General features: G+C 42.1%; 1 protein-coding gene and 1 long non-coding RNA gene across 3 annotated transcripts; one reads left to right on the forward strand and one right to left on the reverse strand.

Annotated features, from left to right (window-relative positions):
• Nucleotides 1-4,132: 4,132 nt before the first annotated feature.
• Nucleotides 4,133-225,993, reverse strand: RAPGEF5 (Rap guanine nucleotide exchange factor 5). 2 transcript variants are annotated; one of them, XM_059171333.1, is made up of 26 exons: nucleotides 225,684-225,993; nucleotides 187,775-187,825; nucleotides 185,293-185,399; nucleotides 179,841-179,962; nucleotides 178,225-178,393; nucleotides 164,294-164,360; nucleotides 145,321-145,369; nucleotides 115,980-116,053; nucleotides 105,446-105,571; nucleotides 75,248-75,363; nucleotides 74,713-74,801; nucleotides 50,885-50,963; nucleotides 46,497-46,641; nucleotides 45,422-45,519; nucleotides 42,956-42,986; nucleotides 41,916-41,994; nucleotides 39,492-39,641; nucleotides 35,656-35,753; nucleotides 32,170-32,292; nucleotides 30,108-30,286; nucleotides 24,677-24,767; nucleotides 22,483-22,533; nucleotides 21,593-21,680; nucleotides 16,729-16,793; nucleotides 11,057-11,111; nucleotides 4,133-8,184 (listed from the first exon to the last, which is right to left on the reverse strand). In XM_059171333.1, exons 1-26 carry the CDS (start codon nucleotides 225,912-225,914, stop codon nucleotides 8,063-8,065), a joined length of 2,655 nt encoding a protein of 884 aa, XP_059027316.1. In that variant the 5' UTR covers nucleotides 225,915-225,993; the 3' UTR covers nucleotides 4,133-8,062. The 2 variants fall into 2 exon arrangements, with proteins under 2 accessions (XP_059027316.1, XP_059027317.1); XM_059171334.1 differs by having other exon boundaries at nucleotides 4,133-8,181; nucleotides 225,684-225,991.
• Nucleotides 225,994-256,202: 30,209 nt separating this feature from the next.
• Nucleotides 256,203-262,549, forward strand: LOC131830405 (uncharacterized). The gene is made up of 3 exons (XR_009353141.1): nucleotides 256,203-256,306; nucleotides 260,824-260,991; nucleotides 262,236-262,549. It is a non-coding gene; the product is annotated as an uncharacterized LOC131830405 (long non-coding RNA).
• Nucleotides 262,550-288,358: the final 25,809 nt, after the last annotated feature.

The following is a 288,358-nucleotide window of genomic DNA, read 5'->3' on the forward strand; positions in this document are numbered from 1 at the left end:
TTCCCCAGAGAGCAACTGGTAGGCCCGGGGTGGTTCCCCAGAGAGCAACGGTGGGCCTGCTCCCGAGAACTCAGGGATAAGGGATTCCTGTGGGGGATGGGGTCTTCCAAGGGGGCTTTGGAGTGGACAAGCCTTAGTTGGTAGGATGGAAGGGGGCTCGGGCGCAGTGTGTTTGGTGGGGTGGGGGTGGGGGGAGAGAAGAGACTGGGCAGGACTGGGTGCTGGATCCCAGTAGGGGGCTGGGAGAAGGTGCGCCAGGGCCAAACGGCAGAGCAGGGCACACAGAGGCCGCTGAATGGACAATTTTCCCCTACTGCGTCTCCTCCTTACCCCACAGGAGGCAGTTGCAGGCTGGGGACCCAGAAGCAGGCCCCACCCCAGTGAGTCCAGGGCCTTTATTGGGTTTTTCTAGCGCCGGCGCTCACCTCTGGTAGGACTGAGGAGTCAGCATCAGGGCAGGACAGGAAACAGGCTCCTTTCCGGGCCCCCTTCCCCGCCTTTTCCCTTCCAGTTTGAGGCGGAGCCGGGGTCAAGTGAATACAAAGGGGCAGGAACAGTTATTTCCCACATCAGCCAAGTCGCTTTGGTAAAAAACAAAAAACGAAAAACAAAAAATACCCCAAAGCAAAACAAAACCAATTAGCTCTCATGGTCACGGATCTGCACCAGCTTTCTTAGCAGCCAGTGGCTGGAAGGGACCCTGAAGGTCTCCTGGCGTAGCCCTCATCATTAGCTGTGCATTAATTATCTATAGGACTTTAAGGTTTAATACTTTGAAAGTAGCAAATAAGCCTGGCATACACTTACTTATTTAGCAATTATTTTGCAGTTACCAATTCCCCACTCCCTCCCCCACCCAAATATCAGTTTAAAAAGGGAAACAAATTATTGGTCTCCTGGGGCAGCTGCCTGATCTCTGGGGCCCTGGAGAGACAAGCAGAGGCCAGGAGGTAAAGCACTTGCATGCCCCTGAGCTTTTGCTCTATAGCCTGGGGCGCTCTTGAAGGATTTTTTGAGCTGGGCAGAAGCATGATCACATTTGTGTTTTAGGAAACAAAATTTTTGAGGGCAGTTTGGAGATTTTATGGGGGGGCATTCATGGGACTGCCCGTGATGAGGGAAGGACACAGGGAGAAGTTGACTGTAATGACCAAAAGACTGGACAGCAAAGGTCTGAGCACAGTCTCAGGGACAGGATGGGGCTGCTGGTGGAGACACTGACACACAGGGGGTGTCCAAGTGGGGAGACAAGATGGCCGTCACACCATGGACTTGGCGTGGTGGTGTATCACCGTGAGATTCCCCCAGAGAAAGGGACCTCTGAATTACATGATGCCAGAGACCCACTGTTGTCATAAAACTTGGGAAAGATCTCGCCTTTTCTTTAAGTTTTCCATGTGGGCTAATTATTTTTGATACTTGAATCTTTCTTTCCTTTTTTTTTTTTTTTTTTTTAAGGTTTATTTATTTGCGAGAGAAAGAGAGTGAGAGCAAAAGCAGGAGGGGCAGAGGAAGAGAATCTCAAACAGACTCCTTGCAGGGCACAGGGGTTCGCTCTCACAACCCTGAGATCACAACCTGAGCTGAAATCAAGAGTCAGGCGCTTAGCCAACGGTACCACCCAGGTGCTCCAAGACTTTGATTTTTCTGCTGCACTATTTTTGGTTTTGTTTTTGTCAGCACTGTAAGAACAAGTGGTCCACTGCAGAGATTTTCTCAGAACACGATCATTTTCGTGTTCATTTCAAGTTCTAACTAGAAATTACAGCCCCTAACCACACACGGACAACGCGGGACCCTCCAAAGGTCTGTGAGCGGGAAAGGGGCCTTCGGGGAAGGAGTGCTCAGTACCACTTCCCAGGATAGCCTCTCAGGCCAGCCGGCTCCCGGCTGGGAATGCCTGTGGGTCTTCTGGGAGAAGAGAAGTCCAGTGAGGAATGCCCGGCTTTTCCACCCTTGCCACTCACAGGATGTCGGAGTGACACCCAGATGACTGCCCAGGGATGTCAGAGACAGCCCAAGGTATTGGGAGCAAGTCCACAACAGACAGACGTGTTACTGTCTTCCTAGGGGAAACTGCCCAGGCGCATTGGGAAGATCTGGGACGTGGTACAGTTTTAGCAGGAAATTAATGATGAGGTGGTGTGGCTGGCCAGCAGGGAAGGGCTAGGAAGAGTTCCCACCCTTCCCCTCCCCACTCTCTCCCTGGAGTGCAAGCGTTATGCTAGGATGGACCGGCAGTTCCTCTACCCCCAGGTCAGGGGTGGCTGCAGAATTTACTCCGGGACTGCTGCGGGGAGGAGTGTAATGACCTGCTGGCAGAAATGCCCTGAAAACTAACCACAGGGACCGCTACCCTACCCACCCCCTCCCCGAAGACCTCCCCCCAGACGGGGTGGGGGAGGCATAATGAGGAGCCACAGTAGGGCTGAGGAGTAGGTCCTGTTCCTCCTGAGCAAACATCATGTCAGGGTAAGAAAAACAAAACTGAGAGCCGCGGTTGTACCCGGTTCTGAGTGTGGTTGGAGGAGGGCGCTCAGCTTGTGGCCCCCAGAGCCAAGGGCATATGCTCAGCCCGCACGCTTCTGCATAGCACGTCTGTCTGGCTTGCTGGGTATGCCTTCCTCATGCTGGGAAAGGATGCTGGCTGCTTCTGCTAAGACAAAATTGTGCTGTCTTCTGGAACAGGGACACTTTACCAAAGAACATTAGCAGGTCTAAAGCTTTAGGAATCTTGTTTGTTTAATGAGCAGAAAGCAAATACACAGGTGGCTCAGTGGGGATCCAGAAGACTCAGAGAAGAACCAAGCCAGCCTTGGAGCTCTCCGTCCTTGAAGTAGGATTTTGTAACGTAAGCTCCAGGGTCAGGACCAGAAAGTTCATTTTGAAGTTTACTAATTTGAACAGGAACCCTTTTCATCCTCCCGGTATGAGCAATCCCAATGAAAGGCATCTCCCAACTATCGGGATAAATGGGAATTCTGATTTCTTCTGTTCCCTTCCAAAGCTGGAGCGGAGGGCTTCCCTTCTCCTTTCTCTCCTGCCTGGCTCCAGACTGTAGGCCTGCCCCCTGATGAAGTGGTTATGGATGAGGACAAAGGCACTGGGGCCCAGTGGTTTTCCCCTCGCTGCTCCCTAATCCTCTCGGAGGGAATGCGCCCCTGCTCTCGCCTCTCACTTTCCCTTGGCACCAGAAGGGCTACTTCTGGGTGTAAGAGTCCAAGAACATCATCTTCTGGTCTTTTTTCTCACATAAAGACAAGGCCTCTGCCTAGAGGTGTGACAAGAGGTAGTTTCACCCATGAGGTGTCTGCAAGCCAGGACGACGGCCCACACACTGAGGGAAAGCACAGTTTATCAAGAAAGAAGTGTCCTGGGAGACTTGATTAGCTTAGGCTAAATTTTGCTGAGGTAACAAATCACCCCCAAACTTTAGTGGCTTCTAATGCCGATGTTTTATGTTTCTCTCAAATTACGCGTCCTTCACAGGCTGGAGACCCAGGCGGAGGGAGACACCTCTTCCTGGAACATGGTAGGTCTTACGATAGAAGGGACCTGGCAGGCAATGGTACCTGGTCAAGCTTTTAGTTTACCGGTGGCACAGGTTACTTTTCCCTATTTTTCACTGGACAAAGCAGGACATTTGGCCACTCCCGAATTCAACATGGCAAGATATGTATTCCTGTCGCAGGAAGGAACTACCACATGCCAAAGCTTGACACTGGTGAGCAGCAGGTGTGATCCTCCCCTAAGAAGGGGTGGAGATTTTGAACAAGGATATGGTCTAGTCTTCCCACTGCCCCAGAGCAAGTAATTACCCCTGTGCTTCACCACCCCATCCACAGCTTGGTGCGGGCCGGGCCTGGAGCTTCCCTTGGTATCTGGGTTGATGAGGAAAGGAGAAGTCCTGATCCCACTTGAGTGCGGTGACAAGGGTGACGGAATATGAGAATACCGATGTCATTTCCTACACAGGGTCTTAGGTCCCCCAATACGCTATGGCAGCCTGGGAACCTCTCCACCTACTTGTGGATCTTTCAGCGAGCAAGTGATTTCTGGGTCCCAAACAGTGAGGGTCAGGACACAGGCTATGGAACCCACAGACGTAGCAAGAAGCTATGAGGCGCGAACAGCATCTTTAACATAATCTTATATTTGGAAAAGCAGTTTTTAAAAAACACTTGAAAATACAAGATAGGGTAACAGTGACTTACATAAGTTTTCACCTTATATTGCTTGGGCCATTTTTTACATATAAATTATTGCTTACTAGCTTCGATAAATACACAGCACAGTCATATACACAGAAGCAGAAAGCATGATGTAAGGAGAAAGAAAATACTGTTAATGGCAATTCTGGTAATTCCACAGATGTTTCATATTCACCAGCTCTTATAATGGTGGAAAACTATGAAGTGTAGTCCCTGAGAAGTTAGGTAGACACCCTGATTGCGGGTTTGCTATCTTCTAATTGCTAACGCAAGCTGACGATGTCCCAGCAGTCCTAATTAACGGTACGTTAAAAGGCGAGAGTCCTTGCTTCAGGGCGTCAGTTTCATCCCAGTATTTAATAACCGTGTCATACGAATACAATAAATAGGCTATGCAAATAAATATTACTCTGCTAAAAAACATTTAGTATATACAGCTTTGCTTTATACAGTAGTACAATTTCATCTAACTTTTTGGCAATTTTTAAAAACTTTTCTTCCCCCTACAAGTTTTAAGCACGACGGCCCACTCACTGAGAAGCAGGCTGAAATTCTATGGACATCTCTTTGAAGCATTTAAAAGAAACTCCATATTAGACAACTGCAGTGGGCAGTTGAATGTTTCTGCCTAGTTTCTGAGAAGCGTGGATTAGCTGTGCCATTCCGGAATGTGAGGTCTGGGACCTGTGCTGATGTGACGGCCCTAACAAGACAGGGGGCTGGGATTGGGGCCGTGGGGAAGCTCAGCTCCAGGGGCCAGAAATCACCAACTCCCTCTTTCATTCAACCGTCTCTCTCCACTCAGAGGCTTGCGTACATGGTGCAACACCATCTGCCAATCGGAGGCCTGGCTTTTTGCTTTATTCCTCATCCTTGTGACTTCAATGTAAGCTCCACCCACCTTGCTTGCAAACAGGGGTCTAGGAAAATCCATTTATTCCAACTTCATTAATGATACTAACAGAAAGTGAATGTAGGTCATAGTATTTAGCACTAGAACCAGTTGGTACAGATTATAACAAAAAGTGAATTTAAAATGTGGTCGCCTGTGGAGCATCTGCAAATATGGATGGAGAAAAGTTTCCAAAAGGCTGCCATTTTGCCTGCAGGAACCTGTCCTGAGCTCACTTCCAAGCAGGGCTGCTTTGCTGGGCTGCTGATGAGTCCACGGGCCCGCAGGACCATCTGGAGGTTGTGCTCTAGCAGCAAGAACCTGCTGACAAGTGCTCACGGGCCACTTGCCAAGGAAGGTGGCAGATAACAGGTTTTCAGAGTGAATGGAGATCTTAGGCAACCACAAAATCTAAGACCTGGGAGGGAGTTTCAACATCTTCATCTGTGCTTCTAGCCAGAACAGAACCTATTACCAAGAGATGTGGGCAAATATTTGGAAAGGGAATACAGCCCACCCCTCTTCACAGGGGACCTTGCAGTCGGACAGCCTGGCTTAGGGAGGGCAAGCTTCACGCTGAGCTAAGTGTGGTTCCCATGGTTCCACCTTCAATTCTTGAGTTCCAGAACGAGGTCTTCACAGGGCTTTGGGAACTGCTGAGCTGCTGATGCTTGGGAACTGTCTGGAGACAGTTGTTCAATTTCAGAAAGATTTGAAAATTCTGACATCCAGAAGGCAGGGATGAGAAAGCAAATGTAAACCACACAAAACCCTCCCTTACGGCTGCGGCCGCCCTCACAATCGCGTGGCCACAGCTGGAGAGGGCTGGGGGCAAGATCCCCATTCCCCCCGGCCTGCGTCTGCCCATACCGGGGGGAATACTGACTGCACCACCGGAAGGTGTTCAAACGTGGTGCACGTGTGGATGCATGTGGCTGCGTTCGCATCGGAACTGGGATCTGAGTCGCAGAAGCTATGCTGAAACCATTCTCCACTGAAACCAGGTCCTCAAGAGGTAATGCTCTGGTGTTTGCATCGGAGATCTGATGTGAACAGAGGTAATGCTAAAATGTGCAGACGATGTCAAACCAGCCTGAGACGATTGGACTGGCCACATGATCCTCCTCCCTAGAGCAGAGAAAAGGTCTTCGTGCTGTCAGCCCACGCTACCTCCAGTAACTGCCAAGGGGAGAGCTCTCACCTTGCTCGGCCGTGAGAGGAGCCGGTCTTCCCTGGTTCGCTGGCTCTCATGTCCTCCAGGGTCTCAGTCCATTCATTGTCTTTGAGTGGCCCACTCCTGGAGGGTGCCTTTCTCTTACAATCCTGTTAGTTTTCAGGCCTCAGGTTTCCACGTGCAGGGACAGATGGCGTCTCTTTGCAAGTCCTCCCCTCAATTTTCTCCACACGGTTCCTTTCCATGACCTCTCAAGCTCATGTGATTCCCAAGCCCAGGAACCAGCGCCGCCGACAGGGTGTATCAGCCAGCCTCGGGCACCGCCGTCCTAAGGTGTGGACGGGACAGCGGGAAGCAGTTCTGTGCGGGCACCTGAGGGATGAACAGGAGGAACCCGGAGAATTCACTCGCGTGAAAAGGAGGGCCGAGGACCTCCTCCGGACAAGCATGTGGCTGGCAGCAGCGGATCTCACTCTTGTATCCCACACACTTCTGTTGTTCACGGGAAGCTCAAGGGTAATCCTCTAACCAGGTCTTCAGAATAACAAGAGGTTTTACTTACTAGCAGAGCCAAAATTGTAATAAAAATAGACTAAAAGGTTCTTAGACTTTTGGGGGTTAAAAAGACAAATTAGAGAAAGACTCCAGGCCTTGGCTGGGAGGTGGACTGCAGGACTTCTGAGTGTCCAACATCAATCAGACATCTGGGTATTTGGGGCTTCTTATTTGCTGTAAGATGGGCAGTCACTGGTCACCACCTTGCCCTTGTCTCGGGAGTGCTAAGTGTTTGCCACATCGATCCCACTTAACCTCCCTGTGCTGGCTGTTACCATTCTGTACTGGGGCAGAGGAGCCTGCTGGAGGCCAGCAAAACCCCAGGACATCATCAGGCACAAGAAGGCAGACCTCTGGGACTCTGTTACCTCTCTGAATTATTACCAAGTGCCTATCCTTTATCAGGCACTGTGTGCTTTTCAAAAATCACGCTGTTTCCAATAATAAATGTGAATCTTCTTGCATATGTGAAGAAAATCCCCAGAAATTAAACAGCGAGTCTATTTCTTACAAATGATTACTATTTTTCCTTATTGGCAAAGCAATGCAGCCCATAGCTGCAAATCAATTGGGCAGAAATGCATTTCCCCTGCAAGCGTGCATGGATAAGTGATTGTGGATACAAAGAAATGCATGCCTTGGTATTTCCATTTTGGAGATCAGAGCACGGATGCCAGCTGGTCCTAACTTCCTAGACAGTGGCTTTTGGTGATATCAAGGTTTGTACTGACATCGGCCACTCCTTTTCCCTGGAAATTAAGAGATGCCATCACTGTCTTTATGTGTTCAAATGAGCTGCTTTTTGGACAGCCTATAAACAGTAATCTACCACCAGGCGAAGTAAAACTCTTGTCTCACGCACACTCATACTGACGTATTTGATCACTGGGACAAGACATGCTCTCGTCTTGACACCGGCACATCTCAAGATCAAAATTGGGTTGGATCAACAATGCAGTCGTAAGAAGCCAGACTTCTCCACTTCAAGCATGCTTCTGACTCTTTTTCTGCCTTCTTGTTCTGACAGCAGCTTGGAGAGGCCTCTCCCCATCTCGGGTGGCTGACATCACTTCCTGAACACGCTTGGCTTGGCCCTCCTGTGTGTGTCTTATGCTGATAAAACTCAGCAACTTCTTTTCTCACAGGAAAGCAACGTGCTCAGCACTGACATGCCCAGAGCTCAAAGTGCTACAGTTATGGGGGAGGCCAGCTGAGGGGAGAGGGGGCAGCTCACACCCGGGGCTCGATCCGGTGGGACAGCTCAAACAGGGCCTGCTGGCTGTCGATGACATATAGGTGATTAACGTAGGATTTTAACTCTTGGTGCTCCTTTGGAGACATGTCACCTCCTGCTTTTTGGAAGGGGGAAAAAAAAAAAAAGTCAATCTCCTGAGAGCAGAAACACTATCTCTAAATACCAGTAAAACCTCAGGCTGAGGCTGAGGGCACATGGACCAGGTAGCCTCTAAGTCACACACCAGAAGGGAGATCCTGATCTTCACAGCGCACATGCTTCTCCAGCCCAGGCTCGGGCCTCAGCTCAGGCCATTAGACTGGCAAGCTATTCTTTTCACTAACATTCATAGAGCACTTATTACCTCACATTATCTAGTATTTAGCAATTGCGTCAGTAGCCCCCCTACTGACACACAGCCAGTATGTGACAGAGCACGACTGGTGCCCAGGCCACGTGGCTCCAGAGTCCACATTCCTGGTCCCACGTCACGGTAACTGCCTGTCTCAACGGCTATCCCAGGCTCTTTGAGCTCAGTCTGGAATCGTCAGAAGTTACTGCTCATCTGCTCAGCACACGGACACAACAGTTTGCTTGTGTTTAGATGTTGTATAATTCTTTGGCATCCTTACTTTTTGAAAGAATTAAAAAAAAAAAAAAGGAAATATTTGAATGAAAAGGTATCACAGAACTGAACTTAAGGGGGTTTTCTCCTCCCAAACCCAGGGCCGTTAAAAGCCTGAAGGGCCGTGAGAATCTCTGGCGCCCTGTGAGCTTGCAGGCACACGCCATGCTGGTGACAGCTCTGATAAGGGGCCTGAGACAAAGCAGCCCGGACAACGGGGCAAGTCCACTTCCCAGAGTCAAAACCAAACACAATCCAGAAAAAAATCTCCCCAAACCTCAAGGCACTGGGGTCTGATTAAACCGCTTGAGAGAGACAATGTCCCTGAGAGACAGTGACATCATGTCCTCCAGCCTCATGGGGTTTCAGATGGGAGCAGCAGCATTGGGCCTGAGGAGAAGGGGTGTGCAGGGGGCTAAGAATTTTAGAGCAGCAGTTTTTTTCTCTGGGTGAGATCCATTTTTTTCCTCCTCTGTGACACCCGTGTTTTAGAAGGCTTGTAAGTCATGGGTAGCTTGTCATTCCTTAAGGCTTAATGGCAAACAAGGCTTCCCGGTTTCAAAGAGTTGAAGTATCAGGAGTTAACGTTTTTATCATTCCACCTGTTTGGAAGTGACCCAAAAGTGGTATAATTCTAGAACACCTTCTCTGGGAGACACTGAAGAGACTGCTTTTGGTTTAGTAAATACTGGTTTAGAAAACAGAGTAGTACAAAATAATTTTGTTATTACTTTTTTGACCTGAAGATGGCAGAACGAATGGTTCCAACCATGACCAGTGACACCTGCACAGCACTCTAATTTTTAAGTGACTTGGTTCATGTTATCATTTTATCCCCAGTGCTGACATGGGTTTACTATGACAATATAAACTGTCACACTTAACCCCACTCAGTCGCCAACCCAATTTTTAAAGATATATAAGTAGAGAACACAGAGTTATGCTTCACGTTATGCACACCTACTCCCTGGCGACGGGAGGTTCAAGACAGGGAGGAGGCCCCCAAGCCGTACGGCCTTCCTGCCCACACTTGGAGAGTCTCTTGGTCAGGGAGACAGATGTCTCAGAATGAGCTGAGTACCCATCAATACTTGGGAGGCCGAGGAGGAGGAAACAAATAGGAACCAACGCTCAGCAACATTATGCTTGTCCATTTGAATGAATCCCCAGGACGCTGTTATCACTGTTTCTATGGTAAGTGCCTCCACGGTGTGCTTTCTGCAGAATTACTTATGCACCTATCAGGTGGCAGTAACGGATGGAAGTATTTTAAAAACTTTGGTCCTGTATTTGTAGCTCTCCCTTTCAAGCAGAAACTTCGTAATTTAAACTGAATTTCCATTGCTTTGTTGGGAGACAATACTGCCAGCCAAGACCAGCTGGGACCAAAAACAAAAAAAATTATTAAAAATATGCACTTATCCTTAGGAAATAGGACTTTGATCTTTCTGCTTCCTATTTTGTGTCCTTCTGTATTGTTGAGAAAATTATAATGAGGATGTTTTACTTAAAGCTTTATTTAGTGGCCAGCTTTGATTTCTAATTATTGAATTAAACTTTGTAATTTTTTTTTCATTGCTCTTATCTATGGAATCTGCACAAGGCAAAGAAAAGAGGATGGATCAGGAAATCCGGAGGGCTCCGTCTGACTAATGGCTGAATGGGTTAACTCTCCGAGGCTCTGCTTTCTGCTCTGCCTGAGTGACCTCCGTGCACCAATCACCAATACCGGGGTCAGGATGCCAGTGCCCATGTGAACGCTCCTTGAACTCAACAAAGTTATTTCCTTCCTTCCTGCAGTGTTTTAATGCTATTTAAACATAGTGTAAATTATGCTCGAGGTTTAAAAAGGACTACATATTCCTACATATGTTCATCTCAGTGGGGGAGTCCATAGAAGTGCTCAGAAAAATACATTTTCAGTGAAAGGCAACTCCAGTCAGGAAGTTTTTGTTGGAGAGGAGTAAAAATTCTGGAAGGCTGCTTTAGTCGCTTTTGGAAACTGTGTTCCTGTTCCAGGAAGGCTCCAAGCAAGGAGGTTAGGGACAGGATCACCCCTGATAAACCCACTGGTAATTCGGAGCCACGAGACAAGCAAACAGACTTTCTGGGTCAGGGGTGCAGTGGGGAGTCTCTGATTGTCTAAAGTCACTCTGTACAGGGAGACCTACTGCCGAGAAAGGGTAAAAAGCTGCCATAACTTGTCTTCCTCTGCATCCCTAACAGGCAATGATGAAATGAAAAGAGAATACGGCATCTGCATATTACCCTTTATAATCGGTTTCAGTACATTCCCACTGAACACTTGGGATTGGCTCGTGGTCTCTCCTAAGCTTACATTCTGTGCCGGACTGCCAGTACTCACCAAACTGATTCGTCCTGCAGTGTCTCAGGGTTCGGACGGTGTCGGCAATCATGTGCTGCAAGGGAGAGCAGAAACCCATCAATGGGAGAGTTATTTAGGGTGCTGCTGGGGTAGCGGTGTCTCCCGGGATGGTAGGATTTTATAGCCTTGGGTAAAATGGAGGGGATGTATTTGGAACTGGACTGTAACTGAGAACACTGAGCTTGGCTTATGAGATATTCGATCTTCTTCTGCAGAAACAGTGCTTCCAGCTCGGGCTGCACAGAGTCTAACCGAGCCCAGGGTTTCCACATGCCATGGACTAGGACAGCCCTTTGCTTACACAGTGTTGGCAAATCCAGCACCCCCAGCCCCGTCTGCCTGTCTGAATCTGCACAGGCTTTTCACTTCTGGGGATGTTTTGGTTGCTCTCCGTGAAGCCTGTCTGAGATTCCCCTTCTGAGTCTGGGAGGCTCCTTCGGACAGTACAGATCGGCCTGTGTGGTCTTCACTGCTCGGGATCTCTGCACCTCCTCTAGGCCAGGTGCCACTAGAGGGCTCTGCGTGCCCAGCACCTGTTGTATGTCACACAGGGATTCACTCAGACCTGCTGAATGCAGGTAGGAATGTGGGTGGCATCAAAGACTCAGTATCACAAATCAAGACAGGAAAAGAGTCACAAAAGTTGAACATTTTCTAAAACCCCAGAATCATTACACAGACCATTTTCTGTTTATGATTTACATTCCCTCCAACAGTCTTCAGGATTTTGCTTTAATTCTTTCTCTGAAGTTCTAGCTGATCTGATCAGTTCATGGCTGCCTTTGACCAGCTCCCACCAGCTCATCCTCAGGTACCTCCAACAGTCTTCTAGTTCTCTTGTTTTTAGTGTTCCACCATGAAGGAGAGAGACAGCATTTAGGACACCATTCTGCACTACTGTTCCTCCCCTCCGGTTGCTAGAATCATCTCCGAACACTGTTGCTATCATGTTCTAGTCCTCTGGAGAATCCACAGTGACTTTCTCATTTGGTTCATCTCAAAATCCAAACATCAGGGGTGCCTGGGTAGTTCAGTGGGTTAAGCCTCTGCCTTCAACTCAGGTCATGGTCTTAAGGTCCTGGGATAGAGCCCCAGATTGGGCTCTCTGCTCAGTGCGGGGGCCTGCTTCCCCCTCTCCCTCTGCCTGCCTCTCTGCCTACTTGTGATCTCTTTCTTCGTCAAACAAATAAATAAAATCTTTTAAAAAATCCAAATATCATCCTATTATTCGAAAGTCAACATTATCCATTATCTGGTCCTCCAAACCTCCCTAAACATGTCATCATCTTTCTTGTCCTGCGTGTACATACCAAGCAAAGGTTCATCCATTTACAGCAAGCCCTTAATGAATGATTGCTAAAAGAATAATATGAGTACAAAACTTTTTTTTTTAATTTAATATCCCTTAGAACTGTAGAAACTTTATTTGAACATGACCTACTTATTAAATTGTTCTCCACTGTATTTCTAATTTATTTCTACTCAATAGTGAAAAATCAAATAGGGCAGTGATTAGAACAGTAACTCAGTCTGCCTTTGTAAAGGAAATGAGACGTGACTCATGTCTGTGAATGTACTGTTAATGTTTCCTTCCCCAGATGTGACCGCTCTTCCCAGGGCAGGTCTCTTGTTCTAAGCTATGGTGTCACACTGCTTTCTATCGTATGCCACTCATGTGGCTCTCGGGAGCCCTGGGCAGGCGCAAGGCTGAGGACTGGATGCCACAGGGAACCCTGGGTCCTGGGCCTCATCTTTGGCTTTCCCGATGCAGGAAGGAAGAGGAGGAGGAATATCTGGTAAAGGATGATACTCTATACATGGAAAAGAGAAAGTGTCTGTTTCTTGGTTATTTAATAGTTCAGGGGTGAAGTGGTTAGAGCTGCTGAGACAGCAGAGGGCACGGCGGACAGCTCATTAGACCCAGTGTGCACATCGGGGCCCTCGTGTCGTTGGCCGTCATGTGCTGGCCTGTGTCAGCCAGATAAAGAAAATGCACTGAATTATTTGCTAGCTGGCATAGGCTAATATCCACCATGAGGAATTGGCTTCTTACCAGTTAATTCAGTTAGGTTCTATTGGTTCATTATTGTGAAAGATGATCCTGCTGTAGCTTAAGCGAAATGCTGTTCCTTGCTAAGAAACATTCCTTCGAAAATATTGACTCCATTAGGAAATTCAGTTTCCTTCTCCAGCATCCAAGTAGGAGACAGGGCTGTGTTTAATGTAAAATAGATTTCTGTCCTTTGAAAAAATGTGAATGCACCCTGTCTTCTCTGTGAGAGGAAGGGGGTCAGCCCGAGGTGGGCTGCATCATTAAATGCCATCTACTTTGAGGACCAGGAACTCCCCAATATTACAAAATCTGCTCTCTTTAGCAATGATGTGCTAGCAAGCACCTAATGGATGCACAGGGGTGCTAGGGCCCTGCTCTTGGTATGTATACCTGTGTTTCTTTCTTTCTTTCTTTTTTTGGTGGACGACAAAGCAAAATTTATTGAGCAGTAGTTCAACGCTCCTGAAGAGGGAGGGGACCCGAGAGGACAGCCTTATAGCTGCATTGATTTTCTAGCTGTCTTTTTTTCATAAAGTTCTCTTCAGGAATTTTAAATTTAAAAGAGAGGGGTGCCTGGGTGGCTCAGTTGGCTAAGCATCTGCCTTAGGCTCAGGTCATGATTCCAGGGTCCTGGGTTCGAGCCCCGCACTGGGGCTTCTCCTTGTGTCATTCCCCCTGCTTATGCTCTCTCTGTCAAGTAAATAAATAAAATTAAAAAAAAAAAATTCAAAGGAGAATATGATTATTTATATATGCCATGTTATTTCCTTAAACCATCTTAAAGAATTAAGATGGAGGGGTTCTCTGCTCAGTGGGGGGGCCTGTTTCCCCCTCTCCCTCTGCCTGCCTCTCTGCCTACTTGTGATCTCTACTACTGATTCTAACAGATTCTACTGATTCTACTACTACTGATAGCTACTGATTTTAACAGAAGGACTATCTATTAGACTTTGTTTTGTTCCCTTTGGTCAGTCTGAAGTCTTTTTTTGTTTTGTTTTAAAGATTTTATTTATTTATTCGACAGAGGAAGAGACAGTGAGAGAGGGAACACAGGCAAGAAGAGTGGAAGAGGTGAACAGGCTTCCCGGTGAGCAGAGAGCCCAATGTGGGGCTCCATTCAGGAACCTGGGATCATGACTCGAGGGAAAGACAGATGCTTATCCAACTGAGCCATCCAGGTGCCCCAGATTTTACTTTTATTTTTCCCTGTGGTCACTCTGAAGCGTTGACACATCTGAAAGCAAGACCCTAGGCGACATGAGCTACATTAGGCGGCTTCCACTGGCATGTTGGAGAAAGCATGGGAAACCAGAGATGCTGGTCAGAGGGAGAGAGAGGGCTGCAGGGATCTTTCCGCTGCTCTCTCCCATCTGGGCTTTTATCGAATTGTTCTCACACTTTGCTGTGAGCTTAACCAAACCACCAGTTCACTTTGGGGAGAAGGTCCACCGCCAGCCTGCCCTCAACAATCAACAAGAGTCAGCTTATGAAGAGTGCGACTGCTCTCTCGCACTCCCTCTGAATCAGAGGGAAACTCACTAGACCTTTATAGGGGATTCCACTCAGTGTGAAACACCCATCCCACATCTTCACACATGCTCTCCAATGTTTGTTGGGCATTCTTAACCAGATGTGCAGGCCAGAGTTTGAAGGAGATACTGATTGAAAGCGTCATTTGCTTGAAATCATTTCATTAATATCACACACTGGGGATGAACCTACACAGAGTCTAGAATGTCAGTACCTATAGCCTTTGGTTGCAAAGAGGTGCCCCATGGTCTTTAGAACATAACAGAACACTGATGTAGCAGAAATCTCAAAGAGTAAGTATCAAAAAACCCCACTTTGAATATACATTTCTGGCTGTACTGGTTTGACTGTAGAGTCTTCTAACTGAGCTCTGATTCCAAAGCAATTGCACTTAAAATGTTACAAACCCATCCACTTTAATTTTTATTAATTAATTAATTTATTTAGATTTTACTTATTTGACAGAAAGAGTGATCACAAGCGGGGGGAGCACTAGAGGGAGAGGGAGAAGCAGTTTTCCCTGCTGAGCAGGGAGCCCAATATGGGGCTTGATCCCAAGACCCTGGGATCATGACCCCAGCCAAAGAAAGACATGTAACCAAATGAGCCACCCAGGTGCTCCTAAACACATCCACTTTAAAAATAACTGGGCACAGAGGCACCTAGGTTGGGGAGTCGGTTAAGTATCCAGCTCTTGGTTTTGGCTCAGGTGGTGATCTCAGGATTGTGAGACTGAGTCCCATACAGGGCTCTGTGCTCAACACAGAGACTGCTTTAGATTTTCCCTCTGCCTCTCCTGCTCACGCTCTCTCTCAAATAAATAAACAAATCTTAAAAAAAAAAAAAAAAAAGGCACAAACCTATCATCCTCCAGTGATTAAAATGGAGCTATGACAAGATATCCCAAGATGTCTACCTCCCAGATTCTAGTATTGTGGATTTTCAAGTTGCACTGCGGTTCTCTGCTGCCTCACCCGCTGTGCAATGAGTTAAGCTGACCATAAGAGCAGGGCACTTACAAGGCAAAGGTCAGACTCAAACCCCGCCTGGACTCATCAGTGTGTACTGCTCTTTGGTCATGGTCTACAGCCCCTGTCTCCCTCAACCTGCTGTCACAGGCCTGACCTTGTCTCATAGGGAACCGGAGGTCAGTTCCTGAAAAAGTTCACACAAACCCATTATCATTGCTGAAAAGGTCACTCAAAGGTCAGGATCTCCAGACAGGGATCACTGGTATCATCTCTAACTATGAAGGACAGTCTCATCTGTGTCACTAAGGTTGATTTACCAGACAGACTCATTCTGGGGTCAACTGGGCCTCTTTGGAGCACTCCCATTTGATTTATCTGGCTCAGTTCTAGCAGGCCACCCCTCCTTGGCCCCAGGCCATTCAGAAAGGTGAGGAGGAGCCTACCATATGAGAAAGAAACCTGGGAAGGTCCTAGAAATAATTCAGCAAGAGGCCTTCTGGTAACTTGCAGGAAGGGACTAACTAGGAACCTTTCACTGGTGAACAGGGAGGGCCCTATGCCAGCGCTGCAGCCTCCACAGTTGTGCACCGTTCAAGGGCTGGCAGAGACATGCAACCTGCCCTCACACTCACACGCTCCCAATTCCACCTTCATATCCGAGTGGGGAGCACTGGAGACAAACACACCTCCCCAGAAGCTTCCTCCTGAGCCTCGGGAGCCGTGTACACCGGACACGGAGCGATGCCTTTCAGGCAGTCAGGCTTAGCCTCCTGCATGCAAAATTCCTCTTGACAGAACCTTACGGTTTTACTTCTGGTTCAGTAACACACCTTCCACCTCTGACAGAAACGTAATGAAGTCCCATTTTCAAGCCCAAGAAGCAGGTTTTCGTATACTTTGCGAGTCTTGTGAGCACCCCCATTTTTAACTGGAATACATTTTCGTGACAATGCATAACATGCAGCAAACGAGCTCCTGCAAACCACCATGATTTCAAAGGAGAAAAGTACTTAAATCATTTGTTTCTTGGAGCAAGAAACAAAAGCATACACTTTCCTTACAGAAGGGAAAGGGGAGAAATAATGAAATTTACATACCAGTTTTTCAAAATTGACAAGATTATCCAAAAATGTTTTATTTCCTTCATGAATAAATGTTACATCTGAAAATTAAAAACAAGATATATGTGCTGTTAGGAATGAGTCAGGGCTAAGGAGGTCTAGATGCAATACAACTTATTAATTTTTCTTAAACATTGTGCACTATTCCATAAATTTGATGAGGCAACCTGGAATTGAATCTATATGGTATTCGATATGAAAAGGCATAATTTGTGTTTGTGAGTGTGGGAAGAGAACATAAACGAACATATGCAATGATATATTATGTACACAGTGAAGAGCCTGACCTCAACTTAACTAGTATAACTTAACCAGCCCACTAATTTTTAGGCCAGAACATTGAGCAGGAAAGAACTACATAGCCAGAAACAGAAGAGTTTTAATATCTTTGTGTTTGCTTTTTAACAATTCCTGGCCAAGTGTATGGGGCCTGTTTTACCTAAAATGTTAGTGGATCCAGATGCAGATGTTTCAATTTAGATTTTTGGTTCCAAAAACCAGTGCCCAATTGTGTATCAGAAAGGGATAAGCCAGAAAATGTCAGAGTTTCTGGCCCTCCTTGATGGGTGCAAAAAAGCATCACTGACAAAAAGAACACAAGGAAAGTAGGATGAAAGTACATTTTCAGAGGCAGGGGAAGTTACACTTGGTTTGAGCCTCACTGCATTTAAAGTGATAGAAGATACTCAAGCAAAAATCTCCTTTGGATGCAAAAACAAACAAACAAACAAACAAAAACCAAAAACCAAAAATCAGAACTGAAAAACCCAGGAGTCCCTCTTCAAGAGAAAGGGATTTGGGAATCATTTAAAATAAAGATAGCAGCTGAAGCTCAATGAGCAGTGACTCATAAAAACTCACATCAGAGGGTCCATGACTGAGCACTAAGGGAATCCTCTAAAACAGGAATCAAAATAAGAAATATATTACGGTTTAAAAAGCCTGCAAATAATCATGTTAGATCACAAATGTGGAGGGCAGAGATGCCTTGGTGGCTCAGTCAGTGGGGCGTTTGTTTTCAGCCCCGATCATGATCCCGCGGTCCTGGGATTGAGCCCCACGTTGGGTTCCCTGCTCAGCGGGGAGCCTGTTTCCCCTCTCCCTCTGCCTGTGGCTTCCCCCTGCTTGTGTGCTCTCTCTCTCTCTCTGTCAAATAAATAAAAATCTTAGAAAAAAGAATTAAAAACAAAAAGCAAAAGTGGAGGGCAAACCAAATGAAAACTACCATGTTAAAGTAAGCTGACATTGGGACGCTTGGGTGGCTCAGTGGGTTAAGCAGCTGCCTTCGACTCAGGTCATGATCCCAGGGTCCTGGGATCGAGCCCCACATCGGGCTCTCTGCTCAGCAGGGAGCCTGCTTCCCTCTCTCTCTCTGCCTGCCTCTCCATCTACTTGTGATTTCTCTCTGTCAAATAAATAAATAAAATCTTTAAAAAAATAAAAATAAAGTAAGCTGACATAAAAGAGGGAAAAGAACAGCCTTAGATTCCTATAAATAGAAAGAGAAAGCATTTGCATCTAATCAAGACTTTCATTCTGGGGGTCCCTGAGGGGCAATTATGAGCTAGGTGCTCTGGAAACCTGCCTAGGATGCATTTGGCTGCTGAGCTTTGATGGCCCACGAGGGGGCGACACGAGTTACATAGTTACAGGATACCCTGATAAAAATCTTTCCTCAAGCCATCCCTTACATACAGCTTCCAGTACTGACTGCAAAGATTTCCTAGGATTTTCCCCCTTCTTTTAAAACGATGTTCTAACAGGAAAACGATTCACAATTATACGGTCATCTGACAAACTCTCTGGTTATTTTATTATCTTTCAAGACTTTGCTTTCAAAAAAAGAACTACAAGCTTTCATTCTATGTCACAATATTTAGAAGACAGTAGTCCTGGGTCACCTGGCTGACTCAGTCAGAAGGGCATGCAACTCTTGACCTCAGCGTTTTACATTTGAGCCCCACATTGCGTGTAAAGATTACTTAAAAAATAAAAAGATCGTGGGGTGCCTGGATGGCTCAGTTGGTTAAGCGGCAGACTTGGTTTCAGCTGAGGTCATGATCCCAGGTGCTGGGATGGAGCCCTCTGTCAGGCCCCCTGCTCAGCGGGAGTCGGCTTCAGGATTCTCTCTCTCCCGTTGCCTCTCCCCAACTTGTGCACTTTCTCTCTCTAAAATAAATAAATCTCTTTAGAAAAACTTAGAAGACACTCGTCAATGCAGTTAGCTCTTACCTTTTTGGTGTGACAAATAAACACCGTGTGCACCTATCTACACCACACACCACCTAAAAGCCTAGCTTCCCCTAACTCCCTGAGACCTCGGGTCACAAACGCCCTCTCTGAATCCCTTGGTCCATTTCCCCAGTGTCACATTATTGTCATCCTCTCACCGTGTTCCCAAGGATAATGACGAGGACTCATGACAATAAGGGCACTTATCTGTATTAAGAGCATTAACAAAAGACTGTAAGGTATAGCCCCAGCAGGACAGAGTGTGAAGAAACTGTGGGCCAAAGACCATGCACTTCTGGCTCACGATGACAACTCTGCTCGTCCCAGCCGGGATTCAAACCCAGGGAGCCTGGTTCCTCTCACCACTGTATCTCTCCAGGAGCTCGAGCTGAACAGACTTGGGCATTTCTTAAACCCGTCAGAGCCGCCTTGCCAGATTTATGGCACAGGGAGCATGTCAGCAACTTTCCACGTCTTCCCTTGGTGGCTCCCTCTCTTCCCTCCAGCCTGAGGTCTCTTCTCTTCTTGGGTGGTCTCACTTAATCCCAGTGGCTTGGAGGCCAGGCTCATGCTGGCCTGAGAAGAAAGGAGGGAAGGTGCATTTGGCCAGGTGGGGGGAGAGAGGCTGGAAAGGGCTGCCACCCAGAAGGGGGTTCAAGGGGTTGAAGGGTTTGATGCAGGTGAATGGCAGGTGTGTGAAGAGGAAGGTAGGAAGGTAGGAGGAAGATAAACCAGTAAGTGGAAGGAAGGGAGGGAGGGGGAGAGAGAGAAAGAGAAAGAAAAAAAGAAAAGAGACAAAGAAAGAGAGAGAGACCTGGACTCTCAGAACGTTAAGTCTGGGGTTGTGAAGCACTTCAGGGAACCCAGCAGGCAGAGTGCAGGAAATGAGCACTGTTCATCTGAAGACACTCAAACACTCTTCAAACACTTCATATAATAGAACTACTGGAGGAAACGGCTCCATTTGGAGATGACAAGTAAGAGAAGGAAGAAATGTACAAGCACCCTAACATTCCTTTGATTTAAAAGCCCCTGCAAATCTGCAGTCATCATCCTGGCTCTGAGATACACACACAACCCCCTAGAGGACCTCAGTTCACACTCCCACACCTGTTGATAGTCACTCTGCTGGAAAGGACTACCGGCTCCCCAAACACCGCATGATACACACTGCTGGGCTGCTTCTGACTCTAGCTGAGCGGGATCCTTGCCCCTACACTTATTTAGGGTTTCCCATTCATCCACTTTCTGAATTGATTCCACACCACAGCGGGAGGTAGGGGATGTATGGGGGTGGGGGGATGGATCAAAAGGCAAGAATTCAACAGGAAAGTTGATGAAGAAGGACCCTGAGGTTAAGTGCTCACTTGGTAATCTGCATGCTTACTGGTAACTGACCGGCTCACAAAAGGAAACACGGGAGGCCTAATCCTTTGTAACACCCAAGGAGTTCAATTTGGTCCTTTTTCTCTAATAGCAACCCAAAGTGGGAGGAACAAGGGGGAGAGGGGTGAGTTTTCACTAAAAGGCTGGTTGTTCTAAAGTAGTTTATCTCAACTTTAAAAAAATTTTGCAATTAAAAAAATCCCCAAATTGACGTTTGTTTTTTTTTCCAAAATGTTTTGTTTCAGGCATGATATACACATATTTTAAATTTTCACCCTATATTCCTTTGGAAATTATTTCAGATAAAAATGGTAATTTGAAACAATAAAGTGTAATGATGTTTATTTTTATAATGACAAAATATTTGAAAAAGAAAACTAAGTGCTTAAACTCAAGAAAGCTTCTAATGAAAAAAAGAAAAAAATGTTTAATTTACTAGAGTGAATGTATTTGCAGAGAAAAAAGGGAAATTTGTTTTGCTGCCAACAAAGAGGTCTAGATAAACTCAGTAGAGCAGAAAATTGCATCCAAGCTAAGATGTAAGTCTGAGACACTTGACTGCGTTAAATATTTTTTGGGGAAAATCACAAACATTCAGCAAAAAGCACTGCTCATATCTAATTAAGCTAAAGGGACACTGTCAACTAATTTCTTATTACCTAAAAACTTTTTTCTCAAAATTTTTTCTGCTTAAGATTCGTTTCTCTCCCAGATCTGTCCTCATTTCCTGTTTCCCACTTGTGTCTAAAGGATTCTGTTTCTTTCCACCTGCCGCCCCCCACTCTCCACAGGAGAACGTTTCCTTTTGCAAATAAAAACTGTAAGCCTGAATAAACCTTTAAATTGTTATTTTGGCATTACAATCTCTCCCTATTCCATCCATTTACATTTAGCAGAATCTTGTCAGTTTGAACGAAGCATCTGCATGCCTCAGTTGTGCTAACAGAGTATTGTTTCAGGAAGATTCTTGCTTTGTACTAGATGCAGAGTGGATGAGGAGTGGTGGGCTCAGAGCCTCTCAGTGATTCTGCAAGCTCTGCCTGTTCTGGAGAGAGGCTGAGGAGGGAATACAGGCGTCTTTGCCAGTGGGGGTCTCAATGTCAAAATTACTCTGAAGAAATAGACTAAGAGTCTCTCTTGCTCTTTTTTTTGGCCCTGTACAGTTAGAGGGATACATTTCTGCGGATGGAATTGGATGGCATAAAGGAAAGACAATTGTTACCTTTAAGCAACAGGGGCATGAATGGGATTTTGGGTGGTTTCATCTTTTTGAATGCATCTCTGTAGGCTTTGTGATTCAGGGAAGGATCCTGCCGAACCAAGCAGATTACAAAGAGAAAGAAAAATCAATGTGCTATAGAAACAATTCTAAATCCACTTTTGCTATACAATTTGAACATGATTTAGATATCAAGAGGTTCTTCTTCAGAACAAAGTAGATAAAGGTTTCCTAGGAGAATAAACTCACTAAATTAGGGCAGGAAATGTAGGCAATGAATAAAAGTCAACTTATTGGTTTACAATAATAGGAAATGACTGCAAAAGAGAGGCACCTTTTGATTGCCTTATTATTTTCCTCAAATAGGTTCTTTAAGCACAGTTTCCTCTGCATAATTTCTATCACGAGGTAACCCCAAAGTCTTTTGTTAGGTACAATGCAAAGAAAAACCTTCCTCATAATGCATGGACAATGCACAGAAAAATAAGAGAACGCTGTTTTCTTGTGTTCTGAAAAGCAACTCAACATTTTAAAAAATTTAAACCTGAGAAATGGTACGAAGGAGAAAAAGGAAAAAAGAATCATGCATAAGACACTGCACCTTCCATTTATACCACTTAATTTTGTAGACGTTGAAATGGACTATATACTTAAAAATCTGCACTCTGCAAATCATGTCAAAAGGACCATTCTCACTACCCTTCTCCATGGAGAGGAAGAAGCATTTACTGTCAACTTCTTCCTTCTGTAGGAAGGAAAGCTACAGTTTCAGGTACGAGTGATCTAGTCTAAGCTACCAGACACGGTAGAGGGTCATGAACAAGGCAATCTAGACAGAAATTCGGCACTATCAATTAATTTGAAGAGTAAGTCCCGTTTGGCTCACTACTTACTGTTAAACTTTCAAGTTCAGAGAAAAGTTTCTTAAACTTCCCAGGGATTTTCTAAAATCAAACAAACAAAATACAAAAAAGAAAGGTCAAAGAAGTCTGTTACTTTCAGAGGAACCAAGGGGGCAACGTTTATTAAGCTAAACGTCCACATGTCACGTATCTGAACACAAACACCTCTATCCTTTGGTTTACCCTGACTGCTTCTCACTACGCAATCTTCCTCATTCCTTAATGTGACACTCCTTGGGAATGTTGCTAAAAACAGTTTAAAATAGGTCATGGCTACGTGACTCAGGAATCCAGCTGATTAGACATTCCACACGCTGGTGATTTTTTAATACAGACTAGGATTTCTGTTCCAGATCCCACCTTTGGCGAATGCTCTTGTCTTCTTACGTCGTCTTGCTGAGTGGGAAATAGTAATATTGGCTAGCATTTTTTGTCGAATTGATCTAACTGCATTTCACAGCAGAGGGCTAAATGGTGAAAGGCCATAAAAACCCTAATGGACACAGCCTGCCTGCCAGTGGGCAGGAGAGTTGAGCTGCAAGGACCACCCCCACCAGCAGGTGGCATGGGAAGTCACAGAGGGTGGAAACACAGGCTCTCCAGGGTAGTCAGTGGGTCTGAATTCGAATTCCCACGTTGCCCTGCTCCAGCTGGGTGGTTTGGGGTGAGTTTCCACTTGCCCTCCTGGGGTCCAGCCTGAACTGGTCCCGTATCTCCTTCATCACCACATCCTCTGTTCTAATTGGTCCAGCCCATTCTGGATCCACCATGGGACAGATGTTCAGGGCCCTGCCCATAGGAGGCCATCTACATGCCCACGAAATGCACACTATTTGAACTGAATTGAACTCTTTCTCCTCTCAATTTCTACACATCGAGGCTTCTTTCCAGGTTTAATTCAAATTCCATGCCCCTCTGACCCTGGGTGGCCATTAGTGTCCCTCCAGCTCTGATGGACTGTGGCATCGCTTCCTTTCACCTTATGATGCGCACGCACGTCTTGTTTGCTTAACCGGGGCAAGCAGGCCTTTCTTTCCTTTTCTTTGGCACCCCTCTAAGGAGCACTGACCCCGACCCTCAGGTCACCCCCGTGCTTCCCAGTGGAGAATGGCGCCTGATGCAAAGAAAGTGAAACCCTAGCACACTGCTCGGAGCCCTGTGCTGACATCTCACGTCAGAAAAAAGAGTGTCGGCCTGTCTTGCAGGAGTGAGAATCGGCAGCCACGGAGAGAATGGAGTAGTGACAGGAAGTGAGGCTGAGGGGACCGGAGAGACGCTAAGGAGAACGCGCGAGCACACGCAGGTCAGGGCCATCAGGGGGCAGGCTTGATGGTGAAAGAGCAGGGCTGAGGGAGAGAAATGGTGCACGCAGTGAGGTAGCCAGTCAACAGGAACAGAGGGAGACAAATAGAAGCCCAAAGACAGGTGATGGGGCCAGGGGAAGGGCCGGAGCCCTCTTTCCTGTGTCTGGTCACACTCAGGGACTCAAGTTCTAAGACACAGACTCTAAGGGCCTATGTGGGAAGAGCTGAGTCCGTGTCTCAGAACTTGAGTTGACTTGAGTGGGCCTCTCCATCTGAGAATGCAGGCAGCCTTCCCCGAGCAACAGGGACACAGGCAGAGCCCAGACTGGGGAGGGGCTGAAACTGAACACTGTGGGCCTTCTTTAAAAAATAAGAATACAAAACTACTGTACTTCTGCAAATTTTACAGAGATATACATCATCCACATGAACACACTGCTGGGGGGTGGGGGCCTGCAAGAGAGAGGCCTGGAAGCTTACATCCATTGGCATCTCAGCAAATCTGCTTCTGGACACCTGTCACCACTTCTGAAAGGACCAGCATGGGACTGGAACCACACAAGCACGGCAGCAAAGCAGAAAACGAGCTGTGGAGCATTTTACAATTTTTACCTCCTTCATATATGTATGTTCTCTGTATGAAAATATGTATTTCTTGTATTGGATTTTATATAACTAATAGAGCCATTCTGAAGACGATTTGATTAAAACAGTCCAACCTGACACATAGATTTTTAACTTTTTTCTTTCCTAGTAGTACTTACCTCATTTAAACAATGCAAATAAATTGATTTTGAAGAACGGCTTTTCACGGGAACATTTCCCATTCAGTTTTCTTTATCCCTCCCCTCCCCCTTTCCATGTAGACCCCCAAGGCTCACCTCCCAGGTCTGCGACAACCGGCTCACAGAAGCAGTGTTGAGACCCATCACGATAGCAAAGAAAGAATTCAGGTTTCTCTGGGCTTTGCAGCTACGGAATAAAGAAAGCACAAGGTACTTGGAGCAACATCCTTTTGCCAGATGGCTGATGCAAAGATAAAGATGCAAAGGCTCTCCTAGGCCACAGAGTTCAACGTCCAGGGTGGCATGGGACTCCAAGGCCAACACACACTGAATGCCTGTGTGTGTGTGTTGGGGGGGCTTGGCAGTGTCCGCTCTGCTGCTCCTCACCAGGTAACAGATTCCAAACATTCCGGCTCATTTTTCCCTCTAGGTAAAGATTGTGCTCCGACACCCTCTGGACACCTCAAAAGATTCCTCCTTTTAAACAAATCTATTTTGGGGATGCCTGGGTGGCTCAGTCAGTTAAGTGTCTGTCTGCCTTTGGCTCAGGTCATGATCCCGGGGTCCTGGGATCGAGTCCCGCATCGGGCTCCCTGCTCAGCGGGGAGCCTGCTTCTCTCTCTTGCCTCTGCCTGCTGGTCCCCGTGCTTGTGTTCTCTCTCTCTCTCTGACAAATAAATAAATAAAATATTTTTTAAAAATTAATAAAAAATCTATTTTGGATGATGCATCTACAATTTCAACCGAAAACTCTTCAATTCATGTTTCTTTTAATATAGCATACTCTTTTTTAAATAAAGATTTTATTTATTTATTTGGGGGAGAGAGAGAGAGAACGAGAAGGGGGAGGGTCAGAGGGAGAAGCAGACTCCCTACTGAGCATGGAGCCCCTGATGTGGGACTCGATCCTGGGACTCCAGGATGACCTGAGCTGAAGGCACTTACCCAACTGACCTACCCAGGCACCCTAGCATACTCCTACTATAATAGTTCTCTTGTCCCATCTCTCTGTACCTAGGATGCTGTCATTACGCTTCGACAGACAAGCCCCTCTCCCCTCACTGGTTCAAGCTCCCCCTCCCTCAACATTCAGATGAATTTTCTTCGCTATCCGCCATACAGACACTGTCCTATAGGTCTACGTAAAATATGGCATGTGTTGTGGGGGTCCCATTCCATATTTCTCATTTAGAGGAGAAAGGGGGAAATAAAATGCAAAATAAGATCACATTGAGCTCCATTCACTCTGTGAGATGATCTGTTCTGCATTACGTCAGTCATGCCCTTCAATCTAATCGGTCAAAAGTCCACTGGTTTTCAAAGCCTGTGGAAGGGGCCTAGCCTCCCAGGTCAGCCAGGGCAGCCTGTGGGTTCCAGACACTCCTTTATCTGCAGTGTTTTTTTTTAAAACAAACAAACAAACAAAAAAACACTTCTCCGAGCCAAGTTTTTAAAGTTAAGGAATTCCTCTAACATGATAAATATGAAGTCATATGAAAGTGAGCAACAGCAAGCCGGGGCAGAAAAAGTGCCAGCTTGTGCTAAACGCCCTCTGTCCCACCACATCCCCACTGGGCTCATGAGGAACTTGGGGACAGTGGATGTGTAACTCCCGAGTCCTGCCTTTTCAGTTATACTGTGTTAGAGTGTGTATTATGAATTCTCCACTACCATCATAAATGGCTGTACAACTTCATCAAAAACGTTTCATGATTTGCTTACTTATTCCCCTATTGTTAACATTCAGGATATTCTCAATTCAATTCAATACAGAGGGCTACAAAGAGTATCTTCGTGCATAATACTTTTTAACTGGATTTATGGTGCTTCTAATTAAAATTCAGTCATTCATGACATGATTGGTCCAAAGCTATCTCGACGTTAAATGTTCTCGACACATACTGAAAACTGTCCCCCAAAATGGTGCGGCCTCCCGGTGGCACAGGCTGTAGGGGAAAGTATCTAGCTCAGAAACAAGAGAACGGATAGGGCTGTTTCCAGGTCACACACATAGTTGGCTGTGCCTGGCAGGTCCTCCCTACACAGCTGCTCCCAGGGCCAGCCTCGGGGGCTGCACACTGCCCAAGGACAGCTGCGCCTGGGCTCCAGGGCAGACAGGGCCCCACCAGGGAGCATGTGGCAAACTCCATCCCCACCAAGAGTGGAATGTGCAAAGGCACTGTTGCCTCCACACTGAGGGTCCAAAGCATCTGGGCTAGACACTGTCCCAGAGGCCCCTCACCGCGAAGCCTCCACAGTCATGAGCTATACCCCTCGGAGTCTTCCTTGCCCGGCATCTGGCCCTGCCTGCGACTTGCGGATCAGTGAGGGGACCGGAAACTCAGTCTAACTGGCCCCTTTATCTGCTTTCTACCAACTTGCTCCTGGTGGACACTGCTTGGTATGTTTCTCTGGGTCAATGATTTAGAAAATCCACTGTTTTTGTATATTATCGGTGACGAAAGGCATCTATTACCTGGACTCTGCTTCCCTTTCTGTCTCCTCACCTCCTTCCCCAGCCAGAACAGACATGAGGCAGCTCTAAGGCTTGGTGTGCTGATGGGAGGTTCCTCTGTGGAGAGGCTCCTGTGGTCGGGGAGAACCATCCCGCCCCTAGGCCACAAGCACCTCTGTGGGAGGCTCTCTCTGACTCCCAGGTCCTCCCACTTACTACAGGATGGAAGCCCCGTGGTCCTGTGATTTTTCACTAGACATTAGGTTCCTCACAGCTAGAGGATATATCCATTCATTTTTATATTCTGCCCATCACCCAAATACCCAGTATACAGCAAGCCTTTCGGACAGCATTTGCTGGCGTTGAAAACAAGACTTTTTGGGGATATGGTTTTATTAATATTCATTTTAAAAAGGTTTATTACACCTCTTTTTATTTGGTATCATTTATCTGTCTGGAATCTCAGAATTCTCATCTTTTTATCTTTAAGCTTCCATAAACAATTTTCCTAACCCAGATCTCTTTTGTAGTCATACTTACAATTAAAAAAAAAAAAGCACATATAACTAACTTCTGAACCTATAAAAAGAACAAATACTTTCTCTAGAAGACAAATTGATAAGAGTACAAATATTGGATACCAATCCGGTCTGGAATCCTTTGTTACCAAGGTTCATTCATTCCACGATAAGCACAGACTGACACTGAAACATTCCGGATTAGCAAACACTCCTTTGTCTGTGTGAGGAAATAAACTCCACTCAATCCACAGAGGTGGGGGGTGGGGAGGGCGAGAAGGAAGGAAACATGAATATGCAAATAGATGCCTTAGGCAGGGGAGACACTTCATGATCATGGAAATTACTGTTTTCCCTTGGTTATTCCTACTAGTGTGATTATGAGGAATTTAACTTTATGTTTCTGTTGGCATTCTACTCTATGGGCTAGGAATAGAAAGACCAGTACAGTAAATAATTCAAGAGCATGGGGCCATATGGAGAAGATGTGAATATATTTCATTTCCCTGAGGATAGATATAATCTTATACTGGAACTAAGCTGTGTGGTGTCATTTTACTCCTTGGGACATTAATGTCCCATTTCTCCAAGTAACTGGCATTTATAAGAAAGCTTTTGATCCAAAAGAGCCTCACCTTTATGAATTTCACAGGCCATTTGGAATGCACTGGCCAAATGAAGAAGAAGAAGAAGAAGAAAAAGGAATATTCACCATAAAAACTATCCAAGATTTAGGAATATCTGCCGAATCTCTCACCTTCCATTTCCAGTCGCACTAAACACCAGGTTGGGTACTTTTGTTATCTCTTGCTAGGTAAATGACATGCCCTGCATCTGGGGGTCTTTTTGCCTGCAGTTTAGTCGATGTGCTACCTTCCCATCAATCTTCCTAAGGACAGCTCTGATCCTGACAGTCTCCTGCACAAAAAAGGCAATGAACCCCTAGCTCCTCAGTTCAGCCTAAACTCTTTGATCGGAAATGCACCGTCCTTCACCATTTGCTTTTATCTTCCTTTGCAGATCAATCTCCCAACAGTTCTGTACAAAGAACACTCCATTCTGGGGAAAGCAGATGAGGTCCCTTTCCCTGACCGTATGCTGCCTGCCTCCTCCTCCAGGGAGGTTCACCTCCACGGACAGTACGTACTTCCGAACTCTTATCTGTCCAGTTCCCCCCCAGAATTCAAATACGGCCTCGAATGCTACGTCCTTCACAAATGTTTCCCATCCTTCTTTTCCACATCATTGGCATACGAGCTTTTCCCCCTCCAAAGCCCCAGGAGAATTCAATCTCAGAATAAGGCACCCCCCGTTCTATTTTGCACGCTAGCCATCTGAGGTATCCAAGTATCCCCTCCAGCAGGTTGCAAACTCCTCAAAGGCATGGATTGGGCGTAGGGTCGGTCTGGTTTCCCCATGGAAATCCATACTTCCCTGCAAGGATCCGTACCAGTAATAAGTGATTATTCATAGTTTCCTGAACGTGTTACACTGATGCACACACCAAAACTGTTTGACGTAGAAACTACTCGGGAAGACAAAGGAGAAATAAAATGGGTAATAGTAGGAACTGGGAGAGATTCTGACTCCTGCTGCCTGCTTCCGTTGGGAGGCTGTCCCCAAGAGCCCTCTCAGGATACTAATCTGGCATTTTAAGGGAAGCTCTCAGTGAGTTACTAAAATGTCATTCAATGAACCTTTACTGAGTCACTGCTGTTTAAGTTCTGCATCAGGCGTATCAGGTACAATGTTTGATTAGTAATGGCCCTTGTCCTCTGGAGGCTAACACAGGCAAGGGAAGGGATTCTATACAAACAGAGAAGTTTAATAAATGTAATAAAAGAAAAAGTTAAAAGGGAATAAGCATGTGCGTGAGGGAGCATGGGGGTAGGGAGTAGTTAGCCCTGCATCCGAAAATCAGAGAGGGCTTCAAGAAGGAAGTAACTTTTGACCTCGGTCTTAAAGAACGCAGCAATCTGCATGGTGGAAGTGGTCATTTCGGCAGAGCCAACAATGCCGTGTGCAGGCCTGGAGGACGGCATGCCCGGGACAGACAGCCAGTAGGAGCGGCTGTGACGTGGAACGCACCCAGAGGGTGAGGCTCTGAGGTCAGGTGGGACCAGCCGGGCTGGGCCTGCAGAGGATTTTGCAAAGTCCACACAGTGGGCATCAAGCAGCCAAGAATAGGATCCTAGAATGCACCCAATTTGCAAGGATTCTCCCCCCTCACGTCATCTTCCCAGTGTTCCCTGCCTGCTGTAGCTCCCCAGGCACACCACAGGTCAGCTGCGGGACGGAGCATGTGCGTGCTGGCTGCTCACTCATTCTGCAGCACAGAGCAGAGGGCCTGAGTCTGGTATGGACACTGATGGCAAAGTGTAACCCCCTCACATGCAAAGACATAAATATTCCAGAACAGACCTTTTCAATCATTTGCTCACTTCACTCTGTATTTTACTTTTACCTCCTAACCCCTCTTATCATCCCAAAGGGAAAAAAATGGACTCTCTCAAGGAGACCAGAAGAACTGCATTAGTCACCATCGGAAACTCACTGTGCAGCGATTTTGATGAATTTTTTCAGCAGCTGCACTCGCTTGGCCAGCTGGCTGCAGAGCAGGACCTCCGTGGCCACCCAGAGCTGGACTTCATTGCATCTCTGCAGGAGAAGGCTGAGGTTCGCCGTGTGCTCCCCACTGCCTTGTCGGCCAAACGTGAAGTAGATCAGCTCTTGCTGCAGGAAGACAGGTGCACACCAGCATTTATTTTTAGCAGAGACAAGCTGATACAGAAGTCAGTCCATGGTTAAGAGCTGCCTCAGGTGGCCACTCTCATCATGTGTTATGAGAACATAACAATAGATCCAACCGGACACAACGCAGGGTTAGAGATGCCTTGTGAAATAATGTTCACTTAGAATCCTCACAAAAAAATGTTATTTTTAGAATGTGCAGATGACACAGTTTTACATGAAACTCTAAGAAGTTCTGAAGTTTAAATCACAGGCTCAATCAAATCCAAACTTCCTGAACTTGGTGTACTGGGAAAAGCAAGTGGAAATGATTGTTACTAGTACAGGTAGGTTCTCTCCATGAGGGTTCTCTGATTGTAGAGTGAATCAGGATCACCTGGAGGCCTGTTACAGCAGCTCTCTGGGCCCCAGCCCCTGAATTTTCTCCTTCAATAAGTCTGTGGGTCCTAAACCCGTATCTATAACAAGCCCCCAGGTGGTGCTGCTGATGCTGGTCTGGGTACCTGCTCTTTGAAAACCATGGATAAAAGACAGAGTGAAATCATGAACAGAAAGACAGTGAGATCAGGGAAAGGTCCAAAATTTACAAAATGTAGCAAGACCAGCCACTCTTTATCCAGACTGATCATAGGCAGAGCAACAGAAGGGATGTGTTTTTAAATGAGAGGGTGTGTGCACTTCACAGGAGGGGTCCCCCGCTCCCCTAAGAAAGCAGTACAAGCAGTGACACAGCCTGCTCCAGTCACATCTCGTAAGACGCACATCGTTTAGCTTGAAGGAGTTCACGACTTGCTTGGATTTAGATTATAATGTGGGCATTTTTCTGAGGAGGACATTTTTCTGAGGAGGACACTTTAAACTGAAAGGAGAACTCAAGCCCCTGAGTTGGGCACGAGTTTCTTCAGAAGGAAAGGCTGATTGTAATGAAAAATGTCACTACATGGCAAAGCAAAGGCAACACACGGTTGCACAGAAAGGTCTCATTTTTCATCTCCTGATTCCTGTGAACCCTTCCACTGGCTACATTTACTCCTTAATTGTCAATAGCATTTTGTCCCTACTCTACTCTATCATTTTATAAATGTTTAAGCTGTCTTCCAAGGGAGGGGTGATGGACATAAAGATTTGAAGTCTATCTCCAAAGTTTCAAGAAAGTACTTTAAGTCTTGCAGCACAGTCTAAATGTTTAGAATGTTCTAGAGGAAAAGAATGACTATGTGTACGTGCATAAATACGATTCTGTACAAGACCGCGAACTTTATGGAAAAAAATTAAAGTATCAATATCAAAGTTGTCAAATGTAAAATGGCTTTTCAATTCCATTAGATCTTCATAATTATGCAAATACATAAGTATTCAAACATATAAAAATATAGCACTTTTATACTACAGTACACATATGATTATATTAGGAGCACATAAAGCATGATCACGTGTCTGACTTTGCTAGGTTTGTATTTAATGTATTTAAAGTCCCCAAATATCTTTTGGGCTATGGCATCCTACGCAGAACTACAGCATGAGATGATGGATCTTTTTAAAACTGAGTCACGTACAAATACTCTTTTAAAAAAATACAAAGTTAGGGGTGGCTGGGTGGCTTAGTCATCAGGCATCTGCCTTCAACTTGGGTCATAATCCTGGGGTCCTGGGATCCAGCCCCACATCAGGCTCCCTGCTCAGTGGGGAGCACGCTTCTCCCTCTCCCACTCCCCCTGCTTGTGTTCCCTCTCTCACTCTCTCTCTCTGTCAAATAAATAAATAAAATCTTAACTATCTCAACTATGATTTAATCTATTTTCAAAAAAAGAATGCAAAGTTAAAATAGCACTAGCATTTATTTTATCTTTTCACTCCTTACTTACCTCGTGAATTGAATTGAAGAGACTCCAATCAAAATTCATTAATTCCAGAGCAAGATCCCAAGTGTTCATTCCCAAAATCCTCATCGACCTTTGCTGCGATTCCTCATTTTCTGCAAATGGGTTCTAAACCAACAGAAAGAAGCAAAAGGATCCTCAGTAATTCCCAAATGTTTGGCACTGAACTGGCTGACCACAGAAAGCCACTAGAAGCCCAGATTAGGAAAGTAATCTTGTCTGAGTGCGCTTAATATTTTTCCTGGTCCGTTCATCTTTGGTGAGTTACAATCAATTTGGGAAACAGCCTTGGAAACAGTAGAATGTGATCAATGATACTTCACCACACGTGCACGCATCCACAGATCTGATTATAAAACACTGCCCCGGCAGACAGCGTAATGAAAGCGAAAGCCCTGAAATCACTTTGGCTTCTGGTAAGAATTAGTGTGCCAGCAGGTTAGTATAAAAACAAACAAAAGAAATGTCATGGTGTACTTCAATAAAGACAGACATGATTTTCACAGGAAATATGTTTAACGAGCCTCGTCCCAGACACACACTTACAAATTTTATTAAAATGCCTGTGGGAAGTGATAAAAATTTAAACAAGAAATAAAAAAATAAAAGTTACTTCATTTATGTCCCATGGTGGATGATTATTTCAAGTATTTGTTGCTTTACCTATACAAAGAGGGGCGAGTCTGGTAATGGCACTTCCTTAAATTCCATCAAAACTTTAAATATTTTATCACTGTTGAATTTATTAAAAACTATCTGGCATCTTTTCAAAATATTTGATATTTTCTAATTAAAGTACAAATTCTCCAGGGGCATCTGGCTGGCTCAGTCAGTAGAGCACATGGTATGGGGTTATGAGTTTGAGCTGATGTTGGCTAAGCATTTACCTGAAAAAAAATTCTCCCATTTGAAGGGTTGGATTTGAGTAGTTAATGATATTAAAATTATTAATAACTTGGACAAAAAACAATGGGACTTCGCAAAAATAAATGACATGACAGGATGAAGAGGTTCCAAATATTAATTCCTCTTTTGTTGTTTTTTTTGTTTGTTTGTTTTAAATATTTTATTTATTTATTTGACAGAGAGAGACACAGTGAGAGAGGGAACACAAACAGGGGAAGTGGGAGAGGGAGAAGCAGGCTTCCTGCTGAGCAGGGAGCCCAATGCCAGGCTAGATCCTACGACCCTGGGATCATGACCCGAGCCAAAGGCAGACGCTTAATGATTGAGCCACCCTGGTGCCCCCAATTCCTCTTTCAAAACTGTGAAATTCTTAGCATTTCACAAGTTTTACTGTTATAAAAAGGTTTCCTAACTTGAAGAAGAAAAACAAAAAACAAAAACCAAATGACAAAACACCTTCTCAGAGCTTCTCCACAGACTTTTTCAGGGCAGGTCAAGGTACAAATTGTCCCTGTAGCCCCGGGTGGGACACAAGGGGAGCTCAATGAGGGCAGACTGAAATAACGCGTGTGCAAGTACTGAGTGGGGTTGGGGGGGGAAGGAAAGCTCACGTTTCTCGCGGCCTGACTAGTCTGGAACCAGACAGGTGCCACACTACTCTGCAGGCATTCAGCGGGAGAGCCAAGAGCTGGGAAGACGGACATAAATCTCTGCACACTAATTTGGAGATGTAAGGATATTTTCAGTTGGCTTTTTACCTTTCCTGCTTTTTCTCCCTAAATGCACCCCTTGCCCTGGTACTGCCTTCTGGGTACCCAAGGCTGTCTATGGCCCTCTCCGACAAACACTGTCTATTTTTCTACCCTTTTATCCAGGGCTCTAACGCCTGCCTTCTGAGAAGAGCAACTCATCTATACATAAGTGGAATGAGGCCCAGTGGCTCCCCATGTTATCTCTCCTGCCCTTAATAATATTCCATTTCAACTAGCAATCTTTTGGAGATAAAACACTGAAAGCTAGGACTCCAACAGGGAACTCTCAGGCAGCATGGAGAGCTGGTGGTGGAAACACTCGAGGGCAGGATGGCACCTGGCTCATCCGGGAACATACTTCAGAGCCCCCACGTCCTGTACTAGGACACTGCTCAGGCCTGCCTTCTGCTCTTCTGAAGCAGGTCCTGGTTGGTGGTCGGAGAGCGCACGGGATGTGCATAGCAGGGAACTGAAAAGAAGTCTGTGGGTAGCGTGAGGAAGGAGGGCATGGAAGACAAGAGTGTGAATCTCTACCATCACCCAGGAGCTCCAAGGAAGCCAGAGGGTAGATTGTCCTCCTCCCTAGGGAGGGTTAAAGCCAAGACAGTCTCACTGTCTATTCAAGGATGCTGGCTGGTAACAGTTCACTGGCAGAATTATGTCATGCACAGACACGGGACCTGTGACCTGCTGAAGGACACTCCAAAGCAGAGAGGCTGGAGTCAGACAGGTTTCCCTCTGCTTTGCCCCCTCATCACATACAAATGAAAGGAATGTGCAAGACCTTCTGAGGCCAATAATATTGGAATCCTAGCCTGGAGTCCTAGCACTTCCCCTTCCTTGGCTGCTGGAAGCTACAGTAAGGGACTCTGCCTCTCTGAACTTCACAGGGTCACTGGGAATGTTAAATGAGATGCCGTAGGTAAATTACCCAGCACCTAAGTGGTGGTAAGTGCCAGAAGTGACAAAGATTAGTATTCTGGTAGGCTGATACTTGTGGATGATTTTACATAAAATATTTTTATCATAAGCAATTTTGGTTAACCCATGTGGTATACACATTCCTCAATTATAAACACAACAGGAGTCGCCTAGAAAGAACCATGCCAGTGACTGGCTCCGTGAAACAGACTAGGACCGTGTCTCTCGAGGATACCATCACCATCTGGCAGGGCCTGCTCTTTATGGATATAGGTCTGAGGCCTGATCCTACCAGGCAGAAAGCAACCACAAGGCTGAGGTTTTTAGGAAGGTAATAGTGACAAGTCATCTGCTTAGGTGTAAATGTTCTTACACTTAAAATGGAAAGTAACTTACAGCGCGGGTTCTACATTTCTTCCAACTCTTACTCCTCATTGGCATCCCATAGACCATAGTTATGAGCTGATTTTACATGGGGAAGGCTGATAATTGTCCCTTTCTTCCAGTGAACGGTATACTCAAAGTGCACCAGAGAGATGGAAACAATACAGAGTCTCTTTCCCACTAAATTTGCACAGGGTACATTTCTCAGCCTGATCGCCTCATATCCACCAAAAAAGAAGGAATGGAATTAAGATTAATGGGCAGGGGGGTCACTTCTCTCACATCCCCTATGTCAGAGGCCCGAGAGAAGCAGGCTTTGACCTAGGAAGGCTTAGGATTCTTCAAGGTGTACCTGTTTTTGATTTGCAAAGGCAGTGTTGCTTGCCAGGTGTATTGCTGGCTAGAGGAGGAAGTAGTTTGATGTGTTTTTCTAACATTTACTATAAAACATACAAAATATGACTTTAGTCTGCCATCTGTGTTTCAAGTAAAGGCTAAAAGTCCTTACCAAAGTGTCAGCTAGGTCTTTTCGGTAGACATATATCCGACCCGAAGCTTCAAGGGATTTGGAGCTGGCCAAGTCATTGGGCTGAAGTTCATGCTTTTCTTTATTTAAAAAAAAAAAAAAAGTAATTAGAAACATGAGAACAGTAGTAGGCATGCACAGTATACCTAAAGAGTGAAAATTGCCAAAGAAAAATATTTAAAAGCAAATAGAATGCAGATTTAATTCAGATCTGCATACTCTGTTCAATGGCACCAATGGTACCATGGACATCACCGCTCAATATCCACAGAGTGGATATTGCAATGCCTTCTTGTAATATTTAGTCATTTTTTAGAACACAGAACAGTTTAGAGAAAAAAGTAAAAGTCACTCATAATCCCATCACTTGGGGTTGCCCAGGTGGCTCAGTAGGTTAAGAGTCTGCCTTTGGCTCAGATCATGATCCCAGGGTCCTGGAATCAAGCCCTATGTTGGGCTCCTTGCTCAGCGGGGAAACTGAGTCTCCCTCTCTCTCTGTCTGCCACTTCCCCTGCTTGCATTCTCTCTCTCTGTCAAATAAATAAATAAAATCTTAAAAAAAAAAATCCCATCACTCTCAGATAACCACAGGATGGTAATGTTGGTAATATTTGGGTATGTTTTTATTCTGCTCTTGATGTTAATGTGTGTAAACAACATCCACAACTACAACATATAATTGCAATTACTTACACATATGCTTCATAATTAGTATGGATACCTACATATACATTTGTAGTTATTCCATATGTGGTTTTATATTCTGATTTTATTATAAGCACTTATCCACTTGTCAAAATTAACTATGTATATCATGTTAAACCGGTTACATAACAGTCCATTATACCATCATGTAATCTTTCCTCTATTGCTGACCAATTTAATAGTTTCCAATGTTTTTGTCATACTAATGAGATGGCAAAATATATGCAAATACTAGCACAGGGTCTGGTACTTAATAGGGGCTTGATAAATGGGATCTATTATTACAGCAGCCGTAATATATACTGCTGAAGTCAACATCCTAATGCATAAATCGTTGGCTGCTCATACATGATTTTTATAAATAGATTCCCAGAAATGGAATTACTAGGTCAAAGGGGAATGAATACTTTTTAAAAGATTTTGATACAAACTGCCAAACTGCTTTCAAATTCTTACATTAACCAACATTGATCATTCCTGGTGGTAAGTTTGCTGTTTAGCTAAAACCAAAAATAGATTTCTCAGTTTATTTTAAATTTCTGGATCACTGGAAAAGCTGAGTGTTCTTCATGTATTCTTCTATTTCCCTTGTTACAAATTATTCCTGTCCCTCAGCCATTTTTCTACCATCATTGGAGTGCTCTTATAACTCAATAGACTTCTTTGTAAAAAAATGTCCTCCTCCAAACTGCAAATTACAGATACGAATTGACTAAACTAACCCTCAAGTTTATTGCACTGTAACATAATCAGCTTCATTTAGCTACCTAGCATGGTTGGGGAATACTATATTCCATGTATCCTCTTCTAGATAACTTAATCAGTTCAAAGGCCAAATTTTGTTTTGAACATTTCTGCTTAATACAGAGTACACAAATGATAATCCAATATATTCTTTATGACCCAGCATTATGAAGATCAATAGCACTTTCATGTCAGGCCGTTGACGTGTGTGGTAAATGGTCCCACACGGCTGGGCTCCAAAGTTCTTCCATCTCTCCTCCCTCTTTCTCTAGCTACAATTTCTTGCAGCCCTGTGTGTGCTCATGTCTACCCTACATCAGAATTTACGAGAGCCATTCTGCTCTTGCTACAGAATAAAATGCCATGACTTTCGGAGAGTAACTTTTCCACTTTCTGGGAAATATTTTTTTTTATTTTCAGGTTTGTCACTACACTCTGAAAGTTAAAGCTCATAGAATTTTAAACTCTGAAAAACTATAGAGAGGTAGGTTTCTGTTACTACATACATTACACCTACTCTGGGTATAAAACAGCTAGAAACCTACTGAAAGTGATGAGGATAACAGCCCCAGTCCTTTTAGAAAAATCCACAAAACCTACCACATTCGCAATATCTTTAAACTTATTTTGACAAAAAGAAAATAAGAGTAGATCTCACTGTAATTTCATTTTGAAGTAGTATTTAAAAGACTATTTACTGAAAATTAGGTAACTAGAGCAAGGAATACATTCAACACTTTTTTTTCCTTCTTTTTCTTCATAGAGCATTATTGTTTAGAGGTTATTAAGCTATGGGCGGAAAGGTTCTTACCAGATAAAAGTACTAATTGATGGGAAATGATGGCACATATCCAAATCTGTGGGATAATTCAAGAAATACGCTGATATTTCTACATTAGATTAGCAATGAGTCTATATACATTAGAACAACATTGGCCTCCCTGATGAATCTAATTTAATAGAGTGTAAAAATGGTATTTCATGGCCATCAAATAGATATTGAGTAGTAAAACAGCTACTCATTACTCTCCAGGTTCAAGCGTGGCTCTGGGCTGACTCGGAGTCAGCCCCCAGGGAGAGGGGGGGTCTCAGGTGTGCTACCAAGTTCTCTCAGGGTCCTTCCTCCTCCACAGTGGGGACCCAATGACGACTTTCTGTAACGGTACTGTCTTGAGAGGCAAATGATGGTTTTGATGAAGTGTAATATTATTTAGAATCACTTAATATTTTTGGTCACTTAAAATGAAACATAATACACATTAATTGTATCTAACTGGAATGCCTGAAATATTTTATTAAAAATTCAACACATTAAAATTCATGTAGTCCAGATGTTTCTTCCACTTTTGCTCTTTTTCTCTAGATAATGTTTTGATGGGATGCACAAGTAGGGCCCCTTGAGAGGGAGGAGGGACTCTCGAGGGGCCCAGGGAGAGGGGCTAGGCGGTTTGCATATGTCATCTGCTAGTTTATAGGACTGTTTTACCTGCTTCTGTCACAGAAATGCTTTAACACCAAGTTAAATTCTTGGTGATCTTCTCCTCCTTCCCCTAGCCTGGTAACAAAGGGTAAACAGGAACGCTGGTTATCTGCTCCCCCCTCTCCCTCTCGCCCCATCTCTGGTTGACTGGTTCACACAGTACTCCCATTTTTCAACTACTGATGCTAAGTCACTTTCTTTGTATTTTTCTCAGGGTTAATGAGATATTAAATAAAGACTGTAAGCCAAAAAGGAGGCCAGCAACATTGAGATCTGACAGGCCCCAGTGAAAACGAAGGGGTCTGTTCAGGTCACGTAGATCAATAGTGTCAGCTTGTAATCTGTGTGATCTTATTCAAAACAGACAATAAACCATTCTCTGAGGATAAATAAGGCCCAGCAGAAGGAAAAGCTACTCCCCACGTCCACCTGAACGAACACAGCCTGCGAGCTTTCAGCTTATTGGAGTTTTTATTTCCTTCAACGGGGAGTCTTTTTAAGTATTAAACTGTCAGCCAGCAATACGACTAGTTCAAGGCTGTCTTTCTTTTTCCTTCCTAAAGTAATTTCATCCTTTAGCAATTTCCCAAGTTAATTTAAATATGAAAGTAGGCTTATCTAGAGTATAAAATATGAAAAGCTTTATAATATATTTCAAAACACTGGCATGGCCCTTTATCCGTTCTTGGGGAGGAAATTCAGGATCCCACAGTATCCAGCTGTTGTCATGGAAACGCCTCTGCCAGGCAGCTTCTTATTGTTCCTGTGGTCACCCAGCTGCGGACCCAGAAGGGACAAGCCGTGCGTTTACTCTATAAAAATGTCGACTCTCCTCCTCTCAGAGGCGACCCGGGGAAAGATTAATATTCCAGGACAGAAAACAGTTTACCCCCAGAAAACGTGACAGCCACCAGAGCCAGCTCCTCTTCTGCATGCTGGATCTTTTCTGCCACAACTTTCAGGATCTCCTGTGCTGTACTGGAAACTTTGGCCTTCACACTGACATAGGAGTGCTCCGTTATGTACACGTGGCAAAAGACTGCATACAACACAAGAATCGTTAGTCAACAGGGAACTGGAGACCTGAGGTACAGACATTTCCAAATGAAGGCATCTACCAGCCTATTCTCTTCAGTGTAAAACTTACACAACTTGATTTACATATTTATGTCTGCGCTCGGGTGCCTGAGGGCATCCATAGAAAAACAGGTGCTTGGCCACGCGGGAGATACAGACGTTACAAAGCTGGTGAATCAGTGCGCCAAGGATTTAGGCTTCCCAAACTGGAATGAGAGACCTATGTTACAAAAGCCACGTGCTCTGCTCACGGTGGAGACAGCCTCGGTGGAGACAGCCTGACCATGGCACAGGGGGTGGGGTGCAGGGGAGCGTACATAACTTATAGCTCTGAGTCCCTTCTTTGAGGGTTACTGAGATTTCCCAAAGCACTGTATTAAGATATCTCACTCATAAATTTTTATTTTATACTCCATTTCCAGACAGTCACTGTTGATTCAATCAGGAACATCACATTTTGCTATTGGAGCTCTCTTAAGCTTATATAAAAAAATCTGCCCGTTTGCCATGGTTTCTGTGTTCAGGCATCTTGATCATTTAATAATGATGTCCCTGATCAAGATGTGGGTGAGTCTGGTTTCCAAAGGAAAGGCACATTTCTAGCCCTTTTAATATCCTTTTTGTTGTATGCAGTGCAAATAATTATTACTAGGACATCATCACTACCAGGGTGACTTGGGGTCCTGGAAAAGATTTTCTTCCTGATTTGAGAGCAGAATCTGTTAAATAGCAGTGGAGATAACTGATATATTGTTTCTTACAGCAGCTACTTTGAATTATAAAATACTAGCTTCTTTCACAAAGATAATATTCTTCTCTGCCATGTTGCAAAAAAATAAAAAAACAAAGGGGGAGCGCAGTTCCTAGAGAAATCTTACATGCAATTTAAATGGCCCCCCCAAAAATAAGCCCAGGAATGCTTCCCACAGAAAGGCAGATGAGGCAAAAGAAAAATGAGTTTATGTGTAGGAACCTCAAAGTAAACATTACCGGAAGGCACGGAAAATATTTTGGTCTTGGTTTGGTTCAGTATGTCACTAAAACAATAGCATCTAACAAACAGTTGTTTTATGTGTTGTCCACAGACATGTGAGAGGCAACAAAAGCTTTTTTGCTTCCACAGAAAAATCAAATTTTTGAGCAAGACAAGAACCAGTGCACAAGCCACTGAATATGAGGAAAGCTTAAAACCCGCTTCGTAAACAGATAAACAAAATGAGGCCAGGGGTCTCGAAACACTTCCACTTTTTGTAACTCAGCTTGGGAAATTATCTGGTTCAACTGGAAGACAAATCAGCTTGGAGGGTCAACAACTAAGGAATCAGGAGGTAAGGTCATTTCTTTCCCAGCTTCCACAAATCCCGCCGTAGCAGCAGAAGCCTGGGTGTGACACTTTGTTGTTTAAGTATGTGAGAAGCAGAGCAGACAGGAAGAGTTCACACTTAGAATTTCAGCCCAGACGGAGAGGTGGGCTCTAAGAGAAACCTCCTAGTCACAAGAGCGTGAATGTTTCCATGGTTGTGTTTCCCCAGGCTCTGCACTCGACTCAACCTTTATGCACACAGAAGGAAGTCATTTCCTTCTCTGGTACAAGGGAGTAACATAGAAGGAAGCACCTTCATGGGGCTAAAGGTTATCAACCCTTCCCCACCCTTACTGGGCAAGCATCGTCAGAGTGGGTCCGAGCCCTGTCACCGGGGAGCTTTGGGGAGTGCTGACCGAGGGTGGGAGGTCTGGGCACGTAGCACTGTCTTGCAGGGGGATTTCGGCCACACTCCTGTCCTTCTGCTCTTCTTGCCAAGAGTCTCTTCTCTTCATCTCAGGGACTGCCCCACCAAAGCCCCACATATCGGCTTTAATGGGCTTTCCAGTCAGTCCCAGACAGCGAGCTGACCGATCAAGGGAGAAAGCAGCCAAGAGGAACAGGGAGTACCTTCCCGGCAATGCTGCACCTCTCCCTGAGAAAGTCAAGAAGCGCTTGTTCCAAGTTTTCTTTCCTCCCTTCCCAATCAGAAACATCCTTGGCCCCTGAGACACTGGTGTAGGGTGAAGAAAATGGCCACACTCGAAGCAAGAAAATAACGACCATCATATTGGGTGTGAACGTGTTCGACACAGGTCACAGGGCTGTGATGGCTGGAAATGTTCCAAGGCGGGCTGATGTGTTAATGCTGGAGAATGAGGGTGATTAACTGCGACTCCACCTACCCCAAACCCTCGTTAAAACGACACTCACTTTCCTCTGTTTCAGTCACGGTTCCTCTGTGCTGGAGCCAGTTCTCCTTAAGACTGAATTGGTGGAAAAGGGCTTTATTCTGTGAGAAGCGAGAAAGAGAACAATGAATGAATGCATTCCTGCCCTTTGGAAAACCACAGCTGTTTACAACATGTTCCAAAAGAGCTAGCCAATTTTTCTTTCTTTCATTTTTTTAAAATATGAAATCCACCCATCCAATTTTAGAGGACTAAGTAGGGGGTTACCACTATTCATGCATGTGGAGGTAAAGATGCTGAGCAACACAGCAGACCTTGGCCAAAGCCAGGAGCATGCAAAAAGCTCCTATAATTATTCCCTGCAACATGCTGGAAAGTATTGGCCTGATTTTGAACCTCTGGCTACCACAAACACCCACAGATTCTTCGCTAGAGAGGGATATCCCAACATTAACCACGCTTTGGAACAAAGCAACTTTAGGTGGTTGCACGCTTCTGCTGTAGCACCAGGACTCGCTTAAGGGAAATAAGTACATTATTCATTATGATTATCCACCTGATAGATGAGCTTCTACAAAACGTGTGCCTGACATCTCATTGTGCATTTCCCCTTCAAGGTGAATAGGAAACACACTCCTTCTTTCCCTTTTTGTCGGGTTGAAAAGTACAAACCTTTTGCTCATTACGAGACTTCCTTACCCTTGCAGTCAAGATTCTTGCCTGCATTTCTTTTTCTTTCCTTCTTTTTTTTTTTTTTTCACATCAATGTTTCAAATTAAAATTTATATCACTCTGGGAACACTGGAGAAACTCTGAGTTTCCAAAAATATGCAGAATGTCAAGTCAAGGGCACGTGGCCAGCGTCTGATCTGGATCTACAGCGGCTCAAGCAAGGTGAAGTGAGGCCGTGAAATGCACATAAGCCACAGCCCCTGGCTTCCCTGACTACCCCTTGGTCTGCTAGAGGCAGGTTCATTTTAATTATGAAGAAAGGCCAACTGAGGCCAAGCAAGGTCTCCCAACTTGACGGCCCCATTTCGGATAGAGAAAGGTCTGCCTCACCTTCCTTTGTGGTGAATATTCATCTACAGTGCTGAAAGGAAAAGGAAAAGAAGTCAGTCTTTGTCCCAAACCCAGAATAATGCAGTGATTGCCACAGAAGATTAATTTTCAGGCCCTGGGCAGATGATTTTGCTTTTCAGAAAGATAAAACCTGGTATTCATTAGGTCCCTATGTATAACACCCTTGACCTTGGGCTCTGGGTTTCGACTGAATGAGAAAGAAAAGATGCTATCTGCTCAATGGGTATATTTTACTTTCTATGCACAGAAAGTGAGTGCTGAAGGATGAACTAGGTTTAGTCAGTCCGCAGAAATTCTGAGTTTTCTCATATACTGATAGATTGGGTGAAATTCTTGTTATTCAGATGGTTAAGTTAATCAAGGCACAACTTTTCCAGAATGTCTCTGTGTATGGTGGAAGTAGGGGATGTTCTGTAGATCCCCAGCTCAAACCTTTTTCTAGAATCTAGAGATAACTCATAATCTTTCACCAAAGAGGCAAAAACCATCTCTTATATCACTTTCTTATTTCAATCTATTATTTCTCATTTTATTTGAGCTTTTAAAATGGGATGTATTAAGTTCCATTAATGTACTGAATGCATATAAATGCATTAACCCATGAATTAAAGTTTCCCAAGGGTAACCAGGCCTGCCTTATAGCAAAGACCAACTTTTACGTGGGGGATTATTTTGATGGAAAGGTTGTCTCGCTTTTTCTTTCCTGTTTCATTTATTTGTTCACATTTTCATTCTCATTTTAGGTGCTGAGAACTTATTACAGTGTAGACCGTGACAAAGGAACATCACCTAAATTCCCAACTTTATTTCTAACACTGTCCCATACTGCATCTCATTTCTGAATTTCTAAATGTGATTTTCATGACTGAGGACTAAAGCTGTTACATGATTTGTTTGTGCCCTAAAATTAATTTATATAGACAGTTAATTTGCAATAGGATCTCTCTTTACTAAAATTAGGTCAGGCTTGAAGTCTCAAATTAATCATCTGAAAGGCCTAAATTAACACTTTCTATGAGAAATGCCTCTGTGACTGCTGAAATCTTCATAGAAGTTTCTCACAATTTGACAACATGTGCATTTCATGTTTACTAAATAGAAAGTACACTGCAAATCGGAGAACAGTTTTTCCTTTCAGATTAAGTTTGCAGCTCTATCTGAAAACTGAATAATGACCTCATGTTTTCATTCACTAATATTGGTAAGGAGAATTAGTGGTCAATCAGGTGCTGGCAATCTGAAAGACTAATGAGAGATACCTTGGGGATACTTACACATACCAAAAGTCAGGGAGTAAATGGTTTTCTTTAATCTTTCTAAATTGATATAGAAGCCCCAGGGAATCCATAAGATGGAGCTTTAAAAATGCTTCATGACTTGGAGTGCCTGGGTGGCTCAGAGGGTTAAAACCTCTGCCTTCGGCTCAGGTCATGATCTTGGGGTCCTGGGATCGAGCCCCACATTGGGCTCTCTGCTCAGCAGGGAGCCTGCTTCCTCCTCTCTCTCTCTGCCTGCCTCTCTGATTACTTGTAATCTCTGTCTGTCAAATAAATAATAATAATTTAAAAAAAACATTTGAAAAAAAAAATGCTTCATAACTTGCCGAAACCTATTTCTAAAACTTTTTTTTTCCCTATTCCATTAAAGACAGCTATGAGCCCCCTAAATGACAAGTTAAATATTTACACTTTTAAAATTAAATAATAACTTACTAAAGAATTGTTTTTATGTATCCAGGTTGTTCTAGCTCTGTTGGTTTCTATGGTATCAAACAGTGTAAAAAAAAAATAGCAATATTATGCAGCCATAAAAAAAAAAAAAAAGAAATTTTGCCATTTGCAATGAAGTGGCTAGAACTAGAAGGTATTATGCTAAGTGAAATAAGTCAGTTAGAGAAAGACCATTATCATATGATCTCACTGATATGTGGAATTTAAGAAACAAGGCATAGGATCATAGGGGAAGGGAGGAAAAATTGAAACAAGATGGGATTGGGAGGGAGATAAACCATAAGGGACACTTAATCTCAGGAAACAAACTGAGGGTTGCTACAGGGTTGGGGGATGGAAGGGATGGGGTGGCTGGGTGATGGACACTGGGGAGGAGGGTATGTGCTATGGTGAGTGTTGTGAATTGTGCAAGCCTGATGATTCACAGACCTGTACCCCTGGGGCTAATAATACATTATATGTTAATAAAAATAAATAATTAAAATAAATAAAAATTAAAAATCGGCATGTAAGTGGAAAAAATAGCCAATAAGCTTGATATTGTATTCATTCATTTTGATATAAAAGCAAAATACACAATTCACTACTAGAAAAGCTAAGGAATCAAGGGATCCCAGATTCAAAGTGTTCAAAATGAACTTTGTAAGACACTCGGATTCTATCACCTTTGCTACTCTATTTATTAACTGTAATACGGAAAGGTGTAGGTACTCACTGGCGACGGTGCATTCCAAGTATCTTCTGAAACTCTTTCAGTTCTTTTTCAAGTATTGGATATTCATAGACGTCATCCAGCACGTTCCTGTATATGGTCTGTGGGGCAGGGGAAGAAAGAAAAATGGTGGCTGAAATGCCTATCCTGTCAGGACTAGGATTTGGATGACAGTTAACCTGCTGAGGGAACAGGTGGAATGAAGGATCATGAGGGGGTTAAACCAATACCAGTTGAGATCCTAGGTGGGATTCCGCCTCCTAGCTCCTCACTCAACTGTGTGGCTTTCTCACAGCTGTCAGGGGCCATACGTAGTCAATGCTAAACTTAGAGACACCTGGAAGGCTACTCGAGATTCTCATGCCTATTCTATATTTAAAAAATAATACCCACATAGTCACTTGGAAAGAAAAAAAATGGACTGAATCTTATTACCCAGTTGTTTTGAAAATAACATTAGTTTTTGAGGCACCTGGGTGGCTGAGTCAGTTAAGCATCTTGGGCTCAGGTCATGATCCCAGAGTCCTGGGATTGAGCTCCAAGCCCGGCTTGTATGTTTTATCTACCTTAACTATTTCATCTGTAATCAAAATTCCCATGAATTATATAAAATAACCTTAAATTAGCAAATGTAAAACTGACTGCCTACATTTTTTTTCATAATGGATTATTTTCAATTAAAAAAATTTTTATCTATGTATAGAATAGCAGGCCTCAAAAATCAAAACAGGGCAGCTGGGTGGCTGAGTCAGTTAAGCATCTGCCTTTGGCTCAGGTCATGATCCCAGGGTCCTGGGATCGAGTCCTGTATCAGGCTCCCTGCTTAGTGGGGAGTCTTTTTCTCCCTCTTTGCCCTACCCTCCTGCTTGTGATCTCCCTTGCTCACTCACTCTCTCTCTCTCAAATAAATAGAATCTTTAAAAAATAAATAAAAACAAATTAATATTTTCTTTGAATCACACCTTGAATATGACAAAAAAGCTGCTTGACTGCCACCTACAAAAGGATTTTTGAAGTACAGAACTGAAAATAAAATTAGGCATTTGGAATCAAAGAATATCTTGAAGTTTTACATTACCTTTAAGAACATTTTTGAATGTTCGTCTTCATGTAACCAGTCTTTGTAGAGGGCAATCCATTGGGACACAAGATGCAAAACCTTACGTTTCCGACAAGGAACATCTGAGTTTTCTTCTTTGCCTTGATACTTCTTAGCAGAATAGGTGCAAATGGTTAAGAGAGAATATTGCATTGTTGGAAATATTGCATTGTGCTCTTTAATTGAAAATATGAAGAGATGCACGTATTCTTATTTTCACAAAACATGCTAAAGCATTTGCCAAAGAATCTGCAAGTATCTAAGCCTGTGGGAAGAAAAGAGCATGGGTGGCAAGAGCAAAGGTGTGCACCAGAAAGAGCAAAAGTAAGTAAATCCAGGAAAATGATGTCCGTGTGCTTGGTGGCAGGTCGTGAAGGTTAATTAGATGATTTGCATTGACAGCTGCTGACACAGTCCCACAGGCAGCATGGGTCAATGCCACCACGAAGAGATTCTAAGTGGCCCATGAATTTCAAGGGTGGCGACAGCAGTGCTGGCCTCATTACATAGGTAGACACCTTCCATAAAAGTTACATCAGAACTAGGCCAGATATCCTTTGATTTTCAGAAATTCACAATTGATAAAAGCAGTCACTTCTCAATTAGCCCCTATGGGCACTGATTTCTGGAGTATCATTTGTGCTGTTATTTATATGCCCACTCCCAGGAATCTGCTTGGAAAAAAGGACTGGATAAGCATGTAAATATAATTTAAAAGGACTACTACTTTTCATTTTCATCCGAATAAAAAAGTAAAATAGGAATAACCTAAATGGGTCAAACACTGGATAGTTAGCTAAATCATCACAGATCCATTAATAGGCAATCTACAGCTGTAAGACTGATGGTCTAGTGGTACATTTATGGATGGCGAACACTCAGCATATTGTTGAGCAGGAAAGCACGCAAGAAAATATGTTGGGATCACCTGCTTCCATTAACTATGCTTATTTATAAGAAAAATTTCATCACCCTGAATGATATATACTGGAAGATAACAGGGGCAAACTGTGCTGTTCAAATTACATAAAAATAACAACTCCCCAAAAGCAATGTGCTTAAAGCTTTGGGGATAAGACGAAAGCTTGGCATTTTCCAAATCAACCTAGTGTTTTTGCTCCCCAAATTATCATTTCTGACCGTCTCATACATACTGGAAAGTTACATAGGAAAAGGAAATGCTATGATACCAAGGACAGGGAGAACTTGGGCCTGCTGGGCAGGATTCTCCACTATTTAATGCTGAAATATAACCGCAAAATACGAGTATCTATGTCAGCCTTTGTAAATATTTTAAAACATATTTTAGTCACTATCTCTCTAACTTGCAAGAATACATCCAGGGCATTTTTTTTTTTTTTTTTTAAATTTCTGTGTGAGTAATAGACTCAGGCAAACCCACAAAGCATCTGTTAAAACATCCATTTTCCCCTGTTTTTTTCTCTTAACAGACAAAATATAAAATATTATAGCCTACATTATTTCCACTTGTGCAAAGGTCATGTTCTTCTTTTCCTGTGACTACCATGCCCTAACCAATATAAAGAAGAAAACCTAGAAAATTCGGAAACACTAACAACTTCTTTCTTTTAGGTCAGCATGTATAAGCCAGGAGGTGGGCTTTTTCTTTCTTTTTTTTTTTTTTTTAATTTATTTGACAGAGACGCAGCAAGAGAGGGAACATAAGCAAGGGGATTGGGAGAGGAAAAAGTAGGCCTCCTGCTGAGCAGGGAGCCCGATGTGGGGCTGGATCCCAGGACCCTGGGATCAAGACCTGAGCCGAAGACAGATGCTTAATGACTGAGCGACCCAGGCGCCCCACGGAGGTGGGCTTAATTATTACCACTGCATCTATGTTTTATAATTATGGACCTGTAGGATAGAGCCATTTCAGGGACTTCTCCATTCACAGTTACTACCATTTATTTGTTTCATCTTGTTTTGCCTACAAGATGTATTTTTCAAAAATGTTAGTGATTAAATTTAACATTTGGATTACTCTGTTTTCTTTATCAGGGTGAATTCACTTTTATACATTTTGCCCATGCTAGATTATACTGATTTATAAACATAGCCAGAGGACAGGAATAATGGGAATGTCACTGGATGACAATTATACCTTCAGTGTAGTGCACTGAACATTAGCTAGCCTAAGGCTGGAAGCTTACATAATACTTTTTATGATGATAAAAGCTAAAAAGTATAAAATTCTATCACAGTAAAAGTACCTGTCTCAGATACCCAAACACAGCAAAAATGGCTCTAATCTATAACTAATGTTTAAAAACAATGGGAGACAAACAACAAAAACTAATTCAGACCTCAGACCACTCCTTAGAAGGAGATGGCAGTGGGATATATAAGATAGCTTCACGAAGGGGCACAAAAAAATCTCACGAATTAAATACGGATGCCATATTCTTGTTTGTGGTTTGTATTATTTCACAAAAAGCAGAGTATGGATTTCATGGGTTTTGATAATTAGTAAAAAGGCTGCTAAGTAAGAATCTGAACTAAATTTTCATAGAACATGTCTTAGTCAAAGACCTAAAACATGGTTATATGAAAGTGAAGTTTTAGACTCTTCAGGGAAATTCTATGAGGCATTAAATTACTCAATAATCACAAATAATACTAGATCCTATTTATTTATTTATTATTTATCTATTTTTATTTAAAGAGAGAGGGATGTGGGGAGGGGCAGAAGGAGAGAGAGAATTTTCAGCAGTTTCCATGCCAAGAGGGGAGCCTGACACGGGGCTGGATCTCAGGACACTGAGATCATGACCTGAACCAAAATCAAGAGCTGGATGCTGAACTGACTGAGCCACCCAGGTGTCCCTATTAGGATTCTAATTAAAAACAATGGTTTGAAGGCATCTATTTGCTATGAAGCAAACTATATGGTTTAATAGATGATAATACTTTTGGAAAAGTCTTTAGCATTAAAAGGTAGAAGAAATTAGCTCATAGTTATTTTTCTAAAACACTATTAAAGAAGAACTTGAAAACCTTGTAATTTTTGCAGAATTTTTTAATAACATCCACTTGGAAGCTGTGGAAGAAATCTGTTTTTAAAATTCTCTAAATTCAAAATGGGTAATGTTTCAAGGCCAGTTTTATGAACCAGTTCAAAAAGCTCCCCAAGAAATGTAGCTTTGGGGGTGCCTGGATGGCTTAGTGGGTTAAAGCCTCTGCTTTCAGCTCAGGTCATGATCCCAGGGTCCTGGCTCAAACCCCGCATCGGGCTCTCTGCTTGGTGGGGAGCCTGCTTCCTCTTCTCTCTCTGCCTGCCTCTCTGCCTATTGTGATCTCTGTCTGTCAAATAAGTAAATAAAATATTAAAAAAAAAAAATGTAGCTCTGTGTGGCCATATAGACAAAGCAAAGTACTACCGAGTAATCATGATTTCTAGTTTATATATTTTTTAAGAGAGATTTTATTTCAGGTATGCCCTTTATGGAGTTTTAAGGTATTCTTTTAAGCAGGAAAAGGCTATCAAGCTGGGTAAAAATGCAACGATCATTTAACAGGACAATATTACCAAGACCACTACCATTATGGCTCAATAAAACTCAGGTATATGCATAAAAAAAATCCATCTTCCTAAAAATGTTCACTAGGGCTTTAGTGGAATCTTCAGTTTGGTTTGATAAATACCTGACAGTTAACAGACTTCTTAAGTGCTTCTGAAGCTCCTTTCTTGCACACTGTGAGTCGTGAAGCCCGTATGGAGACTCTGTGTAAGTTTACTTGGCTTGCCTTTATGGTCTTTCATCTGTTGCACCCCTTCTAGTTCATGCATCAAATCATAAAGCTTCCCTAACTCGCCATTAACCTCATCACACCTGTCATTCTAACAGCACATGTCTTCACAAAGCTTCTGAAAGATGACAGTTGATTAGGGGGTAGTTTCAACCTCCCACATTGGGGATGGCTCACCGGGCCCCGGGACGCTTACAGAGAAACATGGAATCATGCACGTACATTTTCCTGCCCAAGTCCCCTGGCACTAAAGGCCTGGTTGTCTTACAAGTTCACTTATGGCCTGTCCACCCAACCTCTTGACTCTGGGCTTTACCCAGTGGGCCAAACTTACCTCAGTGAGAACTATGTTTGAAGAAAACATAGCACAAACAGTACAATTTACCCACAACCCAGAAGGTGAGAACAGCAGCCCCGCCTTCCCGTTCTCCCTGTCTATTCTGTCTCATTTCATCTTTTACCTTGGATATCATTACATTAATATTTAACCGATCCACACTCTACTGAGGGGCTGAGTAAATTAAGAAAGGCAGTTAATTCCTAATGTGAGACATCTGTCTGAGAGGAAGCCAGCACAGCATCCTGAAGTTAATGAAGGATATTGCCTCAACAGCGCCTGGCACAAGTCATCAGTTGTCATGAAGACCGTGTACGTGAGGAGGAAGTCATCAAGGAGGGTCTCTGCAAAGAAAGAAAAACAAACACAAGGTAAGCACACCAGTGATAAGAAGGGCAACTGCTTCTCCAGGCTCTCAAACAGCATGTGTGGCAGAAATACAGTAAGTGGTGGTGGTTGTGAGAGGAGTTAGGATAGGAGAATTTTAACCAAAAAATACATTATTTGTTGAAGTTAAGATTTTTAAAACTCCTTACACAGAACACCTCAAGCAATGGGATTATTTTTTTTGTTGCAAGGCTCTCTAAACATACAACTTGTTATTTTTTTCGCTCCCTAAAACATCATTTATTTTTGTGGGTAAAGATGTTATAGAAACCCAATGCATAAATAATGTCCTTTTAAAGATAAATTTTATGGTATTTCTGGGGTATATACTCCAGTCCGACAGGGAATGAAGCTCACATGTTCTAATAAATTAAGGCTTTCTAAAGTCATTTACCTAAGTCTAGGCCAAGAACAATGGATAATAAAACTTAGAGGACACATAACAGGTTCCAAGGCCACTCACCTTTCTCTCTCAAATACATCTATGAAAAGCTGGAAATGTGGTGGGTGATCGTACTGCGGTGGAGAGAGACACAGCTAAGTCCTGTTAAATATGGAAAGCAGGGGCGCCTGGGTGACTCAGTGGGTTAAAGCCTCTGCCTTCGGTTCAGGTCATGATCCCAGGGTCCTGGGATAGAGTCCTGCATCGGGCTCTTTGCTCAGCGGGGAGCCTGCTTCCTCCTCTCTCTCTCTCTCTCTCTCTCTCTGCCTGCCCCGCAGCCTACTTGTGATCTTTCTCTGTCAAATAAACACATAAAATCTTTAAAAAAAAAATTTTTTTTAAATATGGGGAGCAGGGATAACATACCATGATATACTCCTTCCCAATCCCTTCCCTACCTCCTCCACTGACAAAAAAAAGCTTTGATTTTTATTGCCTCTTGGCCTTGAGTGTTCTTGGAAAAGTCCAACTTACATGTAATATGGGACAGCTAAACAGGTAAACCCTGACCCCCCAATATCATTTCCAAATTGACAGAAAAAAATCACATGTATAGTGCAAAGTAGAGCTCTTGCCATACTTATTTTTATCCAGCCTCCTTAACTTAAAATTCTTTTTCAATTAATTTCATTTTTATGTCTTTTACATCCTGAACATAAATTTCTAGGAATCTGAAGTAGTAATTAATCAGTGGTAAGAATAATGAGCTTGTACACGCGATACCATTTATGCTCTCCAAGAGCTATACTGAGTGTATATGAGAAAGAATCGCCCTGTACAGAGCTCTGAAGGTCTATGTTGAGGTCTATGGCATCTAAAAATGCCTGAATTTTTAGAAATAACCAATAACGTTTACTATAAGAAGTGATCAATGCAAAACAACAAGGCTATGCTTACGAACACAAAACTCTGATATAAAGAGGTAGTGAAAGATATCTCCAATCCTTGTCAGCTGCCCCTTGCTTAATTAATTGTTTTGTTTGGTTGCAGAACATCAAGATCATCCCAATTTACACCAATAAGTGACTGCAAATGGTCAGGTTAAAATAAAACAAAACAAAACAAAACAAAAAACAAACTTCCTTTCTAACTGCAGAATGGCTTGAAGTGAAATGAACCAGAGATGCTAGAAGAGTATTAAGAAAGTTTTTTTTAAAGATATTTACTTATTTATGCTAAGTAACAGTATTCCTTATTAAAAAAATAAATTTGACAAATGGCACCCATAAAGTCAAATAAGCCTACGCGTATAATGTATCACACTGCAATATATTAACGGTCTCTGTTCCAGCTTACTGTTACTTGTAAAAGTTAAGTTCTCAAACAGATGTGTCTGGGCCTTACTAGGCAGAAACGAAGCCCTATCCAGTGTGTAGGGGAAGGAACAGCCCTGTATAGAGCTCTGCAGCCCTATATGCTGAAGGTAACTTTGGGAGTGTGACTGGTTGGACAATTCAGTGTGAACGCACACGCACAGCCTCCACTCACAGAAGGCCTGGGAGCAATCTCGTAGAGACCCTGTTTACAAAAGTGACTGGCAAGCTGTGACCGCCAACATAATTTCCAAATTCACAGGAAAGATTCTGTGCAGTTTCAAATATTCATCTTCCCGGAAAGGCAAGAGAAACCGTACTCTAAGACCAGCCCCCCAAACTAGTTAACCTGGCAACAGAAGTTCATCACTTGGTTATCCTAATGAAAATCTTGAAATATACATTTTGGAGGTCTGTGTGTCCTTCATCACAGTTCTTAAAATAGTTTCAAGAAAAATCAAACAGTGGCATAACGTCTGAACCCCTAGGATATTTTGAAATACTACTTAAAAACTAGCCCTCTGGGACACTACTGAGCAGGGATGGTCACCAATTCTAACACGGCTCTGTAATAAATGTGGGTGATGAGTATCTTCAAGCTCTCTGCTCTCGTTAGAAATTGAGTCTTTTTTTGCATTCAGTGCTAGGTACAGGCAGCAAGAACCACAGAGTAGCCTAAAATCGATTTGAAGGTTCTCTGTGGGCCCTTACAGATCAGAGCAGACGATACACAGAAGCCGCTGGGGGAGAGCCTGCGAACCTCACCATTCAGCGTTCAGAATACTTGATGGGACATAGGTTCAGACTCTTTGGAATGTTCTTATACTTAGCTGATTCAAGGAGGCTGGAACTCTTCTCTAATCAAAATTTACTCCATTAGCAACTGAGATGAAAAAGAATGCCATTAAACTTTGACATAACCAGTCATTCCATTCTGGAACAGCCTTGGATAATGAGCTGAGTGACTGTGAGAAGTCTGGTTCATATGGTGGCAAAACCATTTGGCGTTCGATTCAATTAATGAGCTCACATGTGATGATATTTTGTTAAGGGCTTTGACCCAGAAATGCTTTCCCCTAAGCTACTACCATATTTAATATTCAACAGCATTTACCTAATTATCTCTTTGCAACAGAAATATTAATTAAAATAAAAACAACAAGGCTACATGAAAACATCTCCAGTTAAAGTCCTACCGAACTGCTAAAATTCCTCAAAAGAGTACAGATTCCCTTTGCCCTTGATTCAAATCTTTCCCTATTTAACTACCATATTGTTATGAAATTTTTCTCTATATAAAGAGCTTTCCCTTACTCTCTTTCAGCACTGGTATTTTTTTGTTGCCCACGAAAGTAATTGAACGATATAACCAAAATGACACATTTCAAATAAAAATGCATTTTGTAATAGCCATGTATCAAAAAAGACTGTCCCATGGTATTCAGAGATATTTTTGGAACCACAATGGCTATACAAATGATCCCCTGAAGACTATTAGCCAACAATAGCCATTTAGAAAGACTAGCACATCCTCTGGCATCCACATTAAAACACTATAATTATCTATTATATTATATAGTGCTTAATTAACAGTAATTTAATTTAAGACCTTAGGCAGAAAAGCACCTTTGTGTATAAAAGTATCTTTTATTTAAACAAATTCGTAGTTGCCATATACACTAACATTCTGAATAAAAAGATATATTCATTTTGTTTTCTAATTCTGTGAATACCTAGGTATTAACAGACAAACATCTTTCCTTTGAAATTCTATTCATTAAATCAATCACTAAATCAAATCCCAAATTCTTGGTTCATCACTGACAAAAGTATTCAGCCATCCTTTTGCGAGTACTCTCCTGCTCCCCCCAAATAAAAGATATTTATGTTGTGGCTTTTTTAAGTATAGGAAGTATTCTCGCAGTATAAAAGAAACATGCTGGTAACAATCAAAACTGGAAAGCAGATACTATTAGTTTTAAGCATTATGTTCACTTGAAATAAAATACATCAAGGTATAGTCAAAATCTAAAGCTTTGATAGAAATGACTCTAAAAGCAATGAATCTCGGGACACTGAAAAAACAAAATTAAATAAAAAAAAAAAGAAATTACTCTGAAACTCATGACTATAATGATGTTAATACAGGACTTTCCCCTCATCTGTTATTGTCTAAATCTTAAGGTATAAGAAAAGAACTGTCCATTTTCATTTGATTTTACTTGAATGTATTTTTCTTTTACGCAGATATTAAAATATCTTCTCATTTTCGCTTGAAATGTATCAAGCACTAAAATGTCCATTATTTCTGTAAAACGCAAGTGTTTCTGGAGCATCCTAAAGTTGTGTCAGGTGGACTAGTAACTGGTTTGGTACAGATCTTTTTTATAGGGTTCTGTTACATAAATGTAATCAATTCAGAGGAACTGATCTATATGTTTCAAAAGGGTCTAGCTTAGTGCTTTTCTTTCTTCTTTCTTTCTTTTTTGGTATAAGTGAATTGCCAAGAAAGCAAATGGTAAGAATTTTGACAGACAACTGCCAATAGTTGCTATTTAAACGAAGTACGGTAATGTGAATATTCAACATTTCTATAATGACCCACATTCCCTAAAGTACTGTTAGCAGTTTTGTTTCACTTATATTTCTACTCTAGATGCAATGGAATTTAAGGCACTCTAAAGTATGTTCTACTTAAACTTTATTTCGCCAAGAAAAACTCTGTACTTGAAAGGTCTTGTTTCTGGTCCAGGAATATTATGACTTGCCATTATTTTTCGAGAAGCAGTGCCAAAATGTACCATGTAACTTGATTAAGCACAAATTAAAAAAAAAAAAAATTAACGTTCATACCTGAAAAAGCTATGCTTTTTCCTCAGTTTATTTGACATTTCTGAAAGCAATATTCATGACCTCAAATGCAGCTTTTTAAATTCACTCAATTCCTGGATATTTTTATACTTTGCCAAAGTATTGCTTAGCTATTCTAAAATAACCAAATCTTAAGATCTTGTTTTATTTTTCCTTATTGGTTACATAAAAAATGCTTATTCATTGAATGCTGTTTCTACATCAGATTTTAAAGGTCACCTCTTTCATGACAGGAGTTTACTACATACAGAGCTTGGGTGGCACTCTTCAAATAATGAAATCTGTTCTTATCGTAACTTGAAAAATTTGGTTTTGGAATCCCATCATTCTTTAGGAAAAAACGATTTGAATGCAACAGGAATTATGTTCTGAACTATGTAACATTTCACATGCTGCCTTTTAAAAATGTCACTAGAAGGAACATGCACTAATAAACCCAGGGCTTTCTACGTTCTCCACACCAAGAGTCACGTTTACAAGTCACCCTGGGAGGGGAGAGAGGTGACAGGCCCCATGAGCTCCTGCTGTCCCAGCCCTCAGCTTCTCTCAGCGTCTAGGCACAATTTTAATTACAACCTATTTGTGACTCTTGCATGTGTGTCTGCTAAACTTGCTAGGAAACTTAGAAAAACAGTGTGGAAAGTACCAAGGGGATCAGAGAGCTGAATTTCTACCTGGATAGCCTTGGGCGCAATGTTGAACCTCTCTGGGCCTTAGTTAAGTCAGCTATAAAGTGGGTATCATATCCACAGCTAGCAGAACTGCAGGCAGAATTAAACAGAATTAATTAACAGAATAGCGTATTCTCAAATACCTGGCAGAGAACATGGTGTACATTAGGCACTCAATAAGTACCACCTGTTCTTACTTTCATAAAATAATATTCAGACCCTTTTCCAATTCTCCAAGTCTTACCAATCAACCAAGGAAAAACCGAGTACTGGGAACTGACTATATAGAAGGTATTTGCTAAGGGATTTGGGGGTAAGAGACAAGAAAGCACGAGGGAGCTGTGGCTTCAAGCTCATAATTAGTCAGGGAGCTGAGACTTTTGTCCCCATGAAATGAACTAAATAAGGTACCACCTCAGCTGGGCAGCACCAATCATAAATGTTCTAAGGGATGAAGGAAACCCCAACGTGCCAAGGAAGGTGCCATGGGGGGTCACCCCTGAACTTCTAAGAAGAACAGGTGGAGGGGTGCCTGGGTGGCTCAGATGGTTAGGTCATAATCCCAGGGTGCTAGGATCAAGCCGTGCGTCAGGCTCCCTGCTCAGTGGGAAGCCTGCTTCTCCCTCTCCCTCTGTCATTCCCTCCGCTTGTGCTCTCTACCTCTATCTCTCTGTCAAATAAATAAATGAAATCTTAAAAAGAAGAAGAAGAAGAAGAATTATTGGTGGATAAAGAGGTTAAATAAATGTGAGTGAAGGAGTGACAGCGTGTGTGTCTGCTGCCAAGTCAAACCTGTGGCCTCTGGGCCATGTCTAGCCGTTAAAGATACTTTTTGTTACGTGACAATATTTAAAAATCAGAAGACCTGGACGCCTGGGTGGCTCAGTCGGTTAAGCATCTGACTACTGATTTCGGCTCAGGTCATGATCTCAGGGTTGGGGTCATGCTTAGTGGGGAGTCTGCTTGAGATGGCTTTCCCCCCCCACCCTCATTCACACACTCTCTCTAAAACGAATAAATGAATCTTTAAACAAAACGAAACAAAATAATCAGAAGATCTGGCAATACCCGGCCCACATCTCATAAGCCAACTTGGTTTAGTGCTGAGTTGCCCTCAGCACTAAACGCTCTGCGTTTCATCACAGCTCTGCCCTCCTTGGCTTCACTTGTTCTTATGAGCGGTCTGTGGACAGGTGAGTTTTCTAAGTCTTGGTCTACGGTAAAGTTTAGAAATAGCAATGGAAGGGATCACATGTGTAACTGCAAAGTAAAGCTAGAAAATAGGTTGGAACCAATTCCTGGAGGGTCTTTAAGCCCTAGAGCAAGAAGCCTGGGGCTTGTTTTATAGGAAAAGGGAAGTGAATGGAAATTTTCAAGGGCAGAAATGACAAGAGATACAGATTACACTTGCTACATCAGGACAGTCAGACTGGATAAAGGGAAAATCAGGAGAGGGAAGATGAGTGTACTTTTTAAATACTTGCAGCTTGAGTTCCCTAAGGTTACTTTAAGTGAAGATACTGGGCAGACATATCAAAGACTAGAGCTCGCTAAAGAGGTCTGGGTGATTATGGGAGCTCCATAAGAAGGGATAGAGAGAGTGGCCGAAACATCAGCTCTCAGATAAAACCCCAGCAAGTTGTGAGCAGGGAGCTGAGGGCTGAGCTGGGGTGTATGTTCACATTTGGGCAATGCTAAGAGAAGGATGAGTTCAGGAAGGGGGGAGACAAGAGAGAGAGAAACAGGAGAACAGGGAGACACAAACATAACAGAAGCCAACAAGGAAGGGTGATGGATAGGAGAGCAGATCCTGAGTGTCAAAATTTGCTGGAGGGAGGTCCATAAGACTTTGCTCACATTCAAAGGCCACAGGATTTGGTGTGTGGATGGTGTGCATGTCTGAGGGCTTTCGAGAGATGCCCCTTGCAATATGTTAGTGAGAGTGAGACTAGAAGGAACCAAGGATATTCTGATAATTGCCTTCACACCATCTATCGCACTGTTTTCCCCAAAGACTCTTCTTGCAGGTGTTATAGTTTCCTGATTAGTAAAAGCAGCGGCTCTCACAATAAGCTGGGAGGAAGTATTTCTTCCTGATCAATCTAAGTATCATTTTATTTAACAGTATAAGATTAGAACGTGGGAAGTGTCATGGGTACGGAGCCTTCAATACCAATCTGCCAGCATCTACCAACAAAAATTATTAACCAGTTGCAGGAGTCACTCAGGCTCACACAGCCGACTCTCGGAGTTGCCCCATCTGGTGTGATTAACGTCACAGAATGCATTCTTAAAGACACAAACTGTGTCCCTAAGTGCTTGTCCATTAAACACTCCAAAATGTCACAAAATGAAGAAAAAATTAATTGAAACATCAAATCCTAAATTAGAAGTCTGGGGCATGGTTATTTGAAGCAATAATTTTAAGAATGGAATCAACTTAGGACAAGGTATGATATTTTTATCTCCCAGTCGCCACGAAGAATCTCTATTATCAGCTTTCTTCCAAAACTTGGAATATATCACCATTTGGAATGTTAATTTTTCCACCCTGGTCACTGTGAATCATTATCACTGAATTCAGATGAGTAAGATTTTATTTTTTGTTTCTGCTTAACAAATTCTAGAGCTATGAGAGAAAAGTTATTTTCCTCCAAGCTGAGCGAGAATCAACTGCCTTGATTTAAAGCTAAGAATGAGGGATGCCAGAGTGGCTCAGTGGGTTAAGCCTCTGCCTTCAGCTCAGGTCATGATACCAGGGTCCTGGGATTGAGCCCCATATAGGGCTCTCTGCTCAGCAGGGAGCCTGCTTTCCCCTTTCTCTTTGCCTGCCTCTCTGCCTACTTGTGATCTCTGTTTCAAATAAGTAAATAAAATCCTTAAAAAAAAATAAAGCTAAGAGTGATAACTAGATATATTAAAAATAAAAAGATACTCTACCAATCTACTAGTTTAAATTAAACACAACTAGGGTGCCTGGTCAGCTCAGATGGTGGAGCGTGTGACTCTTGATCTAAGGGTTGTCTGAGTTTGAGCCCCACATTGGGTGTGGAGCTTACTTAAAAATGAAATCTTTTAGGGGTGCCTGGGTGGCTCAGTCAGTTAAGTGTCTGCCTCCGGGGATTCTGAGATCGAGTCCCATGTCAGGCTCCTTGCTTGGCGGGGAGCCTGCCTCTTCCTCTGCCTGCTGCTCCCCCTGCTTGGGCTCTCTCTCTCTCCCTCATTCCTCCCCCAACAAATAAGTGAATAAAATTTTTAAAAATTGAAGTCTTGGGGTGCCTGGGTGGCTCAGTCGGTCAAGTGTCTGCCTTCGGCTCAGGTCGTGATCTCAGAGTCCTGGGATCCAGTCCCGAATTGGGCTCCCTGCTCAGTGGGGAGCCTGCTTCTCCTACTCCCTCTGCTTCTCCCCCTGTGTGTGCAAATAAATAAATATTTTTCCCCTCTCTATGTCAAATAAATAAAATAAAATCCCTCTCTCTGTATCAAATAAATAAATGCAATCTTTAAAAAAAAATGAAGTTTTTTAGGGGCGCCTGGGTGGCTCAGTTCATTAAGTGACTGCCTTCAGCTCTGGTCATTGATCCCGGAGTCTCAGGATTAAGTCCCACATCAGGCTTCCTGCTCAGCAGGGAGTCTGCTTCTCCCTCTGACCCTCCCCACTCCTGCTCTCTGTCTCTCATTCTGTCTCTGTCTCAAATAAATAAAATCTTAAAAAATAAAGAAGCCTTTAAAAAAAACAATTAAACACAATTAAACATAACTAAGCCTCTTTCTAAACAATCTGGCACAAGATCTTACACGATCTGAAAATGCCCCAAATTAGAAAAGTCACTTTACTGTGTAGCCCATGTTTAAAATTATTTCTAGGACAAATATTTCATCCACTGACTGATAGCAGGGATGCTTTTGTGCTCTAGGTTCCAGAACAATCTTTGGAGTTCTTTTCAGTAATGCATAGCTGCTTTTTTTCTCACACCAGTGAAAGGGAGACTAGTGCTTTTGGGTCACAAATAAAGGTTCGGTCACAACCACTGACTGAACATGTATTGCTTGGGGTTGAGCTCTGTGTTTGCTGCCATGGAGAAGGCCAAGTTTTAAGGCCTCAACTTTTATAGGGTTTGAAATTTAACTGGTGACATCCTAAAAGGACCACATATGGGGGGCTTATAGTCCCAAGCTGATGAATATTCCGTTCATGAGGATGTCTGAACAAACCGCTACCCCCACTCAGACCCCCATCCCTCACCCACACCCCCCAGCCAGCATGCATTTTAGCCCTAGAGAGCCCCAAATTTGCTTTGAACCACATCTATTCTTTAGTGTGCACCAGGAAGCCAAAAACAGCTTTGATGGGCAACGAGGAAAAGTAGAGAAGGGAAGATAGTAGCTATTCTCTTCGAACATAATCGAAAAAGCCCCCCTCTACTGACCACATCCTGTGTGCTATACCAGGAGCTCTACCCACACGATCTGTGCTCCTCATACTCTTTCTAGAAGGCAGGTCTGATACTCTCTTTGTGGGATGATTGACGCCAAGTCCGAGCTAGGTAGGGTGAAAAACTACTGATTGCTGCAGGTTAATATCAGAAGGGTCCTAGGTCCCAAGGAGGGCTGATCTCCAGCTCTGGATTTCACTGCACTCTGCTCTTCTCAGGCTGTGAACCCAAATGGTCCATACCAGACATGGAGGTAATGGTGTACAGGAAAGTAACAGAGTCCTGGACAGGGAGGAGTGCCGCAGATAGAGGAACTTAGTCTTTCTATTTCTGAATTGACAAAAGTGCCCCCATAAAGTCATTTTCCATCTATACACCAGCATCCTAGAGTTCCTTTATTCCTACTCGAATTTCATTTTTATTTTCTAGCAAATACTTGGTAAGTAGCAAAGAGCTATAAGGGATCAGCTCATTTCCTTTTCTAAAAGTAGAACTGACCATCACATGGAAGGATTAAGATAGTCCACAAACTCCTAATTCTTTTAAGTTGTTTTGTTTTTTTTGTTTGTTTTTTAGAGAGTGCTTTAGAATGTGCTTTTTCTCTAAAGCACATGTACAAGCACCACAGGTTGGGGGAGCGGGAGAGGGAGGAGCAGAGGGACATGAAGTGTAAAGGCAGAAACTGAATTTTTTAAAACAAACTGTAAAACTCTTCTTTTCCTTCTAGATAAACTTCTCCATACTAAACATTACAGATACTAACAATCATTAGTCACATTTTATTTTGTCCTCTTTCCTAAAAGAAAAAAACAAAAAAACTGACTTCTACATCAAAGTCATGTCTGTTCCTCACCTCAGTGATCATATATATGCTTATTAGTCCAACATCTGGGTAATCAAGCCATTAAATATGTATTAACTGTCATCAGTTAAGGTATTTTTTTCTTTTTGGCTAAAGTCATTCATACAAACTCCTTTGTCTCAAATGGTTCTAATAAGTCAGTTTTGTGTTGTTTCAAAATAAGCGATCTACTTACACATCTTAAAACATCCTTAGGTGTTTCTCATAGCACTGAAATCACACGAGTCCTGGTGATTTGACCCACTCAGAAGGTACATAAGAATTCCAAAATATCACCAGGAAAATAATAATATAATGAAATACTGAAGCTATTTTTATGAGAACAAATTTAATTTGTGCTATTATTACACTTAGTCGAAGTCATAATATAGGAAATATTTTTTAGTACATGCCTCAGATGTTTTGTGGAAAATATATATTTTTTAAAGATTTTATTCATTGGGGCACCTGGGTGGCTCAGTCGGTTAAGGGTCTGCCTCAGCTCAGGCCATGATCCCAGGGTCCTGGGATGAAGCCCTGTGTCAGGCTCCCTGCTTAGCAGGGAGTCTTCTTCTCCCTTTCCTCTGCCTGCCACTCTGCTACTTGTGTTCTCTGTCAAATAAATAAATACAATCTTAAAAAAAAAAAAAAAAGAGACTTTGTTTATTTGGGAGGGGGAGAGAGACAGTGATCAAGAGCGTGTAAGAATAGGGGAAGGGAGAAGCAGACTCTCCACTGAGCAATGACCCCCATTATGTAATGCTTTAAATCACAATATTTTTACATTTTTTTAAAGAGACAGAAATATAATTATGGCCTGGGAGCTAAAGTATCAAAACAAACTAACATTAGCTTCCATTTATAAAATTACATGCCATTTTTCATTTCTTAGGAATCGAACTTTGCTTTTTGTTGGCCGTATTTTGCATGCTCTCGAGCGCTCCATGCTCTCTCTCTCTCTCTCTCTCTCTCTCTATATATATATATATATATATATATATATACTCAAGCAGAGGGACTGGGAGAAGCAGAAGCAGGCTCCCCATTGAGGAGGGAGCAGGATTGTGGGGCTAGATCCCAGGACCCTGGGATCATGAACTGAGCTGAAGGCAGACGCTTAAGGACTGAACCACCCAGGGGCCCCATTTATTCGTATTTTCACATGAGAGATAAGTATATTTCTACCTTGTTTAAGTTATCATCTGTTTTTCTGTTACATGCAGTCATACCTAATAACAAATAATATATATACACAGAAAATTCTTAGGCGTTCAAACAGACGATGAGTAATGTGATCTGCTTCTTAAGTTTCTCTATTATCCAAAGCAAGCAAAGTACATTTACTGAGAGATAAGCATTGTGACTTTATCCTGAACTCACTACTGTGGATTTCTAGAATATGCTGATGAAGACACATTTGCCTTGCATGTTTTTTTTTCCCAAAGAACAAACACTCTCCCTAGGAGACTGTAAAACAGAGTAAATTGTCATAATAACTCTGAGACATGCACTTGCATTGTGCCAATCAGCACTGGCAGAACTTGAGCCAACTACAATGCTTTTACAAAAGTCAGCACAGTGGTAAATAAAAATGGCTTGCAATGCCTTTAAATTCAGACCAAACTGAAACAAGACAACAAGAGGTTATATTTTCTATGTCCAACTACTCTAGGGGGTAAGATCCAAAATAGGGATGAAAATATCTTCACCATGTTCTTTCTTTTTTCTTAACAAAACACATGACACCATTCATGGTATATTTAAGCCTGTTATACAAAAACAAAATTTGTGATATCAAGCAAGAAGAAAATTTAGGGGGGAAAACCCAACTTTCTTTAAGTACTAGATAGATCTCTCTTCCTAACAAGTATATTTAAGGGACATTGAAAGGAATGTAATTATTGAAGTAGTATGCCAGATACTTTAATACTAGAACTACTACCTAAGATAAGTCCTGATATATACAACTCATTCACCAAAAATTATGCTCATTTAAGGCTGAGCATTTAAGTAGAAATACCCAGCCAGGTATTCAAAAGGCAATTCTAACTTGTACTTTTCATCATCACACTAAGTGAAGCACATTTATAGGATTAAAGGATTTAAAATATTCACAAAGTATTGTGTATGCAGAAAACAGACAAGAACAGTAAGTCTGAAGCAGAAAAGGATACAGAATTGCTCTAAAAATAATTTCCTAGCACTATTCAGATTACAATAAGATATTTTGGGGATTACAAGATATTTTAGTTTTCTACATTTTCTTTTCACTCATATTTAACAATTCTGTCTAATTTCATATTTATTGAAAGATATGGGGGAAGGCCTGCCAGCCAGGCATTGGCCTTATGTATATGGCAAAAAGCTCCAACAGAATGAAAAGAACGGTTTCAATTGTAGAGCAAGAAAGCCCCAAGGGCAGAAAATGAGGATAATGGGAAATGGGAGGGGAAGGTTATAATGAGAAAGACTGCAAAGAAAAATGAGAAAAAGCTCAATTATAGGTATGTTAAAGGCAAAAATTCTCCTGCTCAAAGAATATTCCTTTCAGACATGTGCTTGTCAATTACAGCAATTATGTGGCACTGCACCCTTTCAATGAAGCAATAATTTGATTGAAACATGCTGTGAGAGATTAACATGCAGTGATTATAATCAACAAATTGCCATTCACTAACATTTAGGAGACTACCTGAAGTACACACTCTTACACAGAAAAAGGACAATTTTTTTCCCCCTGCTAGGATGCTAGTTTTGCTTGAGGAAGGTGGCACAGAGGACAACGAATGATCTCACTTTAAATCTTTCAGCTGTCTGGGGAGATGACACACAAGATCTCTGAGAGAGAGAGAGAAAGGAGAAAAAGAAGATTTTCTTCCATCCTTCAACATTATCTTCGTCTCCAACGTTAGCTGCTGATGTTACAGTAAAACTGTGGTCTTGTTAAAATCACTAGATTGTCAAATCTATTGACACAGTATCTTGTCTTCGTGAATTTCCGAATCTGCTCCTTCCAATGTGCTCCTCCAGAAGAGTCTGACTGATACCACACATTTAAGCAAGTTTCTAGAAATATAGCTGGACATGACAAAATCATGTTTGCACTAAAGTACAACACTAAATATGCCCAAAGACCCAAAACTCACTAGGAAAATATGGTAATTTTAGAAACTTTGAGATTTGAGAATAGCATTTCTTTTTCAAGGAACAGAAATCCATTTCCTTTTCAGTTTTTAAAGATTTTATTTATTTATTTGCGATAGACAGAGGGAGAGGAAGGGAGGGAGGGAGCAGAAGGAGAGGGAGAAGCACATTCTCTGCTGAGCATAGAGCCCCATCCAGGACCCCAGGATCTTGACCTGAGCTGAAGGCAGATGCTTGACTGACTGAGCCACCCAGGCATCCCCATTTTCCTTTTAAAATAATTAAGAAAAGAAAGAAAGAAAGAAAGTAAGAAAGAAAGAAACAATTTATAAGAACAAAGAAATCCGTTAGTACCAAACTGAGAAGGTGTATTATAAAGGTGGTTCTTCTTCTTCTTCTTTTTTAAAGGATATTTATTTATTTATTTATTTATTGAGAGAGAGAGAGAGGGCACACACTTGAGCTGGAAGGAGCGGGAGAGAGAATCTGAAGCAGACTCCACACTGAGCCCAGGGCTCAACTCAGGGCTCCATCTCACGACATGACATCATGACCTGAGTTGAAACCAAGAGTGAGCCGCTTAACCATGCCACTCAGGCGTCCCTGTACTATAGAGATTCTTAGTAGGCATATGTTAGGGAGCCAGAATATAAAAACTGAACAAAGCTGTTACCTTTCTCAAGTTTACTTTTATGAGAGAAAATTCAAGTTGCACTGATGATCTGTGTTTCACAAGCAACCTCCATCCTATGTCAAAGAGACTAGATAGATTTAAGCCAGTATTTTATTCTCACAATAATAAAGCTGAAGGCTCTCAGGGCCTCATGATTCGACATGAAGTTTGTGTCGTATCAGATAGGGCCTATATAACTTATATTGAAAAACAGACTGTAATTTTATATATTCAGATCCTTAAAAAACTGACAACTCATATATATATATACTTAGGGCAACTTTCCATGTACCAGAGTGTTTTACTCTTTGTAATAAATTTTTCTCCAGCCATTCTAGGAAATTAGAAATTTACTGAACTATAAAGAAATTCCTGTTTCCTAACAATGTGTCATTTGAGGTGAAGGGAAAGCAGATAAAATGCAAATAAAGGAAATAAAGTAAATAAAATGTGCAAAGGTAAATGAAGGAGAAAAACCATTCATCTCCACCCCGTTCTGCAGTTTACACGGAAAATCCCTCCTGGTTCATGGGTTGAGGACATCAGCACTAGGACTGGCTACATAGAGACAATAGTCACATGTGAATTTCATATAGCATACAGTGTGAAGGGGACCCTCAAAGACCCTCTGTCTCACCTCCAGGCTCTAGGACAAGGCCTTCACTCAAACCATCAGAAAGTAGTTGATTTGTTTCTTAAAATATCTTAAAAATACCAAATTTCTAAAACGAAGTCTAGAAACTTGTCCAGATGTCCAAGATTTTCAACATTCTTACAGTCAAAAGGCTTAAGAGTTCATTTCTCAGGTAAATCTTGCTCCTTGTGCATCTTATTTTCCCTTTTTAATCTTCAGATCCTCTGGAAGTTAACTTTCCATAGTCCTACAATACTTTGGTTTGTCTCTGGTATGCTCTGGACTTATAGTTGAACCTCAAGTATTAGAAGAGGTCATGTGGGTTCAACATGAAAATGATGCAATTAAAAGAAATGCATTCTCAACAAGGATTGTGTGCCCGCAAAGTATGCTGTCCTCCTACTCATAGCCTCATGCATTACACACCTGCCTTTGCCCATTGGTTATACGGTAATGAAAACGTCCACATTTCCATTATTAATCAATGTATGTTAATGACCTTATGCTTCAGCTCTGTCTCACTTCATTTCACCTTGCTTCATTACCAACAAGGGTATTAATTAACCCACAATCTACTGGCAGCATAAAAGCATCAATTCCCTTGTTATCATACATACTATCACATGTCTAAAGGTGGTGGGAATAGATTAGTCCAGATGATGAACACCTCAAATGAAATCCACAGCAAAATCTGATTTTTAATCACTCCTCCTGTGAGCAGGCTGACTGCACCCGCCTGTACTAGGACATCTTCCTCCACACCCCTTCTTTTTGTAACCTCTCAGAAGCAGGCGGATGGCTTAGGGGCCATGCAGCTCACAGCTGGAAACCTGGAAGCAGGCCTTTGTGCAAGATTAGAGCACTCTTAAGCAGCTGTGGAAGCACCTGAATTGGGGTTGATAGCTGGAGTTGAATAGTAGGTTTTTACTTCAATTAGGCCTTTTATCCATGACTCTAGTCACTAAGGGGGAAAAAATGATCTCCGGGAAAAAGCTAGGGATATACCCGAGTTCATTTCCAGTTTCAAATGATCATTCTATCTCTGAAGCAGTTTAGATAACTTCTACCTTAGCTTCTAGGTCCATTAGATGGGGACAATTATCCTGTACTAAAATGCATCAAATGGTAAGGAAGGTTGGATAAATGGAGGGAAATCTTGAGTAACCTTCAAATCCTGGCTGTCAGATCTGGACGGGGCCTCCAACAACATGTGGCCAAGTCCTCTGCTTTCATCAATGAGGCAATCGAGAAGACAAGTTCTATACAGTTCTAATCCCTCATCATTTGTCAAAATTAAGTGTTCCGTTATGGTCGGCAAATACATGACATTCTCTGCAACAGTAAGAGGGAGGGAAGCGAAAGGCACTGCCAGAAAACCAAATCAAATCAGAGCAAACCAAACCCACAGTACAAAGACTGTACCGCAGAGCACGGACTACATTCTAACGTAAGCACTTGCACTTCCAGCTCTCTCGACAGCACTCTGGGGTTTCCACTGTCACCATGGACAGCTATTTCAAGCCTTTGCTCCACCTGGATAAGTCAGTCTTCTCGGAGCAGCAGTGCTGCGGTCTGAGGCGTACGCAGGGCAGCTGCACTTGGTGCTAATGAATTGGGCTGCTGTTGACTTTTTTATTAAAGCATGTCTGCAAGCAAAATGAACGGTTACTTAAAAGTGGTGGTTTCATAAAGCTTAAAAAGACCTCAAACGAAAACTTAGTCTAGGTATTTGCCTATGAAAAAGTTGTTCTCACAGGTCAAGAGGGTTAAAGCCTGATATGAAACATTTCCATGGGTGCGGATTCTATGGCTTAGAGTCCTAGCTAGTAAGCCAGGGATGCCTATACCTACTTCAAATTTCTTTCTTTTTTTTTTTTTTTTCTTCAATTAAGTCTGTTTCCTTTTGTTCTGAACTTTGCTGCATACAGTTTCATGTTAATTCCTGAAAATATCTTTTTTTTTTTTTTTTAAGGGGGGGTTCCAGCCCAGCATGGAGCCCAAGGTGGAGCTTAAACTCACAACCCTGAGATCAAGAGTCAGACACTTAACCAACTGAGCCACCCAGGGGCACCTTGAAAATACTTTAAATACATTAAAATATCCTCCAGCTTACTTTTTAAAATATTTAATTCATTTATTTGTCAGAGAGAGGAAGAGCAAAGCAGGGGAAGCAGCAGGCAGAAGGAGAAACAGTCTCCCTGCTGAGCAAGGAGCCCAATGCGGGACTCAATCCCAGGACCCTGGGGATCATGACCTGAGCCACCCAGGCATCCCTCCTCTAGCTTATTTTTAAAGACATGTGGATATAGCTATCATAAAAGAGTGCTTATAATGATTAGCATTTAATATATACTGTTTTCCTACTTCTCCTTTTGGAATTTTTGAATTCCTCCACTGGAATATGTGCCCCAAGAAGGTAAGGAGTTTCTTTTGTTTACAACTGTATCCCCACATGTAGGACAGAGAAGTGTTAAAGATATTTGTGGAAAGAAGAAATTTTATTTTCTAAGATATTCATACAGATGCTGAGTAATTAAAAATGCACAGTTGTATTTTATCCTATAAGCAGTGTATAAAGTTAAAAGTAAAGAAATTACAGGGGGATGGCTAGTATAAGAGATACGATGCAGTATCTTTCACCACTGGGGGAAAACTGCCACTTTTCCTTGGCAACAGACTCTTTCTGAATATCCCAAGATGGCTTGGTAATATAATTTGGTAAATGGATTTTACTAGTAGGTGATAAATCAAAGCCATTCTTTGGAAATGTTATAACATAATTTCTCAAAGAGCTTAAGAAGTTTCCCAATGAACAAAGTTATACACGAACACGCATAAATCATCACCAGGTATGGCCACTAAACAGTGGTTTCCAAGCTTCCTCCTCCATCAACATTCTAACTGCCCTATGATTCCAAAGAAATGCAGCAGTAACATAAGTAATACAAAGGTAGACTGAATAGCCAATGTCCTTATGCAATGGCTAAGTGATGGTGATTTCAGCATAAAATGACCACAAGTTTCTGGCAACTGTCTACATGAATTCTAGGGTCTCTCCTCCCGATCTAGAATTTCATGGCTGTGTGACATTTGGAAAGAGGTTGATGTAGATCCCTTTGAATCAAGGTGTTTTAGCGATGAAAGACAATCCAAAGATTGTTTGTATGACTTGCTTAACGTCTCAGGCTGGTTTATTACTGGAGCCCAGATCTGGGACCCAAGACCTCAGAATCTTATTTCCATTCCTTTTCTCCTCTGCTATGTGAATTTTCTCCTTTCTTAAAGTCCGATTTCTTGCAGAAGTAGGCCTCTTGGCTGTGAGACCCAAGGGCCACCCAGGGATTTTTATGGCAAGACAGAACCCTAGCAAAAATCCAAATGGGTTTTGTTCACTATATATCACCCCTCCTCATTCCAAGAGTTGAGAAATTCAACAGCTGTGTGTCCAGTACCTCTGTCTCCTCTGATAGTTTCTTTTCAAAATGATTTCAAGGGGTGGACCAGTGCAGGTGTGTAAATTGTGAACTCAGGCTACAGAGGCAGGGACCAGTGGATGAGGCTGACCAGTGGACATGAAGCCCTGGAGAGGAGGTGGGGGATACAGGGGAGGTGGAGGAAAAGGGAACTGATGCCCCTAACTCTCCAAGGCAGATCTATATTTGCAACTCTTAGAAATTTGGAATAAATCTTAAAAAGTTGGAGGAAGGTAGATGAGACAAGGTCAATGTTCTGTTTCTGTGGCTCTCACATCTGGCTGCATATGAGCATCACCTGGGAGCTTTTAAAGCCCAGAAGGCTTAGATCCCATCTCAGGTCAACTGAATATGAACCTCCAGAGTGGGACCTAGGCATTGTATTTTTAAAAAGTGCCCCATGTGCCCCTAGTGTGTAAGATCCACTGGTCTATTTGTTATAGGACATTATAAAAATAAAAACAAAAGATACGTACAAGATAATTTTAGATGCATCTGAGTTGCTCAAAACCACAGAGTGATTTACCACCATCTTAAAAATTTTCTGGGTCTAGCCTCAATGATGTTTAGCTTGCACAAGCTAAGCTGCTACATGGTCATTGAGGTCTTTGCCACCTACAAGAGGAAGTCTGGGACAGAAATGCCAAACATCTTTCTAGAAATCCTAAAAGGCAAAGAGATCAAGGTAGAAGTTTACCTAAGTTGTCTTCTGTCTTTCCAATGACCAGGGAAAAACCTTTCTTAATTTTTCTTCACAAGAAACATGCACCTAGCACATAGGACAGGCTTGGTGCTAACTGGGAAGAAGACAGAGTAGTTCATAAAAACCAGTGCCTGTCCTTTCTTTCCTCAAGGTTCTGTCAGTGTATTACTCTAGAAAAGCCACCAGTAAGCTGGCAACCGAGGTTAACCTTTGAACTCTACCAATGGAGTGAGACACCCCTATGATGTAAGGCAGGTACATTCACAGAGGTCGTTGCCTTGTTTCAAGGGTAAAGGACCCAGTTTCTCAATGATATGCTCACCCTATGAGGGGCTGCTGAAAGCCGACCAGTAACACGTGATCACAGTAGGCGCTTTCACCCCGAGTCCCATCCACAGAATGTGCTGAAGGACAGCCACCTGATTATCAAAACCAGCCACACCTTGAAGAAAGCAGGTCAAGCTTAATAAGAATGAGCCATTTGGCTTTACCTATTCCTGTTATCCTATTCTTTCTTCATTTGCTTTTCTTAAAAACCCACACCCTTAAGCACATTTGCTTTGAAAGTATGAATAAAGAATAGGAAAATGGGGGGAAAAGAGGCCAGCCGATAATGTGTTTCCTCCTGGGTTCTCCCTAAGATGGACCTGTCATAACGCGGCTTCAGAGGGAAAAATCAGTAAGAAGGTTTTCCCCTATGAAATCCATCCAATACATAATCCCCCTAACCCTCCTGCCATTGCTTTGAACCAGAAGTTACTATTCCCAACAACAGCAGCCCTAAAGAAAACATACTCTAGGGGCGCCTGGGTGGCTCAGTGGGTTAAGAAAACATACTCTATCCTTTCCACGGAGCGGAGCGGGAAGAGTTAAATCGGAGCAGGAGCCCCCGGAAGACCCCGAAGACCAGGGCTGGCTGGAGGCAACTCACTTGTCCCTCCCTCCAGCTCCTCTACTCACAACTCCTTGTTTTTCTTTCTCCTTGCCTGCTTTGTAATTCTCCTGGGCTGGGAGTACTCAACAACGTCTGGGAAGATGAAAGACAGAGCTGCTTGATTTTTCTCTACCATCCCAAAGGTGTAAGCCAGAACCTGAACCTTGACAGAAAAGGTCACCTTTGAAAGCTGTTTCAATCACGATCCATGCTCATAGATAACCAGCAGACAGACTCAGATAGTTTTTCCATTTGAAACAATGAAGAATCACTCACTCACTCTTTCATGCATTCACTCATTCTACAGCTATTCCTAGAAAGACTCCTTGTGCCAGGTCCTACAAGGGAGGAAAGGTATGCCTACAGGGGATGATGAAAACACACAGGGCATTCGTTGTGTGCATCGAATCACTTGGGAAAACCATTAGTAGGTTGCTCTTAAGCATCTCTAATATTATTGTTTTTAAAGCTCAGCTTGACTTGGTGACAGAATACCGTAGGAACGGTTGTTTTCGCTTCTTGATTCAGGTGGCAACAGGATTCCATTATGTCAATAGCTCTGGCATTCTCCTTCTTATTGCATTCAATTAAGTCAACGTTTTTCCACTTGCACGTCCCTATTGATGAGTCATCACTTCAACGCTCCTCTGTGAGCACAGAAGGTCTCTTCTATCGGGCCTTGTACTTCCATTTTCACAACTAAGTGACTTTTGTGGGAAAGAGATGGGAAATGACTCACATCTCTTGCTCCATTATTTTCCCTCGCCTCTGGTGGGCACAGGAATGTAACAACCCAGAACAGGCTCATACTGGTCCACGGGAGCACTTACAGCCTCCCATGTACCCTTTCTTCCCCACTGTAGTCGGGGCCATGTGGACCACCACCAGATGGCTCCAGCCAGCCCCATATGGCTCCCGCTCCCTAAAAGGGGTGCTTGAGAACATAAAAACGCTGCTCTATACTTTTATTGCGGCCCCGTCTCATTTTCTTCCATCTGTCTTCCATATGTTTATACGATGCTATTAGGCTCTTGCACACATAGGCCTTTTATAATGAGGGTTGCTGGCCTGACCGAAATGAAGAACGAGAACTCACCTCTGTTGGTAACAAGGGGCCTTCAATTCCTTTAAATATGTGGTTCATTTAGTATTCAAACTAGAACAAACTAACAACCCTCTTTTCCTCAAGGTGCCCAAGGAATTCATTTTACTGTTACATACATGATATATCTTTTTATTTTGGCAACAAAAACCACACGGCAGCTTTTCTGTTGTGTCTTCTCCAAGTGTTGGAATGTGACGTTTTGGAGAATCACACGTGACTTCACTTATGCCTCCCTATTACGTACCCATCAATCTCTCTCTACATTTGACTCTTCCTTTTCCTCAAGCTCTCTGTTAATCACAGGGAAAGTTGCTACCATGTTTTCTTTCAAGTATCACTACAAAAACCCGAAGTTTCATGCACCCTCTGAAAACTCTGAGGAAATGAGTAGGAATGAGGGAGGCTGACCCCAAGAGGCCTCCTCCTGCCCTGCTGAGGGCAAACCACTGAGCTCTGGGCTGCTTTGCTTTGCTGGGCACTGGGCTAGAGTGACATATGTGGTCCCAGGCAAGGTCTAACAGTCACTAGACACCGTGCACAACACTGTTTCCAGCAGCAGGCAATTCCTGGCATTAGTACAGTCATCCGAGAGACTTTTCATTCCCAGTGTTAGATAGATAGTGGGAACCTGTCATGGGCATTAGGCCATCTTTCTCAAAAAACCACCAACAATTACAAAGAAAAGAAGAAATCAAGTTAGGCCTAATACTGGCTTTAATAATTTTTATACTTACTCACATGATCTAGACAGAGTCTCACATCAGACCAGAACTGTGGCGCTGTTAAGAAGAAGCAAGCATTTAATCCCCCGAAACATCTATCCACATTGAAAGGTGTCCCCTTTGCAGCAGATTATTTATTTGCCTGTAATCTAGTCCAAACCACCTGTGTAAAGCAGCCTGGTAATCAGTACATGGAAAATGATGCCTGGTTCCATGATGATTATATCTGATGAAGCAGAATATGGGAATAGTGCTCAAATGCATGAAATACTAACCAACAAGACATACAAAAACAACCCAGCAAACGCCATGAGAATGTTTTTCTTTTAGGCTGTGTATAAATGATAGCTACTGATTTCCCCCACCCCAACTTGTACAAAATAAAGTATCTATTTGATTTTTGAGATCAAAGTATGACATTACTGGGGCACGTGGGTGGCTCAGTGGGTTAAAGCCTCTGCCTTCAGCTCAGGTCATGATCCCAGGGTCCTGGGATCAAGCCCCCGCATCAGGCTCTCTGCTCAGCAGGGAGCCTGCTTCCTCCTCTCTCTCTCTCTCTCTCTCTGCCTGCCTCTCTGCCTACTTGTAATCTCTGTCTGTCAAATAAATAAATAAAATCTTAAAAAAAAAAAACCCTTAAAAAATAGTATAACATTACTGTAGGATATGGAAATGAGTCATTTTCCTTCTTTTTTTTTTTTTTTTTTTTAGCCCATCTACATATTTCACACAACTTCGTTTCTCTTCACGTCCTTAAAATGCAATTTAGAGTCAGATATCAATTAGATTCAGACAAAAACCTACCGGGACCCAAGGAAACTTGCTCCCACCTACACAGTCATTTCATAATCCTTCCTATGAGGAAAAAAACCTAAGGTCTTACTCTGTAGGAATTCAACCCACGAATACAGGTGCTCTGATAGCAGCAAACAGCACATTTTAGTCAGGATATCAAGTTACAGAATCGAGGCTGCAGCCAGAGGCCCATTCACTGGAATGATTGTTCTATGCTGGAACAAATGACAAATTCTGGTGAAGAGAAGTAAGTACTTGCCCTTTGGTGATAAAGGAAGCATAGTTAGGGTGTTCTATACACGCAATGGTACTGTTTCCCAAAGTGCAAGGGTGACAAAGTTAAATGGGTACTTGGCTCCCAGATTAGCTACAAAGGACAAGAAGTCTGATCAGTAAGACTTCAGTGAATTATAGTTTCTGGTCTGCAAAGCTACGAGTAGGATATTCTGCACAGCCGAGCTTGCTCTGAGCAGTTTGTAAACCACCTGGAAAAAGGAAGAAGTTGCTGCTACCCTGACAGTTGCTGAGTAGTTGCATTAATTGTTGACATTTCCGCAGGGAGGCTGCTCCCCTCAGCTCAAGGCTTCCCACAGGCCAGGTGAATGCTCCTCCCTTGTATTTCTTCCCAGAGAACACTGGCTATTATAACGCTAACCTCTTGCCAACTGCCTTTAGGTGAGATTTGGTAAAAACTGCCAAAGACACAAGAACATCTGCCTTCCTACGGCTTTCTTTGTACTGCGACTTCCCAGGCAACTGCGTGGGTCTCCATGTGTCCATTTACTGGATTGCAACAAAACAGCACGAGGCCAAGCGGGGAGGTGCACAGAGCAAACCGCTCTTTCTGCCCGTGCCGGTTTGGGCTGCTGCGGGAGCCTTGCCCCTATGCGAACTGACAAGGGCGGGCGCCACGGTGGGTCTGGAAGCTGGAGACACCCGCTGCCCTTACCTGTTTCTTTGTCCTGGACTTCTTCCAGGTGCAAGTCATTCAGAAGGTGCTCCAGTATCTTCTCAGGGGTCCCGGACACGACCACGTATCTGTCAGAGAGCAGAGAGTCCACCGAGTCATCCTCGGTGGAAGACTGCGAGCGGCTGCTCCATTCATCGTCCTCGTCCTCCTCGTCAATGTATTTGAAATAAGGCACATCGAAGGTAGGCAGGGGCAGCTCTCGGTCCGAGAGCGCGGCGGATTCCTTCCTCTCTAGCTGAGGGTCCAAAACCCTCAGCCGGGAGCTGCCCATTGTGAACGGCTACCAACAAAGGCATCCCCTAAGAGCGCAAAGATCTTGCCATGTCTGTCCTTTCGCCGGGAACTGAGTCCATCTGGCTGCCAAGAGCTCTGCAGTCAGCTAGAACGCTCGAGAGGCGGAGAGAAGAGGGGGGAGGGAGGGCCGCCAGGCAGCGGGAGCGAGGGGGACGGAGCGAGAGAAGGGGAGGCGGGCAGGGCCGAGGAGAGCGGGGCGCGCGCCGCGGGGCCAACTCACCTCCAATCCCGCTCGGCGCCGCCGGCTGGGGGGGCCGGGCTGCAGCTCTGCACCCTCTTCAGCACGAGGACGTTCCGCTCCTGCTCCTTCACCTCAACGGTTGCCACTTCGTCATCCTGCTCTCGTGGGGGGCAGGGGGCAGCGGACGGGACACAAAGGGGAGAGAAAATTAGACAAACCCGCCAACAAACACAAGAACAAAACCAAACAAACCCCAGCCCCTCCAACAGGGGCCAAACTGAAGCCGCGTTTTCTCAAGTCGCTGTCCACCAGGATTTCTTCAAAGATCCTGAAAAAAAGGAGGAGTCAGGGCAAGAATCTCTCTTTGATGGTAGAGTGTCTGGGCTCAGATTCTACAGGCACAGACAAGTATTAGGAAGACATAAATACTGTCAAGGAAATGGGAAGAAATAAATAAAGAGGGGCTGGGATTCGGAGAGCTTGCATTTAAACTACTTGAGTGATTTGAATCATGGCATCCAAAGCTCAAAGTTTCAAAAGACACAACATGCTCATTGCATATGTATTCTCTCTTATCTTGTTAATGCTTATTAAATATTCACTGTATTAAAACTGGAAAGTCATAAATCATTTAAAACACTAAAACAATGAGCAAGCCATATTAAGTATTCTTCATAGCCCGACTTTAGAAGGTGGGCAAAAAGCTACCCATTCTATCACTCAGTTCATTCTTCCCAACCCCCACCCCCCCCAGACAGAAGATGGACTTCAAATTTATCCTATCCCAGTTTTGCCAGAATACAAGCAAAAATGGATCTCTAGTTAGAATCTCAACCGGGCTGAAATTCGCATGTCGTGGGTGAGTGCACTGACTTTCTTCACCTCAGTCTCTTTTAAAAAGGAGAGCAGGCTGAACAATCATTCATTTCTGCACACACAGCTTCCACGGCCCAGAGCTAGTGTGGCCCGCTGACGTAGCTCTGTTGGAGTCCAGCTCACTGCTGACCCAGCAGTGTGGAGGCTGACCCTGAGTGATGAACACTTCCAGAGGATAGAGTGTGAAATTCTACCAGTGTGTGACACCCAGGAAGGGTAAGGTAGCCCCGGGGGGAGGGGGGGGGGAACCTGTGAAATGCAAGTAAGAAAAGCTAGCTTCTATATGTCTGAGAATTTGGGCAAAAGATGAAGGCAAGAAAAGTTGACACTAGGTAGGCTTCACCTTAAAAATGGTATCAGTTCTTTCAAAAGGGAAACATGCCCCAGAGGTCCTAGCATGTTTCTGCCACAGGCAGAAAATCCAACTGATAATTAGGTGCAAATATTAAAGAAAAAAAAAAGAGTATTATTCTCCTCAATGGGTAAAATGTACTACGTCCATTGTACATTCTTAATCAGTTCCATAGATCTACCAGGGATGTCCATGTATTTTATCCATCTTTACTAAGAATACAAAGGGACTAATCTTTCCATAATTGTCAACCAAATTGGTGATAAAATTATGCTTGCAACTGCTGATGTCCTGACTCCCAAGAAAATGTAGAGACAAAAATAAAAATTATTAGTCACTCGAAACAACAATGTAATTTTATGATAATTTAAAAAATCTTTTAGTGGCAAATAATTTTACTATGTAAAACTGATGTATTACATTTCAGCAAGGTCAGATGCTCAGTTACTGTGGCAATTAATGTTGGATATTCATTGTTCAACTCCCTGAGGACGGCAGTGTGACTCCTGTAACATGAATACCAATGTGTAATTGCTATCTTTCATTTCTCCAAAGGGGTCCTTTTGTTATCTGTGTAGTTGAAGTGAAATAAGGTGGCTGGAGAGAGGGGCGTATATTGACCAAAAAAAAAAAAAAAAAAGGCAGAATGTGGGTCTGGGATACTGAGACACAGAAACGAATAATTCACTCAACAGTGGATTTGAAAGGACAAAAATCCTTCCCTGGTTTTCCTCTCATCGTAAGCCAATATTCATTTTCTATGCGCCTGCTGTCATTGTGAAGTACATTTTACATTCTACATGCACGTGATATATGGCGTTATTAACTTCCATGGGCCACGCACATACATATGGATGGGAAGGGTTTCCCTAATGTCTGTGTAACTAATATGTATTACAAGGCTGTGCAGACAGCAGCCACACTCTGCTGGGCAGGGAAACAGCTGAATCATATTGATGTACTATCAATAGCATCTTATGTCATAGTGATCGTTTCCATTTTGAAAACCTGTTAAAAAATAAAGAAAAGAAAAAGCAGAAAAATCGATGTATAAAGGGAGATGTAAGTGATCTAAAAATGCCATGAAATTATAATAGTCCTAGGTATTCTGTCTTTCAACAAGGAAGGTCAGGTGAGTGCTTCACGACCCACACACACTCACCTAATTGCTCTTCCTGAAAAAGAGCAGAAGTACCATGGTTGGGGTTCTGAGCATGAAACTTTGTGCTGGTGCTTGCTTGGTGAAGAATGAAAGTATTTAGAGCTCTCATGATGGAAAATTGTTCAATGACAAATAGTTCATGAAGAGCAAGCAAAGCATTAAAATGCTTAATTTATAGTCGTTCACTCAACAACCAGTGATGGTGTCCATGGATAAAGAGGTACTGAGCTGGACACCGAGTGACAAGCAGAGTAAGACAAGTCCATTGCCCTTAACTAACAAGTTAATAGGCTCCCTAACAACATAACTGTAACTCGGCAGGCACCCTCAGATGAGGCCAAATGGGAGAGACAATGCAAAGGCAGAACCCATGGGATATGAGGGTTAAGATGACTGTGTGACAGAGATGGGAATGCCATGAAATGGGACAAAAACATACAGAGACTCTGGTTCTGGCAAGACTGATGAATTTAGTTTCAGATAAGTGACAGTTTAGTACTGATAATCTATCATGCTATAGATACACAGCAGGCAGTTAGAAATAATGAACTCGGCTTCTCACAGAGGACCAGGGCAGAGAAAAATTTGTCAATTATTCAAGTTTTGGGAATGGCTGAGATTGTTAGGAGGAAACAGGAGAGAAAGGGAACTACAAAGATGGGTATAGGGGAAGGAAAAAACCCACAGGAAGTTGGGGAATAGGTAGAGGGTCAGAGTCTTGGGATGATGAAGAAGTAAAACCAAGATGGGTCAGGAGAATCTAGAGGGGAGAGTCTCAAGAGATTCAAGGAAAATGCTAGTCTGTTGCTGTAGTGTTTACAGAGATTAAGTTTAAGAAAAAGAGATGATGAGCTCCCTTTGGTCCGGGGGTGTGAAGAGAACGGCTAAGGTGTGACTGAACGGGGAGGGAGTCCACAGACAGAGAAAACCACTTCCTGGAATTGCATTGTGAAGGGAAGGGGTCACATTGCAGAGGTTGTAGGGCTGGGGAAGGCAGCTACTGAGAAGAGGGGACAAGGTCGGGAACAAAATGGAGAGGGCAGGCTAGACAAGGATGAACATTTCTTTCCCTCAGAGAGGTTCAAGGGAAGGAGGATGGGTGGAGACTTAGAAAAAAATAAAGTAGGGAAAATAAGGAAGCCACAGTAGAGGCTATGAGATGGCTCTGCCTTCTTAGTAGAGGGGGGATTGAGATGACCTTCTGGAAGGAGGGGGTTCAGGGTGAAGATGGTGAACACACGGCTTCTAGGGGTACAACAGGGGATAAACAAGTTATGAAAAAGAGCATTGCTAGGCAGCTCTGTGGACTGCTGAGGGCAGAAACACACACTGATGGTTGTATGTCTTTCTGCTGAAGGGCTTACAAACCTTAGAGGGGAACAGTGTCTGATGGGGCCCACCCAGAAGAAGGGGCTGGCAAAGGCAACCACAGGAGGTGTCAAGGGGAGGGCTTCTGGGTGGCTGTCCGCATACCAAGGAACGTCGCTCCTCACCACACAGGGTCTGTCTGGCTAGGGAAAGCAGTGAGCTGAGAAGTTGTTGATAAACTGGGACAACATGGAGGGGCCGAGGCCCCACAGGAGCTAAGGGGGCTGGCAGGGGGTGGACGAGGAAGCAGGCACAAGCTTAGACCAAGAAGGCAAATACGTTAAGTGGAACAGTTTGGACTGGTGAAGCCCCTGGCACTCGCAAGCTGGCCTGGCCCCCACTGCTAGGCTGGGCTTGTCCTGGGAGCATCAGCAACTGTGCGGAAAGTCAGCATCAGAAAGGCCAATCTGTGATCGCAATGGAACAAGAGAGACACACAGCCACACGGTAATCACACCTGAACACAGACGAAGCACGAATGTTGGCCAAGCCAGAAGATACCAAAAAGCCCAGGTAATGAGCAGCTGCCGCTGCTTTCCCAACTGCATTTCAGTTTTGCTCTGGTCTGCCTTCCCTGCCGGTAAGACTCATTACAGCGAGTCAGAGTTACCCCATTTCCTGACAGCAAAGCCCTGCCTCTTTAAACCCTCCCCCTAATCACTGGACACAAACCCAAGTCCTAGGGGTCCTTTGTCCTAGCACCTCTCATTCTGATCGGTTCCATGGCTCCCCAAAGTGTGAGGTCTTCCCCTCAGCAACGGGCAGCAGACCCAGCTTGTCCAACTACAGGTGTGTCCCGGGGGACCTCTGGCTAGAGGACACTGACAACAGTTAGAGGATGCTGCCTTGGCACTGGTATGGAGGGGCATGGAAATGGTGGTCACTGGAGTCAACAACACACACACACACACACACACACACACACACACACACACAGCATTTCCTTGTTAGGGTGATGAGAAAGTCACACAAAGGGATGTTTCTGAAAGTGACTGCGGGAAACGGGGCTCAAAGGATGATAAAGTCAGAGATAGATAATAAAGCTTCTGCAGCAAGCAGAACAGCATCTGGAGGGAAGGAAAGATGACCTGAGCAGGGAGCACGGGCCTCGGGAGAGAAGCGGCTTCTGCAGGTGTGACCATGGTATGGTAGGTGATGAGGGGCACAGGGTGTATTCCCGAAGGAACCACACTCCTCCATGCCCTTGCCTATGGTGTTCAGCCCTGCTTTTTACATGTCAGTGAAAATTCCCATCTCTTCCCAAAACATACATGAGCCTCCAGATCTGCAGAAAGCAGTTCTTTCCCTAAGCTCCTGAAGGGAAGAAGGAGAAACACTGAAAGCTGGGCCAGATGGAGTCTTCCCAGCTTTGCCTATGGGATGTGATTTAGGATAAATGGGGAGGTGGGAAGGAGGGGAAATGCAAAACCAAAACAGGTGTCCTCAGCTGAAATGGTGTGTGTGTGGTGGGGGCAATAAATGCCAACAGGGAAAGGTTGATGGGTCACAGAATCAAAGGACCACTGAAGAGAGCCCATCAGGGTCAGGAAGACAGAGGCAGGCTTTCAAATTCACCCTGTTCCTCGTCTTTGTGCCATTTTTTGGGTAGGTAGCTCTTATTTATTTCCTTTTTCTGACTATACTGCTATCTTGACTGTCAATTCTGAATGAATTATACAGAACCAGTACCTTTGACTTACTTTAGATTAACTTCAGTGATCATGATCAGCTTTTGTACTTCTAAATCAAACTTCTTTTCTTTCATTTATTCACATGAAAGACTTTTATTTTTAGGGTGAAAATACCTAATAATAAAATTATGGATTTTCAAAAAATAAGGTGAAGAATCGATGCTCACAGTTGAGCAGGTCTTAATTTGTCTTATCCCGAACCAAGTTTCTGACTGTATTTATATTTTCACTTCTCACCAGCACTAGCAAAAAAAGTGATTACTAAGGGATTTCTCAGGCCTCGTGGAGTTGTCACAACTACTTGTTTGATTTTTCCATTATCACAGATAATGGAAAACATTCCTCTCCAAATACTCACATAAAGCAGCCATCTATATTCTCTATGGCATCGTGTCCCTGCTGCTCTATGAGCATAAACTCTTACAAGAGTGCTTAACTGGGGGTTCATGGAGGGGCTTTAGGGATTCAGAGAACCCTCTGAAAGTATCTAAAATTTTTATGTGTAAGCACATTTTTCTAGGTAGAGTCCAGACTCGTCAGTCTCACTGAAGTCTATGAATACCAAGAAGTGCAAACCATTCCATATGATGGAACTTTTACTTATCATCTCACCTAAGAAAACTGCTTTCCAAGTCCTGCCACTAACACCTTCCATTCAGACGAGATGCCCAAAGAACCTTATCACGACACCCATCACAGTGACCTCTATTCATTTGCTCTCGGTGTTCTCCACTAAATGACGCCATCTTGAGAGGAGGGACTGTGCCTTCTATCTCTCTAACACACAGCTCAGGGCACGTGATATTCACTTGATAAAGGTTTACTGTACATACCAATTAATGAACAAGCAAGAGAGGGAGTGAATTGCCTCAAAAAGGCAGAATTCCATGTTGCAGGGCTCAAAGGTTATTCTCACTGCGAGGCTTCCCTCACCCTCCATTTTGTCACTTTCCTATTACAGTGCTCATCATAAGAGCTAACTGTGCTTTGAACTTTCGTGTTATAATTATTTATTCCATCTACGAAACCAAGCTCCTATGCAACTAATATATAAGAAGCCATGTAAGCAGGACAGCATCAGGAAGGCATTCACTAAACGGTACTGTCCCTTGGTCTAGGGGATATAAAAAGGGAGTGGATATGAACAGGTCAAACTGTGGGCTAAACTGTGAACTGGCCAAGATGTTTATTTTGTATCCTCTATCCTCCCCCTCCTGCTTGGCCCCAACCAGGATCTTCAGCAACTCACACGGCCTTGTGCTCATCACCAAATCCGCCTGAAAGGGGCAGCACTAGAGAACCTTTCAAATGGAGAATGCAAAGACTCATGTGGCGTGATGCTGTGGTGATCAAGAAGTCGCACAAACTGCAACGCTGTTTTCCCTCAAGCTCATGAAAACAGTATCTGAAGATGCTAACTTACTTATAAGAAGGCATTTTCTATGGACTGAATGTGCCCCTCCCCCACCGAAATTCCTAGGCTGAATCCTGACTCCTAGTGTGACAGTGTCTGGAGGTGAGCCTTTGGGAGGTGGTTAGGTCATAAGGGTGGAACCCTCATGAATGGGGCTAGTGCCCAGAACATTCCCTCACCTCTCCTACCTTGTGAGGACCCAGTGAAATGATGGCTGTCTGCGAACCAGAAAGCAACCTGTCAGCAAATGCTGAATCTGACAGTGCCTTGATCTTGGACTTCTAGCCTCCACGACTGTGACAAATAAATTATTGTTGTTTATAAGCCACTTAGTCTGTGGTGTTCTGTGAGAGCAGCCCGAATGACTAAGACATACAGCCAATAACTTATTATGACTCCTTTCATCTCTCGACCTTCTTGGTCTAACCTTTATTCACCCCACAAGGTTCACTTTGAGAACTGCTGCCTCTAGGAACACCCCTCTCTTTGCCTCCAGTCATTTGGCTGGCCCTTCTCCAGGGGCTGACCCCAGGGTACCAAGGGACTCCTTGTGACTCAGCACTTGGAGAAGCACAAAGCAAAAGCCCACTTGTGGGCAGGTACCAAATCTTCAACTTTGAATTCCCAGTGAGGTCATAACACTTCACAGATACTCAAAGAACACTGCATGAATAAATGAACAAAAAAGATGAATGAGTAAATGTGCCTTTTAGAGTGAAGGCTTAAGAGAATAATACCTTAAATTTCAAAGAATCCTTCTCAAAGATGGTGCTGATAGAGGGGACATTTTGCTATGCTCTTCCTAAGGGAGGGTCATCAAATTACTCTGGTGGTGGGTGACCCTGGCTTGTGCTGTTCTGCATCTTGACCATCAGCTTGGGCAAGGCCCTCAGATCAGGTAAACTGAAAAGAACAGCTGGCATGCTCACCCAACTGGACACTGATAAATACAGGCAAGGGGTTTCCTGATAAATATCAGATCAAAACGACCTGTTCTACATCTTGGCCTGAGGGTGGTTCATGTGAAAAATCACTTCAAGGCAGCTCCAAGAGTTGGCCCCTATCTAAGAGAATACATGATCGATATTTTGTGAAGAATAAAAATCACGCAGTTGTTAACTACTAGACCACTAAAAGCTAATATCATGGGAATGGAGGTAACCACAACGCAAGAAATAAGGAAAAAGCACTGCCATATGCAACAAACAGATTCACTAGGGAGGGCAATAAGGAAGGGAGCAAGTCACGACCCAGGCAGATAAATGGACAACAATAAGCATTTACTGAGGGTTTACCATTTAGCTTTTTACCAAAGCTAAAAGCTGCACATGCATTATCTTTTCATTAAAAACAGTTCTATGAGGTAAATACTATTAAAACCCCATTTGGGTTTTTTATTTAAAGAGTTTATTTATTTATTTGACAGAGATCACAAGTAGGCAGAGAGGCAGGCGGGAGGTGGGGGGCAGGCTCCCCATTGAGCAGAGAGCCTAATGCAGGGATTGGTCCCAGGACCCTGAGATCATGACCTGAGCTGAAGGCAGATGCTTAACCCACTGAGCCACCCAAGTGCCCCTAAAACCATCAGGGGTTTTTGATAAAGTAATTTAGCCAAGAAAGATCACAGGGTGAAGGTATGGTAAAGCTGAGACTGAAGCCGGATAGATTCAACAACAGAGCTCTTAACTAGAACCACAGATGTTCCCCTAAAGATGGTCAGTAACATACATTATAGACTACAACTATCGGAGGGGGCTTGGTTTACTCTGGTGCTGCTAGCTAAAGCAGGCCAATCTGCTTGGGGGGGTCAGATAACAGATGTGTTTCAGTCATGGTGAGGCTCAAAACTACTAGGGTCACCAGTTTTCAGTTCTAGATGGCCCATGTGATTTGGAAAACCCATCAAGGGACTGAAAAGGGAAGATGGTTGAAAAGCGCTGAGCATAGTATCAGGACCACAAGTAAACCAGCTCAGGCAAGGGCAGAGCTCAAGAACCAGCAAAGGAAGAATGAAATGCTAGCCAGAACAGAGTTATACACGGCAGGGATCAGAGGAGTGAGACTCTGGGCACCTGTGCCCACACACCCTGGGTATACAGAGACATGCAGGTTAGGGCTGGTGGGACTTCTGGTGCATTAGCTGCCTTGGGAAGAAAGTGAATTATACCCACTGAAATGTGAATTTTAGAGAGAAAGAAAGAAAGAAAGGGAGGGCGGGGATGCATGGATGGAGGGATGGAGGGAGAGAGAGAGAGAGAAAGAAAAGAAAAAAAAGAAAGGAAAAGAAAAGAAAGGGAAAAAATAAAAGAAAAACCCCAAACTGGGCTGTGATGAGCCTGTGGGCACAGAAGTTTGCTGACTGGGGTACACGGGGCCCTACACCAAAGAGCCACAAGGGGTTCTGAGAAATATGCCTTGTGAGGTACAGTTTACATAGCTGGAATGTCTAAATAAGAAAAGCTTGGGAGAATGAAACCCTGGTAGGTAATTTCCATTCTGTGAGCTACCCTACCCTTCCTGTGGGAGAAAGAGCCACAGGATTACTCATGATGTTCTAGAAAGGTGACCTTCCATTAATGGGTGGCTAGATAAAAGAGGCCGATTGTGTTTCAATTTAAGGAAGCCTTAACAAGAGAGGTGGAATGAGCTCTCCCTCAGGCTGGAGCAGAGCCCGTCAATAATATTCTGGAACAACGGAAGATGGTTCTTCAGGGAGAGTGGGGGCTGGACAAGATGACCTTGGTATCTTTTCCAGCATCAAGATTCTACAAAAATTCATTTGTCTTGACTTCACTTTTCCCACTGAAGCCCAAAATATTGGCTCTCCTGAATAGGAGAGATGCATACGATTTAGCAGTATCTCTTCTCATCTTGTACTACGGAAATTCACACACAGCTTAGAAAACCAAACCACCAATGCCCACATCTATTCTTGTACTGTAAATGTGGGTACAGCAGAATTAAAATACTTATCTGGAAAAAAATAATCTCCCCAGCCAAAACCAATTTTGTCTGAAAACAACCTTCATAGAATTTGCTGACAAGGTATCTCATGATTCTGTTTTCTCATGGAAAAAAGTAAACAGAATTAAAAAAAAAAAAAAAGGTCAAAAGAATATTGCTGGCAAGACAGACCTGATTAAGAGAATATGCTAAGAGAGAGATTAAGTAAGCAGGTGTGCGTCAAGGTGAGTGGTGGCTTGGATTTAGAGAACCACAGAGTGCTGACCTGACAATTACATTTTTGCAGAGGCTACTCTAGGTAGAAAGAGACTATTTTAGTAATGACAATGGGTTCCTTTTTTCAATCCCACACATATTAAGATTAATAACTCAACCTAAAGCCTAAATGGATCTAAGAGGATTCATCATCCCCAAACTCACAAAATCTAGGTACAGTCTGACTTCCATGGGTATAAAAGCAAACACAAAGTTGTTAGTGAATATGAACAAACTTCCAGGGGAAACCGGTAAACATATCTGGATGGAAAGCTCTGGCTGACAGGGAAGAACAGTATTTATTAAATTTCATTGCCCCTAGTAATTATTACGATGTAAAACAAGCTGTCGAAGAATCCTAATATTAGGGGCAAGCCTAGGACTTTGATCTGCCAATGTCAGTGAGTAACCCTACTGAGCAGTAAGGGGAGAAGAAATGGGAAGAGACTGAAATATCTGGAAATGTAAAGTCAATATCTTTTGATCCCAAGTATATTGCAATATGCCATATTAGCTTGATTGATTATTTTGGAAAAAAAAGAGAGAGAGAGAGAAAGGCACACTCAGCTAGAGTTCTGAAAGTGTTTAATGAAGGGACTATTTACAGAAGTGCTGCTAGCTTGGGGAAATTAACAACAACCACCAAAAAATGGTGATGTAACAAGCCTAGACAGAGAGCTTAACCACCCTTGGGCTTGAAGGGCAAGAGGACTGAGAGCTGAGTGTGGGATCCCACTGGGAGCCTGAGAGGTGAGAGGCTCCCAGGGAGGAGCGGCTATCAAAGACGGGTGTGGTCACTGTCAGAACTGCAGGAGGAAGTGGGACAGAGGTGGGAACCACCAACACCTGATATTCCTGTCCTCCTACACTCTGATGTCCAGCAGTGGCTCCCACGGGCCAGGTCCCTTTTGGAGATGGCAGCCAAGAGTACCCAGGTGACAGAGTCCGCAGGAGTCAGGACTTACTGGGCTGGCAACACAGATCAGAGGCGGAAATGGAAGAGAAGATATGGATACAATGATGCCTTTCTGGTCCCAGAGAAGCTGGGGTCAACATACCAGGAATGGAGTCCAGCATCTTGCTTTAGGAAAGCAACTCAAAGATCTAGCATCTCTTGAGTAGGACATGTCAGTATTACCCAACTGACTTAATCTCATTCCTGCAGGCTTCCATGTCTTAACAGTCTTCCTCCATCAGTTTACTGCAATTCCAGTCCCACAACATGCCTCATATCCAACACTCCCCAGGTGACCCTTGAAAGTTGTTGGACCACACGGATATCATTTTTACCATAAAAACTTAGATTTTGATAAATATTTCCTAGAAAGTCCTCTAGTTCCGGTATAAAAATTCTTGGTTGAAGAGCAGATTTGGGGGTGAGGATGAAGCGGGGAATAGAAAGGAAAAGTGGCAGGACAAGTTCAACTCTCATATTAGCTGGATGAGAACATGGGTTTGATCTGTTTCATTCTCTGGGCTGTTGTCAACCGTTCAGAACAACAGTACCTCCTAAATGAATGAATGGCCTGGTGAATTATGGATAGGTGTACTGATATTATGTGTCAGAATGGCCCAAGATTAAGGACAGAGAGATTGGGAGAGGTAAGGAGGCAGAGGTTCAGCCACAGAGGGACTCAGTCCAGATAGCAGGTTAGGGCAGAGAGGAAAATTCAAGCTACAAGTCTGCAGAACCAAGCAAGATCTAGGCCACCAGTAGCTAAGAAGCAGTGCTCCAAAGTCAGACAGAGGCAAATGGTCTGATTAATGGACTCAGCTCACCCATCACAGAAACAACACTTGATTCTGACTCCAAGATCTTCTGAGCCGCTCTCATCCAGGGAGAGTCCTGTCCTCACAGAGAATCTGGGTTCACAGCTGTAGACATGGCCTCAATCTATCCTGAGCAGACAGAAGTTACAGGGTTTGCCTTATCTAGAGTAAAAGCCTACAACCATTTAACAGCTGTGTTCCAGGAGAAGAAATGTACTCCCCAAATCCCAAATTGTAATTTGAAATATGAGGATATTATACCTCCCAGAAGGTTTTTAGGCACTAAAAAAAGACTGTATGCAAAAGGCCTCGCATAGTCATGCCCAGCTACGCTTTTATCACAAATTACTAGAAAAAACAGTTCAACAATCAACCCGCCTTCCTAAGCTCCCTTCTACCAGATCCCATGTCAGAGGTATGGTCCATTTCTAGGTAGAAAGAGACTGTTTTAGTAATGACAATGGGTTTTCTTTTTTCCTTGGTGATTATCAATACTGAGCACAAAAATTAAACTGAGATGATGACAGCCCTTCAAAGAACCTATGACTTCAATCCAATTAAACTGATAGTCACCAGAGTGAAAACAGACCTGCCTGGGTTCAAATCCTAGACTTGCCACTTACTAGCTGGGAGGTCTTAACAAGGTTAAGACCTCTCTCTCAGCATCAGTTTTGCTGCCTGTGAAATGGGATAATATCTACCTTATTATTAACCCAATTAAGAGCACTAGACATAGAGAAAGCCCTCAGTAAATGGATGCAGAAAAACACACAAACTGTATTGTAACTGGATGCAGTGCCATTTTGGTATATTAACACCAAAGTGTTACAATTGTGCTACAATTTTGTTCATGTGTATGTGTGTTTAAATATCATCCATATTTAAAGAGACACAAATAATGTCATCAAACTTTTCCAGTTGCACTGGAAACTACTCCCCATGGTGCTGTAAGTGCCACAGAGAGCCAGAGGCCATCCCAGGAAGTTAATTACAGAGCTCACTGAACCTGGAGGAAAGAAGGCTGCAAGCTGTTCTACTAGAGAACTGGGATCAGGATCGAGGAAATGGAGCATTCTCATGGGAATGCAGGGTTGTTTCTCTCTGGCACCCACCTCACCCCTCAACCCTAGGGTTCACTTGCCAAGAAACCATATACTTCTAGAAGTGAAGATCTAAAAGAAGGGAGACAATGAATTTCAGTTGTCTCTGACTCTTATGTTTTTAAAATAAAATTTCAAGAGTTAGTTGATGTGAGGGAGTAGTCAGCATCCGTTAGGATCAGCAAATCCAAAGTATAAACAGGATAAAACACCCGCAGCAATAAAGACGGTGTGGGGTCAGCCATGGTCACTGGGGTGAGGGCAATTAACCCCACGGCTTCTGTTGATTTTCTGTTCCAGATATGGTGGTCATTTCATTCTGCTAAGACTCACGAGTCATGTCCACTCACTCTGGTAAGTGGGCCCGAGGAAATACACAAAGGGTCAGCTGCGAATCCCCAAGACTCACCTCTTGGCTTCTCTAGAATTAAGAAGTCTAGGTCAAAGGGCAACTGAGCATTGCCTTGTGCATACATGAGCTGACAGAGGTCTATCTGAAGGTAATTCAGAAGATAGAAGGATGCTTCAAGTTCTAAATTAGATTTGTAGGTATTTCCTAACATGCAGATTCAAAAGAAAGGGGAAAAAACTCAACAACTGGGTCACTTGAGAAAAAACTATCAATATTTTGAAAACGTGAATTCCACCATGGCTTCCATGTAGACTGATACATTTATGACACGCCTCAAAAAGCTGAGATGACTTTAGTGCTGAGAACAGCACTTATTTCTACCTCTCATTATTGGTTTATCTTGACGGCCATCGAAATGTAATACGTAGATTACCTGAGACTTAGAAAATACCTGAAATCTTGCTTCCCAGGAGATTTTGCAAAAATGACAAATATAAATGTTACATAGAGTTACCTTCTAGCTTCCAAGTATTCTCAAATCATTTCGTGTGTTTGTGTGTGTGTGTGTGTGACAGGTGCCAAGTTATTTTAAAGATTTTATTTATTTACTTGAGAGAGAGCATGAGAGGGGGGAGGGTCAGAGGGAGAAGCAGACTCCCTGCTGAGCAAGGAGCCCCATGTGGGATTCCAGGATCATGACCTGAGCCAAAGGCCATCTTTAACCAACTGAGCCACCTAGTCGCGCCCCCCCCCCAAGTTATTCTAAAGGGAAAATATCTTGACACTTTCCCCAAGTGGCCCAGAGATGGGGTGATAACTTATGCTAAACTATGACTCAGACTAAGTTTCCACATTCTGGCTGCAGATATACTTGTCACTTGGGGTTTGAATAATTCACAGTTGCAGTTTATATAAGCCTTTAAAATCTGAGTAACAAGAGGACAGTATGGATTTTTAGAGCAGGACTTGATAGCTAGCCCTGTTTCCTATCACTTTGGCTTCTTCTCCCAAATTTTTCTTGAAGGAAATTCAGAGGTTTGAAAATACTTCTTGATTAAATGAAAACCTAATTTATAAACTGAAGTTACTTGAAAAAGCTAGCTCTTCACTCTGAATAGACCCAGCAGAAGTATTCTTCAAATTTAAAAAGTAGTGAATACTCAAAATTTGCTAAGAGTAGATCTTAAGTGTTTTCACCACACACACACACACACACACACCACATAACTATGTGAAGTATGATGGGTATGTTAATTACCTTCATTGTGATAATCACTTTACAATGTACGCACATACATCAAAACATCCCATTGTATATTTTTTTCCATTGTATATTTTAAATATATATGATTTTTACTTGTCAGCTATACCTAAGCTGTAAAACATTTTTTAATAAAAAATAAAATATAAAATAACTTGCTTGGAAAATGGAAAGGCTTCAAGTCAAGGAACTCTGTAACTCCAAATCTCTTTTGTGTGTATATACATGTGTGTTTTCAGATGTGTACACATACATGCATACATTTGTAACTTCAGAGACGGCAAAGCAGTAATAAAAGATGCAGCCTGAATACTTATGCAAGTTAGGGAATGAAAAATTCCTAGTTAGCGTAGCAACTGCTATATTGTATGGCATGGGGGGCAAGGAGATACAAGCCATGTAAGTTAATACTCTTGTTTTTTTCACACTTTGTACATTCCTTGGTGTTTTTAGAGAGGTACGCCTTTGGTCTCTGTAGTAACCATCTCAGAAATCTCATTTCACAGTTTGAAAGCAGACCGGAAGAAAGGTAGAATTGTGTCACTCCTGGTTCACTGCAAAATTGTAGAAAGTTGGTATTAAAATTCGTCAAGAGAATTTAAAATACAATGAAATATTGCTAAACTATTTGAGAGGCAAACAAATAAAATTAGAAGGTTAAAAAAAAAGAGAGACTCGGTTGAAATAAGACAAAAATAAATTTCACTGCATGGTATTGGTCTTTCTCCCTGTTTTTCTAGAGGGTGGCTGGGGGAAATGGGAAGGAAAGACCAAGTGAAAAGAAATGGAAGTACGTCAGTGATAATACAAAAACATCTATTTTTCTGAGTATTAACTTGCACTTGGGGTACCAAAGAAGACTAAAACCATCATAGACAAACCTGCCTAGGTAAGATTCTTACTCCATCAACTGTGACTCATTGAAGACCAAAAGCTCATGTCTACTCTTTACCAGTATGAATTCTCCCAAAGGCTTGTCTACGCTTACAAACTAACTGTTGGTGTTGAACTTTCTTGTCTTTTCTGCTTGTCATTTCCAGGTGAATTCCCTGTAGTACAAAACCTTTCACTTAAAGCTAAAAATCTCCAAAGAACTGGAAGCCTGGGGCTGGTACAACTTTGGATTTGCACAGATTTGGTTTGGGTTGCTTTAACTGGGGAAACATTTTGAATTACCCACAACTGTCTTCTCTCCTGGATTCATGTCCACAAATACTGACTGAAAGCCTAGTGCTAGACATTGAGGATAAAAGTTCAAATAAAAATGGGGATTGCCCTCAGAGAATAAATTCTTTACAGGACAGATATAAATCTGCACTTTTTTTTTTTTTTTTTTTTAAAGGAGTGGTTTGGAGCTAAGTTGTAGATAGCAGTTCATTAATGAACTTAGCTAGTATAAATAATCAGCCTGCTTTCTTGTTATTTCTAGGAGTTCAAGGCAGTAAGATCTAACATTTTTTTAGTTTGTCATTATTTGGGAGTTGCATTTCTCAATCCTCCTCAGGACATTCTGAACTCAGAAAAACAATTCCAAATATTTAATGACTTGACATGAAATGTAACTATGATACCCTAAGACCAGAGATATTTCTAGCTGGGTATGCTAGATCAACCATCTGTCCCATATCAACGCTATTTCACAAAAAGTAAATTTTTAGAAGTTCTATCCACATGAGTATTTTTAGAACATAAAAGAACAGAATGATTCTTGGCATTGATAGGGACGTTCAATCAGAGTAAAAAAGGGCTCCTGAAAGCCTCCTGGGTAATTGATTGTTATGAGCAACAATTTCCCCAAAAGTGTTCAACACTCAAAAAGTAAGGATGTTGCTGAATTTTTCGGGGTTAGTTTTCAACTTAAGAATTTCAAAGCTAGGGATGCCTGGGTGGCTCAGTTGGTTAAGCAGCTGCCTTCGGCTCAGGTCATGATCCCAGCGTCCTGGGATCGAGTCCCGCATCGGGCTCCTTGCTTGGATGGGAGCCTGCTTCTCCCTCTGCCTCTGCCTGCCATTCTGTCCGCCTGTGCTCGCTCTCTCTCCCTCTCTCTCTGACAAATAAATAAATAAAATCTTAAAAAAAAATAAAAAAAGAATTTCAAAGCTAGAAGAAATCTTAAATCTCTAATCTCCTAACTTTATAGATGAGGAAAGTCAAGCTCAGAGGGGTAACGTGATTTACTAATTTGTACTCAATGTATTTAATTTGGAGGAAGTTTGTTAATAGAATTTCAATTCCTCCAGAACAAAATGGATTTTTTAAAATCCTGGTAACAAAATAGTAAATTAACTTAAGAAAAATTTTATATGTGATAGGTAATCAAGAAATTAATAAAAAATAAGTCCCAGCTATGTTAAAGACATGAGTGAAGTACAACTCTAAAAGAAACAGACAAAATAAAATTGAGTATCTGGCCACAGAATGGGGAAGGACTTTTTCACTTAAAGGGTATTTTTAAAACTTAAAAAATGTGAATCAGCAGTTTTGCTCATGTAAACATAAAGATAAGTAAACAAGTAAGAAACGAATGGAGGGGGCGCCTGGGTGGCTCAGTGGGTTAAGCCTCTGCCTTCAGCTCAGGTCATGATCCCAGGGTCCTGGGATTGAACCCCGCATCGGGCTCTCTGCTCTGCGGGGGGCCTGCTTCCCCCTCTGTCTCTGCCTGCCTCTCTGCCTACTTGTGATCTCTCTCTCTCTGTCAAATAAATAAATAAAACCTTAAAAAAAAAAAAAAAGAAAGAAACGAATGGAGGAAAACTGCATGCAACAAGCAGGATTTAATATCCTTAACATATAAGGAGCTTATTCAGATCAATGAGAACAATTTCAATGGAAAAATGGACAACGGAGGTAAATTGGTTATCTACAGAAGAAAGATAATGGATTGATATAAATTGTAAATATCCAATCTTGCAAGAAACATAAATTTGGACAAGATAATACTTTCCCCCCATCAACCTAGAAAGAATGATTAATTTCTCCTCTGAGAATCATAATGCTCAATGAAATTAAGGAGAGCATTACAAAACAAGTGTTTTCATGTATGGCTGATATAAGTGAACATGCGCACTCCTAACCTGACTTATGAGTCTTTCCTTATTAAATTAAATACTGATATACCGGGCAAGGTGGAAGGGGAATCATGGTTATTTTTCACTAAATTTTTCTTCCTTGTAGCTGTCTATTATTACTAAATTCTCTGCAAAAGGTATGTATTTCTTTTACAATTAGTAGAACAATTTTAAACAAACAAAAAAATCTTTTCAAAGCAATACATTCCAGCAAGTTGCCTGATCTCTTCTTCTCAATTGTGAAACACCTATAAATCTCTTCCAGAAGCTGGTTTTCAGAAACAAATTCAATCAGTAAAACAGGTCCAGAGCTATATATAATATACTATTAAAAAATATATATTTTGTATTTGGGGTACCCGGGTGGCTCACTCAGTTAAGCTTCTGATTCTCGATCAGGTCATGATCTTAGGATCCTGGGATGGAGCCCTGGGTTGGGCTTCCCACTCAGCAGGGAGTCAGCTTGTCTCCCTTTACCCTTCCCCCATAATGCACAGGCTCTCTCTCTCTCCCTTTCTAGAATAAATCAATCTTTAACATTTTTTTTTTTTTTTTGGTACCTAGGAAGTGGGGGGAAGGGAAAACGGTAAATGCCAAAAATATGTCATTTTCTTTAGCTTTGACATTTATTATGTTTTGCCTTTTATGATTTATGTCCTTTCCCACTCATAACCTAGGAAGTAAAAAAGACGATGCTTCCTTTTTTTTTTTACTAGTAAAGGTTGCCTTTATTCTTTTTTTTTTTCAATTTATTTATTTTCAGAAAAACAGTATTCATTATTTTTTCACCACACCCAGTGCTCCATGCAATCCGTGCCCTCTATAATACCCACCACCTGGTACTCCAACCTCCCACCTCCCCGCCACTTCAAACCCCTCAGATTGTTTGAAATTTCAGAGTCCACAGTCTCTCGTGATTCACCTCCCCTTCCAATTTACCCCAACTCCCTTCTCCTCTCTAACACCCCTTGTCCTCCATGATATTTGTTATGCTCCACAAATAAGTGAAACTTCCTTTAGTAAATGCCTCACAGGAATGTGAGGCAACAACTCTCTAGAAACAAATACCTTATTTAACGTAGGCCCCTTTCTTTCTTCCCCGTGCAGAGTGCTGTTCACTCTCCTGTCTTCGTTTTTTCCCTCACTAACTAAGGGTGCCTTTGAGGCTCAAATCGGATCTTGTGCACTCCTGCCTCTGCTCCATTTTGTGTGGGGCCTGGTTCACAGATGCTTTTCTCAACGAAGGAAGGCAGGACTAAATTAATCTTAGCCAGGTATTTTTAAAAATTGGCTCTATCTACGAAAAGGAGAAAGGTCTGCTGAGCTTAAAAATTCGGCCCCCAACAAAGTTAATTTTATATGTAATGGCTGAACGATCATTGCTGGTGGCAGGAAGCTGGAGAGCTATTTGGCTGCCCCCGACCCTCACCTGGTAGGATCCTTTCTCATCATCTCTATGAACTTTAAGGATGGGAATCTGAGATAAGCTGCTCGTTGGTGGATAAATGAAATGTCTGACGAAGGGATGCCAGCTTCTGTCCAAAGATCTCCACGCAGTCAGGTAAGTAACCGAATTCCCCAGTGTTGATGGGTCACCACATTCCACCAACGAATGCATATTCAATTTACTCTGCATCTTCCATAAGCCTGTGCTACCTAACTCTTCTTTTTAGGGACCTCCAGACTGATCTGCCTGAAGCCCGCTGTCCTTGTCACTCAGAAGGAAGAGATGCCATTCCTGGCTTTTCTATTCTGGATTGAAGTAGTCTCAAAAACTTAGGTTTAGGCCAGAATGGACCAACAGAACTCTCTTTGATTACACTCTTCCCCAAAGGCTCTGAAGTCACCTGATGTGCTACATAAGAGTAGAGGTTGGGGCAAAGATGCTGCAGTGGCAAGCCCCAGCGGGTGGGCCAGAGGGGAATCAGCAGCCACAGGTGTTGAATAAACCTAGGGCCCTCTGATCTTCAGTAACAAGGGTTTTTCCAGGGTGTGGTGAGCTTTTCTCAGGTCTGTGCGTATCTCTTCCCTATGCCAAGATTATGAGTAATACCGAAGGACAGGAGTTTGAGATTTACAGAGTTGGTACGGAAATGGAATCTACTCAAAATTGAGATAAAGTCAGAGTTGATTGCCAAATTATAATGGAAATGGTACTTAATAGTTCAACAAGTCATGAAAGGTTTCTGTCCACAAGCATCTGGCGTTCACGTGTATTCCTCAGAAGACAATCAGAATAAAATTGGCTGTTTTGTTCCAAGGTTTCTTCTCTTGGGCTTTACATGTGTCTTCTGCCTCATCCAACCTCAAAATCTTCCCTTTACCACCTTGATGGATTATCCCTGAACTCTAACCAAGTAGGTATAAATCAGTACCAGTTTGGGCCCATGGGTTCTACTGTGTCTGCCATTCTATTTCTTGTAGTTCTACTCACCGACATCTTTTAACATTCCAATCATGCAAGTTGCTATAGGAGATGGTATTATCTCCATGGCTTCAATTACCCTCTCGGTTCCCATGTTTTTAGAGTTGTATCTGAGTATTGTTTTAATACTGAGTTAATTTTTAGATCTCTAGCTCCCTATGGATATTTAATGAGAAGCACTGGATGATCCCATTTATTTTTTGCTGACAAAATTTTTTGTGTCTTTCAGGAGTTGCTGTGCTAATTTTCTGATAGGGTAACTGCTAATAAGTAGGGGAGAAGCAGTCCATCAGAAACATTTTATGGGGGCAAAGGTCATTTCAATCAGCCTAGCCTCACTTTAGGCCCCACAAAATCGATTCTTAGGAACACATCTAAAAACACAAAGATTGAATTGCAACTTTCTCTAACAGACCTGAAAGATCCCTAGTTATTATTTTTATTAATTTTTTTTCCTTCTGACAACAAAGGTTATTTTACTAGGGGAATATTATCAATGGAAGTATTTCTAACCTTTCCTTGTGATTAACAAACTTCCAACGGAAGTAATGGATTGTATAGTATTTATTTATTGCCTATTTTAGAGGAAACTCTACAATGCTATTCAGCAGGTGCCAGTTTTTGAATGAAAGCTTCTTCTTACCCAAGCAATCAAGACACGGGATATCTAAAGTTCTTTTCAATGGCTATGACTCTCAGAGGAAAACTCCAGGATACTCAGACTGATTGCAAAAAATAACGCCATCATCACAATCCCCCAACTTGTAATAACAGTAAGTTCACTGAGCAGGGAGAAAGTGATAGCTTCCATCAAGCATAAAATTCAGTTTGGGATTTTATCATGCATTGCACCATTTGGGGATCATTAGACTTCTCTATTCATATGAGTATCAATATGAAGCTTGTTTCACCTCTATAAATGCTAGCCAAGGCAAGATCATGAAAGGTTTAAGGACTCATCTGTCTACAGTACCATTCTCTCCCCTCACTGACTGCACAGGGCCAAAATTTTACCTTGACATATTCTACCCTACCCCCACCTTTGAAATCACCAAGATATGCTCTTATGACTCATTAAGTTTTCATGAGCCTCTTACAAATTCCTACCCCCAAGCCACTTCCTGCCATCTTAATTGTCTTATTATCACTATTATTCTCTCCCTCTATGTGTTTCTTGGATCTCCAGAAGCCCCTAATATTTTATTCTGACTCAGCTTGCCTTGATCATGCCCAGCCATTCCTGGAACCTGAACAAAGAGGACATTTACAAGGGTTTGTCAAAATTGTTGAGCCGTGTTCATTTAATTATGGACAAATGTACCCTAAATGAATCTATATGTTGTATCTTATTTCTCCATTTTTTAAACAGGAGGAAAATACTGGAAAACAACAACAAAAAATTAAGAAACCTATCCAAGGTAAACCCAAGCACTGTACATCAATTTCTACAGACTAAAACAAGTCTTTTCTGCTTCAACAGAATGGACTTTTTAAATTAAAGACAAATTTTTATGTAATGAAAATTAAGAACACGGTCACGTTTTAAATAAGATAGGGATATTTAACGTGATTTATCAGAGAAATATGTACTGTACACTTGCCCACAGTCTGTTATGTTTTGTTATGATATTTTAAGTAATCTTCTATTTTTGCTATCTTAAAACAACATTTAGGGCCGTTGTATGCCAGATGGAATTTTTTCCTTTCCATCCATTTCCCATTGCAAAAGGAAGATGCAAAAAGTTCTGTGCATCTTACATGGAAATCTTGAAAGTATTTGAATCACTCAGAAATCACCAAACTTTGGCTGAATCAGTATGAGGTAAATAGCATACAGCAGAGTGTGTATTTAGAGTGAACATATCAGCCTGTGTAGTATTCAGTAACAGCAAGTATTCATATGACATGCCAGCTCAAAATTCACTTCTATAAAAACAGGACCGGATCACAGTCAACTTTCAAAGAAAACGATGATGTAGTGGTATATTTTAGGGTAAAGCTAATGAACTGGAATTGAGCTATAATTGGACATTCTGTCTTCCCAGGGACTTAAAGCTTGAGTCCACAGACACAGACTTGAGCTCCTCACATGAAATGCTTAGTTGATGCTGGTAACTGCTTCCTGTAAAACCAACAGAGAGGACCGTGAAGAAAGGGAGTGAATGAAACCCATGCCTGTGGTACAGATAGCCATCTCCAAAACTTGAATGCACCCACCTTTTTCTCTTTTGCCTATTACGTTCTTCACAAGAGCTCAAAGGTATTTTGTGAGGAGCACACAATTTTGGGGCGCCATGCTCTGGCCACTTGGTTCCACCTCTGGAGCTACAGCATTGTCTCTCTGTGTGAGCCCTTCACATCATTGTCCCCACATTGTCTCCTCCACCTGAAATGCCTGTGTTTCCTCACTTCTGCAAGTAATGTTCCTGGCGCTTCAGAGTCTCTCTTCCTCAGGGACACGTGCATGTCTCCTGAGACCCACTGAGCTCCCTGTGGCGGGCTTCCATAGCACTCTGCCTAACACCTACCTCCCAGGTAATGAAATAAGCCTCGGGATCTCTCGCAGTGTTAGCTCTCTGAAGGCAGCGAGGTATCAGGGCGGTCCGTGAGAATGAAAGCACATTTTAAGCTGGTACCTATGTCTCCCTTCTCCATGAGATCTCTTCAAGTCTTTATTTCTCCCAGCCTCAGTGGTATGCGGTTGTCATGAAGGACTATCCATCTGTCTGTGCGTCTCCTCCCTACCTTTCTGCCATGAAGCATTCACATGACACTTGCGATGTGGTAGTTTAGTTAAATTACCAAAGATTCCTAGTGTTACCTAATCAGACAACCAACTGGAAGGTAATCATATTGTTGTTTATTAGTAGTAATGCTGATCTGGCCGTGACAGGGGTAGAAGAGGAAAGAATGTAAGGTTGTGCAGGGTCTGGGGCCATAAACCAATGAAAAGCAACCTCTTTCTCAACATCTCACTTTAATGATTTCTCAGACATTCTAGAGAGGATATGCCTCTTTTAATTTTATAAGAATAAGAACTTAATAAACCTAGGGAGCAGCACCTCTCCATGGGGAATATGAGATCTTTGAAAACGTGATTTTGATAAATCTAACTGAGCCACTATCACTTTTCTTAATTGGGCCTTTTAAAATAAACGAGTATTTTCAGAAAAATAAACACTGTAATGACAAATTCCTCCATTTAAAAAAGTTGAAAATTCAGTTTTTGCGGCGCCTGGGTGGCTCAGTGGGTTAAAGCCTCTGCCTTTGGCTCAGGTCATGATCCCAGGGTCCTGGGATCGAGCCCCGCATCAGGCTCTCTGCTCAGCGGAGAGCCTGCTTCCTCCTCTCTCTCTTTGCCTGCCTCTCTCTGCCCACTTGTGATCTCTCTCTGTCAAATAAATAAATAAACAAAATCTTTAAAAAAAATAAATAAAAACACTGAAATTCATTTTTTAAAAATAAATGTCAGGACTTGCAAGTGGGTTCTTGTAAGAACTTAAAAATATAGCTAATGAGCAGATGGCTCCACCAGACAGCATGAGCCCATCACTTTCACTGGCAGCTTAGGGGCCATTTCTCTGGTAAATAAATAAATAAGTAAATAACCCAGCAAAACTAGAATTTAAAGACCCCGTGGAGGGAACCAAACTTGTAAAGCTTGCTGTGTAACACAGAAGAGTATGGACCGCTGCATTCGTGAAAAATGTTTATCAGAGGTATTTACTTCCTAATGCCTGTGAAAGTATTTAAACACTTGACTAAATACTGTCTTGGATGATTCCTTGTTTTCCATGTGTAAATACTTCCCCTCCATCCCTCAGCTCAATGGTAAACTTCTCAGAGGCACGAATTATCTTCTGCCATTTTTGTGTTACTTTGTGGCCATATTAATCCTGATAGAAAATGAACTTAAAACTGTTCATTCGGGGGCGTCTCTCTCCTATGAAGAGGTACTTTAGTACCAAACCAACACAAAGTCAAGATTCTGTTAGTAAGAAAAATAACATCACTTCTATAGAGCAATTTCTCAGTTTACAGGTGGGCAACTTAATATATAATGAATTGCTTATCACATCTGAATTCTGACTTTCATTATTAAGCAATAATGTTATAAAATCCTATTTGTATTTAAGTAGTTCCTCGGTTAGGCAAAATTACTGATAAACTTTAAATAATGCTATGATTGCTCTTAACTTCACTAGATGTATAATGCAAGTATGAATACAGAACGGTAAAACCACCTTTGCTTTTAGTATTTCATAGAGAGTAAAAACAGGGCTTCCAACTTATACTTAGCTTTATTTTTTAAACAAAGGAAGAGACAAATGAATGTTGGAAAAAGGCAGAGGCTAACTTTTAATAGGTGAAGTAAGAGGGACAGCCGCCAGGATACCCCAAACCACTTCTCCCCGAGTCATCCATGAACAAGGGGCCCTTTGACGTAGGCAGAATTGCAGGATGAGGCTGCAGGAAACAAGGAAAAGGAAGCCTGGTGGAGGCTGAGTGATAGGGACCCTACCCTGACAGCTATGCCAAGATTTAGTTTCAGCAAAATCCCCTTCCCACCCATTTTTCAGAAGCAAATGTGAAAAGGGGAAGGAAGTAGGGTGGGTCCTCAGACTTAACAAAGGAACTGAAGAAAACCGGTGGGAAGAGGGCGGGTTATGCTTCGAGTCTCTAGGGAAAGGACTGCTTAGCGAGGCTCTCACATACATTTCACACATCCACATTTCAGCAGTTTGGAAATTAGGAACTCGGTTTAGCAGCCACCACCGGTATTTCTATTCCACAAGTTAATACGCTACAAAGCTCCATGTTCGGAAAAAATAATTCTAGTTTTCTGGTCAAGAGGACAGTTGTATTCCAGGAAGGACCTACCTGTAGATATATATTTTCATACAGTTATCTCACAGATATGAAAATATGAACAGCTTACATGCTTTTCAAATCTAGGTTAGGACTCAAACTAAGCGAGCACCTTAGCGTTCTCTTTTCTGTAATCCTTCCCATATCTGCCACTACTGTCCTGTCAATACATAATCGCTCTGTCTCTTTCTTCCAGGGTGGTCCTGGCCATTCCTCTTTCTTGGGATCATCATGATTCTTGTTGTCCTGGTTTCCTGTCCTCTGATCAGCCCTCCCTCCAGTAATGACTGTGGAGAGAAGATACATCCTAGAAGCCAACTGACGTGAGACCGCTCTTAGCCCAGCTCTGCATAGCTACTCCTCAGCCTCAGTTTTCTAATGTACCAAACTGAAGCACATCATTTACCTCACAAGAGCTCCCCACCCCCTGTGCTGCCCCCACTCCTCCTTTTCTAGGAAAACTAACAAAACCAAGTCATCAGTGACTTCTCATTACTTTAGAATTCAGTAAAACTTTTCAGCCTTCAAAAAATCCCCATGGTCTGGTCCCAATCTCAATTCTCAAGAAATCTTCCTTCTCCTGCTTCCCTTCGGCCCTTCAGCCCCACTTGGGGCTGGTGACACAGAATGTCTTCTGATGACCAAAAATACCTTGTACTTTGACGTTCTGTGCATTTTCTAATGCTGTTCTCCCTTCTAGCAATGCTCTTCTTCAATTTAAATTGTTAATAGAACCCAAACCCACTTTAAGGTCCACATCAAACTTTATCTCTGCTGTAAGAGAAACTCCTGTTTTCCAGGTGGAAATTCTTCTTCTAACTTCTGTGTATCTCTCTGGGGATTACCAACACTGTCTTCTTGTATCTCAGTTACCTGTGTCAATGACTTCTTTCCACAACATGACTATACTTCTTCAGGGAAACATCCACCATAGTTATTCTGAATCCCCTATGACTTTGCTTTTACTAAAGGTATGCTCAATGAATAAATAATTGAGAGTATTCTAAAATAACAGCATGGTATTACCATTTCAGACTATAGGGGTCAAGAGAGCATTCCTGAAATCACGGCTAATTCTAAAGATGGCACACAAATCTTTGCAGCAAATGCCAAACTCTGGCTAAATAATCCAATTCTTTTGGGGGCTACCAGAGGTGCTGTTTGTCCAAGATATTTTCAAAAGGTCTGGTCTGAGAAGATGGCTTATATAGTTTCCATGCCGCTATCCAGAATCCCCAGCTCACAATGTGCCAATAAGTTAAACACAGTGTGCTTTAGTTTTTATCTCAGACACCTGAAACATACTGCGGGAACACAAAAGCAAGGTAAATGTTTTATAGCTTTTTGGTGAAGGCGACCAACCATTCTATTGCTAAACAGAACATTCTAATGTCTACCACCTAATAGAAAATAACACTCATTCCCACCCGCTCATTACCAGTCACCGAATCCTGCCAATTTTACCATCTCTTATCTACATCTACAGCTTTCTCATTTCCCATCTACCACCCTGGTTCAGTCTTTCACCTTTCACCTGATTCACTACAATAGTTTTCCAAGGGTTCTCTCCAACACGCTCCTCTTTTCCACTCATTTGTTCCAATGCCAAAGGGATCTTACAAAGACTCCATCTGATTGTGCCACTTTGCTTATTTGATGGCTTTCCTTTGCCAGAAAAACAAGTCTAAACTCTTTACAGTGGCTTACTAGGTCTTATGCAGCTGAATGGTAACCTCCCTCACAACCCACTCCCCTTTATTCCCATGAATCATCCAGCACTCAAGTCATGTGCATTCTTGCTGGTCCCTCTGTCTACCAGGTTCTTCCCTGTCCCCCCTGCTGGGGCCATTAGTCAGCCTTCCAGGCCAAGCTGAAAAGCCCCAGGTAAGCTGAAAGGCCTGTGGTAACACAGGCTTTTCCCTTATTAATATAATTTGATTAAGACTAGGAAATGTGATGCCTACCTACAAAAGAAATAATTTCTTTAAAGAGTTAATGACCAAATTTTAACGCCACTATCATAATGTTTAGAAGAAACAACCAATCTCTGTCCCCTTCTTAAAGTTCTCACATAATGATTTTCGACACTTAGTAATGAGTGTGGGCTAATTTTGCCTACAGCTTGTTAATATAAAATAAGAAAACCAAGTGCTTCCTGAGAAACTTGTGGTAATTATACATTTAAATATTTTTCTTTCAGAAATACCTTGCCAAAAGCTCAGAGCGAAGTGTGTCTCTAATTAGCTGCACTTATAATCATGGCATTGACCAGTCTGAGAAAATAGGAGAAATGCCTGCTTGGAAAGCTTGAAGCTCCATCTCTTTGTAACAAGATGCACCAGCAACAAAAGCTTCTTTTTCTATTCAGTGGTACTTTAAAGCAGCTTTCTCATTTTTGGCACATACGTATTTAAAGTGATGTGGTATTCTAGAACTGGAGAAGCAATGTAGTTTAGTTAAAAAAGAAAAAAAAAAGACTCCATGGGTAACTTAGACTCTTAACTCAAATTTCACCATTGCCTCCTTAAATAGCTTTGGCCCAGGAATGGCAGATGAGGTAGGTGAAGCATTTTAAAATCATAAAAGAAAGGAAATCAGTATGTAGCTCCAGGGTTGGGTCATCATTGTTACTGCTATTACAAGAAGAAACTGCGGGTCTGGGTTTACACTGGGTAAACGGCGGTTTCCTCTGTACATCCTGCGTGTTATAACAGCGTTTTCATGAGCCAGAGCAGATGACCACCACTGAAAAGAGAGCGAGGGCAGGAAAAAGGCAAATGCCGTCCCCAGCTCATGAACACGGTGAACTCCGTGAGGAAGCAAAGATGGAGATAACATCAAATGCTCAAGACCTAAATGAGTCAGATCATCTATCAGATGGTTTTTGTTCCTAATACGTCACTGCAAAAAGCATAAGCATCTAGTATTAAATAACCCATCGAGTGGAACACAACATCAGTATCAGCCTCGAGAGCTGAGTAGTTCAACTGCTGTCATCCTGCAGGAGGGACATGGCAGAACAGCCGAGGTTATATTCATCACTGAGGAAGAAAGAGCTTGAATATTCACATCTCCTCACTCAAAGCTCCAAAAAAAAAAAAAAAAAGAAAAGAAAAAGAAAAAGAAAAAAAGAAAGGTCTATGTAGCAAGGCCGTAATTCCAATGCTGATTTATACACCGTCTTTCCTCTCAGGAGCATAAACACTATCAGAGCTGCTAATGCATTCATATCACGACATTCATGTAAGAAGTAACAAACCCTAGTGTTGCGTTTTACAATCTTAAGCTGAAGGACGAAAACTTCATTTTAGGTATCGGTATAGAGGAGACAGCAATAGCAGATAACCAAAAGCAAAGCTGTCACTCTTCTACCACTAAATTTCTGTCTCCTGTTAGAAGTCGTTACAATTACCAGCATCGAGTTTGGATTTCCAACACATATTTGGAGGGTAGGATCGTCTCATTAGCTTTGACTATAATATTCCAGACTGAACTAAAGACAAGGCAAAGGCAACACTGGTAGGTATCTTTTAAAAGAAGCCTGAAGTTGTCTGTGGCATAAGGCCGATGATTTCTAGCCTTGGTGAATTGGTACTCTACCATGGGTTTGGCTTTAAAAGATCTTGCCCTACCCGCAGGCTGTTGCTGGTCCACTACACTGAATATGCAATTCATTGTGAAATATATCATTCATTTTAAGAACCGCTAGGAAGGGAAAATGCTGACGGTTAACCCATGATGTGTTTTCCTATCATCAATCATTGAGATGACCCTGATTTCAGAGATGCTAAAATGCAGGGGAAGTGTGCATTTTGAAATCAACAAAATATGGCAAATGAAAACTATTGCTCTTCTAATTAGAAACTTAAGTCACACACTAGGCTACTCAAATATTCTATTTTTTTTTTAAGATTTTTATTTATTTATTTGACAGAGAGAGATTACAAGTAGGCAGAAAGGCAGGCGGGGGGGGGGGGGGGAGGGAGGAGCAGGCTCCCTGCTGAGCAGAGAGTCTGATGCAGGGCTTGATCCCAGGATCCTGGGATCATGACCTGAGCTGAAAGCAGAGGCTTTAACCCACTGAGCCACCCAGGTGCCCTGGATACTCAAATATTCTAAGGACACGGCAGAGATTAAGGGTCAGTCTTTGATACAGTCAACCTTCAGGATGCTTTTAACAACTGAAACAAGTTCCTGGACTTTCCAGTAGTACCTACTGAAGTGAAGGCTGCTAAGATGTCCACTCTCACTGAAAGTCGCCGGACACCCCTGAAACAGCTCAGTCGCAAGGCTTTGAAACTGCTTGATTATTTTCCCCCTCGAGACACCAATTGTTATCATCTGACATTGCACTGTTAGGGGCGTGTTATGTTCAACTGAACAGCCTGCCGCCTTGAACATTTCATCTCACCTCCTGCTCAGTAAACCCCTGGCATGTGTACTGAGCCTGAGAGCAGAAAAAAAAATGAAGCAATTTTTCCCCTTTAGAAGGGGTTGGACATAAACTTCCAAGGAAAAATTAAAGTCAGAGGAAGACATGAAGACATGTTTATACACACTGAAGAATTTTCCCTTTCGTGAGCAACCCTGGATAGCTGAGCACTGAGAACTCAGTCTTACAAACAACAACAAAAAAATCAACCAATGACAATGTGTAGTAGAAGAAAGCGGTGCCATTGTCCCCCCAGCGTGAGGACAGCATTCTCAGTTCTAAAGTTCAATCTGAATTACTGCTTTCAGGAGAAGGAAGCAGAGCATCCCTTTCCTCCAGTTTAACTCCTTGCAAACAACAGAGCTTTTGCTGGAACACAAACATTCATAAGATACTGGGAAAACTCCCTTCTGACTCTCCCACTTGGTGAAGGCGTCTATAATCTAGTATTCTGTTCTTACCTTTTTCTACTGGGTACATTTGTTTGGTGACTAGAGCCATGCCATACTCAACATAAAAGTACATCAGAATGTTCTTCCAAAATTCATATTCCACAAACTATGTGATGGGTAGAATTCCCAAAGTCAAACTTGAAAGCCATTGAATCAAAAATCATACACAGGCATTCGTATTTGCTTACATATATTCTTCTATTTCTACAGGATTTACTTTTGAGGAGCGCTCTCTTATGTACCCAGTGTTGTGAATGTCTGGCTTTGAGTTATGAGCAGCTGTCATTTTTAGTAAAGAGGATGACTTGGGGGGGAAAAACCCCCAAAACTAAAGAATTTAAAATATTTTTTCCTTCAAGCATGCAGCCAGGCGGAAACACTTTTCACCCCTTTCCAACCTGCATCCCCAAGAGAAAAAGGGCTTACGTGTTCAGATTTCTCCTGTTCTTTTTTGTCGGTCTGTAGAAACTGACAGTTTTCTCTCGCCAGCTTCTGGACCAGTTCAATTCGTCCGATGTCATCTCTCTCCTGAAGTTTGCACATCACTCCTGCCTTAAGAGTCGGAGAGAAAGCGAAGATATACTTAAATCCACAGTCCCAGGACATGACACCACTGCACAATTCGCCTTACAATAAGCTCATCTTCTCTGTTGTCTGCATTAATGCTTGGTCTTGGTCATACAGTTGGCCTTTCCAAAACTGAAACTGAATTATTTTAACCGAGGAAGCTCACACCCCAAGTCTTAAAGTTCAGATCACGTATCAGTCCACTTTAAGAGAGGGAAGGGCAGAGCAAACTAAATCATTTGCTCCTGAAGTGAGCTCCTGATATGCCACTATTTGTTCCTGACAGCCTGTTTCCTGTTACATAAGCAAAGCCTCACAAGAGGTTAAAAACTCATGGGAAAGTTAGCCAGCAACCACTCTGACAAAAAGGGTGAAATGATACAGAGGACTAAAAATAACAGTACACAAGCTCCTAATTCTTTTACGCCACCAGATTATTCCATGTATAAATACGGAGTTTAACAAGATCACAAGATTTTTCTTTTTAACAACTGGAAAATTACTGTGGGGCATTATTAGCAAAGTACTTCTAATGTTCCATGAAACATGATTTTTAAAAAGTTTATTAAAAATAAACTGCAAAAAGAAAGCTTCAAATGTCATCAGGGATTGGAAATGAACCATTAAGCATCACATTTTTTATTATGCCAAAGTACCTAAGTAACAATAATATGAAGGAGAAGAATCTAAGACTTTCATTAGAAAAACAAGATGTTCATTATAACACAAATTGTTAACTGTTTCTGCTCAAATTATTAAAAAAAAAAAAATGTCCTGACCTATCAGGACATGATTAATGAAATCTGAAGTTATTCTTGGTAGGAGCAATCAAAATTTGGGAATCTACAATGCAACTATACAGGATTTTTCTTATTTTTTTAATGTACAAGATTTGAATGGACCTAGCAACAGGACCAAATATGAAGAAGGGGCCAGCAAGTGATGTTCAGCTTCATGGTCTTAATTGTGCCAAAGATAACCATTTTGTTGAGCGGGCATCGATAAAATGGGATCCTCCATGCAAGCGAAACAATGACTATTATCTTTATTCCCAAGAGCAAAGATAGCTCCTTATCTAACCACTTCTCCAACAACTAGGAAGGAAACAGAAAATTCTTCAAGTGACCCAAATCACAGATTCCCAGGAGACAGCAAGTGGAATTCCTCCCCCAAAGTCAGATGTTTATTTTTAAAATATCCCTCACAAGCGGCCGTCCAGTTTGTCTCCAAGCTTCTTGCACAGGGATCACAGTTTATCTTAAGAGAGCCTGTGTACTGTCGGAGAGTCACGGTTGTTGGAAAGTCCCTTACCACACCAGACAAAACTCCGAAATCACTCAACGTCAAGCCATGAGTACCAGTTTTGCCTTTTATTTGAATTTTTTAAAAAGATTTATTCATTTATCTATCTATCTATCTATTTATTTATTTATTCTAAAAAGAGAGGGAGAGAGTGAGTGAGTGGGGAGAGGGGCAGAAGGAGAGGGAGACAGATCCATAAGCAGACTCCTCGCTGAGCTCGGGATTCTGCCACCAAGACCCTCCTCTAGGAGGAGAAACCAGTGAGTAGTGAAGAAGGTGTTTTAAGGAGGAGGGAGAGAAAAACTGTATGGAGTGCTGCTGAAATGTCAAGTATGATAGTTTCGAAATGATAGATTTGACAGAATTTTGACAGAAGTAATCGGTGGCTTTTGAGGATAGTTTCTTTTAGAGCAAAAAAAGTGGTAGGGGGGAAAAAAGCTGCATTAGCTCAGGGTTCAACAGAGAATGAGCAACAACCCTTCTGAGGAGTTTTGTTACAAGCAACAGGACACTAGCTCAGGAGTGATGTTGAAAGGAGTTTTGCTTGCTTGCTTGTTTATGGTGAGGGATGTTCCCGTCTGCTTATCTTATTAGAAATCATCCAGCACAGAGGGAAACCTGAGGATGCGGGATGGAGAGGGGGCATTTTGGGGAGTAATGTCCTTCAGGCTCAAAGAAAGCATAAATATCTACTATCAGACAGAAACAGGACTGTGAACATGTCACTCACTGTAACAGGAGGGCAGGTAAAGTACATGGGTAAATATGCAGGTCGGTGGACATATTTCTCTTCTTAAGGATGAGAGAGAGAGAGAGCGCATGTGCATGTGTGCAAGGTGAGGGAGGGGTAGAGGCAGAGAATCTCAAGCAGACTCCCAGGAGAGCCAGGAGCTGGACATGGGGCTCGATCCCAGGACCCTGAGATCATGACCTAAGATGAAATGAAGAGTTGGACGCTTAACCAACAGCCACCCAGGCCCTCCTGGAAATTCTCTTTTGAATGCTTCTATTTCCCCAAAGAATAAGTCAAGTTATTAGCTGAGAGTAGAGAATATGAGAAGATGCTGTGGAGGTATAATAAAAGAATGCATGTAGTGGTCATTGCAATTCCCTTTTTTTGGGAAAGGGCCAGAGTGTCCATATTCCAGGATTCGTAGGCAACATGGTCTCTCGGGCCACTACCCAGTTCTGCAGTTTTAGTACAAAAGCAGCAGATATGATAGGTGGGTGAAAGAGCACAGCTGTGTTCCAGTAACACTTCACTTACAAAAACTGGGAGTCAACTGTGGTTTGCTGCCTCCCAACCTGGAAGGAAACAGGACAAGGGAAGTAGTATAAGATGGTCAAGCACTACTAAGGGCCCACTTGATTTTATTTTTAGATCCCTTTACCATACTAGCCATGCTCCTTGGAGCATGTTTCTGTTTCTTGGGATTTTAATGGAGCCCATTACCTGATGTAATGCTAAATACATGGGCTGATCTTGAAGAGGCACTTTTAATCAATACTAGAGAGGTACAAGAGGATCAGTGGTGTTAAATATCCTCCTTCAAACTAAAAAGGCAAGGAAACTAGGGAGGGGGATTCCTATATTACAAATGATTAACATCCTTTAAAAGCTCTGACACTTAGAGGAATAAATTTCTGTTATCTAAAAAATTCATTGATGTCGGCCAGCTAGAATTTCTTCTCTCTCCATCCATGTCATCCTGACAGCATTTAACATACTGTCCTGCGAGCCTAGAGAGGAGGTTCGTGACCCTGCAACCTTAGGACCTGCCCTGTGGTTGTTTATTTCGCAGTGTGATGGATTAGTCCTAATCTCTCCGTGCTCCCCAGTGGGGTGCCCTGTATAACGGAGTGTGTGTGTGTGGGGGGGGCTGGGGCCAGGAAGGGGGATACGTAGGAGGAAAGCGTCTTAGAACTAAACAGGCATGAGACTGAGCCTGTTCCTCCTCATCAGCCCAGGTTTCAGAGTTAACTGGGCTAAGCTCCCATGTGTTCTGATTTGGAGACGGTCTTTCCATGGTATGTATATGGGAGACAGATCCATGCACATTCTTTGTTTTTTTTTAAAGATTTTATTTATTTATTTGACAGATCACAAGTAGGCAGAGAGGCAGGCAGGGAGAGGAGGAAGCAGACTCCCCGCTGAGCAGAGAGCCCAATGCGGGGCTCCATCCTAGGACACTGGGATCATGACCTGAGCTGAAGGCAGAGACTTTAACCCACTGAGCTACCCAGGTGCCCCAGATGTTTTTTTATTTTAGAGAGACAGAGAGAGTGTGTGTACGTGGGGGGAGAGGCAGAGGAAGAGGGAGAAAAAATCTCAAGCAGACTCCAGGCTCAGCCCGGAGCCCAATGTAGGGCTTGACCTCACAACTCAAGGTCATGACCTGAGCCAAAACCAAGAATCGGAAGCCTAAGCAACTGAGCTACATAGGTACCCCATCATATACATTTTTAAAAAATAACTGATATCATTAGCAAAAAGACGGTGGGACTGAGTAGTGAAAACTTAAGACACCTTAACTGTTTTTTTGGTTTCTGTGGGAACATGATGGTTAAGTAACAATAAACATTCTTTAGATCATATGCTTAGGATTCTAAATATAGACTCTTCTTTAATGAGGAAACATATTTTTATTAGAACAAGGTACTTGGGTGCACAAATTATGTATTTTAAACACAAAATGCTATTACTTTTAAGAATGGATTTCAGAGCAATTGCTTCATATTTATAATTAAAACATCTTGTAATTAAAAAAGGAATATTACAGTCTTGAATTTTCTGGTTTCTGCATGATTTCTAGATGTCTTTTTATAAGATAATCAATTCTACAGCACTCCTTACATAACAACCATCAAAAAAAGGCTTTCCAGGAGGGTTATGAATGCTTCTTCATTCCCTAGAGAACTTGAAGCCCAGAGAGATGCCCATACATCCTAAATAGTTTCTAAGACAGTCCTCTGAGGAAGCACCGTGCTCAGCCAGATGTTCTCTGGGGGTCCCTTTCACAGCTCTGTAATTTAGTGATTTAATTTGAAAAACCCATGAATTTATTAATACATTTTGGGAGCTTTGTTATGGCAGGAGAAGCAATATAAGTAACAGCCCTTGATCTAGACTTTCACTTCTTGAACTACTTAATTTGTCTATACAAAATTAATTATAAACAGTTTACCTAACACTGCTAAGCCAGAAAAAAAATAAAAGATTAATCTGGAACTGTCAGAAGAGTTATTTAAGAGCCTCATTTCAAGGTCTGCTTTGAAAAAAAAAAAAATCTCTGTAATGTATAATTAAAGCTATTCATATGATTTTCAGTGTTTGAGGAGAGCAATGTTGTGAATGTAAATTAAAGTCTGTTTCTTTTATAAACGGAGTCATAAAAATGTTGGGTCCATTCTTTCTGTGGTTAAATGGTGCTTGGACAGGATTCCCTTAGGAACACTACAAGGATGATATATGAAACACCTTCATGACAAAAGGTGAAAGAGCACATTTCGTGTATGAAAACACTGTTTGCATTATCTTCACTTTAAAAACCACTTTCTCTAAAACACTTAGGTAAAATATCATGCAAAAAGAGAAGGAAAACTAGAACAAAAGAGCCCACGTTTCAAGTAAGCACTTTTGTAGTAACAGAATGCTACTTAATACAGGTTCATGGTATTTGGATAAATTCTTATTTATTACTAAATAGAGTCACTTCTTTAACAATTCAATCTCACACAGAAATTTGTAAAGTAAATTAGAAAATTCAAATGATGAAACACTGATAGGATGGGAAGATATATTATTTGACTCAACTGTATGCACATACTCCCTAAGCAACAAATATTAAGAATCCCTTCCAGCGGTGGTAGGGTTATGGACATTGGGGATGGTGTGTGATATGATGAGTGCTGTGAAGTGTGTAAACCTGGCGATTCACAGACCTATACCGCTGGGGCTAATAATACATTATATGTTTATTAAAAAAAAAAAAATTTTAAAAAAAAGGAATCCCTTCCAGGAAAATTCTGAACACAATTCACACTAAATAATAATAAATTAGATATAATATTAATAGCAAATATATAAAAATAATACATTAAAACATATAACATATCAATAATATAACATAATATGGGGGCGCCTGGGTGGCCCAGTTGGTTGAGTGACTGCCTCCGGCTCAGGTCATGGTCTTGGAGTCCTGGGATCGAGTCCCACATCGGGCTCCCTGCTCAGCAGGGAATCTGCTTCTCCCTCTGACCTCTCCCTTCTCATGCTCTCTCTCAAATAGATAGATAAAACCTTTTAAAAATTAAAAATAGGGATGCCCGGGTGGCTCAGTTGGTTAAGCGGCTGCCTTTGGCTCAGGTCATGATCCCAGTGTCCTGGGATCGAGTCCCATATCGGGCTCCTTGCTCAGCGTGGAGCCCGCTTCTCCCTCTGCCTCTAGCCTGCCACTCTGTCTGCCTGTGCTTGCGCTCTAACAAATAAATTAAAAAATCTTAAAAAGAAAAATTAAAAATAATAACATAACGTAATATGTAATATATACTAGAATATATCATATGGTAATTATAGAATAATAATATTTATACTATATTAAATATAATAATAAATTATAAATTAATAATAATAATAATAAATAGCTATTTTATTTTGTAGGGCACTAAGTATTCATTTTCTCAAATTTCTTCAGAGAGGAAAAGAAACTATGAAAAATTTCCTCTTGGATGGGCTACAAAAATATACCCCTTCCTTGAGGGAAAGGGCCACGTGGCGTCCACAGTGAAAAGTGCATGTGATGGGGAGCGTGAGGCAGGTTTACTCCCGCCCAGGGCATCACTAGGACAGGCCTCAGACACCATGCTGGGGCATCACAGAGCCTGAGAGTCATTCAGGGACTCCTGGCCCCTCCCTGTCCAGGTAAGGCACCAACTTCAGGAAGGCTCACTTCTCAGATCCTCCTCTTTTCTGTAATTGCATTTTGGTCAGACAGAACCATCCTATATAAACACTGTATGAAGCTCCATCCTGCCAGAGCAGAGTGGGAGGAGGGAAGGAGGCAGAAGCCATAATTACATGGAATTTATAATTGCTGTTTCCCTCAAATATTTTCTTAATCTATTATACTTACATAATTTGCTCTTCTGATAAAACTAAAAAATGCACTGCCATACATTTACATAGCTGATGAAGTAAAAGGTTTATGTATTTCAAATACTTGATTCCCTGAACATTCATATTGGAGTAGGGAGGACACTAATATTTTGTCTTGTTTGGACCTGAAATTTCAGCTCAGGTCTGTAAACATTACTTTCCGCACTGCTAAGCAGGGCAGCAAAGTTGACAAATGATAAAGAAGAAGAAAAAAGCAAATTCTAATAGATTCCAACATAAAGGATTTTAAATGATCATCTATTTTCTATGATCACGATCACAGCCTTAAATAACAGCTTTCTTCCATGTATTAAAAAAGAAGTCACACTTTGGTTACTGATAATCAATTACTTTATACAATTAACAGTTATCATCACTTAATATTAAAATGATTGATACAAATGGAGGCTAGGAGACATGAAAATAATTACTGAATCAGTGGTCAATGGACGCCTGAAGCAAAGGAAGAATTTACAAAGTTCAATATGTTATAAATTACTCATTAAAGATCACATTAAGGGCCCTGAATTAGAACCTGGCAAAAATTCTACATTTTAAAAAAAATTTACAATATTATTTATTCAAGGAGAGAGTGTGGGACAGAGGGAGAGAGAGTCTCAAATAGACTCCCCACTGAGAACAGAGCCCAATGTGGGCTTCAATACATGACCGTGAGATCATGACCTGAGCCAAAACTGAGAACTGGATGCTCAACCAACCAGGCACTGCAAAAATTATATATATATAGATATATACATATATATATCTATATATATATAAAGTTATATATATATATATATATATATTTTTTTTTTTAAATTTAAAAGATTTGTTTGAGAGGGAGAGCTGGGAGAGGGGCAGAGGGAGAGGGAGAAAGAATCCCAAGCAGATCCCACACTGAGCGCAGGGCCCAACATGGGGTTGAATCCTACGATCCTGAGATCACGACCTGAGCCAAAATCACGAGCTGGATGCTCGACCAACTGAGCCACCCAGGTGCCCCCCAAATTTTACACATTTTGATTAAAAAATTCTCTAATCCTTTAGTCCTATATAAAGAGTGATAAATGAGGGGCGCCTGGGTGGCTCAGTGGGTTAAAGCCTCTGCCTTTGGCTCAGGTCATGATCCCAGGGTCCTGGGATCGAGTCCCGCATTGGGCTCTCTGCTCAGCGGGGAGCCTGCTTCCTCCTCTCTCTTTGTTTGCTTCTCTGCCTGCTTGTGATCTGTCAAATAAATAAATAAAATCTTAAAAAAAAAAAAGAGTGATAAATGAGTGTAGAACGTTTATGTATGTGAAGACAGCATAATGTTAGAGAGTAATACTGCCAGCAAGCCAGACACCTTTGATATTCAAACCGAAAAGCAATGTGACAGATGATCACAACCATGGCAGTAACTCACAGAGATGAACTTCTCTGAGTACTTACTATGTGCTGGGCACTGTTCTGCCTCACACATCTTCATCTAACCCTCAAAACAACCCAACTATGACCCCCATTTTACAGATGTTAGAAAGGCAGGTTAGCACAAGTATTAAAAGCCAGGTTGTCTGGTGGTGGGTATTAAGGAGGGCGTGTATTGCATGGAACACTGGGTGTGGTACATAAACAATGAATCTCGAACACTGGGGAAAAAAAATTAAAAAAAGCCAGGGTGTCAGAGCTGGACCGCCTGGGTTTGATTCTTGGCCCTGGCACATACCAGTGCATCTGTAAAGCGGTGGTAAATCAAGGGCTTGTTGTGCAGGGAATAAAACAAAGTGCTTTGGAGAGCGCCTACTGCATGTAACAGTCTGCCCAAATTTCGGTACTATGACAGAAGAGGGCTCCAAGGTCAGGAGAGAACACATTGCCCAGGCTCCAGCGGCAGAGCCAGGAGGCTATCCGGCCCTGAAGGCTTCACTCTGGACCTCAGACATGCTGCCTCTGAAACTCTCACATGCTGGTATGTCCTACACTGTCTCATGTCAGCCCCCAGACCACCTACTTCACAGAGATGAAAACCCCGCATGCCGGTCACCTGCAGGGACTTGGCTGCTGAGGGCACCATGGTGATGAAGTCACTGATGTCACCCTGCAGGAACACCTGTGCTTAGACACTGAAGAACTCATGTAAGGACACAGGCTGTGCAGAAGAAGGGCTGGGAGGCAAACCCAAGTCTACATGCTCGCTCCACTCCCCCCACACATCCCTGCATTAAAACAGGGAGTTTCTCAGGCAGAAAAGATATTTTTAGGGAGAAAAAGAAGAAAGGAGGGAACATCTCTCTGAGGAGAGAATTAGAGTTTTCAGGAGGGGGGAAATGTGTCTAGGAGATCCCATCTCTCCATCTTAACCCTTTACACATCCAAAGTTTTCAACAGCCCCAGGGCATTTTTCCCAGAGCAATGTATTTCTGCGGTTGGGGAAGGAGTGAGAAATCAATTTCTGCCTGCTTAAAATATTCTGCGGAGTGAAGACCGCAACAATGTGAAATACCAGCGAGCCCAGCATACAGATGCTCTATCTGTTATGTGTGTGTACACCAAACATCAAAATAGTATGTTCTGGAGTCAACGTAGACACCCATGGGCACACACAAACATTTATTTCTATTCTGAGGGCAAAACTCTCAAAGTTTTCTCTGAGCTCACCCTCCATGACTTGAACCACTGAGGATGCTAACTCCAGAGCATTTGGAAAGATAGCCTGCAGAATCAAAAATTGACAAAACTGATGCTTGTCCTGTGGCAGGAGGTCATGCTTTCTCAGACGAGTCAGAGGAGGTGACAGCTCCCTGCCTTCCTCCACAGCCTAGGCCTGTCACCCACAGTTAGGCCCCCAGTGAACTTAATTCCTGCCTTTCAAACCTAAATTGAAACCATTCCTGATCGAATTATGGATTCACTGGCTTTGTCTGCTTTCATGATTTCGAACCTCGGTACCTCCTGTATATGACACTCGTGGCACAGCTGAAGAAAACCACAGAAAACCACAGAATCTTGAAAAGCCAGGTCTGTGTATCCTCCTGAGACACAAATACGATTCCCTTACGACAGACTTTTGCCCACAGAGTAAGCTCAAAACAAGTAAAGAACAACAACGTATGTTTAGAAATACCTGTCTCATTAATAATTTATGACTTAAGAAACCTTTGAGAGAGTCTGGAATACATTTAGTGGGGGAAATCCCTGCCCACATTTGCTTGAAAGCCTGAAAGGCGATTTCAGTATAAGTTTGGTGATGGCAGAATTTTCAGTATCTCCACAGCAAAACGACTCCCAACAGTTCCTTCCTTCAACTTACTGAACTAGTGCAGCCTGTGCCATCTTGATTGAAAAAGCTAATGTAATTATTCTGACCAGAACCAATAGATTTAGAGCTGGAAAGGAAGTATAATGGGTCAGCCACGCCAAGAATCTTTAAATGCTCTGATCTACACCATGTTAGCATTTGAGAACGCTAGGGTGTACGTGGTGAGGCCACAGTGCTGTTTGGAGATGAGATGCTGGTCAAAGCATATCCGTGCTGTGAATTAGATGGTGGGTGTTGGCAGAGAATCTTTGGCAGGCAAGGCATCACACATCCATCCGTGTGGCCCAGCCCTGCCTGTCCTGCTGTCAGCCAGCCCATTCTTCTCTGCTGTCTCCAGGGGGTGGGCTGCTCTAGGGTGGTCTCTCTTAGCTCTTTAATTATTTCCTTGCTTTCTCTGGAAAGTGGAGGATGTCTGCCCCTCTGTCCCTTCCTCATGAGTCAAATTACAAATATAATTAACAATTTAGGATCCTTCCTGTGAAATGCCTCTCTATCAAAAATAAGCACTTTGTTCCCAGGAATACCACTCTTTCCAGAACACAGAAGGTTGTATCTGTATCATCTGCAAACCCCTGCCTTATGTCAGCATTCCCAGTGCAGAAGACAGGCGTCATGAGAGAAGGCCACAGAACTGATCATACCTGAGAATCTGGGACACCTCTAGCTTCTGTCCCAATCACGTGTTTGTCACCGTTTTCTTCCTCTTGTTCAATTGCTTTAAACAAAAAAAAGAGAAACAATGTTAAAAAATGTAGTATCCTTAAGAAAACAGTTTCAGATCATTCTCTTTCAGATGGTAATTTGGCAGGAAAAAATAATGCCAGGTAGAGTCACAAAATGTAAATATCAGCACTATTTTTTTTTTCTTAAGTATTTGGGTGAAAGTTTAACTAACCACAGGGAGCACTTTTCATGTACATTATCTTGTTTATTAAATCAAGGGCAGTGGAAAAGTTTGCTCTCATTTCTTCTCTTCACCTAAATCCACCCCGACATCAGCATGTCAGTACTGGGCTTCAGCCAAGGGGGAATTGGGGTGTAGTCGAAAGCTTTGGTCAAGTTTATCTGAGAACATTTTTTTTTTTTAAATAAAGTGGGGGTTTTTGGCTGGTAGTTTATGGTCACATATAAAGAAAGCATAATATTGTCTATTCAGACCACTTCAGTGCATCATTATTATAAAATTCCAAACTCTGGAATCTCAAATCGACCTCTTCTTATTTTCCCCAGCATCTCCCTATCCAAGTCCTTGTCACCCTTTCCATGTGAGTGCAATCATTTCCTAACACAAAGCTCTTAATTCCTCTAATACAATCCAGCTGGGGCACCACCGTTTAAATAATCAGTCTCCAAAAACAAACAGAGTGCCATGCTTTGGCCTATGTATCGCTTATCTTATCAAGTATGAATTCCCTGTTCATCACGAAAGGTCTTCCTTGAATTCTCTAGCTTCCTCCTAATCTCCAACTTCACAATGACATTCTATACAACCCTGATCCAGGCAGAGGGATTTAATTATTTTACTCTTTGTACAGTTTGCTCTTTCACTTTCAAAATATTTACTGAGTGTCGACTATGTGCCTGGCATGGGGGCTACTCCTGGAAAAAGGCAGGTGAGCTCCGACTTTATGATGAATTACACATCCTAGCTGGGAAGACAGTCACTGCACACCTACTACTGTAACAAACAATAATAATCATAATAATTTTAAAATATATATAATAATATATAATATATATAATATATGTAATATATTATATATATTATGTATAATATATAATAACATATAATAATTTAAAATATAATATAATTTAATTTAAAAATAATATAATACTAATTTAAAAATAAGATGATCATGATAAATGGGGATATGACAGAAAACAAACTGGGGGTTGGCCACTTCTGGTGGTGGCGTAGTGGGGAGATGGTGCTTCCCTGAAGAAGTGACAGTTGTGCTGCTACCTCAAGGTTGAGATGGAGCCACCCATGGCATGGGAGAGTGACAGGAGCTAGAGAGAACATGGACCACTCTGCAAATTCAGATATAAGCCTAAGAACAGAGGAAAGCACTAAGGACTTTTAAATTGGGAATCACATGATTTGATGCATATTTTCAAGAGTTCCTTTAGCTTCATTGTGGAGAACAGACTCGAGAGAAGCAAGAGAGGAAGCAGGGAGACCAGTTTTTCGCTGACATCCTGACCAGAAATGATGATGACTCAGGCCAGGGAGGTGGAGACGAGGTGAAGATACAGAGAGCTCTGGAGTTGAATTTTTAGGCAAAATGGACACCCCTTGCCAATGAACTGAAGATGGCTGGGGGTCAGGGGAGATGAGGATAAGAAGCAATCAAGCACGACTCCTAAGTAGAAGAAATTATTCCTTGCATCTGCCATGCCATTTTTTTCTTTTGCTCTCTCCATCAAAAGCAGGGCAAAAACATTACCAATCTTTCTGACAGTGAAGTCACGCACCGTAGTTATGGGTTCGGTTCGTAATGTTTTGTAGACATTCAAATATTGTGCTCTCTGCTCTGTACTTTTTTTAGAGTAGCATTTCATGTACCTCTGGCTTTTGTATGCCTTTTATGCCTACTGTGTATTACTTGGCATGAAGTGCATCTAAAATGCTGGGTACGCAGTACGAGCTCTGTAAAAACCAGCAGATGAGCAGTTCCTCCCCGAGTGCCCCAAACGGTACAACATGCCTACCCCTACTTACAGAAACAACTGCTTTCATAACCATTTATGAAAAAGAGGGAAGGGAAATTCTTCTTTTAAACACCACGAATAACTAGGATAACTCCCATCACTGAGCATCTATAGGCCAGGCAGGAACAGCGGAAGTGGACAGAAGCTTCTCTTCTATTTTCAGCAAAAAGTTTCATTAATGTTTGTTCAAAGAGGGTCCCCTGTTGCTACTGTTGCCCGATTATGAGAAAACTTAAGAAGAAAGAAAAACTCCCATGATTTCTCTGAAAAACTAGAAACAAGAATGCCAAGAGAAAAATACAGAATAACATTTTAAATTCCACTTAAAAATGCAATGGCTCAGGGCACCCGGGGGGCTCAGTCAGTTGGGCATCTGACTCTTGATTTCAGCTCAGGTCTTGATCTCAGTGTTGTGAGTTCAAGCCCTGCACTGCACTCCAAGCTAGGCATGGAACCTACTTTTTAAAAAAAAAAAAAAAAAGCCTTGGCTACAGAGTTAGGAACTCTGTTTAACTAACTGAAATAAGTCTTTCCTCAGCCTGTAGTGGGGAGCATTCTCCTGGAGAGCAACTAACGTGGGACAAGTGTGCCCATATGAAGTGGGAACCGTATCTTGGTACTTCCTTTATGTTGTAATTTGAATTTTTGCTCTTTAAGGTTTTAATTTAGATGAAAATGAAGAAAATTGAATTTGGAATATTTTGCCAACTAAGTTCATGTTTTTATTTTAAATTTTTAAAGATTTATTTATTTATTTATTTGACAGGGAGAGAGAGAGATCACAAGTAGGCAGAGGCAGGCAGAGAGAGAGAGAGAGGGAAGCAGGCTCCCTGCTGAGGAGAGAGCCCAAGGTGGGGCTCTATCCTAGGACCCTGAGATCATGACCTGAGCCGAAAGCAGAGCTTTAACCCACTGAGCCACCCAGGTGCCCCTAATTTTTAATTTTTTAAGAGACATTTCATAGAATTTATTCAGGTTAATCCACTTCATTAAATAATCTGCCATATTGTTGTCATGTTAAGATTACTGCATTGCTATTTCTTTTTTGAGAGGACCATGCCTTTATTTGTTTTAAGTATTTTATTTGTTTATTTGACATAGAGAGACATAGCAAGAGAGGGACACAAGCAGGGGGAGTAGGAGAGGGAGAAGTGGGCTCCCTGCTAAGCAGGGAGCTTGATGCAGGGCTCAATCCCAGGACCCTGGGATCACGACCTGAGCAGAAGGCAAATAACTAACAACTGAGCCCCCGAGGCATCCCAGGACTACACTTTTAAAAAATCTGGGTTGGGGCGCCTGGGTGGCTCAGTGGGTTAAAACCTCTGCCTTTGGCTCAGGTCATGATCCCAGGGTCCTGGGATGGAGCCCCACATTGAGTTCTCTGCTCGGCAGGGAGCCTGCTTCCCTTCCTCTCTCTGCCTGCCTCTCTGCTTGTCGTCTCTGTTTGACAAATAAATAAAATCTTAAAAAAAAAAAATCTGGGTTATATTTCCATGATGTCTAACTAAAAATCTCTAAAATCTTTTTCCTTACCAAAAGGTAATCCCTTCGTCACAAGAGAAACAGGAAAACCGAGATTTAGTTGTAGAAAATGATCTCCATCAGAAACAATTCATAGTCCATAATCTTTCAGGATTGTACTCTTATTTGGGGCCTCTTTTGTAGGGGAGGGGGCTGTCTCTCATAAATGGTTTCTTAAAAGTGAGAACATGCCCTTCTGCATCATAGAAGGAAAACAAGGTCTAGTTCCCAGACAACAGGCAGGTGGTCCTCCAGGAAAGGAACCCTAAGGGCTCCCAGGTGACATTCTGCCAAGGTCAGGGGACAGAGTCAGTGACCCTCCTACCCTCACCAGTCAGCAGTAAAAAGGTCTAACCAGCTGAGCAGGAGAGGTAGTAACTAGCTTCCAGTTAGAACTTCCACCTCTGGACTGTCTGTGTTTGAGGCTGGAGGGAGATGTTACAGAGTCTGGAGAAAATGACTAAAAATAGGCAAGTGTGGAAAAGATACAGGTTTCTTACAGGGGGGACCCACAGAAGGGGGGTACCACCATTCAAGGGCAGTGCTGTGCTTTCTTTGAGAACAGAATACACTAGCGGGGTCCGCAGTTTTCAGATAACAACTGGAATGATACTGAACAAGTGGAAAGTTAATTCAGTTTCCGTCCATGGTTCAGAAAACACTGATGGAACGCCTGTGTGCAAAGCAAAGGGACAGGCGCTGGAAAACGATCAAGCTGTCTAAGATGTGATCCTGACCGGAAGGAGCTATCTAGCAGGGGCCATCAAACACCTGCACACCACAGAGTGCTGTCCTCGGGGCCGTGTGGAGGAAAAGGCGGCTTCTGGCCGGCTGCATCAGGGACGGCACTGCTCCATCCTCTCCTCTTGGTACTCAGCGCATCTTCTGTGCCTCTAGGTTACTGTGCGGCCTGGCCCATTCCAGGCACGTGCTTATCTTCCTTATGTTTCTTGGTGGTGTGAGAAAGGGAAGTTTGAGAGGATAAGATCCGGCCTCACAGGTGCCTGGTGTGTGTGTGGGAGTGATGTATGGTGGAAGTGTTGCTCTGTCTTGGTTCAGAAAGGTGGGGAAAATTGGGGGAAAGGAGAGCTCAGACGGGGTGGTAAGGGTATGGTGTCTTAGAAGGTGCGAGCAAAGTCATACCAACAAGCAGTTTAAGTACACAGCTTCAACCAGACGACAGAAAGAGCACCAACACTGCCAAGGACCTCAAAAAGGCAGCTGGAAGCCCTTGGCCAAATAGGTGAGTCTGCAGAACTGGGAAGCTTAAATCCTTTCCTGTTTTTGGTCAAGCTCAACCAGAGCATATGAAAGAATATCGAATAAGTAGAGGGTCTTCAATTTCCGGAAAGTAGAAAGATCAAGTAAACTCAGCATTCCCCAGCATTCCCCTCCCCCACCCCCAAAACAGTGAAGTTGAATGTCAAAAGTGCAGAGAAAGTTTTTGAATACCTTCTTTGAGTGTGTTTTTGGCCTTTGGGTCTATAAGCAATCAAGATAGAGAGAGATGCTATCCCAAAGAGGAAAGTCTGTAGGAACCAGAGCAGCTGAGCCGTCCATCCATGTTGCTTTTAGACTTACACAAAACCATGGCTAACAAGGACTCTCCCACATCGATCATCCAGGCAAGCCAGTGGCCACTGTGTAGGAGGCTGTGATGATGGTCCACCAAGTCCTAAGTGAACAGACCCAGGGACCCACGGCTCTGACAAGGGATACTTTGAGGCCAGGAGACAACTTAGCTCGGCTAAGTCATAGTAACTGTGAAGAGGCAAGGACGCAAAAGCAGGACCGTGTGAGCAGAAACCATCCTGTCCATGTTTTTGTTTTTTTTTTAAAGATTTTATCTGTTTATTTGAAACAACATTCTGGCACCTAGGCATGGACTATTTCACATTACACTACAACAGAGGACATGCACGACAATAAAAAACAGTTTCAGGATTGAGAGCAAGCACTATGTTTTTAAGGTTTAGGCATAATTCTTTGTACATATAAATAGAAACAAAGGAGACAGGGATTAGCATCAAAACATAGTGGGAGAAAGACTCCGTCCTCTACTTCTGGCTTACCCCCAAACAATACTACATTTCTTGTCACATCTCTGAAGACCTCAAAATTAGTTGACCAGCCCTAAGGTTGGATTCACAGAGCGAGAACTGTACACACAAGCAAGTTCAGCAAGGATGTGGCAAAGGGAACTCGGCAATCCGTCTCAGTCTGCCCAAGGGAGACTCTCAACGTTCTGGGAGGCTCTTATCTGCAGCCCTTGTCCTGAAGCAGGACAAGAGTGTGGTCTCCTCCAATACACAAATAACATCATTTTCTTAGAAATACTGAAAAAGTATGATTCCAAAAAGTAAAATTCCAAGTATGTTAGCCGGAAGTTCACATACACTACTTGGAAAAAAATATATACTGATGCTGGGCTTCTGAGGATTTATGATCACCCCGGGATGCCTCATGTATGAAATATGCAGTCAGTCACGTAAGAAAGAGTGTTCTAGTGACCCCTGGATACGAAGACAAATGTCAAGGAATACATACAAACACGATCTCTCCCTTCATGCCTCCTCGTGGTGTGCTTCATGTGCTAGGAGGAGGAGGAAGCAGTTACTCAGAGTTTTGAGCTGAATTTTCTTTTATCTGATCAGAGTAAGAGTAGGCTGGGGAAAAATCCCTACATAAATATTGATTCTGGGACAGTTCCCTCTGGCAGAACACGTACACAGGAATGACAGCTTCTGGGACTGAGGGAGGCACAGAGCCACCCTCTCTGCCAACACAAACCATCTCCTTATCTCTCAGCACAGAGTCCAAAAGCAAGAAAAGGCCTTTGAAAATAACTTAACCACAACAAAAGTCATAAGCACAAGATCTAAAGCATGTATTTTGAGCAGTGAACATGAGAGCCCGCATGAGAACTAAGTATATCTGTGGATTAATTAGCACGAATTCACAGAAGAGTACTTAGTTTAAATGTCTCTATTTGTAAGTTAGCCAAGAGCTGTTCAAGATGAGCTACTGGAGACAGCCTCCAAGATTTTAGGGCTTGCCTTACTATATCCCTTCTGTGTTACCTTCAGAACAGGTTTTCTCTCCTCATGACTTCCGAGGACAATCGATTGCTAAGAAAACTTAATAACTCTACTAATATTATTACTTAACTGCAAAGAAGGCTGATGTCCTTTCAAAAAATGCTCATTTAATCTCTGATCCATTTTGCAAAGATATGAAAGAGCCGTACTCACAGAATATTAAACAGAATGATCATTATGCACTGGGTGACTATACTTAAAAGTGTTCTTTATAAACTAACCAAACTATTCTTTTCTTTCTTTTTTTTTTTTTTTAATTGACAAGCCCACCCAAAATTTCACTACAGATAGAAATTCAGCATTTCAAGTTTTAATGAGAGAAACCAGCACAGTCCAGAAAAAGAATTCACTGAGTACTTGCCAAGAATTAAAATTTGGGCAATTTTTACAGAGAGAGAATTTTCATGAAGGGTCTCATTCTGATGTCCACACGCCCCGAAGACGGGGACAGGTAAAATCCTCCCAATTCTAGAGATGACGTTAAGTAACCTGCACCAGCCCTCCCTGTATGACATATGTTATCTGTGATGGTTCAAGTCTGGGTCTGTCATGGACAGAATGGTACGGTGCTGGTCAGACCGCACACCAGCGAGTCTGTTCTTCTGGGTCCTGACCACCATTTCTAATGAAACACAACATGATACAATAGAAAGAACAGAAATGAAGTTTAAACATCACAATGCCTCCCCACTAGTAACATCGAGGATCTCTCACCATGTGGATGAGGCGTGTATCAGGTTGGGCTGCTTCGTGTGTTCAGTGGGTCGTGGACTTGACCATGCTAGAAAAACACAGAGGTGTTTCCAGGCCACAGGAGGCAGAGCCCTGTTCCGCATTATCTACCATTTTTTGTACCATTCCTGGAGAAAGGCCCTAATATTTATTTTGGGAAGCCCCTCCCCAAGGCTCCATCCCCATTCGGCAGGCAGAGCGTTCCCCCGGAGGTGGCGTGCAAACGAGCTGGCAGCTAGAAATGCTGATCGAGTCTGTTTATTTTTGGTTACCAATATATAATCACAAATGCTTCAAACTGCTCCAATCTTTTCTAGGCTTTAAAACATAATTGGAAAAAAAGCAGTTACAGTCTTCATTTCATCGTCATATTTTTTTTAGTGTTAAAATTTGAAAAATATTGCTCAGCATTCCCCATCAAGATAGGCCAAATAGTATGACAAATCAGGCCCACCCAGAGCACTGTCTGAACTTCACGTGGAAAGCTGACCAGTGCCTATGACATCTCTGTCCCAACTGTCTTTCTTCAGTCCTCTGAGCTGAACTTGGGATTGCGGTTTTAAAACTCTCTGTTCTGGGTCCTTATCATCTTGGAAGCCTCTACAAATGCAAGTTTCCCACAGGCTCTCTCTTCTCTCTCTGCCTCTTTCCTCGGTGATCTTATCTGTTCCTATGGTTTCGATTTTCACAGTTATGCAGGTTATTCCCAGATCTGTGTCTCCATCTCGGTCCTCTTCTTGGAGCCCCAGATCCCATCTCCAGTTACACACCGAACATTTCCATGCTGCAGACCATCACACCCCTGCAAGGTACAAGCTGCTATCACAGAACAGGGGCATAGCCTCTGTCCTCTGCAGGGGGCGGGGGGAGGTAGGGGCACACAATGATCTGAAACCACAAGCATCATGTCCACTGGATTTCACAAGCCTCTCCCTCCTCCTACAGAATTTTAGTTTACGTCACCACCAGGTGTCTTCATGTTCTTCTCTTCCTTCCCCTCTGCCCTCACATCGGCCTCTCAGTACACCCCATTACTTCCACCCCTGAAATGTCTCCATCCTCCCTCCTCTCTGCCATGGTCAGAGCTCAGGACTGCACCGCCTCTCCCCGGGGCCATGGGCACAGCCGCCCAGCCAGCCTCTCCTCCGGTTCATTCTCTCTTCCACACGGGTGCCAAGTTCCCCTTCCAAAAGGCAAGCCTGCTCACACTAGCTCCCCATCCCTTCAGAATCCCCATCACCTTCAGGTGCCTCTCCCCACCAGATGTGATAGTCTTACAGGGGCCTGAGTACCAAGTGAGGCCCCATCCCCGGCAACCTTGATGCAGGGGGGCACAGAAGGCTGTGCAGCTTTGAGAGCTTGGACACACCTGGGATCCCTACTTTGTGGAACATTCAAGTGGAAGCCTCAACCCAAGCCTGAAGTCCAGGCCCCTGTGGGTCTCAGACTCTCTCCCCAGATGCACCTCCCACATTTCTTTCTTTCTAGCCTGGACTGCCTTGTTCCTGCCTTCGACAGGGGATAATTTTCTTGTCCACTGCGCTCTCCACGTCTAACACCATCTCCTCGGTGACGATCCTTTTGAGTCCTCTCAAGACTCTAGGTTAAACGAGGTCCCCCCTCTTGGCCTAACAAAGCTCTTTTTCTGTACATGTACATTTTCTTATCTCAGTGTTTTAGACTTAGCAACACAAACCTCTGTCTTGACTAATCTACACCACGAGTTCCTGAGGGGAGAGGGTATGTTTTCCTATTCTAAGGACCTGGAATCATTTCTACAACAGAGTGCTGCTAAGTAATTGTCTATTGAACTGACGAATAGGACCGATTCAGAAAGTAAAAATGTTAAGGCAGATACAAACACTTAATGTCACATCCAGTCTGGGGGAGAGGATAAGATGACGGAAGAAGAGTCTTCGAGGAAAAGGTGGATTTTGGTGAGTGGATGAGGTGAGGGGAAGAAGGGCAGTCAAGGCAGAGAGCTGGTATCAACAGAGGTAAGGCAGACGTAAGCTAGGGATCTGACACGGGCCCAGCGAGCAGCACACGGTGTTGTGGAAATGCCAGAAAGCAAAGCCAGGAAAGTTAGCTGGGTTTCTATGTCAGGCTGAGGAGGCTCATTTAGCAGCAAGTGAGATGATGTGAGCAAAGAAACTATTATCATCCTTAAGCTAAATATGCCCAGCTCTTGCTTGAGCTGTTCTCCTTTGGACACGAGTTGTCACTGTGGGTGCTCCCATCTCCTCCTTCTCACACCCTTCTGCTGGAGGTACTGGCAAGGCGGGCAGGAGGTCTGTGGCCACTGAGAGCAGGCTAATAATTTAATCCTTCTTTTTGCCAATGTTTGTTAAATATCTATTCAGTACTTTTTTAGTAGGGCTCGTGAGACACTTAGTTTGTATTACTAAAAGAACTTTCAATAATTTTTACTTAACTGTTGAATAAAAAATTAGTAATTTATTAAATCATTTTTCTTGCAATTTAGCAATTTGCTTCTTTTAAGTTGTGTCATTTGGTAATCTGACATTCTTTTTTTTTTTTTTAACTTTTATTTATTTATTTGACAGACAGAGATCACGAGTAGCAGAGAGGCAGACAGAGAGAGAGGAGGAAGCAAGTTCCCTCCTGAGCAGAGAGCCCGACGCAGGCCTGGAACCGAGGACCGGGGGATCATGACCCGAGCTGAAGGCAGAGGCTTTAACCCACTGAGCCACCCAGGAGCCCCTGATATTCTTTTTTGTTGTTGTTAAAGATTTTATTTATTTGAGAGAGTGTATACACACAGGAGCCAGGGGAGGAGCAGAGGGAGAAGAAGCAGACTCCCCATGAGCAGGGAGCCTGATGTGGGGCTTGATCCCAGGATCCTGGGATCATGACCTGAGCTGAACACAGACACTTAACTGACTGAGCCACCCAGGCATCCTTAACTGACATTCTTAATTCTGAATTAATTTTCCAACACACTTAACTAAAGAGAAAGGTCAGTTGTAGACATGGATAAAACCATGTTGCCCAAACCCAACAACAACACCCCATGCCTGACTTGGTTTCATAAGGACACTCATTGCCAACCAAAAGCTAGCAAGTCCCTAAGTTGGTGGGGCCACCTTGGTGGGCCTTCAGCAACATGTGTTACGTTCACTGACAAAGTACTGATGGGCCACATTCAGACCCAGCAAGGAACATTCATCCATTACCAGTAGATACAACTAGCTTCCTGGCCAAAGTAGGATCCATTTACCATTTAACAGTTAATTAATTTCATAGAGAAAACGGAGTTAAATCAGATCCTACTGATGTGTTAGGACAGGTGTACGGCTGGCCTTCTCCTTGATCCGATTCCAAGAGCTCTTATGATAATCCTCATTTCAGACATGAGACAACGGAGGCTGAGAGATGCTAACTAGCTGGGCCGGGATCACACATGAAGTCCGCGGAGGAGATGGTTAAGTACCTGGGTCTGACTCTTTACCTGCTCCCACACACCATGAAGACTTAAATTGTCCAAAAGGAACTGAACGGGAGTGAGACTGAAAACAGAGGAAAACAGGAGGTTTACTGTAAACAGTCTAGGCGAGAACTGACATGAATTTCCTATGAGGAATTCAGTCTATAAAAATTAAGAGTCCTAATGACTTGCTCATTGTTAATTGCTCCCACATACCCCATGTACCCTAACCATGCTTCCCAAACCCTGGATCCAATAGAGAGAAGATAATATATGTTTGCTGCACAAAAGAAAGTATAGCTTGTACTAACATTTGAATATACAGGCACTGATGTTCTGGAAATCGACATCACTCAGATAACATAATAAATCTACAGTGAAGAGAAGAAACTCAGAGGCAGCTGAAAAACTGCCATCCCCCCCCCCCCCCCAATCAGATGCTACATACTTGGGACCTGGGCTGCAGGTGGCTCAAGCCGGAGAAACACCAGCTCTGGACTGCTTCCCCCGCCTGCTGACTGCAGGGTTTAACCTGCCCTCAGGGAGAAAGTGTCCCCTTCAATTCTTATGCCTTGTCTTAGAGCCGAGACCCTTCAAGTTCCCTTCCTTCACTTCATAATAGATTTTTACAGTGCTTTCTCTTGAGTAACATTTAATAGACGTCTAGTCAATGGAAAAGCTACTCAACAGAGAAAAATGATAACATCAAAAGAGCAGAGTGTGTCCTGTATGAAATCCTTTGATTAGATCATAAATATTTGTCCCATTTCCCAGAGTCGTAAGTACCTGAGCCCAGGAACCTGTCTGGTTGCCCTTCTTTTGAGGAAATATGCCAGAAAAACACAAGTTTCTTTTTAATGCCAAGACAGTGTGTACATGGTCAAACTAACCCTAGCTATAGTTTTTCTTCACCATTTCTGTTGGGAGACAGAAAAGCTTTCAGTTTTTAAAAGCCTTACAGAGATATGTTCTGGTGACAGGACAGGTTTAGGGCAATCTGTTATAACTGCATCTTAAAGATGTGGTATTTAGACACTCCAAGATGTTCATTCATTTAAAAGGACCTTAGTGAAGAGATGCCTGGGTGGCTCAGTAGGTGAACTGACTGACTCCTGATTTCTGTTCAGGTCGTGACCTCAGAGAGGTGAGATGGAGTCCCCAGTCCAGCTCCAAGCTGGGTGTGGAGTGTGTTTAAGATTCTCTCTCTCCCTGGCCTCTGCTCTTTCCCCTGCTACAAAAAATAGTAAAATAAAATAAAAAGTCCCCAGTGCACTTCTCTACTCCACACGTCTCTCAGGAATTAAAAATTTTAAAGATTTATCTCATCTGTTTTCTTAAATTCCACACCTGAATAAACTCAGGTAGTATTTATTTTTCTCTGACTTATTTTGCTTAGCAGAATACATTCTCGCTCCATCCACATCATTGCAAATGGCAAGATTTCATTCTTTTTGATGGCTGAGTAATATATATACTATATATATAAAAATATACCACATCTTCTTTAACCATTCGTTACTCAATGGACATTTGGGCTCTTTCATAGTTTTGCCATTATTGATAATGCTGCTATAAACTGGGGTACGTGTATCCCTTCGAATCTGTATTTTTGTATCCTTTGGGTAATAACTAGTACTACAATTGCTAGATCATAGGGTAGCTCTATTTTTAACTTCTTGAGGAACCTCCATATTGTTTTTCTGAGTAACTGCACCAGTTTGCATTCCCACCAACCGTGAAAGAGGGTTCCCTTTTTCTTCGCATCCTTGCCAACACCTGTTGTTTCTTGTGTTGTTAATTTTAGCCATTCTGACAGGTGTGAGCTGGTATCTCATCGTGCTTTGATTTAGATTTCCCTGATGATAAGCGATGCTCAGTATCTCTTCACATGGGGAGGGGGAAGAAAAGAGAAACTGAGAGAGAGACAGAGAGAAGGAAACAAACCATAAGAGACTCTTACAGATAGGGAACAAACTGAGGGTTGACAGAGTGAGGTGGCTCGGGGATGGGCGAGAAGGGTGGTGCGTATGAGGGAGGGCACTTCCGATGAACACTGGGCGTTGTATGTACGTGATGAATCACCGAATTCTACTCCAACACTGCACTGCATGCTAACCAGAATTTAAATAAAAATTTGAAAAGGAAAAAAAAGTAAAAGTTTTACCTCATGGAATAAAAGAAAAGTAATTTCTGAGTCTAACTACGTGTCAATGTGGAGCTCCATGCGTTAGGGCATCTCATTTAACTCCCCCGACTCCTAACAAGCCCCAGAGACATATGCCGTTAGTTCCATTTTGCAGAATAAGAAGATGAGCCTCTGGAAGCCACAAGTCATAGCAAGTGGGTAAGTTAGAACTGAACCTGTGTTTCTTTCTTTCTTTCTTTTTTTAAATTTATTTATTTGACAGACAGAGACCACAAGTAGGCAGAGAAAGAGGAGGAAGCAGGCTCCCTGCCGAACAGAGAGCCCGATGCAGAGCTCGATCCCAGGACCCTGGGACCATGACCTGAGCCGAAGGCAGAGACTTCAACCCACTGAGCCACCCAGGTGCCTCTGAACCTGCGTTTCTTGATTTGCTTTTCACTGCTACACAAATCCACCTTGAGGATTGTAAAAAAGAAAAAAACAACAGGTCATATCTACAACTGACACTTCACTAAGGTTTTATGATAGACCAGCGATCTGCTTTTAAAAAATAACATTACAGCTTTCTGCCACACATGTGATGTTCCCAAGCTTTTTTTGTTCCTGAAATGTCAGTCATGCTACTGCTAAATCTTCCCATTGACATTACCGGGAAATTCTAAGACAGAGCAACCACCACCAATTCCCTAAGAGTCCCTGTGTTTGCAAATACAAGCAAAGACACCAACAGTTCAATCAATAGAGCAATCAATGGTGGGTATGCAGCTCAAGAGGGGGCAGGCAAAGATGTGAATTTTCCTTAACCCTCATCTAAGCTGTCCTGCTAGAATTTAAAGAAACTGCCTTTTATGACACATTTGGGGGGAAAAAAAATACAGCATTGTTCCTACAGTCCTTCTCGTGTATGATCTTTGCCAAGTGGTATCACTTTCCCGAACCTCATATTCATTACTTGAAAAAGAGGGATAATCACTACCACCAAGCACCCCATAGGATGAGTATGTGGAAGAAAGGGGGGGCCTGAAGTGCTTGATTGAGGGTAGCTACCTTCTATTCCCAACACAGTAATGTGCTTTTCCCCTTTTTCACTTTTAGCCATGGATGGGGCCTTTCTCCTAATCAGACCCGCCCACCACTATTGGGGTAGAGTCCAAGATAAGGAACATAGAAACAAAGTAATTACTATCCATCTTTTGACACCCAAGCTAGAATTTTTCCTTGAAAGGGCGAAGTTTATAGAGAAATGTCACCTTCCTTTGCACATCAAGAACCAACTCTATAGGTTCCAAATCTGGAATAACGAAGCCACAGGTCTGTTCCCCTCAAGAAGTAGTCAGGAAGTAATGGGCTAGAAAAACTCAAGGCTGTCCTCAAGTTACTGCAAGGGGACTGTTGGGTTCAGGGGCCAGGGCAGTAGAGAGGCAGCGGAGACAAAAGGTAAGAGCTACGAGCCTCATCTTCCCTTGGTGGGCTTGGGCTCTGAAAGGTGAGCCCAGGTAGATGGCTGAGTGAACCCTGAAGACAGGAACACAGTTTGAAATGCAGACTGCAACTTGACACGCAGAGGAGACTGTCAGTCTACCCTGAGCCTGAGGTGGCAGTCGACGTGCTTGTGGTGCATTCAGCAGTGAGCACAGTAAAGCTGACAGGCAAGAGGCAGATGGGGTCCAGAGCTTATTATTCCCGAGTTGATCCTCTTTACGAGGATGGGAAATGTGCAAAGACCCAAAAGCTTCTACATGCTCTGGGCTCAGATGCCAGCAAGGGAGCCCACCTTATAAAGGGCCACAGGCTGCAGGGAGTATGCAGCAGCAAAGCAGTGGGGTTTGCAGCCTCAGCAAGAGGCATCATAGGGCAAGGCAGCCAGAAAGACTCAGAGACCCTAACCCGGCTGAGATGTGGCTGGCATGGACACCTCTATAGAGACAAGAATAGCCCAGGAGCACTGTGGGATTCCAAAGACCCCCCCTCCCCCATGCCAGGGACTGAGTGATCCAAACAGGGATATTTCACCATCAGCCCAGGCAGGAGCAATATCCTGGATGGACCATGTATCACAAAAAAGAGTTCCAATCCAAAAGACCTCAAATGTTGGTCCCTGGCGGGAGGTGGCAGCTCGCTGAGGACCACAGTGTCATGGTCTCAAGTAAAGAGCACAGCATTTCCTACTTTATTTAAGTGTGGAGAATAATTCTGAGACTCTGTTAATGACCACTTTAGAAGGTCAATGCAAGTACTTTAATGACTCACAAAATAAAATAATCTCCTAAGATTACCAGATAATAAAACCAAGCCAAAACACATGTGGGGGAAAAAAGGGTTTTTGATACAGCTTGGCCTGTCAACCCAAACTATTTTTCATATCCATGCCAAAGGCACTGAGTCATATTTCCTCTCAAAGAGAAGTATATGTATTTTGAATTTTCATGCAAAATTGATAACTATCAGTAGTTTTATTTGTCTTTCTTCTTGAAATATCAAGAGAAGTATATGTATTTTGAATTTTCAAGCAAAATTGATAACTATCAGTAGTTTTGTCTTTCTTCTTGAAATATCAAGAGAAGTATATATATTTTGAATTTTCATGCAAAATTGATAACTATCAGTAGTTTTATTTGTCTTTCTTCTTGAAATATCAAGAGAAGTATATGTATTTTGAATTTTCATGCAAAATTGATAACTATCAGTAGTTTTATTTGTCTTTCTTCTTGAAATATCAAGAGAAGTATATGTATTTTGAATTTTCAAGCAAAATTGATAACTATCAGTAGTTTTGTCTTTCTTCTTGAAATATCAAGAGAAGTATATGTATTTTGAATTTTCATGCAAAATTGATAACTATCAGTAGTTTTATTTGTTTTTTTTCTTGAAATATCAAGGTAATAAAAAAAAAAAACTGCACTTAGAGCAGGTCCTCTGCAAATTTCCTTGGAGGGTGCTGACCACCCATATAATGTCATCGTTTGATGAAACTGTCCATTTGGTTATAAGACTATTAATTAGCTATTACACGGGGGCCTAATGTTACCAACAAAACAAAGCAACTTCAGTAACTTGCACTTAGGTACAAATGCTAAGTGTGATTTCTACATCTGTCGTTAGTTTCAGAAATGAGTCTAAGAGGGCCCGAGGGTCCAAGATGCTCACTGTACGAACCCACAGCCCACGTGTCTGGTGCTAACACTGTGAAGCCCCATGATGGAATGTGCCCCTTCCCTGACAAGGCAGACACACACCACACACTGCCTGGGGACCACAGATGGTGGAGAAAATGCCCCCCTCCCCATCTTCACTGTCAGCAACAGAGGCTCCCAGCCAGGGCTTACGGTCACTCTCCCAACTCCCTTAAAGACCCACATCTGAAGGGTGGTGAAGTTGGTTTTTTTGTTAATATGGGACAATTTTGTGTTTACTGTATACCGCCCCCTTTGGACAGAGGAAAATCATGTCTCCTTAGCTTCACTTTTGGAACTATGATTTAGAAATGGGCCTTCTAAACATATAACAACAAAACTAAAAATCAAAATGAAGAAAATAGGAATCTGTAAAACTGAGATGGCGACTGTATCCGTGATGCTTGGTTCTCTACCATCTGTTCCTCAGGATAGATACAAAGAACCCTCAATCTCACATTTCCCACAGTCATTTTTCTACCAGAAAACCATGACATGATAACGTGTAAACCTCCACTGATTTTAATAGTTCTTAAAGTGAATGCTTCACTTTTTTTCTTTTATGCTTTGTTTTTATTAAATGTTTGCATTTTCAAAAGATAGAAGGTAGCTGCTTTTTAGCAAAAGGGGAACCAGAGAAGCCCATCTGTTCTACCGACTTGGGAGGAGCCCACAATTTACAAGGACTGGCTTTACAAGGATGTGGCTTTGGCTCAGGGGCACTTGCTGGGAGCCAGGGTTAAAAAATCTACTTCTCCTTTAAATGATGCTGACCACTCCCCTCTCAAATGTCTTCCTGGTAAGTTTAGTATGGAAAACCTCAGTGAGAATGTACACTTACTCCTGAGTCTGCCCAGCAAATAAACCGTGGTAATAATTCACTTCGTTTATAAAGCTTGTACTGCTAATGCCATGAGAGCGTTAGAATTCTGTTATCATTCCCATGACAAAATCTCCAGTCGGATAGAGAAACACTGACAAGTTAGGCAGTTGTCTAATAAATGAGTTAGTAGCCAATGTATAAACAACATTTTGATTGCCTCCACACTTGCTTCATTAGACCAACACCCTTCGTAAAACACCAGCTCATTCCCTGAGACAACGGATCGCACAGACTTTGGAATGTGTCTGTCAAATCACTTAGGGGTGAAGGTTGGTTAAAAATGCAGACACCAAGGCCTCCATCCAAGCTTAACTGGAGTGGGGTAAGGGGGGACAGAGAGCAGGAATTACAAGCACTGCAAATTAACTACTGTGCAAATTAAATGCTTTACAAGAACAAAAGTACGATTATTTTAAAGGTATCTATCCATCTCTATTTCCTCAACTCCAAACAAAAACACTGTCAAAATTTAAGAAGTCGTATAATACAAGACTTCATTGACTCTGGGGTCAAAATTTCTATGGCCCACTCACTCCAAAAACAGATCTCAATCACTGTGTGAGCATTAAAATGAGGTATTTTTATGACCCGGCTGGGAAAAAAAAAAAAAAAAAAAGCAAATAGCTAAAACCACAGTTTGGCCACTTACAAAGAAAATGTCTGATTTAGAAATTCTCCAATGTTCAGTATTTATGTGTGTTTTGCATAAACAGAAAGAAAGTACATGAAACAAATTTCGCTTTTATCGCAACAGCATCACTGGTAGAATTCAGCTAAATCAAATGCCTTGCTGCCCTCTGTACTACGGAGCATTATTTACTTACCCTTACATACCCTGTGCTCATGTCATTGCAGTTTTACTGAGAACAGCTCCATTTTCATGGCTGTTTACACAATTAGACTTTTAATGTGATGAATGCTGGACTATAGCTGGGTCATGTGGCCAAGACAAAGATTTCCCTTGATAGCTCTTACTTGTCAATACAAATGAGAGTTGGAAAATGTTCTCTGAGAAGGGGGGCAGGAGCAGGAAGGGCCTTCTGCACATTTTCAGGAGGAAAAAGGCACCGAATCATGAAAGTTTATAAAGGAAATTAAATGATCAAAAGCTATTATTCCCATATTCTTACTGAGTAGGCATCAACTTATAAAGAGAAGGAAAGCTGTCAAGAACCTGGTACTTAGGACACGACCCGACAGGCTCAGCATGGACCTCTCATCATCAGCCACGCATGCCCGCTTCCTTTTATGAAAGATGGAGACTGAGGCTGAGGGCAGCCAGTCGATTTAGCAGAGTGACTGGACACAGAATGCATGGGAGTCCAACTTCCTAGCCACATGCCCAGGACTGCTGGATTTTGGTGGGAAGGTGTGTTTATCAGGCCGTATAACGTCGTCACTTTGTAAGAACAGCATATGGCAAGGGTTCTTTTAAAGGAACATTTTAAGGCAGCTTTCCATTTAATTATCTAATCATCTTATTTAAATATTTCCTCAAATATGCTAATATTTGAATCATCTACATCACTTTCATTTTGTACCCTTTGTATACTGTGGTTTTATGCCATTAAAAAAAATACCCTTTGTATACAAAGGGTACAAAATGGGGTATACAAAGAAGGGGTATACAAAGGAGCCATCACAGAATTATCAATTCTGAAAGCAGATGACAGATCAATCCTCTTCCCCGGCCTCACCCAGGCACCCCTCAAATGCAGACCTTTGTCCATACACAAAGACTTTGTCAGCCACAGGGCTTTACGTGGAGGCCAGCCTTTCAGGACACATGGAGGCTGCCTCTCAGGCTGGCCTCGGGATACTGGGTGGCATGTCTCCTATGTTCATCTGGGGAGCAGCTCCCACTCCCCAGAAGACCAAGAACAAAGGAGCTGGCAGGCTTCAGGGAGAAGCTGCCCTGTCCACCATGGATTAAAGACACCCATCAGTTGCCTCAGTCAACTAGTTGGCCCAAAAAAGGCCCAACCTGAATCACTGAAGAAAGTGGCCCTGATTGCATCGCTGGCTTCTGACTCAGTGTCAAGTGTCACCAACCCAAGTGTCACCAAGTGTCACTTGGTTGGTGTCACCAATCCAGCAGGGCAGCAACAGGGTTGTTCCACAGGAAACGCAAACCTGCCCACACTAGGGAACTGGAATGGGACGGGGCTCAATTTTTTATGAAAGTCGAGCCCTACCAGGAAGTTTCACCGACAAGGAGAGAGTACCGGGGAGACCTCTGTGTTTATGCTTTGAAATTTAAATCAATTTAAATATAAATTGCTCTCCTTTTTTGTCATTATGAGAATGAAGTAAAATGTGGGTTTCAGATCTCTGGTGTGCAAATGGTCATTAACTTTCATTTGACCTTGGGTGTAGAACTAATATTGAATTTGTGCACAGGGTACACTCATTATACTCATCTAGTTTCCTCACAGAAAATAACGCTCCCAGGAGCTGCAACGCTAGAAGCCGCTTTCAGGCACTCAAATAGAAAACTGGATTCTTCCTCTAAAGCCTCCCCCCCTGCCTTCCACCCACCTCTCTGCTCCAAACCTCAGGGAGGCTTGGCAACATATATAAAACACAAACACTAACAGGTAAAAATCTGAATGACATAAAATCGTTGTCCTGGACCATGCAGGACAAGAGCCTGGTCTGTGAGCCCTCATGTTCCTGGAAACGGGTGCCATCAGTACTCAGTTCTCCTTCCCAGGGCCTGATTCCCTGAGACAGGGACAAGCACCCGTTTAGAGAGATAATTACCTTTGTCTTCTGAGCCTTATAAGCATTACATACCGCCCCTGAAGTGGCCCACAGAACTTTGTTTTGAAAACCAAACCCCAGCATTCTGGAGCACACTCTGTTGTGGTTGTAAATTATTCACCTCCTTGGCAAAGCAGTTTCATTTACTATCTTAATGGACATGACCATGCTAAAGGATGAAAAAGAAAATCAGCTTGCTTGCTTTCCTCCATTCTAAACAATCCTCAGGGTTAAAGGAACCCAACTTCAATTCACTCACATCTCTTGCTGTTCAAGGAGAAATCAGGGCAAAGGGCTATTTTCTTTTATAGTATGCCATTGATGGTTATTTATCATTTAGACTTAATAGCTCTAATTACAAAAGACAGTGTCACAGGATTTTTTTTTTTAAGGCAATTTTCTTTGTATCCCAGTGGGAGAGTTAGAAAAATTCACAAAGCATCTGCTGCGTGCATTTTCAATCATTTCTGGGTTTTACCAACGCTATTATTTTCTTGATTGCAAGAATTTTACATTTTCAAAGATCCTTTAACTTGACATTGCATTGATAATTATTATATTAAGACTTTTACTGTGGTTTTATGCCATTAAAAAAAAAATGAAAGACCTACTCTGTTAATCATTGAATTGATCTCTGATAAGAACACACACTACAGGAGATGGGATATGGACGCACAAAACCTGCCAGCAAGCGGGGACAGAACAGGCTCTGGAAATGTTAGAACAAGGAGTTACTATGGTGCCAGAGAAGGAGAGAGATTTTTACAAGCTTCAACAATCAGCCTGGTGTTAGGCAAAGCTCTCTCTTCTAGGGAAAAGAAATTCTACATCATCAATCAATCAGGAAGACCACAATGTTGTGTTGATTATTTAAGGGGGAAACACATGTGACTTCTTTCCTCTTGGCTGACAAATGCTAAAGAACACATTCAGTGGGGCTCCAAGACAATGAGAGTAGGTCTGGGCTGACCATGAATGAGAGTGATGGCGGCCGGTCCGCGGCCGGCGCAGCATCTGGGACGTGGCAAAAGAGAAGAAAAGGACAAAAAACATACCGTGTGGAAATATCAATTCTGGAAGGACAAGGTGCATCCTTAGGGGGCAGGCTAAGGAAGACTCGAGAAAATTTAAGTGTTTGAAAGTATCCCTAAAAATTAAGCATAAGGTCTTCATTATTTAAAATCCAGCCAACAGACTTCTGCCATGAGAGTATTTTTTAGCTCCAACAGTCATTATTAGAGCCCTCAGAGACCAGATGAATAAACACCTGTAAAAGAAGATCATCATAGTTTTTACTTTTAGATTTTCAATATAAACTATCACAGAAAACTAGAAAGGTCGAAGGAGTCTGACACAGCAGTAACTGTACTAGCATGGGAGCTGTCTTTGCTGTATTATTAACATCTTAACTGTATTATTAACATCTACTCTAAAATCTCATTCTATTGTGCCCTCTCCTATACATGAGCTATGGGTTTACAAAAGGGAAACAGGGTCAAGTCAAACAGTGTTCTCCATGAAAAGGAGAAATCTGTCAACTAAAAATAAAAAGTAAAAGTTTAGAGATCATAAAAGTCAGAGCAATTCCATAGGTTTAATGCTTACTTTTTTTCTTCTAAAAGTATAAAAGGCAAAGCATTCTCTACTGCTAAAAGTAATCAATCTATTTCATTTCTCATGACAAAGCAACATGAATATCTTGTCTTTGTAATGCTTCTGCCCTGAAGGAGAAGATGTTTTTTCAATTGTGTCAGACCTCAAGTCTCACACCAGAGCTTCCTGTCAACACCTCATTTCCCCCAATCTTACATACACATTCTTAAGAAGGAGGCTTAACACTGCTGAAATTTCCTAGTAAGTGTTGCTGATGCCCAGTGATTATTACTAACAGAGGAGATCTTCAAAGCTGGCAACTGATGCAGACTATGGGGGTGACAGAAGCCCCTCAACCTGCCTGATGGGTCCACCTTGATGACCAGATCCAGCATTGTCTGCTTCAATATGTTACACGCACAGAGTTCACTGCATGGCAAATAGTAGCAACCAGGCTGTTGAAATCACACACCCATTCAAATGCCTAAATAAGCTGGACTATAGGATCTAAAAGATGAAAAAACAAACATGAGGATCTAGAAGGCTAGGACAGACAATTTACCTTCAATGAAAAGCACTGGCTTCCCTTCCATCTTTTTTGTTAAAGCCTATTAAAAATAATTTTTACCAAAAGCTCAAATTAAACACAATAGAGTGAAGCTATTTTATACTATTTTATATTTTATATACTTAACATCCCCAAGAAGTAATAAAATATCTTGGTACATAAATACCACTTAAACCTCCATCCCTGGCTAATCGATCCTGGGAAGAGGGGAAAAAAATGCTGCTATCTGCTACTTGAAAAATGTATGAGCTTTTATCTGGTCTTTTTCCATTTCAGGAACCAAAGTGGAATTCCGCAAATCCCATCTTTAGTCCCATAATCCAGAAAATCACTAACAAGGGAGGGAAAGCATAGTGTAGCTGGAACACTTGGTTGAAACACTTGGTTTCAACCAAGCTGGCTGCAAGCTTGCTATATTCTGGCTGCAAGCTTGCTGGCCTAGGCCATCTCAGGCCCAACATTTCCTCTCAGTATTCTGTTCTGACATTGAGACACGATGCAAACAGCGCCACCTGTGGTGAGCATACACAGTGTCCGCTCACTGCTGGTCCCTCTTCAGCTAGTTTTCCTGGAGGGGCCACATCCATCCCAGCCTCCGTGCATGTGTCTTCTCTTGTATGCAGGCCCCCTGATGTCTCGAACCCCCACCAGGCTTCTCCTGCTCCCGAGGTGGGCACGTCATTCTTCCAAGAAGGTCCCCAGTGAGACATCTGTGGAGACTACCCAGATAGAGGTTTCTTCCCTTTCTGCTGCAATGGACTCCAGAGGTTCGCTGAGCCCATAAATTCACTTTGCAGTTTTCATTTTGTTTGTTTTAGCACTTGTCCCTAAAAGAATCCTGTATAAAATATTCCCAATGGTGTGACTCCATTAAGGATAATGAAGGTAATTAATAAAAATATGTATTGCTATAATTAAATAATAGAGCTGAAAGGCATCTCTCAGGTTATCAGATTCTACATCAATCCCTTCGTGATGCAAAATCAAAATCACTCTGCTAAAGTCACAGTGACAATTAATGGCATAAACGGAGCCTAGAACCCCTTTCTTTCTTTTCCAAACTTTCATTTCCTGTATACTTAGTTTTAAAGCACTTACTTAACTAGCTATGGACTAAGCAGACAGAGTAAAAGATAACAACTGCCAAGGAGATTTACCAATATGGTATTTTTGGCTTTCCAGAAATAGAAGCCCACCACGGCACAAATTTCATATGATCTAAAGATAATGAGAGCTGAAAGTGCTTTGGCTGTAGATTCATGCAAAAGGGAAAAAACATATCTCCCTAGACTCTAATTAGCTAACATTAGCAGCAGAATAAGCAATCGAACAAAAAGAACGTGCAAGGATATCTCTGCTAATTTTTGTAAATCTGTTGAAGCCTTAAAATGCTATTCACAGTCACTAAGGTTAACATTTGGAGGAGAAGACTGTTTAAAAGGCACATCCTAATGGCCTTTTAGAAAATTACAACAAAATGGATTTTTTACTAAGCTAGAGCCTTGAATCATTTATATAATCTATCGATTGGCAGTTACTTTTATTTCTATTTGTAGGGTGAGCTGAAATAAAAAACTTTTGCTTCATACTAATTCTTGTTTTAATAACCCTTGGCAATGAGACATAAATCTGGCATGACCACCTGAGCCCTAATTAACAGTTTTACTGTAAGACATAAGATATTAGGGTAATCAATTCCTTTTGCCAAGCCCCAGTTGTGCTATCATTTTCATACTTTTTATTAGATGTACACCAACCTCTTTTTCTTCTTCCTTGAAAAACCACCTTAGAATAGTTTTAGAAAGTCACATCAAGCATACACAGAAAGCACCATTCTGCAGCTGGAACTCTAATTAAGGCTATGCTGAATGTCTCTGCATTTTATCACCTCCTAACCACATAGTAATACGTTCCTCTTTTTCAAACAGCCAGTGGTTCATTAATGTTTTCCATTTATGAAACATTTGTTGTAATTTAAAAACAGTAGGGGTCACATTTATCTTTGCCATTATCCTCACATCTTATACTGTACCTGGAATACAGCAGGTGCCAAATTAGAATCTGAGAAAGGCACAAAGGAATGCCAGACCTATGATAGCCTCTCTTGTATCTTGCCATTGTCATTTTTCATCTCCTCTCAACGTCAACTCAAACGATGAGAGTATGGAGTTAAACAGGTAAGTATCTCTAGTACTTTTCATATTTGGATTCTTTGAATATTTCAGTATACAACTTGTTGGACTTATTGGTTATTTCTGTCCTTACACTGCTTATCGAATTTGTTTGAGAGTGCAGGAGAGTAATGTCTTTGTTTCTCACTAAAATAATCCTTTTTAAAAATTAACATATAATGTATTATTTGTCCCAGGGGTATAGATCTGTGAATCATCAGGTTTACACACTTCACAGATCTCACCACAGCACATACTCTCCCCAACGTCCATAACCCAACCACCCTCTCCATCTGTAAAATAATCTTGTTGACTCATGTTATTCTTTTTTTTCTAAAACTTTATTTATTTATTTGAGAGAGAGGGAGAGAGATTGATGGAACGAGTGGGAGGAAGGGCAGAGGTAGAAGCAGACTCCCCTAGGATCAGGGAGCCTGATATAGGACTTAATCCCAGGACCCTAGGATCATGACCTTAGCTGAAGGCAGATGCCCAACCCACTGAGCCACCCAGGCACCCTCATGTTACTTTTCTAATCAAAAATATTATATTTAAAGCCAAGGACAAAATGAGAATGCCAACTATCATCACCTTAGTCAACCTTATATTAGGAAGACTCTGTCTAATAAAATAGTATGAGATAAAAAGGATTTACTTAGATGGATGAGACAAACTAGTCATTACTGATAGATGATATATTTGCCCATATGGGAAATCCCAGATCATTTTAAAACAAGTTATTAGAATTCATTTGAGTTTTACATTTTTGCTAGACCCAAAATCTCATACAGTAGAAGTTACCAATTATAAAAGACAACAGATGTGGATATTAACAAACTGATTCTAAAGTTTATATGGAAGGAAAAGATCCAGAATAGCCAACACAAATTTTGGCTAAGATCAAGTGTAAAGAAGGACAAAAGTTGGAGGACTGACACTATACGATGTCAACACTTACCAGAAAGCCACAATAATCAAGACAGTGGAGCATTACAGAAATAACAGACAAATGGATCAATGGAATGATGGAGAGCCTAGAAACAGACCCACAAAAATATGTCACTGATCTTTGACAAAGGAGCAAAGGAAACGTAATGGATAAAGAGGAGTCTTTTCATCAAATGATACTGCAACAACTAGATATCTACATGCAAAAAAAAAACCCCAAACCTAGACATAAACCTGACCTTTCACAAAAAATAACTCAAACTGGATATGCAAAATGATAAAATTCCTAGAATATGCGTAGGAGAAAAATTAGATGATCTTGAATATTGCATGATTTTTCTAGATATCTAGATCTTCTAGATATCAAAGACATGATTGCATTAAGGAAAAAAATCTTGACTTCATTAAAATTCAAAAATATCTGCTCTTCAAAAGACCATGTGAAGAGAATGAGAAGACAAGCCACAGACTGTGAGAAAATATTTGCAAAAAAGATATCCCAAAAAGGATTCTTCCCCAAAGAATATTAAAAAAAAAACTCTTGAAACTCAAAAATAAGAAAACAACTAATCCAAAGACCTTAACAGATACTTCACCAGAGATATAAAGTGGGCAAATAAACATATGGAAAGATGCTCCACATCTTATGTCATCAGGGAAAAACAAATTAAAACAACAGTGAGTTACCACTACACTACTATTAGCATGGCCCAAATCCAGAACACTCAGAACAACCAATGCTGGCAAAGATATGGAAAAATAGTAAGTCTCGTGCATTGCTGGTGGGGATGCAAAATGGTATAACCACTTTGGCAGGCAATTTGGTGGTTTCCTATAAAATGAACAATACTCCTACCATACGATCCAGTAATTGTGCTCCTTAATATTTACACAAAGCAGATGAAAACTGACATCTACACAGAAACCTACACAGTATTATAGCAGATTTATTCCATAACTGCCCAAACTAGGGAGCAATCAAGATGTCCTTCAGCAGATGAATGGATAAATAAACTGTAGAACATGTAGACAATGGAATGTTACTGACTGTTAAAAAGAAATGAGATTTCAAGTCATGACAAATCATGAAGGAAACTTAAATGCATAATATTTTAAGCAAAAGGAGCCAATCTGAAAAGGCTACATACTGTATGAATCCAACTCTATGACTTTCTGGCAAGGCAAGACTATGAAAACATCAAAAAGATGAATGGTTGCCACGGATTGGGAGAAAGAAAGAAACAGATGAAGCACAGAGGATTCTTAGGGCAGGGAAACTATTTTATATGATACCATAATGGTAGATACATATCCTTATACATTTGTTCAAACCTATAAAATGTACAATACAGAGTGAACCCTAACGTAAACTATAGATTTGGGGCAATAATGATGTGTCAGTGTAGGTTCACTGATTGTAACAATTGTGCCACTCTGAGGTGCTGATAGTAGGAAAGGCTGTGCACAGCTACAGCTAGGTGCAAAGGGTATATGGGAACTTTTGTACTCTCTGTTCACTTTTTCTGCAAATCCAAAACTTCCCTAAAAAAGTACATCTATTAAAACAAAAAGTATCGGGGTCCCTGGGTGGCTCAGTGGGTTAATCCTCTGCCTTCACCCAGGTCATGACCTCAGGGTCCTGGGATCAAGCCCCACGTCGGGCTCTCTGCTCAGCGGGGAGCCTGCTTCCCCTTTCTCTCTATGCCTGTCTCTCTGCCTATCTATGATCTCTGTCTGTCAAATAAATAAATAAAATATTTAAAAAAAAAAAAAACAAAAAACAAAAAGTATCATGAAAGATGAAGACTTGAGAAACCATCACAGAAGAGAACTAAAAAAGAGAGAGAGAGAACAGAAAAATAGTTCATTTACAATAGTTACCAAAATCACAAGGTAACTAAAAATACAAACAAAATGTACAAGGCCTTACAGATAAATTTTCACAGTAGTACTAAAAATTTGAAAAAATAAGATATCCTCAGTTCATGGATGGAAACACTTACTTCACAAATGTCAAATTTATCTAGAGATCTATAAATGCAATATACTTTTAAAAATTCTGAAGGAGATTTCACAGAACCTAACCAAAAAAATACTATGAAGAGAAGAAGAAAGGTAAAAAGAGATTTGCCTATTCCTACCCCAGAAAAAGTCTTATTATTATAAAGTTCTGGTAGGTAACTGAAATAATATATATGAATTCCATGTACGATAGAGTTAGCATCATGTCCAATAAATGCTCCTGGGGTAACTGGCTTAGCATAAAGAAAACATAAAATTTGATTTCTACCTGACAGCATATATAAAAACAAACTGCAGATGATTTAAAGTCCTAAACATGAAGAACAAAACTTTAACAGTGTCTACACCTAGCTATCAACCTAGATATTCCAATTTTAACATTTATATACTTTTATAGATAATAATGAGAAAATAATTGGAAAAGAGCAAAAATAACACAAGCACAAGAATATATATTTAGGTCCTTCTATTATTATTTAAAATAGGAAAAAAATTAAAAACCTAAATGTACAGCCAAGAATTAGTTAAATAAAGTGTACATATATTTAGCTAACAAAACTACTGATGATGCAGATCTATACTACTGACATGAAAATAAATCCTAGAAGGATTATATATAGCTATAGTAATCAAGACGGGTGCATACCAACAGAATCTGTTCAATCAACAACAACACAGAACCTCAAAATATACCCACACAAATATGCCCAACTTATTTTTGACAAAGGCATAAAAGCAATTCAATGAAAGAAAGATGGTCTCTTCAACAGAGGAGCTGGGGCAACTGGACATTCATAAGCCTAAACACCCAAACAACAAACACAGAAAAATAAACCCTTCACCTAAGTCTTACATTTTACGTACCTGTGCCCAGATGCTCTTGTTCGGCTCTCCACATGGCTCATCCCTTCACTGATTTCAGGGTTTTGTTCAAATGTCCCCTTCCATCCCACTTCTCCAGCCTATCTATATTTATTTGCTCTGTTTTTCTCTAGCAATGACACACTGCAAGTTTATTATTTCCCTTTTTTCTGAAACTTAAAAAAAAAATCCTACCATTCCAACTCAAACAGACCATAGGTTTTGTTTCCTTATGATTACGGGAACAAAGAGCAGCTCTAGCAGAATTGATCTCTTGGCCCTCTCTCCCAAAACCTCTATACTGATGTCCTTTCTCCATCAGGCTTCCACCTACGCAAGCAACCACGATCTAACGCTGGCACTTATGAGCCCTATCCAGGCTGCCCCCTCCTCATTACCCCGGGGGTCAAGATGGCTGTTCTTTGCATCCTCTCTCCGCCTTTATGGCATGCAGGCTCTGTGTCCTCTCCATCAACCAAAGCAACAAGCAGAAGAGATTACGTGGGGAAAGCTCATTCACACTAAGGTGTATTGGATTCAAAAAGTAACTGAGGGAAAAGCAAACTCTTAGCGTTTCTTGAGTAGAAAAAGAAAAATGTAAAATGCATGGTTTGTGTTTTTGAGGCATTTCTGTTCCATTTATTTCTTCGATTTTTGTCATAGTCTTTCTGCTCGAAAAGTCTTACTCCAGTTTGCCGTGATCCAAGTAGCATTTCCCCTCAGTTTGTCATTCTATTCAGCAATGACCTCCTCCCTCTGAACAGCAAACAATGCCCCCTTCTCCCACTCTTCCTAAGTGTTTTTCTACCTCACTAAGTCTCTATCTCATATTGAATTTCACCAGAGTATGGCTTTCTCTCCTTCAAAATGTATCTGAAAGCTCCCTTTTCCTTTCCACAGATCACTTCCAGATTGTGTCCTACAGGTATCAGGGATCAGATCCACGCAATTAGTCCTACATAAAAGCTTGCTTTTAAAGTCATTACATAATTATTTTTAGAAGAAACTGCTTTGAGGTGAAAAATATACTCTTAAACAAAGACCAACTTCATGTTATTTTCCTCTGTCATTACGATAGGTAAATGCAATGTGATTTGCTTCTTGGGTTGTGTACAGAGACTTTCTTCATGGTTGCAACAGATTACAGACATATTTTTTTGATTTTTAATTTCAGTTTTCCTTAAAATATGAAAGCAAAGCAGTGAAATTTTAAAGAACTACATAGAATATTCTGTGCTATTTCAATGGCAGAATAGATCATTTTAAAAAGAAACAGTGATATTTTTCTGCATTCTGCACCTAAACTTCCTGAGATACACCCAGTTCCAGGAAAGACTACTCACCAGACTTCCTTGCTTTCAAAGCAATAACAGCTGCTAGTTCTCTCTGTACCTGGTAAGATATTAGGGGGAAAAGATCAAATTAGAATAAGAAAAATGTAGTTATCAAAAGCAGTACTTTGTGTTTAGGTATGAACCGAAATTAGCAGTTATGGCAATAGAAATTATATTTGCTGTCCCATTTTGGGGTTTTGTTTGTTTTTAGTATCAGGGAAAACCCTCTGCATAGAAATTTTAGGCCAAAAATCTGGAAGAATCATATTGACTTACTTTCACAAGAAATTAGGCAGTTGCCAGAATGTATACATTGTAAAACACTGGTATTTTGGGGAAAAGCCTCAAAACAGTAATTATAAAATACTTAGAAATGACACAAATAATCAATTACTAAAACATGCATGACACCTTGGTAAAGATATTAAATACTCTTTAACCCTTCAAAGATTCTAGCTTACACAGAAATTCTAGAAAAATTAAACAGGTGGTCCTGGTGTACTTGGATCTCTACTCAAACACAATCAATGCTCATTTGAAGTCTGGCAGGTTTACAGCAGCCATTTTGGAAAACATGCCCCAGAAAAGCAAGCACCACCCTGTCCCAGGGGAGGTGAAATGGGAACAGACAAGACGACCTTTAAAACCCCTCAATCCCACTTGTTTGTCCACATTTCTGCTTGCTTCCAGTCTCTCTCTCTCCGCACACACCCACTCCCCCTCAACTTTGAAGGCTTAAATCCTTTCCTAAAAGTATTCCCAAAGAGGAACATAAAAAAAGAGACAAAAATGATAACCATAGTCACTTTCAAAGACAAGATTTAAAAAAAAGATACCATGAAGATAATCTTTGGGAAATCTATGTTTAGCAGCAATAAAAACTCCACAATGCACAAGCTCATTCCTCTCTAGGACGGTCTTTTAAGCTCAGAAGTGTGCATATGTTCAGGTGTTTGGAGGTGCTGGTGAGTCCGGAAGCACCCTGCAGCTTATTATACTAATGACATTTTAAAGGGAGAACACACAAGTTCAAGGTTACATAAGACTTGCTATTGAAGTTAATCTAATTTATATTCATTTACTTGAAGGCAAAAGTAGATCTATATGCTACCCTCTGGGACCCTGCTGTGGACTGCTCTCTCAGCGGCCAGGATCATGGCCCCTGAGGAAGGCAGCTCTCCTCTCTCCCCACCACCACTGCCTTACTGCTGTGTTTTCCCCTCCTGGCTACTATGCTTCCCACGCAGAAGGGCTTACTCTTCATTTAGCCCATTCTTTGATACCTCTGGATGCTCCCTCTCTGGGAAATTATGCAGTAATGAGAAGTCCATCAGTCCCTCTCCAAGTTCTGAAAATGCTCACAGTAGGATAATCTGCAGTTGAACAACTTAGGGAGAAAAAGAGGGCGATGGGAAAGAGAAGGCATACATGACCAGAGAAAAACCTTTACAAATACTTGTACGGGTAGTCAAATAAAAACAGCCACACACTAAAAACATCACTTACTGCATACTTGACATATTTGTAACGGTTCTATCACCTTCTCTATTCAGGATTTTCTTCCCTCACCCTGTCACAAATACTTGGGGCAAAGAGGCAGACCATAAACATCCACTAGGATCTGGTCAAGGGCTTTCTGATTTTATGACCTCACAGGGAAGATCCCAGCGGGGCTCACGGCCAGGAAGAAAGCACAGATGGGGAAAAGTAGCCAGAGGCAGATCCCTTCCTTTGCTTACAGAAGATCAAAAACAGTCTTCCTCAGCCTCCTCTCAGTTTCCCCAAATTCTCTTCAGCAGATCTTCAGTTTTTCTTCTTCTAATCAGAAATGTCTCAAAAGACAAAGAGCTCAGAAAAGGAAGTTATTAGATTCCCAGCTTTGTATAACACTTCATCCTTTCAAAGATGAGGTAGGGCAAGAAAGGGAGAAAGGGAATGCGTGAGGAAAGGACACAACATTTCCGTCGCGCTGGAAGGAGGGGACAGAGGGCAATGAGAGAGACGAGAACTTCACAGGTGAATGTAGAAAGAACCTAAGTTTAAAAAAAAAAAAAAAGTTTTAAAGTAAATGAGACTACCCTACAGAACCACACAAAATCCCCCGAGTGTCTGTAGTCAGGGAGGATTTAAAAGTGTGTTATTCGGAGTGGGGTATGCAACAGCTTCCATGTTTTTGCCCCAGAATGCTTTTGACAAACACCCTACGGGTAGGTATAAAACACAAAGGACAAAGCACTGATCAAGCAGAAACACAAACTAGCAAAGATCTTATTATATGTTCCTACAGCATCTCCACAGAACCTTTTTTCTTTTTTGAGAGCACACTGCCAAGTATTTACTAGTTTTCAAATGAATGACTAAGTGCTGTCTTCTAGAGGAGGCTCCACCGAGGCAGGGATCTGTCTGTCTTTTCCTGGTATTATCCAGAGCAGTCATCAACAGTCACTCACTAGCCCACAGGAGGTGGATGCCTATGCAACTTCTGGAAAATCATGGAAAGGATCTAGGGGGAGAGAAAAACAACAAGGAGAAGGCATTCTCCACTAAGAAGCTACTCCCAGGAGGTCTCTTCAGAACGGAATATCAGAAGGACGCAGGGCCTCCTCTGCCAATAATTATTACGTTTATTCTGAAAACTGAAACTTTGGGCAGCTGCAGAAACAGAAACTAGAATTTTCTAGGAAGGGACTGGTTGGCACTGAACACAAAGTCCCGGTCCCAGCACCAGACAGCCGGGATCCTGGCTCCCATTCTGACAACTTCCTGAGCTGCCCCAAGCAAAAGCAGCCCAGCTGTGAGATGCTCCGAATTCCTGACAGTCAGGAACTATTTGAGATAATAAATGTGTAGTTCCAAACCACCAAAGTCTGAGGCAGTTTGTTCTCCCGAGGAGTCTTTTATAAGAAAATGACTATTTTTCTATTTGATCTACTCGTGTTGATGGTTAACCTTCGTTTTTCTCTGTGGCTGAAATGAACCCTCTTCTAAGATTGGGCTCAAGACATGGATGTGGCCAGAGCCAAGAGCCATGTGCTGCTACTGGCCATTTTTTCTAATTAATGTAGGTGCTAATCCACTGCCTCGGTGAGTAGAAGGAGGGTACACTATTACCTTGACCTTCCCCATGACAGCCCTTCCCCACCATGATCTGCACCCCCTGGGGCTAGATGTAGTTCAGAATTCCAACTTTTATCCATTTCAGAGAGGGACTCTATCAATGTCACATCCTCAGGGAGGTCTGGGGCAACAACTCATCATCAGAAATCAGACACATGAATAAATTTCTGCAGTGAAATGTGTAATTATTCATACCAAATGAGACAATGGAAGACTAGAAAAAGGCCTTGGGACTTTCCACTATATATGTTCAGAGTAGGTTAGGTTTTGTCACTGAGTAAGTACTGAGAAACTTGTTTTCCAGAGCTCTTGTGCTTCAAAAGTGAATAAGAGATGGTAAACCTCTACAAACTGTTCACTAAAATCTCTGCTCCTCATTTTTTCCCCTCATGCTTCTTGTTATCAAATAGCTATGGAGTCACTGCTTTATTAAGAAATGCTTTCTTTAACTAGCTTGGATTTTCATCAAGCTATTTTGGTAGTTCCCAAGTCTGACTGTACTTTAAAATCACCTGGGGAGCTTTAAAAAAACTTTGGACACTAAGCCCCAACTAAGTCCGACTCTGCGGGAGAGTGCAGAAAACTTGCTCTGCTGTGGTTTCAAAGGCCCCTAAGTGATGGACTCTAGGCTTGACCATCACTGTTCTGTTCAATAAGGTTATCTTAGTTTTCCCAAGTCTCAACTTTTAATCTTATAATCATTTCAAAAGGCAATCCATCTTTCCTTTGTAGGTTGTTCTCCTCTAACTTAATTCATTTGTGAAGAACATGGCCTTCCCTGTAGTGTAGCTCTAGAATTATGCTATAATCCAATCAAATGATAAGACCGAGTTCCTGCATCAGCAGTTCCAGCGGCTGAAGAACAAGGAAAACTGCAAGGACACTTTTAAGATGCTGAAACTTTAACTGAAATCATAGTTGATTCAATATACAAGAGCACTAAATAATTAAAAACACATCTGTAGCTTAGGGTGTATCTGCTCTTGTGAATATCTATACAGCTAGGGTAATTAAGGGACAAAGAAGACATTTGTTGAAAGTGTCCCTCTCTCCTTGTGACCCATCAGAAACATGTTGCAATATTTTAAACTTCTTCAACAATCAGCAGGGCTGTTCACTAAACAGCCCTGAAATTCAACAAGAGTAAGAGCTGGTCTTACTTCTAGTGTTTTGTCTTCTCTTTGGCACTTTAGTTGTACCTTCAGCCCCCCAAATCCGAAGGCTCACTAAGTTGTTCTGTGGCAATGCCAAGGCTCGAGAGGCAAGAGGAAGCGTCAAGTGCAAACCCTGAGTACCAGGGAGTATCTCTGGGAGAGGTTCACTGAGAAGACTTGGAGGAAGAGACCCCTGAAAGCCACGTTGCCTAATATGAAGGTCATTTTGGGAAGACAGAAAAATTGTGGCAAAGGCCTTAGCTAACCAAAGCACTGTCCTCACAAACTAACTTTGAATAAATTGCCAAAGACTTCCTAAAGGTTTTCAGTAAATCTATTTAGAAACATTTGAATTTTGATACCGTGATGGAAATGTTTTACAAACATAGAAGCTATTTTCTCAATTTTCTATATTAAATGGAAGAAGAAACATAATCCAATTCTCTTCCCTGTTCTATTCCCAAATATATTCATCTTTAAACCACTCTAAAATCTTAAGCTAGTAAGGACATTAAGAACTCCAAAAAGAAACAGATAGACATGCTCCTTAAACAACACACTTTGAGATAAGACACAAACTGAGCAGTGAGCCTTGGCTAGACCTCTGTCCGAGGAAGGAACACCCAGGAGCTAAGTTACAATTTCCTTTGTTCCTTCCTCAGAGGCCTGTTTTCCTCTTTCCAAAGTCACTATGTTGTTCCAAAGAACTAATATTGCCACAAGCCTGACATGTGGATAATCTTGTGATTACCTATTATTAGAAAAGCAATAATTAGAAACCAATAATTAGAAAATTAAGAAAGTTATTTATACATCTGTCTAGACACTGCTGCTCTCCACCTAACAGTTTATTTAACAAATAGTTGTTTTCCCAGGAACTGCTGTCACCACATTGAAGATGTATTTGTTAAGCATGCTAGGATGGTAAGATATGCTTACTCAGCTATTTCAAGGCTATTAAAAAATCTTATGTAGGAGACTCTGTTGAACATATACAGTTATACCTATTAATTTTATTACAACAGCTGACCATTCAAAGACTAATATGTAGGTAGAAGTGACCTGAAAGCAACAAGATGCACTAGAATAAGGTCTTCCACTTAAGTTTTTTAAATCTGCTATTCAAGTTGACCATATGTACATGCATCTACTTTGACAGAGGTTCATGTTAAAAAGATCTGGTAGTTTTTAGGTGATCACAAGCAAAGTGTGAATTAACAATGGAAACGAGATTACTCAGATGAAATAACAATGTGTTTAGGAATATTACTAGAAGGATGACATTTAGGGCCTCCCCCTGCCCCGCCTCAAAAAAAAAAAAAAAAAAAAAAACACCAAACTGATAAAATCCAGAAAGATCAGTATCTGGGTTATATTTTGTGTGGAACATTATCTGTTCAGCTTCTTGAGGACGAGACAGTATCCACAAGAGGAAACAGCTAACTGAGCTGGAGGCAGCACTCTTTATTTACTGGGTCCTGTCTATAGGATTTGAATCTGTTACCTGTTCTCTTCTTAACCACTAGGATTTCATGACACTATATACTCCAGGCTTTTCTCTTTCCTCTCTGGCTGCTATTTCTCTTCTCCCAGGGCTCTCCTTTTCTTCTATCTTTAAATTTTAAATTTTAATGATCCTTAGGAATCTATCCTCAGCCCACTAGACCTTCTCTGTTCATTCTTCATAGGTCATTTCATTTACTCACAGTGCTTCTAGTATATCTGTTATCTCAGGGCCTTTCACCTCCTGGACCTCAATGTTCCATAAGCAGATCCAACTACCCACTCCCAAATGTGAAATCACTTTCTTACCACTTCTTCCTACCCTGTATAATTGCCCCAAGTCCCACATACCATGTCAGTGAATGGTACTACCATGCACCCAGGGACTCAAGCCAAAAAGTGAGTTGTCCCTGACTTAGCTCAGCCCATCATTTTTTCCCACTCAGACTGTTGTCTCTAACTTTTCTCTCTTCAGACCACATCATTCTTTATAGCAAAACTACTCACCTTACAATATAAATTTTACATTACATCTCTTGCTAAAAAACTCTTCAGATACTGGCCTGTGACACTATGACAGAGTCCAATGACTAACACTGCATATGTAGTGTTCTTCTGATCTGGTCTTCAGTACTCTATCTCCATTACCCCTCTCAAAAATCTATGTTTCAAAAAAAAGAAGTCAATGCTCCAGTTTTAGTAAAACAGAACTCCTGTAAATTCTCTAAAAGGGCCATGTTCTTTCCTCAGTTGGGCCTTTCCACATGTTCTTCTCTCTCTCTGGAATGCTTTTCCAGCTCCCCACTTGGTGTGACCGTCACTTACTTGTCCTTCAGGTCCCACCTAAGTTATTGTCTTCTCTTCAATGCTACCCAACTCCCCCAGTGGGGCCACATCCTCCCTGTTTATACCCCAATAATATGTACCTCATGTACCTTTGAATAAATTGCCAAAGATTTCCTAAAGGTTTTCAGTAAATCTATTTAGAAACATTTGAATTTTGATACCGTGATGGAAATGTTTTACAAACATAGAAGCTATTTTCTCAATTTTCTATATTAAATGGAAGAAGAAACATAATCCAATTCTCTTCCCTGTTCTATTCCCAAATATACTCATCTTTAAACCACTCTAAAATCTTAAGCTTGTAAGGACATTAAGAACTCCAGAAAGAATCAGATAGACATGCTCCTTAAACAACACGCTTTCAGATAAGATACAAACTGAGCAGTGAGCTTTCACAGGCTAACGAAACCTCCCATTTAGTTGGGATCCCCAATAGTTTATTATATTATAGTTTATTATAAGACCCTTGAAATGAACTCCTTTACTCATCTTGGTACCACTTGCAGTATGGACGTCTGTGATTGAGAACAGAAGTGAGGTGTCCCTGCTGCCGAGAAGAGATGATCTTATGATCATGAGCTTCAGATATCTGAAAGGCTGAAGATACAATTCAGACCAATGGAGTGAAGTTAAAAAAAGGTATGTTTTAGCTCTGAGGGCTTTCAAATAATCAGAGCCATCCACCATGGAAACGGTCTCCCATGCGAAGTTCAGTAGAGAACGCTTTATGGGGGAAGGTAAAGATCAGAAGCACTCAGCTTAAAGGACTGTTCTCAAGATTTGTTTTACCAGCGCCTCCTTCTCAAATCATCCACCACCAAAAGAGAACAAGCAAAGGCCTCCTGTAGGTAGTGGTATCTGTCAGCTTACAGTTGAAGAGTTGGTGATGTCACAGCCACCTAAGCCACCCAACAGAGATAAAGGTGGCACAAAGCTTAAACAGATGAAAAATAACTGCCAGGGGCCTTTTTTGGAAATCTCATAAATTTCATGACACAAACTGCAGGAGAAGCTACAGAGGTACTGGTTGAAAGAAATCTGAAAAGAGCAAGCTAACAACACCAACATCTTCTCCAAAGAACAGATGTATCTGCTCTTTCAGTCTTCACAACTGCTCTTACTGTTTCTGATCAGGGATTTCCCCAAAGCCCTAACTGCTGGGCTGCATGAATTTCTTAACAAATGAAAATATCACATATATGAAATGTATTTTAAGTAAACAATTATATGTTGAACATTCCAATTTTAGTTATAATAACCAAATAAAGCATTATGTTTACTTCGTTTATATTTTTAGTGTTTACATCTCATTATTTTTTCCATTTTCTGGTAAGCTCAGAGTATTTTCAATCTATACCACATTTAAATAATTTTTCAATGGATTTAGAATTTATTTAACAAAAGTTACCTTTAAGGACATATTGTATGTTGCAAACTCATTTCTTTTATTCCTTATTACATGTCCATGGTAAGATGTCTTTTCTCAATCATTGCACTTTTGGAGGTAAGGTTCTCAACTGTGTCAACAACAGTGTTAACTGTAACACCAGTCAGGTCCCAGAAATTCTAGGGGTCTCCTATCTGTTTGAATGTTACATGGGAAACACCTGTATTTGGATGAATTCAGATCAACAAAATCCCTTTCCAATCAGAAAGTCCATCTATGGGCGCCTGGGTGGCTCAGTGGGTTAAGCCGCTGCCTTCGGCTCAGGTCATGATCTCAGGGTCCTGGGATCGAGTCCCGCATCGGGCTCTCTGCTCAGCAGGGAGCCTGCTTCCTTCTCTCTCTCTCTCTGCCTGCCTCTCAGTGTACTTGTAATTTCTCTCTGTCAAATAAATAAATAAAATCTTTAAAAAAAAAAAAAAAAAAAAAGAAAGTCCATCTATAAAAATTGCTAACATGAGAGGGCTCCCTGGAAGAACAGATTCAGAGCCTAAGATCCAAAAGCCTGAAATAGGAGAAGGAAATCTCCATTTATTTTATGGTGACTTTGGAAGAAGTTCTAGAATCCCAGGGTGTGGGGTGGAGTCATTGCCTTCTACCTCAGTGGGTTGTTTTTGGAATCAAACTAGTTAACACCTAAAGGATCTGAACACTGCTTGACACTGTCATCATATTGTTATTATAATTAATATAGTTGGCCTTAAAATAAATATAGTAAGGATCCGGTCCTTAATTACTTTAATACTTCATATGCTTAAGCCCCTCTTTCCCACTTAGAGTATGCTCCTTGACAACCAGTACTGCCCCTGCTTGTTACATTCTACCTACCCAGCCCCTGCTCCATTGCAATGCATATAAAAGGACTGGTACGTTTCATTGAGAAGTTGTGAACCATGTTTAAAGTGTTTGTATTTTCAGCATTTACTTTAAGAATAAACTTTTAAATGTCCACAGAATTCTGAAGATTTCATAAATGTATGAAGGACAGAATTTATTTTTAGAAATTTACTCTCAGGGGTGCCTGGGTGGCTCAGTTGTTAAGCTCTGCCTTTGGCTCAGGTCATGATCCCAGGGTCCTGGGACTGAACCCCATATAGGGCTCCCTGCTTGATGGGAGGCCTGCTTCTCCCTCCCACTCCCCCTGTTTATGTTCCCTCACTCACGGTCTGATTCTGTGTCAAATAAATCAATATGATCTTTAAAAAAAAAAAAAAAAAGTTGGGATTTTAAACAAAAAAATTCACTTTCAAATTTCAGAGATAGCCATGAACTTAACTAGCTATGGCCTGGCAGCTTTGGATGTATGAGAGATTAACTGCTCTTTCATGAATCAAGGGACAGTGGGTATGTATTCAACAAGGAATGTGTATTTATTTTGTATTTCTGCCATTGCAAACTATGACCCATTTATTGGCTTACAATGACATCCACTGAACATCCCATGCTTCCGGAGGTCAGGAGTTTGGGTGTAGTGTGGTTCACCTGGATCTTTTGCTTAGAGACTCACGAGGCCAGAACCAGGTATAGACACAGCTGTATTCCTTACTGGTGGCTCCAGGCTCGTGCAGGCTGTTGGCAAAATCTAGTTCTTGCATCTGTAAAACTGAGGCACCTGCTTCCTTGCTGGACCCTGGCAGCCTGCCCTGAGCTCCCGAGACCTTTCTCTGGTCCTTAAACATAGGATCCTAGTTCTCACTTCCAGCCATGCAACACTGAACCCCGTTCATGCTTGGAATTCTTTCTTTACCTTCTCTTCTGCCATTTCTCTTTGACTCCTGCCAGACCAACGTCTTTGTGTGTAAGGGCTCTTAAGTGATTAGACTGGGTCTGTGCGGACAATCCCGGTCTAAAACCTTAATTATAACTGCAAAATCTCTTCTGCTCTGTAACGTAGTATTTGCAGGTGCCAAGTAACGTATTCATCTTTGGAGGACCATTCTCTCTACCAACGAAGAGTAACACAGATCCTCAGGGCCCTCCAAAAAATTATCCCTGAACGCTTTTTAGGGCCTTGTCATAACCTGCCAATAGAGCCTACTTCTGGAACATGATCTACCTGCCATAAAAATCAGAGTGTACCTCCTGAGTTCACACAATGGAACCAGAAGACCTTAAGAGCCAGTCCGAATGAATGTCTCAATTGCTAAACTATGCAGTCATGTTTACCAGTATTTAATGATTCCCAACAAGTTAAAAATTAAAATACTATTTAATGTAACTTCATAGGTTTCATTTCATAAAATTGTTTAAATAAGAAGAGAATTCTATAATCCTATACCATACTCAACTTGCTGAGACCTATTCGGTAACTATAAAATATTTTAAGTGAAGATAATGTGGAAACATTGCTTTTTGAACACTAACCTGTTATTTTAAATTAACGTGGACTCTTAATACTTCCTATTTTTTTTTTTAAAGATTCATGTATTTATTTGAGAGAGCTGGAGAGGGGGCAAAGTGAGAGGGAGAGAATCCCAAGCAGACTCCCCACTGAGCATGGAGCCTGACTCAGGGCTCAATCTCACCACCCTGAGATCATGACCTGAGCTGGAAATCCAGAGTCGAACACTCAACTGACTGAGCCACCCAGGGGCCCCAATATTTCCTGTCTTGAACTCCCCATCGATCTAACGTGAATGAGGGATACTAAAATATGAGAGTGCATGAAAAGCATTAGCAGAATGCCTGCACAAGGTCAGAGCTCAATAAATATTAGCCAGTCTTAGCCTTTCACCCATTTCTCACTTGGTCTTCTTAAATCAATAGCACGTTAATAAATGACATCTGCAAGCAGGTTTCTTCAATAATTTCCCTACAGAGAAGTTCATCTCTGCATTGTTTATAACAGCAAAAGACTGAAAATAACCACAATGCCTAGGATAGGAGATAATGAAAAATCCATGGAACACGATATTTTATAGAGCCACAAAAATGCCATAGGAGGAACTTTTCAGCACTGATAACATATTTGGTGAAAAGTACAGACCACAAAATAAAAGGGTGTTTTTTTTTTCTTTTTGGTAAAAAGTATATATAAAAGAAAAATAACCTAGGAACTAATAAACACTTAAGTTAATAATGAGTTACTAATGAATGGTTCCATTACGGAATTTTTTTCTATTCTGGGATTTTCTAAATTGCAAAGTCTTTATATTCAAACCAAACAATCCAAGTGTCAGATAAATAAAAGAGAACTGCAAACATAACCTACAGTAAGGACAACTCACTGCCACTTCACCATCATTTTGACATTTACGAAAATAGCAGTGGAATTCACACTATCTCTACCCAGCATTCATATGAAATTTCATTATATACTTAAATTCTACAACAATATAAAATAACAGGAAGTAAGTAAAAATCTACTTTATTCCATCACTACCAAAAGCTCAAGTACTTTTCACTCTTTTATTAATACTTCTCGTCCTTCTGCACTTGTGGACATATTGTATAAAGCTATAACATTGCCTTAAGGATGCAAAATTACACTTCCTCTAAGCAGCTAGAAGTTCTATTTTAAACAAATGCACAAAGCAGCAACCTATATGAAATGTTCATGAATCATCCTTTTAAAACTCTTTCAACTCCCCTCAGATAAGATTTCATGGTTATATCTTACAAACCCATGACTGTCAATATATAAATTGATAGCTGAATGGTGTATTTTTATTCCTTGTCAATTAAAAATGTCTATGTTTTCCATGTGAATTGCATATCAAAATGATTTTCCTCACCTTGGGAAGAGATACCCAAATACCTTAATATACACAAATGCATATAGGTACACACATACAAACGCACACACTTCTATTCACAAGGGATTTGTTGAGACCTATTTTACTCTTGAATGGGTTCTACACACTCACACCTTGCTGAACAAATGCTTTTAAATAAACATCCCCTCACTAGCATCATTTCAGTAGGTAAAACAGCATGTATTATGTTGCTCACCAAAACCAAATTCTCAAGGCTAGAGTTAAATGAGGTTACCACATAATCAGAGTATGTGCAGATGGTTTCTTTGGAAGTAGAGGTGACTTAGTAATTAATGTTAAAAAGATGTGTGTGTGTGTGTGTCTGTGTGCATATGGCATTTAGGTATCTACTCGAGGAAAATCATTTTGATGTGCAATAGATATAAAACACATAAGCATTTGTGACTGAGAAAAGATAGCAATCAACTCACCTGTTGGCTCAGGTATGAACAAGCATGGGTTGGTGAGGTGTTACTGTGAGACCCTCCCTGAGGAAAACTGCAGCTGTTCATGGGTTCCCAGAGACCTACAATCTACAGCCCAAGGCCCTGTGGACACTATAGCAGATGAGGGAGTTCTAAAGAATAATGAGGAAAGGTACTGACAATTCCCATGGCTCCTTAGAAATAACAAGAACAATGAATATTGTGCCCAAAATGTGCTACAATTCCTCTGGTGTGTTTTTGATGATCTTTGAAACCAGGTCTGTCTTCTTGGGCTTCCCTTGACACTTTGTCTGAAAACTCAAGCTACTTGGCCTTTCCCCAATCACACAGTAGCTCTTTAGGCCACTGGGATAACTGGAGCCAACGTAAGGATTCCAAGTAGAAATTTTATGTTCCCCACAGATAAGAAATATAAGGTAACAAGATATTCGTAATCCTGTAGCAGTCGGACAGAAGGTTAGTCATTCCCTGGGGAATTAACTTACTTTTATGCTCTGAGCAAACATGCCCACTCAGGTCTGTGATAGACTAAAGGGAGATTAACTACACTCCGTTTCTCCATTCCTCAGAAACGGAAAAAGGAAAAAGGGTAAGTGGAAATTAACATTCAGTGTTTAAAAAAAAAAAAAATCTCTCTCTAAATATGGTAAAAATCATCACTGGATTATGCTCTTCATATACTAAATGTGACCGAATCTTCCCCACTCTCACTAACCCAAGATTATTTCCAAACCTTGCTAACTTGGTGCACAATCTCTTAAGAGAATTCTAACTTTCTAAAGATTCATCAAAACCCAAATCCCATGCTATTTCTGCTTCCTGAACTGGTACTTCTTGAAAGTTTCCAACTGAAAAATCTGTCACTGTTATCTTCAGATACTACTGTTCAAAAAGGGATTCCCCTCAATGTACCAAACCCCATGTGTAGGTTCATCAAGAAGGACAAATGGAGGGAATCCTAGCCACATTACATGCTTCCCAGACCCAAAAAAGACAGAGTCCTGTGAAAGGCACGTCCTTGAAAATGACTGAGCTTCAGGTAAGATGGCAAAGGAAAGAAGACCCAAATACACAAAAGCAGAACACAAGAACAGGCAAGCGCAGAGGAAGGAGAGAGCCAGCATGATAGCGCGTTGTGAAAAGTTTGCATCCTTGAATTCCTTCGGGCACTGGATGATACGAAACAACTGCCTGTTTATTAAGACCCAGTTACTTGTCCTTCCGTAACAAATATTTCCCAAGAGAACTCTAAGAAAAGACAAATAGGGAGAAGAATCAAAGGCCTAAGTTCAGTGCAGGTCTTAGTGAATGAGAGTAAACTGGATCTGCTCTACCCGAAAAGTAGAATCCTAAATGGAAAAAAAAAAAAGTGAGAACAAGACTTTAACTACAAAGAACGCTAGAAGTCACGAGAGAACAAGTTCACAGGTGATGTGAAAACTGATAGAGTTACACCACAACTTCTGGACACTGAGCCAGGAAAAATGTTTTTGTGACATTGACAATGGGCAGCAATCAGTTATAACCATGTTTCTTGTTCCTGGAGAGGTGTTAAAAGAGATTTAATAGCACATTTCTTTTTCTCTAACACTTTAAACAAACAATATATATCTTAGCACGCATTTTAGCTTTGGAGGGGGGATGTACTTGCTTCAAGGTCTTCTAGAACTTGTACCAACACTCCATTTACAATTTGGGTTATAATTTTTTTTTTTCAGTTCAGTGCTATTTCTTAGAGGAGTGATAATATACCCTATGAGGAGTGATACTGTACCCTATGAGAAGGAATTTAGGAATTCCATTAAAAGCATCATATGCAGAGCTTCTAGGGTAAGGTTGGATGAATTGAAGAAAATGAGCAAGGGGATAGAGCAATACCATACAGAAACACTGAAACTGATGAGAATGACAAACCAAATCAGGTTTTAGAAGGAATACACGGGAGTAAGTATGTCTAATTAATGATCCCAGAGTTTTAGATTTTGCCCCTCTCCTCATTGATCTTTCTTCCTAAATTCAGCACAGTCGATTTGTCACTTGTTTTAAAGATTTTAAGTAATCTCTACACCTAACAGGGGCACTCAAACTCAAAATTCCAAGATCAAGAGTCACGCGCTCTACCGACTGAACCAGCCAGGTGCCCCTTGATTTGTAATTTTAATTCATCTCTCCAGATATGTCCGCAAACTCTCCATCACTACCACTACCAGGTTAGTGTTTCAGCGCAGATACTCAGCACTGTTCTTTTCCACCATCTGAGTGATGGCTGGCTTCACTGAACCAAGCAGCACAGCATACCACACCGCATGCCCCCTCGTTCTTCTGTAAGTACCACTAATGTACCCATCCCACCAAACAGGCATTTAATACATATCATTCGCAACTTAGCCTAACTTACATTACCCTCAGCGGCTCGACAATCACACTGTGTAAACAAAAATCGCAAATTCCAGTCAAATCCAGGCAAGATACTTGTGTTTTCTTATCTACAATTTCCATCATGAAAATTTAGTCTAAAGAAAGAGAAATAGCTTAATTGGGTTTGCTTTGGACGTTGGTCTTAAGTAAGCAAAAGATGGAAGCTCATCATTAACTTTATTTCCTACTCAAAGACACTCACGTTTCTTTTCTGTCTTTGAAGGTTTCCAAGTATGCTCCTCAACAGACAACTTCTCTATGACTGGTTCCTCTACCTTTAGTCCTGACCTCTCTCTAGGCTCCAGATTCACATATCCAGGTGTTTCTTGAATATTTATATATTTTACATTTCTTTGTCCTCAAACTCAGTATGTCTAAACTCCATGTTGCCTTCCCGATATTTTATTCAACTTTCCAAGAGTATCATCACTTTTTCATTCTGTCTCCTATCTTTATCTAGTCCTACTGATTTTTAAAAAATTCTTTGTGCTCCTTTTTGAACTCATTTTTCTCTTGGTTCCCACAAAAACCATGATAAAGTAGGTTTTCGCAGCCTCTCAATCAGTATCCCCACCTCCAGCTCATCTTCTTTCTATCTTTTTTTTTTCAAGTAAGCTCAATGCCCAATGTGGGGCTTGGTCTCACAATCCCCAGATCAAGAGTCACATGCTCTACTGACTGAGCCAGATGCCCCTCATCTTTCTTTTTTCTTACACGTGTCTATTTCATTTTGTTAATCTGTTGTTCAAAAAGTCTTTCACTTTTCTTAACTGGGAGCTTCTTCTCTAAACAGTTGGCTCTACTCAGCATTTTCCCTTCCTACTTTCTCATTTCTCTAACTGCACAATAAACCCTGCTGCTAGAGTACTTGTCCTCCTAATGACCACATGTTCAAATCCTGATTGCCTTCATTGGTAATTCAAGTCTCTTCGATGAAGCTGTTACTGTTCTTGAATTTACAGTCTATACACCACTATATTCAGTGTTCAATTGCCAACTGCTTTGTACCTGAACTCTTTATATGTACTTGTCTTCCTGGTACAACTATAGGAAACATGTCTTATGTCTTTGCTGCTTCTGAAACTATTCCAATAATATATTACATTACCAAAAAAAAGAGGCATAGTAGTTAAGGAACATGATTAGGAAGTAGAAAATTCTCAGTTCAGACTCTGGCTTTGTTGCTTTCTAGGTAAGTGACCTTGGGCAAGTTACTTAACCTCTATAAGCTTTCCTATCTGTAAAACAGGGATAATTCCACCTATTTCATAGGGTTGTTGTGATGTTTAACAGAATGTGTATATGTGTGTATGCACAAACACAGAGAATGTTTAACACAGTAACTGATCCACAGTGAGTGCTTTCTAAACAGATGGCTGTTATGATTTTGCACACAACAGGTACTTCTCTTCAGTAAATATTTTAAACTGCACACTCTATAGATATAGTGCAATCCCTATCAAAATTCGAAAGGCATTTTTCACAGAAATAGGACAAACAATTCTAAAATTTGTACGGAACCACAAAAGATCCTCAAAAGTCAAAGCAATCTTGAAAAAGAAAAACAAAGCTAGAGGCATCATGCTCCCTGATTTCAAACTGTATCACAAAGCTACAGTAATTAAAACACTATGGTATTGGCATAAGATAGACACACAGATGAACGGAAGAAAATAAGGAAGTCAGAAATAAACACGTGCATATACAGTCATTAATGTATGACAAAGAAGCCAAGAATATACAGTGAACAAAGTATGATCTCCTAATAAATGGTATTGGAAAAACTGCATGCAAAAGAATTAAACAGGATCACTTTCTTACATCATATACAAAAATAAATTCAAAATGGATTAAAGACTTGATTGTAAGACCTGAAACAACATAAAACTCCTGTAAGAAAATATAGGTAGTAATCTCCCTGTCATTGGTCTTAGCAATGGTTTTTTGGAACCAATATCAAAAGCAAAAATTAGTAAGTGGGACTATATCAAATTAAAAAGTTTCTGTACAGCAAAGGGAAACCACCAACAAAATGAAAAGGCAACCACTAAATGGGAGAATTTGCAAGTCATATATCTGATAAATATTTACAAGTCATTTATCTATCAAAGTATATAAAGAACTAAAACAAATCAATAGCAAAAATAAAACAATCCAACTGAAAATTGGGCTGAAGACTTGAATACACATTTTCCCAAAGAAGACAAAAGATGGCCAACAGGTACTTAAAAAGATGCTCAATACCACTAATTGTCAGGGAAATGCAAATCAAAACCACAATGAGAAATTACCTCCCACTTGTCCAAATGGCTATAATCAAAATGACAAGAAATAACAAATGTTGGAGAGGATACTGAGAAAAGGGAACTGTTGTGCACTGTTTATGGGAATGTAAATTCATGAAGCCACTCTGGAAAACAGTATGGAAGAGTCTCAAAAAATTAAAAATAGAACTACCATATGATCCAACAATTCCTTCTCTGGGCATTTATCCAAAGAAAACAAAAACATTATAGGACATATGCACCCCTATTATGTTCACTGCAGCATTATTTGCTATGGCCAAAATATGGAAATAACCTGTGTCCATTGATGAACAGATAAAATAGACGTGACATACAGATGTCTATATGTGCGCACATACACACACACAGAAACACACAATTGAATACGACCTTGCCATAAAAAAGAATGAGATCTTGCCATTGGTGAGAACATGGATGGAAGCTGAAGCATTTTGCTAAGTAAAATATATCAGAGAAAGAGAAATAGCATATGATCTCACATATTACACATATATGTGTAACCTAAAAACAACAGCAGCAGCAACGGTAAAAAACAAGCTCATAGATAGATGAAACAGATTGGTGGTTGCCAGACGTGAGAAGTTTGGGGGTTGGCACAATGGGCAAAGAGAGTCAAAAGGTCAACTTTCAGTTATAAAATAAGTCATGGGAGGTAGTGTATGGTGACGACCGTATATTTCAAAGTGGCTAAGAGCAAATCTTGAAAGTCCACATCACAAGAAAAGGTGATATGAGGTGATGGATATTAAGCGGACTTATTGTGGTGATCATTTCACAATATATATACAAATACCGAATCATCAGGTTATATACCTGAAACTAATGTATGTTATATGTCAATAATACCTCAATTCAAAAAAAAGGTTAAATAAAAAACTGCAAAGGTCACATTAAATATTTTTTCTTAACAGGCTGTCAGGATTCCATTTCACATGAAGTTTTACACTACCAATCACTGTATTTAGTCAAAAACTACATTTTGAAGCTACATTCCAAGAATAGGTAAGGCAACTTTTAACTTTCAAGCTGTGTGCAGATGCTAAGATCTGGTGTATAAAATTCTGTGAAACATCAGTTTTCTCCATATATATAACCCAATCCAACACAATTTTCAGCAATTACCATTTCAAGAATGCAGTTAAAGCAGAACTAAAGAATCTTTGGGGAGATTAGAAAAGTTTCCCAAAAGCCAAACCAATGGATAAAAGATTTTTGTCAGACAGGATAGTAAGAGTCCATCAAAAACTAGGGCTCAATGATTAGCAACCATAGCTAGCCTTTTTTTTTTTTTTTTTAGGAGAATCTTTTTATTTTATCTTATTTTATTTATTTGACAGACAGAGATCACAAGTAGGCAGAGAGGCAGGCAGAGAGAGAGGAAGGGAAGCAGGCTCCCTGCCAATGCAATGCCAAAGCCCGATGCAGGCGGGGCTCGATCCAAGGACCCTGGGATCATGGCCTGAGCTGAAAGCAGAGGCTTTACCCCACTGAGCCATCCAGGTGCCCTGCTAGCTTTTTCTATTAAGAAGGGCATGAGCTTTTCTTCAACTAACAAGGCAATTACCAGCTCTTGATTGGTGCCTTTAGAAAACAACTGAAAAATGTTGCAACCTAGCATGTTAGAAACCAATGACTTGGCCTTTTCTTGGTTGAGGTAATTTTTTTTTCCCCCTAATGAAACATATGGTCTTTTCTCCTTTGTGTGGCAGGTCACAACATTCCCTAGGTTAAGTCATACTGTATTTTAAAAATCAGATATAATGTTTCCGCTACGGTTCTAGAACTTTCCACCAGGAATATCTATGATCTTGCTGGAGAAACAGCACCGAGGAGTCAATGCCATGTCTCCTTTTGCCTTGATGTGGGCCTCCCACATTGATGTGTACCCAGAGAGCAAATGTCTCTCTCCACTGCTACCCAAACTGCCCCCCCTTCAAGCCCCACCCCTCCTTATTTTCTCGCCCCCATAGTTAGGAAAAACTGCATGCCTTACCGCAGATGTTAGACGAACAAGAATTTCATCACTGCTTTCTTCTGAGTCTTCGATTTTCTGATGAGACCTTTGAAAAACAAAGAATAATTTATTCTTAATTTTGATTGCTCAAATTTATCTACCAAGTTATGGGGAACACATAGCAAATAATGGCATTATTAATACATGAGTGAAAGTACCCATGCAAATAGCATGGTGTCAGTAATGCCAGGGGACCCAGCTCTGTGGCAGCCCAACTGTGTTCCTTCAAAATCAATTAGCAGGGACTTCTTTACAGTCTACCAGTTAAATCCTGAGGATCAAGTATTTGTCTCTAAATGATATCACAGAATAGTTCTGACACAAGCTTTATGAACATGGGCATGCACAAAGCATATACAGATACAACTGGAAGGTGGTTAGGTACCAAAATTTCCTACTAGTCTAAATGAAATCCAGATTTTGAAAATCTGACACATGAATTTCCTGCCACATCTGAATTTCACCCAAAACCGATATATTTTGAAATGTTATTATAGGCCTAATACTGTGACAGGAATTATGTGAAATACAACAGCAGCAGAAGTTCTTCACTCTTTTTTAAAGTACTCTAAGGCTCTAAGCCCTCACACACACATACACACACACACACACACACACACACACAGAAGAAGAAGAAAGAAAGAAAAGAAAATGCCACAACCCAGTTGAAAAGCCAAGAAAACTGCACATATGCTAAATATGCTAAATAACTAAAATGAGGTATAACATATAAGATAAGATCAGTTTGTCGGCTTAGGAGAATCACCTTTGTAATGTATCTCATGAAAATATTTTCACCACAACAATGTATCCATGAACATAAAATTATTCATTTTTAAAATTTTTTTTATTTTTATAAATATTCATTTCTTTTTTTAATGAAGCATATTTGACACACAGTATTACCTTAGTTTCAGGTGTACTAAAATTATCTTTAAAGCAAATTTTATAAAATGACATCTTTTTTTCCTGGCTTGGTCAAAGAAAAAAAAAGTTAATGTTAATTGAGCATAGGTAATTATCTCCCAGATCTATTCCACAGCAATCCCTTTCACCACCTTCCATGGACTCCGAGGGACCAGGGGTTAGTTGCCCTGCAGGGCGGTGTTAACCAGAATGGCAGGGCAAGGATTGATTTCAATCTCGGAGACAGCCGGGGGTCGGCTCCAGCACTCGCCTGGTGGGGCAGGAGGGCTAAGGAGAAGATCTTTAAGAAGGGAAAAGCGAGTTGGATCAATTCTGGCATTGGCTTCCTGTTCCTGTTTTTAAAACCTTTCATAGAAAACAAACAAACCAACCAACAAACCCCAACCCTCTAAATCAGAGTGGTGGATGAAAAGCCATTCGCCTTTACCAGAACTGCATGCCGTAGGTAGGTAGGAAGCGGGGCTGGCGCTGTCAAGTCCTTTAACCACCTGTGCTGCAAAGTGCTCGAAATGCAAGCTAATAATCCACCCAACAAAGACAGTGCAAACTGAGCATTATAAATCCCCACATTCCCTAAAAAGCAAGTTACTCTGATAATGCATATTTTGAACACTGAACTTTATTATTAAAATTATCTATTCATGAGGTTTCCACATACATGACGTTCTCCTGAGAAGAGATCTGCAATCCTTTCTAACCTAAGCCATCCAACCAGGGGTACAGGGTTAAGTTGAGTTCACTGGACAGATGGGACGGGAAATTGAGAGCCAAACACACTGAGCACCCGGGCACCAGCAAGGGCTTGGGCACTGTCCGCGTCTGCAGGGAAGCAGGGGCTCGTCCCGCCAGCTCCTGGTTTTCAGACCCTGGCACATAGCTCAGCAATGAGTTTATGGGATGAGGTATTTTGTACCAGCAAAGATTCCGTCGTGAATGTGTTTTCAATACACTGCTGAAAGGAACTCTGAATTCCAAGGGAAGGGAAGTTCTTGTGTATGTGACTGATAATGGCTACCTGGTGAGTCACTGCTGAACCACTGATGGTTTATTGACAGATAATTTAGTTCCTGCTCAGAAGCAAAACTACCTTTGGTCATTCTTCCAGCACAAAACATGCCCTGGCAAAACACAGCAAAACAAAACAAAACAACCAAAAATGTTTCCAAAGGAAGTATGTGTAAGACAGACAGAAGTGACCTCCCAAGAGCCATCCTGCAGCCCTCATCCCATTTTTTTTTAAAGATTTTATTTATTTATTTGACAGAAAGAGATCACAAGTAGGCAGAGAGAGAGAGAGAGAGGAGGGGAAAAAGGCTCCCTGCTGAGCAGAGAGCCTGATATGGGGTTCGATCCCAGGACCGTGGGATCATGACCTGAGCCGAAGGCAGAAGCTTAACCCACTGAACCACCCAGGCGCCCCAGTCCCCATTCCATTTTTATCACCACAACCACCACGACTTGTGACCAGAGCTCTCAAGTCATTCTCCAGCCCCTGAATCTCCCCCGAGCTCATCCTGCTTTACGATCTGCCTTCAAAGGGGTTCTGGGGGGCAATTCCAGGAACCTCATTTTCTATGGGCTCCTTGAAGTCAACATAACTTACATTGTATTCCTACCGCCTCATGCCTCTCACAACTCAGCTCCATGGTCGCCCTGTGGCCATGCCCTCTGTTTCCTTCACTTCCCCCCTGTTAAACCTCACTGACAACTGAAGCCTTCTACTTCTCTTGCACAAATTATTTTTACTATCTTCTAACCAACTTCTTTGTCTCTGGGTTCTCCTCTTATGTCCCATCTCCTATAGATACCAGGATTATCTTTCTAAAACTGAGACCTGATCCTGCTCCTCTAAGAGTTCAAACCTTCAGAGATTATCTACAGCCTAGTGAAAGATCTAGAATTCACCAGAACTCTTCCTTTCCCGCTCATGTGCCCCCATACCCCCTGCGCTGGCCGGTACCCGCATCTGACCTGGCAGAGTAAGGTCTTAGGAGAGGGTCTGGTGGTAAGAGGTAAAGAGTGGAAGAGCTTAGAGAAAGGGAAGGCTAATACCTAATCACTGTGTCCCCTCTCCAGATCTATGCCAAAATGCCCAGAAATACCAGACCTTCTTTACCTAACAAATTTATTTTTATGAAAGAAGATAAATGTTGATTTTATGTATAGAAACACACATCATTACAATCCAGTGAAGACAAAGCTCTCCCATGTCAGATCAAAACAGGTAATGAAACAGGGCAAGGGGGGGAATAAAGAAAAGAATCAACTGTAATAGTTGCCTATTTTCCCATTATTACTCAAGGGGATCAACGAACAGAAGAGGAAGAGAGAAGCTCTGTGTGGTTTGTCAGTGGTTAGAGAAGGGAAGCAGAAAAAGCCCAGCTGGCATCAGCAGGTAATGGCCATGACAAGTGACATGAGACAGAAAGAAACCAGCAGTGACCCCAGGAAGGAAGACCCATCCCAGAGTGTTTGTGCCAGCAGGAAGCTGTGACCCAGCAGGCAGGACAGATTTACAAATTCCTATGGCTGTTTCTCAAGGTCCCTGCTTCCCAACAGCCCAAGCCAGGTCCAGGAATTCTCCAACGGAAAGTCCCGAGGGCTGGTACTGTGCGCAGATGTCTTCAGTCATTTTCAGAGGTCTGCAGGATCTAAGGGTGCCAATGAGAGGTCACAGGAATGGCAAAAGCTGCCTCTGTCCTTTAAACCATCAAATAGAACACAGTATCATTCTACCCAGTCCCCACCAAAAACAAAATCAAGCCAACCGCTGCCCTCTCTACAGTCTTTCTCCTTCATCAGTGACAACCCCAACTTTCCAGCTGGAAGTTGAATAAATTAACGGAGTCCCTGAAACTTTCAGAAGTGCTCTATGACTCTCTGTACTGAGACTACCATGCAGAAGGTGCTGGCTTGTTACCTCCAGTCAATTCAACTGAAGGACCCTGCTTTTACTCAAGAACGCTTTCCCTGAGCTGTTCCATGGTTCTCCCAGCTCCCTGCAGCAGTTCTGTCTTTCAGTGACCTTGCCATTCACATCCAACCATGACTTTCTTATATCACATACGAGAGATGTAGTAGCTGAAAATATCTTTAAAGTCATAGCAATACAAAGCACCACCACCTTCTCACCTTTTTCTAAGAAATAACTAGTATAGACATAGTGACCCAGCCAATTATTTGACAATCATTCATACAATTCATCCCACAGCAGAAAAGAACAGTAAGTCCCCAGCCAAGAACATTTCTTAGCTCTGACAGCTCTGTAGTCACATAGTGTTGAGTTCCAATAAAGGGGCTCAGGAGGTACTGAGGCCCTTCTCAGTAAAGGCAGCCATTATCTGGGCAATGGAATTTATTTTATACCGTTCAGGTCCAGTATAATTTCTAACAATTTGGATTTAACTGGTATCCCTGTAGGGCTTCCCAGCATTCTCTCAGTGAGAATTCCTTCATGAGAATTAGTATAATGGGTTTGAAATTTTTCCAATGAAGTTCTTAAAAATACATCTTCTATATGAGAGACAGAACCCACGCTCCTCAACCAGATTTTGGCCAAACATTTGTGCCTTAAGATTCAAAAGCAACCAATACCATCTTCGAGTTGGAAAACCCTACTTCTTTTTTAATTGGAAGAAGTTTTCATGGTATTTCGCGGTGGAAAACTGGAGCCACTTTATTATGGAAATATCCAAATAAGACCACTTTACATTTGTATATTGATACTTCAAAAATGCATGAGTTGTCTGTCCATCTAAGTCTCAATATTGAATAGCGTACATGGGCTGCCAAGAGCTACCACTATGCATAACATTGTTCCTTTAGGAAAATGTGTTACATGTCTATTTATGGTTGTTGGAATTGCAAAGATTTGGAGTCAAGTAGTTCAAGAGGCAGAGACTGTGCATAACTGGCACCTGCCAAAAAAACAGCTGGTTATCTACCACCTTCCAGCCATACTTGTGCTGACACCATACTGAGCTGCACATTACGAAGAAACCCAACAAGAGGAGTTGTGGCCTCAGTCAGCTTTCATGTGAAATGCTATTACTGCTCTCCCAGGGACTCCCTTTGTGTCTGGGTGCTTTTTGCATTCACATACACATCAATCTTCACATTAAACAGAGATAATCTAGGCTGGGACCCAAGGAGGGCGGGGAACACGCCTACCTCCAAATCAGAATTCTAACGGGGAAGAGTTCTAGGGGGATGTCAGGCAGACCTGTTCACTACTTCCCACCATCACCCCCAATCCCCCAAAGCTGGACTGGTGTTGAGCTGTCCTGTGCTATTTGTCTGGTTTGGAGGGACCAGAGGGAAATACAATATTTAGGATGGACCCCAGACTACCTCTGCTAGAGGCTGATAGAATTCTAGGGTGCAGAAAAAAACCAGAACCAAGACAAACTATATAGGAATCTTTTAAACACGATCCCGCAACAAGCAGAAGATGCACGGCACACGCACCTATGAAAACAAAACAAAACAAAGCCAAATCCACCTTTAAGATACTCCGCCAACCCAAGTGAGAGGCACTCAGCCTCATCTGTGATTGTCAACGGCTACTTCTTGGGAGCAGTGATATCCAGGGTGAGGTTCGGATGGGTAAGGAGTGGCCCTGGAATTGCAGCAGGATTACCAGGACGAGGAAGTAGGAAATGGCAGGAGATAAACCCAAGGCCAGACCAGTCACCGCTCTATCTGATAGGGCTACAGAGTTCCTCTTTAGTGCTGAGGGCTAGAAATGGATGGAGAAGTAACAAGAAGAGGATATAAAATTAAAAGGTTGGTTGGTTTCTGGTGATTACGATTAAGGGAATCATTTGTTTGTTAAAGAGAAGAGCCAACAGAGAGATACTGAGAAAGCAGGAAAGGAAAGGCTATGGGGTAGGACCCACAGCCCAGAGAGAAGAATGTGTCGTGAGCAGAAAGAAGGGCTCTCCCACCACCAAACTGAGAACAAATGATGTCAGGTCAGCAGACGATGCCACAGTTCACATTCTCCTGGGACAACTCAGTGTCTGTTCCGTACTTGCTGACTGTTGGGCAAGGAAACTTCAGGGCTTTTCTCTTGCAGAAATATTTCCTGGGGCAGACTTGAGATTTTTCTTTCTTAGGAATCACTGATAGCAAATCCTAGACACTATCCAAGAGAATGCTCTCCAGGTACACAGACTCAATCTCCACCACATCCAACAGCCACTGATTCCAGGAGAGTAAGAAAGTACACTCAAGTACTGTCCCTTCTCTAACACCTATATTCTGGACACATCTATTTTGCATACAAATTCTTATGACAAAAAAAAAAAACCATAAACTGGGATGGTAGAAAAATGAGAATTAGATTTTTCTTGCAATCTCTGATATCATGAATACAACCTTCTGTTCAACCTTCTAAAGGGAAGTTAATTTTTCACAGGATCTGGCCTCTGTAAGCACAACTAGTAGCCTTTTACCAAACACCAGTAAAATGTGAAAGTGACAGGTTTCACTGTGTCCAGGATATTTAGTTACACATTCATCCAAAATCAAATAACATTAGTTACTACTGATATTTTTGCATTTCATATTGAAGATTTGAAGATTAGTAGTTAATATTTAAATAAACAGTTAGCATTTCAAATACTAGCAAAACCAGGTTTAAAAGTTCAATTTTTGTTAAAATTTCTATACTACTCTTAAATAATTATGCACTCTGATAAAAATAAACAATCTGTTCCCACAGCTAGAATAAGCCTTTTCTGTAAACAATGGAAATTTTGGAGGGCTTAGTGTTTCCTTGGGAGAGGGGGTGATGAGTAATAACAAAGATTAAGACCAGCTGATTTCATAGCATTTTTTATACAATATAAAGTAGTAAATGGAAATTTTCTTCACCTATGATCCTAATACAAAACTTGTGCCCAGTTCCATCATGAATCTTTTTTTGAGAAATACTCAAAAAATGTTTACTTATCCAGTATTTATTTCCTATTCCCCAAAGAGCATAAAATGAGAATCTAATTAAGAAAAGTCAGGAATATAAAAGGTAAGTTTGGGACATAGGAATGGTGGACTTGAAGCTGATCTCCCACTTAGAAGATGTTAATCCGGCACCAATTCAGAAATCAAGAATGCCAATGGATTCTTACCTTGCTTAAACATGTCAGGCAGACAAGGCAAAGTTAGGCAGGATAAGGACAACAAAGGAGAGGAGGTGACAGGGTGGAGGGTGGTGGCAGCATTAGCGTAGGTAGGGTGCCAAGGGCAGACAGGGGTCTGAATTTTGGAAATCACAGCTGTGGGGAGGATATTAAATAAAGAACTGGGTGAGGACACAGCCAGAGTTAAGAGCAGACAAAAAAGTCTGAGGACTGGGGCGCCTGGGTGGCTCAGTGGGTTAAGCCTCTGCCTTCAGCTCGGGTCATGATCTCATCGTCCTGTTATAGAGCCCCGCATCTTTCTCCCTGCATTGGGCTCTCTCCTCAGCGGAGAGCCTGCTTCTCCCTCTCTCTCTGACTGCTCCTTTGCCTACTTGTGATCTCTCTCTCTGTCAAATAAACAAATAAAATCTTACAAAAAAAAAAAAAAAAGAAGAAGAAGAAGAAGTCTGAGGGCTGAGCACCAGGACACTCCCTGTTCAGAGGCCAGTGTTTCCAAAAGTAGGTTTTATTATTACGCAGGTATGGTGAGGCCAACAGACAAGGAGATGATTGCCATTGAAAAGATAAATCAGTCTGGGGACAATTAGGTCTTAATAATTCGGAGTCTTCCATTACATGAACATGGAGAGGTCTCTTATTTAAGTCTTGATTTTTTTTTATTACTCATGAAGTGTTTGACATACAGCTCTTGCACACTTTTTAGGTTTGTACCTAAGTATTTCAGAGTGTTTTTTGTGCTAGTAAATAGAAACATAGTTGATTTCTGTATACTGACCTTGTATCTTATGACCCTGCTAAACCAGCTTATTACTTCTAGTAGGTTTTTTGTAGATGCTTTGGGATTTTCTATTTATATAATTGGGTCCTCTGCAGAAAGAGGTGGCTATATTGTTTCTTCTGGTCTGTATATCTTTTACTTCTTTATCTTGCCTTATTGCACTGACTAGTGCTGAAGAGAAGTGATTAAAAGGATATGTATTAGCCTCGTTCCCTTAGTGGGAATGTAGTCAGTCTTTCACTATTAAATTAAGCCATAGGTTTTATGTAAGGTTTATCAGATTGAAGAAGTTTCCTTATATTCTTAGTTTTCCAAGACTTTTTATCCCGGATGGATACTGAATTTTTTTCAAATGCTTTCTCCATATCTATGGAGTTTATCATACAGTTTTTCCTGTTAGACTAAATCTGATGAATTATACTGGTTGACTTTTAAACTTTGAAAACCCTTTTTTCCTGGGATAAACTCCAGATTTTCATGATGTATTATCACTTGTATATATTGATGGATTCCATCTACTACTAAAATTTGTTGAGAAAGTTCCTGGTTTTCACATTCACTTTCTCTTTCTGAACTTTGTCCTAATCATGCTGGCCTCTTACAGGGTCTTATATTACTCACATAGAGTTGCATTCCCACAGGGCACAAACTTGTACTTCATACAAATCTCATGGCCAGTGAAAGTCTGATGAGGAAGAGTACTGGTGACAAGTCGTTGCCTTTTCCCAGACCTTCTCCTTGCCCCTTTTCTTTATCTAAAGCTAAGAGGAGCAAATTCAGTTATCTAAGGACTCCAGACTCCCTTCCAAATAATAATTGTTTATAAAGCTAAATGCATGGAATTTCAGGAGTGTCAGCCAAGTGGCCGTAAGTACCATGCTTGATAAAATCTTCATCATAATGGCATTAATCTGACTTCTTTACATAGTAGTTTACAACTTTGATTTAGTTAACATTCACGGTTCCTACCTCTTAACCCAGCACTTTCCGTATGGCTGACTTTACAGAACTGTAGACTTCAACTTTGGTATATATCAGCCTCACCTTTAGAACTTAATATTAAGTACGAATATGATTGTCTGAGCTCTCCATCCCATGCCTAATTCAACAGATCTCATATTACGCCTCCTTCTTTTGAAAGGGTCATGGTTGAGAACCATTGCCACAGAGGTCACTTCCAAGTTCACCTTCTGCCTTCATTTCACATCACTGCAGCCCGCCTTGCCACAGCTCCTTCATCTGGAACTTCAAACTATTTTAAGAAGTGTTCATCATTACTGCTACGATTGATTTTATTACTCTTGTCACTTCCAGGCCAGTTTAGGCCAAGTGACAAAGCCAATTCTTCCCCATTTTTTAAGTAGGGAGACACCTTTTATGTAGAAATGGATCACAGAACCATGAACTCTGTCCATGTTGATTAAGCAAACATACGATAAAAACGTTACTGTGAATTCAAGTAACAAACTGTATTTTACTTCTTTCAGAACCGACGACACACAGGTAGGTCATTTTCTTTCTTCAATGTAAAGATAATGCTTGTGTTCCCTACGGGGGCTCCATCTGAGACGTGCTCCCCACTCTTCTCAAAACCTGAGTTCCTCTCGCTGTGACTCCCTGCGGCAGCTGTGGCGACCTACCTCATGCTGCCCAGACATGCCGCCGCTCTTCCAAGCTGCAGGCCTGGCACCCTGTGCCATCTACCTCAAGTATCCTTTTGCGTCTCTGCCTAGAGCATGGAATAATGAATGCTATGAAAGTCATCTTTTTCTTTTTTTTTTTTAAGAGAGGGAAAGGGGTTTGAGGGTCGGGGGTAGAGGGGAGGGGCAGGGAGAGAGAGAATCCCAAGTGGGATCCTCGCCCAGGGCAGAGCGCAACGCAGGGCTCCATCTCACAACCCTGAGATCGTGACCTGGGCTGAAATCAAGAGTCAGACATTCAACTGACTGAGCCACTCAGGGGACCCGCTAATAAACTCACATTAACCTGCTGGACTGAGGTTAAGATACCATTTAACTAAGCACCCTGCTAAATAAGAATAACAACAATAAACATGTTTTTGTTTTTTCAATAGTTAGAATCAGGAAGACAGGCTGGGATGCCATGAGAGGGAGCTGTTTGAACAGAGGTCATAGGGCTGAATGTACTCTCTGTGGAAATCACAGCCAGACCCTTAGGAGCACCTGCAACACCAGCAGGCACACAGGAAGTCCCACCAGCCAGGCAGGAAGAACAGACACTGGTCCGGCCAGGATGGACAAACCCAACTTGTACCAGCCTCAGGCTCCACAGCAGATGACAACAGAACACCCCAGTTATACCTCAGGGATCATTAGAAAGGGGACTGCCCATCCACTAGGCAAAATCAGTGGGGATGGGAAAGGGTCCACCCTGACAGGAGAGCCTTCTCTACCAGGCTTAAGAGATCAATACCACTCACCACATACCAGAGACTGTCTTCCTGAGGAACAGGGAGTGGGCACAGACTGAACCTTTCTACCGCAATATGCTCCACAGCCTTTTACCTTATTAGAATAACTTAACTGGATTAAACTACAATTATGGGCTTCTGTCCCTTCTTTCTGGCTACCTAGCAAGATAGAGGTTCACGTGGACAATAAATAATAGATTGCTGAGAGGAAAAATGAAGACATGACATTTTTCTTTACATGTCTGGGTGTAGCATGAGTTATCTTTGAGCAATCCTCTAGAACTCCTTAAATAACAGTTTAAATGGAAACTGCCCTGTAATTGGAGAATACAGTTTCGTGTATTTGAGGTTCATAGACTCAGTCCTCCAGAGCCCTACTGCTCCCTGGTAAGCAGGCAGCTGCTGTAAGGGTGGTTAAAGTGAAACAGCCAAGCTTCCTCACAGAGTAAGTCCTCCAATTTCTCACTAGTCCTGAAGGTAAGATTAGGCTGTCTTTCCCTATGCTCTTACTTCAGCATTTCTAAACAACACCACCCCCCCACCCCACCCACCACAAAATTTAAAACAAAAACAAACAACAAAAAAAACAACAATTTTAAAAAGAGCTAGAAAAAAGTCCATTCTGGAGGACTTGATTTGGCTTTCAGTTTGAATAAAATACCATGACTGCTATTTTTTTCTCCCAGAGACAGTACTCTCAACACTCCGTTGAAATTATCTACTCAGTTTGGATGTAAAAGCTATTTGGTATAGAACGGGATTTTCCCCCCTCAAATTAGCCCAGAAACCTGCAATAGACCCATTTGCCATCCTCCTTTAAGCCTTCTTTCCTAAACGAAAAAAAAAAAAATCCACTTTAAAAGGATACATTTGTACAGAATTATGTTTACATAGAGACGTTAAGTGGTTTCCTCCCATAATTTTGCAGAGATTTAGAAGACAACAAATTAAAGGGACCTAATGCAGAACCACATATACAGACCTTAATAGCCTTCCAATATCAAAAGGACCACAGGACAGGATTTTCAGCTCGTGAATGGATGATGCAAGTTAATGAATCAAGAGGACCTGAGAGGCCATTTCAGTAGAATGGATAAAAACGGATTAAGAGAGCAGAATGGGTAACACAAGACTAATGACACAGAAGAATGGAAAATTTTCAGAAGCAAACAGCAAGCGCCATTAGTTTCTGAAAGTCGAAGAGACAGGAACTGGAGACGTTGTGTAAGTTTTGTAGTCAAAGTAGGACTTGGGCTCCCCCTTGAGGGGTGGGTAGAATTTGACTAGATAAGGAAAGGGGTCCTAGAAGGAGCAGAGCACCGCAGGAGCAGGAGGGAATAAGCGGGGTGAGATGGGGGTTAGAATGAATGGGGATCACCAGATGAGAGCAGAAGCTACGACGGGAATCACATGCATCGAGCCGCAGGAAGGCTGAGCCATCACAGCTGGAAGAGGACAGTGTCCCTAGGCACCTTTTCTCTGACCATAATTTCTTCCAAGTCTGGATAACCTCAACCTTGGCTTTCCAAAATTTAGCCAAAAATTTTACCCTAGCTTAGAGGTTTGCTTAACTGTAGCATAGAAAAAAAACTATATATTTGTGTATTATATACACATATGTTATACATGTGTATACACCTATCTCCTGCCATTAGAGACTCACTGTGGTTCATTAACTTTACCTGTTTATAGTTAGTAGTTATAAGAAGGAACAGATGGATCTATAGCTCCCCAGTGACAACTGCCCCAGAGGAACGACCACTGCCAATGTGCATGTTCACACCACCACCAATAAAAAACCTGCCAATAAACAAGGCACGAGTGATTCTCAACTCCAGAGGTGTGACGCTGGTGCTCAGTGATACGTGTGACAAATGACTGCAGGTAATCTGGAACTAATATTAGGAACTGAATTTTGAAAGTAATTTTTAGATTCTAGAGGGGACTCGGGTTTCCCTGTAACAAGGTCATCTCCCCCAGTAGCATTCCAATCCGCTGCCCGAGTCAGGGAGAAAGCAGTGGAGCGAAATCATGAGGACTGCCTGCAAGCTCATTTCAGCTGCCCTCATGCCCCTGGTGACCCGCGTGCACCCAGGGGGCTGGCCCCTCCTCCTTCTTGCGTGCAGGATGGGAACTGAAGGAGAGCTGCTAGAGAAGGCCAGTCCCACGGCATCAAAGCGAGTCACAGTCATCTCATCTCTAGCTTCCAAAGCACACGCTCCTCGGAAAGCTTATTAAAGTTTATTAAAACGCTCCTTGACTTTTCTCAGGAAATTCTGACCTCTGTTAAAAGCATCTTACACTGAAGAACATCTTCTGTGCTTAGACAGTTGAATGAAGAATTACATTTGAATTTTGCCTTACCATTCCAAGGTCCTCTATGTGCAGTGGTGCTGGTCAAGTCATAACCATTTCAGAGTCTAACATTTTTATAGCTTCTGTTTATAGTGTCTTAGAAGGGGAAATTGGAATGACCCCTATAACTCCTGGAACAAACACACTCTGGTAGGAGTTAGAAGAGTGGGTATTAGATCACATGGGCATGGATGCAAACACTAACATTCCACTCACCACTCGTGTAACCTTGGACAGGCCAACTGACCTCTGTGCCTAACTTTCCTCACTTAAAAATAGTGACAATAGTCTTAACTTCTAGAATTCAACTGAAGATGAAATAATACAAAGCAGTTAGCATAGTTCCTGACATAAGATAGGTTTCTACAGTCAACCTATTAGCACGATGTCTCATTACTATCCTAACACTTATTTCTTTTCTAAAAGCCTAGATTAACTATCCAGTTTTGTGGTTTTTGTTTTGTTTTGTTTTTAAGAGTAACTGATCTTTGTGATGATTGTAGGTGTTTCCCCTGGAACCCACTTTCCTACCCATGAGATAAAAATGACACCACTTGCCCTGCTGATCTCACAGACCTGAGAGTCAACAGTATGGGAACATATTTGGAAAACCGAATATGGAAAAATTATTGATGGAAAGTTTTAACCTGAAATTTACTATTCCAAAATAAGCTTATCATGAATTCCGTGGAAAGACAAAGACGTGTCAACAGCACCATATCATGACTCAAGCTCTGTGCCCAAGGCTTCTCTAATGAATTTTAATTCATTTTATTCATATAGTGATTCACTATCTTCATGTGATTGTGATTCACGTGTTTTAATTTGCCAAATGTTGCTTCTCACTTATTTTCAGAAAGGTCTGTTCACTGAAAGCTCTCTTTCTTAGGAAAGTCACGATGTGGAGAGCAGATAATATGTCAGTTATTATTTTATTTCAACCTAAGCCAAATCATCTTTACCTCTAATTTAGATTACTGCTCATACAGTGATGATTAAAGTAGATAGAGAATAGCACAGCTGGCCAGGCATCCGCTTCTGGGATTCGAATACCACTTCAGTCATTTTTTTAGCTGGATTTAATTTCCAGTCATTTCTTTTACCTTTCTCCAGTCATTTCTTTTACCTTTCTGAACTTGCATCTGAGAAATGGGAACGGGACAGCTATCTCTTAAAGGAGATGGTGACCTTAAACAGCAGAGCACAGTCCCAGAAACAGGAAGTATTCTCTAAGTTGAGAATAATTTTATATCAGAACAAAAGAGCATCTACTTACAGTTCACAGATGCCAGCTCTAGCTGGAATGAGAGGTACAAGTTGCAGTAAAAGCTTGACACCATTCTGCCATTCTTCTTCCCTTTCAAATTCACAGTACAAGTAGCTACATTCATCAGAAGAAAACTGGTAGAAAACATAGGTATCTTGAAAGTATAAATTCTGGTCCACTGTTGGAAACAAAAAAGGGAAAGATCTGTTTTTAAAAGTCTATTATTTAGAGAGTCATAAACCAAATAATAAATTAAAAGCCCTGCTAATTATTAGGGAGAATCAAGGCGTAGGACTATAATTACATCGTCTAAGTCTATTCATGCTCACAATCCCACTGAATTAAAAGGGACTTACTGACCAATCTATTTTTATTACTTGAGGCTTTAGCCAGCATATTCATATGGGTTTTACGATTCTTCAGCTCCACAGACAGGTGAAATCAGTAACGATTCAAAAAGTGGGGAGAATTTCTGTGTGTCTCAAAGCAAACAAACAGATTTAATTACTGGAGTGGTATACAAATACAAAACTATCCCAAGTTTCCAAGCCATGGCTCTCAATCAAGAGCAACTGTGACACCTAAGGGACATTCAGCAATGTGTGGAGACATTTTTGGTTTTCACTACCGGAGGGTGCTATAGGCATCTGGTGGGTACAGAAAGTGACACTGATGAACAGCCTATAATGCACAGGGCAGGCTCCTACAACAGAATTATCTAGCTCAACATGTCAGTGCCACCAAGGCTGTTTTAAAAGGGATCAAGAATTGGAGACTAAACCTAAAAAAAATACTGACACAAATTTTTTTGCTCACCAAAACATGAGACTCAATGAGCAAGCTGGTAACATCCCTCAAAGGTAGTTACCACTTTTCTAAATCATAGTATCAGGTGCTGGGTATTAACGACTCACTGAAATTATAGCCACATCCCCATCTGTACTACACTGGGACTTGGATAAGCCTTTCCGAACCTTACTATGTTCTCTGACCCTCAATATTTATTATCTATGGGGACAAAGGAACTTCCGAGTGACCAACTAGCACCTGCATGATGAAGCTAAATTAAGACTCTGAATTGCTTAACTTCTAATCCTTTAATTCCCTGGGCTCAACTAAGAAAAGCATATCTGCCATCTATTTTAGTTGCTAGTTAACATCAATTCTGCGTTCTATTTAAACAGCTAATTTTCATAGGTCATATCTCTAATTGTTCATGATTAGTCAATTAAAAAGGCATAACATTCCACTCATAAAATCAGTTTCTGATAATTATTTTAAGTACAGCTAGATAAATTAGACATTTAGAGCAACTAAAGATGTCACTGATAAAAAAAATTTTTTGTGAGCAGACTTCTGAGTAGAGGAGAAGGTAAGGGAAAGACGCTTAGACATAGTAGTCTATGAATCAGCAAGTACCTACTTATTTTTACAAAAGGTGTGAGAATTAACAACCAAAAGATGACTGGTCATTTTTGTTTATAAAATGTGAGAGAACGCAAATATTTACCTGTGGAAACAATTTCCATCCAGATTGTAACAGCCTCTAGAAAATCAGGTAAATTTTCTTCTGGTAGCTTAATAAAATTAACACTTCTATGCTTCACAAAACATGAAATACTGACCTGATAACATAATTCCCATATCCAGTAGGAGCTGCCAGACCCCTATGGCCATAGATCTGCACTGGACAAAAGGACAGTGTTCCAGAAGCCAGTCTACCAGCTCTGACCCAACACAGCTCCTCCTAGAACAAAAGGAAAACCTTCCATAGTAAGACAATATTGCCACTCATTTGCCCAAGAATTGATATTTAATATTATCCTTTCCAAGGGACTCAATAATAAATGAACAGGCAACTCTTACTCATCTTTCCAATTTCAGCTCAACTATCATTTCCGTAAGAAAACTTAGAATCACACCTTCTTGTGCTTTTACTTCAAATCACCTACCATGTAGTAATTGTACATCTTTCTGAAAGAGTAATATTGGCTTCCGTCACTTCAGAATCATTTTCAGGATATCAGGGACTACAGACATAACTCACTGCTAAACCTCAACAGTGAGAACATTCCAGGCACAAAGCAAATTCTCAAAACATGTAGTTGAACAAATGAAGGAATAAATGTAGTGATCCTTTATATAAAGATAATGCTTCTTCTTGGTAAGACAATTACCTCAAGGTGATGGTGATAAACTTTTGTTCAACTCTTTATAGATTTTTATCTAGCCTTTTTGAGAACAAAGTAACTCCAAGAAGATTACACAAAGTCAGGACCACAGTGAGCGGTAAAGAATTTTGTTTGCTACTCTCCAAACACATTAAATCTTAAAATTTGTCTCAAAGAACAATAAATATGACCATTATTTTTAAAAAGTATATTTTATTTATTTATTTGGCAGAGAGAGAGAGATCACAAGTAGGCAGAGAGGCAGGTGGCGGGGCGGGGGTCAGGGGGAGCAGAGAGCCCAATGCGGGGCTCGATCCCAGGACACTGAGATCATGACCTGAGCAGAAGGCAAAGGCTTAACCCACTGAGCCACCCAGGCACCACCACAACCATTCTTTTTAATATCATCTAAGCAATCTAGCTAAGCAGCCTAAGTCGTAAACTCATAAACCTACAAACCCAGATGTGTCTGATGGATTCCACTAACCACACATACAAAAATATCCCCTGTAATCTGTCTTAAAATACACAGCTATATTCGAAGCACGCCCCAATCTGGGCATTAAAAGCAGTATTTTCATGCCTACTTTTTCATCTTTATCAGCCTCGGCTGAAAACCCAAAAGAAGACAACTTGCTGAAATACAGTTTTCATTTGCAGAAATTTCACTGAAAATCATTCTCCCTTATGAAAATGTCACCATTTATTTTTTTCAAAGATGCATCGTGTAAATGGTTGTCTTTATTCAGTATTTGGTATTTAAGGACCAAAACACATCAACATTTATTTTATTCCTAAAACAGAAAAAATACTGCTTATTTTTTGTGACTGGCCATAGCCATCAATACCTAGAAATCACATAGTAACCAACAATGTCAAGAAATGCCATGAGGCCCTACATTTTCAGGGGTAAAAGGAAAAATAAACTTCTGTGCTGAGATATTTGTTTTGTGGTTTTGGGTTTGTTTGCTTTTGTTTTTAATGCCCAGCGTGGGGCTTGAACTCACAACCCCAAGATCAAGAGCCGCAAGCTTTACGGACTGGGCCAGCCAGGCACCCCTCTGCTGAGGTATATGAACAAATATTCCAGCTTTAGGTAAAGCATTCTTTTTTGGGGGGCAGGGGGGAGTGTCACTATTTGAAAGATACTCTAAGGCAATTAGGGCAATACCAGACACATTTAGTTGCAGGTTAGTGTTAAGACATTAGAAAGATTAACTGTCAAATAAATGGATGTTTCTTGAAAAGGGAGAAAACAGATCACAATAAACTAGGCAATCAGACAAAACAGTCAATATTAACTTCTAATTCTATAAGACACCTTTCATGTTAAAGGCTCAAAGTGTTAATTAATTCCTCAACACCTCTGTCAATTAGCCAGCATCTTTGAGCCTGTAAAACACTTTTATCCTATGGATTAAAACACTGTATCATCCTAATCCCTATTCTAAGAACAATCCAGTCAGTCCTCAACCTGCTCTCAGCGTCTGACCACCCAGAACAGGACACAACCAAACATTTACTAAACAAACCAAACTGCAAAAGATGGCCTGATGGGTGAGTATGTTTGCCTTGCTCACAGGCGATGGAGAAGAAGTGTCCTAGACTGGGGCTCCTCAAAATTGTGTTTAGGAGCACCTGGGGGATTCGGTTACTGTGTAGATTCTTACGCAGTGTGGCTGAATGGGGCCCAGATGACCCTGGTGACTACAAAGCCCCAGTCCACCAGCTCTAGCTTCTCACTGGGAAGGGCTCACTCTGTCTTGGGGAGCAGAGCTGAGTCCACACACTGAAACATATCACCAGAACACTGCCATGACAATAACAGCTCATTGGAGCTCCCCACCCCAGCCAGCAAGCTATGTTTCAAGTGCTCGGGATCCCCTTCTTCACCCCCAACTTTCTTAAGTTGTGTTTCAAATCTCCTTCAACAACCCATCTGCATGAGGGAAAGCCCCATTAGGAACAGAGAGCAACACTATGATTAATATCACCAAAGCAGACAACATGAGGTTAGGGGCCCCTGCACTGCACTCCTCTCCTGACTTGCTGGCCAGGGCTGCAAGAATGCAGCTACCATACCTAAAGCTTACAGGACTCAGGGGAGAGCAAGGAGGAAGAAAAGGGATAGATGGAAGGGAGCGATCTCAACACCCAGTTCTACCTCCCAGGGTATTTTCAGTGTTGTAGTGGATCCAGAAACCGTTTGAGTACATGTAGATCTAACTGCAGCTGCACTATGGGGCAGGAACACTGGGATACGGAGGTGATCAGCTACCAGGCTAAGTGACTGCTACAACATAACACTAAACATGATTTCAGCTCCAGTTTCTGGTCTCCTTCTGTCTCTAGTTACACTTTTAGCAATTCATTCATGGTACTGCAGACAGAAAGAACCCTAATCTTAAATGTAAATGGGGTGACGGTATTTAGAGACTTACTTGAAGTCTCAGAAACCAGTATGATTTTTTTCTAGAGTGCAAAAGGAAAAGAAAACATCTCAAAGTTTTGAAAGTAATTCTCATGTAGCACATGGGGACCACTTCACCTCAATTTACTACCAGACAAAGGAAAATGACTCATCCTAGGCAATCACATTGGCACTGTCTTTAGACCCCGGGCACTAATCAGTCTTTATATTGTGAAGGACAGGAAGTTCTGGCCCAACCACGGGGACTCTGAAATAGCACAGCACATGCTCTCTCCCCATTCAACTCCCACCGAACCCTAAATCTGTTCTAACTTGGATAGATGGTTCTTTTCCATGAACCTTATTAACGTACATCTCCCAATGCTTTTTTCAATCTCTATCCATGGAGACCACGTAGAGCACTGAGAGCAATGACAAGTCTTACACAGAGACTTGGGTGGTAGCTAAAAAGAATCGCAGGAGCCAGCTCATGTTCAGACCCAAAGCTTTATTCAATCAGTTTTTATTTTTATTTTTTTTAATCAGTTTTTATTTTTTAAAAATGAAAAATAATTAGATACGTTTAAAATTGATATCAAGTATTAAAAAAAAAAAAATTCAAAAGGCTCTATGTGAAGTGGTCCAGCCATAAGTGCAACTGCTGTTCTCACCTGTCATGTCTACTTGGCCCGGACTCTAAACTGAAGGTTCTTAGACCTCGGGCTATGAATTGCTTACAGAGGGTTGGAAGGTAGGGGGTAAGCTTTTTTCAAGAGGTTCATGAGTCCGTATATACAAAAACATGCTTTCTCAACAGAATAGATCATGTCTAACCTTGGTCATATTTTTCAAAACCTATATGTATACTAATGTGGTTAATTTAATGTGGGATATTCGGTCATATGGGCGGCTCAGTCGGTGGAGCATCTGCCTTCAGCTCAGGTCATGATCCCAGAGTCCTGGGATCAAGTCCCATATAGGGCTCCTTGCTCAGAGTCTGCTTCTCCCTCTGGCCTTCCCACTCCGCTTTTGTGTTCTGTATGTCTCTCTCTCAAATAAATAAGTAAAATCTTTTTAAAAATTTAGCATGGGATTTTAAAGTATTAATTCACTGTAGTTCTCCCAGCCCCCTCCCTCCCTTGCTCATTGGTACCTCAGATTCTGCCAAGAGTCTGCTTAGAAAGTAGTTGGTAGCATGGGACAGTGATGAGAAAAGAAACATTAAGGAATTACCTAGGGTATGGATAATAGTTACATAGGTGTATATAATAATTAAAAAATTCTTCAAGCTGTATCCTCAAGAACTGTGCATTTTAAGTCATGTCTCAATAAAAAGGAGGTCTTCTTACTCAAAAAGGTTGGGAATCACTATACCCCAAATCCAGGCCATGATGAAATTTTTCCCAAACTGTGACAAAGGGAAAAAACAGGAATATTACAATGAGTTTGTGATAAAGCTAAAGTTAGTTAACTTAATGAAATGTCCTTATTCTGAGAATCTTTCCTACCATTTTTAAGATTTATTTATTTATTTGGGGGGAAGGGGCAGAGGGAAAGATGGTCTCAAGCAGACTCCACTCTGAGCGTTTAGCCTGAGGCAGGGCTCTATCTCATGACCCAGAGCTCATGACCTGAGCTGAAACCGAGTCAGGTGCTTAACCGACTGTGCTACCCAAGTGCCCCTTTTCTTTTTTTTTTGGGGTGTCATTTATTCTGAGTACTCTTCCTATCCTTTACAGTATATTGCAGTCTCATTTCTGTAAGAAAAAATGGTAATAAATTTTTTTCTTTTTGTTTTATTTTTATAATGTAGTTTTGGTATTTTTTGGTATGGTTTAGTACCTTGAGTTGATAAAATTAAAAGTTCATAATTCACTTTTGTTTTTTCTTTAAATGGCTCAATGAATTGAAAACACGTCCTCAATTTTCTAAGTGACTATTCTCTTAGTCCGGCTGTACTTTAAAACTGGGCATTAGCCCATCCATCTACTTTCATACCCCTGTCCTTATTCACAAGCCAAGGTGGAGAAATACTAACCCTTTGCCACCTGCCCTACCCTTTCCTTGCAGCGCCCAAGGAGGGGCTCATCCTCACCTGGCAAGTTAGAGCAGAATTCCTTCTCCCATTCAATATCCCAAAAGTCCTCAAAGAGCCTTGATAAGGTCCTTGAAGAAGGGACCTATGCTTATTGATGTCCCAAAGCAGCACATGCCAAGTACAAATATTATAAAACATCACATTTCAGAGGAAGCAAAACAGACTCTCTCAGGAACCCATCCACTTGCACCTGGAGAGCCCATACCCTGACTTGAGAACCAGGAGTCTACTGTCTAAAGAGAAAAATCACCATCAGTACCCCAAATTGACACTTCAAACAAACAAATCCTCCCAGTAGTGATAAGTCCAGCTCTCTGTGATCAAGGTTATGATTTCAGCACATTTTTCTTTTATTATTCAAGGAGAATTTTTGACAAGGCATTAGAAAACTGTGTTACCTGTAAAATCCCTTGAGGTTCACTCTGTCCTTTATCAGGTCAGCTGCCTGAACGATAATAATATTCCTCAATGCTCTTCCTGCACAAGAAGAATTCTCTCCATAAATCTAAATGGAAAAAGACATTCTCCATAAATTTACAATAATATGACAATTTGTAAGCTGCCAATAGCACACTATAAAAAAAAATCATGCCCACATTCCTAAGTTTAACAACACTTTAGCCTACGTAGTTACAGACCAACTACTACCCATTTTATTTTTGTTATTGGTCCACTTGCCCTCTTACGTGACAGTAACTATTTTCCAAATAAACTGCTTTAACTATAAATAATTTTTATACCAAGTTTCCAGAATGAAATGTTTTTTTTAAAATAGGGTTTCTATCAACATAGCAAACTGAAGCATATTTATACTACATATTACTGTGCCATATTGATAATGCATTCATGTCAAAGTCTTGGAAGATGGGAAAATACGTTTTCCTAACGAGTGAACATCTCACACTGTGACACGATGTGATAGGCTGCTGTCTGCTTTGCTTTTAAGCTTCCCTCTGCTGCAGAGCTCATTGTTAATTCCAAGCACCCTGGTTTCATCTACTTCATGATTCCACCTAGCAGATAAAAATTTTACTTAACTTCCTTTTTCATCCTAATTCACCCATACGCATCTCTGATTCTTAGAGGATGAAGGATCCAGAGAGGTCCACGTCCTACTTTATATATTACCTCCTTTCTTTGTATGTGGCACGTTCCTCCACAGTGCAATGCTGTTTCACAAACAAAGAAAGCTAAGTAAAAATGAACTGTCTTGATGCTCGTGAAAATTAGTATATACTGGGAATGTACATGACATCTGTTTACTTATTTCCTGGTGAACTCTTTCTGCAGCTACACTACTTTGCACCTATAAAATATTTTATATCTTCTCTTGAAGCAAACCAACTAATAGTATATTGACTATGACCTGACAAGGAACATTTCAACCCTATCCTTACACTTCCTAATATTCCTAGTGTCACTTCCTAAACACAACCTGATGAGAAAGTGTGAAGGGCAGGAAATGATTTTTTTTTAACATGTTGTAACTGTATATAAAGCAAAACAAAACAAAAATAGCAACAAGTCAGCTGACAGAAAGAACTACCCTAGGGTGAGGGATGGGCTGAATGGGTGACGGGCATTAAGAAGCCGCCTGGCATGACGAGCACTGGGTGTTCTATGTGAATGATGAATCCCTAAATTCTACTCCTGAAATCAGTATTACACTGTATGTTAAGTAACTAGAATTTAAATAAAAATTTGGAAGAAAAGAAAAAATATTACCCTAAAGGAGGGTCAAGTCAGCTCACCCTTGACAGGTCCTGACAAGGTATCAATGCTCATTCACTCAGTCTTTCAAAAACCATCTAGTGAGGGCGCCGGAGTGGCTCAGTGGGTTAAAGCCTCTGCCTTCAGCTCAGGTCATGATCTTGGGGTCCTGGGATCAAGCCCCGCATCAGGCTCTCTGCTCAGCCAGAAGCCTGCTTCCCCTTCTCTCTCTGCCTGCCTCTCTGCCTACTTGTGACCTCTGTCTGTCAAATAAATAAATAAAATCTTTAAAAACAAAAAGAAACAAAACAAAACATCTAATGAGTGGCTCTCAGACCCCACTGAGATGCTGGGGATACAGTAGTGAACAAGACATCTAATGAGTGACAACAAACATCTAATGAGGTGCTGGGGATACAGTAGTGAACAAGGCCAAGAAGTTTCAGACCTCACAGTGCTCACAGCCTCCTGTTACTCTTTAAAAAAAAGAAAAGAAAAAAAGAAAGAAAAGAAAAAAAGGAACTCTTTGTCAAATGATTTTTAAATACAGTGAAGGCTCCCCATCTTTTTTCAACAAACCTAGAAATACTCTACTAATAGATAACTACAATTAAGTCCCTGTTATACCAAGTTTTTAGAATATTCACTCTCTTAAAAATGCAGCATTTCTATTAATACAGAAAATTGAAAAAATATATATTTAACTCTGCCATATTGATAACACACTCATATAAGGGCTTAGAAGTTGGAAAAATATTTTTTTTAAAGATTTTATTTATTTATTTGACAGAGAGAAATTACAAGTACACTGAGAGGCAGGCAGAGAGAGAGAGAGAAAAGGAAGCAGGCTCCCTGCTGAGCAGAGAGCCCGATGCGGGACTCGATCCCAGGGCCCTGAGATCATGACCTGAGCCGAAGGCAGCGGCTTAACCCACTGAGCCACCCAGGCGCCCCAGTTGGAAAAATATTTTTTTCCTATCTGGTGAACATCTCGTACCATGACACAATTATCAGAGCATTTCAAAAAACTTCATCTGTGTTATCCCCAGGTGAAGGAGACAGTGTGGGAGACAGCATGCCCAGGAGGAAAGGGAAAAACTGTAACTAGAGAATTCTACATCAGGATTCATAAATCCGTTTCACAAAATGCAGTGAGAGAAAAGATCATACCTGGGAAGGCGTGTGTTCAAGGTATGGATTGGAAATTCTTCTGGATAGAGTCTATTTTGAAAGAAAGAAGAGGGGAAAAATTAGAACTAAACAAATCTTTGTACCAGCAGGGTCAATGTCTACAATGCGGCGGGTCCAGCAGTCGTCCAAACCAAAAAAAAAAAAAAAAAAAAAAAATGTGCTTCAGTCTCAAGTCATGGGTTATAAAGGATTCATGTCCTTATTCTCATTCAGTGCAAGCATCTGGTCACCATTCATTGCAACGGGACAGGTTATTCTGTTTAAACAGCTTCCATGGGGTGCCTGGGTGGCTCAGTGGGTTAAAGCCTCTGCCTTCGGCTCAGGTCATGATCCCAGGGTCCTGGGATCAAGCCCCACATAGGGCTCTCCTCTCCCAGGAGCCGGCTTCCCCTTCTCTCTCTCCCTGTCTGCCTCTCTGCCCACTTCTGGTCTCTATCTCTAGCTATAAAATCTTTTAAATAAATAAATAAATAAATAAACAGCTCCCAACCAAAAGGATACAACTTTAAGGAGGGCCACGAAAAGATGGAGGTTTTCATAGTTGGGATTTTATTCTCTGAGTGGTTTGATTCTGTTTCTCCTTTTCATCTTGTTCCCCACCTAACAGACTCCCATCACTGTACATCTACACCACTGCTTCAGCCTCTCCATGGATTTCCCGGACCTCTGGTCACGCTCCCCACAGGCCATCCCGCAAACCTCAAAACTGAACATAGGTCCCCTGCTTTACAGTGGGTCTCTTACTGCTTAGGGAGTCCGTCCGACCACCACGGGCTGCTTCCAACAGGTTTCAGTATTCTCCCTCCAACTTCCTACAGGACAAACCTCCTCATCAGAAGAGCTTGGCACTCCCACCTGCCTCTGCTCTCACCACTCTCCACACTGGAGAGCCCTCCATCTTCCCTGACGCTTCCCTGAGCCACACCAGACTTCCAAGTCCAGGTTTAGTGCAGTTCGCTCCTAGGTGAAGCTCCTCCCACCTGCCCGGGTCACTGGGGTTTGGCCCTCCTGGCCCTCTGTTATTCCATACAATCACGGCAGCTCCCAGATGCTCTGCATGGCTGGCTGGCATTCTATGTGTGCATTTGCCCCAACTATCTTCACAAGCTCCTGGAGTGGGTGCTGACAGTTTACACTGCTTTGCTCTTACAGCATAGAGCGCATAACCTTGCAAAGAAATGTTTACTTTGCTATTCACTTGTTTATAGATATGTACATCTCTGTATCAATTTAGTAAGTGGTTACTGAATGATTTGAATTGTAGTGGCTCATTTTTCGTACCTAACGATCCAGTAGGCAGCACCATCACCCGCATATGCTTAAGCACAATAGAAAACTAGTATCATTTCCCATTGTGCTTTGGAAAACAGAAAAGAGAAACTAACATTTATTGAGCTCCCAACCTATGTTTAAAAGCTCTTTACAACTCTATTCCAAGGCTTGCTGTCTTTTGAGATCCCATCGTTTTTAGTCTGCCGCCTCCACTTCTCAAAATCATTGGCTGAATTACAAAACATAGCCTGCCAGTCATCACCTTTCAGCATCTGAACCTTCAACCAAACCTTAGTCTAAGGCACAATTCCTATTCTGCATCCTCTCCACGCCACATGCCCCCCCCCCCGTTACTTATCTTAATTAAACTGAAAGAAATATACAAACTCTTTCCAGAGATGCCAATTGGTTTACTCTGCTAAAGATGTGCAAAGGCTTAAAAGAAAATTAAATTTACGAAGGTAGACAGGCCATTTTTAATTCCCATGTATTAAAATAAAACACCCACCCACCCCTTCTGGTGTGGTATTATACACATTCCCAATCAGCCCTTCTCAGGCCTTCTGTCGTCTGAGCCTATGTAATATATTCACTTATTGAAATACCAAACTATTTAAAATTTGCATATGCACTAGCTTTATCATTCGAGGATGAATCATCATAAGTGATTTTTCTCCCCCTAAATAGAGAGACTTTTAAAAGTCAATAAGGCAGGCCAGAACTGATAGTCTTTATTACTCATCTAATTGCCTGAATCGGCTCACAAAAGCAACTACTTCACATGATTTAGTTAAAAAAAAAGAGAGAGAGAGAGAAAGAAAGAAAAGAAAGCTTTTAGGTAGAAACAAGTTCTCAAGAACCAGGTAGAGGCACATTCACAAAAGAAAGCAAACCATTTCCTTTCTTTCGGCTGCCAACCTAAATCTGGCCGTCTTCACACTAGTGTTACACTCACACAATTCTACTTCACAGAAACTTCCCCATGGATAGCTGGTTTCAAAAGATTGGTAAGGTGAGTAAATAAAGCCATGAGATTCTTCCATGCAGACTAGATAACAGATAAGCTACCAGCCCACAGGGAATCGACAGGAGCGACACAACAAGAACGGCCTTTTCCAGAACACAATACCTACATTTGTTGTCAGAAACTCCTGTGAAGTGCTCTCCTAACTGGTCCCAGGAGGGCTCTGTTTCATTAACGCTCTAGGACAGCGGCTCTCAAACTCAGCTGGGCTCCAGGAAGCCCCAGAGCTCTCTGCAGAACTCTGTAAAGCTCGGATGTGTTCAACTTAAAACAACTCTCCTAACTATGTGCTTTAGAGACCGCTTTTTTTTAGTTGTTGATATTGACCCAAAATAGCAAGCGTCAAAGACCTGGAGAAAAAAGAACATGAAATAGTCTATGCATGACCTCCTTTTTAAGAGGTATTAGGAAATTATGTAAGTTTGTCAGAGGAACATAGTGGGCCAACTTAAAAGAATCTGAGAATCACTGCTCTGAATCACCTCACCGACTGCTCTCCTGCATTTACCTGAAAGCATCTATCACAAGAACACCCTTAAAAATGCACCCCTCTCTGTTTTGATATTCTTTCCTAATATGTCATCAGCTGTTTGCATTCCTTCTTTGAATCTCCTGGTTTTATTTCTCCTCTGAGCATGCTAAGGCTTCATCTAATCCGTCTGGTAGCAACAAACTTACATTCATTTCTCATTTACAAAGCACCTACTGAGCGCCTGGCCAGGCACTGTGGGCGCTTTCAGAAACATACACAAGTCCGTGATGCTGTTCCTAATCTAAATCCGTTTACCAGAACATAAAGGATCTGTTTGACAGAGATCACAAGTAAGCAGAGGAGAAGCAGGCAGAGAGGGAGGTGGGGGAGGCAGGCTCCCCGCTGAGCAGAGAGCCTGATGCAGGGCTCAATCCCAGAACCCCGGGATCATGACCAGAGCTGAAGGCAGAGGCTTTAACCCACTGAGCCACCCAGGCACCCCATAAACATAGAGGATCTAAAGAACACTTTAAACCCATGAATTCTTTTACTTGATCCTCATTTCCTATCAGTTTACTCTATAATCTTGGATGGCTGTTTCCAGTGATACAGTGTCCTCCTTTAAATGACTCTCACTGTAATATCTCATAATACAATGATGTGAAATGATGGGTTTTTTCCCCTTTATTTCCAGCTTCTTAGAATTACTTTGGCTACATGCAATGATACTTTCGTGAAAGACATTATTTCTACCATAGAGAGAAGACTGGTAACAATACAAATGAAATTAGATTTTAATTCAAATTTATTTCTTCTCCTTTCTGTTTTAGTGAACCATGGAAAAGGAATCCCTAAATGATTCCAGGCAAATATTTTTCATATATTAAACATGTATTAGAAAACTGCAACCCTTTGATATTCACAAATTTCCAGAAACAAATAATGGCATAACTCAAAGGGTAACTGGTTAGTTATCTTAATTTTTTTAAGTTAGGTGTCCACTGACGTTAAATTATAATGGTCCAAGATGCTGGGTCTGAACCAAGGACAGAACTCATTCCAGAGTCAGTGAGGGTATCTTACTATATTGTATGATAGACTTATGGCACATTTCTTACTAGCTCTTAAAGGACATGCCTTAATACTCTCCTTAGATTGAACTAATACCTAAGCAGCTAAGGGGAGAGAAGAAGGAGAAAGACCGAATCATTTCAATCCCTGCAAATGTATGACCTGCTCCATTTCAAAGAGGAACCAGCAAGAACTACCAAATGTATTGATGCCTTGAGAATTCAGTTACTGACAAGACTCTCTGTCACCTGCAGCCACTGTCCTTTCCCTATTCTGGGCCATCATGTAGAAGATGAAGACATCACAGTGGAATCAGTGCATTTGCTTCTTTCACAAACCCAGGAAACCAGAAAGCTTCCGAAGTTACCAGAAGGCCCCTCTTGTAAAGAGATGACTACCAACTCCAACAATAAGGGTTGTGACCAAGCAGGCTGTCCAGTAGAGTTCTAAGTCTATGAGTCCTTTTTAAGCCCCAGGATACACTTCTAGCTCAATCAGAGCTTGATCAAGGTAAAAGGGACCCAACCCCAGCCAGTACATGGGCTTGAGAATTCCACAGGATCACAAGTCAGGCATGATGCAAGCCAGAGCCAACTGCTGAAAGGGAAGCATGGAGCAGGGTGCCATCACCCTCCTGCAAGCTCTCAGGCCCACCACCATGGCCTAGGGGCCCCAAGGGATATGCTCCCACCAGTCAGTCACCACCACAAAGGTCATTTGTGATAACACCTTCTCAGCACAGCCTTGCCACACCAACATCAATCATGTTCTCAAAATTGCCCGTGAAGTGTTAAGAAACATGGGATGACATGGAAAGTGGCAGAAATGTTTACTAAGCACCTCCTTGGTCTTTAGCATTTTCCCATAACAGTAACTGCACCCAACTATTCACATTTTTACAGACAAGAGGCCTGAGGAAAAGAGAAACTAAGCTATTTCCTTCAATGGGGCCCCTGGGTCATGCAGTTAAGCGTCGGACTCCTAATTTTGGCTCATGGCATGGTCTTAGGGTTGTGAAATCAAGCCCTGCATCTTGGAATCTGTTGAGAATTTGTTCTCTCCCTCTGTCCCAACTCTCCCCCTTCTCTCTCTAAAAAAGGCAGGAAGGAAGGGGGAAGGGGAAAAATGACTTCAAGCCGCTGAGCTGGAAAGTTACAGAGCCAGGACTGAAACAAAAGGGACTGCTTCACCAAAGCCACGAGTCTGCTATAATAGGCTGCCCGCTGTCAATCACTAGCGGGGTTTCTACTCTGTGCTACAGATTGTGTGAAGTATTTTACATGCAACATATACCACTTAATCTGTAAAAACTTTGAGGTAGGCACTATTATTAATTTTATTTCACAGCTGACAGAACTAGACTTCAAGAGGTTAAGAAATTTACCCGAGTTTGCAACCCAAGCCCATCTGTAGTGATTACTCTACAGGTGTCATTTACAGATTGTGATGATTTGAGAATGACATGACGAACGAGTGTATCTCACTGCATTCGGAAGTCACAAGCAGCATAAGCTCCAGTGATTCTCAGCCCCTGGATGTAGATTAAAGCCATCTGAAAGCCAGCTGAAGAGAGAACTCAACAGGAGCTCATATCCGACCCCCAGAGCAAAGAATTAGAACCTCTGGGAGTGGGACCTGGGTGGTTTCTGCCCAGCTCCCCAGGTGGTTCTAATGTGTGACCACTGAACAATCATCAGTGGGAACCGGCAGTCTGAACGTCTCAGCTTTGAGACCCGGAGTACTCTGCAAACTGCCTCCTTCGCAGGCCCGGCTGAGTTCAGAACCTCGTAGAGGTACAAGTCCTTTGACCGAAAGCATTGGGATCTGTGGCTGAGCTTCTAAGTCTGGCTTGTATAAAACAAAGGGCCAGTGTTTCTGGAAATCCCACCTTGTCCCTGTTTGTGTTATGTGTCTTATTTTTACCCCATCCCAGACATAGCCCTAAGCCAAGGTACTTTCATGTCTGCAGAAAAGAAAGACGCTATATACCTTCTCAAAAGGCATACCCTCTTAATGACATCCGCAGCATTAAACTTAATTTTTACTTCCCATTAGTAAAGGACTCTCTTCTAGTATAAACATGTTTGCCTCACTTAACAGCTAAAGTAGGAAAGTGAAGTGGGTTCTAGGAATACTTATAAATATTTCAAAATCTTGCCTGCCTAGGAAAATAAATCAGCAAGAAACAGCAGCTTCTGGGAAAATATACACAATAGGTACAACAGAAACAAATCCCAACATGTTATCGACTTGATTTTTATTCGATTCTTGGGAAAATCTTTCTTCTTGTTGCATCTACAAGCAAGAGAATAGTTCTGCCTAACACGGCGGGGTTTTCTGGTTAACGCAATCACAGAAAAGCCTTTAAAATTTAGGAATCAAGTCACCAAAGATTTTAGAACATTAAATTAGCAAGCTTACTCACCTCCACTTGACACTGGATTCCCTACTTGTATTATTATCAACCTACCCAGTCACACCTGGACTCCAAGATGAACCCTTTCCAAAACACTGACCAACATGAAGATGTTCCTGCTGAGATCTTTGAGCAGCAAAATAATCCACAGTTATTACATCCCACATTGTGGGATAGAAGGTAATAACTGTGCATTATAACCCACAGAATAAATACCCATGAGTCCATACTGATATAAATGATTGAATAAATAAATGTTGGGCCAAGCAGGCTGGAGGAGTGGGGACAGCTCTTCCCTACCGAATTCCAATTACTAAATTCAAGAAGAGGAGGAAAACAAGATCACCATTAGGCAAATACCACCGTACTGAATACTGCAGACAAAAAAGAAAGCAATCAGCGGATGCCAAAATTAGTGGACACAAGGGTGATAATCGGGCTGTCTGCGCAGTATCAAAGTGGCTTCTCTCAAGTCAATATGTTTGGAGGAGAAAAGAGTCACTTTTCAGTGGAGCACAGTGGACCTCACCTTAATTAACTGACAAAAATTATCACCAACCATGAAACATGTTGACATCATTTGCCCACTGAAAGGATACAATGAAGAAGGCACTTTTACGGCTATTTTGTAAAACAGGGTACCTGAATTCAATGAGAAAACAGACGACTGCAAATCGAGGGGTATTCTTCAATATAAATAAGCCTTTAACTCTGCAAAAATTGCCAAGGCTTTAAAAGACCACAAAATACTGAGGGGGCTCTCCCAGGTTGGAGGGGACATAAGGAAACAAAACAAAAGCCCATGTGTGATTCTGGACTAGGATAAGGACCTTGGTGGGACAATGGGCAAACTCTGAATGAGGTCTGTATTTGAGTTAATTGACTCTGAATGCTGTTCTTGTCAAGTGCACTGTGGTTACCTAAAATGTTAACATTTGGGAAAGCTGGATGAAGGTTTTAAGAGGACTCTTTGTACTCTTTGTGAAACTTGTGAATCTGAAATTTATTTCAAAAGGAAAAGTTTAAAAAAGAAAAAGTAATGGCCTCTTTCCGCCCCACAAATAAAGTTTCAAAAAACGTTCAAATATTATTTCAAAATAAGCCATCTGTTTCTTTGCTGAAAGCTGCATGACCCCTACCACAACATTCTCTCAAGCTGCAAGAGAATGACCCGACTTGCCTCCCTGTGCACTCTGACCTCTAGCACAAATCAGATTTATCTCCCTAAAACATCTCCTTACATAGCACCTTAGTTTGTTGTCTTATTGTTGTTGTTTCTAATTAAAATAGCTACTTAAAAATTTCAGTTTCCTCTTGCCGATTGCTCACGGTTTGCCCAGTGGATGATACCCTCAATGACACCCTGCCACGCTTCTGTCCTACAAGGGCTCTGCTCTAGCCAGGCAGATTACGATTTTTTAACCACGCAAACTGTACACATTCTCCTCTCTGTGCCCAAGCCCTGGCTGTGACCTCTGCTCCCTGCATTTCTCTACATTTCCTCACCCTGCTCTTCCTGAGATCCACGCAAATGCTGCATGAAGCCCCATTCCACCCTGAGCCTCCCATGACTAATCTTCCCCCAAACACTCCAGCATCTTCATCTGCCACAAGGATGCAGTGCCTCCTGCCTCCATTGTACGTGTGTGCTGTCTCTCCTCAGCCAGCTGGCGACCCTCCAGTGTTCGCTGGTCCCTTCTGTAAATCAAGGCCCTTTGGTGTATAGCAGGGGATGACCACCCAGTGGTGACCTTCCCCCTTGTCACAGAACCTGATGTTCCAGGCTCTCAGGCCAGTGGCAAACGTGATATTACCACCTCAAAATCTATGAAACCCATTGCCGTCTCTGCCATATCATCACCACCCATCCTTTACTTTCTTTTCTTTTTTTTTTTAATATTTTATTTATTTATTGGACAGAGAGAGAGAAAGAGCACAAACAGGGGGAGTCAGAGAGGGAGAAGCAGGCTCCCAGCTGAGCAGGAAGCCTGAGGCAGGACTCGATCTCAGGACCCAGGGGTCATGACCTGAGCTGAAGGCGGACCTTTAACCAACTAAGCCACCCAGGTACATCCCACCTTACTTTTTTTTTTTTTTTTAAGATTTTATTTATTTATTTATTTGACAGAGAGAGAGAGAGAGAGAGCACCACCCTTCTTTTCCCTTATTTCTCAATTCTGTTTTAAGTGGTCCAGTATGCAGCAAGAGTATATACATAGTGTATTTCTATACACTGAATTAATTTTGTTCATTTTAAAACTTAAAGATACATTTGAAAGCCAATTGTTTCTTTGTAGTGAAAAACACTTCCATAAAGTCACTTTGTGTGGGGTCTTCAAGAGGAAAAAAAAAGTTCACTTTTCTTCTATGTTACTGGCAAGTCAGAAATCTGCAAATGAAATACACCTTGGAGCAGCCACCTTTCTTTCCTTCCTTGGCTCTGGGAATAAATTAATCTCTTAAGTGTTTCTTCCTAACTTGCATATAAATCTTTGAAAGCTACAAAGTAATAAAGGTGATAATGTTGTCTTCCAGCAGAAGGAAGAGTTAGAAAACTAGATCTAGATTTTCTTTCTCAGTTACGCATATAAGACATACAAAGAAACTCAGAAATAAGCCACCAGAAAAAATATCCTGAGGTCACCTGGCCTACTTCACAGCCTTCATCTACACTCTGAGTCAGGTGGGAATGTGGATCAGGAGTCTGTAAACTACAGCCCACAGATCAAACCCAGCTGCCACCTGGTTTTCATAAAGTTTTATTGGAACACAGCTGGGCCCGTTTGTTTACATATGGTCTCTGGCCATTTTCTTGCTAAAAATATTTACTATACGACACTTCACAAAAGAAATTTACCAACCCTGGTCTAGATGATCAAATTTTACAGAACAGGAGGTACTCCATAAAATCCCAGCAGTACATTCCCGTGCTCAATTAGTTACTGATAAGAATTTCTTTCCCTCTTGAACCCCATTATCTCCCACTGCCGTTGGAAGATTATTTGCTCCAAAAATGTTTAATGCACATTTCTGTCTTCACTAATATGTCACATAAAAGGAAGAAATAAGTCAAAACAATTTTTGGCTCCCAAGATTAAAACAAACAAAGAAGGAGCAATTAGTTTCACCAACTCCTCCTAAATTGGGAACTTCCAACCTTTGCCATAATGTAGACAAGTCTAGACTTCACAAAACTATAGCCAAGGTCAAATATACAAAAGTACTAATAAATGCAAGACTATCCTGTTTCAAATATCGAATCTTGCACACAGTAGTCTCACCACTTGTAATGATTTCCTCCTCATATATTTAAATTTTTATTGAGTTTATGTTAAAATATATTCATATGCTCAATACTCCCCTATTAGAACTTCTTATGTACTTTCAAAGTACTTTAGATTCCAGCTACTTATTAACATTCGGATTCCCCCCACTTCATTCTAAGAATCTTAAAGGTAAGGTCTGTATTTTACTCATATACTTAAATATCCACAATATCTAACATGATACATTACACACAGTTAATTCTCACTGAATGCTTCTCAAGGAAAAACAAATCCAGCCCTGTTAATACTTTCCTCAAACCCTCTCCCCTTCGGGAGTTTACAGCTCCTTTCTCCATGCCCTGCACCTTCTTGTCCTGGGAGGCAAGCCTTGTGTGGTGGTTAGGAGCAGAGCTCTGAATTTACATGGCTTAGATTCAAAGCCCAACTGTATTACATGTCCTTGAACGAACTATTTAAATTTTCTGCCTCTCTTTCCACGTCTATAAATGGGAGAAATAAAATCTACCCAGAAGGTTGTTATAAGGGTTAATGACTTAAAACAGTGTTCTCAAACTTCATGCATTTGGAAGGCTTAGGAAACCAGATTGCTAAACCCCATACCCAGAAATTTTGGGGTTAGCGGGTATAGTCTGAGGGGTGCCTATGAACCTTGCATTTCTAATAAGCTCCTAGAGGATGTTAATGCTGACAGACGACACCTGGAGAACCACTGACTTAAAATCTCTCATAATCAGAGAGCTTTTACAAGGCTCTTGGGACCAGGTCTGTTCTCAAATGGGTGCAGAGTTTCAATGGGCTTTTGTCAATGACGATCATCTGCCACTACTGTTTGAGACTCTAGCTACAGTCAGTCAGGGCACCGGGTTGGCTCAGTTGGTTCTACTCTTGATTTCAGCTCAGGTCATAATCTCAGGGTCATGAGATGGAGCAGAGCCCCATGCCTGAGCCGGGTGTGGAGTCTGCTTAAGGTTTTCTCTCTCCCTCTCCCCTCCCGCTCTGCCCCGCCTCACCACAGGCATGCTCTCTCTAAACACACACACACACACACACACACACACACACACACAACCCTCTAGGTAAAGTCAATTCTTGTACAAACAAGAATTTCTTCTGGATGCCGCCAAGTGGAAATCCTGTCATTCATTCGAAAGTTATACCTTTCCAGTTATTCACTACTTACCTTCTCTAGCATTCCCAAATCTTTGAGTTAATAACTGATTTTGGAATTGAAGAGAATCAGTATTTACCTAGCAGTCTATGATTTCACATATGCAGCTTACGAAATTCAGGTCACTTGCCATGCTAGGGTTAGGACACAGATTCTCCACAGTTTTACAAATAATCCTAACAGCAGGGCTGTGACCCCATGTGCAGACTTTTTACCAGACAAAATCATTTTTCTAGTCCCCCAAAGTCATTTAAAGCAGTTGGGAACTATTACTGCCTATCATGTGTAGTTCCAGTTTGAAGAATCATTCTCTTGATGGTCGTAGAATAGTGTCATCTCATCGGTCAACAAGCTTACATTTGCCACAAGGAGCAGGCGTGCGCCCTCCCTCTCTTCAGGCTCTGACTGCACAGAAAACGTTAGCTTAGCTGGCCCTCACTTACTTCACGAGCACTCAGTCAGAGGGCACTTGAGTCTTACAGGCTTGTGAAACTTTATTTATTTTGGGTCACATACCCTCCTTCCACTCAAATCCTTGACTTTTTTAAAACCTGAGGTCCACTGAAGAAGGCTCACTGTATAGCCACACCAGCTTCTTTCACTTCCTTCTCCTTTTCTAACACCTTCTACCAATAATACTACAGAATCAGAATTCCATTCACATCTCGAGTGTCTTTCCTTTTAGTGTTTCCAGCTATGACACCCTAACTCTCACTTCTCTTAATCTGTTAAGATCTGACTCCACAAAATACAGCACTCACGACGGGGCCTCTTCTCTTGAGGTCCCTCTCTAAAGCAGACAGACCCCGGGTAGGACTGTGCCCCACTCTGTGGCCGCTGGGTTTCTTGTCCTGCCCACCCCTGGACCCTGACTGACATGTTCTTCTACCTCCACTGATTCACCTTCTTTCTAGTCTCCCTACCAAATTATTTCTTCTAACCTGTCTATACACCTTTTCCTTTCTCTAGTAGGCATCACAGAGAGCCCGTCTTCAAACTGTTTCCCTCCTCCCCCACTTTCTACTCTGGCACAAAGCCCACTACAGTCCCAGCAAACATTACCAGTGATCCTTCAACCAGAACAAGAAAGACAGCCCTTACCCCACACGTCCCCAGGGCAGTGTTCAGACGTTCTGGACTCAAAGTGATCTTGAGTTCTCCCATCTCCCCCGGAACTTCCCCTTCCGCCATCACAGACATCAGTGACTGCCCATCAGTTCTCCCTGCTCATTACAGGCCTCCCAAGAGAAGCTTCTGGAATGCAATGACAACCACCTGGCAAGTATTATTTTCCTCAGGTCTCATCTAGCTAATCTCAGATGCTGCTAATCAACAAGCATCTACATTTCTCCCACTAAGTGTGGTCTGTGGGGCAGACCTGAGCACTTCTGGGAACTAGACATCCTTGGGCTCGACCCCACATACCGACACAGTCAGATGAGGCGTAACCAGATCCCCAGGTGAATCACACCACAGTAAATCTCGCAGTGTATTTACCTATACTGCCTAGATACAAAATCCTGCTTCTGCCAAACATGTTTCTAAATCACAAAAAGCCCTTGAAGGTATCAACAGAGGTCCTCCTAAAAAAGGATTACGTGGGCAAAACGGGTTTTGAAGGTGCTGCTTATTCTAGTCTCCCTCCTTAAAGATGAAAAAAATGCACCTAAGGATATTGGAGACGTTAAAGAACTCCTGCAGTAATCCCAACTTTCTCAAACATATCTGGCCTGGGAATTTTTAAAATTTATTTCTATAAACAGCTGTTACCATCTCAGAGCATGGTTTTGGTATAAACAGAAAGCAGTAAATTAAAAAGCCTGCCCCAGAGACGAAGTACCTCCATTTGACAATCACAAACCATGGCATTTACTCCTCTGGCTTGTGTAACAATGACTTTTAAGTACATGTGTTGATCAAGTTCAATAGATGTTGCCTCCTACCTTCATGGTCGGAAAGGTCAAGTAGAGGCCATCCTTGGCAGGACACTACACTGCCTAGATGAACAAGAAGGGAAAGAGGCCAAACACCAGAGCTACCAAATTCCCCACTTAAACCAGCCTGTGATTCCCCTAAACTTTTTGGACATACTTTGCCTCTTCTCTTTACTGGTTTTCACTCTGTAAGAGGAAAAAGTCACATCAGATTCCAATTTACTTGTATTCTGCTATAAAAGATCCCAAAGCAGGGCACCTGGGTAGCTCAGTTGGTTAGACGTCTGCCTTCAGCTCAGGTCATGATCTCAGGGTCCTGGGATGGAGCCCCGCCTTGGGGTCCCTGCGCAGTGGGGAACCGGATTCTCCCTCTGCCTCTGCCTTTCCCCCAGTTTGGGCTCTCTCTCTCTGATAAATAAATAAATAAATAAATAAATAAAGTCTTTTTTAAAAAACTAAAAATAAAAGTTCCAAAAGCAAGGTTTTGTGTTTACCCCTCTTCTTTCAGGATAATTACTGTAAAAGTAACCTTCATAAAGGGTTCCATTTTTAGAACTCCCTCAATTTTTAATCAAACTTCATCTTACAGACCTACGACTGTACTCTTTCCGCTTTCTATTTGTATGAAATAGGGAGGGTAACAAAGTTATTATCTTCACTAACTTTCTTTTAGATCAAATATGCTTAATCATAACCCTAATTTTTTAAGAGGCCCCTTTCAAAGTATGTTAACACTGATAATCTGTTTCTAGATGAAAGATCAGAAGTTTGTTATCTGTCCTACATTCCAAACGTAGGTGACTGAGGAATTAACCAACACTACCTGTATGAGCGATAGAGGGGAGACCTTTTGTCAGGGTGTTTTTACTACTCAAGAGGGTCTTACAATTCTTGCTTATCTAAAAGCACCGTGCCCCGCCCCCGCACTGTCCATGCTATCCCCCTTCCAACCACATTCCTTTCCTCCCTTCCTACTCCAGGTACATGACGAAATATTATGCAGCCATACAAACAGTTTAACGAACTTGTAATACACAGAAGTATTTTGGTGAAAAGTGAAAAAAAAAATAAAAGGAAAACTGAACAAACAGTAAAGGTCAAATACAGAAGGGTGCTGGCTGGCTCAGTCAGTGTAGTGTGTGACTCTTGATCTCAGGGTTCTGAGTTCAAGCCCCACACGGGGTGTAGAGATTACTGAAAAATAAAATCTTAAAAAAAAATAAAAATAAAAAGGAATATGCCAATGTATATCCAATAGTAATGTAATAGATTACTATTACTCCTGGTAGAATTTTGTTTCAATCTTTCCAAACTTCCCATTTTTCTATATTAAATATATTACTTTTATAACCAGGAAAAAAAAAGCTACTGTAAAAGATAAAACCTCCATTTACACCATTATCCTCCACCTCCAACCCTATAAACGAAAGGCCAAGTTACAGAGATGAAGATGGTGAATCTTCATAAATAAATGATTAAGAACATAACTATAGTCAGAAAGAAATCCAAACTTAAGTTAGCGCTCATAAAATTATATTCATGGGTTCGAGGAGAGTGAAATAAACCTCTAGGTAAAGCGCCAAGACAGGATGGGGTTAAAGATTCTGTTGGAAGGATATTTTTACTCATTCCCCCTTTCTGCTTATGCATCCCCCATCTCTGCCTGCCCTAAAAAGACAGGAGCATGGGGGAGGCCACTGAGGTTAATCCAAAGGAGCCCTCTGTGACAGAAGACAGTGAGAGAGGACCGTGGGATCACCTCAAACAACACAGCAAGACAAGCTGGGGCAGCTCTTCCGTTTCTAAATGCCCTTCGTGGGTATAAAGGGTATCCACTTCCTCTGCCCAAAGTTCCAACTCTAATAATGACATCAGGATTCAGATTATCTGTTCTGTGGCCAATTTGCTCAAGTTTTTAGGGTCACTTTATTTTGCCATTAACATCTGTATACTCAGAACTAACTGCATCTAAAGAAAAAAGCTCAGGAAGTAAATACCCCAAAGTCAAATATCAGTAATTTCTGGGTTCCTGATGTTTGAATTTATACACAGAATGGTTAGATATCAGCTTCCAAGGGAAGAATGTGAGATACACCATGGATTATGATATGACGAATATATTATATTTAATATGTGATATGAAGACACGTGGTCAATGTAGTTTCTAGCAAAGTCTAAACTCTCTCTTCTGTCCAAGAGAACAGTATTCACTACTCCCAGATACAAAACTGCACATTAATTTTTTTAATTAATTATGATCCTCTATGCATAGGACACTGGCTTCATCAGAGCCATAAACATGAATTTAAGTTTCAGTACCAGCCTCGTGGCCTTTATTGTCCATCCAGCACACTCCTCCCTGAGTCCTGAGTGACCCCTCTCCAGTCACATACAAGCCAGTGTCAGTAGTCAGACACCAGCACACAGATAGAGATGAAGTTCTTGACCCACGGCAGGAAAATTGGATTTAAAGAGCCTTTGGGTATTTCTCTCGTAGATCTTTCACTGAAGGTAAGATTAAATCATTAAGACAGTCATTTGCAAATCAGTTCCTAAGCTAGTTTGATAACTTCAAACTCACGGAGGGGGCAGTTGGGTGGCCTAATCGGTAAAGTGTCCAGTTTTAGCTCAGGTCATGCATGATCTCATGGGTCGTAGGATGGAGCCCCACATTGGGCTCTCTTCAGAATCCATTTCAGATTTTCTCTCCCTCTGCCTTCGCCCTTCCCCCATGCTCTTTGTCTCTCTAAAATAAATGTATCTTAGGAAAAAGTAAAACAAAACAAAACAAAACCCACCACACTGATGGAATATAAAACTGAATTAGACCAAAATCTTTTCAAAAGAACACAAGACTGAAACCTCTTTATCTCTTCAGGGTGAGTCTTGCAGAAGCTTGGTATTTATACACTATTTTGAGTTTGATACTATTTGTGTCCCTTGGAATAAGAGACCAAGACTTATTTAAAAATAGTTATAAGGGCTACTGAATTGACCACAAACTTTCAAGAAAGGAGTACATTCAGGAGTGAGCAAAGAACCATGGCTTTCCTTCTATCACAAATCTCGAAAACCATGAATTAAGAAACACTTGTTTAGAATACTGAAACAGAGTTAAAAGCATACTTATAATAAAGCTTTTCTGCCCTCTGGCATTAAACCCATATGATTCTGGAGACTGGATGCACAACACAATATGAATGTGCTTAACACTCCTGAATATTCAAAAAAGTTAAGATGGTAAATTTTATGTGTATTTTGCCACAATTAAATATTTAAAAATTTTAAGCCATATTTGATAGACTCTGAAATTCCAATTTATTTAAAACGAATAATCTGCAACACGAAGTACATAAGCACATAACCAAAGCCATACATCCAGGTCGAAGGTTCTCTTGCAGGACGCGCTCACTCTGCCTCTATCTCCACGCCATGTGGAGATCTGGCCTTGTCAAACCTACGTCTTAATTTCAGTGACTTTTACATGGCAACGGCTGGAAATATAATCACAAGCAAACGAAGCTCCAGGAGTTAATTAACAGAATTGTGTGCCCATATTTTCTTCTTATGAATATATTTAAATACAGCACAAAGGTCATCATTTAAATAAAGCCTTGAACATGGACATAAAAATGAGGACTGTTCCTCCTGCAGGGTACAGAACTTGGCTCGTTCCTAGCAAAGCACTTTCTCCCTCTACACTCAACGCACATTTCAACGCTACAAAAGGTTTTCAGGAGGTGATGCCCATTTCTTATTCCCGACTATATGTGACACACATGGGGAAACTTATTTTGAAAGCTTTTCAATCACAAATGAATGCTATGACTCACGGCAGGCAATTCCTTTCACAGACTTCTCGCTGAACGTATGGCAAGCCAGACAACAAACACTTCCACACAATTAATCCTATTAACCATCAGGTGACGTATTAAATTTTGAACCCCCTTCTCTCTGGCTTTTTCACACCCTTCTATGCCTGGGGGAGCAACCAACCCACCACACAGTGAGGGGGGCCCAACTGAAAGAAGCTGTGACTATTTTTTTGAAACCAATGCCTTTCAAACTCTTTTGACTGCCACCCACAGTAAAGAGTACATTTTATGTGGTGACCCAGGTCACACAAACATATGTTTTTATGTATATAACTGAAAACAAAACACCTTTTCTTCACCCCCTTCTACTGCCTGCCAAATGAGAGAAACTCTGAGCCTGTTATTTTATATACATTCATATGAAATGTTAACATTTCATTATGATTCTACAATTCTCAGTTAAACTGCCAAAGAAAAACTTCCACTCCATTTTAGCTATTTGAATCTTCAAACTATTTAGGTAAATACTTAAGTACTTACATTTTTACATATTCGAAATCAGGCTAAACCACACACTATACACCTAGATATTATATGTGTTTACGTGAAGAGAGTAAAAAGAGACTAACTTATTAACCTTGGGACCCAGGACAACATATTCAACACATGAGATATATTAAGTCATTGATTTTTTTTTTTTCTTAAGTAAAACTTCTGTAAATAGACTCTACTCTGGTTTGCCAGAATAACTAACCCTCAACTTCTTACTTAAAGGAAAGGCTATTTCAACAAAAGAATGTATAATGTAATTTTCTTTGAACCAAACTAAAAAGGGATAACAGTATGTGTTGCAGAAATCTTCTGTTCTTTTAAAAATCATTAATATTAATAACAAAATATTAATAGCAGTGCTAATTATTAAATATTGATATGTTTAAATATTAATGCTATATTTTCACGGGGGGGGGCTATAAAAACCTTCAGAGAGGTAGAATGGTTTCCTCTTCTACAAGAGTTTCCATTTTGGCTGTTTCTCATGTAATAAAATAACAAGAAGAAAGACTAAAGCAGATATTAATAATGATCATGAGAACACAGAATCAAAAAAAAGACAAAGGGCAGAAAAAATTTACTAAACTAACCCTAAGGGTAGTAAAGTAAAACTGAAGTCCCAAATGTACAGACTATGATCTTTATGTATTCTGTTAATAATGTCCCAGAATCGAAGTTTCTGAGGGAACTGCAAAGAACTAAAACAAAGCCCTTGAACCAAGGTTGGCAATTTGTGATTTAAGGGAAAAGCTAGTTTGAGCAAAGAACAGGTTGTGGGCATGGAAGGAAAGTCTAGGCTAGAGAGCAACCTAGCATTATGTTTAGCAGTTAAATGCCAATACATATACATGTATACACACAACTTCAACTAGAAATAAATACTTATCAGACATTAATATATACTTATTATTTACCAGTCACTGTTTCAAGCACTTCTGGCAAACTAATGCATTTATTCATCATAACTGTCCTTAGGGACACAGAATGATTAGGTAACTTGCCTGTGGTCATTCAGCTGGGAAGTGCCAGAGAAACCCAGGTGGGCTGGTTTCAGTGCTTTTCATCCCTACCTTCAGTGGCTTCTTCTCTGTCAATGTCCTGGGTTCCTGCCCCTTTTGAAACCTATGTCTCCAGGCTTCCAATAATTCTGCAGGCTGACCTGCACTCCAACATCCTTCTAGTAATTTCAGAGTTGGTTTCTCTTGTTTGCAATCAAGACCCTTGACTGACTCAGTCCCAAATCCAATTATAGAGACAAGCTTCTGTGAACACAAAAGCCTCCACTGTACTCTGGCCCAATAACAAGTCAATTACCTGAGGAACACAGAAGGGGGGAGGCGTACTTGTCATGTAAATGAGCCAAATCTTCATCTTACAGGGTGGGAAACAAGAGCCATGGTGAAATTTATGAAAGGAAGAAACAGTGGTGCTTGTTACTGTCACGTTCAAGCCGGAGGAGGAACTCACAATTTTCTACCTAAGCCTACTGTGAAAAGCAGCTCTGAGTATCTTCCGGCAGCAATTCCTTGGACTTCACACACAGAAACTTAAGAACTGGAGAAAGTCAGGAGTGATTAAAGGAAATAAGCACTCCCCTGTATATGGGTCAGCTGCCTCTCTTCCCACATAGGCTATCATCTTCTACCTTATCTTCCCCTACCTAACCCAAGGTTGGGTGTGAGGACAGCTGGCACAAAGCTTATCTGGCTATGAAGGTGGAGCCCTGGCACTGAGCAAATGCAGCCTAAGGGCAAGATGTTGGGAGGGAGGGAGGAAAGGGGGTCGGGAGGCATCCTTTCCACCGGCTTAGAGGCCATAAAGCAGCACCCACCCTGACAGGACCACCAGAATGGGAGCAGACTGCCCTAATTTAGTACTCCTTCCTGGAACCAAAAAACTGAAACCTCAAAAAAAATGTTCTAAAAACAAATACCACCGTTAGTCATTAAAAAGCAACCCCTTTCTTTTTCCTTCACATAAGGTGATCTACACGCAAAGACAATTTTTCATTCAACCACACCAGTGTGCACACGGCTCGTGTGTGCGCTCTCTCTCTCTCTCTCTCTGATAATTTTTTAAATAACAGTCTTGGAAATCTAAGAGACGTATGTATAGAATATAGATAAACTTTGGTCACATTTCAGACAGAGCTATATTCCTCTCAAAATCGGAAATGTATTTTGAATTCCTGCTGGTTTTTACCTGCCCATGAAAACAGAACGGATATCACTAAATCCCAGCATCCTGTCCTCCCAAACTCTGACTTCTCAGCCCCAAGACCTCCCTGTCAGACCCTGGCTTCTGTCACCTGGACTATAGCCTCCTAAGTGATTCCCCTCCCTTCAACCTTTCCTGTCTCCATTCTGCACAACACCCACCTACACTGATCTTTCTAAGGAAATGCTTTTGTCCACTCATGGTGACTGCCACCTGACATCTGTTAGATCATGTCTATATATGGTCTCAACTTTATTCTGTCCCCCAAACCCACACATGTATCTCATGAAATAGTCCCCAAATGTCAACGTGAGGCACAAAAAGAATAAGGACAGTGTGGCTAGTCTTCTATAAAGCTGTATTTATTTAGTTATGAAGAGCAGTTCTTTGGTAGAGGTTGTATGATTTTTGCTTTTGTGTTAAAATGCCTTTCTCTTACGAAATGTAAGACCTATTGAATTTTTTTGCGCCCTCACTTGGCAAAATGAAAGCTTGAAGTCACAAGTTAGTTCTCACTTTTAATTTTTTTTTATTTTTATTTTTTAAAAAGATTTCATTTATTTATTTGACAGACAAAGATCACAAGTAGGCAGAGAGACAAGCAGAGAGTGGGGGAAGTAGGCTCTCTGCTGAGCAGAAAGCCCAATGTGGGGGCTCAATCCCAGGTCCCTGAGATCATAACCCAAGTCAAAGGCAGAAGCTTAGCCCACTGAGCCACCCAAGTGCCCCATATCTTTTATTTTTTATTTTTTTAGAGGCAAATCTTTCTGGCTTTTATTTATTTTTAATGTTTAAATTTGAGAGTAGTTGACACACCATGCACATTAGTTTCAAGTGTGCAACATAGTGATTCAATTTCTCTATACCCTATGCTGTGCTCACAGTTCTCATTTAAAAAAAAATTTTTTTTTTTCTTTACAAAGGCATTAAACATGAAGTCTGGTAACCTCTACAGTACACAGATTTTCCAAGGACATTTTTCCCTTGCTGATAACAAGCTTAATACAAAGACAAACTCAAGGTTACCTATCATCTTCCCTCAATTTACAAGTCCAACCCTTTAACCTTGAACTCCAGCCAGGCCCATCCCTCAATGTCCCTATCACATGCCATGCTCCTTTCTGCCCTGACCTGTTCTATTGTCTTCCCTACCTATTATTCTCACCGACTAGTTAGTCCTCAAACCCTACCTCTACCCAGTAGTTTCCTTAAATCTTAGTAATCAAGCTTGATTTTCTTTTTCCTCATAGTATATAACCTCTAAACCAATTATTCTTTTTTTTTTTTAAGATTTTATTTATTTGACAGATCACAAGTAGGTAAAGAGACAGGCAGAGAGAGGGGGGAAGCAGGCTCCCTCCTAAGCAGAGAGCCCGATGGAGGGCTTGATCCCAGGACCCTGAGATCATGACCTGAGCCGAAGGCAGAGGCTTAACCCACTAAGCCACCCAGGCACCCCCCCCAACAATTATTCTTAAATAAGCTGTCATGACACCCTTTGCTTAGTTTCTATATGTCACAAGAACTTTATTATTAGTAAGAGAAGTACTGAGGCTTATGAATAATTTTTTTTTAATCAAAGCAGATTGGTTTTCTAAAACAACATCTCTTCCCAGTATAATTTCCTGAGTGGGCGAACCAGAGGTGAAGAACAACTCCGTGTACAGCTTGGTGAAATTCTTATGAGAAAAATAACCCACCGGTTGTTGACCAAGCATTCCACACACCCCTGGAATGGTCAAGCACGTGAGCACTACTACCACACTTCATGTGTGTCTTGACAGAGGAGAAATCCAAGAGCCACTGGACTGAGCCAAGAAACCTCATGGGAGAGGTATTTTATCAAAGTTCATGACACAAAGAGGCAAATCTTCAGTACAGGCCTGTCACACTTAAAACAGTAAGCTTCCAAAATTCAGGAATTCTATTTAATATCTACCTGCATTAGGCACTCCAATACTTGCTACATTTAACTAAAAAATACAGGCAGAATCAAACAAATTTCTCCACCAGACTATGAGCTCCTTAAATAAGCCTCACTCTTGCTCCCTAGGGAAAGACAGCTGGCACATCATAAAGTTGAATTAAAAAGTAGTCATGGCTTACAGGTGAAAATACATGTAAATATACAACTTTGTCTACAGTTTAGAGGAATTCTAATGGAACCCCCACCCACGTGTTCAACAATTATTACTGAGAACCTATCATGCCCTAAGCAGTGGTCTAACTGATTGAAAATACAACCACGTATGAAACAGACGATAATCCTTATCCTTGGGTAGCTTACACGATAGTGGTGAAAGACTGATTACAGATAAAGCACATAAGCAAATTATCAACTATTTATGTTAGAAGACAGACTAGGAATAGGACGTGGGGAAGAGATAGATGTTACAATCCTAAACAGGGTGGCCAAGGGGCTTCATCAAGAGAATGGTCTTTGAGCAGAGACTCGAAGCAAGTGAATGGTATCTGAAGAGAAATGGGTTCAGACCTGCAAAAGCCTTGAGGTAGGAGCAGGCCCAGTGTAATGAAGGACCCACAAGAAGGCCAGTGGGACCCAAAGCAGTGATGGAGAGAGAATAATGGCTTTATCGAATCTCAGGATGAGACTCTTCTTTTGTCTATAAAACAAATTATTTGCACCATTACCACACCACTCACGTTTATATCTAATGTAAACTATGTCAGAATCTCTGGGCAAATCAAAGTACTGTGCATGCCACCTTTGTTGCCTAATAACTAACCTTGTTATTTTACACTTGCCTTTATTCCTTTCATACTGCAACAGCGAGTTTAATTTTTGAGTTCAAAGAACTGTCAGTGGCATAATTGCTCAGTAAAGGTAGTTTTTGTATGTCTTCATTAAAAGGATACCTTTGTGTTCTATTTCATGTGAACTAGCAGATCTGTTCTACTGCTAATGGCTTTCATTTCTTTCTTGAGGTCCTAGAGAAAAGAAAGCCTATTTCCTACAGTTGTATCCCAAATTATTAGTTTAGATGTTATACAGTACATAAAATAAAACCAGATACCACCCTTAACAAGGTAAGGTAGATCTGAGGCTGACAAATGAAAAACCCCAGCCCTGTGTCACCCCTACTCTGAAGTTTTCCTCCCATCTCCGGCTTGGGGAGGTGGATGCTCTCCCTTTGTACCCCCAGCATACTTTCTGTTCTATCACTGCAGCTATCATGCTATGTACTTTGTAGTTCTGTAAAACTAGATTGCAATACTACTAACATGTTTATCTCCCTTGCTGGACTTAAGACTGGGATCATGGCTTTATTCAGCTCTGTGTTCCAAGCTTCTGAGGCTTAAAGCAGATGTTACTAATACTGGTTCTTCTCTTCTTCGTCAAAGCTCCTGGAAAGAGGATACTTCCCCAGTACTTTGAAATGAGTGAGGTAATAGGACTTGCTCTGGCCAATGAACTATGAGCAAAGGTCACCTCAGGCAGAGGCACTGAGATGCCTGTGGGAAATTCCCCATTCTTTCTTCACATGCTGTAGTCACTGTGGAGGGTGATGACCTGGAAAGGTCCTAAGATGGAAGCAGAGACACCACACAGAAGACAGCTACCCTGAAGAGCACCCAGACTCACAAAAGGGTCTTTTTGTAAGCAAGAAATAAGCTTTGCTGTGTTGTCATATGGATTTTTGTGTATTTTTGTTACTGCAGCAAAACCTACACTATCCTGACTGACAAATCAGAGAGCATTGTGTAACACAGATTTTTAAAAGAAAGGAAATATACCACGGAAATGTCAAAGCAGGGATGACGGCTCTGGGCAGCAGCTGGGATGGGCAGGGCCGATGCTATGTTACAAGACGCTGCCCGCAGGGAGGGAACAAGGAACAAAATCATTAATCCACTATACTTGGTCTTCTGTTTAGCCTTTTACTCCCAAAGATAACTGCTTACATAGAAGCTTCTACATTTATGAGAGTTATTAAGAAATTAAATGGATTTTGAATTTCACAATCCTACTTCTTACAAGAATAATACCTCTTGTATATATCCTTTGACCAAAACAGAAGTCCCTATCGAAAAGGATGTAGTTTTGAAAATGTAATACCCATCAGCAATCCATATAATTATATATTCTCCATCCCATGATGCAGACCAGTTAGACAGTGATTACCCTTGCAAAAGTTCCTCTTCTTTTGGGGTGGGAGGTTGGGGCGAGGCGAGAGGGAGTAAAGGCAGGAGGCAGAGAGAACGATATAAATGCTGCCAATCATCTAAAAGAAAAAAAATGAATGGAGGTTGGATGGGGACTTCCCCAAGGGTCTTAACATAATTCTCTTTAACATGCAAAAGTGGAATCACCCCAACTCCTAAGAAGAGCATCTGGCATCCTCTTCCATATGAAACAGCCCTCAGCAGGGACCAGGTAACCAGTAAAGGATGAAGAAATAGGAGGGTTGTTCAGTGAACTAAGGAAAGTGAACAAAAGGAGGAGGTGGTTCACAGAAGACGTTGTGGGCAGAGAGCCCACCTGCAAAGCCTTAAAGGAACAAAGGTTGGGAGGGAAGGAGGAGAAGAAACCAGGGATGATACAGCCAAAGGAAACCAGACCCGAAGAAAGAAGGATGGTTCATTGCAAGGGAAGTGAGTAAGGAGATGAGTCTTCAAAAAACCAATGGAAAGGCTCACCAGAGATTTCTTGGGGCCAATCCAGAGAAGGAGATACTAAAAAAGTTAGAGCTCCTTCCCCAGTGAGGGGGATTGGAAGGACTTGTGCTCTAGACTAGAGTTGAAAACAAGAAAGCGTTGGAGACTAGAAAGCCTGCCTGACTGGAGGGCACGGAGTCCACTCCTCCACACTGAGCACCATTCTGCTGGCTGATCAGAATCAGGCCCTCACCAGAGTCATTTGCACTGGAATCCCTCTTGCTCCCTCTGCTCAGTTTCCACTAGCAGGTGAACAGATGATGCTCATGTACCACTACTTCTGGGCAGCCCTCATCTAGGGATCCATCCCCTTCCTGTCAGAGCAAGGCTCTTCTACTCTGTGCCCAGCCGCCAAGCCTTGGAGGATGACTGACCAGAAAGGAGGGGAAATGGAGGAAACACAAAGGGCTCATATGCTTCCATCTGTCCCACACTGTGTACCATGAGGTTACATGATTTGCCTCAACTATAGGAGGTCGAGCCCCAACTTTCACACACCCATGTTTTCTAATGCATAAATGTATGAAAACCCAGAAAGAGGGGGAAACAATTATAGAGTTGACTTTCCCTCACAGAGAAATTTTTCTCTTCCTAAAAAATTTTAATCATAGAAAAATTGAAATTGAGAGCCTATTTTGTCTTTAAGTGTTTCCTTGATTAACACAAAATATTTGGCTCTTGGTAGCATTCAACCTGTACTACCCCAAAATGATCCATAAAGGGTGTGAAACAGTTTTATCCTGACCATAACATTTCAGTATAAACGAACTGATAAACATACAAAATTGGTATGAGTTTGTGTTGTTGCCTTGTTTCCTGGTGAGGCTACTGTAGAAGATGACTTGGCTGAGCACCAAAACCATGAGAAATGGTTTTTATCTTATTGACACGCCCACCACTGGAACCCACGGGCAAAGGAACTGAAGGTGTAATTATTCTATTCAACTGTTTGTTACTTTGTGAATGTAGTGTTCCCAGGCATTTCAGAACATGTTCAATATACTGCAACAAAATTAACCAAGATCAAAGTACCAAATAAAGGTCTTACAGCTCCTATGTATAGACTAACAATGCTAAGGGCTTCTGGGAAAAAGGTAGCAGCAGGGGGAAAAAAATACCAAAAAAACAAAACTAAGGCAATCACAGAGAAAGGATACAAATTCCTCATGTAAAAGCTTCTCTGATTCTGAACCCCAGTCATTCAAGTGCCTGCACAGGAATGAGGCAGGAATGGCGGTCAGTCACATTCTAGCACAAGTTCTAGCCGCTTACCAGGGACCTCTCAGGACTTTCTGTTAAGCTCAGTATCACCCTGGAGGCCAGGCCCCTTCCCTGCATTCCTCACCCTCATCTTCTATCTACACTTTGGGGGCTTGAGGCTTGACTCCTTGCCTCCATCACTGCCAACGTCCATTCCACTTATGAAACTCTTCTCCCCGTGGCTACACCTTCTACTGTCACTCTTCCTAACACTGCTCTTCCTTGGGCTCCTACATCAGGCCAAGGTCCTCTCAGGAAAGAGCCTATCAAAAATGTGCAGGCAAGGTTCAGAGACCCCACAGGAGACACTGCAGCACAAAGGAGGTAGTAACAACAAGCCTTTAAAAGCCACAACTGGGAGGGACTAGGAAAACACACAGTTTCCCTGAAGGCTGGAGAGCGCCCAAGTGACTGAGGAGTGACAGCCCAGTGGTAGCTAGCTCTAGACAGTCACCATCATCACCACTGAAAAGCAGAGGGACCACAGTAGACAAATATTGCTGACTTCTCTCTCCTGGCCTTCCATCGACTGAACCATAACCAAAGTCCCCAGTGATGAACACCCAGAGGCAGCCTCCAAGGTACAAAGAAAAACAAAAAGGGGTAGAGAGTATATGGGATGGACAAACAGAACAATCAGTGCAGGTGCCATAAACTCTTTATGTTTCAAATGTTTGCCACTTCTTTTTTAACTACCAGTCACTCTGTAGAAACCAAAAAGGGGTAGTTTCCAATATTATTAATGAAATAAAAGTCTCATTGTCATGGTGCTCCACTTTGATTTGGCTTTCCATCATGGAAGTGGCAAACAGGAAACCCAGGCAGACTCCTGGCCTCATTTAACTTTCTGATGAGGAAGGTCACCAAACTCTTGGCAGCCCTTGAGACCAGGGCTACTAAGTGTGGCCCATGGACCAGCAGCATCACCTGGAACCTGATGGAAATGCAGATTCTTGGGCCCTACCCATGCTAGAGACTTTGGTTAAACGTCTGAAGTGTGGGGCTCCTGGAATCTGTGTTTTCACAAACAGTCCAGGGATCCTCAAGTATGCTAAAATTTGAGAGGTCTTCCTTAGCTTTAGAGACTAAAGATAGGGACTGTAAAGAGTCCACAGATAATCTTACACAGACCCTTGGACCAACCAGGAGTTCAGGCTATGGAGCCTCCCACTCTTTTAACTTCCTCACTATGATCTTCAGTAAGACAGCAATGTCTGAGCCTCAGTTTTTTCAGTCAATTGCTATTCATAAACAGTAAGAACTCTTTCAGCTTTTCAAAGAGATTGACCTTGGACTCCCTCAGATCTGTCATTTTAGACAATGACGGTGATGATGATGATGAGGATGGCAATGACAACAGTGGCAGCTCACCCTAGGTTTCTCTGCATAACTACCTCTGTCTTAACAGCCTTCACATATTAATTTACTTAGTCTCACCATCCTATCTTTGCTTCACAGATGTTTAGGGTATAGCATATAAAAAAACTCAGTAAGATACTTTTGAATCCATATAAGAAAGGAATACTTTATTCCAGAGTTATGAAAACAGTAAAATAAGAATGCATGTGAAAGCACTTTATAAATGTAAATCATTATATAAGAGACAGCAGAGTGAACAGCCAACCACTAATGAACTGAATTTGCTTTTTTTTTAAACTCAAAGTTCATGAGATATTCAAGATCGATTAGAACAGGATTAGATTTGTTTTTTGTTTGTTTGTTTTTTAAGAAGTTATATGCCAAGAATAATAGGAAATCTGAATGTTTCAATGGGGGCTATTTTGAAGATTTGTGATAAAATTTAAAACAGCAGAGGAGAACAAATATTGCTAATTTGCTAATTTGAGGCAAAGAAACAGCTTTCAGTGGTGACAAGAAAAAGCAACAAACCTCTTATCTGAAAGAAGATAGAACTTCCTGGTAAGAGCTCTTCAGACACAAAGGGTTGGCTATCTCAAGTTCTCTTCTGATATCTCTCAGAGAATTCTGTTTATGGCCAAACAATTCAATCTTCTAGAAATAGATTTATAGGTATGTTCTTTTTACTCTTTTCATATTAAAAGATTCTTGATTTAATTAGATTCTTCCTGTATCTTCCAGTGCTCTTTCTACTAATACATTATCTTCCCCCTCCCCAACTCAAGAAATACGGTGAATACTAATGATCCATCTTTCCATCTGTCTAAGATATGCCCCAAAGTGTCCTAGGGTTCAACTAGCATCTCAGTGGAGAAAGACCACTTCTCTGACCTTGGTCAGACAAGAATCAAGAAATGAAAACTGGTCTCCTATCAATATACTGTGGATTCTCGTGATGGAGCAATGGTATTCCACTTTAGCCACAGAAAATCAGCAAGGTTATTTGACTTATTCCAGGACATACAGCTGTTAAGTGACAAACATATAGAAAACTGTTTACTATGTCACAATCAAATTCTATTTTAGTAGATTGAAAGAGGCATAATACTTGCCCCAGTTTAGAAAAGGTATCATCACACATCTTCCCTTCTTTTTTTTTTTCCCTACCAAAGAAGAATTTCATACCTATATATAAATTCACAGCACAAAACGATGGAGTGAACCATTTGTCGTGTTTGTTCATTATAGTCAACATTTAGAGTGTTAGACCAAACAGAAGTGATAAGCTGTTCACTTCCCACAACAGTAACAGGAGAGAGTAAAACAAATTTACAGTCAGCGCCAAAGGTGTAAGCATTAGGCCATCACAAGTATCTGCATGTACACCTCAGAGCAGCTGCAGGTAAATGATCTGACAAGGTCAAATTCAACTGAACAACAAAACCACCAATGGGGCTGGAGTTTAAGTTGCTAGACCAGTTAGGAAAAAAAATATGGGAAGACAACCAGCTAGACTGCAGAAGCCCTGGTTTTCAGAACTCTTTAATTTTAATAACGATTTTTTTCCTAGGCTAATACAAATAATGTAAAATAAAAAGCATTTTATAAGGGAGAAGCCAATGCCTCATGAAAAAAGCAGACAAAATTTTAAAAGTTTAACTGAGTCACAGAAGGTAAGCTCTGCCAACTCACCACACAAAGTGGTGACTCAAAGACAAGTCTAAATCTATTATCATTTCAATATATTCACAGTACTTAGTTTAAAAAAATAAATTTATATACGAAGTTTAACTTAAAATTTTAATTTAAAAAAACCTGTGAAACCAATAAATTATATAACAAATTGTGTAATAATAAATGATGTAGTTATATAATATACATTACATGCAATAAATTATAAAGTAGAAATATCATTTAAATTATAAATTAAATTTAAATATAATTTTTAAAATGAATTATAAATGATATATAATCATATATAATATAAATTTATGTTTCTATATTATGCATAAGAAGTTATATATAAACACAGAAATACCAAAAATATAAAGTTTCACTTAAAAGAATTTCAGTTTCTTTAATCTTCAACATTGCTCTGAGGCTATTTATGCTTTTTGTAGGAAAATACTAAGTTTATTCTCCTCTGACATTTATATTATTACCCAAGCAATATCAGTGTTCATATAAATCATTAATATAATCTTAACCCACATTTTTCACACTTCATCAATAGACATGGTTGTGCTTATATGCATCATTTTAAAGCTGTGATTTACTCTGAGACGTCTACAAATAAACTATGCAGCTACATTTAAAAACTAGAACATGACTTACTATAGTTTCCTTTATTCTAAGATACCCAAATTTTAACACATTCCATCAATTTAAGAACAGCTTCACGAGGGTAAATGTATCCCATTAAATGTTCACATGGACTTTAATATATATCCCTATTCCAAAAGGGTTGAAATAAAAAAAGAGAGACTGTAATTTTAAAAAATACATTATTTAGAGAGAGGATACAGCAGAAGAGGTAGACCTCATAATATGGAGACTGTTTTCCTGGGTTCCATTCTGGGCTCCTCCACTTCCTGGGTGACCTGAGGCATCTTTCTTAGCCTCTCTGCACCTCATTTTGGGGGACACTAAAATCTGTACCTCTGTACCTCTCTGTTCCCCTCTTTGGGGAAAAAAGAAGACAATGAGAGTGACTGCTGCCCAAGGTTGTTAGGGGTACTCCAAACAACCTCAACACCACAAGTGTGATATAAGGATTTCTTTTTTTTTTTTTTTTTTTAAAGATTCTATTCATCTACCTGACACAGAGAGATCACAAGTAGGCAGAGAGGCAGGCAGAGAGAGAGAGAGAGAGAGGAGGAAGCAGGCTCCCTGCCGAGCAGAGAGCCCGATGCAGGACTCGATCCTGGGACGCAAGATCATGACCCGAGCCGAAGGCAGCGGCCCAACCCACCGAGCCACCCAGGTGCCCGATATAAGGATTTCTTAAACAAAAACAGTTATCACCAACACCACCAGTGCCCTTATTACAGTCAGAGGCAGATGATTTCTAATTCAACACACTGGTAAAACACGTTAATTCAAGGAACTATTTACTAACGATGGAATGAGTGCTTAATACTATGCTAGATGTTTAGAAGTAAAGGTCAAAAGTAAAACAATTATAGAACCATGGTGGTACTCTATAGAGACAGAGTAGAAAAAGGCTTTTAAATCAGAGGGTCTGTGATGACCAGGTGTCAGGACAGCTTCAAGCCCTCTGAAAAAAGACGCAAAAAATATATTAACACATGCATTTTTCTGGGGTGCTATCTTTTAATTCTCAAAAAGGCCTGGTATTAAATAAATAAAAGTTAAGAACCATCTGCCTCAGGTAGTAATGCCACATTGAAAGGTAAACATACCAAAGTTTAATTTTATTAATATATTTGTATATTCTCGATGCTTTTTATTCAATTGTAAATGGATTCGGTTACTTTGACAGGTATCCATACTTCTTGCTTCCTGAAGTTTCTTAAACAGCAAACAAGATGCCGTAAGGAACCCAAATTCTGGGTTAGAGGAAACTCCTCCTTTTTTAGCTCATCTTCTAGACACGCCAGAAAAGAAACCTGCTTGCTTTATAAATTTCCAAGTGCATTTGTACAGGGAAGCTAGTCGGCTTCCAAACCTCCTGAGAAAACAATGGCTTTCAGGATGAGTCAAGCGGAGCCTTCCTTCCAGTACAATGGCTGCTATTGCTGGAAGATGAGGGACAGCTGCTGCCCAAGCCATTGTCAACCTTGTGAGTAATTAAAGACTGATCCTGGAAGTCATTACTGAAGACACTGGAAAGAAAATGAACTATGTTTTGCACTTACTTGAAATGTCTTGTACATTCACTCTTTCAATATACCACAGGCTATGAATATGTCAAAGTCTCAGATATCACAGTATTGAGGAAAGGCCATAGATTTTGGAATCAGGCAGTCCTGAGTTCCAGTCTGCTTCTACTACTTTCTATCTGGGTGACCATGGGAAAGTTACTTAACCTCTCTAGACCCTAGTTTCCTCAGAGGTGAAATTATGTCCAGTCTTTAGGGGACTATTGACGTGCTAATCCGACAAAAAAAATGCCAGTATCCACAGTGGTGTCTGCAGACCATCCCTTTCCCACATCCATTTATGAATTATTTATCACAATAATAATTGACTACAAAAAATTGTCATTGATTTTAACTATTTTGCCTTCACAAGCAATTTTCTAACTTCTCACGGAACTACTTCTAGATCACACAGCATTACTGGGATTATCAGTATTCCTAACAAAGGTTGTTATGCAACATCGAGGCAAACAAAAATCACAAGTACTCCAAGTCATCACCAGTGACTTATCTCCCACCTCTCCAACTATTTTCAGCTATGCAAGCTGCCAATTGCTCCCAAGTCAATTTAAGAAACAGTGCAAATGTGAAACTGAGAATATTTTGTTATGGTACCAGTATTTATATAACATCTAAGATAGTCACTGTATGTTAGGATATTATGTTAGGATATTATGGAACCTGACATTGCATACGAACGCAAAGTTTTTTTGTTACTAGATTCCTATAAATACGTCTATAAATGTATATTTGCCTAGAATAAGCACCCACCTGGGGAAGGAAAAATTTAAGCTCCAATGTACCCCAAAGTCTCCATACACTGTCTCTCTTCTCAGAAAAACTTGCCCCATGATGTATGTCATTCTAAAGGAAGAATGGAGGCTTGGAGAACTCCAAGAATAACTCACCAAAAAAAAAAAAAAAAAAAAGAAGAATAACTCAAGCAAGGATGGAAACCCAGTTTCTGAAGTCATAGTGCATGCTCTTTTCCTTGGATCTAATTATGTAAACAAAGCCTACACCAGGGGTCAGAGGAGAGAGAAAGAAAGTAAATATGGCATTAACTTGCCATTGAGGTCTTTTACTAGAATTTATGTGAAATTAAAGTAGAATAAATGAATCTATAATTTCTTTTCTCTCTTGTCAAATATTTTTCGAGGTAGCACTCATGTAGTTTTACTTTATCTGTAGCCATGGTTAACAAAGGATTATCATACCAAAGTTTAAGCTGGTACAAAGTCAATGTTTCTCAAGTAAGATCAACACGTGTCCCTCATATTTGATCTGACTCATCTTCCACGGAAGGTGCATGCCTCCCCTCATGGCCCTATCTCTGACAGGCTACCGTAAGCAGGTAAGAAAAAAGTAAGCAAGCGAATCCACAGACTTTTTGTATTGGCCTTGATTGAGGTGGGCCTGGGTTGTTTTTGCTTATGACACCAAGAATGCTACTTTGGGGCTCCTGAGTGGCTCAGTGGGTTAAAGCCTCTGCCTTCGGCTCTGGTCGTGATCCCAGGGTCCTGGGATCAAGCCCCACATCGGGCTCCGTGCTCTGCAGGGAGCCTGCTTCCACCTCTCTCTCTCTGCCTGCCTCTCTGCTTACTTATGATCTCTGTCAAATAAATAAATAAAATCTTTAAAAAAAAAAAAAAGAATGCTATTTTTAATTTTAGTCAATATTAGTTACTATTCACCCATAACCATGATATTTTCCCTTCACCCTGCCTCGCACCCAGTAGGTCTACCACAAGCCTCGGAGTACTCAAATGAAAGAAAGATTAGTGTCTGGCATTATCGACAGCATTCACTAACCACTCTCACAGTGGTAAGGTAATAGAATGCTCTTAGATACTATAAGGCTAATTAGTTTAGACTAAAATAGACCCCCTGTCCTCAGTGCATTTGAGGAAAACCAGAGAGTCAATTCAGAGCAGGGACTACGGAACCAGACTGGCTAGATTCAAACCCCCCTCCGCCTCTGGGTTCTTGGGCAAGTTCCATCTCTGTTACAGTTTCCTCATCTGCAGAATGCAAGTAATAGCATTTAATTCCCAGGCTTGTTGTGAGGGCTAAATGAAGTCTGTAGCAGAACACGCGTGGCACACAAGGATTAATTATTGTAAATTCTAAATCTTAAGTGCTATGAGCTGTTAGCCACTGATTTGAATTTAAATACAAAGAATGAATTAAAATTACATGCTTTGCCTGTGAAATATGTTTACAAAATGACTATAAATTGGGCATACTGGTACAACTTGAAGCAGTATGTATTTCCCAATCAATAAGGTCTTAGTTCCAGCAGGGGAGGGTGTTAACTCACCCCTAAAACACTCCAGCTTGGAAAAAGGAAACAGGCTACCTTGTTCATTTTTGAGAGGGAATCATGCGGGTAGAGACTACAAATGAAAAAGAGAGAACCTCATGCAGAGAGCCACTAGCTGTTCTTCCAATTTCTTAAGTTGGAAGGGCACCTGCCATGCCTCAGGGACCCTGCCTGAGCAAGAAGAAATCAGGGGAGAGGAGACTAATCCAAAAGCGGACTGTCACCGTTTGGTGAACAATTTGGCGCAACTGCTGAATCATTCTGTCTGCTGTAAATAAAACAGATTTTGAAGAGAAGAAGAAACTGGTAGAACACTGCAGAAAAGATCACAGCCGCCAAAGCCCAAAATAAGTCAGTCCCAGCAATTTGACAGTATATATAGAAAGAGGGAATGGTAGTTACCAGCTATTTTATTAGAGGGAGAATATGACAGTCTTAGAAGCAGCTGATGAGACGAATTTAAGAAGAAATAAAAAACTTAAGATGGAAGGCCTAAGACCAAGGTAAGAAGTAACGTAACCACCAAGAGAGGCAAAGGTTGGAGTAAAATGAACAGTTTTTAGTAAAAAGAATTAGTGCTCTTTGGGGAAAATGGCTGATTTCAGGTCTGGAGCAGGAAATGGACAAGGTAAGCTTAAAGTACCTTGTGCCAGAAAGCAAGGAAGGTATCAGAGACTACTGGGGTCTTGTAAAAAGTATAGAGTTGATAAGGACAACTTGTGGGTCCAAAAGAATATTGACTGCAATGGATTGAAACACAATTTGAGATCCACAAATTCTTATAATACTTAAAAAAAGAAAACTCACTGATTATCATGGGAGACTGTTAGAGTACCAAATCATTCCTCAGAAAATTGATAAAAGGAAAAAAATTAGGCCCTTCCTTGTTTTTCCTACACAATCTGAATTTCAAGAGACCCAAACAGTTCATGAGGGTAAGTCCTTTACAGATAGAATACCCAAATAATAAATGCAAGAGAAATGATAGATTTCGATCATCACCATTTTGCAATCCCTAATGAAATGGATCTAGGCTACAACCATCTATGGATGTTACAGTCATTAGGTGAAAGGTAGAAAGGTAAGAACCCACTAATCAATCCTAACATCTCAAAAAGAGACACAGGCAGACATCACATGTCTTGTGGTTGTGATACAACAGATTTTAACAGCACCACCTACAAAGTATGCTTGCCTCTGAACCTAAACCTAATCAGGCCTCAATTCTAACTGCTGTATTATAGGAGACATGGGAATGGAGAAAGAAGCTAAATGACACAAGTGAGAAATTAGCCCAGAAATTGGACCATTCTACCAGACAAATGACCTGTACACTCTTTCTCCATCAAATCAATGGCATGAAAAAAGTAGGTAAGGAGGACTATTATAAAATAATATAGATTTAAAAACCTAACAACCAAGGGCGCCTGGGTAGCTCAGTCAGTTGGGTGGCTCAGTCAGTTAAGTGGCTGCCTTGGGCTCAGGTCATGATCCCAGGGTCCTGGGACCAAGTCCCACATCAGGCTCCCTGCTCAGCGGAGAGCCTGCTTCTCCCTCTCCCTCTGCCTGCTCCTCTGCCTACTTGTGCTCTCTATCTCTCTGTCAAATAAATAAATAAAATCTTTTTTAAAAAGTATTAATATTAAAAAACAAAAAACAAAAAAAACCCTAACAACCAAATACAATGTATGGACCTTGTTTCGTTCCTGATTCTGACAAATCATAAGTAAAAAGAGATCTTTGAGAATATGTGAATACGGGAATCATATTAAGAAGTCATTGTTAAGGGACACCTGGGTGGCTCAGTCGATTAAGCATCTTCCTTTGGCTCAGGTCATGATCCAGCGGTCCTGGGATTGCCCCCCATGTCTGAGGTTCCCTGCTCAGCAGGGAGTCTGTTTCCCCCTCTCCCTCTGTCCTGCCCCTGCTCATTTTGTCTCCCTCTCTCAAATAAATAATTGTTACTATTTTTAGGCATGAAAAACATATAGAAGTCATTGGGTTTGGTTTTTGGTTTTGTTTTCAAAGAAAAAAGTCCTTATCAGAGATGTAAACAAACACCTTTATGAGTGAGATAATAGGATATTTAGGATTTTGCCTTAAAATATACCAGCCCCCCCCCCAAAAAAAAAGTGGGGAAGAGAAATAATGAAACAAGACTGGCAAAATGTTAGAAAGTGTTGAAGGCTAAGTGTTTATCACACTATTTCTCATAATCTCCACAACACAGCTTTTATTAAAGAATGACTAAAGGGTTTTGGTGGAAATTCAAGCTGTGCCCTATCTTACCACTCTTTTAGGAGGTAGCTAGGGTACTCCCACCAAGTGAAACGTGGTCATTCCCCACTTAGCCCAAAGAGTGCAGAGTCTTAATCAGTTTGCATTTTGAATTCAGTATGATTGGAAGTGACTACACCAAGGCACACAGGAGTTCTGCAGTATTAACCAAATGTCAGCTTAATTTTTCCCAGTAATGGACAGCCTACAAGGCACCTGGGTTGGGCAACACAACCTACAAAGAGCTTACTTGATGACAGTAGATGTCTGATTGTCCAGATTTGTGAGAGCCCAAGGCAGCATGGACAAGTGCCACACGTATTCCTAAATTAAATCTTGGTCAATACAGAAATTGCAAACCTTCTTACCAACTTGTGTAATACCTAGAGCTGCTTTTTTTTTTTTTCTTTTTAACCAGTGGTAATAAATTTGTGTTTATTTGTTCCCATAATCACTCAGCTATAATCTGGAGGTGCAGGCCATATAATATAAAACTAAAAGTCCACAGAGGGATCTAAGCCATGATTGTTTGCACAAGCACCACTGGTCTAATTAAAGGGCTAACCAGGTAACCCCAGATGCTCACAGGTCACCAGCTAGTTTGGTACACACTTCACCTATTTTTCTCTTTCCTATGTAACCCTTCTGTTATGGACTAAATGTCTGCGTTCCTTCAAAATTCATAATTTGCAGCTCTACCCTCTACTGTGGTGGTATTTGGAGAGGGAGCCTTTGGGAAGTACTCAGAGGTAGACTTGGTCATGAGGCTGGGGCCTCCATAATGGAATTAGTGGAGTTACAAGAAAAGGAAGAGAGGGAGATCTCTCTTTCCATCCATGTGCATTGAGGAATGGCCATGTGAGGGTATAGTGAGAAGGCAAGCCAGGAAGAGAGCTCTCATCAGAAACTAAGTCTGTGGCACATTGATCTTGGACTGTCAAGCCTCCAGAAGTGTGAGAAAATAAATTTCTACTGTTTAAGCCACCCAGTGTATGGCATTCTGTTACAGCATCCTGAGCAGACTAATACAGGTACATATTCCACCTGTTGTTGTTATTTTTTAATTTCTTTCAAACGCTTCCTATCTCTGTTAAGGAAGGGTCCAAAATCACAAAGGTGGTTCCAAAGCCAAAGGAAGGGGAAATAGTTGAAAAGTATGGGTTTCCAACATTGGAAAATTTGACAATCTTTCCCCCAATAAAAAAAATTGGCCATGTACTTACAAAATGTATTTGGAATGTCCCAAAGGAATACAGTATTAGGATCAAAGAAGGGTTAATGAAGTATGTATTATTTGAAGTAACCACATTCAGAATAATTAAGAAGAGCAAATTTGTACATTGGCAAGGCACACATCATCATCCCAGGCAGCAAGAAACACAAGCCTTTATGCAGATGAACACACAGATCTATTTATACAGAAACCTTCAGCAATTCCCGTCACAGATTGCCTGGCTGCCCTCATGTCTTCAGTATTCTGTGCCATGAAAAAGTAACTGTCAAGGATAATAGGAACTCGATTTGACCTACTTTTCCCCAGATTCTTGCAAAGTCTACAACTCTGGTTCTTGTGTTTATTTAGCTATCATATCTTTGGACATCTCACTTTCTTTGCAGACAATCTGTATGCCGCACGTTAAGGTCACTTGTGGGCAATTCCTTTACTCCGCTGGTCATGGACTTTAAGAAGTTCTACATCCAGCTAATCCTTGGAATATCCTTCTGAGGCAGATCATGCCCAGTCATCCCTACATTGGAAGGAAGAGGAGAAACACAACCTGGGAAGGCTGAAGACCTATACCAATTCATACCCTTCTTGCTCAAGGAAGCCACACCAAACAAATGTTTTTCCCCAACACTCACGTTTCTACAAGCCTATCTTTGTAAGGGCCACAGGTCCTCCAGTAAGGTCTTCTTTTAAAGCAAGCAACCAAGACTTCAATTTATTACAGCCCTCTCCCCCAAAGTCCATTTTGTTGCAGCTTCTCAGCAAAGCCTGCTTAATGGTGACAAATTCTAAAGAACTTTGTAGAATCTACCAAAGTTTGCCCCAAAGCCCTGGTGGGCAGGGAAATCCAAGGGTCTGGCCCTTGGCCTGAGGTCCCAGAGCAGTCTCCTGCGCGGCCTGTGAAAGGTCCCAGGAGAAAATCAGCAGCCATCCCGCTTCACAAACAAAACATGTCCGACCTGCTCAGGCCATTAAATGCACTTAGAGGCACAACCAGGGACACTCCCTCACCAGGAAATCATATCTGAACACACCAACAGGAAGTCAATATTTAAGATTTGGCGGGGTGGAGGGTGTGCACCCTCCCGCTCAAGGGGGCGTCACCAAGTACCAAGTGCTGGAGACTCCAGAACCCAGGAGCTAGAAGCTCGCCGGGGGAACTTCCAACTCCTGTGTCTCCACTTCGTCAGTGGCGGTGGTGGCAGCGGCGGTCAGAACCAGACCCGACGCCCGAAGCTTGCCACGGGGCGTTCCAAACAAGCTCACGCGTCTCACACCTCCTGAAAACTGGGCTCCCGTTTGTGGGGCCTGAGGCTTGCTGCCGAGACAGGGCTGGCCGACAGTTAGGTCCGGGACACCTGCAGCTTCCCCTCTGGGGAGAGACAAACGGCCCTCCTTCCGGGGATGCCCACGGTCCGCCGCTCCAAATCCAGGTGCCCCGGGTTAAGTCAGGGGCATCTGGGGGAAGGGGAAACCATTGCTCACCAGTGGGGGCACCCCCGTGGACCCCGCCTTCCCGGGACCCCGCACGAGGGCGCCCCTTCCGCCACCTCCCCAACTTCCAGGTACCCCCTCTGCGGCCCAGGAGGGTGGGCGCAGGCTCCACGTGCGCGCCGCCCGTGCCCACTCGGGCCGGACGGGTCCGGGCCACTCACCCGGGCCCCAGCGGCGCTCCGCTTCCTCCGCAGCGTGAGCCCGCTCCGCAGCAGCGCCGGCAGGTCCCTCAGCCGCGGCCGTGGCGGCGCCAGCGGCTGTTCGCGCTCCTGCTCCCGGGCACTGGGGCTGCGGCGCAGGGCGCCGTCCGCTGCCGCCACGGCCGCCGCCGCGGCCAGGGCCGGGCTCTCGCACGGCTGCTGCATCTTCACGGAGCCCACGGCCATCCTCATGCCCTGACGGCGGCTGCGGCGCCGGCAGCTCGTCTCCCCCGCGCTCGCCTCCGCGCGCCGTCCGCGCCTTCGCCAGGCAGCGAGAGGGCGCGACTGCGGCTCGGGCGCGGGGCGCGCTGCCAGCCGCTGCCCATTGGCGCGCGCCGCGGCCCCCGGCAGGCTCGGCCCCGCGCACCTCCCCCTCTCCGCCCAGGTGCGCCGGGCCCCGCCCCGCCCCGCCCCGCCCCCTCCGGTGGCTCACCTCCGCCCGCGGCCGGGCCCCCCTCAGCCACTCCCGGAACCCAAGAGGGAGAGGGTGGGACACCTTGGGCACCCGCTCATCCACAGGTGCGGGATTCCCAGAATCCTCCACCAACCCACTCTACTGCCCATCCCACCCCCACCCCCAATTTCCTTGAGGCTGAAGAGTCTCCTTCACCGCCTTTTACCTAATAGCCTGGGTTGACTTGGACTTCCACCGTGTGAACTGGGAAATCTGGGGCACTCCTCCCTCTTCCAGTCCCTCCTTGCTTTTTGCACAATCCAGACCCAAACCATAATCGCTATTCCTCAAAAACGGTTTTTGCCCAAGAACTTCAGAATAGGCTCCATAGTCTGGTACAGGTCAAACACCGTTGAGATAGACTTGCCTCTACTCTTTGGCATGTTCATCGCTAAAGAATAAGGGGAGAAAACTTTGGTTGGCTATGATAGGCGTTTGGCAAAGAGATCCAAGTCTGGTGACCTGAAGGTGAATCTCAGTTAACATGTTGGAACCTGACCTTCCCTGAAAGCCTGATGCATGTGATGAATGTGCTTGGTAAACTGCATAGGCCTACCGTGGTGTGAATCATTGTTTACAGCGCTCCAGGAGCTAGGAATAGTGGAGCATCCGGAGTGAAACTATTCCAGCAGGGCCTTACAATCCAGACAACCCCGAATCGTCACATTCCCCCCCACCCCCACAGTCTGTCTTCAACAAGAGCCAGCTAGGGCTTTTACTCCTTACCAGTAGGACACTGGGGCCCCATCTTTGCCCAAGACTTGTTAAAATTGAGTAAGTTTATTCCTGTTTAAAAAAGAAAAAGGAAAAAAGCATTGACAAGAAAGGATTACAGGTAAGAGCTCTCAGTTGGTTTAACTACTGTGCCCTCAGCCCCTCTCGTTATAGATGCTTGGCCATAATATGGGGAAATAGACCACATTAGGAAAAAAAAAGAAGAACGACCTGTGATCTCTGCCCTCAAAGAACTTAAGACTTTTTTTTGCCCAGGAGTAGAAAAACAGATATTGCCTTGTACTCTTAGTAATTGCCAAGTGAGTATGGATAATGAACATTCCAGGCCATAGAAGTGAGAAATGTTTCTGGCCTGGGATGGGCAAAAAACAAAAGTCAACAAAGAGAGTTTGAGTTGTGCTGTAAGGTCAAGAGTAGAAGATTGAATCATGCAGAAACAAAGGTGAGGATCCTTTAGGTAAGGAAAAACATGAGAAAAACACCAAGGTGTTAAGACACTGAACCTAAAATCTTTAAAAAAAAAAAAAAAAAAAGGGACGCCTGGGTGGCTCAGTTGGTTAAGCAGCTGCCTTCGGCTCAGGTCATGATCCCAGGGTCCTGGGATCGAGTCCCACATCGGGCTCCTTGCCCTCTGCACGGAGCCTGCTTCTCCCTCTGACTCTGCCTGCCATTCTGTCTGCCTGTGCTCGCTCTCGCTCACTCTCTCTCTGACAAATAAATAAATAAAATCTTTAAAAAAAAAAAAAAAAAAAAAAGACACTGAACCTATTGGGCACCGACTACATCATACTGCTGAGAGAAAAAGACAGCACAATGGAGAAGCAGGGAAAAAATACCAGAATGGATGCTGGTCAGACATTGAAGAAGGCCTTAAATCCTGTCACCTTCAGGTGTGTGTATTTACTGGAAAGAGCTCTGTGGTGAACTCCATAGCCCATTCCCGTTTCCAAATACCTATCACATATATTTATTCCAGGTTGAAATTCCCCTTGTGTTATCATGGAAGACTACACCAGATTATATAATGCTTAAGGTAATCAGTCATTGTCTGGAGCATCCCGTACTCCAAACTTCCCCCTGTAATACCAACTAGAGGTCCACTAGACATTTAGTCCTGGTCCAGAAGAGGCCCTCCAAAAACACTTTTGGTCAACAGAACTCTGTTACGGCTTGTGCCAGATCACCCCCCGGTAATTTTGAATCACACTATTAGCCTACTCTGCTCCAAAATAGAACACCAGTGTTCTGGCAACCCTGTTTCTCAGTCTTCCCATTCTTCCACATAGCTTCTCAGTGTAAGACCAAGGAGTTGAGACTTCAGCCCGTGGATTGTACGGCACTGATCAAGAGTCTAAAACTCGATATCCCTAAGGGCCTTTGGAAGGCTGGCTTGGGTTACGGTGGTAAAGGTTAATTGCCACACAGCCATAGTAGAACACAGACAATAGGGAATGTAGAAATGTGTAAACAGAAGAGCTATGCCGCTGTTTAGCTCAAATCAAGCCATGTCCCAACCCGGGACCTTTGTACTTGCCATGCCCTCTGTCTGGTATACTCTTCCTCTGCAACGCGAAGCAACAGAACTTCCTGCAATGGTGGAAATGGTCTCTATCTGTTTTGTAGCCAGTGGTGACATGTGGCTTCTGAGCACTTGAAATGTAGCTAGTATGTTTGAAAAACTGAATTTTTAATTTTAATTTGATTTTAATTAATATAAATTTAGTTAGCCACAGATGGTTCTAGGCTACCCTATTGGAAAGCAAGGTTCTAAAAATCCATGTTTCCCTTCCTGTATTTTTTTTTTTTAACTAAAATGCCCATTTCAGGGAGGCCTTCCACAACCATGTGATTTTAAATTATAGCCCTTCCCAATCGCGCCTTTTTCTATCTCCTTCTAACCTTCCATAGAGCTTACTGCCATCCAAGATTCCATATATTTTACTTACTCATTTCATCTATTATCTGCTTTTCCACAACAAGAATGCAACTGTTACAGGACCTGATTTTTGTTCCTTTTGTTCAGTATCGAGAACATATTAGTTGAAGAATTTTTCCATATGTGAGAACTCAATTTTTCAAAAGGAGCTTAATCTGGATTTTTACAGAAAACCTCCCAATTTTGCAAAATTGCAAGTTTAAAAAACAAAACAAACAAACAAAAAAAAACATGTAAATCCTATATGTGTCAACATGACCCAAGTCAAACAGCCATTCAGTACCAGAGCCAGTTTTTAGGAGAATGACAATTGTTAAGGCTAAAGTTTATGGAAATACCTATGGTAAGAAAACACAAGTTTTATTGGCTATTTGCAGTGAGGGGAAATTGGAGGCTGGGAAGATAATGCCGACATTTAACTAGCTACAAAGAAATGAGGGTCTGAATTAGTGGGGTCAGTGGATACTGGGGGAGGTGAGATGTCAGACATTGCAAAGAAAGATCCTCCGGCCTAATATGTGTTAGGAGGACAAGAAAAGTATTCCAGGTGGTGTTGCCCATTGTGTTTTACAAAGATGACCAACTCTGGACCTTGTATCCCCCAAGACTTTTTCTGCAATATGATCTCTCTACACCCCCATGACTAGACAGGGTTTCTTCCTACATTCCCTTTATCTTGGGCTAGCCCTGTGACTACTGTGGTCCATGGAATACGGTAGAAATAATAGTGCCTGCTCCAGAAGTAGGCCTTAATCGACCTGGAGTGGTCGCTCTTGGGATGCTCTCACTCAGAGTCCAGAGTCCGGCTTCCTTGCTGTGAGGAGTCAAGCTGCTTAGAGAGACCATGTGGAGGTGCTCTGGCAGCTGAGTTCTCATCCAGCAACCAACATCAAGAGCTGGCCATGTGTAAGCCATTTTGGACTCGTAGTCCAACTGAGTCTTCGCCTCACCCTTTGCACAAGCCTGACTACAACCATATGTGGGTAAGAAACTGAAGCAAGAAGTACCCAGCTGAGCCTAATGAACCCACCCAACTATGAGAGATTGCTTTAAGTCACTAAGTTTAGAGGTATTTGTTATACAACAGTAGGTGACCAGACACCCAGTTCAGGAACGTATGAAGAACATACTCCCCTGTGAGTAAAAAGGAAGGAAATTTATAGTCACATTTGTATATGTGAAGAAAGCTGAACTTCTTGCAAGTAGTCAGAACTGGCTACATGGAGAAAGGAAAGAAGGAAGATTTTTCATGTGTAAGTTTTTATGTTTTTGGTTTTTTAAAAACATGTAACTGTATTACCTAGAAAAGATTGTATTTATTTATTTGTCAGAGAGAGAGAGAGAACACAAGCAGGGGGAGTGATAGGCAGAGGGAGAAGCAGCAGGCTCCCCACTGAGTAAGGAATCCCCCCTCCACGTGGGCTCAATCCTAGGACCCTGGGATCCTGACCTGACCTGAAGGCAGATACTTAACTGACTGAGCACCCAGGCATCCCTGAACAATTTTATTTTTTAAGTGTCGCTGGATTTAGAAAAGTCAGGGAGGTGGGAAGAGCTGGTTTTTAGATCTCGTTTTTCATGGAAGTTCAACTTGACTAAACTAGAAGGCACCCAAATGAAAATGTGGTCCGTGGGCACAGGGTGAGCAGGAGCTCCAGAGAGAGGATAGGTGCAATGGACAGGCCAGTGCTGGTGCGTGAACAAGTGTGGCAGTAAAGGGTAGAACTAAAGGAAGTTGCTCAGAGGACAGAGGAGGAGCAGAGACAGTTTTCCCATTCTCAAGCAGGGCCCTTGGAGAACATGAAGCAGAGGACTTCCCATTTCCAGCTGTATGAAATTTGGGGTAATGACTCTTGTGGCTTTTCCTCCTTTAATTCGTGCAGTCCCATATGATTACCAAGATTAACACAGTATCTACTGGTTGAGCTTTCCCTGTGTTCTTCCACACTGTGTGCACCTGCTTGTCTCCTGATAAACGTACCAAAAAGACAAGCCATGCTAATGAGTCTCCTAACACGAATTGCTATTAGGACTTTGATCAGTCTTCTTGGAATTCATACCTTCCCAGCATCTCATTTTTAAATTTTCCCTCCATTTGAGATATTTTGCATTGCTTACCAGCTCTTAAAAATTAAAAAATTTAAAATAAAATATTTTTTTAAAAAATTTAAAAATTAAAAAAAAAAAACCAAAACCTAAATACAATTGTGTCTCCCTATTGAAGCCTGCCAACACTTTAGTATGTAATGATCAAAATGGACTGAATCTGACCTTCCCAAGACCAAGGTTGAGCCCTGCAATCTCAAAAGGCAGACCTTGCACAGGTAAATGGGTACTGCCCATCCTGCCTCTACTGAGAAGTCCAGACAGAACTGTTGGTTTACTTGACATTAGTGCTATTTTTATGTTTTCTTAGGGAATGAATATGCAATTGGGAGAAATGAAGCAAAATGATGAAACCTGTTTCAAAACTAAAAATATTAAGGCTTACTCACTTTATTTTCGTTTTCAAGAATCACAAATAGAACTACATGCTGTCAGACTGTTCATGACAAACCTGTGTGACGCTGGGCTATTATTTTTGTCACGCAGCACACACAAGTATTCCCCTCGAGGAGGAGACGTTTTTCTTACACAATTTGCATTGGTGTCTCCAGCCAGAGACTGGCTGATAAAGATGCCACGGTAAGTTCATCTTCTGTTCATTATACTCGTAATCTTGAAACAAATTCTACTGATGCTTTTTCATACGCTATTTACTATTATCATTGTGGAAATTTCTTCCTTTAAGTCAAGAGTGCAAGTTTGCCACCTTTGGGTATTTAGAAAACTTTTGCCAAAAAAAAAAAAAATTCTTTGTGGTCAAATGCTTAAGAAGACAGAGGAAGAAGGCAGTAAGAGAACTAACTTGACCAGCAGACAGCTAGAAAGGCAAGCCAATCTTCTCCCAGCATCCCTGTTCTGCTTGTACAAGTCTACTCGCCCTTAGCAGATCAAACAAAACCTCCTCCCAGAAGCCTTTCCTGCTCTTCCCATTTGGAATTAATTCTTCCTCAACTAGGATTTACCTACAACTATGAATCTACTTTTACCACCTCCCTTACAACAGTCCGTTTGAATATCTGTCATATTTGAATTAAATGTTTACAAAGAAGACCTATGTGAAGTTATAAAGTCCTTGAGGGCAGAAAATATTCATCTTTGCATTCCCCTCTAGTGTCTTTGGCAGTTCGTAGCACATAGTAGATGCTAAGTTAATGAACACATGCATACGTGAATGCCAGTGGATGAATAACAAAAATGAATAAACAAAATCATTATTAGTTAAACACTGCTATCATAAGTAGAAAAAAGTAAGACAATGGTATTAGCGGAAGCAGAGGCTCGGAGGTCACAGGAAAATACATTATTCTAAGGGTGACGGGAGGCTATAAATGGACTCCAGATGGTGGCATGTTCAGATCAGCCGAGAAGGAAGATGATTTTAGCATCAGTATGTGAAGTGCTTCAGAACAGGGAGATGCGAGAAGCTGGGCAGCCAGCAAAGCAGGTTACAGGATTGCAGGCATGAAGTATTAAGATGGTAATCCATAAAATTCGGTTGATAGAAACTTCTGTGTTTTCCTTATACTATTTGCTTGAGTGTATTCTGTGTACAAAGCGTCTGTGCTAATTAACTGAGCCGATGTTTGTAAGGCTGTTTGCACACTGTAAGGCACTGTGAAAAAACACTGCCTTTCTGTGGGGGTTGGGGGGCAGATGAAATGATACCTTGGAGGAAGCAGAGCCTGGAGTGGGATGACAGGAGCAGGAAAGGAAACAGTGTGTGGAAGATCAAGCCCAACCGCAAGACAAAGGCCACTAAGAATGTGTTGCTTCCTATTTGTGAATATTAAGCATCTGTAGTATTGATCCAAGCCAACTACAGAATAAGCCAGGAGAAAATCTACCATAGTGGGTCTGGCAACATTGTATGACTTCAAACTGGCTTTTGAAGACCTTGGAGAGAAGATAGAGATGGGGCTAAAACCCAAGAAGAGCAAGGGCTTCTGCAGGAGCAAGAAAGGTCTCCAAAGTTCTTAAGCCCTTAGCCTGAAGACAATGACAGCACTCAAGCGGTGACAAGGTAGCTGTTTTCAAATATTCTGAATAGGTAGAAGAGGAAATGGATTCATTCTACACATAGCTAAGACCAAAGAAGGAAACCACCGAGAAAAAAGTTTCTTCTCATAGTAAAGGCTTTTCTCTCCATTTCAAGTCCTTTTGAACATGGTCCTTATCCTTGCAAAATGGGGAGATGCGACTGAACCTCATGGGATTTCATGTCATCAGACAGATGACTGGACTCAATGACCTGGAATGTTCCTTCCAACCCAAAGATTCAGTGATTTTCCTGGCTGGTGTGCATACAGAAGCAGTTATAGGATACCGGTTCTCAAAGTGTGGTCTGGAGACATCTGGGCACCCTCAAGACCCTTTCAGGGTTTCCACAAAGCTGAACCTATTGTCTTAATAATTCCAAAGTCTTATTTACCCTTTTGTTGTTATTCTATCATGAGTATACATTGGTGTCTTCCAGAGTCTAGAGACATAATGTTGTAACCCACAGAATACAACATTTTCTATTCTAGAAAGCCACACATTGAAGAAATTCACAAAAATATAAACAATGCCACTCTTCTCACAAAACTCTTTTTGCATTGGAAAACAGTTATTTTTCATAAAACCTATCACCTATATTAACATATAATCAGCTTACAACCTGGTCCCTTGGGAAGGAAAGGACAGCTCTGAGACCCTGAAGAGGTGATAATTCATAACTGCTATTAGCCGAGCTGCTGACTACATCTGAACAGGTGTTCTTTGATGTCTATGGGTTCAGAGGTAGGAAAAGCTGTTAGTCATGAAGTTTCTGTTTACGCCTGGTGAAATGTTAAAACCTGCATTGTCAGGGCTGAGAGAACCTGACTCCGTTTTCCAGTTGAATCAAGACCAGCCAGTTTTGGTCACAGTCCACTGGGGTATCTGCATATTTGTTACCCTTGACTCCTCTTTAGCTGTGCAATTCCTAAGGACTGAAGTCACTGCTTGTGAGTATCTATAAATTCCCCATTACTTGTTGTATTGTTCTCTGCACTGTGGGCATTCCATGGAACTGTAATTTTGTAATTCCAAATTAAAAGTGATAATGTTTCACTTTTCAAATACATAGATTTGAAACATTCTCTTAGATGCCATTCACTATGGTAACAACAAAATTTCATATTTACTCACACAAGACACTCAAAGGATCAATAAGCTTTCATGTTTGGAGAGTTTTCATAGTTTTTCCCAGGCTATATGAACAAGGTGATTTTTGGGGGGTGCCTGGGTGGCTCAGCTGGTTAAGTGGCTGTCTTTGGCTCAGGTCATGATCCCAGGGTCCTAGGATCGAGCCCTGCATGGGGGCTCCCTATTCAGTGGGGAGCCTGCTTCTCCCTCTCCCTCTGCCGCTTCTCCTGCTTGTGCTCCCTCTCTGTCTCAAATAAATAAACAAATACATCCTTTTTTTTTAAAAAAAAAAAAAGTGATTTTTTTAGATCTCTATGATGTAGACATTAGAAGAAACAAAGAAATGAAGTCAAGAGCCCATGAAATCTTAGGATAAGATTTGGAAGCATGGGGTGTTTGTCTTAATAACTCATTTCTTCTCAGCTTTCTTTATAGTTTCTAATTCAGGAATCCTAGATGAGCACCAGTGTAGTAGGGGGGTCTCTGTGGCAAGGCTGGCTAGATTCAAATCCTCCCACTGCCGTTATCAGTCCCAAGAAGTTCCACAGGCCCATCTTTGGCCTCAGTTTCCCCCATTTATAAAATGAGGATACTCACAGGACCTGCCTCATTAGATTCATGTGGGGAATAAGAGAGTTAGTTTGTGTCAAGTACTTAGACTGGAGCTGGGGCAGTCAGGAGGACAGATGTGTTAGAGATTATCCTTAGTATTCATTTCCATCAGGGGTCCACAGGCTTTACAATGGCTGGGAACCTCCTGAAATATGAAAAATATCCGTGCACTTTTCTGATGAAAGAAACATAGCCTTCATCAGATTTTCCAAGTAGGTAATCTAATAACGGCATCTCTAAAACCTATGGCATTTGGATTAGAGTCTACCTTCTTAAATGTGAGCGTGTACAGACAGGCCAAAGACAAAGACAGATGTAAGCTCCCCGTGTACATTAAGAGTTGTTAACTATGAATTCAATTACAGTCCAAAGGAGTGCTCCTTCTTTTAGTGAACACCTAAGTAGTACAATTTGATGCTCCCCACCCCCACCCCCAAAACACACACACCTGAAAATGAACAAAGGTTAGCACTCCATGCAGGTCCATGTGACGTAAACCGTTAGCTGCTGGCACAGAGAATTTGGGGGCAGGGGGTAGCTTGGAGACAATTTGGGGGCGGTGGGTAGCTTGGAGACAATTTGGGAAAGGGCAAAACAAATGGAAATCCATTACGTCTGTTTATGCTGAAATCCTAAAAATACTCTGAAGAAGTGACAATCATCACAGGATCAAATATGAGAGGTAAATGCGACAGGAGAAAATGCCAAGAGAAGGCATTTGCAGGAGGCAACTTTATTTTCTGTTCCGGTTTTGCATTTGTCTTCCTAAGGCAGCACAGATCCTCCATGAGAAGAAAAAGACAGATGGGATGACAGAATTTTGTCGCTGTGTTTTCTGGAGCATTTACTGGAAAATTTACGACTCCTCATAGTTACTGTTAGATATGTATTTAGAATAATTTTCTGCCATGACAACAGGTAATCCTCATAAAATTTCAATCTCCAAGAAGAAGGCAGAGACATTGCTTTCCTAGCTTTTCTGCCTTTCAGCTTGCATATTAATAACCTTGAATAGCTACTTGGTATTCTAAATAATTGAAGCTGCCTTGCTTGAAATCCACTTCATTATTGTTGGTTAAAAATGATGAATCCTTTCTTCTCTCTGGAAAATTCTGACAGCTTCCTGAAAAGGATCTTACTGCTTCTTTGGTTCACATTAGATATTTCTGGAAACAGACTAGAGATGATTCTGGTTTTGCCTTAAGAAACATGTCAACACTTGAGGTATTTTCCACGTCCAGGAACCAGATAATCAATAGTTAAAGAATACCAATCCTGCGCTTAGGACTATGCTAGCTACACATGTGGCTGGTAGCATCCATTCCCTTGAGGGACTCAGAAACTAACTGGGAGAGTTCAAACAATCCCATTTGAAACAAGAGGAAACTAATCAATAGTCACCAAGCCTCACTGTGTTCTGCTGTAGAGATGGAAAAGCGAATTGGAAAGGGTTCATGTCTTCGGGAGCAGGGGAATTCTTACTAGGAAATGTGTTGAGGGTAAGCATTTATGTGACTTCCAGAACCTCAAAGGAGGAGGACACAGATGAGAGTTGGCATGGTTAAGACATCACAGCTAAGGTACCCCGTGAGGGAGGAAAGGATTTAGATAGACAAGCCATGGGAAGGAACAAATCAGGGAAATAGGAACGATGAGTGCTGTAGGAAGCACAATGCTAGGAGCTGTCATTTCGCTAAGAATCAATGTGAACAATGCCTTCGGGCATGAAAGTGTCTGACCCGGATGCCCAGACCCATTGGCCCTGAAATGATCATGGCTTCTTCATGGTAAGTGGAAAAAGCAAAGCATGTTGTGTCGTAAAACACGACAGTATGCTGGGATGGGTGGGACAGGCTGAATTACCAAGGGTAGCAGGAGTCAGGCAGATGACACTGGATGGTGCCTAGCAAGACATAGAGAGCATGACAGGTCTCTGAGCTGGGCAGGGATGTGGTAGAAGCATATTTGGGGATGGTTAACCGAGAAACAGGAGGCAGAGTTGCCTGGACTGTGGAGAATTAGGATCAGGGTGGCTAGCTTGGAGGTATCATAGTGACACTGGGTGAGGGGATGACCAACAGTCTAAGCAGGAAGGGGGAGGAAGAGAGGAGCTGGACATATTGAAACAAAACCGAACAAGACGGTGATATGGGGGATGGGAGGTGAGAGAGATTCTCAGGCCAAGAGGACACCTGCTTTGGAGGAGCTGCCAAATGCTGTGGGGGTGCTCAGGGCCCTTCTCGAGAATCAGATAATGTCAACTCTTCAATCTACTAAGCTTGCTTCCCATTACCAAAACAAGAAATAAAAACAAAATATTTTTTATCTTCCAGGAAGCACATTCTGGGAAACCAAACGAGGGATTTTGTGCATCTCAGCTCATTGCTAACGCTGTTTGCGTCAGGGCCGAGCTAATACCCCAACAGGTTGCTAGGAGAAATTATCTTACAGAACATGTTTAAACTAAAGACAGGATTAAGGCTCCCATCATTTTACAGAATGACCTACTTCAAAGGCAGTCCCTTTAAATGTAATAGGTGGATTTATACAAGTTAGTAGGTTTACCCAGGACCTATTTGAAATCTTCTCTTTATTTAATACTTTCATCAACTCATAGGGGAGGCTTTCCTAGATAATTAGATGGAAAATAATAGAGTACCACACACTTTTATTATTTCCTTTTTACTGGTAAAGGAGCAGAAGGTAAATAAATTGGCTGAGATGCGTGGAGTGGGTTAGTCACCACCCTTTAAAACTGTGGTTCCAGCCTGGAGTCCTGTCCCAGAGACCACATGGCACTGACTGCTACCTCAACTCTGAGATGGGCCCTGGGCGGCCCCCTGAATGTTCTCCAGAAATCCCTTAAGCTTGAAATGCTTCTTAGGATTGATGCACTAATACCCACAACTCACAAAAGATGCAACACAGAAATAGCTTCGGTGACAAAACATTTTCCATAGTGGCAAAGACGAGTGAACTCACTGTCAAACACCCAAGAAGGTTAAGCCCAGTCAGGTGAGGCTTCGCTGATGCACTCCTCTACAGCCATCTACAGCCTTAGAGCCATCCTTGGTCCAAAACTCTGGGGTTTGGGTACAAATCGCTTGCAGAAGGTTAAGGGAGGCCAGCGTGCCACATGTTACTTAATGTCGAATTTCCTTAGCACTGTCCTGAGCAGTTGCTGAGAAGACCTAAACCTCTGTATATAGAAGAGAATAACCTTAGGGTTGGTGGTCCTTATGGGAAGCTTTGCTGCACACCCAGGCCAGCTTGCATTGTTCCTAAGAAGTTTGCTCCAGTCACGGTCTCTGTGACTCCTATTCAGAACCACACTCCCCACCCCCATGGGCAAACCAAATTTCACAGCAGTCGCTGCAGCCGCCCATAAGGAAATATGTGGCTCAGCTACAAGACAACCTATTAAAATCATACAATGCTGATGCAAATATACTTACCAAACATACAGATATGACGCAAGAGCACAAGCTAATAAAAGCCAATGAGCATTGAAAGGATTGGGCTTCTGTGTTTATGGAATGAAAAATGCAGAGTGGTTGATTTGAGGCAAAGACATTGACCAGGCAGGACTGCTGAGCTTCCCTCTCCTCAAGGAGAGGCTCCGAGACTCCACCAGTGGATGGGTTTCTGACCCTGTAAAGAACCCAGTGCAGTGTGTCAGCTCATTAAATTAGAAACTGCAGCAGCATCTTCGAATATGGAAGTTTCATATGCACAGCAGGTAGCCAGAAAGCAGGTTGTCTTAGTGTGGGTTCCCCTGGAATCACACCCTGAAATAAGAATTCTAGGGCACGTGATTTACTTGGGAGATGCTTTCAAGAGAAGAATGGAGTAAAAGAATGGAGTAAAAGAACTTCAACAGGGATAAGAAGGGAGCCAAGGAAAGGTGCATTTTCAAGAAAGATTAAGAATTAAGCTCCTGCTGGAGAACTCTGGCAGCCAATGTAGAGTCATTGGAGTTATCCCATTTAAGGATGAGAGAGCTGGGGTATTTATACTCTAATACCCATCAGTCATTGGGCACCAGTTCTCTGGCACTTCTTGTCCCCTGAGCACTGGCAGAGCAGGTTTCAGGCACCAAAATAAATCCTCCACACACACAGATGTGATGCAGGAACTTTCAAGCCTCACTGGTGTGTGCTACAAGGATAAAGCCTGAGTGCTTTATCATACATAGGTAGGGGGTGGATAGGATCTGTTGCAGAGGTCTTCCTCGGAAAATCCCCTACATATGAGTTCAGGAGACGGAGTTTTTAGGCAAACATGCTCTTTTTCCCAAAGTACATTTCCCCCTCACATATTTCAAGCAGGTGCCCTTTTCCTATATTCTGAAGTTGCATGGTTGGAAAGAGGCAAATATCCAAAGAAGGAAGTGTGTATTAGTTTGCTAAGGTTGCCATAACAAAGTATCACAGACTGGGTGGCTAACACAACAGAAATTTATTTTCTCACCTATCTGAAGGTTAGAAGTCCAAGATCAAGTTATCAGTTGGCTTGGCTTCTCCTGAGGCCTCTCTCCTTGGCTTATAGATGGCTATTTTCTCCCTGTGTCCCCAGATGAGCCTTTTCCTGTGCAAGCCCAACCCCTAATTTCCTCTTCTTCCAAGGACACCAGGCAGAACGAGTCAGGGCCCACCCATTGATCTCATTTAACCGTAATTATCTTTTCAAAGGCCCTATCACCAGACACAATCACTTTCTGAAGTCCTGGAAGCGAGGCTTCAAGTCAAGAATTTTAAGGAGGAGAAACAGAGAGAGTAAAGAACACATTTTTCATGGAGATCTGTGTATACTTCTGGTAAGAAGGAAAACAGCATGAACTCAGTTCAAGCAAACAACTATAGTTGACAAAAGTATGTGTGGGACTCTTAAGTTCTGTCTTAAGTTGGAAAAAGCCTTTTACAAGTTCATCTAGAACTCCACCTGCGATGTGAGGACCACTTGCAATGGTTCCCCTGAGGTTTAATAAATCCTGGCTTCATTATACTAAATCCCATGAGCAATTTGTGAAACTGGATGACAACCAGAGCCAGCCTCTATGGTGTGCCTCTCTGAAGCGAGCGCTGCGCTAAGCCCTCACCTCCTACATGGTTCCTGTGGGGTCGGTCGTGATTACCCTGCAGCAAATGAGGAAACAGGCTGAAGGAGGCAAAGTTGCCGCATTTTTCTTTCTTTATTAAAGGAATGGAACCTATCTCTGCTAATAGAATACAAAGACGAGCTTTACCTGCTGTAATTTTTATATTTACTTCAGTAAATATTTGAAAGGTAAACCTTTAATCACTGACCTCAGGCTTAGGGGAAAGGGGGAAAGGGTGGAGGAATGGGCCAGCGGGTGTGTTGGCCCCAAGAGGTTGTGCAATGGAAAGATGGGAGAAACGGACTTGGAAAGAGGGAGCTAGCACCCAGGCCAGCTTAGTTAACAGCCTCATGAGAACTCGGGCCAAGAGGACACAGGAAAGCCTAAGGGTACAGTTAAAACTGAGCTGAAAAAATTGCAGTACAGAGCAGTGAAACGGGCAGGCTCATCTACTCTCTCTGTTCTTATGTAGCCAGAGCTCAGAAGTTGACCTGAGAGCTAGAGCTCAGAATCCAGACGCATGTCCACACAGAAGGTCGAGACTGGAGAGCAAAAGCACATTCACAGGACACACTGTGCTGTGGACACCAGCGTGGCTGAGGTGGGGGACGGCAGTACATGGGCTCAGCCTGAGCTGTGGGTGTCTGCTGTTGGCATGCAGGGTGCCTTTATAAAATTAAGTGCCAACTGTTTAAAAGTGGGAAATTTCTATTGAACTGTAGCTTTTTGGGTGCTCTGGACAAATCCAAAGACCTGGGCACCCTGGCCTGCATGCCTGCCAGAGAGCAGCAGCCTCTCTTTCCTCAGCATGGGCTCTCTGCATTTGTCCTTAGCCCCGTCACTCCCTGATGTCATGCTCCAGCTGACCTCATTCCTCTCCGTGGCCCACCAGGCCCCCTTTAGCAGCTGGGGCTGCCACTTGGTTGAGTTGCACGGTGATTCAGAAGCAATGGGGGTCTGTGTTTGAATCTCGGTTCTGCAATTTTACGAGTGTGTGATTGCCTCCCTGTCCATGTGCCTCTGTCTCTGCTACACAGGTGTAACAGTGTACTCAGTGGGACAACAACCATGGACTGTGCAGTCGTTGGCTTAGCACAGCGCCTGACCCATAGAAAGCTGTAGCTAGAGGTCAGCTCTTACTGCTGCCACTGTGGTTGCAGGGTTTTGTCAGTGTGTAAGTTTGTCTTCAGATAACTACCTCCATAGAGAAAAATGCAAGTCAGGGGCACATATCAGACGATTTATTTTTGCATTGTTCCAAAAGCAGCTCTGTGACCTGCACTCAGCCTGGCTGAACGGGAGTTCATTGTTCCAAAAGACACTGGCAAAATAGTCTAGAAAAAAGCTCCATTAGCCAAGGAATCAGGGACATCTTTTTAGTAGATCAGGTACAAAAATTTTTCTTAAAAAAAAAAATAATAAATTGTATTGTTTGATTTATGCCATACCCACATTCAATCCAAACAAAACTCTATTCTAAGAGGTTAGGCTATAGACATCAAAATGCCCCTTCATGACAACACTTTAGACAAGATTAAGGACAGGAAAAAGGTATTAACTCTTGTAGAATTTACATACATGAATTATATATAAATTCACAATTATTCCTCAGCTAATAATAACCCGAGTTTACATTCCTTGAATAGACAGGGATTGATTGTGTGATAAGGGGCGGAGGGATGATAAGGGGCAAGCTGCCAGATTAACCCATAAGGCATTTCCAGTGTGCACTGGGTATTCCTGTATGAGGCGATGGAAACAGCTCTCCCCAGGGGAAGGTAGATGACCACGAGAGGCCTGGACTCATCAGGACGCTGCCTGCTTCCTCTAATCCCTTCTCTGCTGTGGTGTAGAGGCTGAAATCAGGGACCAGACTGGCTGGTTTCAAACTCTACCCAAGAGCAAGTCACTTAACTTACTGAATCTCAGTTTCCCACCGAGAAATGTATTCAATTAAAGCCTCTCACATGGGGCTGTCTATGTCATCAGCATCAACAGGTACAAAGGTTATATGCATACGACATAGGCACCACTCAGTGTGAGCCCATCACAAACTACGGGTCAGTCTATCGCCCCTTCAACAAAATGTCCAGAGTGTTCATGTTCAACGGGAGTACAAGGCATTCTGTCTCTCTGTTTCTCTGTTGAGTTCCCCGTCACCTTTGTGCCTCGAAGGGAGACAACACACTTGTTTTTTCTCCTCCCGGGAAGTGCAGATTTGTGAAGGTACAGAGGTTACAACAGGTTGTGGGCTTGGTGGGTCCAGATGTGGGAAAAACAATAAAAGAGGAGAGAATGGCAGAGTCGAAGCAATCCCCAGCAATGGCTGCTCTGGGCTGCTGGGGAGGGGAAGTGGGGGAGACAGGATACTCAACGACTGCGTTGGCCTCTCCCTCCATCCTGGCACAGCCCTGAAAATGCAGAAGTCATTGTTACTGGGCACCTGGGGTTCTGAGGGAGTGAGCTAGGATGAACATTTTTGGCTTCATTTTGAATGACTGAGGTAGAACTTATTTTTAGGGAAGTATGTGGTCAGATTGGCATTCCCACACTCGTCCAACAGTACACTTTCTGGTCGGCTACAGTTAATCGTGCTGAGGGCAATTTCCCAGGACTTAGAGAAAAATTAACATGATGTTCTTCCACCACAAACAACTTCCAATATTTCAGTAATCTGGATTTATACCAGGCATGGGAATAACCGGCCCATGGAGACTTTATTAATTTGTTTTCTCCTGTAAGTCTGCTTGGAGAGCTCCCTCATTGTCACAGGCAGGTTACAGGTCCTGGAGTCCCAGCAGACAAGCATTCTGAGCCAATGACGCTCCTCACTTCTCTCTTGACCTGTGGACTCCTGGGCACATCTGTGGGTGAATTTTATGACTGACACTAATTTATATAGGCCGAGAAAGGGACCTTTGCTGCCTTCCAGCCTCTCCTCAGGAGACTAAGCATAGGTGCTCTTGCAAGAAAGTAAAGACTTGAGTAAAACACAGGGGAGGGGCACCTGGGGGGATCTAACTTGGAACGAATGGATTGTTATGGCCAAGGACACTGTCACCAGACTGAAATAAAAGGTCAGCTGCATTGGTGTACAGGTTATCCTTCCAGTGCCTAGAGAACAGCTAGGGACACAGTCATGAAAGAGAACCTAAGATACTTGCTGGACAAGACAGGGTAGGGGCCTCAAGAGACGATAATCAGCAGCTAGAAGCAAGTGGACATGGTGGAGGTGAAGAACAGGCCGGCTGCTTGATTTTGTTTGCCTTTTCCTGCAGATATCTGCAATAGCACTGATGATTATCACGCTTGAATCAACAGCGCTTAATTGGCCTATTCATCTAGAAATGAGCATTTTAAGGGCTTTATAACCTGTGTCCTACGTTTCCTTAACAGGAGGCGCAGGCGTGGGCTTAGCTATCACCTAGACTGCCTCTTGCCCAGCACAGGGGCTCATAGAGGGGGTATCCCTAGGACTTGAGCCAGGATGTCTGAGAAAGTTGGAGGGAAGCCCTTTTAACAGTTCTACTGGGAGACAGACTGTAAATTCATGCCACTTGCTATAAAGTCAGAAATCCCTTGAGCATTTGCATTTGTGTATGAAACATGGTCCTGACTTGATCAAATGAAAAAACGATGCGAACCCTGCCCGCAGGTTATTTATCCCAGCAGCGAAGGCTCAGAGAGGCTGAGATTCTATTATCATGGAAGCCCCAGTGGACCTCAGGCTCCTCTTCTCTGAATTTAAATAAGCCTGGTGCCTTTGCGTTTGTCCTCACAGGTCATATTTTTGAATGACAGAACCATCTTGGAGGCTCTGCTCTGGGCCCTCTGTCTGAAGGGGAGGTGATGCCAATCTTGAGGAGGTCCAGCTCCCTAAACCAAGGGTCAGCAAACCACAGCCCGTGGACCACATCCGGCCTGCCTCTTTGTTTTTTAAATCAGATTTTACCAGAACTCAGTCATGACCGTTCATTAGGGATCATCTGTGGTTGTTTTCTCACTACGACAAGGAAGTTGAGTACTTGCAACAAACACCGCATGTCCTACAGAGCCTACAATATTTTCTCTACAGTTCCCTACAGAAAAAGTTTGCTGACCCCTGCCCTGCGGCATGGCCTTTTCCAGGCCTCACTGGAATGCTTGGTATAGAGCAAGATGGAGGAGGAAGCATGACCTGAGGCCCCCTTTCCCCTCCCAGTGCCCAGGGACCACCCTTTTTACATGTCTCCTCAATCCTACCACAGAAATCACAAAATTTTGTTCTTCTATTATCTTTGACCCTCAGGTTCACAGACGTGAATGAATTCTTTTCTTCAGTCTGTGGCACAAACATCCTTGGTCCATGCCAGGTTCTTCCTTGTTTATTTTACTTCATTTCATTCAACCCCTTCATCTTCAACCCTCAATCCTTCCTCCCAGAGGGATGTCACTCTCAAGTGTTTGATATGCACTTATCCTTATAAAATGTGTCATGTCATCGTTGCTGTGTTTTTAATGTACATAAATGATAGCATTCTGAAAATCTTGTTTTATTTCATTTTTTTTCACTGAAAACCATTTTCATTTAACACCATGTATTTAAGATTCATTTATACATCCAATTAGACATTTCTAACTATATCTCTAAACTTTTGGGGGAAAAGGACAATAGATTCCTTTCTCAAAAGGTAGGGAACCACAGTGGATGAGTTCTTCATAAAAGTTGTGACATAGTAGGGGCACCTGGGTGGCTCAGTGGGGTAAGCCTCTGCCTTCAGCTCAGGTCATGATCTCAGGGTCCTGGGATCGAGTCCTGCATCGGGCTCTCTGCTCGGCAGGGAGCCTGCTTCCTCCTCTCTCTCTCTGCCTGCCTCTCTGCCTACTTGTGATCTCTCTGTGTCAAATAAATAAATGAAATCTTTAAAAAAAAAGTTGTGACATAGTAGCTCCCCAAAGAAGATACAATTTTTATAAAGAGCCTATGATACATTAAACACAATAGTATTTATATTCACCAGTGGGATCCCTGAATTCTTTAAAAACAATAGTGTCAATTATAGTTTTAAGATAGTATTTCTGATAAACATTCAGTATATTCACTACTAACCACTCCCCCCCACCAATATATCCCTACCAGCTGATTTGCGGCCACTTATTTCCAACTATACGCTGTCTGTATTGGGTTCTGAAGGAAGGCAACCAAAGTTTGGGGTTTCACAGAAGATAGAAATTCAGGTAGGCCTATCCCCAAAGAGGCAAGAAAGAGAACATATTAGTCCTCTGAGAGCTGCTGAATCAGCTTCATTACACCCCAACAGTTAAACAAACCTACCAGGACCTTAGTTCCTGCTTGCATTCCCACATCACACACAGTCAGGAGAGTATGTCTGGTTCACAAGCCTTCCCAACCCTCAGACTTTCCAACGTCTCAGCAGGTAGAGGATTGAGCAGCAGAGAATCTCTGCAATTTGCGAGGTAAATGCTGTTCAATCAATATTTTCCATTAGACTCAAGAGAAGAGTACTCAGCTTTAACCAATCATTATTCCCACAAAATACTGTAAATAGCTTCTTGGCCAAAGCTTTTAATCTCAGCTATCATGGGCATTCACACTTTCATGTTCCTTTTTATATTATTAAAAAAAAAAAAAGAACTATGTCTTTTGACATTTGATATTTTTCCAATTTGAGAGTAGGCTATAAATGATAGACTGAAACTAAGAATTTGCATGTATATTTACATGTTTGAATTATAATGATGTTAATGCTATCAGTCTCCTAAAAGAGTTCCAGAAAGCTTTTGTGGAGTACCTAATGGGCCATTCAAATTACTACTGTTTGCCCATCTCCCAATTTTAGGGCATCCCTACTTTGCATTTAGGGCAGTGTCTTGAGAAGAAGCAGTCATGAATTAAAACAGGGATTGATCTACTGCAGGACATGATGGAGTGATCTGTTTCTCTGGCCCAGAGAGGTGAGGCTGTGCGGGAGATGGTGGCAAGGGAAGCAGCACAAACACAACCATCTCCTAACTTGTCCCATGGGGGTCCAGACCAACGCCAATGGCAATTCTGATAATTAAAGAAGGGTTCTTGATGGGCCATAATTCACTGCTTGTGTACCCAATCAATAACTCCTTCAACTCAATTTCCTAAACTTGTAAGTGGAATGGAGAACCTGTAGTTTAGCTCATGGTTGATTTTTTTTAAAAAATCCGAACAATGTTCCCCCACCAAAAAGTGTGCACACACACACACATCAGCCTTGTGAGAATAAAACAACTCAGGCCAAGTCTCTGCCTTTCTATTTCTTTATGAATCTGAATTCTATCCATACACGTCTCAGCATTGCAGATAGATAAGTAATCTTTCCCATCTGCAATTAACAAAGGTTAAAAAAAAAAACCTCTCTGAGGTTTAATCTGGGAAGAGCTCCACTTCTAGTTTATAGCCAAGAAGATTACACACTAATTAAACTGAAGTGCCCATCAGGATTAAAGCAAGAAACTCCATGAAAGAAAAGTCTAGAATGCATCAATGAGGAAAGTGTGAAAAATAAAATTATTTTAAAAGTATTTTTTTAGGATAAGTAGTTACAACAATGAAGATTTTCACACAGGAGATGACTATCTTATTAATTCTAATTAGGTATCTTTTTTTTCTTCTTCATTTTTTTTAACCTAGAACAAGAGGCTGAGTCAATCTCATGTAGCATCCAAGCACTTTTTAAACACTTCAGCAATCAGTTTCCAGTGCTTCTGCTCTGCTAAGAAATCTTCCTTTTTTTGCCTCTATCCCCAACACACATTACACAGTTTAAACTTCTGAGACAGTGCCTAACGATCTTTGTTCCACTATTTGTCATCTTCCCACCCACATTCAAAAGACACAAAATGTCAACTGTCACTTCTTTTTTTTTTAGGGAAACCAAGAAAATTATAACTTCTTCTGTCAGCAGGGCCTAACGAACAACGAATTTTTTAAAACTTAAATAATGGGCACAAGGGAAATATCAAGTAGCACTTATGAACAAACTACACATAGAAAATGCTAAATTTTAAAATTAAAAAATATATAGAATCTATAATTATCTCAAAATAACAATTTTAATTTAAGAAATCCTAACTTGTGAGTCAGAACTTTCATGAAGTTAAATATGTAAATATATAAGCTCAATATCTTTTGCATTTGCTTTTAAAAATGTATTTACTGAATTCATGATCTCTATACATTAACACGTTTCTTTTTTCTTTTTTTAGATTATTTATTTATTCATTTGTCAGAAAGAGAGACAGACAGACAAACAGAGAGAGCACAAGCAAGGGTATGTCAGGCAGAAGGAGAAGCAGGCTCTCCACTGAGCAGGAAGCCTGAAGTGGGACTTGATCCCAGGACTCTGGGATTATGACCTGAGCTGAAGGCAGACATTTAACTACTGAGCCACCCAGGCTTCTCCATGAACACATTTTCTAATGGAAATAATAAGCCACACTACTTCCCCATTACCTAACACTTTTGGATTTTGAGTTGCAAAGAATCTCTAAAAATTTTCAACGATGTATTATATCCGCAAAGATTGGGCTTGATTGGGAGGCAATATGAGAGAGAATAAAGCATTTCTGTTTGTGCCCATTGACACCGCTTAGGACATAAGCCACTGGGCTGTACTGTTGCCCTTCTCTATCCCTCTACATTCTGCCTTGTTTATACCCTGAGTCCTGGGTTTTCCTGTCATTATGGAGCTTCTGCACAGAAAAATAAAATCTATGTCTGAAATTCATGGGCAGAAGATGGTTAGGGTAATGCTTGGAGTGGGGTTTGGAGGAAAATTTTCTTTAGCATTGACTGCTTCGAAGGAAATACTTGACTCTGATTTAACCTTAACTCTAAAGGGGTATTAGCTGGAAACTTCTATCAGACTCTCAGCTGAGATATGGCCCAAATGGCAGAAGAATTCAGAACCCATATTGAACTTATAAGAATATTTCTTTTTTTTTCTTTTTTTCAAGATTGTGTTTATTTATTTGACAGACAGAGATCACAAGTAGGCAGAGAGGCAGGCAGAGAGAGAGAGAGGAGGAAGCAGGCTCCCTGCTGAGCAGAAAGCCTGATGCGGGACTCGATCCCAGGACCCTGAGATCATGACCTGAGCCGAAGGCAGAGGCTTTAACCCACTGAGTCACCCAGGTGCCCCAAGAATATTTCTTTTCTATATTCCTTACTCAGATTATTTGCCTGTGGATAAGGCAATACAAAGGCTGTGGTTAGAAACAAGCTCTACATAAGAATAATGTTACGGATTCTACTTTCTTTAGAAAGTAACCTTTTTAATGCCACTAATATCTGAAGAGTAAGTTACCTTCAAAGTTGGTAGAATGGAAATTTCTAGAGGCCAGGGATTCTTGTCTGTTTGGTCATTAACCTGTCCCTAAGAGAGCAGAATCAACAATCAACAAGTATTTGTTGACTGAATGAAGTTAAAAGATAGAATTCAGCTGGGTATTTTAGGAGTCTGTTTCTAAAGGGGGAATAATAAAGTAGTTAGGATTTGTGCAAAGAAACACCATTGGCTTCTAATCGATAGTAATAGAGATGACAGGGTTTGACAGGGTTGACTTTCCAAAAGGGTTAGATTTTTCTCTTAAGTGTAACTGACTCACGGAACTGCTGGCTGGCAAAGGAGAGCTTACAGAAGCAAAAGCAGAAACATTTTAATCTGCATGTCTGAACTTCTCTAATTCTAAAATTCAATTAACAGTGGGCTTTTCCCAACTTGCAGAAAATAAAGTTAGTGAATACTGCATGTCCAACTGTGAGTTTTTCTTCACAAAATTTTTCTTGAAAACTGTTCTTATCAACTACAAGTATATAAGAAACTACCATTCAATGGCCTGATTTTTTCCTTCATGTTGCTTGGCCTAAGTCAGTATGACCCCTACGTTCCAGTACCTGAACATATATAAGAAGCATTCTAGAGCTATTTCTGTACTGTCATGACAACAAGCAACCTAAAGATGAGTGTCATACAACCCCCTTTCAGCCACAAGTAAGCTATGATCTTTGAAAAGTTAGGGCTGCTCCGTATCGTAACTTTATCATCTGTAAAATGAGCTTAAAGCCATCAACCACCAGAAAGCCAGACGGCAGGGGGACTTTTAGTGTAGTACAGATCAGCTTCTATGCTGAGATGCAGAGCAAGGTGGGGTAATGGGGAGACCATATGTGGGAAGGTAAATGGGAACTATCTACCATTGCAATATCTTCACGGCTGCTTTATATCCAACACACTATCTAGGACAATGATGGGCTCATGGTAGATAATCAATGCTTATAGACTTGGAATTTTTTTTGCCTGGTAACATAAAGCAGAAGTCAGAATCAAGCTTGTGAACTGCCTATTTCATCTACAGCTTCCAACAGTTAATATGGACAACCAGTTATAGACACATCCCTGCCATGACAGACAATTACTTTGCCTTTCCAACTATCGTAAGGACCATCCTGTCATCCTCCCCAACCCCACCACCAATGCACAGGGTCAATAAAGGGGTAATTGTTGAAGCTGGGTGATGGGTACATAGTCTCTCTGCTTTCACATACATTTGAAATTTTCCCTAATAAAAAATCTATAAAAATAAAATAAATCTCCACCACGGACCATGTGAAGGAAGGGAAAACGCATGACCTTATAAACCCACCTTTTGCATTGAATAATGAATTTGGAATTTATGGGTATTTGTTATTGGATTTTTTTTTGTTATGCAATTAATTCTGTAATGACTAATGCTTAAGATATTTTCTATGTTATATAAATAAATTATATTATAGGTAATTTTATGTGGTGATTTTAAGTTGTTCCTCTTCTTTGGTGAGTACACAAAATAACATTTAGATAGCATTTAAATACCTCCTATAATTACACTGGAAAAAAATTCTTCCCCAGTGTTACTGAAATCAGTTGCAAATTCTGCTTCCAGATACATAAAGTACTAGAAAAGTAGCCAAAAAGAGACATGGACTCAACATGCTGCCAAAAATAATAATAGAACTTTAAATGTTAAGCAGTTTTTTAAAAAGCTCTTCTCTGGAACGAAGTACATTTACTCAAGTTGTTTTTCCCTCCATCCTCCTGCTTCTCCTTATAGATGTGCCTTTCCGGCTGACTTCCCAATCAGTTGGTGGGCCCCGTCCTACTGAGTCAGCCAGTCGTCGCTGTTGGTGCGGATGTGTGGAGCTGGTGGAAGCCAAGACGGGGAGTGGGGTGAGGATGAGTGCTCTGGGACATTTTAAATCGGAAAAAAAATATTGGGCAGGAGTGCTGACTTGCCATCATGAGGGCAAGTTGATTGCCCTTTATCTTTTTGTAGGTGCCATGAAATGGTTGAGGCCCAAACTGGGCTCTTTGCTTTGTTTCCTTGGTGAAAACTGAGGATATCAAGGATTGTCCTCTGGTTGGCATCATGACCCTCCAACGCACAACTTATCCTTACCAGTGATTTTGTAAGTCATGCAAGGGGGAATGGGCAAGAGTTCATTTTTCCATCACTGCTTAGAAAGCTTACCACGACATTTCATTCCCAGCCATTCCTCTATGTCTGGGTGTCCCTATTCATGCACTCAGAGGAAAACTGACAAGGATATTGAGCCACAATTTTGAGTGTAATGATTTCCCTAATCCAAGTAGAGTCTGGATCCTTGGATCCTCAGCCAGAGTCAAGAAGGCTTTATACAGAGGGCCCACTCAGTGCTTTCTTTTAGGGAAATGTCCTGAAGTCAAGTTGGATTTCAGTCAATTTCTCCAGTTTCAAGAAGAGTCATTTAATGCCACAAGCTCTAAGCAGTCAAGGCTAATGACCACTTTTTGAAACTTTAATAATGAAATATTAAATAAAATGAGGCAATGTATACAAAGTCCATAGCACAATGCCCAATCCATTGCTAAAGTCAGTAAATGTTTGCTCTTACTGTTGATTATCCTTGACATAAACATGGCAAACCTTGTTTTAAATTAGTTATTCAGGAGTGCTTGGATGGCTCAGTTGTTAAGCGTCTGCCTTGGGTTCAGGTCCTGATCCCAGGGTTCTGGGATCAAGTCCCACATCTGGCACCCTGCTCAGTGGGAAGTGTGCTTCTTCCTCCCCACTTCCCCTGCTTGTGTTTCCTCTCTTGCTGTTTCTCTGTCAAATAAATAAATAAAATCTTTTAAAAAGATATATATAATTTACTTATTCATTCAGTCAGCCAACAATCATTGAGCACTGTTGTGTGAAGCATTGTCATTGGTTAACAGAGATGTCCTCGTGTACAAGCGGAGGCAGGTCACTGTTCTCATCAAACACACATGCTGCAGGAGGGAAGTCAGACAACACATTATTAAACTAAATAATTTAAATTAGTAGTTTCCATGAGTAAAGTAAAATAAGACCATGGGATAGAGAGTGACTGGGGAGAACGGGATGGGGTGAGAGGTTGACACTAGAGTGAAGAAGAAAAACTTCTCTAAGGATGAAACATTGGATGAGAAGATGGAGTCTGGTAAGTGGAAGGTTCAGAGCTGGAGCTCACAGGTGAAAGGAACAGCAGGGGCAAAGCCTTGCAGAGCGTCCCATCACAACACAGTGCTGCATTACCACAGGCCATGGGCACAAAGTCACGTTCCTCTTTGTGGTCACGTTAACAGTTTCGATTTCCATGGCATCTAAGAACTCAACCTACAACCAGAATAAACAGCCACCAGGAGAGGTGTGGTAATTTAGTGAGACTAACCCACTTTTACAGATGGTGTAGAAATTTTAGTTTAACATGAGATTTTAGCTTAAGCACGAGAATTGTAGTTGAAGCATGAGAAGTGACTTCTTAAACCAATATTGCTTGAGGTTCCTATTGTACATTTCACTGGGAGAACCAACCTTTGATTTGGGGACCAGGCTCATGACTCACAGCTACTCAAATTCAGAGGTCTAAGAATGAGATTACAAGATGGGAAGGCTCCTACTCTGCCAGTGACCGGCTGTAGGCTCTTGAATTGGTCATTAGAATCTGTTTATCTATAAAACAAGAGGGATGGGTTGGACTGGTGCATCTAAAACTCTAATGTGCCTTCTGGCCCTGGGGATTTGGTCCCATGCAGACTCTGATTCAGTGTCTGGGGTGGGCCCCGAGGTTCTCCACTTCTAACCAGTTCCCAGGTGATGCTGATGCTGCTGGTCCTCTGGAGACCACCCTCCTGAGTAGCAGGAGTTTAAATGATCTTTAAAATGCCTTCCAGCTCTAAATCTATGACTCTGTGTTCTAGGTTTACCATGACTTGTACTGCAAGTCCTTGATATAATCTTTACATCTAAATATCTGTGATCACCAAGCTACGGAGGACCTTCCTGCAATACCCAACCAGGTCTTCCTTCTGGTTATCCAAGACTCACATGTCAAGGTCACTGACTCACACCAGCTACCTCCTACTGTAACACCTATGCATTTTAGGGCAGAGACCAGTGAAACTCCTTATCACTTATCCAATCCAATATGATAACTTGAGGAAGCTTCGATTTCATAAGTGGGCCAATATTCTGGCTGGAATGGAATGGCTCGTTCTTCAGAGTAAGCAGTAATACAGCAGCATACTATTTCAATTTACATTATCAATTAAAGAATGCAAACCTTGGTTAAGATGTTTTTTTAAAGGGACACAAAATTCCATGTAGTGCTGGAAATTCAATGAAGGATATTACTGCTGATTTTTACCCTAATTACCCCCAGCAGAGTTTCACCTTGTGGGGGTTATTAGGTAAACACAAGAAAACAAAACAACCCCTAGATTCTCACAAGTGAAAAATTCTTCAACTCTTCTCAGCAAGATCAGTTGCCACCTTGGCTCTTTCTCTCTGAAAGAGGGAGCTCAGATGAATGATTTCCCGGGGCTTGTCAGAAGATCTACCTCTAACATGCAGTGTGAAGGGGAAGCATGAAGGTATAACTCAAGGAATTACTAGCTCTTTTGAGAGACACGGCTCACTATTTACAATAAGGTAAAGTAAGGCAAGATAAAGTAAAAGGAAGAAAGGGGGCATTATAATGGCATGTGCTGTCATGGTGATAATGATGGCTTCTATCTGAATGTTGCCACAAAGCTTTCCAAATGTTTTCAGTGAGTGACTATGATTATCACCATTGTATGAGAAGAGAGAGCTACAAATTGTTAATTAGAGAAAACGGGGTCTGAACTCAGATCTTTCATCCATTTGTAATTTTCCGGACATAGCTCATGCTCCCATTACAGAACATTAACCCAGTCTTTGCAAAGGCTCCCAAGCTCATAGAGCAAGGCACACAGAGGAGGAATAGGAATCTGTCCAGTTCTGTTGACTCTCAGAGTGACATCCTCCACTGCCAACCCCAGGACTTGTAATTGCCTTTTGGGCTAATTAGGACAAAAACCTACATTTCTCATCAGATGTGTTCCCCTGTAAAGAGTCCCCTAGGGATAGATCAAGCTTCACCAGAATGTCAGTAAATGCCATGATGGAATTAACCAGCATTTCATTCACCCCTCAGTGTTTCCTCCCCCAGACATCACTTGAAGGGATTGCAGTGTCATGGGGGCATCCATCAAAAGAGAAGGAAACAAATGAACTAGGACTTATTCTCCCGAATCCTTCTCTGGCTATTCAGGAAACTCCCTGGTATACAGCTGGTCATTTCAGAAAAGATGCTATAAATACTGGTTAGTTGGATCCTGAATTTTCAATCGGCCTTTATATACTGTTATTTTCTATGGAGGAATATTTTGTTCCTGGAGCCTGGGAGCATACATTTCCAGAGAGATGGTGTCCCCAAACACTATTCACGGAGAAGGCAATTCTTTCAGAAACTGCTAATAGGAAACAAATAGCAAATGACACTGAACAAATCTCTTGGTCACGAATTGAAATCAGTTTGGGGAAACAACAAGAAAGAGAAGTATTTTTATAACCGTGATTTTTAAGCCATTGTGAGCCCTTTATACGGTTCCTATTTAGAAATGATCATGATACATAGAGAGGCAAAAACATTACCTGACAGCAAAGACTGGGTTAGCACTGCTTTTATTGACTTCCCAGATACAGCAGGCACTTGTAACTTAGTTATGTCCACAGGTGGGAGTCTCTGTGAGTGTTATCATACATTTAAAAAATTAATTACAACCCAAATGGACCAGACCAAATCACAGGCCAATATCCTATATGACACTGGGTTGACTATCCCAGTTCTAGATACAATGGAGAGCCAAACATCAGTAGAAACATCCAGAACTTATTTCCATATATAGCTTTCTTCTAATTTTTTACCGTTCCTTTGTTTTCACAATGGGCATGCTAAATTGAACTGAAACCCTGGCAGGTATTAAACTGGCCACACCCTCCGATCCATTGTCTCCTCCCCATCTCGATGGTTGGGCCTTAGCTGAAGAAAAGGGTGACTAGGTAGAGCCTCCTTACAGTGGTGGGATTCTCCAAGGAATCCCAGCCTCAGGGGACCAGTGGGTTAGCCCTGCCACACCTATACTTGGGGATAATGAGAAGCAGCATGTGAGGGCAGCTCTGATGAAATGGTGAGGAGTGGACTTCCCTCATCCCTTTGATGACTCAAGGGGCACCTGGGTGGCTCAGTGGGTTAAAGCCTCTGCCTTCAGCTCAGGTCATGATCCCAGGGTCCTGGGATCCAGCTTCACATCGGGCTCTCTGCTCAGCGGGGAGCCTGCTTCCTCCTCTCTCTCTGCCTACTTGTGATCTCTGCCTGTCAAATAAATAAGTAAAGTCTTAAAAAAAAAAAAAAAAAAAAAAACTTAAAAAAAACCACCAAAACCTGAAGGTGATGACAACTACACTTGTTTTTGCTGGGACCCTAGATGGAGTTTCTGACCACTTCCTGACCCATTTTGTTGAGGTTAGAGAAAGCAGGTATGAGAGTATTGGGTGAGGTAGAGTGGGGAACTTGCCATAGAGCAGAAATATCGGAAATGTCCTGGCAAGGTAGCAACCTTGAGAAAAAGACAGAGGACCCACCATTTGGACCAGTTGCCTTGTTTCCTTACCCGTAAAGCTTTCTTCTCCTCATTCTCTTAAAGGACATCAATTAGTTGTTAGTAGCTAATATAAGGATCTGGATCCCCACAGCTGTCCCCTCTCCAAATGGTCAATGGGCATTGATGGCAGTCAAAGTCTTGAAGCAAGGGCATTGTATTACCAGAGGATTGTGCTCCCACTAAAAGAACCTAGACTTTTCCCTGCCCTCACACTCTAGCTCAGCCCCTATTTGATCTGGCTTTAAGGGTAAAGATACCTCTCCAGAGAATTAACAGCATGAGGGAACAGTGTTCCTTTTCAAGAATTTTGGTCTCACTCTCTTGGATGTAACAATGAACTGAGGACTGTTTAACACCAGCTGTCAGTTCGAAAGCCCTGTCTGGGCTATCCAGAATGGATCTAGTTTGATGAGAAGGGTTGCTTCTCCTCACCCAAGCTCTCTCCTGACCGCCACAGGGGACTCTCTGCAGTACCTCCAACTTGCTGCCCACTTCTTAGAAGCCCCGAGCAAGAGGGAAAAAGTGGCTGGAAACATTGGCAGTCAGGCTTCTGGAACAGAAGCGACTGTGAAAGAATTCTGCTGCAACCCCTCACCTGGCCCGCATGTAGACTGCTGGCTCAGAAATGGAACTCACCATCAAGCACGAGTCAAAGATGTGACTCTTGGCCCAGAAAGATCTGATGGCCCATTAGAGTTCTAATGGGCATCTCTTGGCATCTCTTGGCATCTCTTGGCCCTCACGCCCTATATTTTAGTTCCTCCCCTTGCTTATCTTGGGTAACCCAGAAAGGAGCTGGGAGATGTACATAATATTTCTGATAGTGGGGATCTGGGGCCCAGTCGGCAGGGAGGGGTCTGATGAAATCCAGGCTGACTCAAGATGGCAGGAAGGCCAGCAAGAAGGGCAGCCACTCACAAGGGAGGAACTGGAGGAACAGAAGAGGGAAAAGCTGTGGTGAGAACTGGTGCTGGGACACAAGAGCCACCTCCCCGCCCCCACACCCAACCGGACTTTCACATGGCTGCGTCTGGAGACAGGCAGTTCCACAGAGCCAGCTCCTGGGGGATAGAAACAGAGCACAATCGTTCTCTTTCTGTGTTTGGGAAAGGAGGGACTAAATGCCATTGCGAACTGAGTTTCATTTCCATAAACTTCACTGAACTCCTATGAAATCCCAGGCACTGGGATCAGACAGAAGGCTGAAATGAGAGAGAAACAATCTCTGTTCCCGGTGGGTGGCACAGAGCTCTGTAAGATGTCACCCCAGCTCCCTGTAGTCATCACTGTTCCATCACAGAGAGAAGCAAGCAGTCGTCTGAGCTGTGGAACAGAGAGGCTGGCCTCGGCACGGTCCAGAAGCCCCCTCAAGTGGGAGCACAGCCCAGCCCCAATCAAGCATGACCGGGGGTCCCCAGGCATCTGGGGCTGTTACCGGTAGGCACCTCAGCTACATCAGTGAACAAAAGAGTGAACCAAACAGGCAAAAACTTATGCCTTGGCTGGGGGCGGGGCAGGCAGCGGCGGGTTATCTTCTTGGGTAAGAAGAAACGGTTCATAAATAATAGTCACAACATGAATTAAATTATATGTGTTAGAAGATGTATAGGGGCACCTGGGTGGCTCAGTGGGTTAAGCCTCTGCCTTCGGCCCAGGTCGTGATCCCAGGGTCCTGGGATTGAGCCCTGCGTCAGGCTCTCTGTTCAGCAGGGAGCCTGCTTCTCTTCCTCTCTCTCTACCTGCCTCTCCGCCTGCTTGTGATCTCTGTCAAATAAATAAATAAAATCTTAAAAAAAAAAAAAAAAAAGAAGATGTATATAGGGACCCCTGGGTGACTCAGTCAGTTGAGCATCTGCCTTTGGCTCAGGTCATGATCTCAGTGTCCTGGACTGAGCCCCTCATCGGGATCCCTGCTCAGTGGGGAGCCTGCTTCTGCCTCTGCCTGACGCTCTCCTTGCTTGTACTCTCTCTCCCTGACAAAGTAAATAAATAAAATCTTTAAAAAAAAGAAAAAGATGTATGTATGGAAAGAAAAAAGCAGAGTAGGGCAAGGGGACCGGAGGTACGGCAATCTGAAAATGGGTGCTCAAGGTAGGTCTTTGAGGAGGTGACAACTGAGCAAGGACTCGAGGGGAGTGAGATCTACTCAAGTAGATGCTGGGGATCCTGAGCATAAACCCTGGACCTCCCCTCCATGGGAGCCAATGAGGCCAGCAAGGGCCACTGTAGAACGTTCCCTTCCACAAAGCGAGGGCCTAGAAAGTGGACTCTGTGTGCTCTTCTCCCTGTACGTCCTGCTCTTAGAGGGCCTGGTCCTTAGTAAATATTCAGTTACAATCTATATTCAGTTACAATCTAGTGATGAGGCGCGTTCTGGGACAGCCTCTCAGGCTTGTTCTGCTTAGGGTCACTTTCCCGAGTTCAATTAAGCCACTGGTAGAACTCTGAACACATACGAACCAATAGCGCACAGTTATACCAAGAGATGATACTGAATGAGGCCTCAGAAAGAACTTCCTAGCCTCCTACTCTTGGATTACTATTGTTGCCTGAGTGAACAAGCAGGATGATCCTCAAACCCAATCAACTAAGAGCCATACTGTAGTTTCCTAAAGTGCTGCCTTTGCGATTTTTCTAGAATCTGGAGAGAGTTCTAGATCTTTATAATAATCCAGGGTAACAGCGGATGATTCTTGCTCTCCCCCATCAGACACAGCTCCCTTGCCTCCTCTGACTTTCTCTGCCTTGCCTGTGTCCCAGAGCTCTGGCTGCTTCTCTGCTGGGGCAGCCGCCACAGAGAGTGACTCTGTGTGGGCAGCAGGCACCCATGGGACAGGTGCACAGAGTTTCCGCCATCTCTGGCTTCCACGAAGCCCTGTGCCATGGGGCACAAGATCTGAATCACAACCTGGCCAGGTGTCACAAAGGGAAGTTCAGGGGCCAGGAGGGAGGGAGCAGATAGACAGGTTCCTCCCTCTCATGGCCAGCTTCAAGAATAAAGAACACATAGTGGATAGAGGTTAAAATGGTAAGAATTCTGAGTGTTTCCCTGGAGGCGGGCCCCCAGATATATTTCAGATGTCTTTGTTCTAGGTATTAGATGTCAAGATGAAGTCTTTGTTCTAGGTATAAAATGTCAAGATGAAGTCCTACCCATGAGACCCAAGGCTTCAACTCTTTCAACAATAACCAACATCAGCTTCCTCCCAGTGAAAAATACTGTATGGTTTTATTTACTCCTGGGGTCTGTTTTAAAAAGCATCCCTCTCACTGGCCTTCCTTCCACCTCCCTCTCCCTGCAGGAAATGAAAAATAAATGGCACCACTTGAAGTTATAGGCACTTGCTGACAAAAAGCTACACCACTGAAGGCATGAATCACCATGACAGCATGTGCACGCGTGTTCTTTCCCCACTCGCAGAAGACAGCCAATGCTTTTAAGCTTTGCTTTGAAAAAAATTTTTTTTTTAACTCAGATAATTTTCCAGGATTTTATTCAGCCGAATTCCTCAAATGCGCTTTGTTTTTCCAATCATGGATCAGCAGAGGCAATTTTCAGAATGACTCTGGAGGGATTACTTTTCTAACGTGTTTCTTCCCAGAGACCCGCTTACCTCCTTTTGAGCTGAACGTTACTTCCTTCTCCCATGATAGAGGTTGGCAAGAGGGAACGCCTGGTCTTTTTCACAACAAAATAATCGGAAACCTACTTCTCACAACGTGTTCCCTTTCCTCGGGGCAGGTTCCTGGATTCAGGGGTTTGAATTGGACGAGGCATGATTTTTCGTGAAGTTTCGATGCCTTGAGGCTTACCAGGGCACTCCTGTGGTTCTGGCCTAGACTCAATAAATATTTCCTTGTAGAGCAGAAGAGGAGGAAACAAGTTTCTGCGCAGAGAGCATCTACTTTTGCAGGCCTCTGGGGGCTGATTGGGAAGTTCTGTCATAGGGTGTCACCTCATGCCAGGCAAGCTGGCTTACAGAGAGAAATGAAGGATATAGTTTGTGTAGAGGGGTCTTCAGAGGGGGATTCTGTGCTCACTTCCAGCCCACATGACTCCATGGACGCTCTCCACTCCACCACATTTTAGGGTTATCTCCTTTGCACAAAGAATAAATGCTGAACTCCTTAAACTGGCATACAAAACTCTTTGCAAAGTCACTGCCAGTCACTTCTCCATCTTCAATTCCCTCCCCTGAGCCACACTCATCCATAAGCAGTAGAGTTATCCCAGAGCAGGCTCCATATCTGCCTCCCAAAACCCACCTTCCATTTGCCCAAATCTGGCCCTTTCCTTACGATGATCCCACCTACCTTTCCAGTCTTAAATCAAACGGCATCTCCTCCAGGAAGCTTTTCAGTTCTCCCTTCCTAATTGGAATTCATTTTCTCCCTCCACATTCTGTGCCTCTATTTCACAGACCTTATTAGAAGTTTGGCTATAGGAGGGTAGTACTGCCGATGTTTGGGGGTAATTAGGAGAAATTAGGGCAAATCACATTCGGCATTTTAAATTTCCCTTCCCTGTTTGTTGGGGGTGTATAGCCATGCTTGTGTAAATGAGACTTATTAGGAGTGAAGTAGGCAAGGCTGGTGGGTTTGAGGGGGACAAATTGTTCTAGAACATTCTAGGAGATCTGGGGATGAGGTCTCCATGGGGGGGCCAGTAAATGTGGCCAAGGTTTTAAAATCCAATGTATGGAACAAGAATTGAAATCTGCACCTGTGTTGGTAAGAATGCTGGCTGAACAGCTATAGAGAGAAACTGCCTTCCATAGGAAGCACTGTCCAGAATCTTCTGTCTCTGGGATCAGAACCAAATGATTTGAGGTGGCAGGAGTTAAGACGGCTGAAGTACTTATCACGTATCACATCATGACTTCTCTAGGCTTTGCACTCAACTCATTCACTTGGCTCTGAGCATCTTGAGGGCAAAGATCAAGTCTTACTCATCTCGAACCTTCCACCTATTGGCACCCAATAAGTAATGGTCATAAAATCGAATTAAATTAAATGAGCTCTGGTAAAGGTTTCTATCCTAATGGCGTTTCCATAAGAAAATTAGACTCAACGTTTATATAGCTTTAAAAAATCTTATTTGGCCTGAATCAGCTTCAAGGAGGAAAATGCTTCTTTCAAATAGGTATGCTTGTCTGGAAATGTAAAACCATCCAGTAGAAAGGGCCCTCATCTGATACACTGTCTAAGCCCTAAGCAATTCAGTCCATTTTTGGTCCAATAGCATCAGGTATCTTCTGTGTACTCTTTGCTTCAAAATGTAGACTCTTTCTCAAATGTTCAAAAAATTCTGATACAGCAGGTTCGTGTCCATTTTGTAATGGAGGGAAATAAAGTTATGTGTGCACGCACAGAAAGAATAATAGTCATGCCACCCAATGATAAAGGCTTCATCACCATTTTGGTGTACTACATTCAACCTTTGCCCCAGGGTCTGTGGACCTCACTTAGGATCCGTAACGAAGGCATCCAGACTGTGGCATCCCTTGGTCATTGCCTATGTCTTACCTTAGATGTCACCCTACTTTCTCTTTCTGGGTTCTCCTCCACTCATTTCAGAATCTCACACTATTGGCTCTCTCTTCTTCCCCTATTAAATCTGTTCTCAGGAAAAGCTCTAACTCACACCCTCTGAAATATCAATGGCAGGTAAGACCCTGTGTACAACCCATTTCAACAATATTTGCATTTCATTAGGAGTGAAAGCTTGAAATGAAAGAACTATGTCCCCCATCTAAGCTACAGACCCCTGATGAAACACTTCTTTAATGTTTTCTCCAGAGGCAGGTTCAGGTTTTAATGTCCAGAAAAGCCAGCCTTATTCTTTTCTTTATTTATATTTATTTATAAAGTAACATAAACCTAAGTTTACAGTTATTAAATATATATTTTTCTTTAAGCTTTATGACACTCCTTATTCTTTGTTTTTTCTTAAGAAACTCTGATGGCATCAAAACTGTAAATACAAAATTAGGCATAAAAGCATATTTATCTAGAGGAAAGCTATGCAAGTGAGGTGCTCTGAAGTTCAATCCTCAGGAGTCTGATGATAAACTCGTTTCTCATGTCTTTCTTGATCCTTACCCACCATTGAAATCGCTAAGGTAAGTACCATTAGCCCCATGTTACAGATAAGGAAGCTGAAGCCCAGGGAAGTTACAAAGTTAACAAATAGAACCGTACAGGGATAGATCCTGGAGGTTCCCACAGTAAAGAAATGAAGGCAAGAGGATTTCATCTGTGTATTAAAAAAAAGGAAAACCTTTCTGGATGAGACCCAAACCCAGATCTCCTGGTTCCAAGCCTGCCACCTGAGCCATCTCACTGAAAGAAGCTATACCTCACATCTGCTCAAACTTTGTCCAATGCTTTTTTCCCCAGCCCCAGTGTGGACTGACCCCTAAAAAGGAAATTAAAAATAGAGGTACCCTTTTTTTTTTTTTAAATAGAGGTACTCTTGCTGCAGATTTACCTTTTCATATATTCAAGCACGGTGAAAACAAAACTAAGAGATCTTCTCAATAGATAAGGGAGTCCCGAGAAAAATATGGATAGGTCACATTTCATGGGATAAGGATGCTAGAAAATCTCCATCCCAAATTTGTGGGAAGTAGATTACATGGCAAATAGAGCACTCAGTATTTCAAGGAACTCTATAATAAAAGCTTTAGTTAAAAATTAAAGGAATTCTTGTCAATCCAAGAATAACATTCTAATTTCCCTTTTGGCAGCTTAAATGTTCATACCCAAGGCTTTCTTAAGGGAGAGCACGGTTATGCACACAAGCAAAATGTTGGAATTTGGATAGGCTTGTTAGATGGACAGAACTCAAACCCGAGACATAGTTTGGATTCATTCAACAAGAAGAAAGGCTTCAAACACTGAAAATACATGTCAGTCCTGCTGGTTCTGTTTCCATCTCAACCATGTGAATGATTTTATCAGTAGGATTTCCTGTTCTAAATATATATATTTTTTTTTTCTTTTTTTTTTTTTTTCTTTTTAAGAGAGGACTGTGGAGGGGCAGGGGGAGAATCTTAAGCAGGTTCCACACCCAGCATAAGCCTGACACAGGGCTGGAACTCACAACCCTGAGATCACGACCTGAGCCAAAAATCAAGAGTCAGCTGCTTAACCAACTGAACCACCCAGGTGTTCCTCCTGCCTTATCTTTGAGAGACAATTATTCGGTCTATTCTCTTAGAAACTGTTAGATTCATTGTAGTCATGGTCAAATTGTCCACGCCTCCCTGGATCTGTGAACTTCTGAATTATTGCTCTGCACATCTTTCCTTCAGAGGCAGAGCCTATTTTCTCATGTCTTGAATATGAACTGCTCTTTTGACAGCTTGAAGCCACAGAATGCCTGGATCTCAGGAGGCCCTTAATGCTTCCGTTCACAGTCTTGGCCCCTGGGACTGCATATCAACAATTCCAGGCCCGCCTAGGGGAGAAGAGACCTGGGATCCAGTTGCCCCTGCCTCCCGCTGCCCTAGCTGGCAGCCACCCGGCTGTGATGGAGGCCATCCCGCACCAGCCAGCTCCAAACCAACCTACCGGCGCCATGAGCAAGCCCAGTCTTCATCATGTGAACCCGGCCTTGACCACGAGTCAAGACCACCCAAGTGCTTAGACTTGTAAGCCAAATAAATAATTACTGTTTTCGAGGTATTAAGTTCTAGGGTGGCTTGTTTTCACAACTAACTGACACAGAAATCAATCAGAACAAAAAATCAGCTACCTTGACAGCATTTTCTGCTTAAATAACAACTGAAATTTTAACACTGGTAGTCGATATCCCAGCCTTCATCTGCTTTAATGTCATGGGCAGACCCACGAGCCGTGTCTAGTCTGAGCTTAAATAATTCTACACGCTGAACATATGACACACACATTTGGCAAGATCATTGCTCTGGCACTGGTTACAAAACAGGGAAAGCAGAGTTTCCAGAACAAAGCAAACTTTTTTTTGATGAATAGATCTGGCCACACACTCTAAAGAGTCAGTGATTTCTCTGCTGGCATCTCATCAAAGAATCAAGACTTTTTAGATAGGCTGTAATTATTCACAAGAACAGGAGTTTGGCAGGCTGGCCCCCTCTTTTTGTAAATAAAGTTTTATTGGAACACAGTTGCATGCATTCATTAACATATTGTCTATGGCTGCTTTTGTTTGACAATGACAAAGCTGAGAAGTTGCAATAGAGACCCTCGAGCTCATATAACCGAAAATGTCTAGTATATGACCTTAAGAGAAAATTTTCCAACCTCTACAAATTTTTTACAAGTAGATCTATTTAAATGGTCATTATGAAGATACTAAAAAATGACTAATGCTGGTTTGACCAAACCTAACCAATCACATTGCAGGGGGAAATAGTAAGAAAGGGAGGTAGGGGTGTCTAGGGGTATGGTCACAAAAAATGCCTCCACAAAAAATGGAGGCAAGAGACCGTCGTTGGGTCTGTTGGGTGAATTTCACCCCACCAAGCCACAGTTAGGTTATGCAAATATGTGTGCCAGTTGGTCATCCAGGATTTAGACAAAGTTAAGCTCCAGTGACCTTTGCCCAGCTGGTTTTGTTAGCTGATCATAAATCCTGTTCCTTAGGAGTCACCTGATTGATTCCCTTGCCAGAACAACAGTCACATCTCAGGGAGAGGAGAACTCATGGCCAGGGAAGGCAGACAGCTGGGCTTGACCATTGCCTTCCTAAACTCTGGTGTCCTGGTTTATGAAATGGCCACAGGTGGTCTCTGCCGGGCTGATTCTGTGGCGCTAACATGTTCTGGCAGCTGCTGGGACACCTCCACCAGAGCAAATCCCCAATGCACAGACTTTCCTTAATCCCATCAGCCTGCTGACCCCAGCTCAGCTTTTCAGCAGAGTCTTGAGCCTCAAGCCCACATTACTGACAGAACGAGGGACCTAGTGGAGCGCCACTCAGTAAGGTGGACAGATGGCAAAATGGTGGTGCCACCAGCCTGTGCAAACCAGAGACAGGAAACCTATCTATCTGGCAGGAAGTGGTTCATACACCTAAGTTTAACAGTGTAACTCTAGGTGATAGGAATGCTGGTGCTTTTAATTTTCTTCTTCTTCTTAATATTTTTTTTAACGTATTTGTATTTATTTGTTTTCGAGAGACAGAACAAGCAAGAGCAGGGCGAGGGGCACAGAGAAAAAGCAGGCTCCCCCGTGAGCAGGGAGCCTGTTGTGGAACTCAATTCCAGGATGCTGGGATCATGACCTGATTGGAAGGCAGATGCTTAATTGATTGAGCCACCCAGGCACCCTTCTTCTCCCCACCCCCCCTTTTTTTAAAGATTTTATTTATTTATTTGAGATTGAGAGAGCGTGCACAAGCACAAGTAAGGCAAAAAGGCAGTGGGAGAAGCAGGTTCCCTGCTGAGCAGAGAGCTTGATGCAGAACTTGATCCCAGGACCTCGAGATCATGACCTGAGCTGAAGTCAGATGTTTAACCAACTGACCCACCCAGGCACCCTAATTTTCTTCTTCTTACTAATGTACATTTTTCAGTGGTGCACAGAGTGGAAAAAAATAATAAGACGTTGTTCAGAGGACCTCAATCCCATCACTAAGGGATGACTAGGGCAGGCCGGCTATACATTTCCTACTCTGAACCATGACCACTTCTTTTCCCCTTCAGATCTAGCCTTGATGCTTGTCCTTGAATACAAGAACAGGTGACTTGTCTTGAGCACCTGTCCTCCAGCCCAGGTCTGCTCTGGCCTATCCCTCTGCACGGGAACATTTTGATTTTGTTCCAAATGTTCCACTATGGGGATAGCATGGACTCTAAAACCTGCCTGGCAATTAGAAACATCCAAAGATATTTGATGTAAAATATTCCTGGGGACGTGGATGGTTTTAGCGACTCAGGAGCAGGGCTTGGCTAATGCCTTTTTAAGTTCCCCAGGAACTTAAAAAACTCAGTTTGGGGCCAGATCCCTTTGGAACCACAGCCCAAGTCCTGGCCTGATATTGCTAGGAAAGTAACCCCAGTCTTAGGCTGGGCCTTATAGAAGTCAACAACAGAAACAGGGAAGGGACCCTTGGTTACTTCTTGTCAATAATGCTTTTCCCCTTCAAAGCCTTTTTTCCTTTCTCTTTCCTTTATCGGTTAAGAACCGGGACTCCCGCCTGCCTACACACACACACACACACACACACACGCACTTGGGTTCAGCATGCCACCACAGGCTTTCCCACCTTGTCTCCTTCCCAGGGCACAGGGCACCTGGGGACAAAGCAGCTCCACCAGAAGGCACATGCAAGAAGGGCTCTCCACCCTCTGTGTCGCGGGCCATTTGGAAACGGTCCAACATCGTAAGACATAATTATCAAAACAATAGACCCCAAGTAACTGGGTGAGGAGAGAGTCTCAGGTTCCAACTGTGGGGTTTTCAGTATAGAGGATTCCTGAGTCCTGTTCGCACTGTGGATTCATTTACAGCCACAGCGGCTCACAGAAGGAGCAAGAAAAGAACACGTCCAGCTCTATACCTAGAGCAGGTGGGGACGGCAGAGCTCCAGACATGGCACGAAGCTGCCACAACCAGCAGAAACGCAGTCTCCCTCAGAGACCAGAGCTCTGCTACTTGGTGGCAGCTGTTTTTGAAGCCACAGACATTAGCAACCCACAGTGAGTCAGTCGTTTATTTTTAGGCACCCGACAGGATCCTTTCTACTCCCAAGATGGCATTAGGTACTTCACCTGATGATTTAATGAGCTTACCTTGTAAAAATAGCACACTTATCTATATTTACAGCTAAGGAATTTCTAGCGTTACCTTACATTGGGTGGCAGTGTTCAGCACTTACTCGATGCACTCAAGGATAAATAAACACTAAATGAGGTAGCGATTTCCCTCCCGTTGCATTTGGGGTAAAAAACAGAATTCAAGGGAGAAAGCCAGAGTGTGAGGCCGACTCAAAGTTTTGTCTCATGAGGCACATTGTCTTAATGTCTCTAAATTTGCGTCTTGAGCTGGGAACAACAGCCACTACATGGAATGTGGTACGGAAATTAATGCTACCAGGTGTTGCATTTGCTCCCCATTGTGTACACATAACAACCGCCTCCCGGGGACAGGTCATGTGACCAGTTGTAGCCAATGAAGTATGAGCAGAGATGACAGGTACGTGACTTCCGGCTGAGGTGATGAGCCCATGTGTGATGATCACATCTCTTTCTCCCCTTGTCCAGGGGATTGAGAAAGGGCGTTTTCCCAGATGGTGCAGTTTACAAGATGGTGAAACCTCTTTCAGCTGGGTTCCTGGGTGACTCTGCGGAGCCGAGCTCTCCCTTCCCCCTCCCACTACTCCCTATCCTCATGCCCCCCTCACAGAGGAGACAGCATGAATAAGAAATCATCTGTGTGGTCCTAAGGCCTTTCTGAGTTACTTCCTCCATTCCTAATAGCCAGGGTTACTGTGAGGCGGCAAAATGTAGCCATCAAGAGCGAGATTTCTGGAAGTGCACTGCCTTGATCTGACGCTGAGCTTTACCACCCATGAGCTCTGTGATTGCTCTGAGCCTCAGTTTTTGTATTGAGACATGGAGATCATTCCTCAGAAGACTGTTTTAATAGCAGCCAATAGATTTCAAAAAACCTTAAAACAACACCTTACACACAGTAAGCCCTCAGTAGCGGTCAGCTACTACTAGGCAAATTGCCTAGGACGGAGGGGATACTCGCAAAACACTCGTTTTCTGGCTCCACCATCTTCTACGGCTCCTGGATCAGTGATCTTCAACCCAGGCTGCACTCACAGATCTGATGTAACCGACCTGAATGCGACCCAGCATGGAGAGCTTTTCTAACTCCTCAGGTACCTATAACGTGTGGTTCAGAATCACCCTTCCACACTTGGTGAGTAACAAGATGTGGGATTTCCTGAGAGCCGATATCCTTTCCCAGCTCCAGGAGAGTGGGGTATTCAGACCACAGAGAAGAATGCCAAGCCTTGACTGTGGGGCTGGTGGCGTGTGTTTTCCCCTTAAGCCGTGGTCCAAAGCAGCACATCGGAAGCGTTTAATACACCTGGGTGGGAGAGTGTCCCGAAGAGAGTTCAGGATTTTGTTACCCACGACAGCCAGAACTGTGGTTGCCTCCTGATCTTGGTGGCCAGGTTGGGATGCATAGTACCGATGCCCATGAGTACCCAGGAAAGCAGATGGGATGGGAATGCAGGAGGCCAGCTCCTGGGTGTTGGAGGGCTGGAAGCCCAGCCCAGCACAACCGCAAGAAGACTGAGAAAGCCACCAAGAAAAATATCAGGGCCTGAGGATGTGGGCAGTGGGGTCTTCTGACATTGTGTTAGAAACACACAGATGCAGGACTAGTAGCCTTCGTTCCCTGGGCCAGAACTCACCATGAGCCATACTGTCACAGACAGTGATCTTAGGAAGAAGGCTCCCGGGCTCTTCGTGTGGAAGGCACCTGGCCTGAGCGCAGGCTCTGGGGTTTTTATTAGCAATCCTCTATTAGAATCCCACAGTAAGCTTCTAAAAGATCTTGACGTCTGTCTCATCCCATGCCACTTAACTCTGCTTCTTAACCCTGGTTGCATGGTGGAATTACCTGGAAGACTTTAAAACATGGATGCTTGGGTTCTCTCCTTGCCACTTCTACCTGGAGCTTCTAAAGTCCTTGGTGTGTGGGGCACCTAGGTGGCTCAGTGGTTTAAAGTCCTTGCTGTGAGGTACAGCCTGGGCTGTTTGTAAGTGCCCCAGGTAGGGGACATCTGGGTGGCTCAGTCATTAAGCATCGACCTTTGGCTCAAGTCATAATCCCAGGTTGCTGGGATCGAGCCCCACATCGGACTCCTTGCTCAGTGTGGAGCCTGTTGCTCTTCTCTCTCTCTATGTGAAATAAATAAATTTATTATTATTTTTTAAAGCTCCTCAGGCAATTCTAACATGCAGACAGGGTGGGAACAGCTGCCTGAGAAAAACCTAGGAACCAGAGATCCTGATCTAGGAGGTCTGGGTGGGGGTTCAGGAATTGAACTTGAAACAGCCTTCCCAAAACAGGAGATACCTGGATTGCGCTTGAAGAGACAATGTGCTTGGCTGTCCATATGGTACAAAAACAACAATACGAATTAAATTGCATCAATTCAGGAAAAGCAAACCAGGCTGATGATCGAGCATTGTGTAGACAGAACATCCTATTGATGGGTTAAATTTTCCCCTTTTCAAGCAACTGTCTTGCTATCCTATGGAAAGGGCTGTCACACGTTATTAGTTTAGGCATTTTGATTACATTGACGGGTCCATTCCATCACTGCCCATAAGGGCCTCATCTTGTACCCCACCCCCCATGTTGCCGCAATGCCTGGCACACACACAACAATCAAGTAGCGAGCAAAGTGAGGCCACTAGTTACCTGGAAATCTTTAAAGAAACAAACCAGGCCCCACCATGCATGTGTTCCACCAGCTCTTTAGATAATGGACAAGTTTTTACCCAAGCTGACCAAAGTGCTGTGTATAGGTTACCCTTGCCTCAGTCTTTCTCTGATATCACTCTCTTCTCTCCTGGTTGAGGAGATGCCTGTCATCCTGGCAGATGGATAATGCCTAAGCCTCTCTCTCCTTACCCTCCTTCCCTAATCTCCTAAACGGATTGTCATATCTGGGGGGCTTTAGTACTTAGAGATTGGCAGCTTTCTGAAAAACCCTTCCTTGGTCGACTAGTGAGCTCCCAAGTGGAAGACACAGGCTCACATTAGCATGGCCAAGGCTTGATGGAATGATGTTCTGGAAAAATTGAACCAGTGGACTTCCCAAAACAGCAGCAGCTGACAATGTCTATGCCCTAATGTGGGTTCTGGACCCACAATACACCTGGAGGGGAAAGGAGATTTTCCAGAATGGGGTGAGGAGGGGTGTGAGTATCAGTACGGAAGGGGAAAAGGTAAGGGGGCACAAGGAATGAGGGGTTCAGGAACAGGTTGGGAAGCAGGGGAAATGGGGTTCTGAGCACAAGACCAGAAGGAGGCCAGGGACGAGAGATGCTGCTCGTGGGTGGGACCGGCTCAGCAGCAGACAGGTAGGCTTGGAGGACTAAAGGGAATCCAGTCCCAGTTATTGAATCCTCACCTGGGTCCCTTGGGCCACGTCCCTGCCCTGGTGAGTTGCTTGGGTCTGTACGCTGCTAAAGCTAGCTTCGCCTTCATCCTGTCAGTCAGCCCTGCCCCAGCCTGGAGTTCAACTCAGGAACCCTCCCCGATGTCTGGGCCCTGCTCTCTGAGACAGACTTCCCAGACAGAAGAGCTGCTGCCAAAGACCTCTCTGCACCACTAAGATAAGGTGACATTGGAGCAGAGACCTGAAGGAGGAGAGTAAGGAATGTGGATGTGTGGGGAAAGAGCATTACAACAAGACAAATGCAAGCGCAACAGCCCTGGGGCACGGACACACTTGGCTTGTTCCAGGAGCAAGTGGACTTGAATGATTTGTGGAATGGGGTAAGAAATGGGGTAGGAGAGGTGGCAGATGTAATACGTTAAGGGTTAGGAATCTGGATTTTATTCTGAGAGAAATGAACAAGATACTCTTGTCAAAAACTTACAAAACTTGCAACCTGAGACAGCTAAAATTACAAGGAATGAACAAAGATGAGCTGAAGTCAGAAAAACTAGGATGCAGTCCTCATTCTAGATCCATCTTCTGTGATAAAGCATGACAAGTTCTATTTCCACTATACCTCCTGCTGGGTGGACCTCCCCAGAAGCAGACCCACCCCAGGGAGACTGCCCTGTTCCTCCCCCTGTCTACCTTGTCCATGTGTTGTTAGGTCTTCCTTGCCCTACGTCACAATTATGAAAAGTCTTTGCGTCCCCCCTGTTGGCCCAGTGGAAAAGAAAGGAGAGAATCAACAACAGCCTGGTTAGTTAAGCCTCTTAATGTGTTCTTTGTGGGAATGGGAGGGAGGAGGCAGGCAAGTGAGAAGGGGCAGATGCTGCTACTTTTAGATGGAGGGAAACAGGGGGACCGGCCCTGAGAGACCACCATCCCCTTTTTCCCTCTGTCCCTCATCTCCCAGTCTGTCCGCCACCACATGCTCCATGTGCTGAAGACTAAGTTGATGTTCTGTTGACAAGCCCAGGGGCTCTGACTTCTTTCGATGACAGGGAACGCTTGACCTGACTCTTTAAAATATACACTGATCATGTATACACATTCTTACCTACCCAGTCACACTCTCTGCCTCATACTCCTTGGTGACTTGAGAGATCTGGTCCAGAAGCAGGTGACGCAGTTACGACCAGGATTCCAGAAATTCACTGCACTCTAGTCATCACGAATGGAGCCCAAAGAATGATGTAGGTAGCAGACTTCTGTACAGCACATCCATACTCAGTACAGTTACAACTCGGAAAATGGCACATACATATAAAGATACAGATATAATCTGCATTACACGTATCTTTGCCTACATGTATGTGTCTGTCAAGTTTCCCCATTAAAAATGGATAAAGGGCACAAAAGGCAAGGAACAAAAGAAATATAGATACTTGAGAACATTGAAAACCTCAACCTCTCGAAGACTCAAAGAAATGTCTATCAAAATACTGAGAGTAGCCAGTGTTCTTTAGAAAAGGGGGAAATACACTCTTTCAAACATTACTGATGGAAATTTAAAGCAGTATGATATTTTGGGAGGGAAATCTAGCAACAGGTGGGAAAATATTAAACAGGCAAACCCTTAACTCACCTCTTTTACTTCCAAGTATTTATTTTGAAGAAATAACTGGACAATTCCAAAAGGATATATGTGCGAGGACTTCCAGGTGTAACAAGCTATACCTCTACAGGGGGAGCTGGTTAAATATGTATTTAACCATACCATGAACCAGGCTTTACAGCCAAGCATGATAGAGAGCAGTGTTTATGGACATGAAAAGGAATCCCCAACATACTAAGTAGAAAAGCTAGATTACAGAATTATACAGAATTATGTCAGAAAGAATAGATGTATACAGATTATATATAAAGAAACCATTTTAGGTTACCTTCAGAGTATAGGATTTTATTTGATTTTTAGTTTTTCTTTTTTACATTTTCTCTGAAATTTAAATAATGAACATTGGTGATTTTTTTTCAGTCAGAGAAAGTCAGTAATACTGAAATGCTCTGAAAAGTGAGGTGAAGGCTCAGTCCGTAGACCTCAGTAGAAAGGAGATGCCTTTCTCCTCTGCTCCCAGCCGGAACCTAGCCCGTCATACCATCTCCAGATAGGATCTGGCTTCACCTAGCTCAGAGAGATGAGTGTCTACCCTATTTTTAAAAGCTCCCAGAGAAAGAGGCTTCCAAATTCCCCTTGAATATCCATTCCAGGGTTTATCCAATTCATCTGAAAAAGAAATTTCCCCTTGTATCTCATCTGAAACCCCTGCTCTGTGATTCAAGCCATCACTTCTCTCCCTCAGCTTATGGTGCAAATAGGAAATGATGACTGCATTTGTCCTTCTCTAGAGCAGAAAGTCTATAATTCCATACATTCTGCAAGTGAAACACATGTGTGTACTCTCTCTCTCTCTCTCTCTCTCACACACACACACACACACACACGCATCCACACACACACAGATGCACACACTTTCAGGGCAGTCTAAACTGGTATTACACATAAGCAAACATTATATTCCACGCCTTGGGCTCAATGCAAGAAGCTGTTTGGAAAGGCCACCCCATCCTCGGCTGCCCTAAAGCCCAGAATTTCAGCCCCGAGAGGTTTGTCCCATCTTTTCAGAGGGGGCACCATCAGGAGGGTAACCTTGGGCAGGAATATGACTGGAGATGTCATAGGAAGGGATCTCGGGCTCTTTGGCTGATAAAGGAGTGTATCACCCTCCCTCAAACCCAGAGGAAAGCAGAGAGAAGTTTGCTGATATGGACAGCATGAATGATGCATTGTGACAAGAGCTTTTCCACCTCTCTCTTTTTTGAAGGATTTTATTTATTTGTCAGAGAGAGAGAAGGAGAGAGCGCACAAGCAGGGGGAGCAGCAGGCAGAGGAAGAAGCAGGCTCCCTGCTGAGCAAGAAGCCCAATGAGGGGCTCCATCTCAGAACCCTGAGCCGAAGGCAGAGGCTTAACAGACTGAGCCCCCCAGGCAGCCTGCCACTCCTCTTCTTCTCATCCTTCCTGCCTTCCTCCCTTTCTGTTGTTCCTTCTCTTCATCCTCTCCTGCCCAGTCCATTGTCCTCCACACCATCGCCACATTTATTGTGTATTTACTGTGGGTCAGACACTGTTCCAAGAATGCTGCATGTACTCATTCTCACACATACTCTAGGAAGGATTCCATTAGTGCCATTTAAAGTAGTTTCATCCAAGAGCTCTCTCCTCTACTTGCTGGACACTAGCTGTCCTCTAGCTATCACCCATAGGAACCACAGAAGGGTTTCCCTGACCTTAGAGAAGCCTGGGGATTGGGGGTGGAGGAAGCATGGCCCAGAGCCTACCATAACTCAGGGACCAAGGGAATGGAGCAGGGTAGAGTGGTGGGCAGACCTCAGGCTTTATAGCTAGAGCAAATGCTGCCATATCTCCACCCACAACCCTAGGACAATCATGCATTCCAGATGGCTTCCAATTGTTAGGGTCTACATCTCTGCATCCGAGGGTGTTTGTTCCCCAGTCTAGGCATTCAACCAATGACAACAGTGTATAAATACCCCAGCTCCCTCAGCTCTTGGGTGGGCTAATTTGGGGTCATGAGTTTTTTGCTTTTTCTTTTGGAGATTAAAACTTAATTGCCATTGTATTAGCTGATATAATAATGCAACCTTTTTTGGCTGCCTTCCCTCTCCTGGATTACTTTCCACAGCCTAATACACTATTTGCACTTAAATTTTTGTCTCAGGGTCTCCTGAGTTAGGAAAGCCTAACTAAGACAGACTCTAAACCAGACCTCTTTTGAATTCCTGCACCAGTGTTTTCTTTCTATATGATCTTTGGGAAGACTTCATTCTCTGTTTCCAGAGAACTTCGACATTATCATATATAAAGTTCTGGCAATATTATATATAAAGTTCTATATAATATATTATATTATATATGAAGTCCTCGTACACAAGCCTTCCAAAAATGGCCATTCTTACTGTCAGTCTTTACTAAAGGAGATGCTATTGTTCTATGATCATTTTTTCTATTCCCTTTTTTTTTTTTAAGATTTTATTCATTTATGAGAGAAAGAGAGAACATGAGCAGGGTGGAGGGGTGGGTTAGGGCAGGGGGAGAATCCGACTCTCCACTGAGCAGGGAGCCCAACAGGGGGCTCCATCTCAGGACCCCAGGATCTTGACCCAAGACTGACTGAACCACAAAGGCACCCCACTGTGCCTATTCCTAAACAACTATAAAACATCTTTTCCCTCCTCATTAACACTTCCAGAAACTTTAACCCCAAAGGCTTCAAGCTGACTGCTCTCCAGGTTAGGGCCAGGAAAGCTGACAGCAAATTTGACCTAGTGTAAAGATCTGATATAGCTCTTTGGAGTTCAAGCTCTACTTCAAAGAAATAATTGCAAGGAATTTTCCGAGAAGGAGTTTTGTCAAAATCTTCTACCCTCTTGCTAATTTAGAGATGCTAATTCCTTCCCTGGGTAAAGTGCTTTAATGTTGTCAGAACATTGCCATCCAACATTTATAATTACATCTGATTCTCACATCTGATTCTTATGTCAGGATAGGATAGGCTGTGCTCCCTAATGTACCCCCACAATGTCAGTGGATTAACACAACAAATATGTATTTCTTGCTTGCTCTCTCATGAGTCAGCTGGGGGATATACCCCGTGGCAGATCTACACTGACAGAGTGGCCATCATGGAACAGGCTGCTTTTTGTGGCAGAGGGAGAGAGCATCTGCTGATGCTTGCTGAGTGTTCCCTCCAGCAAATCAGTGCTGGGCTCCAAAGGAATGTGCATTTCCTCTCACATTTCGCTGGCGGGATCTGGTCACATGGTTGATCCTAGCAGGCCCCCAGCAGGCAGGCACAAGGAATTGTTGTTGAATAGAAGTGGGGACTAGCACCATATCATTTTACCCATTGTATTGTGGAAAATATGAGAAATGGTGAGTTTCAGTGCTTTCTTAACGTATCCCAGAGAGTGTGGGCCTACGATTCTGATGCGGTTCCTTCTCCCTGAAATGTCTGAAGACTACATTAGAAGGCAAAGTGGGTCTGGTTTCTCTTCCATCTCTCTGAAACTCAACAAACCTAAATCGTTTTTGTCATGGTCCTACCCACTGGCAGTCTCAAGGTCAAGGACTGAATGGTCAGAGAAACTGAATTATTGAAAGAATTTAGGGATCAAGTGATAAAGGGATTTTTTTTTCTAAAGCAACAAATTGTATAAAGAAAGTGGCCCCTCCCTCTAGCCTACCATCTTGTCCCCAAATCCAGGAAGAACCCTCCAACCAGCGGCACTCAGTCCGTATGGTCAATATGTGGTGTTCTCCTCTGCAGTCTTGAAGCTTCTACCCAGTAGTGCCCTGGAGCCTGCCAGATCAACCTCCAAGAGCCAACTGTGAGCATCTTTTCCCAGTGCCACATTTAGGAATATCACAATGGTGCCCTGAAATTGGCCACGGTAGGAATATTTACACCACAGAAATTGGAAAATCAGAACTGCTTTCTCTCAAAGAGCTGGTTGTTAACTATGTGCATGTTTCTATGCTTAGTCCTTCACATACAATTGGCTTTTCCTTCATCCTCTTGCCCACCACATAGGCATGCCTGGATCCCTGAAGATGAGAGAGCTTCTCTGAGGAGAGACGCTCCTTTATCCCTTCTTAAAGGTCTTCCCTTGCCCAGCACATACTTACATGTCCTGTACTATTTGCCAGTCATCATTCTAATTACTTACATGTATAAAGTCTCTCATCCCTGTGAGGAAGGCACTATTATTTTACAGATGAACAGAGGCACAGAGAGGGTAAGTCACTTTCCCAGGTCCCACAGGCAGGATTTGAACCCAAGGGGTCCAGCTCAACAATCACACACAACTGTCTCTCTCTCAGAGCACATGGCAGAATAGGAAGATTTTGATTTGTTAAAAAAAATAACGAATTTTTCTGAATATAAAATACAAATTATGTCTGGCGAGCTAATGTGGATTTTTTTCACTTAATATTCATTCATTGGCCACTGGCTCTCTGCTAGGCTCTGGGCTAAGTGATGGCAAAAATACAAGGATGACAGTAATACAAGGTACCATTTACCGTGTTCTTAAGAAACAGGTCCTGTGGCAGGTGCTGAGGGGCTAGAAAGTTGATGACAATGACTGATATGATGACAGCAATAAAAGTTACATCACCTAAATGCTTGATGTGTGCAACAGACCGTGCTGAGTGTCATTACATTTCAATTTTGCCACAACTTGTGAGAAAAAACATTTTCATTTTGTGTCCATTTTACAGGTGAGGAAACTGAGGCCCAGGGAGGTGTAGAAACCACACAGCACATCAAAGAGCTCACAATCCAGGATGCTCCACTCTGCTCTGTCAGGCAGTAGAGTTAGACTCCTTGGGTTTCCCTCCATCACCTTCATACCACAGCCAGGCTGTTCCATCTGTGTTCCTACTCAGTTCTGAAAGTTTCTTTTCCAGACGTCAAGACAGCTTTGATGTTGTCAGTCCAACATCTTGAATATAGGTACAGTGAGAGGAAGTCCAGTAAACCAAAGAAAAAAGATTTTTCCAAGCAGTTTGTAAGAAACAGGAACCACTAGCATTCCAAAGGAGCCTGTAACGAGCACAGACGAGCATGGTATTCACCAAGTTCGACACAAGGTGCCACTGAGAGCAGAAACTCATTACGGGCTAAGCAGGGAGCTGAAAACAACGTAGGGACCTCTTCTTCCCATACACACCCAACTTTGTAATTAGAACCTCTTATGGGAACTTTTTCAGTATGAACAAAACTTGAACTTGGAATTATCAAAGTTAACTTTGAAATGAAATGTCATTATCAAATAGTGGGATCAATGTTTAAACAAATATGCTAGAACTTGAACAACTGTTTGAATGTTTTTATCTTTAAAGATGGCACTCTAGAAGATTATTCTCTTGTTTAATAGTGTTATCACTTAAAAACATCGATAGTCCTGTTTTTAAAGTTGTTTTCTAGTTTAATCTAGGAAACACAGAAAATGCAACCGTGTGTGTGTGTGTGTGTGTGTGTGTGCGCGCGCGCTCACCTTACTGTGTATGTTTGGTTCCAAATGACTTTGTGCTCTTTCTAAAAACAAATTTTCCCTTCCATAAATATTGTAACCAACAAGGGAGACCCAAAAGAATATGCCCCGGGCTCTGCAATGCAATTTCAAAAGAACAGTCCCCGAAACGACATGAGGGATAACTTCATTAAAATATTCAAGCTGAATATTTTGAAGATAAACATTCTCATTTGAGCTTAAACACACTTGGTGGTAGGATTTTTTTTTTTTAATATTTTTATTTATTTATTTGACAGACAGAGATCACGAGTAGGCAGAGAGGCAGGCAGAGAGAAAGGAAGGGAAGCAGGCTCCCCGCTGAGCAGAGAGCCCGATGCGGGGCTCGATCCCAGGACCTGAGACCACGACCTGAGCCGAAGGCAGAGGCATTAGCCCACTGAGCCACCCAGGCGCCCCGGTGGTAGGATTTTTAAAAAAGGGTTTTTAGTTTTCCTACTTTCAGAAAGATTTAAAGCAGTCATCGACCACTTGAATCATTACATCAGTTTATCCTAAGGTTGCATCGGACCAAGTTTCAGGGAAATGCTTGTTTTGCTTGAGTGAGAAGGACAAAGATGAAGTTTATGTTGAAGACTGTGAACAGGAGATCTTGGGAGAAAAACACCATAAAAATTCTTCATTGGAATATGGGCTTAACATAATAAGTCATGACAAAAAATTGTTTGATAAGGCAAAATTATTTTCTATCCTTAGCTTAGGTTATGGGGCAGAGTGCAGTAGAGCCAAGGGAAGGAATGCAGTGTACAAAGTGCAGGGACAAGGACAAGTGTCGGCGACGATGTGGAGAAGCCGGAACACCACTGATGAGGACATGAAATGGCACAGCCACTTTGGAAAATACTTGGTTGCTTCTTAAAAAGTTAAGCATTGATTTGGGGCACCTGGGTGGCTCAGTCGATGAAGTGTCTTGATTTCGGCTCAGGTCATGATCTCAGGGCTGTGGGATAGAACCCAGCCTCTATCTGGCTCTGTGCTCAGCAGGGAGTCTGCTTCAGAGTCTCTCTTTCCCTCTGCCCCTCCCCCTGAGCTCTCTCTCTCAAATAAATAAATAAATCTCTAAGAAAAAAAAATTAGGCATAAATTTACCGTATACCCAGCCACTCCACTCCTAGGTATCTCCTCAAGAGAAATAAAAATATGTCTCTACACAAAGATTTGTATATGAATGTTCGTAGCGGCTTTATTCGTAACAGTCAAAAGGTAGGACAAGCCAAACGCCCATCAGTGGATGAATGGACAAGCAAAATGTGGGGTACCCATTGATGGGCCACGAAGAGGACTGAAGTGCTGATATGTGCTACGGCCTGGCTGAAACTTGAAAACATTACACTATGAAAAGAACCAGTCACAAAAAAATTGTTTATTGTAAGAATTCCTTTATATGAAACATCTGGGATAGGGATATTCATAGAGGTAGAAAGTAAATTCGTGCTTGCCCAGGACTAGAAATAGGAATAAGGAATGACTGCACGTGAGCAGGAAATGTCTTCTGTGGTGATGAAAATGTTCAGATATGGGCTGGAGTGAGGTTTGCACCACTCTGTGAATCTACTAAAAAGTCATTGAATTGTGTACCATTGAAATGAATAGATGGTTTGTCAATCACACCTCAATAATACTGTTAGAAATAAACACTGTAGTTAATGACTTGACTTTCCATCTATTTCTGGGCCCCAAACTTAAATTTAATGTAAAAAATTACAAAGGGATGATAGATATGAATCCATAAAAGTGTAGAGGTTTGGGGTGCCTGGGTGGCTCAGTGGGTTAAAGCCTCTGCCTTCGGCTCAGGTCATGATCCCAGCGTCCTGGGATTGAGCCCTGCATCCGGCTCTCTACTCCGCGGGGAGGCTGCTTCCTCCTCTCTCTGCCTGTCTCTCTGCCTACTTGTGATCTCTGTCTGTCAAATAAATAAATAAAATATTTTTTAAAAAGTAGAGGTTTGACACATCAAAACACAAAAATAGATAAATTGATAATAACAAATAAATAATAAAATAAGTAATAAATAATAAGCTGACAATATTTACCATATATAATACAAAAACTTAATGTGATTAGTATATTAGATTGCATACAAATCTAGAACAAAGTAGTGAGATACCAATTCTAAATGGATAAAGGATTTCAAAAGAGTAGTTCACCCCTCTTTGAAAAATAACTAATAAACATAAGAAAAATATATTCTGTCCTAAGAATAATCAGAAGAATATAAATTTAAAAAGCTATAATTTTCATCAATTCAAGTGGTAAATTGTTTTGGATAAAACATTCCATACTGGCCTAACTATGGTGAGACAAATTCTTGTGTGCTCTGTCTGAGTCAATATAAATAAGGACATCTTTTCAGGAAAACAATTTGGTTGTTTGTCTCAGAAGTCTGAAAAAAAAAATCTATAACTTTTGACTAAATAATTCTACTATAATTATAGGGTGCTAGTTTAAGAAACTAATTTAAGATACAGGAAAAAACGTCATATACAAAGAGGTCCATTTAAGTACTATTTATAACAAAAAACAACCTGAAATAGAATATTTAAGTAAACTATTCTACATTCATACAATGAAATACTACATCACCATTAAAAATATTTTTGAAGAATTGGTAACATGGGGACATATTTGAATCATCATGTTCCACGGGGGGAAAGAAAAACCATCAGCATACAAATTGTTAATGGGGGGAAGAGGAATCACACCAGGATATAGTATCACCTCAATTAGTAAAAAAATGTATGGAAAAAAGACTGGAAGGAGATATACTAAAGTATTAACTCTTACCACCTCTGGGTAAGTGAGATTTTCAAATATGTATCATAACAATACTTCTAGAAAACATAATTTAATGGTGTTTATTAAAACAGGTATTCAGAATAGTTCACTGCCTATGGTTTGAAAGTCATCATAACTTTGTCTATCAAAAACTTGTACTAGATTAACCGATCCAATGGCTTTGTGTCATACATTAAACTTTAATTCACTGGACAGAACACATTGCTGCCTATTATTCACATGCTCTTTAAATACACTAACTGCTAGTTTGGCAGCATGAGGTTGTTTTGCAAGGGAAAATGGTAACAAGCCATCTACCAGCTGGGGATGTCCACCAACACTCATGGCATTATTTGTTGCCTTTGATGATGGCCCAACAGAGCAATCACTGTCTACAATATGTCAAAAGGATCCATGCAATTAAGTCAATTTGGGCCTAAAGTCAGTGAATTCAATAAGACGAATACGGTTTAAAAAAAAAAAAATCAGTTGGCATCACATGAAGCAAAACTGATTGACTGACTGAACTTCTCACATTTCAACTGATTTGCATAGTATTCTGAGCAGTCCAACCTGCAGCTGTTTCCAGCTACACTATCTCACTAGAGCCAATAATAATTTTATAAAAATCTGCAATACAATTTATCAAGATACTACTGTTTCCATGTTGGCTGGCAGCCTCCCAAGGCACAGCCTATATGAGCTGCCAGAGCTAGAAAAGACATGCCCTCCAGGCTTATATTAGAGCAGAAATCCTAAGGAAAGCGAGTCCTTTGTATCTGACTTCTAAAGAAAAAGCAAAAGGGGCATCTTCTAACAAGAACTTTGGTGCTGAAATTAGCTCTCCTTCCCAGAGCTACTTCCCCTTTCATATTTACAAATGGCTTCTACAGCCTCAGTGGCTATGACAAGTTCCTTGGAACTGGAGACTGTTGTGTTATTATTATCTTCCCTCTTGTTTGTCTTCTCTATGTATAGAGACTCATCAGACTAGAAATATCTGCTCTATTAATCCCTGCAAAGAAAAGAAGGCACCCACCAGCCCAACATGGAAGGAAAGTACTGCCTCAGAGGTAAGGAGCCCCAGGTCTTGTCTCAGGGATTTTGTTGATGGTGAGACCTTGGGTAAGCCACTCTGTTGCACAGCTGTGCACAGCACAAAAAAATTGGGAAGTTTGAAAAGTGTCATATTCAAGAATATGGTAAACCAGATCCTCTGAAATCTTTCCCTAAAATGCAAAATAAAATAAACCTTATTTAGTTGAAATGCATAGCTAAGCTCACAAGAAAGTAAGGGGAATCTTCAGAACACTATAAAAAAAATGAAGTAAGAGCAAGAAAATCAGAATTTTCTAAAAGTGGTGAAGCCATGCCAGGGACATTTGCTGATATTCACTGCTCAGGAAGATAGAAACGAAGCCTTGGGCCCTTAAAAGGTATCAAGTCAAAAAGCAGACGCTCTCTTTTGCCATCCTAACTCCATGAACTAAGTTAAATATCCAAAGGGCTACCTATACCTTCAGGAAAAGGGGGAGTGACAGCGAAAGCAAGAAGAAAACTGTCATATGAAGGTAGAGCTGTGGCTCCAGGTGAAAGAGAGAGTAGTGACTTTCCCTGAGAATTTGTAACTTCAGGCCAGCCTGCACACATTCTTTCATTCATCACAGATTTATTGAACATATACCATGTGCTGGGCTGTGAGCTAGATGTTGAAAATAGAGCAATGGACAAAATAGGTCAGCCCTGCCTCCAGGGAGATTATATTCTAACCATGGAAGACAGACTGTGTGTGTGTGTGTGTGTGTGTGTGTGTGTGTGTATCAGGTAATGATGAATGCTAAGGAGAAAAATAAATAAGGATGAGGATGATGATAAGTGACTGGATAGGAGTAGAATTTTCTATAGTTTGGTGAAGGAAGGACTCTGGTGACAGAGCATCTAACTAAGCAGGATTTGAAAGACATGAAGGAGTGATCCATGCAGTGATTAAAGGGAAGTGCTTTCAAAAGAGGGAATCAAAAACATAAGAGCCCTAAACCAGTTCTGTCTAAGTAAAAGAAGAATACAGAATATAGAATCCAATAGACAGCTGGGGCAAGGGGCAGACCACAGAGCATCTTGTTGGCCATATGGGTGACTTGGAATTGGTTCTAAAGAGCTGAGAAGACACTGAAGATTGAGTTCACATTCAGAAGGCTTACTCAGAGTGTTGTATGGGGAACAGACAATAGGGGAGCAAGAGCAGAAGCCAGAGAACCAGTTAATACAACAGACCAAGCAAGAAGTGACGATGGTCTAGACAGCTTGGGACTATAATCTGAGTGTTTGTATCGCTCCCAAATGCACATGTTGCAATCCTAACCCCCAAGTATGACGGTATTAGAAGGTGGGGCCTTTGGGAGGTGCTTGGGTCATAACCCTCATGAATGGAATCATGTTCCTATAAGAGACCCCACAGAGGTCCCTAGCCCCTTTCCCCATGTGAACTCACAGCCAGAAGATACTAGCCACGAACAAGGAGGAGGGCTGGTTTGCAGAAAGTAACCATGCTGGTGCCTTGGTTTTGGACTTCTATCCTCCAGAACTGTTGAGAAAGAAATTTCTATTCTTTATAAGTCATCCGGTCTATGGGAGTTTGCTAGAGTCACCCACGCAGACTGAGGCACTTGGTGTAATGGAGATGGCAAAAACGGCCACCGGGATTTCCTGATTGACTGGAAGTGGCTTGCAAGAGAGAGAGAATCAAATGTGATTTTAAGCCTTGTGGCCTGAGCCACTGGAAGAAGAGGGTTGGCTTTCCTGAGATGGAGAAGGGCTGGGGAGGGACAGAGAGAGGACTGGTGGGCAGCGCCAGCCAGGAGTGGGCTTGACATCACATGGGACCTATGATTATAGACATAGCTGTTACGCCGTAGGTTTTGACAAAATAGACAAGTTTCAAAAAAAAGTCTAATGTTCTAACTGATTTAAGAACAGGAAGCCTGGTTATTTTTATAGGCTTGAAATGAATTTAATCAGGGGTTGTGTGTTCTGTCTTCCCACAAAGAAAACATCAGTAAATTCTAACCAACATCCAAGGATCACAACATTTCCATTATGGTTATGCAGAGTCTTAAGAGAAGAAAGGGAAAGAGAAGGACAGGAAGAGGAGGAAAAAGATGAAGGGGAACAAGATGGAGGAGGAGGAAAGAAGGAACACCCCAACGAATGTTAAAGCTAATATGTCGAATTGAGAATTGTACAAGAAATATTATACAACAATCTCATCTGTGAACATAAATGCAGCAATTCTCAATCATTTATTAGCAGACTAAATCTATGAGTGTACGGAAAGTAAAATATGTGGCACCTGGGTGGCTCAGTTGGTGAAGCAGCTGTTTTCAGCTCAGGTCATGATCTGGAACTCCGGCCCCGCTTCAGGCTTCTTGCTCAATGGGGAGTCTGCTTCTCCCTCGGCCCCTTACCCCACTCGTGCTGTCTCTCTCACTCCCTCTCTCAAGTAAAAAAAAAAAAAAAAAAAGAAAAGTAAAATACGTATGATCAAGGTTAGTTTAATACTAGAAAACCTTTAACTTGCCTCAAATCAAAGTTTATGAGTAGGCCTTTCACCACAAAGGAATTATAAATGGTGAGTGGTATGGGGAGTCTGTAAACATGTAGGAGATGTTCAAACTCAATAGCAAATTAAAGATAATACCATTTTAAACATACCAATGTGACAAAAAAAATTTTAAGCCAATGATACCCAAGGGTAAGCAATGACCAACCCAAGAACAAGAACAAGAAATAATCTTTAACAACAAACAAGTAACAGCCCCTAGCACTTAGGTTGTCACATCTAATACCTTTTTCTAGGATTTTGGAGAGACGACTGATTCCAGGTCTATGACATAAAATGTATGAATCAATCTGGCGCTTGTCATACCAGAAAATTAGGAAGCTGCTGAAGAGTGTTGCAGATGAGTCAAGAAGACATACAGGCCAACTTAAAGAGAGGCTCCCACTGGTCAGTGATGGGACAGTTGAACGTCAATAGGTTTAACTACAATGGTCTGAAATACTAAATATATTTCAAATGAGAAGATAATAATTTTAAAAATTCACTGGTCATATCTAGAAGATTGGAAACCAATTTGTTATTTTGAAAACTGATAAATAAGGGGAAAGCATCAGGCTAACTGAATCTGTTTACAAATTCAATCTCAGGATATCAGTCAATGAGGAAAAGGATTTCTTTTTTTTTTTTTTAAGATATTATTTATTTATTTTGAGACAGAGCACAAGTGGAGGCAGAGGCAGAGAGAGAAAATCTTAAGCTGACTCCACGCTGAGTGCAGAGCAGAACTCAGGGCTCAGTCTCACCACCCTGAGATCATGCCTGAGCCAAAATCAATGATCAGACTCTTAAGCGACTGAGTCATCCGGGCATCCCTCCTTTTTATTTTTTTAAGATTTATTTATTTCTCTTTTAGAGAGAGGGAGGGGGGAGGGTCAGAGGGAGAGAATCTTAAGCAGACTCCACTCTGAGCACAAGCCTGATTTGGGGCTCAATCCCATGACCCCTGAGCTAAGACCAAGAGTCGGGTGCTTAACAAACTGAGCCACCAAGGTGCACTGGAAAGGATTTATTTATAGAAGTATCCCAGCTGTATTATGCTGAGTGAAATAAGTCAATCAGAGAAAGACAATCATCATCTGATCTCTCTGATATGAAGAATTTGAGAGGCAGGGCGGGGGATGTGGGGGGAAGGGAGGGGGAAAAATGAAACAAGATGGGAGAAAGATAAACCATAAGAGAGTCTTAATCTCAGGAAACAAACTGAAGGTTGCTGGGGGTGGGGGAGGGATGGGGTGGCTGGGTGATGGACATTGGGGAGGGTATGTGCTATGGTGAGTGCTATGAATTGTCTAAGACTGATGATTCACACCCTGGGGCAAATAATACATTATATGTCAATAAAAATATATCCCAGCTAATAAATGAAGTGGGGGTGATAGAATTGTAATATTTTAATGCCAGAATTAAATAATGAATCTAGACAATAATCATAAATGGCCGTTGCTAACATTATAAGAAACAGTTAACCAGCTATCATCTCCTTCCTGGTGGACGGAAGGATACCACATTATCTGAAGTGTTCTTATAAAAAAAAAAAAAAAAACTAAAGCTAAATGTGATCAATTCTCTAGATCTCACCACCAATTTCCAGAAAACAGAGGGTTCAGTGGAACATGCTGGTTGACATACTGGAAAGTAATTGCAAAATCTAGATTGTGGGAAAGCACATGGAATAAATGACCTGGTTTTTTCAACTGTGCAGAACATAATTAGAGGGGGACACCGAAGGTAAGTGAGACCCTGTACGTGAAACCCTCCTGTACAGCTTGTGGGAGTGCTAAGTGGTGCAATCACTTTGGTCAATAACTAGTCAATATCCAGGATACTCAGTGCTGCACAGACCCGACCAAGTGGATGCTCCTCCTCTAGTTTCAGACCCTGGAGAAATGCTTGCCAATGGGCCGAAGGTACGACAGTGTTCATGATGACAACATCGGAAAGTAAGGACCCCTACCCAAATGTCCAACAATCACAACAATGAAAGTAAACTGTGGTGTAGTCATAAAAAGGAATATCACATTTCAATGAAAAATGAATAAACAGAGCTACTTATGTCCACATGGGTAAATCTCACATCGTGTTATATATTTTTAAAGATACATACAGAATAATACGATTTCTTTTTTTTTTTTTTAAAGATTTTATTTATTTGACAGAGAAAGACACCACGAGAGAAGGAACACAGCAGGAGAAGTGGGAGAGGGAAAAGCAGGCTTCCCACTGAGCAGGGAGCCCAATGCAGGGCTCGATCCCAGGACTCTGGGATCATGACCTGAGTCAAAGGCAGACGTTTAACAACTGAGCTACCCAGGTACCCCAATAATACAATTTCTACAAAGTTCAAAAACTCATAAATCTAAACAATATGTCTGGTGAGCTTGAAAGGTCTGACATAGGTTGGGCAGATCTATAGGTAGTAAAACCATACAGAAAAACAAAGGAGCGCTAAAAACCAAATTCAACCAAGGGTTTGCCTGAAGGACAGAGGATGTGAGGGGCTCGGTCACAGAACAGATACACAGGGCCTTCATCAGCACGATGTCTCCAAGTGGTTGTGGACATGTGGGGGTGTGTTTCATTATTCTTTATAATATACACACGTGTATATTTATATTCTTCTATGTATATTTGCTATTTCAAAGTTTGTTCAAGAGAGTGAACCAAATGATTAGAACTTTTCTATCACTTAAAATTCAACCCATGTGACTTCTTTCCCTCACATGCCCCCTGGGAAAAATAACAGTAACTTTCTCATAGAATGTGGTGAAGAGGAAATTAATTAGTGCACATCAAGGGCTTGGCTTAGAGTCAGGCATATATTAAGTGCTCAACAAATGTAACTAGTACCATCACCTTCTTATTCACCACCAGCACTGCCTGCAGAGCACACCTTTAAGTATGATCAAGGACAGGAATTATTAAAATCTCTAACCAAGGAAGAAGTTGTCAGAGAACATTTTGTATTGCTGCTTAAAGCAAAGTGACAAAGTTGCTTACAGCCCGGGAACAACTTGGTCCTCCTCCCTCTGCCCCGTGGCTCACTTGGTTTTGACTGAAATCACAGGCTGAGCCCAAAAGCTTACAAAGAGTCATGATGAAGAAAGCTGACAACACAGCAGCACAGTTTTCCTCAACAGTCCAGTATTCTCAAGGATCTTTGAGAAAGCTGTGTCCTCCTGCTTAGAGACTGTGATGACCTCATTCAAAACTGTCTGCCCAACCTGCCCCGGGCCTTTCAAGCCTGTCAGACAGACACACTCACCACCATGACTCGGCCTTCCTCATTTGCTCTTGACCTGTATTTTCCCCAATCCTGTCTATAATGGATGTGGATCCCTTGACTCTGTGATTCCAGCTTCTGCCTCTCCTGAGGCATTTTGGACTTGGTCCTGTTCATAGTCTTACTATCACTTAGAGTACTGTTCTCCCATCAAACAGAGCTTGACTTGCCCTCCGGGACTCCATTGTCTGGGAGGCACTGAATAGGACAGCATTCTCTGAACCCAGGCATGACCCTGCTGGCTTTCATAAGATGCTTTTGGTTGCAAGTGACAGAAACTCCAACCTCAATTGACATAAATACTAAAGACAGTATTGGTTCGGTAACTAAAAACCACAGTAGGGCGCCTGGGTGGCTCAGTGGGTTAAGCCGCTGCCTTTGGCTCAGGTCATGATCTCAGGGTCCTGGGATCGAGTCCCGCATCGGGCTCTCTGCTCGGCAGGGAGTCTGCTTCCTCCTCTCTCTCTCTCTGCCTGCCTCTCTGCCTACTTGTGATCTCTCTCTGTCAAATAAATAAATAAAATCTTTAAAATAAATAAATAAATAAATAAAACCACAGTAATAGGATGAATGTCAGCGGCCCAGTGGTGGCACCAATTTTCTCATCTTCTCTTCTGTGGTAGTGGCTTTATCCTAAAACTAACTCCCTGCATGCATGTTTGCAAGATAGCTGGAAGCAGCTTTAGAGCCTCCTGTTTCTTCATTCATGTCTAGCAGGAAGGGGGAAGAAATCTTTCTGCCAGTAGCTCTCTTGAGAAATGAGACATCTTCTTTTCCAAAAGTCTCTAGAAAATCTCTCTTCTGGTTCATTCGCCTGGATTGGGTTGTGTGTCCTGAAGTAAGCACTATGGCTAGGGGGATGGAATTTTCTGGTTGGGAATTAGCTAATGAGAGGCTAAGGCTACGCTTTTGAAATGGTCTCCTCTCCCAGAGCATGAGGGCTGGCACCAGAGGCATGATTTCTCCGCCCTTTCACCTTTGCCCCAGATCCATTCTCTGCTCTGTTCTGTACCCTCGGGGGCAAACTTGACAGAATACATTACACCCGCTGTCTTGCTCTCTAGTTTCTCATTGCGTTTGATCCTGGGAGCACCAATGGAAGATCAGAAGGCAGGAGGAGGAGAAGATGGGGGTAACTCTTTTCCCATCTGCTCCTTGCCTCACTGCTTCTCCATCAGAGGCTGTGTTCCTCTACAGGGACAACCCCTGTTGGGTGGCCTCCCACTCTTCTAGCTGCAGCTCTAGCCAGGCTCTGGTCCCCTGTTCCCCTCTTTGTTCTATCAGGCCACGAGGTGGCATGGCTCTCCAACTCTCTGCTGTTGCCAGTCAGTCCCTTAGCACTGTGTCCTCCATTATGGGTCCCGATCCCACTTACATTTCTATAACTAACCTCTTCACTAACCCCTGTGGCTGTGCCTTCTGTTTCCTTCCAAGACCTTAACTGGTACAATATCTGAGTAAAGACTGGGAAAAGGGTACCAAGAGAAAGGAAGAATGGATAACAGCAAATGCCCTCTGGTACCCACTGCTCCTGCCCTCCTTCTCACACATTGATGGAAACTAGAAAATTGCCCTTCATTGGTATCTAACAGGCTATTTACTATTCTAGCTTCTTATTCTGCTATATGTTACGTACAATATCAATAACATTTTAAAATAGATACACAGTAGGAGTCCCGTCTCTTTCTAGAGAAAAGTTCTTGTCATTCCCTGAGAGCAAAGGACTTCCAGTTGCTTTGTAAGCCCCACCTCAGGCAGAAAAAGGCTAAGAAAGGCTAAGATTTTCAGACTTGCTCCTTCTGCCAAAAATGGTGGCTGACTGCTCACAGCACAGATGAATAATCAACTGGGAAACATAAGACAGGAAAACAGGAGAGAGAGAGAGTGGACAAGGATTCTCAGAATGGAACAGGGTCTCAGTGGAACAGGAACAAGAAATGCACACTTCACAAGCCTCCTGGTTATTTGACCCAGACCTTGGCAGCAGTGGTGAGCGTCCCCTTGTTACTGCCAACCCTCTGCCATCTCTATATGCAAGCTCACCGTGGCCCTGGGGAGGGGATCTTGTGCTCACAGCAGTACGGGGGAGGTCAGGCCAAACTAGTATGGGGGAAGGAGGCTTTGTATAGGAAAGGGCATACAAGTTATGGGGCTGGAAGTCTGCTACACAGGAGAATTCCTACAGCATGGAAAATATTGCAAGATGCCCACATACAATAGGAAAAAGTATGCTAAATGATGTGAAGAGATAGACTCGAGACAGCAGAGAAATCCTATTCCAGAAAGTTCCCCACCCCTACCCCTTCAGGAAAGAATGAGCCCTTGCAACTGGTCTAACTGGTTGTCAACTAAGATGAATTGAAGAGGAAAACTGCTGTGCTTTGTCCTGATGAATGTACGTGTGTGTAGGCGTGTGTGTGTGTGTGTGTGTGTGTAGATAAATGTAAGGTTCCCCACTAAGGTAAGGTTCTCTCTTATCCTATCACTACTTTGTAATTTCATGATTGTGCTTTACTGGG

Source organism: Mustela lutreola, chromosome 4 (assembly GCF_030435805.1).
Source record: "Mustela lutreola isolate mMusLut2 chromosome 4, mMusLut2.pri, whole genome shotgun sequence".
Lineage (NCBI taxonomy): Eukaryota > Metazoa > Chordata > Mammalia > Carnivora > Mustelidae > Mustela > Mustela lutreola.

Excerpts from the sequence above, each read along its gene's own strand:
- RAPGEF5 (XM_059171333.1), bottom strand. The coding sequence starts at position 225,914 with ATGAGGATGGCCGTGGGCTCCGTGAAGATGCAGCAGCCGTGCGAGAGC. Across the intron at positions 41,995-42,955 it reads AATATTCACCACAAAGGAAG|AATAAAGCCCTTTTCCACCA; the intron begins GTGAGGCAGACC and ends CGCTTCTCACAG. Across the intron at positions 21,681-22,482 it reads CTGAACTTGAAAGTTTAACA|GATCCTTCCCTGAATCACAA; the intron begins GTAAGTAGTGAG and ends TTGGTTCGGCAG.